General features: G+C 43.5%; 20 protein-coding genes and 2 long non-coding RNA genes across 52 annotated transcripts; 11 read left to right on the top strand and 11 right to left on the bottom strand.

The window, feature by feature from the left end:
• Positions 1-1,940: 1,940 nt before the first annotated feature.
• On the bottom strand, positions 1,941-2,318 carry LOC124097831 (late histone H2B.L4-like). Its single transcript, XM_046452396.1, has one exon. The coding sequence runs from the start codon at positions 2,316-2,318 to the stop codon at positions 1,941-1,943; it is 378 nt and encodes a 125-aa protein (XP_046308352.1).
• A 15,808-nt stretch (positions 2,319-18,126) lies between these two features.
• Positions 18,127-36,607, bottom strand: Slc17a2 (solute carrier family 17 member 2). Of its 11 annotated transcripts, none has more exons than XM_046452382.1 (13): positions 36,488-36,606; positions 32,240-32,349; positions 30,707-30,918; positions 28,352-28,585; positions 28,180-28,267; positions 26,201-26,287; positions 24,720-24,838; positions 24,440-24,601; positions 23,855-23,987; positions 23,624-23,771; positions 22,782-22,872; positions 21,298-21,459; positions 18,127-19,156 (listed from the first exon to the last, which is right to left on the bottom strand). In XM_046452382.1, the coding sequence occupies exons 2-12, from the start codon at positions 32,265-32,267 to the stop codon at positions 21,325-21,327; spliced, it is 1,437 nt and encodes a 478-aa protein (XP_046308338.1). In that variant the 5' UTR covers positions 32,268-32,349; positions 36,488-36,606; the 3' UTR covers positions 18,127-19,156; positions 21,298-21,324. The 11 variants fall into 11 exon arrangements, with proteins under 11 accessions (XP_046308338.1, XP_046308339.1, XP_046308340.1 ...); XM_046452383.1 differs by having other exon boundaries at positions 21,301-21,459; XM_046452378.2 differs by lacking the exon at positions 18,127-19,156 and adding an exon at positions 32,452-32,601 and having other exon boundaries at positions 20,966-21,459; positions 36,488-36,607.
• LOC124097818 (uncharacterized) lies at positions 35,230-37,378 on the top strand. The gene is made up of 2 exons (XR_006853383.1): positions 35,230-35,352; positions 36,698-37,378. It is a non-coding gene; the product is annotated as an uncharacterized LOC124097818 (long non-coding RNA).
• Positions 37,379-45,026: 7,648 nt separating this feature from the next.
• Trim38 (tripartite motif containing 38) lies at positions 45,027-56,497 on the top strand. Of its 3 annotated transcripts, none has more exons than XM_046452375.2 (7): positions 45,027-45,151; positions 46,401-46,925; positions 48,480-48,575; positions 50,971-51,123; positions 52,076-52,098; positions 52,194-52,306; positions 55,542-56,497. In XM_046452375.2, the coding sequence occupies exons 2-7, from the start codon at positions 46,518-46,520 to the stop codon at positions 56,066-56,068; spliced, it is 1,320 nt and encodes a 439-aa protein (XP_046308331.1). In that variant the 5' UTR covers positions 45,027-45,151; positions 46,401-46,517; the 3' UTR covers positions 56,069-56,497. The 3 variants fall into 3 exon arrangements, with proteins under 3 accessions (XP_046308331.1, XP_046308329.1, XP_046308328.1); XM_046452373.2 differs by having other exon boundaries at positions 50,947-51,123; XM_046452372.2 differs by having other exon boundaries at positions 50,893-51,123.
• A 14,378-nt stretch (positions 56,498-70,875) lies between these two features.
• On the bottom strand, positions 70,876-72,091 carry H1-1 (H1.1 linker histone, cluster member). The gene has a single exon (XM_046452485.2). It carries the CDS (start codon positions 72,055-72,057, stop codon positions 71,401-71,403), a length of 657 nt encoding a protein of 218 aa, XP_046308441.1. The 5' UTR covers positions 72,058-72,091; the 3' UTR covers positions 70,876-71,400.
• Positions 72,092-74,514: 2,423 nt separating this feature from the next.
• On the top strand, positions 74,515-76,573 carry LOC124097893 (histone H3.1). The gene is given in 3 exon segments (XM_046452472.2): positions 74,515-74,878; positions 74,954-74,964; positions 75,821-76,573. Coding segments are annotated over 3 exon segments (657 nt in total). The 5' UTR covers positions 74,515-74,549; the 3' UTR covers positions 76,138-76,573.
• Positions 76,574-82,942: 6,369 nt separating this feature from the next.
• Positions 82,943-83,362, bottom strand: LOC124097890 (histone H4). The gene has a single exon (XM_046452470.2). The coding sequence runs from the start codon at positions 83,311-83,313 to the stop codon at positions 83,002-83,004; it is 312 nt and encodes a 103-aa protein (XP_046308426.1). The 5' UTR covers positions 83,314-83,362; the 3' UTR covers positions 82,943-83,001.
• A 2,894-nt stretch (positions 83,363-86,256) lies between these two features.
• Positions 86,257-86,772, bottom strand: LOC124097861 (histone H3). The gene has a single exon (XM_058581998.1). The coding sequence runs from the start codon at positions 86,727-86,729 to the stop codon at positions 86,319-86,321; it is 411 nt and encodes a 136-aa protein (XP_058437981.1). The 5' UTR covers positions 86,730-86,772; the 3' UTR covers positions 86,257-86,318.
• Positions 86,773-87,654: 882 nt separating this feature from the next.
• Positions 87,655-88,163, bottom strand: LOC124097867 (histone H2A type 1-B). Its single transcript, XM_046452445.2, has one exon. The coding sequence runs from the start codon at positions 88,137-88,139 to the stop codon at positions 87,747-87,749; it is 393 nt and encodes a 130-aa protein (XP_046308401.1). The 5' UTR covers positions 88,140-88,163; the 3' UTR covers positions 87,655-87,746.
• Positions 88,164-94,606: 6,443 nt separating this feature from the next.
• On the bottom strand, positions 94,607-95,231 carry LOC124097884 (histone H2B type 1-B). Its single transcript, XM_046452463.2, is given in 2 exon segments — positions 94,607-94,963; positions 94,965-95,231. Coding segments are annotated over 2 exon segments (381 nt in total). The 5' UTR covers positions 95,166-95,231; the 3' UTR covers positions 94,607-94,783.
• Positions 95,232-96,511: 1,280 nt separating this feature from the next.
• Positions 96,512-97,011, top strand: LOC131424465 (histone H3). Its single transcript, XM_058581999.1, has one exon. The coding sequence runs from the start codon at positions 96,550-96,552 to the stop codon at positions 96,958-96,960; it is 411 nt and encodes a 136-aa protein (XP_058437982.1). The 5' UTR covers positions 96,512-96,549; the 3' UTR covers positions 96,961-97,011.
• Positions 97,012-102,057: 5,046 nt separating this feature from the next.
• H1-2 (H1.2 linker histone, cluster member) lies at positions 102,058-103,572 on the bottom strand. Its single transcript, XM_046452434.2, has one exon. It carries the CDS (start codon positions 103,520-103,522, stop codon positions 102,884-102,886), a length of 639 nt encoding a protein of 212 aa, XP_046308390.1. The 5' UTR covers positions 103,523-103,572; the 3' UTR covers positions 102,058-102,883.
• An 11,895-nt stretch (positions 103,573-115,467) lies between these two features.
• On the bottom strand, positions 115,468-118,212 carry LOC124097904 (uncharacterized). The gene is made up of 2 exons (XR_006853396.1): positions 117,891-118,212; positions 115,468-115,651 (listed from the first exon to the last, which is right to left on the bottom strand). It is a non-coding gene; the product is annotated as an uncharacterized LOC124097904 (long non-coding RNA).
• LOC124097846 (hereditary hemochromatosis protein homolog) lies at positions 117,006-129,859 on the top strand. Of its 18 annotated transcripts, none has more exons than XR_009227506.1 (8): positions 117,346-117,664; positions 118,462-118,585; positions 122,025-124,220; positions 124,595-124,740; positions 124,995-125,270; positions 128,319-128,588; positions 128,746-128,856; positions 129,220-129,859. XR_009227506.1 is itself a non-coding variant. In XM_058581988.1 (8 exons), the coding sequence occupies exons 3-7, from the start codon at positions 121,979-121,981 to the stop codon at positions 128,850-128,852; spliced, it is 873 nt and encodes a 290-aa protein (XP_058437971.1). In that variant the 5' UTR covers positions 117,353-117,664; positions 118,462-118,585; positions 121,864-121,978; the 3' UTR covers positions 128,853-128,856; positions 129,220-129,859. The 18 variants fall into 18 exon arrangements, 12 of the variants coding, with proteins under 12 accessions (XP_058437972.1, XP_058437980.1, XP_058437971.1 ...); XR_009227505.1 differs by lacking the exon at positions 118,462-118,585 and having other exon boundaries at positions 117,351-117,664; positions 121,864-122,052; positions 124,115-124,220; XR_009227507.1 differs by lacking the exon at positions 118,462-118,585 and having other exon boundaries at positions 117,352-117,664; positions 122,025-122,052; positions 124,115-124,220.
• A 4,189-nt stretch (positions 129,860-134,048) lies between these two features.
• Positions 134,049-141,414, top strand: Hfe (homeostatic iron regulator). 2 transcript variants are annotated; one of them, XM_046452418.2, is made up of 6 exons: positions 134,049-134,167; positions 136,709-136,972; positions 137,143-137,418; positions 138,128-138,403; positions 138,529-138,642; positions 139,447-141,414. In XM_046452418.2, exons 1-6 carry the CDS (start codon positions 134,083-134,085, stop codon positions 139,485-139,487), a joined length of 1,056 nt encoding a protein of 351 aa, XP_046308374.1. In that variant the 5' UTR covers positions 134,049-134,082; the 3' UTR covers positions 139,488-141,414. The 2 variants fall into 2 exon arrangements, with proteins under 2 accessions (XP_046308374.1, XP_046308375.1); XM_046452419.2 differs by lacking the exon at positions 134,049-134,167 and adding an exon at positions 134,232-134,777.
• Positions 141,415-146,855: 5,441 nt separating this feature from the next.
• Positions 146,856-147,257, top strand: LOC124097897 (histone H4). Its single transcript, XM_046452479.2, has one exon. It carries the CDS (start codon positions 146,886-146,888, stop codon positions 147,195-147,197), a length of 312 nt encoding a protein of 103 aa, XP_046308435.1. The 5' UTR covers positions 146,856-146,885; the 3' UTR covers positions 147,198-147,257.
• A 1,409-nt stretch (positions 147,258-148,666) lies between these two features.
• H1-6 (H1.6 linker histone, cluster member) lies at positions 148,667-150,966 on the bottom strand. Its single transcript, XM_046452436.2, has one exon. The coding sequence runs from the start codon at positions 149,756-149,758 to the stop codon at positions 149,123-149,125; it is 636 nt and encodes a 211-aa protein (XP_046308392.1). The 5' UTR covers positions 149,759-150,966; the 3' UTR covers positions 148,667-149,122.
• A 781-nt stretch (positions 150,967-151,747) lies between these two features.
• LOC124097871 (histone H2B type 1-C/E/F/G/I) lies at positions 151,748-159,656 on the bottom strand. The gene is made up of 2 exons (XM_046452450.2): positions 159,230-159,656; positions 151,748-152,005 (listed from the first exon to the last, which is right to left on the bottom strand). Exon 1 carries the CDS (start codon positions 159,617-159,619, stop codon positions 159,239-159,241), a length of 381 nt encoding a protein of 126 aa, XP_046308406.1. The 5' UTR covers positions 159,620-159,656; the 3' UTR covers positions 151,748-152,005; positions 159,230-159,238.
• A 229-nt stretch (positions 159,657-159,885) lies between these two features.
• On the top strand, positions 159,886-162,729 carry LOC124097863 (histone H2A type 1-C). Its single transcript, XM_046452442.2, has one exon. It carries the CDS (start codon positions 159,957-159,959, stop codon positions 160,347-160,349), a length of 393 nt encoding a protein of 130 aa, XP_046308398.1. The 5' UTR covers positions 159,886-159,956; the 3' UTR covers positions 160,350-162,729.
• A 26,728-nt stretch (positions 162,730-189,457) lies between these two features.
• On the top strand, positions 189,458-190,238 carry H1-4 (H1.4 linker histone, cluster member). Its single transcript, XM_046452433.2, has one exon. The coding sequence runs from the start codon at positions 189,514-189,516 to the stop codon at positions 190,171-190,173; it is 660 nt and encodes a 219-aa protein (XP_046308389.1). The 5' UTR covers positions 189,458-189,513; the 3' UTR covers positions 190,174-190,238.
• A 134-nt stretch (positions 190,239-190,372) lies between these two features.
• Positions 190,373-198,975, top strand: LOC124097872 (histone H2B type 1-M). Its single transcript, XM_046452451.2, has 2 exons — positions 190,373-191,334; positions 198,768-198,975. Exon 1 carries the CDS (start codon positions 190,945-190,947, stop codon positions 191,323-191,325), a length of 381 nt encoding a protein of 126 aa, XP_046308407.1. The 5' UTR covers positions 190,373-190,944; the 3' UTR covers positions 191,326-191,334; positions 198,768-198,975.
• Positions 198,976-215,122: 16,147 nt separating this feature from the next.
• On the top strand, positions 215,123-215,685 carry LOC124097874 (histone H2B type 1-C/E/F/G/I). Its single transcript, XM_046452453.2, has one exon. It carries the CDS (start codon positions 215,152-215,154, stop codon positions 215,530-215,532), a length of 381 nt encoding a protein of 126 aa, XP_046308409.1. The 5' UTR covers positions 215,123-215,151; the 3' UTR covers positions 215,533-215,685.
• Positions 215,686-218,055: the final 2,370 nt, after the last annotated feature.

The following is a 218,055-nucleotide window of genomic DNA, read 5'->3' as shown; positions in this document are numbered from 1 at the left end:
AGAGAATTTGAATTAATTGAGGATGATAGATCAACAGTAGCATTTTTAAGCACCTGCAATTATTGCATTGAATATAAGCGATTTACTGAAATATTTTTTGAACTGTGACCACAGCTCCTCCTCAGAAGCTGTGGACATCTCAAAGAGAACTGTAATTTCCAAAAGAAAACATTTAAAACATTTTTAAAGACACAGATGTTAGATCAGTTTGAGGTGGCTAAGGGAACAAAGCACCAGGAAACCTGTACCACCTGTCAGTCATCGGAGTCTCCTGACTAATCCTGAAAGGACATGGAGATCAGCAAGGTCCCCTGACCAACCCCAGGAGGACAAGGGATCCTAAAAACCTCCCTTTCCTGTCCCAAGACCTCCTTTTCTGCCCTAAGCCTGATAAAAATTCCAACTTTGTTGAGCCTGGGTGCAATTCCCCCGACCCGCTCTGTTGGACTGGAGGATCTCACCTGGGAGCAAACCTCAATAAAGCCTCATTCAGCAGCTTTTAATCTGCCTCCTTTTGGCCACCGGTGCCTAACCTTAGTATAGGTATGAAAAACCAGCCTCTATCTCAGAGCAAAGCCTGTCCAAGGAAGGGACATGACCTTTGTCCTTGGAAAGACCCACAGAGCACTCCTAGGCACATTCCCCCCCTGCTAAGTGGTTTATCTACAAATAACAGGAAAGATCTGCTGCCCCAGGTGTCCCTGACTCAGTCAGGCTAGGTGGGGACCCATAGCAACCCCCTAGCAAACACCAATCAGCCTGAGACAGGAAAATACCTGGGATGCCAGATGACCCTCCCAGTAGTTTATGGTGTTGGGAAACCATGTAGTTCAGCATGAACACCCCTCTTGGCTTAAACCAATCAGTTCAAATGAATCCCCCTCTTGTAGTAACCAATCACCCCTACCCAACTAGTTCCCGCCAGTGAATGTGCTAATCATGTTTTAGAGTGCTGAGAGCCAAGGCCGAGTCTGTATGGCCCCTGGCAAAAAATGTTAGAGTCTGTAAACAAGTCAAAATAACACCTGGCATTTTGCCAGGGGAATGTTAAAGTTCGTAAACAAGTCTGGATGGTGCCTGGCAAAATGCCAGGGGCCATACAGACTCGGCCGTGGCTCTCAGCATCAGAGTTGTTATTTGATTTTCCCGCGGTGTGTGATGATTTGCTAAGAGGTGCTATGATGTATACATTCTCCAAAGAATGTATAAAACTGCTGCAAACCCTGGGCTCAGGGCCTCTCAGCGTCACCTGTTGCTGTGTGCACGCGGAGGACCGAGCTAGCTCGCAATAAACATCTCTTTGCTGTTTACATCGATCTTGGTCTCCCGTGGTCTTTTGAGGGTCCCGAATTCGAGCATAACAGGTGCTGTCTAAATTTCAAGAAGCAACTAAAAAATATATATATAAATATAACCAAACTGAAGATTCCAGCTACACCAGTTTTCTGGTAAGTAGTAATGTGATCCTTCCTTTTTAAGGCAGTCCATTTCAATGCCTATTATCTGAGACTCCAGCAACCTGAAGCTAGCTATCCTGATTTACAGGGCCCTTCCTCCAGCCTACAACCACTCCCCCCACCCCAATACCACGCCAACCATGGCTGCTCTGGAGACTCAGTTACATGTAAGATCGGCATACTGGGGTGACCCAGAAAAATAGTGTTCGGTGCCCCATGGGGCTCAACCACAGCAAAACCCATGAAGACCTAGGATGTTTGGACATCTCCATTGCATTTCTTTCCTTAAAACTTGGAATCCCATTGTAAGTAGAACATTAAGTTCAGGGTATTGCCAGGTGTGCAACTAGTCATATGACTAATCTTGAGTTCCGTACTCTCCTTGGTTTTCCATCCTATTAGATGCCAAGCGTGCAGCTCCTTAGAAAGTTTGAGTGGCTCTGAAAAGAGCCTTTGGTTTGTGGCGTTCGTTTTTGCAACTGGTCAAACTCGCTTGGCACAGGTGTACTTGGTAGCAGCCTTGGTGTCCTTGGACCCTGCATGCTTGGCCAGCTCTTGAGGCAGCAATAAGCGCATGGCTGTGTGGAGCTCCTGGGATGCGTCGGTGGAGCGCTTGTTGTAGTGCGCCAGGCGCGACGCTTCCCTCGCGACGCGCTCAAAGATGTCCTTGAGGAACATATTCACAGAGCCCCCAGCCTCGGAAGAGACACCAGTATCTGGGTGACCCTGCTTCGGCATCTCATAGTTGTAGTAAGCTTTCTTGGTGGTGTCTCTTACGCTTTCTCCACCACCTCGCTTCTTAGGAGTTGAAGGAACATGGTCTTTAGAAGAGGCATCGCTTCCTGCAGCAAGCCCAGGCATGGCCAAAACTGGGTGGAAAGGCAAATCCGAAGACGCAACCTCCTGTTGAGAACTGTGGTATTTATAGGTGTGGAGCTCTAAAGGAGGCTTTTACATCAGCACGTGATTGGATATTGCCGTGTATGTAAATGGAGAGACATCTTTCAGGTTCTCTGATTGGCTAAACAGCAAGCAGCAGTCCAGAACAGTCACAAGCCTCCACCAGAGTATAAATAAGCTGGGAGCTTGTCTTAAGGGAAGCCTTTTCCTTTATAATAGCTTGCTTCTGCAGTGTTGTGTGGATGATTGTGTTGTTCTCCAGGTGAATTTGCAGACCTCATGCCAGGGCAGCTCTGTTGGTGGCATGGGCGTACAGGTGTATTTTGTTGTTTGCTGATTTTTTTAAAAATGGTTGTGGGGTTCACTCTAGGTCTAATGCAACAAGTGCTCTACCAGTGCTACATCCTCAATATCTGTCTCCACTTAATCTTCTCTAAGAAGCTACAGGTAATGTCTGCCATCATTTCTGGAGTCTCACTCTTCACATGCTGAAAGAAAATAAAAAGTGGCTGTGTTCAAGTTCCAAGTCTAAAAGCTCCAGGAAAGGATTTTCCTGACTCAGCTCAGAATACTGATCACCATCTGAGCCACTGTAGTCCTGTGTATGCAGTGCCTATACTCTGATTGGCTGTTTCCTACATCCAACTCTATTCCACTAGTCAATAAGTGCATATCAAACTTTTTTAAGACAAAATAAACTTTAAAATAGAATGGAATAACTCAGTGGGTCCTATTTAGTAAGAGTAATTCACATAGAATGTTTTGACTTATGTCTGCTTGTGTACAGTTAAGAAGCCATCTAACCATCACATCATCTTATTTCTGGTAGATGCATGGCAGAGGCAAGATTCTCTTACTCTGAGAGTCTGTGTTGTGCAAGAGCTCAGTCTAAACCAGTGGTATAGATTCCCATTCAGAACGAAATAGGCTGTTTTACATAATATTATGTTATAGACCTTGCTGGATTCTTGAGATTCTCAGCAGTCTGGCTTTGGCAGAGGTGGCTGGCAGAGGCCCTGGCAAGAGCCTCCTCTAACTTGTGACCCTTTCCATCTTAATCCTACTGACCATGCATGAGTGATTTCTTGGGGAAATTCAGCTCAGAGAGTGAAACCCTCAACTGATTAGTACATACCCATCTTTTTCCAGTAGAGCAAGTGGAGCAGTGGGGAGGAAGGAGAGGAGGGAAGGATAGGGTATTAGGGAACGAAATTGATCAAATTATGCATGTGCCTTTAGGAATATGTGACAACGAATCTTACCAAATACACCAATTAAAATATCATTAAAAACATGAAACTGGGGATTGGGGATGTAGCTCAGTGGGTAAAGTGCTGGCCTCACATGCACAAGGCCCTGGGTTCAATCCCCAGCTCATTCACACACACACACACACACACACACACATAACCACAAAACCGTGTAAAGGCAAAATGCACCCACTGTAAACTGAGCTTTAGGAAATCAATGATGCATAATTTGCTAAAAGTGGACAAGTGAGGAGGAGAATGACAAACTAATGAAAGCCAGGAGGGACTTCCTGAGGTACTGATGTGCAATGTGGGTTTTTGTTTCTAACTGCTTTGTCTTTACATCTCCCCGCTCTGTTTTTTTTATTTTTATTTTTGTTTCTTTTACAAAAAGCAGGACTCCTGTAGGCGGCCTCACTTTCCCTTGGCCTTGTGGTGGCTCTCGGGCATCAGCACCCCTGGATGTTGGGAAGGACAGCGCCCTGCTGGAAGGTGACTTTGCCCAGCAGTTTGTTGTGCTCCTCCTTGTTGCCGATGGCCAGCTGCAGGTGGCGCGGGCTGATGCTCCACTTCTTGTCGCGGGCCGCGTTGCCAGCCAGCTCCAGATCTCAGGCCCTCAGGTATTGGAGCACCGCCGCCAGGTAGACCGGGGCGCCGGCCCCGACCGGTTTTACATGGCTGCCCTCAAGCCCCTGGCCGTGGACTCCGCCAACAGCCCAGCGCGGGAGGAGCGCGGAGGGGCGCATCTTAGCCCAGGCGCCAACCTGGCAGCATGGCGCCCTCTAGTGATAAAAGAAAGTGAAAGGTGATAAGGGACTGGGAAAAGGGATAGGCGGAAGCCTGTAGTTGGCTTTGTAATTTAAAAGTCTGGCCTCTTGAAAGTGCCCCATCCAAAAGAAGTAAACCTGGGGGCAGTCTCCTATGTTCTTTCATGGACCAGACTTTAGTGCTGTCAATACTTCATTTGACACAAGTTTCTCAGGACTCCCCTTGTGAGGTACTAATGCTTGCCAAGTGCACCCGCTGCCCTGAGTCCTGTTACCAGGACTTGAACAAAGACGTTTTCAGAACCACTTTAGTTTTGAAAACTATACTTCTAGTCACTGGGTCTCTGCCAGTAATTCCTTGGTGGAGGTGATAATGCAATGGCTGTGAATTACCCAATCAGCTCAACACTGAGGGCCGAGGGGTAAATTTCCCCCCATCTTTGCCATAGTTTACCTTGTAAATGAATTTTTTTTTTTTCAGTCTTTCAGTGTTACAGTTGCATAGCACTGCGTGCGTGTGCTTCATGGTCCCACTTACGATCCAATACCCACCCCCTTCCTTCAATTTTTTTTTACTTATACTTTCATCCTATGTTCGAAGGCTTCTTTAGTGTTTAAACTCTCTTCATAATGTTCTCAGCCTTTTGGGATACTTTAACTTACATTACCTAATTTCTCTATACTTCGGGGAATTTGAGATAAATCTTCATTCTCTATTTGTGCTAGTTATGGGTGAGACTGGAGCTTTTCTGCTTCTGGCACATGAGGTCTGCTAAAGCTACATGCTCTGCAACTGAGAAGCACTGCAGTTTTTAATGATAAGATACCCTGTCTAACGTTGCAGCAGGCCTCCGCAGTTCAAATTTGCATCTCGAGAATTGGATATATAAACCCCACAAACAAGAAAGAATGAGTATAACAAAATATGTTGAAGAACAAGAACAGAACTCTTATATTTTAAAAACTAACTAATTGCATTTTTTTTTCCAGCTGAACCTGCTGCTCAAGGGGTTCACATAGCATTTGGGTCTCTGCCATTAGTCCAAATTTATGCTGATTAGGGTTTGAATGAAGTGCCAATGGTATTGGTCCAAACTTATGCTAATTAAGGTTTGGAACTATACTAACACTATTGGTCAATTCTCAAGTCCAGACTTCCATTCTGGTCTACCCCACTTCCGTTTTCTCACTGCAGGTCAGGAAGCAGGAGATTGGGGTCCTTGGATGGATCTGCATAGCTGCACAGAGTGGGCATATGCAGCAGGTGTCCACGCCATGCCCAGGCCTGGTGGAGGAAGGATGAGGGATGGGTGGCCTCGGCTCCCCTCAGCGTTGGTTTGCAGTGCCTCAGACCTACAGCGCCTGCGTGGTGGGTTGCCGCCTTCGCCTGCGCTCCAGCCCACCTGGACCACCCCTCCACTGCTCTGTTGCCACTTCTTGGCAGGAACCAAATGGATGGCTGTGCTCCTTGACAGTGGGGGGACATATCATCATCATTTTCATTAATGTTTGCAACCTCTTGGGGTATTTGGTTTAATATTACATAAGTCCTCTATATTTTTGGGTTTTTTTTTTTTTAGAATTTTCTCACCTTACTGAGGCTGTGAGTCCCGTAGTCATGGAGGGCTTTTTTCAGGATCGCTTTTCTCCCAAAGTCAAATAATTTCTGCTTCAGTCAGGATTGGCTCCAACAACCATTGATCACGAGTGGGTGGGTATATGGCCAGGAGTGGACCAGAGTCATTCCTCAGGGTCTTAAGGAGGTCAGTCTTAAAAGCAACTGAAGATGAAATCTAAAGGTTTAAGTGCCATGGGCAGAATCTTTTGAAAACGCTTTTGGTACTGAGGCACTTGGGTACTAGGCCATGCAGTTGCATTTTGCTTTCTGAGTGGTTGAACACCATCCCATCAGATTAGCCTTTTTTTCAATTAATTTTTTAAATTTTAATTAGGTATATATGACAGCAAAATGCATTTTGATTCATTGTACACAATAGCAGCACAACTCTACATTTCTATGGTTGTACAAGATGTAGCATCACACCATATGAAGAGTCATACATGTTTCTAGGGTAATGATGTCCATCATTCCACCATCTTTCCTGCCCCTATACCCCCTCCCAACTTTCCCTCCCCTTTGCCCATCCATCTGGTTCATCCATCTTTTGCCCAAAGTTCCTCCATTTTTTCCCATGCCTCCCCACTTTCTGTTATGGATCAGCATCCACTTATCAGAAAGTGATAAGCCATCCACTTATCAGAAAGTGATTCAGCCTTTGTTTTTTTGGGATTGGCTTACTTTGCTTAGCATGATATTCTCCAACTGCAGTCATTTACCCGTAAATGCCATAATTTTATTCTCTTTTAATGCTGAGAAATATTTCATTGTGCATATATACTACAGTTTCTTTATCCATTCATCTATTGAAGGGCATCTAGGTTGCTTCCACAGTTTAGCTATTGTGAATTGAGCTGCTGTGAACATAGATGTGGCTGCATTACTATAGTATTGCTGATTTTAAGTCCTTTGGGTATAGACCAAGAAGTGGGATAGCTGGGTCAAATGGTGGTTCCATATTCTAAGGAATCTCCATACTACTTTCCATATTGGCTGCACCATTTTGTAGTCCCACCAGGAATGTATGAGTGTGCCTTTCCCCCCACATCTTCACCAACATTTATTGTTGTCTGTGTTTTTCATAACTGCCATTCTGACTGAAGTAAGATGAAATCTTAGAGTGGTTTTGATTTGCATTTCTTTAATTATGAGATGTTGAACATTTTTTCACATATTTGTTGGTCAGACACTTTCTGATAAGTGTTTAACTCCTTAGCCCATTTATTGATTGGGTTGATTTTTTTTGTGTTAGTTTTTTGAGTTCTTTATATGTCGTGGAGATTAGTGTTCTGACGTGTGTGGCAAAAATTTGCTCACAAAATGTAGGCTCTCTGTTCACCTCATTGATTGTTTCTTTTGCTGAGAAGAAGCTTTTTAGTTTGAATCCATCCCATTTATTAATTCTTGATTTTATTTATTGTGCTTCAGGAGTCTTGTTAAGGAAATTAGGGCCTAATCTGACATGATAAAAATTTAGGCCTACTTCTTCCTCTGTTAGACTTCAGGGTCTCTGAACTAATTCCTAGATCCTAGATCTACTTTGAGTTGTGTGCATGGTGATAGGGATTTATTTTCATGGTGCTGCATATGGATCTCCAGTTCTCGCAGCACCATTTGTTGAAGAGGCTCTTTTTTCTCTACTGTATGTTTTTGGTGCCTTTGTCTAGTATGAGATAACTGTATGAATGTGGGTTTGTCTGTGTTTTCTATTCTGTACCCTTGGTCTACTTGTCTATTATGGTGCCAATACCATGCTGTTTTTTTATATAGCTTTGTAGTGTAGTTTAAAGTCTGGTATTGTGATGCCTCCTGCTTCACTCTTCTTACTAAGGATTCCTTTGGCTATTCTGGGTCTTTTATTTTTCCAGATGAATTTCATGATTTGTTGGAGTAACTTTCAGTTCACAGCTAGTAAGTACGAGCAGCTCAGAGTGCTAGGAGAACCTACAATCGTACAGGCCTGACAGGAACACCTGCAGGACGGGGCGCTCTGCTCTAGCGAGCGTCAGTGAAACCACATCCTCAGCACTTGTGGTCAGCATTGCCAAGGTACCAGACCACCAGGTCAGGAAACCGAGGGTCGAATGCTTCGAGGCATGAAACTCCCCGACTCATAAAGTCCCCTCCCTTAGGGACAAAGACCCTTCCAGACCGCCTTCCATCATGACAGCAACATTTAGTGCTTCCTCATAGTGCGGCTACATCAGGCATAAGATGACTGGCTTATAGGTGTTAAGGTGCTTACGTGTGGTTGGCGGGCACGCCCTACCTGAACCCCATAACAGCTGTATGCGTTCCAAAATTAAATGGGCTTGAGCTTATTGAATGTCGACTCTGGTTTCTCGTCAGCCAGCTCTCACCAGCTCCCAGTGTCCGTGTGTTGACTTGACACTGTGTCTCTACCCCCCCCCCCCCCGCGACTGAGGTAGCCGAGTGACCATCGACCACACCAGGGACATAGGAACACATACAAATGATTGCTTTTTTATTTCTATAAGAAATAGTGTTTGGATTTTAATTTGAATCACATTGAATCTGTATAGTGTTTTGGGTAGTTTAGCCATTTTGACAATGATTAATTGCACCTATCCAAGAGCATCAGATTAGCCTTTCAATGACTCTGCTGGGAGCCATTAGCCAAGTAGGTATGACAATTTCCTTGCCAGCGTACCCCATGTTGCTTAGTGGAAGGACTCGTGGAAATAGGACATTTTGCAGTGACATTGCATGTAGGTGACCTTGCTCAAGGACCAGGGCGGATCCGGGTTTAGGGTGTTCCCGGTTTAGGATAATCGGGTTTAGGGCGTTCCAGGTTTAAGGTTATTCCTGCTGGGAATAGGGCGTATCCTGCTGCCTGAGTTCCCCTTGAGTTCTCACGGGATTTAGACAGTATTTTTTGGGAGACAGAAGCCCAGTGGGGGTGGATTTGGGCAGAGAACGTGGATTTCCCCAGAACGTGTTTGTAGAGTGCCGGTGTGAGTTCGGGAATAAAGAGTTGCTGTTTGAATCTACAAGCTGTGTGGTGGCTCGTGATTTTGTGCCCAGCCAGACTGCGGCAGTCCAGCATTAAGGATTGCCATTTTCTTGATTAAGAACCTACTGTGCGAAATTGTATTGAGTGATTTGAATGAATAAAGCATTTAATCAGAGCATAAACATGAGGACATTCTTTCTCCCTTCAACTACACAAGTCGCACCTTTGCCCATCACTACACCTCCGTACCATGTGCCTTCAGGGATGGCTCCCAGCATAGGAACTTGGGGTCCCACTCAGGCCTCAACAATAGGCTAACTGCACATAGCATCAAATCCAAATCAAGAGACCAAAAAGCATTCCTTTTATTTTCATCCTGAAAATCATTCAGAAATGTTGATTCAACAATAATCAGAGATCATTATTTCTAAAAAAAATATGAACATCACTGTGGTATATTTAAGAATGTTTAAAACAAGCTTTTCTGCTATACATATTTTATATTTTAGTAGTTTCACATTTAACAATTCTTTATAGCAGATTCTTTTTCTTATTTTCCAAAAAGCTCATTTTAAGAATTGCTTACTTAACTTGTTTCTACAACATGCTGGATGAAATGAGTTAACTTACTAGTTCTTCCATCCACTAAAACTGAAACCTTATTTTCCTCTTTCAATTGATTTGTCTATGTCCACTATACTTTCAATGATATTAATAATAAGCTTTCTCACTAATAGTTCCCATCTGTTCTCTGAGAAAAGAAGCTTGAAGAACTCTGGCTGCTAGTACAATACTGAAGCCAAACCGTTGTCAGGAGCTGTGGACCCAGCCAGCAACGACCAGGGACCTTGCCTAGGAGGAGCCGGCTATACCTGTACTCTCCAGAGGCACTGGGAGCCAGGGCACAAGGACAACATGTCCAGGCCTGGGGTGGTGGCTGGCTCCACAGAGCACTGCAGCCCCCTACCCCAAGTGGCCCCACCACCCCCTGAATCTCCCACTGCCCCAGAACAGCAGGAAAACAAAAGCAGGACATACTAGAATAGAGATTTCAGGACTGACCAATAGCAGTGATACCTGCAAGTCCTGATTAGCATAAATCTGAACCAATACCATCGGTGCTTTTTCAAATCCTATTTAGCATAAATTTACCAATAGTAGTTGATAGTTTTTCAAAACCTGATTTGCATAAGTTTTGACCAATAGTGTTGATCCAAGAGTTATATAAAGCCCTGGACTATCCTGTTATAGGGGTTGACTTTTTATATGGGTTGGAGCAAGAATATATGAAAAAAAAAAGTGCAGGTAGGGAACTAAGAAGCAGGAAGCAAGTTCTGGGGGTTTGCAGAAAGGTTGGAGAGTATTGTTGTAATGGGTGAGTGGTGTGTATTTGCTCTTCAATGGTAGTGAGAATGTGGGCTTCAAGTCAGCTGGGGGTAGCAGACACATACCCTGCCTTGGTCAGCTAGTAATTTAACATGTCCTCCTGGTTGCAGAGATCTAAGCTTTCACATACCTTGTTTGCCATCAAAAGCAGAGAGTTTTTCAAGCTTCAGTTTTAGTTATCTAAGTCACAAAATGTTTGCAAAAGTGGTTTTTTAAAAAGCTTGCATAAGATTGCCTGTAAGTTAAAAAGCATACTTTAAAATGCAAATGTTTGTTCAATGAGTTCCACTTGAACTTAGTACTTATATATTTGAGTGACAGGTAAAACTGGCAGTAGTCCTAATATGGCCACCTGTTCTTGGCCAAATACCTAAAATTCCTGAAAACAGTTGTCATGGGTAAGGAAATTTCAAGGTGGCAGTGATGGCATTTTTTAACAGTAAATCAAGTGGAAGTGTGGAAACCAACATGTTTGGCAGTATTCCCGTAGAATAGGTCTAGATCTCCCCAGAACTGCAGAGGAGGCAGGTCTTAGGTTTTCTGCTACATCAGTACAAGTGGTTGGAGGAAGAATGATTCCAGATAGTACAATTTGATGATTTTAAGTTTCTTTTTCTTAGGAAAAATTTAGTGTGAAAATATTTTCCAATACAACGTTTTGGTTGTTGATGTATCACACACTTCTAGAACTTTCCCAATGCAGTCATCTATATTTCCATACATATGAGGATTATGCTTCCCAATCTCCACCTCTGCACTTGAATGATGTAGACAATGTGTCAGTTGAAGTAGATGAAGGAGAGTTAAAGCAGTTAACCATCACTTTCTGGATGTGAGTTGTGTGTGTGTGTGTTGGGTGTGTGTGTGTGTGTAAAGTTTTGTTTTTTGAGATGGGGCCTTGCTAAGTTGCTGAGACTGACCTTCAATTTGTGATCTTGTCTCAGCCTCTGAAATTGCCGGGATTACAAATGGGCACCACCACCTCTATTGGGAAAGTTAGTCTACAGAGGGGAGGACCTTAAGGACATAGACTTGGGAATGTCAGGGGATATGGTGCAGCCTGGAGAGGGAACTGTAGCCTGGGCCAAAACTCCACCCTAAAGGATGGAGGAAGGAAGAACACAAATACCTGCGTAAATCACACTCCTGAGACAGAGGCTCCTGTGCACTCCAAAGACTGAGACCAGCCAAAATAACAGAGAATGCCCTTTCTGCACCGCATCCCACCACCACCAGCCTCTGGTGATAGGCAACCATCAAGTACAGCACGAAGAGCTGCAGAGGCAAGGGATCTCTGAGGAGCAGCCCAAACCAGAGACAAAGCCAAGCAGGACGATGAGCGTGAGGTTAGGTAAGGAGTGGGAAGCTGCTGGTGCTTAACTACAACCAACTTCACATACAGCTGACTGTCTGCCAAGAAACATAAACTCCAGGTTAACCAACTGTTTACTTCAGTGTCTACTGTTTCACACAATACATCTGTCTCTCAAGAAAAAAATTACATGGTCTTCACAACACACTAAATACAACATAGATGTTAGAATTATCAGGCAGAACAAATATAATGATAATTAGTATGTTAAAGGCCTTAATGGAAAATGTATATAACATAGTAGATCAGATATTTGAGGGCATATCAGCAAGATGGCAGAATAGAAAATCCCAGTCCTTTTACTGCCAGAAAAACAGACAGTTATCCCCAAATGACAATAACTCCAGAGAGCTCAGAAGTCCAGATGCAAAGCTGCGGCAGTCTGGCTGCAGCAAAATAACCGGGGGATGACAAGCAACTTGTGTAGATTGATACAGCAGGAGTGGGAGCCGTTTATTGTAGGACAGGAGGGGTATTTATACATTCCACACAGCTTATCTAATTAACATAAACTAGATACAGCAGTCAACCAATAAGGAATCTCCACACTTAATGGCTCGCTGGCGTTACTTCACAAACCACTCCCTCTGGCAAAATGCCAGGCGCCATCCTGACTTGTTTACAGACTCTAACACAAAGCTACAGAAATATAGTGGCACCAAAGTGAACAACCAATAGGTAACATCAAAAATTATCCACAGCTCCACAAACAAGCGAACAGCTGTGGCTACCTGCACAGTGCTATTCCCAAGCATGGCACAGCCAAGAGGGATCCCCTCTGCCCATGATTCCCCATCACAGAGGAGACCCGGCCAAGTTATCAGCATCCCCAGCCTTTCCTGGCACGACCCATAGGACTTATCTGTTCCCCCATCTAGATCCCTGGGTGAACCTGTGCAACCTAGATATCTGCAGATGGCTGAAACAAAAAAGGGTGAAACCAGTCACATGGTGAAACCCACTATGGTCCCCAGTATCCTGCTGTGCCAAGCACTCCAAGAGTTTTTGCCACTAAGTACCTCCACAGCCATTGCCACTGCCACAGACCCCACACCCTCCTCATGTCTTTCATTGCTGAGGATGCCACAGCGCTCAGAGTTGCACACCACAGTGGTTTGTTCCACAGAGGAGCCAGGCAGCTCTCACCTCTGCGAAAGTCAACACATAAATCAAGACAGATCTAAATAGATAGGTGTTCCACCATCATGGATCAGCAGATTCGACATTGTGAAAAAAGTCAATTCTCTCCCCTTGACTGATATCCAAAAAATTATTCCAATATTTATAAAAGAAATGAGATTAGCCAAAATGATCCTGAAACAGAGCAGGGTTGGAAGGCTCATATTCTCTGATTTCAGGACTCTAATTGTGTTCTCTACAGAAACAGAACCACTAGATTTGTTACAAGGAATTGACTCAAGTACTTATGGAGGCTGAACGGTCCCAAGATCTACCGTCCACAAGCTGGAGACCTAGAAACCTGGTGGTGTAATTCAGTCCAGTCTGAAGGCTGAAAACCAGAGGAACTAATGGAATAAATCCTAGTCCAAGGGCAGGAGAAGATGAGATGTTCCAGCTAGTAAAGCAGAAAAAGAAATGGGGGAAATTCTCCCTTCCTCTGCCTCCTCTTCTGCTTTTTCTTCTACCCTTTGGTGGATTGAGTGATGTCCACTCACATTGAGGATGACAATCTGCTTGAAACCATTATTCAGTGCTAATCTCACCCACAGACATCCTCACAGACACAACTAGAAATGATGTTTTAACCAGATACCTGGACATCCCCTCATCTAGTCAGGCTGAAACACAGAGTTGACCATCACGGAGACTTGCCGGACTCAACACAGTGCAACACTGACCCGGGGACGCCTGAGTCGATGGCACAGCACAGAGACCAGGCAGACACTGTCAACTGACCTTGGACAAAGGGCAAAGGTCATTCAGAGAAGAAAGGCAAGTCAATGAGGAAAAATCATTCTTATCAGTAATCGATGTGGGCACAATTGGGTATGCACAGGCCAATCAATGTGCCTATAGACACCCCTCACTCATTACATAAAACAAGCCGAACCTGGTCACGTATGGGGCTAAGTCTAACTGTAAAACTGTCACTCTTTCAGAATGAAACATAGGATGGGCTGGGGATGTGGCTCAAGCGGTAGCGCGCTCGCCTGGCATGAGTGCGGCCCGGGTTCGATCCTCAGCACCACATACATACAAAGATGTTGTGTCCACCGAAAACTAAAAAATAAATATTAAAAAATTCTCTCTCTCTCTCTCTGTCTTTAAAAAAAAAAAAAAAAAGAATGAAACAGGAGAACATCTGCAGGAGCTGATGGTGGTCAGTGAAGCTTTGGCTACAGCCCAAAAACATCAACATGAAAGGAAAATGCTGATGAGTTAAGGGCAGGCAGCCTTGAGATGCACCTTCAAAGAAGAGAGAAAAGGAAAGGAAAAATGGCAAGTTGACAATGGAGAGGCCTGGCAGGCGCGGCCTTTACCAGGTGACGAAGGTCACGTACACCCTGGTGGGATGTGGCCTTTATGACTCTACTTCCCCAAATCCGTAACTGCAGTTAAGTCACGAGAAAAGCAAACCAGCTCGCCGTGGGGAACAATGAAAGGCCACTGGCCATCACTCTTCAGGACACAGGTCATCAGAAGCTCAACAGAAGCAGTCACAGAGCAGGGAAGACTGGGGAGGTGTGACAAGTAAACACACCGCGCTACCCCAGGTGGGTTCTGGAACCAAAAAGGGAAAAGGGGGAAAAATCCAAAAGAGGTCGAGATTTCAGTTTTAATTGCCTGTTTCTTATTTTTGACAAATGGACATAATAATATAGAATGGTAAAAGTGAGAGAGACATTTATGAGAACTCTCTTGTAGTTACCTTCAAAACTTTCCTAAAAATTAAAATTATTCTAAAATAAAAACATTTATACGATTAGAATGCAGGGTAGAGGTTCCATTGGGGCACTGAAGGAATGAAAGGGACCATGAAGGGGCTTTTTAAATGATAATGGTGGTGACCTGCTAACTCTGGGAGCTAGTTATATGCGTGTATTACTTTGTGCAAATTACATACAGAGAATACTTAATTGTGTATATTTTATAATTCATTAAAAATTGATCTAAATGAGATGATGTCATTAACTTTCCTGTAAGTATTTTTTTGGCTCTACAATTCAGAATTCTTTGGTAGTGAATATTATACATTTTGAAACAGAAGTTCCTTTTTGAGCATGGGATGATGCATCCACGTGATTTCACATTTAAACCTACGAAAGCAATGGTAGAAAGCAAACAGAGAAACAGAAACAGAACACTGTCCTAGTAGCCATGCTCTCCTGACCCTCTTTCCTTCCTGAAGAAACCAGAGAAATGCTTTCCAGGCATCCTCATAGCAACAATTTGAATACTATTGTCTTTCTAACAGAAAGGATTTCAAAAATATTAATATACTTATACTTTTTAAATTGCTATTTAAAATGAATGTTGGAAAACAACAACAACAAGATGTCTATCTTTCACTATTCTAGCACACCCAAAAATTTCAATTACATCTGTTCCCCATGTCAATATTTTAATCCCACTTTTTAAAATTTGGAATCATAGTACAAATGGAATTTGAGGCAGATCTTTTAGGTATTTTTCTTTTGCATCATAAAACCTTGAGAGCAGAAGAGAATCTTGAAATATTCATTTAGTTATGCACATTCAGAATATTGTCATCACATACCCATTTCTTGTTGGGCTACTTTTAAAGAATCAAACGAAAGGAAACCACGGTCGGTGGCTTCTCTTTAGAAGATGTCATTCGGGGGGAACAAATGAAAGAGCAGAACTTTACTTAAAGTAAGACAGGACACTGCAGGTGACTGAATCTGCCTGGAATGTGCCAAAGGCAGTTTAGGGGAGAGAATGTTTGCATACTTTCTTTTTTTTTTGGGGGGGGGTGTATATGTACCGTGGAACACATATGTGCAAGACCAGCAGCTTGGGAAGCCAGGATTATCCTCAACGGCTGAGGACAGACCCCCAAGGCCCAATGCCTGCAGAGACTTAGGGCTTGCAGGTGCTCTGGTCACAAGGGGCAATGACACTAAGGAAGAAACAAGTCCACAGAAGGGAGGAGGAGTGGGGAGGAGAGAAAGCCGCCGGGTCCTGGGGGAGCAGTGATGGCGACATCGGAGTGTAAAGCAGGACAGGCTGGGAGATGCCGTGATAAGCTGTCCCTGGGGCACCAGGGCAATGACCCTGCAACTGCTGAGTTAGCAACAGTGCCAGGCGCAGTGCCAAACATGGAGCAAAGCGAAGCAGATGGAGATGGAGAAAAGCCCAGGCCCCATGAAGACTGCTTAGCCATCCAGCAGCCAGCAGAACCACTCAGCTCTCCGAGGTGTGGAGGCAGCCCTTCATGGGACCAAGCCCATGGGCACCACCACCAAGCATGACGGACCCAGGCAGGGAGCCTGTTCACCCCACTGAGACAGGCAAGGCCGGGGAAGAGCAACCCTTTCAAATACTGCAGGTGTGTTTAGTTAGGACTCGTGGTAAGAGGTCACCTGGCTTCTTATGATTTCCGGACAGAAATGCGGCAACCCGCAAAGTAAGCCGGAGTTCACTCTTGCCGTCCGCTCTGCACACCGCTCCTGAGCAGCCAGGAAGCAAGCAGCTCTGCTGGACAAGAACTCAGTACAAACACAGGCGCTGATCAGATTTGAAAGAATGTGGGAATAACGACGTGTCTGCTTGAAAGAGTCCTCAACCTTCCTGTGCCCTAGTATCTGGGTCCTATAAATAGTATTCTCGGTCACCACTCTGAGCCTGTTGATGCATTTGGGTCCCTTCCCATATCTATCTGTATGAGGACAAGGACACATTTACATCCAACCGTTGTGTGCCAGCATCCTCCTGTGCCACTCTATAAATGGCACTCATTCCCAGGACTAGTCTTGAGAACCACAAAAATAGTGGAGCTCCCAGTGCCAGACTGGCCTGAATTTTCAAGCAACGTCGTGAAGAAGGATCCTATCCAGGGTCTCCATACGCTTGGCCTCCCTGCGTCCGTCCGGTCCTGAGGCTTGCAGAGGTACTTGGGGCAGCCAGGAGGAGTCCCTGGAAAAAAAGTGTCTTCACTCTGCTTTAGCGGTATCTGGCTTAGGTGGAACTGGTCCTATTTCATACTTTAAAAAGGAAAAATTGACTTTATATCTCTAATATTTTATCTTGGAGAACTCTTGCCCACTGAGTGTGACCTAAATGTCACCAACCATTCTCTGGGAGACCTTAAATATTGAGCAGGGAGATAGGAGAATGGACGCTGCTGGTTCATGTCCCCTTGGTTTTAGCAGGGAGCCATCGGCAGCTAAGACACGGCAGCATCTGACCCTGTTTCCACTCAGTGTCTGTGAATAACCTACCCATGCTTACCCAAGCCAGGATGGTTTTAATAACTAAACACAAACATCCTCACTGATACAAACTTAAAAAAAAAAAAAAAAAGCACTTTTTCTCAATGTGAAAAAAAAGGAACTCTGCATCATCGGTTATGAGAGGGTGCACAGGGAAGGCACCGTGGCTGCTTTACTCCACGGGTTATTAACTGCAGAATTAAAGTATCAAGAAAACCATGAAAGAGGCACAATACATCAAAATGCAATCTGCCCACAAAAGTGAGTTGGAGAAGAGCAGACGGCCCTCTGAGACTTAACCTTTTTCATAATTAAGTAGATGTGAATGAAAATACACTAAGTACTCAAAACAAACTTGTCAATAAAATAAAGAGAAGTAGGAAATAAGATTGGTAAAAGATAAAGTTAAAAAATTATAAAGTCAAAAGACAATCTATCTTTAAAATAAGCAAATTAAGGGATGGGGATGTGGCTCAAGCGGTAACGTGCTTGCCTGGTGTGCGTGCGACCCAGGTTCGATCCTCAGCACCACATACAAACAAAGATTTTGTGTCCGCCGAGAACTAGAAAATAAATATTGAAAAATTCTCTCTCTCTCTCTCACACTCTCTCTCTTAAAAAAAAAAAGATATTGTGTTCACCTAAAACAAAAAAATAAATATTTAAAATAAGTAAATTAGCCAGTCTCGGTGGCACATGCCTGTAATCCCCATCTGCTCTGGGGCAGTCTCCAGGAGGATTGTGAGTTCAAAGCCAGCCTCAGCAACTTAGCAAGTCCTTAAGCAACTTAATGAGATCCTGTCTCTTAACAAAAAATTAGAAAAGGCTGGGGATGTGGCTCAATGGTTAAACCCCCTGGGTTCAATCCCTAGTACCAAAATAAAATAAAATATAAAAACAAAATCAGTAAATTACTAAGTGGCCCAATGAAGCAGAAAGAAGTATATACACATCATTTCAAAAGTAAAAAAGAAGCCAAAACCTCAGATATGGATAAAAATGAGTATATTATGAAGAGATAATTTGACAAAACATTTGAATATTTTGCCAAAGCATTTTACATTACGTTTAAAATGGATTGACCTTCAACATAATGAAAATAGTCAATATTGATCAAGGAAAATGTAAACACCCTTACTTAAAAGAACAATACAATGAAGGAAATTGAGAAAGTTATCAAAGAACTCTCCTCAAAATGGCTTTAAGCCTACGTAGTTTTATAAATTAACACTTTCAAGTCTTTAGATAAAAAGAGTCATTTAAAAAATAGCAGTTCATCATTTTCAGGGTGTAGGGCTTAAGGAAAGTGTCTCTTTCTCTTTGTGAATTGGGCATGCGCCTCATCTCCACACCTGATGTTCACACAAAGCAAAATCATACAGAGCCAGACCACATGCCGACACAGCAGACCAAGCCCTGAATAAACTGTTAATGAATCAAAGCCCACTGTAAAAGAATATCAAGGAAAATATTGCTCGACATTAAGAAATGTTAATATAATTCATAATATTTTAACAGCTGAAAAGATTATCTCACTGTTAAATAGATGGCAATAAGCTATTTGAGGAAAGTGGATTAATTTGTGTGCACATTCATGTTACAACAATTCATAGGGATGAGGGAGGGCACAGATCTTTCTGCCAGCTCACAGTCGCCTCTGTTCTGAAGCCATTAGGAAACGTGAATGGTGATTCTTCCTCAAACCGCCAAGCAGGGAAAGGTGCCTGAGAGTCTCTGACGCGGATGCTATCTATCAGGTGTCCACCAGAACACCCAGACAACCAGTCCCGCAGGCCACCGTGGTGTGGTGCTTACCTCTCAAGGAAACCGGGGCTTCCAGGCTCATGGCTTCTTGGAAGCCTGAGCTCATCATTTTGCTGTTTGGGAACTTGGCCTTTGGTCCGAGAGCTGACAACTGGATTGATGCTAGAGGATCCATCAGGGGAGGAGAGAGGGGACAAAGAGGAACGTGAAAGGAGAGGACCAAGACCCCTTCCCAAGTGCTCCGCAGGTCACACCTAAGCCAAAGAGAGAAGAGAAACTTTGAAATGGGTGAAATGTTGAACATATTTCAAGTAAATGTCTTACTTTTCACCTTTACAAAAGTGCACCCTCAGAGATGGACACTTCTCACCAAGTGGCACATTCCTGTATGTTGAGCCACCATACAAGTGTCAAGAGCTAAAATATCACCAGTCCCCATCCAAGCACGACTCCCACCACTGCCAGAGGAAAGTCACTAATTTGATTATTAACAGGATATGTTCATTTTGTCTGTTTTACAAAATGCACTTTTTGTTTTCTTCTCCTCGTGTTGTATCGTGAGAACCATCGGTGCTGGTGTGCATCTAGGTCTGTCTATCCTTGTTGCAGGGTGAGTGGACCATGGCTTATTTATTTATTCTCTTCTTTCCAGATAACTTAGTTCTTTCCTCTTTGGGCCACTCTTGGTAGGGCTCCTATGAACATAGCTGGGCATGTTTTTGCAAATGTGTGAAATTCTAAACAAAATGTCTGAGTTGTGGAAACCGCCCACTTAGCTTTAGGAGACCTCGCCAAGTGTCTGTCCAAAGTTCTAACTTACACTCACATTCCTAGAGTACAAAGTTCCAACTGCCCCACACCTGTGCCAACATCTGCTGTTGTATTTTATCCATCCTGTTAAGTGGGTCATGGTATCTCATTTGAGCTTCGATTTTCATTTTTCTAGTAACTGTTGAAGTTGACTGCATTTTTTATACAGATGGGCAACTTACATTTCTCTTTTTTGAATTCCCTGTTTGAGTCATTTGCCCATTTTTCTATTTGGTTGCTTCCCACCCCCTCTTTTTTAAAAAAAAAATGTCCTGTATATAATTTTCCTGTTCACTTTACTATCTTTCTCTTTTCTTCTTTGAGTTTTCTAAGAATCCTCCTTTTCAATATATTGTCAATATCCGGACAGCAGATGTGTTCTCATATTAGCGTCACCCTGTGGGCCTCACCCTCCATTTTCCTTAAAACATCTCACAAAATAGCCTGTCGATCAGCATTGGGAGATTCTCTTCACCTGCTGAATCTCCCTGTGGCTCTGGTCCTGTGGTTCTAACAGGGCTCTACATAGGGTGGGGACTTCTCTAAAAAAGTTGAGGCAAACAGAATATGCTATGTGTGGAGATGACCTGGAGGATAGGTTTGAGGTGTCGGAGCCAGAATCGATTTCCGTTGGACCAACGGTGAGGGAGAGTCTTGGGAAACTAAGGAGAACATGGAGAAGGCAGAATGACCTCTCTAGGCTCACAGGAGCTTCCCTTGAAGTCCTACCTTTCTGGGCCTTGCTGTATCCCTTCACACCTTTAGCAGTTTCCTCCCCCATATAAATTGTCATTTCCCCTGAAAATGCTTCTCTCCCCTCCCTGGGATTTTCACTACCTGGTCTCAACATTTCCCTGTGCCCACATTGTTGCCCACACATCACAGTAAGAGCTTTCCAATTCTGTCATATCTCCCTGAATTCTAGCTAACCTCATTCACTTAATCTTTTCCTGGTCATTTTCTGGTTTTAATCTGGAGTTTAGCTGGAATGAACAGATATCTGCTTTGCCTGATGGAAATAATCCAAATCTAAATAGATTTGAAATGCCCTGCTTAATTTTAGCATGTAAATGTTAGTAGAATTAAACCACATAAATAAGCATCATGTTTCACAGCATATAGAAACAATGAATGTTAATTCTCTGGATTACAGTTTTAAAACTGGGGTCTGAGCTGAGTTCTCTGGCATATGGCTGCAATTCCCAGCAGATCTCTGTGTTCATAACCACACCCATGAAGGTATTTATCAGTGATTATTTTCACATAGATTTTATTTATCTAGTACTTCCCAAAGAGGAAAATTTGAAAGCAACAGGAATTGACTTCTCAGCCTTGTTCAGCAATTGTCAATACAGATGCTGCATGTTGAAATTCCTGGGAGTCTAACAATTAGTGGTATCTGGGCTCCACCCTAGGCCAATTCCTTTGGAATCTCTGGAGGAGGCCCCAGGCACCAGAATATGGTTGAAGGCTCCCTAAGAGGGCAGAACACTCAGCCAGAGTTGAGATCCTCCATGTCTATGGTCAGGAATGTAAAGAAAGAATGGTGATAAGTAAAAAATGTCAAAAAGCCAAGAGTCAGTACTACAGTTAAGTGTGCAGCTCCACTTCCTCAGAGGCGAGTGAGAGTTCTTTCTTTGGCCCACTCCTGGATTTCTGCTCGTCCAAATGTGAGGTAAAAGATCAGACCAAACATGTTGACCGCAGCAGACAAGAAAAATACATTCTTCCATCCAGACTCAGAATCCTGGACATAAGAACATGGCAATCATTAATCTCCCAAGTTCCTCCTCCAGCAGCTACAGAAATCCTCTCTGTTGTGCACTACGATGCTGACCACCAAGAATGTAATGGAAAATGTGCAGGAGACACTTAACATCCTCAGTCAGTAGAGGGTCCATGAAACTGAAGGAAACAAGGTTCCTCTGAATGCACATGGGTTCTGAGTTGGGATGGTCATCTTTTTAACAAAAATAAATCCAATGACACTAACGTTTCCCTAGAATTTGAATTTCAACATTCATGAAAATTTAGTATTACTCCCAATTGTGCCTAAAATGGCATCATCAAGACCCCATGGCTGTGTCCTTGTTTGGGCATCGATCACAACCATCCCTCAGGTAGACATCTCAGGGACACATGGCTTACACTTGGTCTGCCTAAGCGACCCTCCTCACCCAGCCCTAGAATGTCTCAAGTCATTTCCAGCATTGAGGTCACAGCAGGTTCTCAGCAATTGGTTCAAAAATCAACCTGATGGCCAGGCATGGCGGCACACGCCTTGATCCTAGTGGCTTGTGAGGCTGAGACAGGAGGACCGCGAGTTCAAAGACAGCCTCAGCAAAAGCAAGGTGCTAAGCAACACAGAAAGACCCTGTCTCTAAATATAACACAAAATTGCCCTGGGGATGTGGCTCAGTGGTTGAGTGTCCCTGAGTTCAATCCCGCCCCCCGCCCCCCGCCCCCAACACAAATTAACCTGATGTAATAAAAACAAAACTTTGCTTTGAAAGTTGACCCTCCTCAGCCTCCATCCCAGCCTGGCTCCTCGTTCTCCCTTGCCTTCCTCTCCTACTCAGGGTCCCCAGCATGGAGCAAACCTCATGGCAGGCTCCTCACCATGCCCAGCATACTCTCCCCCACAGCTCAGTCTCTTCAAACTAGCCTTGGACACTTTATGTTCCCTTTGTGGTTTCAGCCTGAAGAGTCTTGGTGACTCTCCTCCTTCTCCCCTGCCTTCCGTCTACTGCTCCTATGACACCTGTCGTTCTCTGTGCTCAGAACTCAGGACTTCCTGCTTCTCAGCACAGGAAGTCAGACCTGCCATCTGCTGCACCCAAGGGGCCCATTGCCATGAACTGGACAGCCTTTCACTTTCAGAAACCCAGCTTTTGTTTCCTCCCCCTGGGAAACCTGACCTCTGCGTCTGACTTACAGGTGCGTGGATCAGGGAGTACCTGTCACGCCTGTTGCTCCCCCATTAGACCCCACCGACTTAAGAGCACCGTGTGTATGTCCAACGCCTCAAATGATACCTGCCACTTGCAGATGTTCAATAACAATCCCAACCTGACTGATAAGGAATCCGGTGGCCGTGGAGGAGACAATTCCTGCAATAAGGCCGAATCCCCTTGAGATCCCCATGAGGAAGCTTGCGTATCTGTGGAGAAGATGATTTTACGGGTGGATTGATGTGCAAAGCCCCCTGTGTTTTCTGCACAATTCATCTTCAGTGAACCCCTCTCTAATGGCACATCATTGTGCCTAGTGTGGCTTTTCGCTTTCCTAAGGACATCAGGGTGAGATGTATTCACCAACCATGAAATCACCTGCCCCCTGGGTCAATAACCACAATACCAGAGGTCCATTCTCTGGGTGGCTGAGTTTCTCCACCCCACCACTCAGCCTGGCAGGCAGTTTACAGGGCAGGACACAGACTCGGGGACCAAGCCGTGCGGGTCCTAGTCCGGCTCTTGCCTTGTGCAACCACAGTCAGGCCACGTGACCCCTCCTGCCCCAGTCTTCTGCCTGCACTGGGGGCACAGCTGTAAGGATTAGGTGTGCTGGTTTATAAGAAGGTTCTAGCACAGGGGTCGGCTCTCAATGCTCCATCCATGCGTGGTAGCCAATGCAGTCAGCACCCTAGAAACTTCCAAAACAGATGTCTCTGGGCCCTTTCCCAAAGCACACAGTCTAATCTCTGGTCGGGAGCTTGAGAAGCTATTTATCTAAATGATTGCTGGGAGTTTGTTCTAAGAATGCTACATCAGGTCATGGTCGTGAACTGCATTGCCAGTTACTTCCTTCCCGCCTCCGTCTGGTGCACGTCAGTAGCTGGGAAGCTCCGCGGGGTGATGGCTGAGGCCTAACGCCCGAGTGCCCGGGAGCAGGGAGACAGGCAGAGCTCCTACCTGGGGGCAATATCCAGGGTGTTGATGATGAAGCCCGAGTCACACAGGTTGCTGGTCCCAGGAATGAGTATCAGCAAAGCGATGGTCATGGTGTAACTGGAGGCCACGAAGGGCAGGGCCACCGCACACAGTGATGGAAGGAGGAGCCCTGGGCAGTGAGGACACCTGTCAGCCCCCTCAGGCCACTGCTGAAAAGGGCCTGCTGCCCTGAACCCTCCTGCCTGTCCTTACCCAGGGACGAGAAGAGTTTCCGCACGGCAATGAGGCTGAGGAGTTTCCTGGACAGAAGGAAATCTGCCAACTGACCTCCTAAAATTGTACAGCTTGAGGCTGCAATAAAGGGCAGGGAGGACAGAACCCCACTCTGCAGGAAGGAAATCGGACAAGTAGTTACAGACGCAAATTTAGCCCCCAGTGTTCAGTCACACAGACCAGCCACTAGCCTGTCCCCATCCTCCTGAGTTGTTTGAGGAAAGCGTGCATCCTTTGCCACACCGGAAGGTGAAAGAAACAGCACCCCTCCAGCTGGTCTCCAGGGAGAGTGTCACTAGTTTCCAAGAGAAGCTTTAGATGCAGGTGGCATGGCAGTGTAGCAGAGTGGTTAGGGCAAAGAGGCTGCAGCAGCTCTGATTGTCAGTCCTGCAACCTCAGGCAAGTCATCCCGCCCGTGTCCCATCTCCACGTCTGTGACATGGGCATCACTGCAGGGCCACTTTCAGACTCAACTTCAAGTTAGAAGCAAAGACAAAATGCAGCAGGAGGCACCGAGCTCTTGTCATGGTCACGAACTGCACACAAGTACAGGAAGCGACTCACCTCTCTGATGTTGACATGGAGCACAGTGCTGATGTAGGTGGGCAGGTACGTTAGGATGATGGTGCACAGCCAGAAATGGCTGAAAAATCCCGTGAAAATGGCCCAAAGCGGCAGGCATCTGACCATAGCCTTTATGGGGACAGATCGTCTAGGAGAACTGGGCTGAAAGGAAATATCTAATCAGCTTGGGGATGGGACAGACTAGAGAACACCTCTATCTGGAGGCCCACACCTGCCCGGGTGCCTCCCCATGGCCCACGGGTTGGGAGGGCCATTGTACCTGCTGGGCCAGAGAGGACACGATGTGCTCCTTTTCCCTGACACTTATGCACGGGTGATGCGTAGGGTCATCATAAATCACCGTGAACCACAGGAGACAGCAGACACAGCCAATGCTACCTGGGAAGTAGGGACACATCAGTCTCCAGGTAGGTGTGTGCACCAGTGGGGGCAGTGTCCTGTGCAGCGTCCTGCCTTTCTCCACCACCACACCATATCATTTTAGCATGCCACCTCGAAGGCATAGATTTTCCATTTCTTTCTGCCCATCCTATGAAGCTACTTCCTCCACAGAACCTTTTCAGATACCACCCCCAAGTGCAGATCTGCCTTTTGTCAACAATAGAGCCCTCTACAGATGTCAGGGGCAGGAGCCAACCATTGCCAGCCGACTATTCGTTCTCAGGTTTATAGTAGTATGTGTTTTAGCAGCAACTTTGCACTACACACATTACTGCCTTGCTTGGGAAGATCAGAAGAGTCAGGACCAAAGACAGAAAGCACTTATACATACATGAATCAACCTGCCAGGAGGTCAGTGTGGCCAGAATGATTTCCAGCACATTTGCAAGAGTGTTATTTGTATTCAAACCACATCCATTACGGATTCCCAGAGGAAATACTTCTTGATAATACCTGGTTAACGTGTGACACCAAACATCTGGGGTTAGCCTCACTAATGAGAAAGCAACCCAAGCTAGAGCCATCTTTATTGACACCATGTGGCTCTGATAAAAAGAACAATGGTAGAAACTTGTCTCAGTACTGGGCTTTGTCACTGGAATAATATTCTATGGTAAAATACTTTGGGGACTCATGCTCTTTTGATTTGTTCCACCAGTATTCATCCATTTTTTTATAGATAAGATTCAGACACTCTGATGCCATCAAAGTGATAAATAGAACTTATTATCTAATGACTCCTTGCCTCAAGCATCGCCCAATTTAGAAGGAAAATGAGAAGGGGGCACAGATGACTGCACCCCCCCCCATAACCCGGAGAGGAAATATCAGTCAGGATCATAAAGGAGAGAACAGCTGGATCCGGTGGCGTAGGTCCTGGGAGGCCCCCTGGAGAAGGAGAGGTTTGAATTGAGCTTAGAAAGATTCAGCTTGTAGAGAACAGGTTAACGGCATCACGGGCAGAACAATTATATCACAATGTGAAGACGTCTTGAAGATGTCCTCAACCAGCTGTGACATCTCAGTCACATAGCCCAGGCCTTTTGGATGTGCAGATTCTGAGCAGATGCATGGGGCAGAAGGGGAAGGTTTCATGCTGACTGGTCAGAAGCTGGCACCAGTGTGGAGTTATCTCCTCTGCCCTGTGCATGGGGTGTCCCCAAAGATTAAGAAAGTTACCAAACCTTGACGTTCTTCCTCATTTTCCACTTAATGAGGATATCTTCTCTTAACATGAGAAGAAGGTGTATCAAAACCAATGCCCAGGAAGGTGTTAGGATCTCAGAGATGATGACTCACCAAAGATGTAGAAGATAAAAGGCCAGCCCAGTGCCTGGGAGATCAATCCCCCGACACAGAGGATGAAGAAGGATCCAAACGCTGCCCCTGAAGGGAACAGGAGAAGACACTTAGGAAATCAGCAAAGGCGAGACTGTCTAGCCCTCTGGACCCTGTCCCTGAGGTGAAGCGGCTGACCCAGCCTTACTGAGTGGTGGGAGCATGGTCCCTGCTCACAGTTCTTCCCATTAACACTGCGAGGTGACTGGCATCAATAAATAATAGTGACATGTCCCTGGTCTTCACTGACTCCCCATGTCAACGCAGCCAGCGCTAAGCCCCCTAGTTTGTCCTAGAAACTCTTCAATTACAGCTCACCAGTATGTCCCACGGCACCATATGAGTTTGGCACAGAAATTAATAAGCCACAGCCCCTGTCCTCAGGACCTTTTGGTCCAGAGGGAAAAACCCACTATCCCAAGTATAGTACATTGTAGACCTTGAAACAACCACAACATATTCCGCAGAGTCATGGCAGGAGATACATCTTACACAGCAACATGGCATACACCAAATAGGCAGACAGTTGTCTCACAACGACACGCACATGCTTCCAACCAAAGTCTCATGAACCAATACCTACCTTTACCATGGCAAAGCACCCGGCAGCGTCTATTCTATTCATTTTCACTCTTTAGTGATTTTTACCCACTAACTTGACTTTATGACCCCTTAGTGGTCATCATTTATTAATGGGTTATAGAATTCAGTCTCCAACTCAGAAAATGGTCTAGGATAGAAATATGACAATAAAGCTATAATGTTTTCTATGGAAATACCCATGAGGATAAACTAACAGTGATTATAAGATGGAAGAGTTTTTTATATGAGCCAAGCAATAAGATGGTGGCATGTAGGCAAGAAGACCAGGGTCAGGGAACTCTTCAGGGACAGAAGCCCCTGGAGGAGAGTGCAGGGGAGCAGAGTGAGGATGAGTGGGGACCCTGGGGGACTGAAGCCCGCAGAGCCCTGCTACAGAGGGAACTAAGCGGAACGCAGGCTGGGACCAGAGGGCAGAGCACCCTCACGGCCTCCTGTTCTCCACTCCTTGATCATAAAGGAGCACTCTGAGGAGGCCCAGGAAATGGAGCAGAGGTGCTCCATCCGAACTTTAAGAAGATAACTTGGCTTTGATGGGAAGAGGAGCCTGGAAGAAACCAATCTAGAGGACAGGACCAGCTGGGAGCATTTGAAATACAGGAGGTGGGGACAGCACTGACCCACAGGGGAGCTGCTGTGAGGGATCTCACAGATGTGGTTGCCTGTGGGACCTGGGGGTGAGGGGCTGGAAGGGAAAGCGGTTCTGCAGTGCTGATCCTCGGGTTGGGGAAAGCAGCGAGGCGCTAGAGGGCCCAGCAGGACCAGGCACTCTGGACGGAGGTCCAGCACCAGGACCCAGAGTGCGCACTCTGGACCAGACTGCCAGGCTCGAGTCCCAGCTGTACTGCCTACTGGCTCTTTGCATTTGGGTCTTTATTTCATCTCCACCTCCCTGAACTCCCCTCCCCGGAGAAGGAAGTCGCCTCACACCAGAGGGCCGAGGCGAGGACTCCTTAGTGCAGAAAGCGAAGTGGCTCCCATGGCTCAGGCACTGGGAACTCATCTCCTTGCCGCTCTGAGCTCTGGTGGCCTTGGTTTTCACATCAGCGTCCTTGCTAAAATGGAGTTCAGATGGTCCACTTGACCTCCTCCATTGTGCCATCCCTAAAGCTCTAGCCTTTCTCCCACAGGGCTGCTGGACTGGGGCTCCCAGGGGCTTTTCTGCTTCTCAGCCCTGGTGTCTCTATCGCACAGATGTCCCCCTCCTTCCGTATGTACCTGGCCATGTTCTTGAATTTTCAGTAGCACTTTCCCCTCTTGCCCAAGCCCCCTGATTTCTAGAGGGAAGGCCACTGAAGACTGGACCAGTTGGCAAGCCTGGGGCACGTGCCTGCCCTTACCAGAGCCCGCAATGCTGGTGAGCTTGCTTCGTTCCAGTGGAGGAGCCCACTTGGCCCAGATTGTGAACTGGCCTGTCCACGCCATTCCCTGCAACGAAAAGCGGTATGACTTCTGCTCTTTCGCAGAACTGGGAATCTGTACCCCACTCAGAATGAGCAAGCATCTGGATACCTGGGCCATGCCCTGGACTGTCCGGACCACAATGACCAGGATCACTCCGACATCAGCAGCCAGCGGGGTGAAGAGGGTGAGAAGGGAAGAGATGAGCAAACCGGCACCCAGCATCTGCTTTGCTCCAAAGATCCCCGCCAAATATCCACTTGGGATCAGAGTCAGGATGATCCCGTAGCTGATGGAGCTAAAGATGATGCCCTGAGTCTCTGGGCTCCACTGATACACAGAGGCCTGGAAAAAAAGATGAAAGCAAATAAATAAATAAGTAAGAATAAAGAAAACTCCTTGCTACAAGGTCCTTTCATGAAAGTCTATTTATAGTCAGAGCCTCCTGGGGTAGGTGAGACCCTACAGTAAAATACCTATGTCTCTCTCTCTCTCTCTCTCTTTAACCTAATTCACAGGTTCCACCTTTTCACCTCTAGTCAGCTTCTCTTAGAAGGAGAGAAAATCAGAGACCAAGGTCAACAGTCACCCACATGAAGATGGGAAGAAGGAAATGGAAAGAGTGGCCAAGATGCAATTCACCTGTTAACTCAGAGCTTCCTTTAAACTAGTCTGTAAAAGCTGAGTGACACCAACTCTCCTTTGAAAGAATAATATAAACACAAGTCTAATAAACTCTTACAAAAAATAACCCCCTAATTAAAAAGAATTATCAAGTTAGGAAATTAGAGTCTGCCCTAGAAGAGCCAAATTCCGAACACACTTTACAAATGTAGAAGATCACACTTTTCTTCTAATATAACTCAGTGAACAATTTTTGGTTGTCTACTAGATACATGGATGGCATCATATTATAAATTAAATAGACAAAGAATATAAAATAAAAAACATTGTCCAGACACGGTCGTGCACGCCTGTAATCCCAGCGGCTTGGGAGGCTGAGGCAGGAGGATCACAAGTTCAAAGGCAGCCTCAGCAACTTAGTGAGATTCTGTCTCAAAGAAAAAATAAAAGAAAATGGCTGGTGATGTGGCTCAGTGGTTAAGCGCCCCTAGGTTCAACCCCCAGTATCCAAAAAAATATATATATTAGAAATATTGTATTCATATAAAATAATCAGAAATAGCACAGGTATATGATTCATGTTAGAATTAATATTTGAGGTTGAAATAAATAAAATGGGATCTTTGAGAAAAGGGAAGAATTACTTGGGAAGGCCCAGGAAGGAAGCAGTCTTTGAACTGTTCTTTGAAGAATGACTATAAATTTTGTATGAAGAGAAAAAGGAAAATTGATTCTTATTGGATAAAACAGCAAAAATAGGCTTGCAGCATTTGTAACGATGCCATGAGATCAGAAACTAAGGGATGGTGGCAGAGTCAGCCCAGACTTTCCCTGGGCCACAGGCAGCAGAGAGGAGAGCACACTGAGACTGAGGACCAAGTTCTAGAGAGGCACAGCGTGTCTGGAGGAAGCAGGCATTTGTCCTCTTGAAAGTCCTGAGCACAGGAAAGCGGTAGAATGGGTGATGGAAAGACTAGAGGTAGGGAGGTAATTACAGTCACTCTAGGTCCAATGTCATTATGAAATCACATTATGAATTGTGAATTGCAGGAATGACATTCAGTAAAGGATAGTTTGAAGAATAGTTTTTAAAACTGGTAGAATCATGATTCTCATACAAATATAAAATGCACTGTGACACAGATTATATTTAACTCACTGATCAATGACGGTATCAGTAAGCAGTTACAACTCGTTCAAAGGAAGATTCAAAGAACCACACATATTAAAGTGGGCAGTCATTTTGAAATGGATTTTAAATAGACGGCAAAACTGGTTTATCCAACTGGGTGAGATGGGGGTTGTTGAGAGGAGGAGTGTACAAGGTGACTCTCCACAGGACAGAATTCATTTGCAAAGCTATAGACAAGAAGCATTTGCATTTTTATTCACTGTATATAACTGCAGAGCTGCAAAATAACTTAAGAACAGTGAAAGGTGCAGATATCAAAATCCAATTGGCTAGCCCAGAAGGAGGCATGTAGACAGCGGTTTTCCACTGAGGAGGATACCCGTAGTCTGTTTGTTCCATTTTACAGTCTTTTACATATTTTCCTACATCTCCTCTACCGAAGAAGAAGAAGAAGAAGAAAAAGAAGAAGAAGAAGAAGAAGAAGGAGGAGGAGGAGGAGGAGGAGGAGGAGGAGGAGGAGGAGAAGAAAAAGAAGAATGAAAGATTATTGTTATCACAGAAGTAATCAATGTCTCAAAAATAATTCCAGTTCCTTTTACTTTGTCATTAAAGTTCATATTTCCATACTCTGCAGCATGAAGACCCAAGCCTTCCTTTCAGTTATTTTTTTTTTCTCCTCAACAAAGAGCCTTGCTCTCCGTCACACTTACCCTAGTATTAAATTCCCTGGCGGATCTGCCTGGGTTGTGGAGGGTGTCTGCCAGAGGCCCCTGGGTGGAGGCATTGGATGGACCATGCTGCTGGGTGCCATTCACCATGGCGATGATGGCGATGCTCAGACTGACCCGCTGGGTTATCATGGTGAAGTTTGAGAAATGCATGATGAGAGCCAGCCCGTAGCGCAGTGAACAGAAATCTGGCCCTAGACAGAAGAACATGCAGTGAGCACCCTGACTGAGACCCTTCTCCCCATTTCTTTCCTGGCTAAGTCAGAAGGAAATCCAGATATCAGACGACCCCATGTCCTTTCCACCGAGACGATCCTTTCTGCAGTCTTCCTTTGTCATATTCTTTGGCTTCATGACAATGAATCTGGGATCTTGGGATGAGCCTTCTTTCAGAGATGTGGGAAGCACATGACACAAACCCCAAGTACAGCATTCACAGAGCTCCAAGACAAAGTGCATGGGAAGACAGTGCAGAGCCAAGCACGGAACCCCAGTCCCTGAGTCATGAGTCCATGGTCTGTCTCATCTGCTATGCACATTTGTGTGTTATAACGTTTGCCCGTTCATGCATTGACAGCTGCGTTTGGGTTAAGCTGGGTGCACAGCCAAGGATTCTCTTTTTACATATGAGAGAAGATAGGGGACTTCCACTCCCTCCATTAGGTATACATTTTTGCTGTATATCACTAAGCCCTGGCTTCACATGGATTTAGCTTTTAAAATAAATAATTAACGTGTAGAGCCATTTTTTGAAGCAAAAGTAACATTAAAAAACACTCCCACTGGACGTGGTGTCTCACGCCTGTAATCTCAGCAATTTGGGAAGCTGAGGCAGGAGAATCTCAGGTTCGAAGCCAGCCTCAGGAACTTAGTGGGGCTGTAAGCAACCTAGTGAGACTCTGTCTCAAAATGAAAAATAAAAAAAAATTCATCATTCCCATGAAGTGGAACAATGGCCCAATATTAGGAGGATTCTCATGTGAAGGATGGGTCAGAATTTTTTATTATTATTATTATTTGCATATTTAAAGAACTGGGAGTAAAGGAAAATAGAGAGAATCTATAAAGAAACAGATAAAAAATAAAAGAAGAAATAAATTTTAATGGCCAAATAGGCTTAGGATAGGATTAATTGCCTGCAATGGATTATTCCCACATTACTGTAGGCTGGCTCTGGGAAACAGCCAGCCACTTGGCAAGGGTATTCTGGGGTGGGGTGGGGGGGATGTCCACAGAGGTTAGGAATTGGCTTAAAAATAACGTTTCCAAGATGCATTTCATTCTTTAGATCCTATAACTTATCCATCATGTGATGCAATTTCTGGCAGCTAATCTAAGGGGCTCTCTAAGGAAAAGCAACAGGAATCAGGGCTGGAGCTGGGTCTGATGCTACATGGGGGTCCACACGGGGGGGGGGGGCGATGGGAAAGGACCGGAGGGGAGGGAGAGGAGGGAGTGAGAAGTGCTCCAGGAAGGCTTCCGTCTCCTGCAACCTGGGATCAGAGCCTGGCTCACCTTTCCTGGAGGTCGGCTTCTGGTCCATCTAGCTCCTCTGGCAACAATGCCTTGCTTAGTGGTGGGGCGTCCCTCTTCCCTGAATCTCTGAGACCACGACCAGCTTCTATCTGTAGGGAGAACAGGAGCCGAGACATGACACACAAATAATTTCCTCCCACTAACCTGCCACCTCTGGGCACCAGCAGCAGGTGCGGTCCCTACACAGCCACCTGATTTCTGGGTGCGCTCCTGCTCTGCTTTAGGAGGACAGGATTTCATAAGGAAGTCAGGCTGCTGGATATCCCCAGTCACTCCCTCAATTCTGTCCCCATCCATTTCCTCATCTGCTCAGGAATGAGGAGGCTCCTTGCTGAATGGTGCTGCAGGAATAAAGGAGGAAAACCACAGATGACTTATGGAGCCCCAGAGAACCAGGCAAAGGTGAGAGTGCAACTTGCAGCAGCTCAGGAAAGAAGTGCAGTTCAACCAGGGAGCTGAGGAGCAGGTGCCGAGCAGGCTTCTCTTCCATTCAGACCTCGCTTCCGCTCCCTCTGGATAATAGAGCATGTTCCGTGGCCTCCCCTTTGAACAGGAAGCAGGGAGCTGCACGGCACTTCCCTGTCAGACACCTAAAGGTTCCAACTGTTGTGTGCTGGGGCTGGGGTCGGGGCTCAGCAGTAGAGCGCTCGCCTGTCATGTGCCAGGCCCTGGGTTCAATCCTCAGCACCACATAAGATAAATAAATAAAATAAAGGTGTTGTCTCCAACTATAACTAATATATATGTGTGTATATATATGAATATATTAAAAAAATGTTGTGTGCCTCACACAATTTGGACACTTTACTGGGCTGACAAGATCCTCCTTCACTTACAAAATTACACCGAATGGGAATTTTTTACTACATTATTTTAAAATTCAGTCATTTTGACAGGCAAAGAAAATTCATGAGTCCAAATGGACCTGTTTAATTTGATGTTTGTGTACTAAACTCTCTTTGGGGGTGTATACATCTGCTTCTTCTAGGAAAATCCCCCATCCTGAAGGTATTGCTAGTTTTCCATTCTTCCTCGAACTACTTCTGCCATGACTTTTTTTTAAAAAAAACAGTATTGTATTTATGTTTCATGATTTGAGGTTTGCTCTCTTCCTGCTTTAAAAGACTTATCCGCATCTTTACCGAAGTTCATAACCTACGACCTTAGGATACAGGAAATTAAGGAACGATACGGGTGAAGAATTCTGTTCAAAACTATCCTTTGCAGTATTAGTTGTGACAGCAGAATATTGGAGATAAACTAACCTAACAATAAGAATTGGCAGGTCACGTATACAGAAACAGGTTCACACAAGTTTCCAGAGGCTGTTCTTGAGGTTCAGAGCAAGACGGTCACTTTATTGCTTCTGATTTTCCATATATACCAAGTTTTTCTAATAATTAGTAGATATCCACTTAATACCCAGAAGAAACTAAATTTATTTCTAAAACAATTTAGGCTTCATCCCATGGACAGAAGAGTAGTCTTTAAGGCAGATCTCTCTATAAGTCTGAGTAGCATGACTCCCCCTCTAAGTTTTCAGATTTTCCTGTTTGCTTAGGATGGACAGAAGTGGAGGCTCAACTTCTGGCCGGAGCAGAGCAGCACCTACAGGTGGCCACTGCTCTGACCTGAAGGCTTCCGGCGTTGGCTGAGGGTTAGGTGCCCTGGGCCCTGCAGCCTTCCGCGCGGCCCTGTGAGGCTCACCTGGAGCTGTTGGGTGCAGAGCTGGAGTCTGCACATCTCCTCCTGGACCTGTCTGGTTCTGAAGACCCCAGGACCTGCTGGAGGCAGCAGTGCACTGCACCCACCCACCGCTGTGTCCACTCAGCTTCCCCAGCTCCTCAGGGACTTTATAAACTTGGAGCCAAAAGGGACTCAGAGATTTTCTGTCCCAAATATTCATTTTATTGATGAAAAAACAGGTGCAGACAGCATGAAAATTCCCGAAACCACACAGTTCAGAGCCTGTCGGGTTTCTAAAGGCCCGGCTGCTGCTTTTACCTGTGAATACTCTTTCTTTTTATAGTCTAACTATTTTAACCATAAGCTTAAAACACAGTAGGGTATCTTCATTTTGAGGCATCTTAAATCGAAATCTATAAATTTTAAATCAACTTTTAAAAATTTATTTCAGAAAGAAATTTGATGATGAAAAATACTTTAAGAGCTTAATTAAAAAAAAACAACACTACATTTTCTTGTGTTTCCTAAGGTGGTGGAATCATAACACACAACGCATGACTTAGGTCTTCCTTCCCATCCCCCTTTGACGTCAAAGGGTGGGGGGAAGCCCTATGTAGCTTTTATGGTTCTAAATATCACTTTGAATCTTGCCTTAATGGCTTTCAGTTGTCGACCTTTTGTTTCCTTTGAATGAGACAAATACAGAAATCAGGCAAACAGCCCCATTCTCAAGCGGAATCTTTCTGTGGATCGTAATGAAAACCGTCTTTCTAATGTGATCCCAGCAGCTTGAGAAATATGGGTTCTGAGCCCCGGCCTGACTGATGTGCCCTAAAAGACAGTGAAATAATGCTCCGTCTCACTACAGACGATTGAGCACATGTGGTTTTGTGAAGGACCTTCCCATTCAGGAGGGACACTTTGGAAACAAAAGAATGACTCCTAGTGTCAACGTTGTGAGTACCAAGAGGGAAACTGAAGAGAAATTAAAGGAAAATTATATCTATATAAAATAATACTATGACACAGCCCAGGGTATACAGAGAGATAAAATTGGTGATATAGATCTTACGGTTTCGCGTAGGCTAAAGAATACCTTTTTCCTCTTCCTCTTAGTCTCGAATCATTATTTGGCTATCATAGTCTTTCTCCCACTCTTAGAAGTCCCGTAACATGCAGCCTGGGTTGCGCCATCTGTTAGTCGAGTCTCCTGGTTTACTCAGAGTAAATGCAACGCGAAGTTCAAAGAGCATCAACCTGCAGTTCAGGGTGCCCAGAGTGACTTCCCCTCTGTTGTTCCCAGCCTGCAAACCAGGGCGAGTTTCATAAGCTCCGAGAGCTCTCACTGCTCCGTAGGAAAAGTAGGGAAGGCTATGACTTCCCAGGACTGTCAGAGTTAAGCCCAGGTAAGAGACACGCCTTGTGCGCCGCAGAGCATCCCGCCTGGGAAGGCTCCTGGTGTGGATCTCGGCAGCATCAACCAGCACCTCAGCATCAGCACCAGGCCCCTCAGGTCCCTGAGAAGTGCAGCCGTCGGGCAGATAAAACGCACTCATGAACAAGTGCTTTTGACGGGTTGCTGACTTGGTTTTAAACTTGTTCTGTTAAAAGTGGGTTCTCCTGGCCTGGAGTCCAGAAGATGGGCGGGGAGGGCGTTATCTTGCACTAATGTCAGAGGCCGCGCCAGGAGGAGAATCCTTCCCCCTCACCACCCGCGGACCTCGCTGAGGGAATAGAGCTTCTGAAAGAACCTTTCTGACAGCATATCATTGTTGCACTGTCCGTTCATTCATGAATTTCATCACAACAAAAGAAAAAGTGTGCTGAGCCCCCTCCGCGGGGGACAGGAAGGCGAGTTAGGCCCAGGCTCAGCGCACTGCAGGATACACAGCCTGCCCTCCCCTGCCCCCACCCCAGCCAGGGCCCTGCTTTAGAATCGGGGTTTTCTTGGGGTAGGTTGGGAGACGGCACTGCACTGCACCCCGACTCCAGGCTTCCAGCCCACTGCCGGTAACCATGACCTCTCTGGGCACCTTTTCCCAGCCGCATGGTGGGCAGCACACCAGGGACTTCTAGAAGCATCCACACGCTCTCTTGCCTTCATGCCTATTCACAACTTCAGTCATTTCCTCCTTCTCCTGAGAGGCAATTTCAAATACATGTAGAAATCTGGAAAAGCTCGTTGGCCACCAACCCAACCTCGCTGGTTCTGATCCACTGTTTCTTTCACCATCCACTCAGCCCGACTCATTGGGGTGCCACAGTCAATACTCACGGAGTCCTCAGGGAAGTGACCCACGTCCACTGTGTCCATCTGCACCAGTGTTCCCTTAAGCCTTGCTCTGGGGTCTTGACCGACTCATGACCCCTCTCAGAAGGTTCCTTCCTCAGTTTGGAACCAGACACCATTCTCAAACGCAGACTCTTAGGTGGCTGTTAATGTCTTTCCTCCGAGGTTCCCTCAAATAGTTCCCTCTCTCTAGTGGATCTCTGATAGATTGGAAAGTAGCATCCTTCCCCCCAAAGAAGACAAGCACTTACCTTCACCATTAAACCAGTATTTTAAGCCCCAGACTTTAAGGCTGGCTTAAAAAAAGAGGGAGTTCCCATCCCCTATTCCCTTTCACACCCAGGCGCCTCACAGGGATAAATAATAAGTCACGTGGCAGACAGCACCAGGTTTGACCCTGGGATCTTGGAGCAGAGAGGCTGGATTTGGCTTTGCCTCTTAATTTTTAACTTTGTTTTCAGGTTGTCACTCAAAAGACGTCACCGTGTTGTTCAGGTCTGTGCTGAGTATGCAGCCATCCCATCAACAGGCCTGTCCTGAAGGGTGGGGGGCTGCCAAGGAGCTGGATTCTGAGGCAGGACTGAGAAGCCAACCCCACTTCTCTTCCTAGTGTCTCCGGTGACTCTGCAGAATTCACATAACCTTGAAGCCAGGGTTGAAATATGCCGTCGCAGAGGTTCCTGGACAAAAGAAATGACTGGCTAACTGGCCGAAGACCTCCTCGGCCCCATATGGTTAAGTCAGCTAGACTTTCCTGAAGCGTTTGTGCCCATGGGCTGGCAGATGTGAGCTGGGTCGCTCTGATAACTCCCCCTGAAGCTGCCCCCGCTGTCCTTCCGGCTTCTTGTCTGTCTGCTCGACTCCTGATGCTTGGATCTGTGTCTTATTTATGCTTCTTAATTTTTGGACTGTTTTTGCTACTGTATCTTCCTAGTTTGACTCCTGACCCTTATAAAATGGGGTGGGGACCTGCCCTCTGAGCCTTTATTAATTTCAAACTTCCTGAGTTAAATTCCCACCCCCCCCCCACAGCTACTCTTGCCGTATTCCCCAAGAAAGACTACTAGTTAGTTGGGATTATTTGCATCCTGTAGAAATTTAAGAATTTTCTATTGCTCTTTTAATAAATTGCTACAAACTTAGTGATTGAAAACAATTCAATCAATTTCTTACAATTCTAGAGTCAGAAGTCCAAAATAGGTTTCACTGGACCAAACTCAAGGTGTCAACGGGACCATGCTTCTTCCAGAGGCTCTAAGGGAAAATCCATCTCCCTCTTTTTGGATCCTTGTCGTCACCCACATCCCTTGACTCTTGGCCCCTTCCTCCATTTTTGAAGCTAAACAGCAAAACATTTTCAAATCTTTCTCATGCTGTGTCTCCTGCCTCCCTCTCATAAGGACCCTAATTAAATGGAGCTAACCATAAAATCCAGTGTAATCTCCCCATCTCAAAATCCTTAATAAATCACACACATGAAGCACCTTTGGTCACACAGGTAATCTATGTACAGTTTCCAGGGATTAGCATGTGGACATCTTTGGGAGCATTAGTTTGCTTGCCACAAAAAGAGTGGTCTAAAGTGTTCAGTGTCACAAGGAAGATTCAGAGCACATTCTTCAAGTTGAACATTTTGTTTGAGTAGTGCAGTCCTGAGACTGAATTCTGCAAGCTACCTGAAGGGATATGGTGTATTCTTAGAATTACCATCCACAGTTCCTGGCACAGCATCTGGCTTATAGTATGTGCTAAGGTCTGAATGTTTGTGTACCCCAAAGCTCATATGCTAAAATCCTGATGCACAAGGTAGTGGTATCAGGAGGATAAGTTCTTGTCATGAGCAGAATCCTCATAAATGGGATTAGTGTCCTTTGAAAGAGTGTCAAGGGAACTCCTTCAACCTTTCTGTCATGTGAGGACAAATAAGTAAGCAGGCCTCACCAGACACTAGTTTGTGGGTACCTTGATCTTGGACTTCCCACCTCCAGAACCATAAGACACAAATGTGCGTTGTTTATAAAGCCATCCAATTTGTGGTAATTTTTCATAGCAACCTAAATAGACAGTATGAGTTCAATAAATAATGGATTACAGAGTGAACTTATTCTGGAGTTACAGTCACTATCAAGAATCAAATTTCTGAAATTGGTTCAAACCCCTCACCACTCATCATGATTTTCACATAGCAAAGTGTTGCTGAATCAACTCAGTGAGTTATACTCTTAGAGAACTTGTCGTATGTGTTACATTATAAACCTCAAAAGTAACAGAGCAGAGCCCAACTTGGTGACACACACCTGTAATCCCAGCAGATTGGGAGGCTGAGGCAGGAGGATCACAAGTTCAAAGCCAGTCTCAGCAATTTTGTGAGGCCCTAAGCAAATTTCCAAGACCCTCTCTCAATACAAAAAACATAAAAAGGGCTGGGGATATGGTTCAGGGGTTAATCGACCCTGGGTTTAATCCCTTGTTTGAAAAAAAAAAAAAAGGAGAAGAAGAAGAATTAACAAAGCAGTAAAATTCAGAGATCCTGAAAACTTTAGTTTTCTCTGACCCAACATTCATGGCTGTATTCGACCAGGACAGTTCAATTCCACACTTTCATTTATTTATTTTTAAAATTTGCTCTGTTCTAGACATGGCGCTAACTTTGGAAAATATCAATTTGTTTAATACCTGGCCCATGACTCCAGAGAGTTCAAAGTCCCCAGGGTGAGACTATATCCCAAACAGACAACCAGGATGCACAGGGAAACCAGACGCAAGGCAGCCTTCAGGGTGTAGGAGGCCGAGGAAGGACCCAGGCGGCCAGGCCCTGCCTTCCCAGGAGGTGGGAATGAGTCCCTGCGTAGGGAAGGGCTTTCCAGAAAGAGCAAAGCCACTGGCTTGGTGTGAGAAACTAGAGTTGTTCAACACTAGCGGGGATTAAAGTACAAAGGTACAAATGGGATTTGGTGGACTGACTGGAAACATGATAAATATTTTTTAAAAAATCAATTGCTTTAGGGCTGGGGTTGTGGCTCAGCGGCAAAGCGCTTGCCTAGCACTTGTGAGGCCCTGGGTTCCATCTTCAGCACCACATATAAATAAATAAAATAAAGGTATTGTATTCTCCTACAACTAAATTAAAAAAAAAATCAATTGCTTTAACCTGTAGAAATAACATCCAGAATAAAAATAGAAAGAAGTTATAATATCCCCTCAGAAAAAAAAACAATAATTTTGTTGGCATTATTTGAAGAAGAAAAATGTCACTTAGAGAAAATAAAATAAAATAAAATAAAAAAATTTAAAGGATGTTAAGTAAGATCTGGCTAAATGAAACTACATACTGTATATGTGGACAGAAAAACATTATCATTAAAATACAATCCTCCCTAGATTCATAAACAACATTCAGTGAAAATTGAAATGGAGAAGGAAAAAAATAGAAGGACAAATTGGGACTCTCCCAAACACCCATAAACAGGAGACTACATAACACATCCAGATGAGACCTTGTGATCCATCCTGGTCACAGGAAAGTAAGCACCAATGAAAGGAACAAGTCACATCCGTGTTATCTGAAGTGAACGCCTTTATCTAATGCAACATGATTTTAAATAAGTAAAGCAAATAGAACATGTGAAGGGACCTCATTTTGTCCCAAATATTTTCTTAAAATAAGTCTGTCTATGTGTACATTTGTGTAAGATTGTTTGGGCCAGATTTGCTGTTAACTTCAGTTATTAGCTGGATAACCACTGAGGTGGTAAAAAAGCTGTAAGATTAAACAACAACAACAGCAACATAAAAGACCACAAAAAAAGCAACATTGATAGACTCTGGAGGTAAAGCTACACGTGTGCATGTGCATCTGTATGGAACTCTCAGAGCTACGTTTCTGTCTCTGCGGGCACGTGTATAGGTATGTTAGAGATCTTTGCCGTCTACTCCGGCAGAGGATTAACATCCAGAATATATAAACAAATAAGAAAACTAACCCCCCACCCAAATAACTCAATCAATGAATGGATAAAAAAACTAAACAGATATTTCAATGACTAACAATTGAAAACAATTTCAACATCTCCAACAAACAGGTAAATGCAAATCAAAATGACACTGGTATTTCATCTCACTCCAGTTAGAATGGCAATCATCAAGAATATAAATAATAATAAATGCTGGTGAGTATGTGGGGGAAAGGGTACACTTATACATTGTTGGTGGAACTGCAAATTAGTACAACCACTCTGAAAAGCAGTATGGAGATTCCCCAAAAAACTAGAAATGGAACCACTATATGACCCAGCTACCCTATTCCTTGGTATTTATCCAATACCTAAAATCAGCTTACTATAGATGCACCCTCTACAATGTGTATAGCAGTACAATTTAAAATAGCCAAGATATGGAACCATCCCAGACACCCTTCAACCAATGAACAGATCAAGGAAATGTGGTGTATATACACCATGGAGTTTTACTCAACGGTAAAGAAGAATGATTTTATGGCAACTTTTGGTAAATGTATGGAAATGGAGACCATCATGCTAAATGAAATAACCCAGACTCAGAAAGTCAAGGGTTGAATATTGTCTCTCATATGTGGAAGCAAAAAGTGGAGGGATACCATGAAATTAGAAGTGGCACCAGTGGGGTGGAAGAAGGGGATTGAGGGGGAGGGAGGAGGAACAGGAAAAGGGAGGAACAGTGGAATGGAACTGACCAGATCATGCACATACATGAATAACCATGGAGAATTCCATATTCTGTATGTCTATAAAGCACCAATTTAAAAAACTATTAGTAAATAGAAGGAAGACCAGAAGAGTAGAGGAAGAGAAGCTAGGAGAGGGAGGAGGGGAGGGAATGAGAAAGCACAGGTGACTGAAGTGGAGCAAATTATACAGCAAGCATGCATGATCATGTAAAAATAAACCCCACTATTATTGTAACTCTCATGAACTATAATAAAAACACAATAAAGACAAGTAGGAGAGCGCCATCTACTGGCAAATGTGTTAGCAGACAGAAGGCATTAGAAGTAATGTAAAACCCCTTGATGAAATGCCCCTCCTGTAGGTCATGAAAAACCCTAAAGAGGCAAGGGGAAAATCCAGAGGGACAGTTAGGGCATTTTCTAGGAGTATCGCAAAATATATTCTAATAATCCATGCAAAGTGTAATGATTTTTTTTAAATACAGGGGGGAAAAAAGTATAATAATAAGAAACAATAAATTATTGAAAGCTTTTCCCACTGGTGTCCCTTCTCCCCAGAGTAGGAATGAAGCAAGGAGGTCAATTATCACTCTTTGTGTTCAGTGTTATAAGGAGATGCTAGCCAGGGTACGATGGGAAAAAAATAAACACTGATGTTAAACGTTAGTGGTGTAAATATTCTTTAAAAAAAGGGGGTGGGGCAAAGATCATTAGAATGAATTTTAAAATGCAAAAATTGAATATCTGCTTTCTAAAATAGAAACACTAACTAAAATATACAAATAAGTTAAAAATGAATATACAAAAATAGGTATGATTCAAACAGAGAAAAACAAAACAAAACAAAAAAAAACCCCACAGAAGTGGCTACAATAAAAACAACCACAAAGTAGAGTCTAATACAGAGAGTTTTACCAGGATCGGGGGGGGGGTAGATAGAATGGAATATCACAAAAATAAAGATCAGTGGCGTAGAAGAAGGAGATTAAGAGGGAGCAAGGACCATGGGAAAGGGGAGAAAATGTGGGATGGATTTAAGCAAACCATACTATATGTACACCACATTCCTATACCATGCATATGAATGTACCACAGGGGATTTCCCTTTGTGTGTAGTTAGAAAGGACCAATTGAAAATCAATAAACAAGCAAAAGGAGCGTCAGTGGGCATAGAGTCAGGAGAATGGAGGAGGTGGGAGGGGAGGGAAAGATGGGGAATGGGGATTTAAATCAAATTCTGTGAGTGCATGATTGTGTCAAAGAGGGACCCAACTACTATGTGTAACAATAACCACCATAAATTCTAGTACTTTCTGATCCCATGTGCCACGCTGACCCTGACATGCACACACATGCAGAGCATGTAGCCACTCAGCCCAGGCAAACCATGTGGCACACAGTAGTCACAGCTGTGTGCATAGTTCCCAAATGAGACTTCAGTGCCTGTTATGGCTTAGATGCAATGTGCCCCCCAGAGCCTCTTGTGCTGAAGGCTTGGTCCCCAGCACAGCCATGTCCAGAGGTGGGGCTTTGGGGAAGTGCCTGGATCATGAGGGCTCTGACCTCATCAGTGCATCAATCCATTAAGAGCTGAACTTACTACTGGGAGGACGTGGAAACCGTAGGGGGGGGGTCTTATTGGAGAAAGTGGGTCCCTTGGGTGTACCCTTGGTATCTATATCTTGTCCCTGGCCCCTTCCTCTCTCTCTGCCTCCCTGCTGATAGGAGCTGAGCAGCTTTCCTTGGCCCTGCCCAGTGGCCATGATGCTCTGTCTCACCTTGGGCCCAGAGCACTGGGAGTCAGGAGACCCTGGACAGAAACCTCTGAAACCACGGAGGGGACACACTGCATCCAACACGAACCCTCCCTCCTCTGAGTCGCTGGTGTCGGGCATTTTTGGTCGTAGCAATGCAAAGCTAACAGAGTGCAAGTCAGAAAGTTGCTCTTACATTTAGCACATATCACTATGCTGGAAGCTTCTAGACATTTGGGATTCATCAGTGAACAATATGGATCACAATTCCTGCTCTTCTGGAACCTGTGTTTTCACAGGGGAGGCAAGCAACAAGCAAGATCCATAAGTGAAAACTTTCATGGGAAGAAAACCGAGGCTTGAGAGGACTGAAGGAGGCACAGTTGTCAGCAGTGGGTGGTGAGTCGATTGTTGACTCGGGAGATAGCCATTCCTAGATCTTCTGACGCCATCCCTGAAGTCTGAATTACTTGGTTCCTGTGGAGGGTGTGTGCTCAAGGACAGATAACTCTGCCTAGGATGGGAAAAGGTAATTCTCTTCCCTCCTCCAGGTTAGAGAGAGGGAGAGGAAGAAGAGGAAAAAAAAAATGTCCATTTTAAAATAAGTCTCAGTGGCAGAGCAGCAAGGGCTACATTCAAAGTATGCGGTGGACCACTGTTACAGGATGTCTCCTCCCCATAGACAGACACTCAGTTCAGGGTCTAAAGGAAGACTCTGGGGACCCACTCCCCAGGCTGGGTCTCGGTCCTGCATCTCAGGCTGGCAGAGACAGATGGTATGCCCCCTTGGGTGGGCTCTTGTTGGTCTTCCTAGGCCTGGCTTTGGAGACGCACATCCCTGAAGGCCCATCGGCACCCAGGTGCCCCAGTCCTGCTGCTCTCACCACCAGCCGGCTCCTCCTCCTTCAGGCCACAGAACACAGGTGCCAGAGAGGACAGCTGCCGCAAGACAGACTCTGCCTTGCTGCTGTTGGTGGTGGTATGTTATTTTGTGTTTCACAGTTTTTTGTGTTTTTTTTTTTTTTTAATCTTTTGGGAGGTCAAATTTGGGATGCAGAGTACAAGAATCCAGAGCCACATCAACAGTAGTCAAAGTCATGGGTGTCTGCGAGGAGCACCCTGGGCTCAGGAATTCGGGGCTCATTCTCCCATTGCTGTGCACCAGTGGCTGGGGAGTTGATATTCCATATGATGTGTCTGGGGTCTGCTCCACAGGACTCTCCAGGGTAGGATGGATCACTGCGTAGCAAAACCCAGGATGGCTCAGAGCCAAAAAAATCTCCTGTTTGGGGTGGAAGAGAAGAACCTGTTTCACTCTGTGTCTAGTCTGAGCTGCTGGACCAAGACTGTGGCCACACAGAATTCCTTGCTTCCTCTGCAATCTGTTGCCCCAGCACTACCTCTGGGTGGCCATCAGGGTTGTCACCTGATGAGCCAGGGCTTAGAGTTGGCCCTGGTGGCTCCCCAAATCCCAGTTTAACTCCTGTGTCCTCAGTCCCTTCACCAGTGCCTGTGATCCATCACATGCATGTTTTTTTCTTAAGTAAGCATTTATTGGGCACTTACAAACGCCTCTTACACCTCAGGCTACAAATGCAACAAGGTGGCATTCCAATGTAGTAGTCCTCTATTATTTTCACTCAGTAATTTTTGTACCTTGGGTGGCTATAGTGTTTTTACACTGGTTTTGAAATGGAGGAGCTGGAGTTGAATGGCTCAGGACTTGACCCCATCCCAGCAGCCTCTTCACAGTGTGCAGAGCAGAGCCATGGTCCCTCAGGGCCACAGTGCACTGCAGAAGAGGAAGATACCCACTGCGGGGGCCCTTTCCCTGAGCGGCTCCTGCTGCCTGTCCTGGGCGACTGTCTGTGGCTGTAGAAAAGCATCCCGAGTCCTGCAGAGGGGCTGCTGAGGTGGACAAGGAGACATGACCACAAGGCCGAGAAGGATGGAGGCTGACTTGGGAGAAGGTGGCGGTGCCAACGGGCCCAGCCTTCCCACCACCCCCAGTAAGGCAGTTGTAAAACAGTAAGTGACCAGGGTTAGCAAAGAAATGACACTGGTCAGGAGGCCTATGGACTCCCGAAAGGGCTGGCAGCACACGTGGAAAGGCCTCTCAGGTCTGGGAGCTAACCCTCTGCAGGCTCCCAAACACTGTGTGCTGGGTCACCAGGGAGTTTATGGGATTGCCAGTTGGTTCCTTCTGGTTCACTTGAAAAGCAGCTCTTTTCTTCCCCATTTCCTCCCCGCCCTGGCAGGACTAGCCGACTGCAAAAGATAGGGCAGCCCCATTGGCCCCAACCCTCGGCCCCGCCTCTCGCGTTAGTTTCACTTCGGATCTGACTTGGGCGGGTCCGGGAAGCGGCCGCTCCGAAGGACGGGCAGCCATTACCCGAGTTGGTGGAAGGTCCCGGCCAGAGTCCTCTGGGTGGGGATGGTCTGTGCTGGGAAGTGTGGTGAGTGGCGGGGCGGGGGATGCGTTTCCTGACAGCGGAACCCAGCAATGCTCCCGACTTTGCTTTACAGCCCCCACCGCTGTCTTTTTCTACCTCTGCTTCCCCTTCCCTCCCTCCCGCTTCGCACCGAGGCTCGGAAACTCCCGGTGTCAGGGGCACTGAGGCCCAGGTTGTGCACCGTGGCCTTGGGAGCAGGAGTCGCTCCTCCCGCGGGCAGAGCGCCTCTAGCGGCCAGACGGCCCGACGGCCAAGGTAGAAATCCTGGGAAGAAATCCCGCAGGGCTCTAGGGGGCAGGTCCTGGTTCTGAAAGGACGACAGCCCATTTAGCTTCAGTAGAATTCCTGTTTTTAATTCCAGGTACTGCAGTTTCAGAGGAAAAGTCACTATCCGAACTTCCTGTCTGCTGCCACCCAGCAGCGTACCCCTGGTGGTGGGTGGGTTACACGGGAAAAGGAGGGTCCCAGGGGGCTGATGCTGCTCCTAGTCACTCCCCCTTCTCCTCTGGTCATAACCTGCTCAGTGATGCACGGAAGGGGGCCCAACACCCTGGGTCCCACTGTGGCCTGCCCTGCCCACCACCTTCCCTATATCCTGGACTGGGCTTCTCCTGGAGTCAGACTCTGACCCGGAAAAGACAGGCATGTCCCTGGTTGTCAGGCATAGGACTAAACCTCCCCTCCCTGGCGCTCATTCTGCTTTTTCCCTCAGTTATGAGGTGGGCAGGGGAGGGGGGACAAAAAGAGGAACCAGTTCTTCTGCTTGCCTTGCTTACATTATCACCTTCCTGGTTTGGTCTCCCCTGGGACGTGTTCACCCCATGACCAGCCATCTTTGTGGGGTGGACTCAGATTTGATCACCTCAATGAAATAAGTCCTGCCAGACCACCTGAGTGTCACTACCAGTTAGAAGAGGATTCTGAACCGGTTCTTGGCACCCACTAGAATAAGGAAGTGTCCCCACAGCCGCTCTGATTCCCTGCTCTTCCTACAGATCCTGTGAGGGGGCCTGTCTCCACCTCAGACTTTCCACTGTGATGAAATGTTCTCTGTCTGCGTGGTCAGGCAGCCACTCCATGCAGCCATTACAGAATTAAAATGTGCCGAGGAAGACTGAGAAACTGGATTTAAGTTGTATTAAATTTTCATTAAGTTAAATTTAAATGGCCACACATGATCTTGGTATCATATTGGACAACGCCGCTAGATCTTTATGCATCTTCTAATTTCCAATCTGCTTCTTCTTTTTAGACCAGTGAAGGCCAGTAACATCCAGTACGTTGTACCTAGGCTCAGCTGTGGTGTGTTTCCGTCCCTGGAAAATTCTGGCTGCTTCATATCTACCACCAGAACTTCTCAACAAAAGCCATGGCCCTTGCCTCATTCACAAAGAAGATGAAAGAAATAGCCACCTGCCCCATCTGCAAGAACCTGATGACCCATCCTGTGACCATCAGCTGTGGACACAGCTACTGCAGCACATGCCTCCCGTGGTCCTACAACACCCAGAACCTATTAGGATGGCATAAGTCCTTCTGCTGCCCTCTGTGTTGCATCTCACTTCCTGTGACAAATTACGGGTCCAACAAGGTTCTGGAAAACCTCCTTGAGGTCATTGGGGAGATGGACCTTGAGCAGCTGTGTGGAGAGCATGGCGAGCAGCTGCACCTCTTCTGTGAGAACGAGGGCCAGCTCATCTGCTGGCGCTGTGAGCGGGCCCCGGCGCATGCAGGGCACAGCACGACTCTTGTGGAAGACGCATGCCAGGTCTACAAGGTGAGCATGCGGCCCAGGCACCTCAGTGAGAGCCAGCTCCCCCAGCCTGAGACTGGGACCCTGAACTATGGCTCTTATCATGTTATCCTGAAAAGTAGCGTGCGAGGCACTGTGCGCCCAGTCTGTCCTCGAGCAGCCAGAGTGGTGCCTCCACGGGGATTTTCATCTGAGGATTGACGGGTCAGTGACATGGTCACTCTGACACTGCTAAAATAAAAGGAATATCCAGGACTGCAATTGAATGATCCCTGTTAGAAAGAGAGTGAGGGCAGTTTCCAGCTGGATTATAGAAGAAACCCTGGGCTGTGGGGTTGGCGTGAGGCAGAGGCTCTGGCTGACACCCAGAGTCTTGCCCAGAGCGCGTGGAGGAAGGCAGCCTTCGCTGTGGCATGATGAGGGAGCAGCCCGGCTGCTGCCTCCCCGCTCCGCCCCGCCAGGCTTGAGGAAGGCTTGTTCCGGGTGGGGGACCCCTTGTTCTCCCCTCCAGTGTAGGAAGACTTGTTGGAAGCCCTTCCAAAGGACATGTTGATCCTGACTACACGGAACACGCACAGCTCTTCCTTTAAGTCCACTTGCAGGCAGTAACTAATGGGGACATTCAGGTTTGAATTATTTCCCCACCCAGTGAGAAGAAGAGCAGCAGCACACGGTGACAGTTAATAAGGCTCAGAGCCAGACTCCTCAGGTTGAGATCCTAGCTCTGGCGCTCAGTAGAAGGGCATTTCTAGGTAAGTTACTGAAGATCTTCATGCCTTTGTTTTCCCATCTGAGGGAAAGAGCAGATCCCTCCCTCCATGACACACACCCAGGGTTTGTGAAGTGTGAAGGGATTTCAGTTGGAAAAGCATCTGGTGCACAGCCAGGGCAACCCGTTACACAGAGGCCTTTCCTGAGGACGCTGGGGGTGAAGGGGCAGACCGGGAGAGGACAGGAGCCAGTTCTCTTACACACGAGCAGCTTGGGTCAGCTTCTAACTGCTTTCAGTGGAAATATGAGAAACCCTTTTGAAACATAACCTAAACCCTGGACATGGACTCTAAGTACTTTCAAATTGGTTTTGTGACGTTGTTCTTCAGAAATCAGAATCTCCCTTTTCCAGTAGCCATTTCTAGTCACATCAGCTGGCGGCCAGCCCAACTTTCCTTCCGACTCACCCATACACCTACAAAGTTCACTGGTATTAGCTGTGTTTGCTCAGCTTATGGTTCATAAAGTTTCTTAGAGTTTTTCCGTGTCTGTACAGTGTTTCCTGGCAAGACTGGTGGCCGTAGTGCAGGCCTGGGTCACCACAGGAAACTGGACTTTAGCTCCACTGTCCACCGGTTATGGTTTGGGCGAGTTGCTTAACCCTTCCCTAACCCACTGTTAAGGGTGGCTACGGAAATCAGTATGTTGCCATCCATCCAGTCTCAGCGTGCTCTCCGGCCCAGTGTAAGACTCAATAAGTAGTATTGGGGTTGTAACTCATCTTGGGGTGAGAGGCCGGGATTCCCGGGAGGTGTCTAGTGAGGAATCAAATTGAATAGACTTCACTCACCTGATGTTTTCCTCCAGGAACAACTCCAGATTGTTCTATCAAAATTGAATCAACTCCATGAGGCGTGTACAAATCAGAAGGCATTCGTGGCAAGGCAGATAACGGAATGGAAGGTAAGTACTGATCTCCAGTTATTTTCTGTTGCAGAGTGTAGGCATGGAGGATGACTGGGGCAAAGCACAGTGATGGACCATTCTCAATAAAAAAGACCAGTGGATGAACCTCAAAGAAGAAATCCTTGTTTTTACGCCCTAGTTGTTTATTTCCATAGATGGATTTTACCACCAAACCCTTGGGTCTTTCACTGGTAATTGTCTGGTGTTCCTGATAACTTACAAGAAACCAAACTGCTGTCTATGTTTGCCTGCAACTGGTCATGGCTAGTTTTCACACTTGGACACTTCCCAGACGTGCAGGTGTCAACACTATTATGTTTATGGTCTTGTTGTATTGACCGCAGGGCAGGGTCTAGCTCTGGGCCGGTGCGTTCAGAAACCAGCCTTTGAGAGCACGCACACTGTGGGATCCCTTCGTGTCGAGATTTATGAAACCAGTAAAGGAAACCGGCTTGCTTTGCGTGCTGCATCATACCTGCTGCAGGGTCCTATGCACTGCAATTGCAGACTGTAAGGTTTCAGACTGTGCATGGCTCACCGGCCTCTGCATTATCAGAGACATTCCTTTGTATGAATACCTATTTAATCCACTAGCTTGCAGCCGGATTCCACAGCCAGCTAGCCGTTTTGCCGCTTTCAGGGGATGATTTCAACCTATGCTTCTTTGTGTGTTTATGTTGAACTTGAGCTTCCCAAGGATGGTCTGACTTCCCTAATTTCGGGATCTTGGGCAGTGGGGAAGACCTTGATTTTAACTAACATGTATAGAAAGCTCATCAATCAAGGGATAAATCTGTACTTATCTCCACAAAAATTCCATCTCATCCTAAACCAATGACTCTTCTAATGCCATATCACAATTGACACACTGCAAGAATCTGGGACACCCTCATGGAAATTGCCATTCTCTGTCTCCTCAAATGAAAGCTGAGTCCGGGGAGACTTATCATTGGATTTTGGTTATCTTATACAGAGGGATTATTAAAATGACCCTGGAGCCAGGCGCAGTGGTGCACATCTGTAATCCCAGCAGCTTGGGAGACTGAGGCAGGAGGATTGCAAATTCAAAGCCAGCCTCAGCAACTTAATGGGGCCCTAAGCAATGCAGCAAGACCCTGTCTCAAAATAAAATATAAAAAAGGGTTGGGATGTGGCTCAATGCTTAAGAGGTACAATTCCCTGTACCAAAAAACCCAAACCAAACCAAACAACAGCAAAAACAAACAAAACCCACAAAAACCCTGGATGAGTATTTATCTGTTAAACATAACAGACAGTGCTGGGTAGTGGCTCAGTGGCATACGGCTTGCCTAACGTGTGAGGCACTGGATTCACTTCCCAGCTCTACGTATAAATAAATAAAATAAAGGTCCATTGACAACTAAAAGATATTAAAAAAAAATAACAGCTGCCATATCTGGACCCCCTCTGCCAAGAATCAAGGCCCCTTCTACCAGCTGGTGGTCTCAAAATCGACCCTTTATGATGGTCTTTACTAGCTTTTGCTTTAAGAATTTTCTTCAGACTCAGAAACGCCTTCTTACACTCCAAATGAAAATTCAGTATTATCCTTGTAACTGATAAGCATAGAACTAGGGCAGGATTCAAATGCTTTAACTTATCTAGTGCCCCTGTCCCTCCGTCCCCCTGTATCTTGGCTGAAAAGGGATATTAATCAGGTGACTATAGAAAATCAGGGTCAGTCTCTCCCACATTCTTCCAGGTTGAATGACTCCCAAGAAAATTATGTCCCAGTAGCTGCTTCAGCTGTGTGTGTGTGTGTGTGTGTGTGTGTGTGTGTTAAAATACGCACACCACGGGATTTGCTGTGTGAACCACTCACAGCGTGAATCTCGGTGATCTGGGTGCTTTCATGGTGTGCAGCTGTCTCCATCTCCGTCCCCAGAACACTTTTTGTCTTCCTGACTGAAACTCAGTCCCCGTTACGCACCAGCTCCCCGTTTTCCCTTTATCCCCCGCCCCCCGCCCACCGCCCCGTGCCCGGTGACCACGGTTCTGCTTTCTCTCTGCATCCATCACCTGCCCCTGCCATTTTTTTTATTTTTTGGTACCAGGGATTGAACACTGAACTGCGTGTGGCACATCCGCTCCCCCACCACGGGACACCAGCCTCGCTCCACCCCCCCCCCCAACTTTTTAAAAAATATTTTATTTTGAGACAGGTTCTCACTAAATCCCTGAGACTTTCTTTGAACTTGCCATCCTCCTGCCTCAGCCTCCTGAGCCACTGGGATTACAAGCATACGCCACCATGCCCAGCTTGTCACCCCCTTTTGACCTTTTTTGACTCTAGGAGAAGATTGAGGCTCGGAAACAGAAAATCAAGTCTGACTTTAAGAGTCTCCAGGTTTTTCTGTGTTTGGAGGAGCAGTGTCATCTCTGGAGGCTGGAGGAGGAAGAGGAGGACTTGCTGAGCAGGATGAGGGACAGTGAGGCCCGGCTGAAGCACAAGAGCGATGAACTCCAGAGCCACATCCTGGAGCTGGAGGCAAAGTGTCAGAGCTCCTCGCAGAAGTTGCTGCAGGTGAGGCTGTGGACTTGCAGCAGGGGAGGGAAGTGTCGGAAGAGGGAGTCGGAAGGCGGGCAGGAAGGTTGGAAGGCCTGCCTTCACTGACAGCGGTGCAGCAGCGTGTGGGGAATTGAAGGTCATGCTTCTTTGAGATAGTGAGTCCGTTTCCTCCGGGGGCTCCCGTCCGTCCATGGGGTACCTGTGTGATAATTAGAAGAGCACACTTGCTCTGGGTGGACACGGTGTGGCCTAGTGGCACCACAGGTAACTTCTGCCATCCCCTTCCCTGTGGCCCATGTGCACAGATCCCCAACTGTCAGACTCTCTCCTGAGACACTTTGCCCATGACAGATGGTGACAGGGAAGCAGCCACATGAGTACCAGGCTTTTCCCAGATCTGCCCATGGAGGCCTGCTGCTGTGGATCTCGTGGGTCTTTGTACAGCTACATGGAGAATGCGTGCCCCTGAGAGACAGCAGGACCTGTCACTTTGGGCTCCCGCTAATAGGGAGGGTGGTCGCACTATAGGGTTGCGTATGGCACATCTGCTCCCCCACCACGTGACACCACTGCCACTTCCTCCGTGGCGCAGTCTCCTGAGTGGTGCACAGATTCCCCACTAAGCACCTTTGTGACAAGGAACCTCCAATATGGGCTCACTTTAAAGAAACGTAGGCCATTGAAAACAAGTCTTGCCAGAGGCAGCGCGAACAAAGCCCCTGGCCACTCCCCGGGCAGCCCACAGGCCCATCCACTGCAGACAGTACTGTTCCCAGAGCTGCTGACAGAGGTGACAGACTCAGGCCAAGTCGGCCGGAGGTGGGGTTGGGAATCGTCCCCTCCTAGTGTCCGTCAGTTCCAAGGCTGGGATCGTGCTCTGTCCTTCTTTGGGAAGAATGTTTGTAGGGAACAGCTCTACATGCCAGGTCCCATGGAATACTCACCTTCTGTCCCTGTTCCTTTATAGGATGTGAAAGACATCGTGACCAGGTAGGTCCTGTATGAGTGCAGGAATGGAGGGGCAAGGGCCCTCCAGCTGAATGGAGCATGCCACTGAGGAAGCCTCTGGCCTCTGCTTCTTCTAGGAACTGGGGGAAGAGGCTGGAAACCCTGGAGGACTTTCCCATGGAGATTCATACCACGTGCAACGTTTCTGAGCTTTACTTAGATGTGAAGAAAATGCTGAGACGCTATCAAGGTATGTGAACTCAAGAATTCCTAAATGCTGGATGGAAGGGACCCTGAACAGTGACCGAGGTCCCCAGTGTCCTCAGCAGGCACGCAGCCAGAGGCTGGGTAGTTACTTGCAGAGGAGCGTTACACTTTCCCCTCCTGGACTGCTCTGAGGCTTGGCGTGCCATCGATGCTGGTTGACTGTGGACCCTTCAAGTTCCTCCTGCTCCACAGATTACCCTTGTCACTCCAGGCAACTCCAGGCCCTCAGTTTTCCCATCTGAAAATGAATATATTAGCAGTTCCCACTTCCTTCCTGTGTGTAAATTGCCAGCACAGCATCTGGCACATGACAAGGCCACACCGTGGTGTTAGATCTGATTAGAGTGTTTATTGTGAATATTTTAAAGTCTTAGAGCAATGCAAGAAAGGTAGATGAGTATCATAGATTACGGTTCAGAATTTTAGGGACTTGACTCAGATCATCCAGGTTAATATTAGAACCCTATCCAAAAACCAAGTTTTGCTCATTCAAAAGCCTTAGCTTCCTGCTCCCTTGATTCTGTTAATAGTGCCTGATGTAGTGCCACAGTTTCTTATGCATAATTATGAATGTCAAAAGACTCTGAAAATGGAAAGTCTTATCATGATGTGTTTGGCTGCCAAGTTAGACCTACCCTAGAATGACTTGGTTTATGCGGCCAACAGTTGCCAAAAAATTTACTCTCTGAAAATGATACAGATATATTATGTTGCAGTTTTTGTGAGCCAGGCATGTAGGCACAGCTCGGATGGGCCTCTGCTTGTGCTCCTCACACCTCTCAGTTAGGGTGTCCTCTCGTGCTCTGGTCTGGAGGCTAGGCTGGGGAGGAAGGAGTACACTTCCAAGATCACTCCGGTTGCTGGCAGAATCTGTGTCCTGAGGGTGGCCAGACATAGGGCCCTGGCTTCTTCTTGGGTGTTGGATGGAAGTTGCCCTCCACTGCTAGAGGCCTCTGCTCAGATTCTTGCACATGAGCTCCTCAGTTTTTTCTTCCAAGTGGGCTGAAGAGAGAGAGACTCTATAGTAAATCTGCTAGCAAGATGGAGTCTTAATGAAATGCAGTCATAGAAGCTCCATCCTATCACCTTGGCCATATTCTGTCAGCCAGAAGCAATTCTCAGATGCTGCCCACACCTGAAGGGTAGGACTTTTACAAGGATGTGACACTGAGAGCCAGGGGCTACAGAAGGCTACCCTTGAGCATTTCTGTCCTCATGGCCATGTCTGAACTGCATCGATCCAAGACTTTTTGAAGTCTGTTTATTCCACTTATTCTGAAAATATGTTTTACTGCAGAAATATTGGTGCATTTGATTACAGCGTTCTGCCTTAGACCCAGAGGAGGTAGACATGTGCTGTAGAGTACAGTACCCTGAGGTGAAAAGGTCAACACAAGGGGTGCACATCCTAATTTTATTAGATTCTACAGATCTTGAACTAGTAACCACTTATATATCCCTCTAGTCACAAAAGAATTCCCAATGTTTCACATCTCCCTGATTTCTTTGTTTATAAAAATTTTTAAATATATCTGATGGATTTGAAATGGTACTTAATTGTGAATTTATTTTAAGTTTCTCCAGCTCATAGTGAGGTTGAAAAAAAATTTTTTTGATGTCCATTAGCCTAATTTACCCATGATTTCCTGTGGCTTAAGATTTTTTTTTTTTTTTACTGGGTTCTTTACTTACTTATATCTGGGAATTTTTTTTATAGTCAATATCATCTTCTGGTATTTGAATGGCATTTTATACTTACATTCTGTTTTTTAATAAATGTGTCCAGCTTTAGAGTATACATACTTTACTGTTTTGATAAGTGACTTGGTTTCAAAAGAAGCCAGTCATCATAAGGATTGGAATTAGTGACTGAGATTCACTCATTTTCAGCATCTTGCAGTTTCTTTCCCATAACTTGATGATGTGGTGGTTGTAATAATTTAGTTTCTAATGTTAAACCACAGTTTTGCTCTCAGGATAAACCACACACACACACACACACACACACACACACGCACACATACAAACAAACTTATCTATACATTATGTATAATGTACAGATTTGACATTCAAGCTTCAAGTTACCTGCAGACCATCATGGTGCTGTTCCCAGGTCATGCTGGTTACATAGTGTGGTCAGCATAAGGTAACCCACTGGGCAGGGAGGTACCCTGACATTACAAGAACAGGGAAAGAAGAGCCAGCTGCCCTCTGTAGGCTCAGAGCCCTGTGATCACACTTGTAGAGACGACTGCTGGTGGTGGTGGGGGGGCGTCCTATGCGTCAGGCAGGCTTGCATGTGAAGTGAGTTCAGAGACTCTCCTGCTGTTTGGAAAAGATGCTCCTCCCCTGAGGATACCCAGGCTTCCCTGCTCTGTAGGTCGCCTCGTGCACTCGCTCCACGCTTCGACTCTGTGCAGTTGGTAAAACCATCACTCCAGTCTGTTCATATACATATGTGAGAGAGAGAGAGAATAGGATACCTCTAATAATCCAGAACTGATGGATAGCCACAAAATGTGGAGATTGCATGCTTTTAATGTAATGGATCATATGCTGTGTGTGGGAAATATGGGAAGCTTTAATATATAAAAGAGTACTATTTAAAGATTGGCTTTTTACTTATATAAGATAGGATATATAATATGTATAACATATTATATTATAAACATGCATGTTAAACACATGAAGTTAGACATAGTATGTATGATATACCTGTAATACACGCTATTGTGTATGCATTTATTGTATGTGACATGTATAATATGTTATACATAACATTTATTACTCCATCTATACTGTCTTGTACAGATATTTGCTACCATACAGTGCTGGTCAAAGGGAGACGGGAGGGCTCCTTTCAGCTGTACTACTTCCTGGTTCCTGGAAGTCCCACATGGGAGAAGGACCTAGACAGGGCAGGAACCACTCCAACGCCCTGGTGTCTCTGAAGGAAAGGACAGTGGTGGTGAGGGTGATGTCATGGATGTACTATGATTGGGATCACTGATTAGGCACTCACCATGTCCACCAGATGCAGGCCGACTGTCCCCATTCCATTCTCCCACCAGGGTCTGCAGCAGACATGGTGACTGTGCTTCACTCGCAGAGCTAGTAAGAGTTCTGCCTGTACTTGAGCACAGACTGGCTTTATTTAAATAAGTTGCCTGGCGCAAGAACACTCATATTGCTCTCTGCCGCTTTCTTGTCCTTTGCAGTCAGTGTGACTCTGGATCCGGATACAGCTCATCCCAGCCTGAATCTGTCAGAGGACGGGAGACAAGTGACTCTCGGAGGCTGCCAGAAGGATCTTGACTTTTCTCCCAGGAGATTCAGTGCCTACCCCTGTGTCCTGGGCTTCGGGGGCTTCTCCTCAGGGAGACACTACTTTGAAGTGGACGTTGGAGAAGGGACTGCTTGGGATTTGGGAGTCTGTTTGGACAGTGTGCAGAGGGGCGCTGACATGAAGCAGGAGCCGGAGTTTGGCTTCTGGACCATCAGGCTGCACAAAGGGCAAGACTACCTAGCTCTGACCAGTCCCCCCACTCCTCTTCCTCTATGTGAGAAGCCCCTGGTTGTGGGAGTTTTTCTGGACTGGGAGACTGGATTTGTGTCCTTCTACAACATGACCACTGGCTCCCATATCTTCACTTTCCAAAACGCCTCCTTCTTCACGACTCTGCAGCCCTTCTTCCGTGTTTATCAGCACTCTCCTCTGTTCCTGCCTCCCCTAGAGCAGTGGTGAAGAAAGGAGCAGCCTCCTAGGTTAGCCATCATAGAAGGTTACAGACCCCTACAGGCAGAGCGTGGTCAGTTCTCCTCATTGCCATTCCTCCAGGCCCTGGAACAGTGCTGGGCTTCCAGTGGCTATTTAGTGAATCTGCATTGAAGTAGTAGATGTCAGGAGGGTAAGCCTGCCCCCTGTGGTCAGCTGAGCCTCAGTGGGAAGCAGGTAATAGCTCCGCAGCACAGAAGTTCCCCCAGGCAGGCCGACAGAGCCTGGCTTTTCCCTCGTTGACGAAGGGTAGCATATTTCGCTACCCTAAAATACTCTTATTTTGTTAAAAAGCTATCTAAGCCCACGTTCTAACCGCTTCCTGGCATTACTTATCTCTTGAGTATTCTCACGTGTATGTGGGATGCACATGTTAATAAATTTCCATGTAATACATTGTCTCCTGTTAGTGTGTCTTGTTGATTCAGTTTACAGGGTCCCCAGGGAAAAACCAAAGGTGGGTAGAAGAAAAAAGTTGGTTTTATTTTTTTGCTCCCTTCCACAAGGAAGCTTTTTGTTGCTTGTGACAAAACTACCCACCAATAACAACTTAGAAGAGGAAAAATTTATCTTGGCTCAGTCCTTGGCTGACCCACTCCATTGTGGCTCCAAACGTCACCGGTCTCCAATCTTCAGACAGAATCAGGTCAGGGTGAGGCTTATGCGGATCCAGTGTCACACTGACTATGAAGCAACAGCAAACAAACAACAACAACAAAAAAAATGTGCAGTGTTTCTGTCTGTTTGTTTTTGAGCTGGAAAACAATTTATTTAAAACAACCCCTCCCATGTTAGAACACAAGCACTATTTCTCACTCTGATGATGAGCACCGCTGTAGATTCAGCCAGGCTCTGCTAGCCAGGGAGGTGCTGCACGTCAGGTCTCTTGAACTGCGTTTCCTGGCCCCAGGATCAGGGAGCAGCTCCTCAGCTGCCATTCTCAGCTTGAGGCCATAGTCTTAGGAAGTGGAGATGAAAAATAGCCAGTAGGTTAGCAGGAGATGGAGAAGAAAGAACAGCTGGAGGCAACTGTTGGCTGGGCTTCTAATTGTAAGGGGGTCCCACCACAGGCTTTTCTCTGAAGTTGGGTCAGCTGTGCAGACGGGAAGTGAGGGGGAGTTAACATCCCAGAGGAATGGCTGGACAAGGGCTCCACTGGCCTTCAGAGAAACAGTCCTGTGGGATGCTGCCCTGGGTACTCCTGGCAGCAGATGGGTCAAGAGCACGTCAGCCTCGGTCCTCTGCCTTCTCTGTCTAATTCTCTCTGTTCCAGCATCCCTGAATCTTGGGGTCACATTCCCACCTGTTCTATCCACATTTGGGTCTGACCTGGGCTTCTCAGAGAGAGCACCAGCTGCTACCTTCCAGTCTTGTTCCCTTTCAATGTAGAAATAGAGAAATAGCTAGCCAGTGATTAAATTAACACAGTCTATTGCAGAATACTGTAAAGCACTGCAAATCTCACTCCTAGCACGGAGAAGAGCCACCACCTGCCCACACACCTTAGTTTCTGCACTTTTCCTCTGCTTGTCCCTCCCCCACGTTTCAAATAGGTGGACCCAGATGAGGATGGACTCAGATGAGGATGGAAGGAACATGAGGTAAGAGAATAATTCTATAAAATGGGCCCACTGTGTCGACCCCACATGCTTTCTTTGCCAAAAAGCAATTGACCTGCAGCTCTGCCTGGCCTAAGTGGTTGGGATATGTCACATTCCTCGGCAAAGCACATGTCAATCTGCAAGGAAATGCTGGCAGGAAATAAGAGGAACCAAGTTACTTTGAAGGGAGAGACTTTTGTTACCCTTTTCATGGATCAGATTCTAGAAGAAAAGGATAATTTCTCCTAACCATAAAATCTGTAAAAATGATTGGGAATCCAATTAGAACCGCTCAGCATGGACTAAGGGGACCAAGAATTCTCATGGCAATAGGTGCTTGAAAGTCTGATGTCCTCTTGCTGTCAGTCAGAAGTCAAGAGGTGGGCCTGGGCAGCACCCTCTGGAAACTTCTCTGGGATTTCCCCAATAAAACTGGATTGGGAGAGGGGCACATTGTCCCTCTCTGAAAGGACCCGCTGTGTCCCTTGGTAGTATCCCTTTTCCCTTTTCCTATCCCTTCAATAAACTCATCTCTGTTATTCTGAATGACATGTCTGAAACCTTTCTGACTTGATGGCAAGAACTGCGGTTTGACGGGGTTGGGGGACTGTCTTCGCGGTGCCTCAGTTTCTTGAAAGTTCCCAGCCCTGTAACAGGTGTAAATCTCCCCTGTGGTCTCATTACTCAGAGATGCATTCAGGTTGACGCTCAGATCAACCCTTGGATGTTTCTAGGTCTCCACCTCCCTTGCTTTCTCCTCTGGGTGGGTTTGAAAGAGAACTCCCGAGTCACAGACCATGAGAACTCACTTAAAAGACTGTTGAAGGGCCGGGGTTGTGGCTCAGTGGCAGAGGGCTTGCCTAGCACGTGGGAGGCACCAGGTTCCAGCCTCAGCGCCACATAACAAATAAAATAAAGGCATCTGTCCATCTACCACTACAAAATAAAATAAAATAAAATTAGATTGAAAAAAAGACTGTTGATATATTCTTGTCCCCATTCTTTCCCTCCCCACTTCCTTCACCCTCCCTTCTGCTTCCAGAGCTCTGCCACCAGGAGCTGGGAACCTCAGGGGGCTTCCAGGATGGAAACTGAACAACAGGGTCATTTCTGAGCAGATGGGAATAGAGAATATTGCAGTTTGGAGGTGAAAACGGCCCTGGAGCCCACCGGAAGACTCGCACTCAGGTCTTCCATCTGGTAGTGATCAGTCACCCTTGGGCCTCTTAGTAGGTCATTTTCTCAGGTTGAAAATGGAGACATAGAAAAATGGGAAAAGGGTGTGGAGGGACAAGGAGCAGGCTGCTCTCGGATTTTGTTTCACAAGGAATTATTGCTTCTTCTGATAGACAGCTGTCACTGTTGCAGAAGACTAATTCTTGGCCACTCACTGATGGTGCAATCAATTTTTAATGGACATCAAACCAAAGCTTGATTGCTTAACGCTGTTACCGCCTTGTTGCCTGAATGACTCTGTCTGTAGGTTGGCGGGGCTCCTTGTAGACAGGGCTGAGGAGGCTGACCTCTGCTGTTCCTTTTTGTGTATTTTGAATCTGCTGTACTGAGTGGTTGGGATGGCCTCCCTCACCCGTCTCACAATTAGGAAGCTTTTGATTGGGGGTCCTTATGCCCAAACCCGTGGAGCTAGCCTTTATTCACATCGTCATCTCAGGGTTATGGCAAGCGGGAAATGCAAAAATCGCAACATACCAGGCTCTTTGGGTCACATTTGCTAAATTGGTGGATCAAGCATAGATTTCAGGAGGAGAGGAATAGATAGATGCTGTTCTACATGGGAGGAGCTGCAAATCCACCAGACAAAGGGGACGCCAAGTGACAGAACGAGATGCATTCACGGACACTACTGCAGCCTACCTGAAAAGGCTTGCTGCTTAAAATCCTTACATGTGAATTTGAGGAGGGACAGAGATTCAGAGGGTGGCTAGCCCTCAGTGGTCCCTCCCCAGAGAGAAGGCATTGGGTATTAGAGTACACAGCTCCCGGGATCATTCCACACGCTCTTTGCCCTCACAAGCAGCCGCCGTACCCTGCATTCTGGGATAACTGATCCTCATCCCTGCCTCTCCCAGCCTTGGCCCGCCCCTGAGCCCTCCTGCATCTCCAGCCTCAAGTGAAGCAGGGGTCCTTGTTCTCTGGTTCTCCCCTAAACAAGTGCTTTCTCCACCAGTAATATGGGTGACAGAGACTGTGCTTCAGAGCAAGGTCTTGATCAGGACATTATGGAGCACGTGGCCAAGAGAACATGCTAAGCCTTGAGCTTGTCCTGACATTTCCAGGCAGATATGTTCTCAAGATCCTTGTTGTGTTCCACACACCTTATTTCTGGTGACCGCAGAGTGCTCCCCTGTGGCTGGCCCTCTTCCCCCCATTAGAACTTTGGTCCTCCTAATGAAGGATCCAAATCCCACCAGTTACTGGGCGCTGCCAGGTATTCTCCTAGGAGCATGTGAGATTTCTGAGCTGGTATTTATATCCTCCCACTCAGGGTGACCCGTGGCCCTAAAGGCACGGTGGCCTTTTATTATGAGTCAGTCAAGCAGGGGTAAAATGTGATCTTGTTGCTGTTTTATTTAATCGTCTTTTTCTGGTGCTAGGAATTGTAGATCTCTTTGCATATCTGTTAGCATTTCAGCTGCCTCATCTGCTCGCAGCCAAGTAATATCCTTTATCCACTGAAGTCAATTACATTTTTGTTTTATTTTTCAGGTGTTGTTATAGTCTGAGTTTTAATAATGTGTTGGTTTTGGTATTTTAAATACCTTCACACAAAAGCAAGCCAACTGGAATTGGAATTCAACTAGAATTTTGTTCTGATGGACAACAAATACAGGTTTCCCCCCATTTAAAAAATCTCATCCCCTTGCCTTCTTTTCCCTTGGTGGTCTTTGCAGAGGTCTACACTGTTAATTTTTAAAGAGCTGACCTTCTATTTCTGCCAGCCTCTATTTCTCTTGTCGGTTTTACCCCTAATTTTGACCTTTAACCCTTGTCACTTCTTTCCATCTTTTTAAATTTTTTTCATCTTCTTAAATTGAATGGTTAGCTCACTTAATTTTAACTTTTCATGTTTCCTGAGTATTAGATTTCATTCAGATTTTTGTGATTGTTAACATGGTGTATAATTAATAGCCTGGATAATTGATATTCTAATATGAAACCACCTGGACTTTTGACAGTTTTTGTTCTCCAAGAAGATATTTCTATGTAAATGTGTGTGCTTATACACATAACACTTTTTTTTGTATTTATTTTATTTGTTCTACTTAGTTGTACATGACAGCATTTCAATTCACTGTACACAAATGGAGTGCAACATGTCAATTCTCTGGTTGTACACAGTGTAGAGATGCACCGTTCATGCAATTATACATGTACCTAAATGATGTCTATCTTATTCCACCATCTTTCCTACACCTATGACCCCTTCCCACCCTCCCCTTTGCCCAATCCAAAGATCCTCTATTCTTTCCATGCCTTCCCCCCACCATCATAGATCAGCATCACTAATCAGAGAAAACATTTGGCCTTTAGTTTTCTGGGATTGGCTTACTTTGCTTAGCATAATATTCTCCAACTCCATTCATTTACCTGCAAATGCCACAATTTTATTCTGTTTTAATGCTGAGTAATATTCCATTGTGTAGATATACCACAGTTTCTTTATCCATTCATCTCTTGTGGGCATCTAGCTTGGTTCCACAGTTTCGCTATTGTGAATTCAGCTGCTATAAATATTGGTGGCTATGTCACAATTTTATGACTGATTTTAAGTCGTTTGTGTATAAACTGAGGAGTGGGATAGCTGGGTCAAATGGTGGTTCCATTCCAAGTTTGCTGAGGAATCTCCATTCTGCTTTCCAAAGTGGTTGCACCAATTTGCAGTTCCGCCAGCCATGTACGAGTGTGCCTTTTCTCCCACATCCTCTCCAACACTTACTGTTGCTTGTATTCTTGATAACTGACATTCTGACTGGGGTAAGATTAAATCAGAGTAGTTTTGATTTGCATTTCTCTAATTACTAGAGATGTTGAACATTTTTTCATGTATTTGTTGATCACATATATATCTTCTTCTGAGAACTGTTTCGCTCCTTAGCCCATTTATTGATTGGGTTTTTGTTGTTGTTGTTGTTTGATTGTTTTTTTTTGTTTGTTTTGGTATTAAGTTTTTTTGAGTTCTTTGTATATCCTGGGGACTAGTGCTCTATCTGATTATAGTCTGGTATTGTGATGCCTCCTGCTTCACTTTTCTTGCTAAGGATTGCTTTGGCTATTCTGGGTTTCTTATTTTTCCAAATGAATTTCATCATTGCTTTTTCTCATCTATGAAGAATGTCATTGGGGTTTTAATAAGATTTGCATTTAATCTGTATAGCAGTTTCGGTAGTAGGGCCATTTTGACAATATCAAGTCTGCCTCACATTTATACATACTTACTGTGTAGCATTAATTGCCTGCTCATGTAGGGGAGGCAAAACCTTATTCTTTTAGGGTCTTTGGCCCTGAGAATCAGTTTGGCATAAAAACAGATCAACAGGAGGAATTACCTGTGGAATTGGGGAAGACTCTTCCCTGTACACTCTGAGGGTTCCAAAACCGAGTTTATGAAATAAACCCACAGCAGGTAGATCAAATGGAGAACATTCATGCAAATGTACTATGTGCAGGGGAGAATGGCAAAAAAGGAAAGTGGATATCCCCAAATCCAGTTGAGAGCTAGAGGTGTAAATCCCTCTTCACAGAGGAAGGGGAGGGGTTCTGTCAGCAGCCTAGGAGAGCAGAGGACTTGGGGAAAAGTGGGCCTCCTGAGAAGCAGTGCTGACATATGGCAGCTGGTGTGGGTGTGGTGGGGACCTCAGCCCCCCTCCTGCAGTATGAACTCCCCTCCCCTGCTGGGCAAGGGGAAGGCAGAATGACCTTGAGTCCTTCTGGAGCATCTGTCTTTAGGCAGGTGGGGCTTTTCCAAGCCCCTCCCTGTGTTTGCTGTTCCCCAAGTGCCCTGGGTCTGAAGCCACAGCATACCCAGGTGGGTACTTCAGGGTGGCATTTCTGAAACCCCTTCTCCAGCAGACGGTTTATTAAATATGTGACCATGGGGAGCCTTCATGAGGAAATGAAGACCCAAAGAAGTGGTGAAAGCCAAATGTTCAAATACCAGTTTGAACAAAGAGAGGAAATTGAGGGAAAGCAACTAAACGAAATGGAGAGACGGAAAGGATTATTTTGGCCAAGTCTGTTTGTACAGAATTCTCTCAGACTGCTTCCTGTCCTTGATGACAAACACATGTCTTTTCTGGTGTAGAGGAGGGCAGCCTTCGCACGGGAATGTCATCTCCTGTCTTTAGAAAACAGAAAGGGCCGCAGTCTCCGTGCGCAGGCAGCTGTTGAAGTGCCTTGGGCTCCAGGGCGCAGTGTCCTGGCCGGCCGTGCCCCGAGCCTGCGCCAGTGGTTGGTTTTTGTGGATAGTTAATCTTCTCTTCCTCTCCCGTGGAATTGTCCCCCACCTCCTTCCTTCTTAGAGGGAGGATTCACCCCTCCTCAGAAACACTCCCAGGTCAGGCAGTGGCCATAGGAGGTTTCAGTGTCCCCCGAGAGGAGCACTGCGAGTGGCCGCGCAGGACTCGACGGGCAGAGCTGGGCACATAGCGGAGCTGCGGGGGCCTGGCACCCTCCTCTCCCCACTTCACTGCGCGGACTCTTACCCGGAGGTGTCGACCTTTTCGGTTCTGTTGTAGGAGCAGCACAGTCTCTAGAAGTCAGAGTGTCTGCTAAGACTCAACGTGTGACACCTGTAAGTCCCCGAGTGAGCGAGCTTATCCGACCTGTTGGTGATGGGTCAACGGGCAATAGGCAGCCGGACTGAGGGAACAGGAAGGCGTAAAGGGGGCCTTGTTCAGATTGTGAGGTGTTGGGCTGTGAGGTGTCCCCCCAAAGCTCACGTCTGAGACTCTGCAAGAAGGTCTAGAGAGCAAATGACCGGGCTGTGAGGGCCTTAAGCCCATCAGTGGGTTAATCCCCGATGGGATTCACTGGGCGGCCGCTGCGGGTGGGTAGGGTGGGGCTGGGGGACGTGGGCCTGGGGCTGTGGCTTTGGGATGGACATTTTGTATCTGGCCAGTGGAGTCCTGTCTCCTCTGCTTCCTACTCATCCAGGGAGTGGCTTCCCTCTGCCCTGATGTGCAGCCTCACCTGGACCCTGGGGAATGGAGCCCGCTGTCTGTGGACTGAGACGGCTGAAACCCGACAACCTCTTCCTCCTCTAACATTGTTCTAATCAGGTCTTTTAGTCACAGCAGCAAAAAATCTAACTAAAACAGTTAGGGAGGGCAGCTTTTAAAAATGTGGAGTAAAATACAGTTTAGAAGATTTTTGTTTGTTTGTTTTTAATTTTAACTAACCAACCAGTATATCCTCCTTTAATTTTCATACATTGTTTTGAGTTAATTATAATACGATTTCATTTTGTTCTGCTTAATTATCCTAAGATAATTCCTACCCCAGCAATAGATATTTAATAAAAATAAATTTAATAAGGAATAATTTACACACAAAAAGGTACCTGTATTAATTATACAAATCAATGAGGTTTTTATTTGTTGTGGGGCATGTTGCTCAGAAAACACACAAAGTCCCAGTTTTGTCCAAATTGAAGAATCTTGATTTAGCCTGCCAGCCAGAGACTCTCCCCACACTTTCATTTCTTCCTTCCTTCCTTCCTTCCTTCCTTCCTTCCTTCCTTCCCTCCCTCCCTCCCTCCCTCTTTCTTTTCTTTTCTTTTCTTTTCTTTCATGTTGAGACAGGGTCTCACCAAGTTGCTTACTTAGGGCCTCACTAAATTGCTAAGGGTGGCTTTGAACTTGTGATCTTCCTGCCGCAACCTCCCAAACTGCTGGGATTATAGGAATACACCACCATAACTGGCCAAAGATATTTTTTAAGAGAATAAAGATGTCAGTGTAGGCGAAAATGCCTGTAATACATGTTGGGCAATGAGCTTGTGCCTGAAATTTAAAAAATTAAAAAATTATTTTAAACCATCAAGAAAACAATATGTTATGGACTGAATTGTGCCCCCCTGTGTGTATCTATAGTGAAGGCTTCACCCACATTGGGCTATATTGTTGAGGGCCACAGCCGAGTCGGTATGATGCATGGCATTTTTGCCAGAACTAGTGGTTGAGAGGTGACGCCAGCAAGCCATTGAGATGATGATGGTTATGTTAAGCTGTGTATTCAATTATATATTAGATCCCTGCTGTCCACGTTGGCCTGCTACTTTGGAGTTCTCCTGGTTGGGGAAGTGCTGGAGGAGGGATTTCCGGTTGGTGTGTGGTGTGTCCCAGGAGAAGGCCACCAGCGGGAGTTCAGAAATAAAGTTTGTTCCTGCTTGAGTGGCTCCTGATTTGTGCCCAGCCAGACTGCGGCACTATATTTGGAGATAGGGCCTTTAGGGAGGTAATTAAGTTAAAACGGGTCAGAGAGGTGTGGCTCTAATCTGATAGGTCTGGTGTCCTTATAAGAAGAGGAAAAGAAAGGATATCATTCTCTTTATAAAAGGCCATGTGAAGATCCAGAGGGAAAGTGACCATTCAAGCCAGAGGGAGCCCTCACCAGGGCTTGCACCTCCATCAGGGATTTCTGACCTTCTGAACTGTGAGAAGATACATTCCTCGTGTTTCTGCTGCCCAGCCTAGAGTATTTTGTCATAGTCCAGGCCGACTAGGACAGGATCCACTGAAAAGGAAGGGAGACACAGAGAGTAAAACCACAGCAAGGTCCAGAGCACGTCTGCTACAGGCAACAGCTTTGGAAAAGACCAGTAGGAGCTGTAAGCAGTGGCATGTGCCTGAAATCGCAGCCATTCAGGAGGCTGAGGTGGAAAGATCCTGAGTTCAAGGTCACCCTGGGTCACATAGCAAAACTCATCTCAAAAAATATTTTCTATTAAAGAAAAAAATCTGTTAGGAAGGACATGGAATGATAGGAACTCTGTATAGATTTTACTCAGATTTTGATTTGTGAGGCTCATTCATTTGAGTTTATTGTCATAGTTTATTTTTCATGCAAGCCACTTTCAGAAACAGTTTCATAGTTGGTCCAACAATTCTGTTCCTAGATATACAAACAGACATGTGCACACAGATAACCAAGACCCATGCACAGGAATATCCACAGCATTATTTGTAATAGCTGGAAAGCAACAGCTTGATGTCCATCAAGAGTGGAATAGATATCTAAATTGTGATACATTCATAAAATGAAACATTGTAGAACAAGAAAAACGAATTTTAATCACAGATACACAGCAGCACATGAAGTTGTTCAAACCTGAGTTTCTGAAAGACTAGATGTTCTCAAAAGATTCTATACTATTTCCATTTTACACATATTTCAAAAACAGTTGTACTCTCGTGCTAGAAACCAGGACAGTAGTTGTGCTGTGGAAAAAGGGGGAGGCTCTGGGCCTTTGGCTGCAGGGTGACTGGTGTGGTGATTACAGTGGGGTCACTCTGTGTCCATGCACTGAGCTTTCCATTCCTGTTTTGTTAGGATTTTGTTTACATGTGATGCTCCCCTATAGAAGTTTAATGAATATTGATTTCTACGAAGACCAATTGCTTTTCAATGAGAAGAGTTTAAAACATCCAGAATAAATTTTAAACCTCCAATTTGCTTTATAGGTAGGTTTATGTGTTACTTAACTCATTTTTTCTTCTATCAATATTGAAATAATAAGTTATTGCACAATTAAGAATCATATAGTATAATATGTGTTTTTATAAATCAAAGGATAAAATCAACCCACTAGATATTTTGGGAGTTGCCTGATGCTATTTCTCATGCCACCCTTTCTCCCTGTTGTGAAACACAAATTTATGTGTCATCTCCAACATGCCCCAAGCCTTATTTTAGACCAGAACACTGCTGCACCCCACACAGGCAGGGTCTAGGCTCATGCACTTGGGTCTTGCGCTCTCTCTGAAGAACCAGCAGGTAAGTGAACACCTTTCTGTCCAGTGAACACCAGGACTGGAAGGTGCCAAACTGTAGCCTCCTCCCACTCAGCAGGAGGCCTTTCCAGATTCCTCCAAGTTTAGAGTTCTCCAGTCACAGCGTGCTTTCCAGAGAGTTTGGAAGAAGGAGTGATAAATTAGTTCACAGAGGGCACCTACTGATTCTTAGGCAATAAAACTCTTTCTAGCTTCTTTTTTTCTCTTAGATTGACTGTGATCAGCACAGATTTGAGGGGAAATATCTGCACATAAGCTAATGTTGCCCTTTAAAACTCCTGGGGGGATTCTGGAGTGGTGCTGGGAGAGCAGGACAGAATCTCTACAGAACTTTCCCCAGCAAAAATAAAAGCCTAGTGACCCCGGCTCCAAATGTCCCTCAATTATTTGAAAAGCTAGAATCTACAATTTGTCTAAAACTGAAGAATAAGACTGTCAGGGGCTAGAAGGAAATTCTCCTTCAAAGAATAGCCTGACAGCTCCCTGGGAGACATCCTGCAGCTACCTATCTCCCTGGAACATCCTGCAGTTATCAGGATCATCAGCTGACAGTTTTACCACCCACATCCAGCAATTGCTGATTAGAGAGCTTCCCCATCCCCAGCATATAAATACCCCTGTGTGAACAATAAAAATTTGCAGCTTGATCAGAACTCCTGTCTTGCTGTCATCCTTCTGTGTCTCTTGTCCCTTCATTCCTCCCCATCTAGGTTCGCGGCCCTCGTTGATGTGTCCTGCCGGTCGGGACATAAGACCAGTAAGGGTGGACATTCTTTACCATGTTTTATAAAGGTCATCAATCCTCAGTTAAAATAGTGTGCTGCTTGGTGCTTGAACAGGCAGAAAGATCGATGCAAAAGAGAAGTCCAGAAATAGACAGTAAAGGAACATTTCATCATGGGAAGGAAAGATGGAGTTCCAAGTAGTGTTAGGACACACAGAGAGCCATCTATAAAATGCAGCTTACCAGGATAAATTCTAAATAGATGAAAGATTTAAATATAAAAACAAGACACTCAGAAATATTTTTTTCAAATGGGGTAAATCCTTTTGTTTCTTATAGTGACAAAGACCTGTGTATAACTCACTCAAAATTTAATTGCATAAAAATAAAAAGATGGCAAGCAGAATTTATCACAAAGTTAAAAGACTGTCTGGCAAAAGTGTATTTTTCAACTCATATACAGATATTTTGGAAGCAGAACTATTATTCCTTACACAATGCACATCATGTACCTGTGCAAAGAACTGAATACGGCCTCTGTGCCCTTCTGCCCCCAGCTCCAGCCAGACTGCCCAGTGGACAGTGGTGGACACGCCTGCTTGACCTACTACAGGGTGGGGAGGGAAAGAGTTCCCATGTTTCTGTTTCTATAAAGAAACACTGGAAGGGACAGACTGTGTGGACAGGATGGGAGTTTGGAACTGAACTTTTCAGCGTATATCTGTTCACGTAGTTTGGATTTTTGAAACAATATATTGTTTAAAAATAAAATGAAATTAAAAAGATGTGGTCAATGCTACTTGAGGTCTGATAACATTTTGTCCTTAACTATTAGTATTTGTTTTAAAAATTACATTAGTATTATTTTACTACAAAATGAAATTTGCAATGTTACTTTTTACCCTTTGATATAGAAAAAAAAGAAGTCCTACTTTTGGGAACATATTCTGAGGCAGATTTGAAAATGATCATGTAATTTTTGTTAAATGTATGTATATATTTAAATCCATAGGGCACTGGTTAAACCATGGGACATACACCAACTGAGTATCATGGGAAGTCAGTAGACCACCATTTGCTAAACAGCTGATTAATGACTAACATTTGTGCTTTAATACAGCTCTACTTTAATGTGCAGATTAACATCTTTTTTTCTAATTTAAATTTACATGTGCACATTGTCACATAACTGAAGAATATATTACAGTGTAAAGAAAAGAATAAATTCATCCCCACCCAAAATATTTTCCTTTCGTACTTTGGCCACACTGGACACAATAAAACCTATGATTAAGATGAGAGAGTCCTGTGCATCTCCCCCTTCAGCTCTCTCTCCTGTTTATGTGTGACCATTGTCAATTTCAAAAAAATCGTTATTTGTCCTCTTTGCCTCTTTAAGGAGGCCCTGCTTATTTTCAGTCCTGGAAATCACAGAACTCCTGTGCTTTTCTTTTTCTCTTGAAAGGACTTCATAGGCAGAGACAAACGAACTCACTAGTAGAGAATAGGATCATGTCACCACTATCACCTGCTTGTCTCAGGAGGATCCTTGAGACTGTCAGTGAGAATTATTTCAAGTCTCCTCTTTGGTATAGACACTGATTTGATAATTTTGTGGTCACAACATCAATTGAAACAGAACACTCTTGAAGCTGGGAAAGACCATGGAAGGAAGCATCTTTCAGACGATTTTGACTGTGCCCACCAAGAAAAGCATTCTTCTGCAAGGTACAGAAAATGCATGCCTGTCCCCAACAATCTAAACACCTAACACCTCATTTCCAGGATGTGCTTTCTTTAGTGTGTTCTGTTTCAATACATTCCAAACAGGCTGAGATCTGTAGTTTGAAAAACGCTGCTTGAATCCAATCCCTTAACTTTCAAATAAGAATACAATATAAATATAATTTTTTATTTGGATTTATTCATGAAAAATGTCCAGGGCCAGTTCCCCTGCATCCCTGATATGGATGCTTTTGGAATCAGATCTTCCCCCTTTCTCTAAACTCTTCTCTACTTTAGCTACCCCTTGGAGGCCTCACCAAATCCCATGGCTTTAAATACCATCCACATACCAAAGACTCTCAGATTTATGACTCAAATGAAGTCCATCCTCCCCCAGAACTTCTCTCCTCAAGACCACCAGTGATTCCATGCTGCTAATCCAAGAAATTATTCTTGGGCATCCACACTTCCGTCCACAGCAGTGGATGCAGTTGATTACCCCCTGTTCTACTCGGAAATCTCACAAACTGCATAGTTTCTGATTTTCCCTTTCCCACCTCCACCAGTGCACACTTAATTCTCTCTTATAGAGAGAAAAACATCTCACTCTTCTAGTTAAGACTTTCAGCCACATCAAGTTTGAGGGCTTAGCATTTATGAAAGCATTAAACAAATTGAAATCCTACCAACGCATAAAGAAAATGTAGCAACCATTCATTATTGTTTTAAAGTAAAATAAGACTGGAAGGAAAGCAAAGATAATGCAGATACCAAAAATTGATATTAAATGTCATCTTTTTTTTGGGGGGGGAGGTGGGTACCGGGGATGGAACTCAGGGGCATTCAACCACTGAGCCATATCCCCAGCCCTACTTTGTAGGGTTTTACTGAGTTCCTTAGCACTTTGCCATTGCTGAGGCTGTCTTTGAACTTGCAATCCTCCTGCCTCAGCCTCCCGACCAGCTGGGATTACAAGTGTGTGCCACTGTGCCTGGCATTAATAAATATCATCTTAAAGGACACTTAATATCATGTTAACTAATATTACGTTAATTAAAACCAAGAACTAAAAATTTAAAATGCCTTCAAAAATTATTATTCTGCTTTACTTTGGAGATTTGTAGCAAAGGTTGTAAAAAATAAATTTCATGATGTTCATGTTGAGGAAAACAAAATGGATAGATTTATTTTGTTATTAACTATAAGACATCCATAGGGGTTTTATTTTGAAGAGAAAAGAAAAAAAGTAGAATTTCAGAAATTGGTAAGAGCTGGATACAAGATATCAGCACACTTTTTCCCTCCCAGCAGTGAGATCTAAGAAAGCAAGAACTCTTATTCACATTAAAACAACAACAACAACAAAAAAAACCCTATAAATGAATTAGGAATAAAATTAAGACAAGTACATGGAGTTCAGGAGGAAAAAAACAAATCCTATTATATAAATAATAAATTATAAATAAGATGTTTTATTTCAGTTTATTGGGAAAATGGATGAAGTATTTAATAAATGGGTTTGGAACAGCTGCCCATCCTTCTGGGAGAATGTAACTCAGATTCTGTGTTCACAATATAAATTCTAGCTGGATTAGAGACAATTTATCTTAGATAAAACAAACAACAAAAGAAACTTTATAAAGAAAATGTAGTAGTAGTGTAGTAGTGTATAATTTCTTAACCCAAACTGGAAACTTTGAAGTCATAAGACAAATTTATTATTAAAATATTTAAAAAACCCCACATACCCAATACAAGCTTTTGCATACAAATGGGAAGTACATCACAGGAAATAAAAACAACACAGGTAATGAGTGTTTCTTCACTGTTGTGACCAAAACAGCTGAACAAGAAAACACAACTTGGAAAGTCTCTTTGGAGCTCAGTTTGAGTCTCAGTCCATAGACGGAGGGCTCCACTCCTTGGTAAGGCTAGACTGAAGGTCGAGGGTGAAGAGCGTCCCCCAAACATATACTCACCCACTTCCAGCCACACCCTGCCTTCTTATACACAGCTAATCCCTATAAGGGGCTTCACGAATCAATTATGCTAAAACCCTCATAACCCAACCAGCTTAATTCCAAAACTTCTCTTCATGTTTCCAATGTGACAAGTTAGATTGGTGTCAACTAAGGAAACTGTATCAAGCTCTTTTCCTGAATAACGTAGGTGGCTCTTAAAAGAGCCGTTGGGTCACTGGAAAGTTTCCAGCCAGGATTTTCACTTTTTCTTGGGGGCTGCCTTCTTGGGCTTGGCAGCAGTCTTTGGCTTGGTCACCTTCGCCTTGGTCGCCTTGGGCTTCACCGCCTTGGCCTTAGCAGGGCTTCTGGCTACCTTCTTTGGCTTCACGACCTTAGGCTTCTTAGGGCTCTTAGACGACTTCTTCGCCATTGCGGGCTTTTTTGCCTTCTTCGGAGTCTTGACATTCTTCTTCACCGCGGCCCCTGCGGGCTTTTTGGGCTTCTTTGAAGAGCCCGCGGACTTGGCCTTAGCTGCCAATTTTGTGGTGCTGGGCTTGGCTTCCCCGGAGGCCGCCTTCTTGTTGAGCTTGAAGGAGCCGGAGGCGCCGGTGCCCTTGGTCTGCACCAGGGTGCCCTTGCTCACCAGGCTCTTGAGGCCCAGCTTGATGCGGCTGTTGTTCTTCTCCACGTCGTAGCCGGCGGCCGCCAGCGCCTTCTTGAGCGCGGCCAGGGACACGCCGCTGCGCTCCTTGGAGGAGGACACCGCCTGGACGATAAGCTCGGACACTGAGGGGCCTGCAGGCTTCTTCTTGGCGGCGGCCGCCGTCTTGGAGGGCTTCTTTGCCTTCTTGCCAGCGGAAGGCTTCTCGGGGACGGCCGCCGTAGCGGCTTGGGCGGCCGGCGCCGTCTCGGACATGGCGACTGCTACTAAAGAAGAGAACTGGATAGACTTGGCGGAGCGGGAGGCCGGCCGCGGACCCGCGCGGCGTATTTATAGAGCGGGGCTGCGCCGTGATTGGTGCACGCAGGTGCCCGCCCCTCGCACCTAGCGCCGCGCGCAGCGGAGGGCCTCGCCCGTCCGGGGGCGCTGGACTTCCCTCTGTGCGCTCTAAAGCATCCTTAGAGCCGCCCCTGAGGCTTGGTGCGATGGACGCTGTAGGCCGAGCAGGGTCGGGCAGTACTGTCTACTAACACCAAAGGGTGTAACCTCCCTCTCGAAAAGCAGCCCCTATTGTGGGAGAGGGGTGCCCTTTCTAAGTGAGACAGTCAAAAAAATCCAAGGGGCGTCCCTTGAAACTGCTAGAAGGTGCTCTGTCCCTAATGCTCGCTTCTCACTTTTTAAACTATGTAAAGGATCGTGTATTGGATGGTGGGGGAGCTAGAGGAAGGCGAGGCCTTGCCTCAGGTTTAGGACCGGTTTTCATCAGTGCGGTCTGGTTTCTTAGCAACGGAGAAAAGCTGTCTGGTGCACACCTTGCACATATTTTGGTCAAAGAACAGGTCGTGGGAAACTATAGAGTTCACTAAACCCAGTTACCATACTCCGTGTGTGGGGAACCGTCTGAAAACAGTTTCTTCAATCGCAACTTACTCCTGCGGTCCGGCGCGCTTCTCTGGTTCTGGGTGCCCTTTCATCCTCAAACCCGAGGTCTACAACCTCCATCCACTGGCAGCCCAGAACCGCCCATCCGCCCTAGCAACGCAGACTTGGGCTCTCGAAGGAGCCTAGGAGAGGCAATCATTAAACGTTGGAAGGACTAAGCGGTTCCCTGAAAGGCATTGTATCAAGAAGTTAGGTCCCCTTTGTGTGAAAACAAGAGGGCACGCCCCTGACGTAAGATTTCAAGGCAATTTCCCTTTAATTTGTGTTTGACAGTACATTAACTTCAAAAGCAACTGCATGATAAAACGATTTAACATTAAGAACTAATGGCTATAAACTAAAGGACGAATGAAATATTGTTAAACTGTCATCCTTTTCTACAACACTGCCCTGGGTAATGGCCCAAGGACTCCGGGGAACAAGGCAGTGACTTCTCATTCCCTCGTGCATCCTTGCAGTTTTCAAAAAGTCCGCACTGGCCTATGACCCCTGAGATTTCCCCACTATCTTTTAGAGCACGAGATAATGTAATCGTCCCAGACTCCTATTGTGTCCATCTTCTTTACTGCCTCGAATTTTATTAAGAAGCTGTTTCCAAATACATTAAGTGATTTCTAAGAATTTGGAAGATCAACTGGAAACGGAAGTAAGTATCTTACTTTGAAAGGGATAGTAAATTACAAAGTGCACGTTCACAAGAAAGACTTAAATTTTTTTTTGTTAAGGAGACTTTGAAAAACATAAGCCTTTCTTAGTGTAATAAACAAAGCATGTAATAAAATGAAGCTTTTAAAACGGAAAGACTACAAATTCTCAGAGGCATAATTGGTTTCTACACTGCTTTCTCATTCAAATAATGGTTTGTCTTTGTTTCCACTGTGTTAAAAAGGGCGGCTTCAGATTAAGTGGCACCCCTCCACACAAATGAAGGATGCTAGATGTGCTTTCTAAATGGCTACCAGAAAAAAATAGAATAAACCAATGAAAAGATAGAAGCTTCTGTTAAAACAATATCCAACATTTTAATGTTTGAGGCACAATTTGCAAGGTTAAATTATGCTCTTTGCAGTGTGGACTCCAGTTTCTCTTAGTCGAGGTCCACCGCCTGCTTCACGAGGGGCCACGACTTCAAGCTGGGTGGGCTGGCGCGCTACTGTACGTGGCGGCAGCGCTGGAGTGGCAGCCACCGCCATTTCTCACCTGGCAAAGCGCTAAGTATAGAATTCAGGAAAACATTGATCACCTGACAAAAAGGACTCCTATTACAGACTCGTTTGGGAGAAATAATATTATTTACTTTACGAGATTATGCTTTTGCAGGTTTCAACGAAGGTCGTTAGTCAACTAAAACATTACTAAAGGAGTCGCTTTTAAAGACACTAACCATGAATCGGGTACTCGGCATGATACGTCAAGAACGTTTCCGGGGAGCGGGTTAGCAATGTTCACTTAATCGTAACACTCCCCGGGAACTGAGGGTTAAACAGATTGGAGAACTACTGTAGCATGAAAATCAGGGTCTAATTTATAAATAGATAAAAGTACGCTTTGAGATTATAAGGATCAGATATGAAAGACGAAGAAAGTTAAAAAAAGAAAGAAAAAAACCGAAAAGAACAGAGGGTATAACCGAGTAGCCAATGAAACTGCATTTTTTGGACAATTTCACAATAAACCAATCAGAGCCTGCTACGTAGAGCAAAACATTTTTAATCATCCAATCGCTGCACTTTACATACTATAAATATTAGTAATGCAGCTGACCGACATTTCCCTTGCTGTTGGGTAGCTTCAGTTTTACTGAAATGGCTCGTACTAAGCAAACGGCCCGTAAGTCCACTGGCGGCAAGGCCCCGCGCAAGCAGCTGGCCACCAAGGCCGCTCGCAAGAGCGCCCCGGCCACCGGCGGCGTCAAGAAGCCTCACCGCTACCGGCCCGGCACCGTGGCGCTGCGCGAGATCCGCCGCTACCAGAAGTCCACCGAGCTGCTGATCCGCAAGCTGCCGTTCCAGCGCCTGGTGCGCGAGATCGCGCAGGACTTCAAGACCGACCTGCGCTTCCAGAGCTCGGCCGTCATGGCGCTGCAGGAGGCCTGCGAGGCCTACCTGGTGGGGCTGTTCGAGGACACCAACCTGTGCGCCATCCACGCCAAGCGCGTCACCATCATGCCCAAGGACATCCAGCTGGCCCGCCGCATCCGCGGGGAAAGGGCGTAGTTAGGTTTACAGTTTCATTTTTGCCAAAGGCTCTTTTCAGAGCCACCCACATTCTCAAATAAGGCAGCTGTGAAAGCACTTAAGAAGGCCAATCACTTAATGACATTGCACTTCACCACTTGTTCTTACATGCCATGGGGAGTTTGAGGGACATAAGTAGTACACTTCAAAGGCTAGAACGACCGAGTTTAAGCACCACAGGAATCACATCCCAATCCTAAATTTAAAAAGAAATTTGTTGTTTAGCTCAAATAAATCACCATGAGGAAGACTGATAGAAACAAGGCTAATTAGTGGGTTAATTCTCTGATGGGATTAACTGCGTGGCAACTGAAGGTCAGTAGGGAGTGGCCAGAAGAGATGGGCTTTGGGATATATCCTGCGAGCCACTTGCCTTCACCACACTCTTCTGCCTCATCTTAAGCCCCAAGGAATGCAGCTGGCTGTCTAAGGACTGAGACCTCTGAAACTATGAGCCATCTAAACCTTTCCTCCCATAAGAAAAAAAATATATATATATGGACAGACTCCAGACCCACAAGCCCCATTTTTTTCACCACATAAAGACATTTAGAATTTCTCACTTAAAATGTTTTTGCAGTAAATGAATTTACATTTAAATGCTAAATTAGTTCCGGAAAGAATAAAGAAAGCAAAGACCAGTGGCAGAGCTGCTTTGGCGCCTCCCGCTTCCCGGGGACTAGGAGGAGGGCTTAGGGGCGGGGACTGTAGACGTCACGTTTCCCGCCCGCGCGCTTTCCATTCTTTACATTTGCTAGGGGCGGAGAGGAGGGGCGAGGTAGGTATATAAGGGTCGGCTCTGCGTGGCTTCCTCACTTGGTGTTGGGTTTGATCTTCAGTAACCATGTCTGGTCGCGGCAAGGGCGGAAAGGGCCTGGGCAAAGGCGGCGCCAAGCGCCACCGCAAAGTCCTGCGCGACAACATCCAGGGCATCACCAAGCCCGCCATCCGCCGCCTGGCCCGCCGTGGTGGCGTCAAGCGCATCTCCGGGCTCATCTACGAGGAGACGCGCGGCGTGCTCAAGGTGTTCCTGGAGAACGTGATCCGCGACGCCGTCACCTACACGGAGCACGCCAAGCGCAAGACGGTCACGGCCATGGACGTGGTCTACGCGCTCAAGCGCCAGGGCCGCACCCTCTACGGCTTCGGCGGCTAAGATGCCTGGTTTTCACCGTCGCTGACGTTACTCCATCAAAGGCCCTTTTCAGGGCCGCCCAACCACTCAAAAGAAAGAGCTGTCGGACCGCATGGTAGCATAGCCGGAGAGACGCGAATTTAAGACTTGTATCCACTTAGTCGCACCTGTTTGCTAGGTGAGTAGGGCCCACTTAAGGAAAGTGAACGAAAAAGAAATAAGTATTGTGTAAGGAACTTGCATCAGTTTCCTACGAACAAAGAGAATCATTACCCTATCAGGAAGCCTATCCGTGGGTAACAGCCAATCAGAACTGATGACCTAATGTATCTGAGAGCCAGAGAAGGGGGATGGGTAGGCTGCTGCTAGGTTTTTGACACTGAAAAGCCGTTTTAGAGCATTTTCTTGTGCATTGAAACTAGATGGAGAGACCACGATCTGGGTTTGGGGAGAAAAGATTCCCCTCTGTATTAACACAAACCTTTTCAATTACCCATACTTTTTCTCCATTAGAGAAGAATGAAAATTAGGGTGTCCTAAAATTTGTCATGATGGTTGAGCTGACTACACTAAAGATTCAGGAGTTGCACACAAGGTGGGAGAATTGACGGTATTGACAATGTAAACTATCAATAGAGACAGTTTCCATTTTTCATTATTTTTCAGCATGTGTATACTTATATATAGACCTAGTCTATAGATCTAGATGTATATTTGCGGTGTGTGTGTGTGTGTGTGTGTGTGTGTTTAGGTGTAGCAGAGGCAGGCAGCGTGGGAGGCAGCAGGTGAGGTTGGTCAGGACAGATGCTGCTGGTCTGTGAACGTATGCCAGATTGAGATGTATGGACTTTGTGGTCAGTCATTATGGCCACAGTTTTCAAGGGTGTTTCTGATGCAGCTGTGTTCATATAACATCAGGTTTCAGGATCCAGCTAGAATAGGGATGTGGACTGACTTGATATTCGCTAATAGGAAGCCTCTTATTCTCATCTGAAGAGACACTCAATTGCTTCTCTCACTGAGTTCCTTTTGGTATCATTTTTGTAGGGGGTGACTTCAGGCAAGGCTGAATGTCTCCTTGATATTGGGGTCCCGTTTTCTACCGGATATTTTTTTTGGAGGAGGGGGGGGGGGTGATGAAAGTACCTAGCTTGGCTTAACTAAACACAGACAATGGAGAGAATTCATAGCTACATCCCGAAGGGTTTCAGGAATTGAGTCAGGAGAAAATACCAGCCTGGCTGGGAAGGTGGTCATTTTATGTCCTTTTTTGCTGGTGTCCTTTAAGAGACACTCAATGTCCTCATGCAATGTGCCTGTGCTATTATAGACAATTAAGATCATCAGTGAGCAAATTAAATTTTACTCTCCTAATGACTAGCCAGTGGAGAAAGACATGTAGTTAACAGGTGGCCTATATGGAAGAAGTGGTAGCTTCTCTTCTGGTCTGTCTGGCCTTTTTTGTTTGCTAATAGGGACATACTCATGTAGTCATAACCACCTCTGCTGTGAGTAGAAACCTCTGAGCCTTCCTCAGTCCTTTCATGCAATTCTTGCTGAATTTACAGTCCCCGCCTCATCCTTCAAATCCAGACAAACTGCCATGCTGACTGGAGAATCACACTGGTGGGTCTGGTGGAGGCCTGGGGACTCCTGTGGAAGATTCATGAATACGTTTACTTAAAAACCCTCAGAAACTACATGCCAGACCTTAGCCCTGTTCTAGGTGCTAGGGATACTTCAGGAACAAAACAATGTTTCACTCTCAAGACATTATAGTCTAGTTGGGGGAAGACAGACAATAAAGAAAAAAGATTATATGTATATTATAGAGAAAATAGCATGCACACAATCTCACACATACACATGCTAGTTTACAAATGAGCATATATATAAAATATTTTACAAAGAGTGAGTGGTCAAGGGAGATTTCTTTTATAAGGAGGGTAATTTGAGCAGAGGCCTGAATGAAATGAGGACTAAAGACTTGCAGATATTAAGATAAAACAGCTCCAGGGAGGGAAAAAAAAAAAAAATGAAAGTGTAAAGACTCTGACTCTGGGAACGTCTTGTCCATTTCAAATACAATGAGATCAACTGGAAAAAAAAAAAAAATGTGATGCAGAATGAGGTCAGTGGATAGCCAGGATTCAGATTTGGTTGGTGTTAGGGTAGCTGGTACAAATATTCGCCAGAGACACAAGCAAATGTTTACCAGCAAAGAATATCTGTCAAGCTGCCCTTCTGCAAGGCACAGCAGCCTGCTGAAAAAAGTAGTTAAATTATATAGTCATATACAATGGAGTAGTTAAAAAATAACCCATCTGGTCCTATATGATTGTTACTTGACGTCATTGTTGAGGTTTCATGCCGGGGTCCTGCCCTAGCGGGGTCCAGGGAGTCCTGAAGGATGAGTGGCCTCCGCGAAAAGATGAGACAGGAGTCGTTTCCTTGGAGCAATCTCCAGAGAGAGAGCTCTAATGCAGCTTTCTCTGGGTCATCTTTTATTACAATTTTTCTCATCATTATAGATCCAGAATACGTCATTGATTACACAATTTCAAAACTTTGCCAAGACATAACGTTTCCTTAACCATAATTAGGGGTATAGAAAAATGTAACATCAGTTTACATTTTTACAGGATGTGACTTTTTAGTTATCAATCATTAATAAAATGTGTCACTAGTTTACATTTTTTCAGATTTTCCCAAGATGTACAATTTTCTTATTAACTAATGCAAAACTACGTAACCAGACTCTAAGTCTCCTAACCTATCATTAACCTTTAAGTTTAAAGTATACCTGCACTTTTATTTCTAATCTAAAATTCCCATCTAAAAAAGTCCCCTTAAATCTTATACTTAAAATATCCTAAAGTTCATAAGCCATTCTTAAAACATATCAGAAACCCATACAGCTAAAAACTTAAGAATTCTAAACCCAAGAATCTAAATCGAATAATACTTCTAACATTATTCTAAAAATGTCTTATAAAGCTACTTTAATTAATTCCTAAATTTATTCTCATAAAACTGGTTGAGCTGCTTTCTCAAAGAGTTTCTTTGTTTCTCAGTCAAGGTGCACTAGTTCTTATGTCTTTATAATCTTTCTCAATAAAAAGTAAGTTCTAAACATCAGTCCACTTTCTGCCAATATTAAGTATGCTCATCATAAATCCCTATGTGTAGTAAAAGAGGGTTTATACAAACGAAAAGAATGTATCCTTATATGTCTTAACTTTCGTAAGTGTATAACATAACTTTCCTTAAACAAGAATGAAACTACATATGGTGGGTTTTGTACAATGAGGATAATGATTAGGTTTTCTAAAAGGCCAAAAATATGAGCTTGGGTTCTAGTTGATATAAACAATGTGGTGCCTAAAATTCTCCTGACCTTTCAGAGAATGATTGTTGTCCATTATCAGTTTTGTCCTCAATGTGCTGAGATAGTAGAGCAGCTTTCTAGTTGTCCTTGATAAGTTGAGGGGTAGTAGAAGAGCCTTCAAGGCATGAACTACCTGTTATGTTCTGGCCATCTGAAATTCAATTTGGTTTGGCATTTAACATACTCACGCCTCCTGTCAGGAACATGAGCATGTGCTGGGAGCCATTAGCCAAGTAGGTATGACAATTTCCTTGCCAGCGTACCCCATGTTGCTTAGTGGAAGGACTCGTGGAAATAGGACATTTTGCAGTGACATTGCATGTAGGTGACCTTGCTCAAGGACCAGGGCGGATCCGGGTTTAGGGTGTTCCCGGTTTATAATCCGGGTTTAGGGCATTCCCGGTTTAGGTTCCAGGTTTAAGGTTTAAGGTTATTCCTGCTGGGAATAGGGTGTATCCTGCTGCCTGAGTTCCCCTTGAGTTCTCACGGGATTCAGACAGTATTTTTGGGGAGATAGAAGCCCAGTGGAGGTGGATTTGGGGAGAGAATGTGGATTTCCCCAGAACGTGATTGTAGACGGCTGGTGTGAGTTCAGGAATAAAGAGTTGCTGTTTGAATCTACAAGCTGTGTGGTGGCTCGTGATTGTGTGCCCAGCCAGACTGCGGCAAGCATGAGAATGAAAAGTCCCAATTATATAAAAAGGGTCTCATGGTTTCAGTTTCCCACCAACCAACACAGCTTTGCCAGCATTCATCCTCACTGTGACCCTGTCAAGACAGTGAGAGAGAGGCTTTGCCAGCACTTATTTTCACTGTGACCTTGTCAAGTCAGTGAGAGGGGATCACCTTCACCAGTTTCAGTAAAATTAGGGACTCTTTCTGCCTAAAAGGAAGGTCATGCTGGGTGGGCAGGTGCTGATTTTCAAAATGGAGTTACTTTGGCCCAAGGATCTTACAGTAAGTCCTGTTAGGTGGGTTGACCACATCCTGGTTTGGTTAGTACTTTCCAGATTTTATCACTGAAAGTTCTATATCCTGAGTAACCCCCTCAAACTCAGGCAAACTGGCATGACTTTCACCCTACTTGAAGACTGTGTGATAAGGATACTTGCTTTTATATGAAAAGGATTAAAAGCCGCTGGAGTGTTCTAATTAGAAGATACATAGACAGAATATCTTGTAAAACAATCATCTTGCTTCTGGATAGAGAAAAACAAAAACCCAAAAACTCCAAGGGAGAGGGGTCAAGAGCCAAAGCAAAAAGCCTAGTTAGAGGTTACTGTGTAACCTCAGTAGGGGAGGCTCCCACAGTGGGATCTGTCTCTGTTTAGTCTTGTAAAGCAAAAAACAAACAAACAAAACAAAACAAACAAAAAAACCAAACCAAACCAAACAAAAACAAGAAAACACCTACATGTCCAAAGAACTGAGAAGCAGAAACCTTGCTCAGAAATCAACTTCGCAAATTATTAGGGCTTGATGGGTTATAGACACGGGCTAAGAGTAATGAGAGATGGGCTAATAGGAAGGAGGATCAGCCATGTGTTTTCTTGGAATAGACAAAGATTTCCCAGAACTGGGGCACTACTGCTATTCATTCCCTTTGACAATGTGGTGTTCTTGCCATGGCAGCGGGTAGGTGTGTCAGTTAGCATGGAGATTATACTGAAGTCTGAGTTCTATTAGAGGTCTATTCAAGCAGCTAGTTTGGTGCTTTCATCCTTGAAGGAGAAAGAGACTCAGCAAGCTGACCCTGCATATGTTTCTGGACAAGATGTTTCTCCAATGATGAGCATGTCTACATGCAGAGCTGAGTAGAAATCTGACCCAAAGGTTAAGGCAGCAAAGGAGACAGACAATCTGAAGGCAGAGATGCCAAGCCATTCACCCTGTTCCAGTCCTCCACTGGACATTTGCAGGACCAAGAGTCTTTTGAGGAATGGCACTTATAGTGAACATGAAACTATTTCACAAAACAGAGAATATTCAAGAGGTGAAACTGAATTCTATTGCCAAGAACCATGAAGAGGTCCAAGGACTGAGCCAAAGTACACACTTGTAGGACAACTTCCCTCTTTAGTGGAGCTGCACTGTGATTCATTTGAGAGAGAGACATCATATGTTATTTATCAGGTTCCTTTTGATGAAATTTTGGCACTTATATTCATTCACTGCTGCACTAAATTGGTTTGGATTTTTATTTTAAGCCAGTCTCACCATTTAAAGTCTTGCCTCAGTCTCCAAGGGAAATTAGTTCCAGGACTCCCCCAATCCCCATACCAAAATCTGCAGATGCTGAAGTCCTTTAAGTACAATGACACTGTAGTATTTCCCTACAAACTTCATGCATCCTCCTAAACAGTTCAAATCATCTCTAAATGGTCTGTAATACTCAACACAATGCAAAAGTTTTGTAAATAGTTGTTACAGTGTATTATTTAGGGAATAATGACAAGAGAAAAAGCCCCCACATGTTCAATACTTTTTTTTTTTCCCATCCACTGTTGATTGAGTCCAGGTTTGTAACCTATGAATATGGAGGGCAAACTGTACTTTGATGATGTCTAAATTTTAATCTTCAGCCCAGACATGGCACTTAACTCCTCAATCTCACTTATTTGACACTCTATTCATGATCAGACCTATTTTCAAAGTAACCACACATTCTTTAAAATTTATTTTTGAAGTCATCATCAATACATTTCTCAAGTGTTTAATCAAACACTGCAAACCCAGTTGGATTTTCTAACTTGGGCATCTAACACTTACAACCTTGTTGTGCTGTCTGAAATTTTCCTGAATAATAATGAACTAGTGAAGTTTGTAATTTATAACACGAACTGGAATGAGCTAGAAAGAGCACCAGTGATCTGTGCATTCTCAGAGGGAGCTTCCTACCCTCTCAGTTGCTTCAAGGTTAGGCCCTGCCACAGGCTGGGCCCTGAAGCTGACAAAAGAATTAAATACCACGTGGAACACTCCTCAAGTTTAGCAGGAGAAAATCTGCAAACTCTGGTCAGGCGGACGGCTCAGGAATCCCAGCCGTGGCTGGAAATGAGCAGTGTCGGTGTCAAGGAATCTTCAAACCTTGGACCACAGGCCCTGGGTGATTATCAGCACAACGGAAGGCGGAAGCCAGACGGATTGTGCAGTGAGGGAGGACTTGACCAGGGGGAGGGGAGGGTGGAGGCAAGTATTCTCTGCACTCCCAAACAGAGCCTCCGCCATAACACGCAGTTCAGAGAATGCGGATTCTCCATCAGCAAAGTGAGGTAGAGGGTCTGTTCTACAAAGCAGTGGGAATGTCATTGGAACTTTATCTCCCTACTTCCCAAGACTGACTCCAACTCCAAGTAGGCAAAACAAGGACACTCCGATAGGCACTGCGCACAACGACAGAGAAAGGAAGCCAATACTGCAGCTCTCTTCACGAGTTAGTGGGCGGCCCTAAAAAGGGCCTTTGGTAAAGAGGACAAGGGTCGGGGAGAGCAGAACCCTCAGCCGCCAAAGCCGTAGAGGGTGCGGCCCTGGCGCTTGAGCGCGTAGACCACGTCCATGGCCGTGACCGTCTTGCGCTTGGCGTGCTCCGTGTAGGTGACGGCGTCGCGGATCACGTTCTCCAGGAACACCTTGAGCACGCCGCGGGTCTCCTCGTAGATGAGCCCGGAGATGCGCTTGACGCCGCCACGGCGGGCCAGGCGGCGGATGGCGGGCTTGGTGATGCCCTGGATGTTGTCGCGCAGCACCTTGCGGTGGCGCTTGGCGCCGCCTTTACCTAGGCCTTTGCCCCCTTTTCCGCGGCCAGACATAGCTAAGGTTTCAGGATTAGAACCCTAGAAGAGCGAAGCTACTCACTGAGGCACGTACTTGCACCACGGCTAATTATACTCCGCCATCGGACCTGGTTGAGAACTGTAAGCGGGAAGCGAAGAGGAGGCACGGCTGAACCTTCGCTCCGCCCCTCACTGGGCAGTGACCCGAGGACCCAGAGAACTGGATACTTCCACTTTTGAATCTGTTGCCTTGTTCCCTGTGGTTGACTATGTGATCTCTGAAGCTGTCGCTTTGCCTAAGAATTTCAATAAGGGCTCATGTTTTAATAACAAACTCTTGAAAGACCTAAAAATATCATATTGATAATTTAGATAAAAGTTCTTTTTAAAAAGGCTAAAGAAAATCATCCTGATCTTTATTTTGTTTCAAAAATGCGGAAGTTGAAATCCCATGAAAGATGTCCTCCCTAAAATTTAACAAAAAGCACCATTCTTGGGCTGGGGTTGTGGCTCAGTGGCAGAGAGCGCTTGCCTCACACATGTGGGGCACTGGATTCGAACCTCACCACCACATAAAAATAAAGATATTAAAAATAAAGACTACCATTCCTATCACGGATAGGAACTAAGGCTAAAGATATTCTGTACAAATAAATCCTGTTGTAACTCTTTGTCTTTTCTCTGCCCAATATAATGCCATACCTCAAACACCTTTGCTTTCTAACATTCAGTATATAAGTAATTGACTAACTGCTTTTTGTCATCATCTCCTTGTAAGGGTTCTTATACCACATGAAACTTGTGTCAAATAAATTTTTAAATAAGTCTCCTGTTAATTATGTAAATTTCCACTATGCTGGTTGAACCAGGATCCTAAGATAGAGATACAGTTTTGCTACCCTTTCAAGACATTCTTTTTCATTAATAGGGAATGTTTGTATGTGGCCCTGTAATTTTGCTCCCCCTCCTTCATTTGTAAAACAAGTAAAGATAACCGTTCATGGAAATTTTGTGAGAATTTGAATTAGCAAACATGAGTAAAATGTTAGAACAGAGACTGTTCCAAAGAAATGCTGCATAAATGTGGTTAATTCTAGCATGTTTTACTTTGAAAATGCGCTTGAATTGTGATATTGACTTATGCTCCTCAATTTCGGTGTCTTACTACCAGTACAATATCACAGCAGACATTTATGTATTAATGAAGATTTTTTTTTAAATCACAGCGTGTAATAAAAGATATTGCAAATTCTTGTTTTTTAAAAATTACATATATGTGTATGTGTGAAAAAAAAAATATATATATATATATTTGGGGGGGGGGTCTAGGTGTAGTAAGAATCATACCCTTTGGACTTTCCCACAACTGAGTCTGGAATGCAATTCAAATCTCCAGATCACCATAGGCTTCTCCCGATTGTGTTAATTTTCCCTTAAAATGTGCATTAAGCAGAATAAGTTAGACACTTTCATTGTAGAAACTGAAAGGCCTGCTTCTGAATTTTCATCTGACCAATACAGCCTGAACTTCTTTTTCTTCTTGAGGATCCTGGACCTTTCACAAAAGAATCCCAAATCGGGCTGAGGTTGTGGTTCAGTGGTAGAGCACTTACCTAGCATGCACTAGGCACTGGGCTGGATCCTCAACACCACGTAAATGTAAAATAAAGATATTGTGTCCAGCTAAAACTTAAGAATAAACATTAAAAAAAAAAAGCCTCCCTAATCAAAACAGATACCAACAGCATTTACTGTGAACTTTGGTGTAACATCACTCTTTGGTGCTTGGAGAAGAAAAACCATGTTTAGCTGAAGACCCTGAAAGAACAAACACCTAATGTGTATTCTCTGTACAGTTAGAGGGAGAAAAGACCGGACAGGATCCCCATTGAGGTTTTCCAGCTGAACCTGAAATTTTGGCATGAAACAATTTATCAAGACAAAAGCACACAAATGTATTTCATATAAGTTTTATGAGACAGGTTAGCCTCTAAGTTGAAGAGAGATGTAATAGTGTCTGAACAATGTGATGCGGCTTATGGAAAGTGGGAATTATTTTAATTATATCTGTTTATATGGAATCATCTCAGCTATGACTCCTTACTGAAGAATATTTCTTTTCTCTTGGTACAGGCACAGCATCAGCATTTTTCATAATGAAATAATTTTGGTTTTAGGAAACAGAGGGGAAATTAGAATGCCCTTCTTCATCTTCTACTTTTAAAGACCTTGGGCTCAAAATAGTCATTATGCAAAAGTAGCCAGTCCATGGGGAAATAAATGCCATTTCTGCCCAAACTAAAAACCCCCATTTGCTCTCCAGCCCTCCCAGATCATTTCCCTAATACATAGCAGTAAGTGCTTAACCCAATATTAAATGGTGGCACTAGTCTTTATTAAAATGTTCAGTTGTTCAGTAATTTTTTCCCTTGCATATGAACTTCTTCTATTATTTAATTTTTAAATATGTGCTCTAATTTTATTTCTAAGCTGAGATCAATGCAACTTAGTAATGCCAAATAGAAAAGGATTTAAGCAAGCTAAAGCTTGGATTATTTCAAATCTTTAAAAATCAAAGGGCATAGTGGAAACCAATTCACAACTTGGGGAAATTGCTATATGCCTGAAAATGCTCGTATCAGAATGATTATCAGGTTACCTCCATTTATGATAACTAGGAAACTAATTGGTCTTAGATGACATCATAAGTTGGGAGCAAGCCCCACCCAAATGCATGTGCAAGAGGCTGGCATCAAGTCTTCCAACTATGAGATTGACAAGAGCAAATTCGAAAATTATGCCAAAGTTTTTTGCTGAAGACTATGTAGCACTGCAGAAGATGTCAAGTAAATTAAGACTGAAAGCAGAAGCCATTTTTCCCCCATATAGAAATATGGGGGCTAAAGGGATTATGGTTAATAGCCAAGTTAGATACAGTTAACTGCCGTTCTTAAGTGTTCACAGCTGCTTTCCGTGTAACACTTAGGTGGCTCTGAAAAGAGCCTTTGGGTCATTTACACTAGGCCGGAATTGGGTTGCTTTTATGCCCTCTCTCCCCGGATGCGGCGCGCCAGCTGGATGTCCTTGGGCATGATGGTGACGCGCTTGGCGTGGATGGCGCACAGGTTGGTGTCCTCGAACAGACCCACCAGGTAGGCCTCGCTGGCCTCCTGCAGCGCCATGACGGCCGAGCTCTGGAAGCGCAGGTCGGTCTTGAAGTCCTGCGCGATCTCGCGCACCAGGCGCTGGAACGGCAGCTTGCGGATCAGCAGCTCGGTGGACTTCTGGTAGCGGCGGATCTCGCGCAGCGCCACAGTGCCGGGCCGGTAGCGGTGAGGCTTCTTGACGCCGCCGGTGGCCGGGGCGCTCTTGCGAGCGGCCTTGGTGGCCAGCTGCTTCCGCGGCGCCTTGCCGCCGGTGGACTTACGCGCTGTCTGCTTGGTGCGAGCCATGCGGAAAGCCGAAGGAACGTCTTCACAGACTACTGTGAGTGTTAAAATCCACCCTTCCTTTTATACAATCAGATTACTGACTATTGGGCCCAAGAAATTCAAAAGTACCCGCGCTTTTCCTGGATTGGTTCATCTCCTTGCTGAGGTCTCCGGATAAAGAGCTGCCTACAGGCTGATGCACAAATCCGACACCCTGCTCTTTCCGGTAGCTATTTTCACATTCTTTTATTTTTCTTTTTTGAGTCTGTGTCGGTTGTAAACGAAAGTATTGCACCACAATGTCTGAAGAGACAACCACACAGATCTACAATATCCAATAGATGCTGGCAAAAAAAAAAAAAAAAAAAAAAAAAACCGTATTAAAATATCTTGGAAGCCATTTAGGGAAACTTGGTGGGTGGGTTTCATTTGAAATGAAATTTTACCTGGGCATGGCACTAGTAGGGTGGACATTGTAAAAATTATGGCTTTGTAGGATGAATTGCTGAAAGTTAATCGCTAAGTTCATTTTGCTCTTCATTGCTGTATTTGGGTTTTGATTTACACTGAGGATAGAACCCAGTACTTTGAGCATGTTAGGGAAGTGTGCACTGAGCTATATATATCCAACTGTTTTTGTACTCAGGATTGACCCGTGGGGTGTTTTATGTAGAGCAACATTCCCATCTGTTGAGGTCTCACTTGGTTAGCTATTCAACTTGCCATATACAGCGGCTTATGTGAAATAGGAGGGATTCATCGTTTCCTTCTCCCCACAGTATTCAACAACTTTCGTTTCTGCAAAAGGTTAGTAATCCCGCAGATCCCGCAGCACTACGTTTTGCTGTGTAGCCTTTCTCCCCACCTGTGATAATTAAACTATTAGGGACAACCAGTCTTCTTTTTAAGGCTTAACTCTAAGCATAACAGCTCATTTCACAGAAATAGTGGGTGGCTCTTAAAAGAGCCTTTTGTTTATAACCTTGATAATTTTTCCGGCTCATGGAAAACTGAAAGAGGCCAGTAGTTATCAACGCCTTATTTTCCCTTGGCCTTGTGGTGGCTCTCGGTCTTCTTGGGCAGCAGCACCGCCTGGATGTTGGGCAGGACACCACCCTGAGCGATGGTCACTCGGCCCAGCAGCTTGTTGAGCTCCTCGTCGTTGCGGATGGCCAGCTGCAGGTGGCGCGGGATGATGCGCGTCTTCTTGTTGTCGCGGGCCGCGTTGCCAGCCAGCTCCAGGATCTCGGCCGTCAGGTACTCGAGCACAGCGGCCAGGTAGACGGGCGCGCCGGCCCCGACCCGCTCCGAGTAGTTGCCTTTGCGCAGCAGCCGATGCACACGTCCCACCGGGAACTGGAGACCGGCCCGAGAGGAGCGAGTCTTGGCCTTGGCCCGAGCTTTGCCGCCCTGCTTACCGCGTCCAGACATTTTAGTTTGGCTTAAGAAGACAAAAAGATTCTACAGAAAACGTAGGTAAAATGCCATGAAGGCCTGGAAATGAGACATATTTATACTGATTGGAGGTAGGCTGTGCGGAGCTCTCCTATTGGCTAATGGGAAATACCCAATGGGCAAACAGAATTTGAATCCTTCATTTGCATACAGCTCTTCCATCTACTGTAAGGTTTGTGTTTTATCCAATCACCAATCGTACATGATGAGCCTTACTTCAAAACCAATAATAATTGCATCAATTCAATTTTTTTTTCTTTTTTTTTAAACCAACTGTGGGCTGGAGTCTTTCCGCTCATTGTTGACTTTGGGCCACTCGTTCCTTTCCGGAATTGAGATTTATAATTTTCCAAAGGAATGGGTTCAGAATCTTTCCCAGAAGGCCATGAAAATGTACTTCTTAACTTCACAACGGAAAAGAGGGAGGAAGGGAACAAATGATTCTTCATCACAGCCCACCTCTAATTTCACGACTTGAACAACGAAAATAGGGCAAGGACTGCATTCTGGATGCTGGAGAACTGATAGATTTTTATTTATTTCCCTTGCCCAGGGTAATACTGACTATCACCTCCAGACTGGAAAAAAAAAAAAAAAAAAACCAACTTTTGCATGATTCTCCACTACCATTCCTAACCTTCCTGCCCTTGAAATTTTCTCCTTTGATTACAAACAGAATTCTGCTTATTTCTGAAACCTCTCCACCAATCTCTACCCCCTTGAATTTATGAAGTTGATAATTTACCAACTAAAATTTTAGTTGAGAGGGAATACTTTCCCACCACTCTGAGGGTTTGACAATCAGTCTGTGAAATAAATAGACAAGAGCATATTAACAGGAGAAAAGGGTATGTGGATTATACAAGAAAGAAAATGAATACTCAAAAGCCCAGTGAGCTCTAGAAGCTGCTATACTCTTCAAGGGGGCATGGTACCTGGGGGAATCTGATTTTGAAGAAAGAGATAGGGGTCCTCAGGATACAAGATAGTCTGCTTGGCACTGTATTGACCTCCAGTCTCTTCTATGATATATGTCATCTTCCCTGTTTGATAAGATTCCTAAAGGAAATTTATGGCATCCTCTTTAGGCAGGTAAAGTGATTCCATGGAAAAACTGGGTTTGCTCTTCAACAAGTGCCCTCAGTTGGCCATAATCAACTTGCCCAAGTGGAATGCTTAAGGATATTATTTCCTGAATCCTTTCATAACGTTGAAGCTCATAAATAAATATGAGGAGTCTCTAGGTTGTTCTAAGAAATGAGAAAATACACACTATCTAGCACAGAAATACTCAAGTGAGATTATATAAAATGAAACACTATTATAAATATGACTACGATTCATTAATTGTTAGTAAGCTCTCATGTCAAGGAACATAAAAATCAAAAAGAGATAGCTAGGAGATAAAGTACTGTTTTCCATTTTATGTCACATTAGACAGGAACAGATGGCACCCAGTTGGAGGGGGATCATTACTTCTGAAGGCTCAGATCCAAAGATCTACTCATACTCAAAGAAGAACATATGAACAAGGACTTGGGTGTGAGAAATCTGCAGCCTGGGGATGCTGCTTAGTGTTAGAGAATTTCCTAGCATCATGTGTGAACCCCTGGGTTCCATCCCCAGCACCAATTTAAAAAAAAGAAAAAGAAAGAGAGAAAGAAAAGAAGAGAGAGAGAAACTAACTTCCATGAACACATAATCCTTGGGAGACAAGAGATGGCAGGTTCATGACCAGTCTGGGCAATTTAGAGAGACCCTATCTCAAAAAAAAAAAAAAATAAATAAAAAATAAGGGTTAGGTTTTAGTTCAAAGGTAGAGTACACCCAGGTTGATTACCCAATACCTAGAAGGGGGGAAGGAAAGTACAGAAAAATAAATTCTGATCTATTCTTAAGTCACATTTGTAACTGAACAATGATTTTTGATCCAGGGAAACTGGCAGGAGAGTAAAGGTGCTCATTTTCTCTTAGCAGTTTGTCTTCTCTCAAATCTTCTGATATATGACTTTCAATTATAGTCAGAGTTCTATTATTTTTAATGACTGTCTTCACTTTCAACACCACCAAATATATATTTAAGACATTTTCCTAAAAGGTCGACAGTCTTTTGAGAAGTGAGGACACACACACACACACACAGATATATATATATATATAGATCAATAAGCAGCGTATCATTTGCATACAAAATGAAGATTTGAGGGACATTTAAGAATACAAGAAGGAGAAGACTGATCACCATAAATTATAAAAATCAATAAAGTTTATGAAAGAGGCATGTGTTCAGCATTTATTCCACATACATCTAATAGGACCTGCTAAATGTCAGTGACCCTTCTAGGTGCCTGAAACATGGTGGGCAAAGCTGAGAGCAACCTGGGCCCTCTGGGTACTAATTTTCTTGTTCAGAAAGCTCACAAAAAGATAAAAGGTGTACATGGTACAATGTAGAGTTTTTTGTAATGAGTGCTGTGGAGAAAAATATTGGAAGGAAAGAAGTTGGCATGAACAAGGTGGGGAGAGCCACCATCAGCAAAAGGAGACATTTGAGTTGAGATCTTATGGGTGAAGAAGTCAGTATGGTGGGCTAATTAAATACTTCAGTATAATGTCAGGTGTATTGAAAAACAGAGGGATGTCAGAAGCCAATGGTCAGAAGTTATGCTTGTTTAATTTCCTGAAAAAATAGGCTTTTAGCTGGAGCAATGGAAATGTATAGGGTTACATAAAAATAGAAGCCAACATTAAGAGCTGATTCAAAAACCCAGACTAGAAGAAGGAGTGGAGTACATGCAGCCATAGCATCAGGATTCTATATTGATGCAGTCACAGATGAAACAAACAAACGAAATCTTCCACTGATGCACATCATCTTGAGTCAGATAAAGCAACAAGCACTTGGCATCTGGTATTCAGGAAATAACTTGATGAAATACTGTCATCAAGATTTACAATGTCAGTAAATTCTAAATACCTTTGGGAAAAAAAAAATGTGTGATTTAGGATTTAGAGAGATATTGGGTGTCACCTGTTCCATTCAAATAGGACAGAAAAAGTAGCAATAATAACTCCAACCCCTTTAGCAGTGAAAGCAAGACAACTCTTGTCCCATGGTTGGCATAAACAATGAAATAAATATATATATTTTTTGTTTAATACAAGCAATGAAAATATGTGACTTTACATCCTTGGGGAAAAAAATTCCTTCCTTGAGGTTATTACACAGGGGGAAAATTTTTTCCTCTACTGATTCTTGGTTGTTGGTTTTGTCCTATCATAATAGATAGACAAGATAAAAGCATATCAATTTATTTAATTTTTTTTATACATGGCATAGAAGCCTTAAGAACACTTTGACCTGCACACATAAGTTGGACAGAGTAGTAAACTGTGAAAACATGACAAGACCAAGCAACTTAGACTAGGGCAGAACTGACAGCTAGTTTAGCAAGGTTGGTTTTTACAGAGTTTTTCCCACATTGACTCCCTGATACCATCAGAGGATAGGAATATCTCCTTTCTCTAGGTACAGGTAAGAAACTTTGCACATGGGAGTTTAACATGAGACAAAATTGTGCTGTCTTCAATAGCGTTTAACTCAATTTTCCAAGTTAACATATTTTGAGGTGATAAGTTTCAAACTCCTTCAGTCAATTAAGGGCTGCTTTGAGACAATCCAGAAGGCACAAGTCATCCAGCCACTGTGCAAATGTCACTCTTGTGGCAGTAAATCTAGCTCAACATAAGGAAACAGAGACTACAGGTGGTGATAATTTGGAAATTAACTTGAAAATAGAAGTTGGAAATATACTCTCCCATATCATGACATAGAAATAATACATAAAAATTATTTCAAAAGCGTAAAGACATTTAATTCTGAATTCAGGCAAAGTAGACCACTTTCTTTCCATTTCTTACTAAATAGTTAAATATCCTTGGCTGGCCATACTGGTGCACACCTGTAATCCCAGATACCTGGGAAGGTGAAGTAGGAGGATATCATGATCTAGGTCACCCTGAACAATTTAGGGAAGGCTTGTCTTGAAATAAAAAATAAAATAAGTTTGTGAATGTAGCTCCGTAGATGAGCATGGCCTAATAGCGGGAGACTCTGGGTTGGATACCCAGTACCCAAACTAAAAATAAAAATTTAAAAAAAGAAAAAGAAAGGAAAAAATCAATTCCTAAACATTATCTATAAGACAAGCACAACAAGACATTGAAAGGTGGAGGAAAGGCAGGTTTGCTATTGTGACAGTATACTTTCCATAACTGTGACAAAATACCTGAAAGAAAATGTGCGTAAAGGAGGAAAGGTTTATTTTGGCTCCAGCTTCACAGACTTCAATCCACATTCACTTCCCACCATTACTATGGGCTGGTGATGAAGAGAACATCACGAAAGGGAGAATGTGGTGGAGCAACACTGCTCACCTCAGGGCCACCAGGAAGCCAAGAGGGAGAAGCCCAGGACAAGACATGCCCTTCCCAGCGGGGCTGGGGTTATGGCTCTGTGGTAGAGCACTTGCCTAGCATGTATGAGGGTCTGGGTTGGAGTCTCAGCGCCACTTATAAATAAATAGATAAAATAAACGTCCATCAACATCAAAAAAAAAGATATGCCCTTCCAAGGTGCTCTCCAGTGACCTGCTCCCTCCACCTAGGCCCACATTCACCCAGTGCTGCTCTCAAATCATGAGCACTCTCTGGACCTGGACCTTCTGTTATCTGTGTCACTGTGGGGCCTTCCTTTTTCCAAAATCTATCAACCTTTCCTCAAATTGAAACTCTCCCACCACCTCGCTCCTCCTTTTCCTGTGTTCAGGCATCTTTGTTGGTTAAAGAGGCAAATCTTTCCATTACTAAGAAGGAGATTTGGATTGTAGTAGTTTTCTTTTCTTTTTTTTCCCTTTCATTTATTCTGTACCTGAAATACGCAACTCTTGAGAAAATGTGAGAATTTATTATGGAAGGGGTTAGATAAAACCTGGTTTCACCTAAGTTTGTGGGCTTGTTCCCTGGCTCTGCCATGTCCAAAGATGAAGCTTTAACAGAATCAACAAGGAAGATTTATGATCATGTATGGCTTCTCCCTACTATCCCCAGAGCCCAGACATCTGATGAGAGAGAGAGAGAGAGAGAGAGAGAGAGAGAGTAGGTGGGGAAAGGCCCCCAAGCCTTTGTAAAAGACTAAGTGTCAGCACCAATAGTAAAAATGCCTACCTTTGAGTGTAAGAGGACTGAATTTTGGCTTGGGATTATCAAAGAAAGTTACAGTGTTTAGGTTTTAAAAAACAAAAAAAAACCGAGAATTCTTGATTTTCTATTTGAAAGAAAAACAAATAAGGAAAGGAAAATAAGAGAAAAGGAAGGATGAAAAAAGGCGAAACCAAGGTACAAAGAAAAGCTGGGGAGAAAATCCCACCTCCTTCTACTTGAGAGATCACTGAAGACTAGTAGGAATGTTAACAGATCTCTCCCAGGTGTTCCTTAAACTGCAGGCTTAGTGGTTAATGTTTTGAGGGGAAGGATGGGCCGACTTACAGTCTAAAATGCAAAAAAAATTGATTTTTAAGACAAGTATCTCTTTTACAAGAGAATTTTGCACATGCTGATACAAAGTGCTTTTCCTACAGTGGTCCGCTGACATCATGTGTGGGATCCAGGCATTTTAAAATCTTCTTTAAAGGGGGCTCCTATTTGAAAAACTCTCCCTTAAATTTTCTTTCATATGAAAACGTTACTGAATCTCACATGTCGCTGGGAAATATTTTTTTCCCATATTCACTTATAAGGTAGAAGCCCACTCCCCGGGCTCCGCTCGTCCCCAAACCCCGACCTCGGACCCAGACAGGCTGCTCTGAACTCCTCTCGACCAGCACCCTCCCAGAGTTTCTAGTCATTACTTTGGGAGTCCTGGATTCTTCGGAAAAGGCCTGGGGAAAACCACTGTGTTCAAAATGGGCCCTCCCAGCCTATTACCAAGGAGCGCCAGATAAGGGCGCGAAATTCAAACCCTTTGTTCCTCTGAGCTCCAGAAAACATCCACGCCCTTTTCTAGGCAAAAGCCGGAACCGGAAGTTTGAGACGGCACCTGCGGGTCCGAATTTACGTGAGTTCTAGTTGTTGTCAATAATCACGAAACTAAAAATCACTTTCATGGTGCAGAACTGAAGGTATGCTCCATTGAGGTCCCAGAAAGACCACGAATCTCGCTTCTTGTTGCCCCAGTGTCTACCACATAACTTGCAGGAGCAGTTCCAGCTTCAGGAATTAACTTCTGCCTCCCGCCTGCGCGACCCCCAGCCCCTCTGCCTAAGGATCCCCAGTAATTCCGTACTTCCCAATCCCTTATTACTATCTCCTTCAGAAATGAGTTGGGTCAGAGAGAAATAGTTGGAAAAGCAGCCTAAGGCTTATGCAGCGACAACTAGCGGTAATTACAATAACGATGTGCTTTATTGGGAGCGACAGACCTAGGGAAACCTCAGCTATAAACTGGTCACCGCCAACTTCTAAGTTTTCCTCATTTCTGTTACAAAGTGGCAGAACTTTCTTTCAACAAAGTGGGTGGCTCTGAAAAGAGCCGTTTGATGACAAGGGGCCTGCACAGGGACTCACTTGGAACTAGTATATTTGGTGACAGCCTTGGTGCCCTCGGACACGGCGTGCTTGGCCAGCTCCCCGGGCAGCAGCAGGCGCACGGCCGTCTGGATCTCCCGGGACGTGATGGTCGAGCGCTTGTTGTAGTGCGCCAGGCGAGAGGCCTCGCCCGCGATGCGCTCGAAGATGTCGTTCAACGAACGAGTTCATGATGCCCATGGCCTTGGACGAGATGCCGGTGTCGGGGTGCACCTGCTTGAGCACCTTGTACACGTAGATGGAGTAACTTTCCTTGCGGCTGCGCTTGCGCTTCCTGCCGTCCTTCTTCTGTGCCTTAGTAATGGCTTTCTTGGAGCCCTTCTTCGGGGCCGGAGCCGACTTTGAGGGCTCAGGCATAGCCGTCCTTAACAATTGTCTAAGTGATATTTCTACTTTCCACAACAAAGTAAGCAAGAGGAACAGGCTTGAGCGGGTGAATTTATAGCGCTGTAATTCAAATGAGGGTTTAAAAGTTTCCACTTCTGATTGGATTCTGAAAGCATGGGGCGGAGTTATGCAAATAACATTCTCTCTTTCTATTGGATAGAAACACAACATATTTTGACCAATAGGATGGCTCATTTTCACAGCCCCCACAGTCCATTGATTTTTTTCACGCTGCAATGCTTCTGCTTCCTTTATGCAGGAATTTCCTCTTTTTTTTACACATTGCTGTATCTGGATGTGGCGAAAGGTAAAACTGGTGCCTAGGCCCAGACGCGCTCTTCCGCGCTAAGCTGCAGTTCCCCATTGGCCGAGTCCACCGCCCGCTTCGCAAAGGAAAATACGCGGAGAGTGTTGGGCCAGAACGTGGGTCTACCTAGCTGTGCTATTCAGAAACTGCCAAGATCCTGGAGCTGGTGGACGACGCGCCACCTACCTTTCCTAGTGACAAGGAGTTCAACACGCTGCAGTGCAAAGTCACCATCACACTGAGCTTCGTTTGGGCCAACATTCACGCAGTGCTGCTGTCCAAAAAGACTGAGAGCCACAAATCTGAGGGAAACTGCAGTCCACAGCACACCAGAGAACTAAATTCATTTTCTCCAAGTTCTATCCAGAGCGATCTGTGTCAACAAGGAGGTCTGATTACTAGGGTTATGCCACAAATGTTCTTAATCGCATCGTTATGTCTTAGCAACTAATGTATATTCCTAAAACAGTAATGCTTAAAAACAAAGTTCCAGGAAACAGGATATGTACAAGAAATCTTATTACAAAACAACAATGTTCCTTAAAAGGCAGGCGGGAATATCACTTAGACTCAGAAAAAAGGATAAGAAAGTTTGCTCCTAGCTAATAATAAAGCAGCACGAATTTTCCCTAAATCCACTTAAGCCAAATTTTCTTTCCCAAACCGAAATTGGAACACTTGTTGTTATGCATTAGCAAGGTAACCTGCGAATACAAATTAATTAATCTCGGTTCCCAGTGAGACTGATTCAGTTTAACATGATGTTTAAATTATTCATTATACAAATAGTATTTAGAGGCTTGTTGACTTATGGCTTCTGAACCTTTATGTCCACAGATCTTTGAGACCAAAAGAAAAGTCAGACAGGGGAACAATTTATCCAATCAGATTCTCTTCTAGTTAACCAATCACCTAGGTCACTCTCCAACCAATGATTATATTGCGCGGGACTATTTAAAAGTTCAAAGGCCAATCAGAATGATTTCAACTATATTTAAGGACAATTTCAAGTAGTTTTGTTACACTTTCTGACGTGTAGTCTCCCAGATGGCTCGTACCAAGCAGACAGCGCGTAAGTCCACCGGCGGCAAAGCGCCGCGCAAGCAGCTGGCCACCAAAGCCGCTCGCAAGAGCGCTCCGGCCACCGGCGGCGTCAAGAAGCCTCACCGCTACCGGCCCGGCACCGTGGCGCTGCGCGAGATCCGCCGCTACCAGAAGTCCACCGAGCTGCTGATCCGCAAGCTGCCGTTCCAGCGCCTGGTGCGCGAGATCGCGCAGGACTTCAAGACCGACCTGCGCTTCCAGAGCTCGGCCGTCATGGCGCTGCAGGAGGCCAGCGAGGCCTACCTGGTGGGTCTGTTCGAGGACACCAACCTGTGCGCCATCCACGCCAAGCGCGTCACCATCATGCCCAAAGACATCCAGCTGGCCCGCCGCATCCGAGGCGAGAGAGCGTAAATCCATTCTCTTAACAAAGGCTCTTTTAAGAGCCACCTAAAAACTCACTTTAAAAGTGGTTGCAACATACGTAATGGTCTGTATTCTGTATGTAGGTAGGTAAACGCTTCCTCCTGGAAATTTTCCTTGGTTTTACAGAACAAGTTCCTATACTTCCCAAACCAAGATTGTTTGGCAAGCAAGACTACGAGGTATTTATGGCTTTGCACTAGTCCTTTACCAAGAATTTGAGATTAACCATCTTGGTAGCTTTTTTTCCTTTGGATAAGGTCGTTGCAATTTTTTACTTTAAATCTTCAGAAATTGTCAAACAGTTTCAAAACCGTGGTAATATTGTGTAAGGTTTTAAGGCTGCTTTTAAAATTGATTTACTTTTGGGGGGTGGGTATGTGAGTTGAACAACTTTGAAAGACTTCAGACTTGTTTCTGGCTCTTTATCAAATTTTAACTTTGTAACTTTCAGTGCTGGTTACTATAAACACTGGAAAGTCACAAGGTGACATTTAGTCAGTGCTCACAGTAAGGTGTAGGTATTTTCCTTACAGCCATAGGAAATGGTTTACACAGGAATCTTAGGATTGACTAGCAACCATTGAACTACATGTGAGTGAGTGACAGCAGATCACACTCATCAGTATTCCAACATAATCAGACAAATGCAGATTGTAATTGAAGGGAAGCTTTAATGCAAACGAGGTCTTAACCAGTTATGATTGAAGAAAAAAAAAACAAAAAAAACATTTACACCACTGTGCAACTAAACAAGAGCAAAATTAGTACATTCCTAGAGCCCAACTCAAGGCCTTTTTGAGTGTTTTTGGATTCAGGGTGAATGTCTGCACTGGTTGTTTCAAATCCTACCTGGCCTTCCTTGGCATCTTCATTATGCTAATATACACCTGTAGAAGTATTCTGGATTGGAATACTTTGGTGTGGCATGACTCTCAGGCATCTGAGATGGAGCCCTGGCTTAGTCTGATATTTGGATGGTAGTGCCATTCTCAGTTACCAAGAGACAACTTATCCTTGCAGGATGTAATGCTGACTTTAAGCAAATTGAAAACTTTTAGTACTAAAGTGCTCTGGTTCAACTTTACAAGGTTTTATAAATCCATTCAGTACTGAATATCATCTTACTTTAAAGAGGTACTCATGGAAGAAAGTGACAATAAAACAATGGATTCACTAGAGTTAGTCTATTTTTTCATGGGTTTAGTAATATGTGGAGCTATTGGCCTGAATTATGCACGATTCTTACTATAGCATTTCCAGGCAATATTCCATGTCTCCCATTTTATAGAAAAGGAATTTAAACCTAAGAGATTTAGCTAAATTGGCCAAATTAACATTTCTAGCAGAAATAACTTCCAGCATGTCTCACACCAAACCCATACTCTTAATATCTTTTTATCAACAAATTTGCCCCCAAATTTCAATGACCTAGCACCAAAAATATTTAACTGAATATTTTCAATTACTTATTGAAATAATATTTTATTAGTTTTCATTTGTTTTTCACTTTAATGTGGCATTAGAAAATTTTTAGTTCCATGTGGATTATATTTCTGAGGAATATTGCTAGTATGTAGAAGTTATACTGACTCACAGATAACTAACTAGTTTTAATCCTTAAATTTACCAAGTCTCCATTCTTCATCTCTAAAATGGGAGAATAATGGTACCTACCTCAAAGTGCTGAGACAAGGGCATTTCTGCAAACAAAGGTAAGCAGCAAAGTGCTTGGCATGCTGTGAGTGCACTCCAAAAGCCAGTTCCCAGGACCTTGGCACTGCTTCCTTAATCACTGTTCCCTTAAGTCCTCTAAGGATCTAGTCCTTTCATGGCCATGTTCAGATTTCAACCACAAACAAACCCACTTTCTACATTTCCTCAGGGCACATAGCTCAAAAACCTAGAGCTTTACCCATTGGGAGTAATAGGAAATTTACTTTTTCAGCCATGAAATCACTATGCAAGAAAGTCTGGAGTAATGCATTGCAAGTAGCCTGTAACATCTGTTATTTATTCTTCTATTATACATAGACAATTTCTTGAATTTTCATGGTTGAGTTGGTCAGCAGATTAGTTTATGAAACATTTATTGTCATTTTGGCAAAATTATCAGTGTTTGGGAGAATTACTTGAATATATTATTGCCACTTGCCAATATTTTATAAAACTAGATGAAAAACTGAAATGATAATATTAATGACAAATATGGATTTTGAAGAGGATCAGAATGTCACCCCAAAATATGCCATAATGTCACAAGTATTATTTTGAGCTGAAAGAAATTGAAAATCAACAGATGCAGGAAGCATTCTGTTTTCTCCTTACCTAACTAAAATTAGGTCATAAGTTCCACTCTGTAACCATTGCATTAATGTTTCTTGTAAAGGTGTTCCCTGCTCCTATGCCTAGAACAGGAGAGCAACCTGTATTACTTCAAGTAAAGAGGTGGTACTGAGAGGAGTCTGGAAGAATAAATCTTCCTAAAGAAGCATTTATCTTCCTTTAGTTTTGCCCATATATTTCTTATTCATTTTCCCTAAAAGTATCCCTGCCTTGAAGACCAAGCTTCCTTTCCTTTGCTACAATGTTATATACATTCCATTGTCTGCTTTCCCTTCCTTTTTATGAACTCTGTGCAAGTAAAATACTATTAAAATTATATAGATTTTTTTTATTCTCCTGTTAATCTATCCTTTGTCAGATAAATTTGCTGGTCCTCAATTACTGACCCTAACAGGGTAGAGGAAAAGCTGTGCTCCATGACTGTTTCATAAACTAAATCAAAAGACTAGGATTTTTTTTCTTAGAATGGCCAATTTTAAGATTCAAAGAGTGGTTCATTAGAACTTATCCAGACAACAATGTGAAAAACTGCAAGGGAATGGACAAAACTAAAGAACATGGACAAATTGAGGAAATATATTACTGAAGACTGTAAAGGCAGGTTTTTATGAAATTTAGCTCACTATAGTACAAGGAATATTACGTTTGAAAGAATATCTTTGATGTATGGAAATAATTTTGCAGGGAATAGTCAGTATTAAAATCATTTGTAAGTATATAAAATCAAATATATTGAGATCCCAAAAAACACTGAAGGAAAAATATAAAATCACTTTTTTTGCTTGGGTTGATTCCTCCCCTATTTCTTGAAGGAGGTACCAAAGTCAAGTAATTGGTAATTTCAAATAAAGAAGAAAGGGGCACAGAAATGAACACCCTAAACATCCTGAATATATGGAAATGTAGCAGGCATATTTGGAATATCTTAATTAAGTGTCCAGGTTGTTGTAACCTGATTCAAATTGAAAGTGAGGTGGCCCCAGGCAAAAGTTCAGATGGCCTAAAGAACCCAGGGCACAGCTCTCACCCATGCCTTTCTGGACAGGTTTGCTCTATTCTACTCATTTTGCCCTAAGGATACCTTGGTTTTTCCTTTGTATTGTCTAGGAAGCCACCTGCTATGCCCTGACATCAGGTCATCTCTGCTTCTATAACTCAATTCTAGTTTTTGAATAAGTTTTGATTGGCTCAAACTGGTTCAATGGCCTCTACCAACTACTGTTGTTTAAGGTCAGATAATCTATCCTCAAGTTTTTAGTAAACATAAGATATATTTTAAAAAAATATCATTTGAAACAAAGATGAGACCACAGTAGGCCAGGATGAGACCAGAGAGCACTGTAGAGTGGCACTCTTCATATGTCCACAAGGCACAGAAGGCTAACTGAGCCCTGGAAATGGGCTACTATGAACTGTGTTGTAAATGTAAAATACACATGAGATTTTAAAGAGGGGGGAGGGGTGCAATGTAGAATATCTCATATTTGTATTTTTTGTTGGATGATAATGTTTTGGATATGTTGAGGTAAATTAAGAATATAATTAAAATTGATTTTTTTTTTTTTAGTTGCTTCTAGGAGGTTTAAAATTATTGTGTGGCTGACACTTATATTCACCCTATTTAGCAATGGATAGGACTGATCTACAAATTGTTAATTCACTTGTGCATCAATTTCAATAACCAAGTGGCTTCAATGTACACTTTGAGATATTCTCAAAAAAAAAAAAAAAAAAAACTAAAATATTATAGGATGCTATTTTGAACAGCAAGAAAGAAAATAAATATCAAAGGCAATAAGATAGTTGGAGAAAATTTTAAATTGAGTAGAAAACAAAAATACTTGGACAGAAAAACAAGAAATTTCTTGCATAATAAAACTCCTGCCTGGGGCCTGGGTATCTTGTAATCCCACCAAATGAAGAGGCTGAGGTGGGAGAACCTCAGTTTCCAAGCCAGCATTATTAACTGATCTAGCTAGACCCTCATCAACTTGAGGAGACCCTGTTTCAAAACAGAAAAAAAAAAAAAAAAAAAGGACGTAGCTTAGTGGTAAAATGACCATGGGTTCAATTCGACAGTACAAAACGAACAAATTCCAAAAACCTTCATATCTATAAATTAATAATTTATAATTTTAGCACAATACCAGTAAAATTTTTTTTATTTGAGTGACTGGGTGCGGGGTGATGGAGTTGGAGGGCATCTTAAAGGACATACGTAAAAACAAATTAAGCCAAAAATAAACAATTCTTAAAAAAAAAAAAAAAAGCAATGAAAGTCGTATTAAAGTCACAGTATCTCAATATTATTTGAGTACCTATGTTTTAGGTATTGTTGGCATTGAAGATAGTGTTGAGAACACTTAAAACAATGATCCTACCTCAGAACTGACCATAGAGAACAAAGGAACTAAATGTAATCCGGAAATTTAGCCCACATATCTGTGGAGTTTAGCGTTTGGTAAAGGGGACTTACTGGGTAACAGTAAGTCACTCCTGTTACTGTAAAATCGACAATACAAACTTACTGAAGAACCATGGGAGGCCTTTCTTGCATCCCTCCCTTCCTCCCTTCTAGGTGATAAACTTCCCCCGTGAATTAACTCACAGTGGATTCATCTAGTGGAAATGGTGGGAAAACAGCAGCAGGTCTCCGGAGGCTCCATCGCTATACGAAAAAGCAGGAGCCAGCGTATCTGTACCCAAGGGAAAGGCCGCTTAGGGAAGGACCAAGACCGCTCATGAAAGTTAAAGGCTTTATTAGGTAGAAACATGCCTCCCATCGTACACACCGGACAGTTCACAAGTAGAAAACCTGGACGAAACCAAAAAGCCTTTTAAAGCAAGTTTGATTATAGTTTTTCTGAAATTGCGGATCCGCTGGACAAAATGGCCAAGTTGTTTTCAAAGCCTGCACCACCACACCCATCCGGACCAGCGCGGAAGGGACGAGGACCTCGGAGCAGCCTGGGCGGGACGGGAGGCGGCTGGGCCCTCCGAAGGCCTCCGTGCAGGGGAAGCAGGCAGAGGCGCACCCACCCTCCGCAAGGTCCGGTGCCACCAAGTCCCCAGTACACGCCGCCGGGCTCCAGGCAAGGAAAGCGCCGCCCGACCGGTGCGGTGCGCGGAGAGGGAACTCCTTACCCTACGGAAAGCCGGAAGGGCTCAGCTGCCGCCAATTACACGCAGGATGCGGGCGCGGGCGGGCCAACCCAGAGCAGCGCGGGACTTTCGAACCGCGGGGCACTCCAATCCGGGCCGACCGTAAACACGGGCTCGTCCCCTTCTCGGTCACAGGGCTGCTCCGCCCTGGGGCGGGGCTGGCGGCTGTCCCGGGTGCTTCTGCCGCGAGAAACGCCGCCCCTGGACCGCAGGCCGGGCCAGGAGCCCCGCTGACGGCCGCCGGGGACGGCTCCCGCGGCCCACCAACTGCCAAGCCCGTGGGAAGAAGGCCCGACGCGGTCCGGTCGTCGAGGGGATAAGGACGCTACAGTGCCGAGCTCTTTCTTTGAGATCAGTGGTGGCTCTGAAAAGAGCCTTTTGGGTTCGAGAGGGAGACCATGACATTCTACTTCTTCCGGGGAGCCGCCTTCTTGGGCTTGGCAACCTTGGGCTTGGCGGCCTTGGGCTTCACGGCCTTAGAAGCGCTCTTGACCTTCTTGGGCTTGGCCACCTTGGCCTTCTTAGGACTCTTGGCCACCTTCTTGGTCCCTGCAGCCGCAGCCGGCTTCTTGGCCTTCTTTGGGGTCTTCTTCGCGGTCTTCTTGGGGGTAGCCGTGCCTGTAGCCTTCTTGGGCTTTTTGGCAGCTCCGGCGGGCTTCTTCGCCTTGGCCGCCCCTGCCTTCTTGGCCTTGGGCTTGGCTTCCCCGGAGGCCGCCTTCTTGTTGAGCTTGAAGGAGCCGGAGGCGCCGGTGCCCTTGGTCTGCACCAGGGTGCCCTTGCTCACCAGGCTCTTGAGGCCCAGCTTGATGCGGCTGTTGTTCTTCTCCACGTCGTAGCCGGCGGCCGCCAGCGCCTTCTTGAGCGCGGCCAGGGACACGCCGCTGCGCTCCTTGGAGGCGGCCACAGCCTTGGTGATGAGCTCGGACACCGGGGGTCCAGAAGCCTTGCGGCGCGCCCCCGCAGGCTTCTTGGCAGCCTTCTTCTTCACCGGGGTCTTCTCCGCCGGGGGCGCGGCGGCAGGAGCGGCGGGAGCTGTCTCCGACATGCTGAGGGCCTAGGACTCGGGTGCGAGTAACAGTACGCCGATGCAGCGCCGCGCCGCGCCGCCGTATATATAGAGCGCAGGCGCGCGCTGATTGGTGCGCCGGGCGCCCGCGGCTGGCAGGCTCGGAACCGCCGCGCTGCGCCCGAGTTGTGTTTGTTCCACCTCACAAAAAGGAAAAAATATCAAAATACCCCGCACCAAATCTCTCGAATTTGATCAGGAAAGGATCCTAGAAGCCTCAGGCTTCCTGATCTCCAGCTGTTTTTTCTACAGACCCAAAGACAACGCGTCTAAGCGCCCCCAACTCCCCCAACTCCAAAGGAAGTCCAGGGCACTCAGAGATCACTTTCTGTTTTTCTTCTAAATTACCTGGTCGCTCTTTTATCCCTGAAAGTTCTTCTTCTCAGGGATGATTGAGCACATGCTTCCCTTCTTTGGGGAACAAAAATGAAATGATTTCCACCTAGATTTTCACGATAATTTTGTTTCTTCGCAAGGGAAGTAACACAGGTCCTCTGTGAATTCTGCATACAGACCCAGGGTAACTGGGACTGGGACATGGGTTTCCTGAGCCGGTCCAGAGTAGCTCGGGCAGGGTGGGATGGGGTCCATAAACTCTGGGGGGGTCCTGAGTGGTGAGAGGCTAGGGGCTTAAATCTTTGACTTAAGGACGGTGAAACTACCAAATCCCTCTTTTCATAGATGGGGGCGGGGCACCCTTTTCTCTTCTCCAAAGGCGAAAAATTGGGCTGTTTAAAAAGCTCTCCACTTCCCCTCTGAGTTGTGCAAAGCAGGGGGTCTGGCCCTCAAGAATAGAGATAATACCGAAGGAAAGGAGGTCCTTAAGGCCATAAAGAACCCCCACAGACTTAGAAACATTGAGATGATGTTCTCAAAGAAAACAAGCATTTATTTATATATTTATTTCCTTTGCTGCATTACAGGGATTAATTTCAGCCCATGAAAAATGAGGTTACTTCCAGTATAAATATCTTATTCATGATTCAGAAGAACTCTCTATAGTCAGAAACTATAAGATACAATTAACTTTAATAAAACACACTTTTGACTTAGGTGAATTGTTGATTTAAAGTAAAAAGAAAAGGTAGCAAAATTTTAATCAGAAAGAAAAAGTATCAGAATATATAAATTATTATACCTTCTGTTGTTGGTGAGTTCACTATCACCTCCCAACACTCCCTCTAAAACTGGCCAGCTCTATTCTAAAGTTTGCTTTGCTAGTTTAAGCAAAGCATATTTCACCTTTTGCCTCCAAGTGATAGCAATTTTTATCCTCGAGATAAGAGGCAAAATAAACTTTCTGATTATATGTTTAAAATAACTGGGAATTTACACTTGAGGACAAAAGGAAGCATTACAATTCACCAGAAATTCCTGTTTAATCACTTGACTACATGAAAATATGTGTTAAAGATGTCACCCTTAGATGTGGTAAAGTCAAAGGGGTCATACAAGTTGAATTCAGTGACATGTGAAAAACAAAATATGTTTTTTAAGCAAAAAATGACCAGTGGTATCATTGAATTACATTTGCTTAACATTGGCAGTGTCTGCTACTTCTACTACTGCTCATGTCCTGTGGGAATTAACAGTCTAATGAGATTAGGGATGGATGAAGGGCGGCAGTAGAAAACCACTTTAGCCTGAAAGTCTTGAAAGTGTACAAACAATTGAAGTACCTTTATCATACTCATATGTTTCAGTAAAATGAATGAAATAAGAAAGTGTCACTTTTCTCTGATTCTATGGGCACTGGGTCTCTTCCTCATCTTAAACTCAGCAAAATGTTACTACAATTAGAGTAGCCGACCACCTAAAATCTTGTCCTGATTTCAAGGCTGAGTGGTAGAAGTGAGAAGGCAGAGAAATATAGAACCCTTCTCCAGATCCCTAGTAATTTGTGTTGAGAAAAGTTATACAGAAACTTAATAATAAGGGGAAAATATATTGTATTCTTCTAGTTATATTAAACAACTATCAAAAAGCCAGCTTGTGGGTCATCTGATGCGCTAAGGCAGTGTTAGAAAATAAAGCAGAATGTGAGTTACTTACATTTTTTTTTTTAATTTTTGTAATAGTCATAGTGAAAAAAAATTTTAAAAGCTGGATGTACTGGTGAAGATTTCTAATCTTGGCTACTAAGGCAGCTGAAGCAGAAGGATCACAAGTTCAAGGCCAGCTTAGGTAACTTAGCAAGACCCCATTTCAAGAAAAGAAAAAAAGAAACAGAAAAGGTAACGTTGACTTAAATAATAGATTTTATTAACTCACCATATCAAAATATCACCACTTCAACATAATCATGCATTTTAAAATTATAAATCTTCAAAATCTGATGTATATCTTATACTTGGAGAATATTTCACTTCCAAATGGCCATATCCCAAGTGTCCAGTGTGGCTAGTGATTACCATGTTGGACAATAAGTACAGCTGGAGGTGAAGCTAGCCTTGATTTTAAGATCTAGTTTTGATTGGGCTCACAATATGTAAAATTTGATGTTTACTTTTAGACAATTACTAAATTAATAATGTTTTGTCCAGTAGAGTTACAAATGCCAAAAGGCTGTAAAGGAGCTGGGGAGAGAAAACCAACAGCAAGATACACTCAAAGGATAGTGAGAGTGGTTGGGACAGGTGGAAGGAACAGGGCTGATGCTGGCTTTTCTTTCACTTTCTTCTTTCCAGCATGCCAGAGCAGGATCCTGTCGGCCTTTGAAGGTAGTTTACTGACATTAATAGATTCTGCTGGTCTATTCCCTTGCTTTAGTTTTACAAAGCATGGTTATAGATAATAGCAAAACTTTCTGGGTTTTATTTTCAGTCTTTGCAGGCAAGTGGGCAACAATTAGGATTAAACTTGACCGGAAGTGTTTTCACCACCAGCCTATGAGCACCTGAAGGGCAGAGAAGAAAACTACTTCATTTTAACTCCATGGCCCACCCTCCAAATGCACTGGGGAAAATGACAGATAACACAGTGGTAAAGCACTTAATAAATACATAGAAAGTATTACAAAAGGAGCAATACATTGCAAAGTATAGTTACCTAACATTTTGAAATTGCCATTGGAACTGTGTGACATGGGAAACAAAATCATCACTAGCCACCTTACGCTTCAATTTTTTTTTCCAAGTCAAATCTACCGTCAAAAGATAAGGATTTGGCAGCCATGAGAATACACATTTTTATACCCTCTCAATCTAGGCCTAAAATGAGGTCAATTATATGGCACAAGATGCAAATATAACACATATAATATATAACATTTATATAAGATATACACATATAATATATAAACAATAACCTTAATCAAAGTGCATAATTTCATATAATGATTATCTTGCAGAAAACATGGACATATATATATTACAAGACTTGTTAGGACAATATTATTTTAACCGTGTCCATTGGTCTGCTGTGCATTAGCATTTCACATACTTAGTGAACTCTTGTTCAAGCACAGCATACCAAGAGTGAATAGAAGTCAAGATCAACCAAGGACTTCTCTCCTTTCAAGGATGCATGCCTGGAGGGACTGGCACAGACAAGCATTAACCATCCTACAGTGTGATGGGGAAAACACAGCCATTGAGAACAGAAGAGTAAGAAAGCAAAAATGTCAATGTACTGGTTAAACATTTTCTTTCTAGTATTTTCCAATCCAGTTGGGAAAATAAGATACAGAAGCATAGTTTAGACCAGTGATTCTCAGTGGAGCTCTGGGGTACATGTCCATGATCCTGGCAACTATAGAGGCTGAGGCAGAAGGATTGCAAGTTCAAGGATAACCTCAGAAACTTAGTGAGTGCCTGTCTCAAAATTTAGAAAAAATGTTAAAAAGGGCTGGGGATGCAGTTCAGTGGTAAAACACCCCTTCATTTAATCCTCAGTACAAAATTTTTTTAAAAATCGTGATTCTCAAACTTTTAAATGTCAAATCCCCTTACATGACTAAAAATTGGCAAGGCCTCTGAAAATCTTTATTTACATATGTTATATGTATGATATCCACTACTTCATGTGTTGAAAGTCTACATAAGTAAAATGGCAATAATACTGCTACCTGTTTCACAGGTTGTAATGAAAATTAGTGAGCTAATAATTACATAGTTCCTAGAACAGTTAGTACCTAGCATATTTTAAGTATAAGTACATACATAGAAAATAAATCAAAATTATTTTAAAATATTGTACACAGACTCTTGTATACAACTAATGGTACCTTTCTGTATGTAATACTAATAAAGATAAGTTCTTTTAACACTTTCTGTTGCACCAGGCATTATACGCAATGTTTTCATTTCAGTTACCTACATCCTACGTGACAGCTACCATTTACAGTCACCGCCACGGTCACCAATAAAGAAATGGGGATTGAGAGACTTCTCTGAGACATCGCTGCAGACTGACTGGTTGAGATACCCTACACACACACCCATACACACCCATACACACAAATGTGTTAAAATACTAAGTGAACCAAAGACTTACTGGATAAGACTTGTATTTCTATTTATGCAGTGAATAAAATTAAAATACACCACTTATTTTGTTAGACTATTAACTTCTTGCTAATCTATTTAGTACATTTTCAATGGAGGTATTTTCAACCCTGCAGATATAACCTGGGTGGACTTCACATCTTCCCTCTCACAATCCCAGGCATTTACAATATGAACGCTGTTTCTTCTGGTGGACACTAGATGGCGGTGCAGAGCAGGAGTGTGTGTTTAGTTGGATTTCTCCTGACCTTAGATAATTATTCCTCTCCAGCTATGGCTATGCACTTAGTTTTCCATTCCTTTCAGTGCACAGACATTATCCCCAGTTGACAGTAATTCTGAGTCACTGGGAAGTCTTGAAGCCGCAGTGATTCCACAAGCAGGAAAGAACCTGGGAGGAACAAAATAAGTGCCTTGGGCTCTTGTCTGAGTGGCCTAGAGAAGTCATGCTGATTCACTTTACAAAGGCTCCATCAGCACCTTCACTAAACCCAGCACTGTGCTGGGCTCAGAGGACAGAGACTAAAACAGCTTCCCTCATGTTAGGGGACAGAGAGGAGGCAACTAGCAAAAGACAGGTAACAATGGCTATGAAAAAGGTCCAAGTGGACATGGAGAAAGAAATAGTTAATTTTACCCAAGGTAGATGTTAAAAATAGTCTTAAAGGGAAATGTTTAAAACATTAAATCAGTTTTTATTTTTAAAGTTAAATGACTGTGATGGAGAGGGAGACAGAAGAAAACACTTCCCTGCAAGGAAGGCAACTCGAAAACTGGCTCTTGCCCAATGGGGAGAAAGTTATGAAATTCAGGATTGAGTTATATCAAGAATGATGGTGACCATGAGGAATAACAATTTAAAAACAGATGTGCCCTGGCTTCCATCTTTCCCTGCCCAAAGGCATTGGCAGAGCTGGATGTTGTTGGGGCTAGTAGACCCTAGGTGGAGCGCCACATTGAACTTCAGATGGGGAGCTGAGGATCAGGCCACCTGGCTAATCTTTAACTTTGGATTGGCATTGTTATTACTCAGCAGATCCTAAAACTCACACACAGAGCATTTTGATGGTCAGAAATCATTTTTGCACTCAATTAGCCATGAGAGTATTGAGAAGCTAGGAGACCAAAGAGCCCTTGGAGAATCCAGCAGGGCTGCTCCCAAGGTCTCCAGAGTGAGCTGGTGCCTTAAGAGGAAGAAATTATCGAATGACCTGCATCGATTCCTTCCCTTCCTCAAACAACTATTATGCAAGGGAAATACCTACTCTTGCAGAGTATACAGTTCTCAGAAAACAGGAAAGTCAGGGGGAAGAATGAGCAGTAATGTTTTGCTTGTCACTATAGGTAGAGTCAGAAGAAAGGAGGAAATGGCCAGTTTTACCAAACTCTGGGAGCAGAAACAGTCCCACAAAGAAGCCAAGAAGCGCTTCAATTGCACCTTAAATGGGAGTAACAAATAAAACCAAAGAACTGCAAAGACTGAATGTGTTTGTTTGCTATTTCTTTATTTTAACAATGAGATAACTAACCTCCCAGTGGGCAGTTTGTCTCCTAGAGGACAGTGTCCTCAGATGAGAGTTGCCTTCCACATTAGGAAATAAACACTAGCTTAGCCTTCATTCAATGCCACACACTGCGCTGAACGATTCAGTTTAATGTTAAATGTCACTATTTGGAAACCGAGAAGGAAAAACTACATCTCCTGGTGCTCCACCAAGGCTCAGCAGGCAGGTTGGCAAGAGAAAATGGGAAGATAGAGAACTTTTTGTCTCAAAGCTCACAGGTGTAGAAGCTTTAAAAGGGGAGAGGGGCACAAAGGGACACAGGGCAGGAAGCATACTTTTGCAGATTTAGCTAGGCTTTGTTATGTGAAACACACCAGACTCAGTTTCCCCCATGGCCCTCAGGACCAGGGGCAGCCCTATGTCTCCAGGAGCTATGGGCAATGCAGAGCGTGTCATTTCACAAGGGCTCTGTGACCAGTCCCTGCTGTGTGGCTCATCCCTCAGCCTGGGAACTGGGGCGCCTGCCCTCGCCCTGGCGTTTATTGCTGCCTTGGTGTGTAGATTCCACCTAGTAACTCGGGCACAGGAGCCAGAAGCTCAATTCTGAAGGAGGCGAGGTCTGAAATATTTAATAGGTCTGCCTAGGGGAAGGACGTCAGTGATCTTCACGCAAGAACTCTCTTTTCATAACCTTCTGCTGTTCATTTTGGAGGGTTTGACAAGTGACCTCAAGTAATCCCCCCCACCTCCCTACACACCCCCATCTCTGAACCATTTCCTCTGAAGATATTACTGATTATTTGACAAACATTTTCACCGTGGGAGCTTCATTCTGTTCTTTAGCACTCAGTCTCAGAAGACCCCTTTTTAGACAATTTTAAGCAACAGAAGTTTTAGAAAAATTGGTTCTTAGGCAAGCTTACCTATAAGTTCACTGTCAAGATTCTTTTTTTTTTTTTTTTAAGACTATGTCAGGTGCTTTTTCCTTTCCTCCTCCTCCTCCTTTTTCTTCTTTTTTAGTGCATTATAATTAATTATATATAGTAGTGCAATTCATAGTCACATATTTGCACATGCACACAGCGTAACAACACACTTTGGTCAATTTTATTCCAGAGCACTTCCCCTCTCCCTCCCCTCTCCCCCCTCCTCCTTCCTCCCCTGGTTCTCCCTCCTGTTTTCTGCTGGTCTTCTTTCTGTTTTCATGAGATCCACCACTGCCTTTTTTTTCTTCTTTTTTCCTTTTTCCTTTCTGGCTTGTACACAGTAGAGAAAACATTTGAACCTGGACTTTCTGAGTTTGACTTTTTTCGCTGAACATAATAGCCTCTGGTTCCATCCATTTTCCTGAAAACGACATAACTTCATTTTTCTTATTGGCTGAATAGAACGCCATTGTGTATATACACTGTGATGGTTTGGATGTGAGGTGTCCCCCAAAAGCTCACATGTGAGACAACACAGGAAGTTTGTGAGGAGAATTGAGGGGTTGTGAGAGTCTTAAACAGAGATTTAATCTCCTGATAGGGATTAACTGAGAGGTGACTGAAGTGGTGGGTGTGGCTGGAGGAAGTGGGGATGGGTCGTGGCTTTGGGTGTATATTTGTATCTGGGAGTGGAGTCTCTCTGCTTCCTCATCACCACCATGTGAGCTGCTTCCCTCCGCCACACACAATGCCATGGTGTTCAGCCTCACCTGCAGCTCTGAGAAATGGAGCCGGCATTCTATGGACTAAGACCTCTGAAACTGGGAGTCCTCAAATAAACTTTTATCCTCTACAATTGTGTTGGTTGAGTCCTTTAGTCACAGCAACAAAAAAAAGCTGACTTAAACATATACCACATTTCTTTACCCATTCATCCACTGGGCTGGTTCCATAACATGGCTATTGTGAATTGTGCTGCTATAAACATGGTGTGTAGGTATCACTGCAGTAAGATAACTAATTCTTCAGGAATTACCGAGCAGTGGTACACCTGGGTTATGTGGTGGTTCCATTTTTTACACTCCAAGCACCTCACAGAAAAGGAGGAAAAAACAAAACCAAAAAAATCACAGCAGGAAACAACACACAGCATTTAAATAAGACATCCATAATGATCATCACCACACAACAGGAGTGGAGGGTCAGCCACTGACAATAGCAACAAGGACAGCTGTGAACTAGATCCAGCACTAAATGCAGGAATCAAGCATGCACTCAGCCACAGCAAAGTGAAGGGGGGGCGGGGGGTGAACGGGTAGAATAGCATAAACTGAATAGTCAGATGACAAAATGATAGTTCATTAAAAGATAGGAGGTGGGAAGGCAAAAGAAAATTTAGAATATTCTAAATGTGAACAGAGAAAAAGTAGAAGAGAGGAAGCAACTGTAGCCATAAGGAAGGAGGAGAAAAAACTAAAAGGAAAGAAAAAGAGGGAAAAAAATAGGAAAGGAGACAGAGAAAGACGAAAACAAAAACGCACAGAAACCCTGACCCTCAAAAGACGAAACAAAGAGATATAGCAAATGAGAAGAAAAATGAAAATGAAGAAAAGAAGTGTGTGTGTATGTGTGTGTTTCCATGAACTAATAAGCACACACACACACACATACACACACACACACACAATAAGTGGGATGAGAGGAGAAGAATTAAAACAATTTTAATTTAAAAAATAATGATTTTCTCCACTGAGGCGGTGCAAACTGTGGACACGGAGCAATGGTGTCTGTGTGGGCCCAGCTGTCTGGCTGCCTCCTCCCTCCTGGGCTGTGGCCCCTCAGAGGAAGCCAGGGCTGGGGATGTCACACCTTCCTCTTTGCTTTTCTCTCCAGCCACCAGTTGGAGAGCCTGGAACTGAGCTGGGTGAGACGGCACTGGGCTTCCCTCCCCACCAGGTTAAGGTAGCACAGAATGGGAAGGAGTGTCCACTTACACTACTAGTTAGGTGACAGACTAGTTAGATGACAGACTAGTTAGATGCACTCCCAGCGTGGGGCTGCTGCTTCTGAATGGGGAGTTCTGCCCCAGAGTTTAGCTCTAATCTGGCGTTAGGAGTCCGTTGCATGGTGTCTGACCTGGACAGATGACACCAATACACCCCTAGGGACAGGCAGATGCTGATTTCTGCTGGGCGCCTGGATCTCAGGAGCCTCCTCAGAATTCTATATGTAAGGAAGGGTGGTCGGCCCTCCCCAGTCTCAAACATGCCACCTGCCACAACTACAGAGAAATGGCTCATGTTATCTAAAATAACCACCAACAATATATGAGCTGTCATTATTACAGAGAGAACTTAGTAGCTTTGCAAAATAATTTAATTACGGCTAAAATATGTTAAGATAATAATGATTTATAGCATTACCGCAAGACTAACAGATTTCTAAATCTTTAGAATATTGGTATTAAAAAAATCACATTATTGTAAAAATAGAAACTCATTAAAACAGAAGGAGATTTTAGAACAAATAAAGAATGGAGGGTGAAAATTATGATGATTATTGTAGAACAAATAAAGTTTGAATTAACTCTAACTCTTGTAGGACTTTTTTTTGTGGGGGGGATACTGGAGATTGAACTCAGGGTCACTCGACCACTGAGCCACATCTCCAGCCCTATTTTGTATTTCATTTAGAGACAGGGTCTCACTGAGTTTCTTAGTGTCTCACTTTTGCTGAGACTGGCATCTTCCTGTCTCAGCCTTCTGAGCCACTGGGATTACAGGTGTGCACCACTGTGCCCAGGAGGACATAATTTTTTAAGTAATAAAACCCAATAAAATTAGCAGAAATCACAGGCAATTATCATTATAATTAATTAATTAATAATTACAATATAGATATATTATAATTTATTAATTAATAAAACAAAATCTTTTTTAATGCTAGTTCTTCATAAATTTTGCTAAGAACAGAGCAATACTTTAAGAAATCCTTGTGTTTTTAAATATCAAGTACTAGTTTCTGGTTTCACATATGTGTATTATTCTTGATTTAGAAAGCTCTGTAATAACTTTTTTATTTATAGCCAACTTAGTTACGTATAAATATCATATAGAATCCTTTTTACCTAAAATATTTTCCCTTAAGTAGACTGTCTTTAGCCAGAACATATTCAAATTTTGTTATGAGAGATAAATATGGGACTGTCACATTGTTCCGGCCATTTAAGCTCTCCTTATTAGCAGTTATGATTGGTATCAATCATAACTGTGGGCATTGGCAAATTTCTAAATCCTACCTACAAATGCATTTAAAAACTTACTTTAAAGGCCTGAGGTTGTGGCTCAGAGGTAGAGCACTTGCCTAGCATGTGTTGGGTGCTGGGTTTGATCCTCAGCACCACATAAAAATAAAATAAAGATATTGTGTCCAACTACAACTACAAAACAAAAAGTTATTTTAAGCCAGGAGCCTAGCAGCTTGGAAGACTGAAGCAGGAAGATTACGAGTTCAGAGTCAGCATCAGCAAATGTGAGGTACTAAACAACTCAGTGAGACTCTGTCTCTAAATAAAATTCAAAATAGGGCTGGGGATATGACTCAGAGGTCAAGTGACTCTGAGTTCAATCCCTGGTCCCCCCCCCCCAAAAAAAAAAAGTTATTTTAAGTTCCTCTAGAATTTAAGCATTAATGAAGCAAAACAGAAAGGTGATTTTTTTGTTTACCTTTTTAGCTCAATGAATGTCTATTCCTTATTTCCATATTCTCGCAAAATTCTTATATCAAATATGCTCTAAATTTGTGGTTGTCAAAAATAAAATTGTTGGGGGGGCCTGCATATCAACCTAAACCTTTTCTAATATGGAGATTGTGAAAATAGTTAAAGAGGCAAACTAGTTTTAAAAGCTACAGACTAAAAACTCAGCAAATGTCAAATATGTGTGCTCTGACCTCAGATGCTTTCAAATGGCATAAAATAAGCTCTGTTTTGAAAAAAAAATAGCAGTCATTTAAATCCAATTCTCATTATTTTTTAAGTCTTATTATTGATAGGAGAGACATATATCAAAACTTAAATATCTCTGAAGATAAAAATTTAACTCAAAACTCTAAACCTCTTTATTGTCTAAGGTCTTTGAGTAAACAAAATAAGAGAAAACAAAAAGACATTTAAAGTAATACAAATGTGAGGAAAAAAGCAGATATACTGATATACTAGAAAAGTAGATCTGCATTTTCTGTCAGAAGAAATAATTCTTGTTCTACATTTAACTCAAGAAAGCTAGACTATTGACATCAGACATACATAAACTCCATTTAACAGCACCAAGGGACACTTTCAGAAGGCAGTGAAGCATCTGATTGAAAAAATAAAACTCAGGAACTATGTACAAAAAATATAAAACTGTACATGCAAAGTTTCTGAGTTGCAGTTTCTGAGTTGCTCTATAAGCAACATCATATAAACTAATTTTTAATTCTAAGTTAGTAAAGGGACCAATGTTAGTTTACAGAGAATTAAAACAGGCTTTGAATCTGCTTAATAAAGGCTAATGAACAACAATTTTTTATTATATATATTTAAATTTATATATATTTAAATTAAATACATATTTAAATTAAATTAAGTATATATTGGCTATAGATGGACACAATGCCTGTATTTTGTTTATTTTTATTGATGCCAGGATCGAACCCAGTATCTTACTCAAGTTTGGCAAGTGCTCTACCACTGAGCCACAACCCCACCTCCAACAATTTTATTTTTGACAACCACAAATTTAGAGTCTGCATATCAACATGAATCTTTTCTAATACGGAGATTGTGAAAATAGTTAAAGAGGCAAACTAGTTTTAAAAGCTACAGACTAAAACTCAGCAAATGTCAATTTTCTCTTATATCAAATATAAAGAATGTAACAATCAATATTCTGGAAATGCATTTAACATTTAGGTTACTGAATGAAGGTTACAGATACACTGATAGCTAATTTAAAGTACTAACAGGATTTATGCTCAATTTAAAATAACAGCAGCAACTACAAAAAAAATCTTCACAATGTTTAGGTCATTTAAAAACGATGCCAGTATAGAAATCCGAAAAAGAGAATCCATAAATAGGTTAATAGCCATTTTTATATAATCTTCTATTTCTCTTGGCTGGTCTCAGGCCTGCAAAAAGGAAAGAAATAACAAATAAAATTAAATTTCTTGAGTTTAAGAATTCTGGCAATACATTTAAAATAGAATTTATTATAAACCTTAAGAGGTTTTGCTAAGGCACTCGGCTAAAATGCAGTCTAGACATTTTGTGCATAGGCTCACTTTCCAAATCTATTGAATTTCATAATTTATCAAACAACTAATATTTTGGACAAGCCAGAAATATCATATACAATGTCTTAGTTAATTCTACATTGCTGTGACCAAAATACCTAACAAGAGCAAAGTAGAGGAGAGAAGTGTTATTTGGGGCTCACAATTTCAAAGGGTTCAGTCCATAGACAGCCAACCGCATTGCTCTGCACCAGGTGATGCAACACATCCTGGGGTGGGGGCCAGTTAAGGGAAAAGGCTCAAGAAGCAGAGGGGCAGGGTGAGGGGACAGGCAGAAGAAAAAGGCCACAGATCAGATGTACCCTTCCAGGGCACACAATCATCAACCCACCTCCCCCAGCCATGCCTCACCTCCTAAAGCTGCCACCCAGTCAGTCCATTCAACCTAAGATGGACTGATTAGGTTACAGTTCTAGTAATCTACTCATTTAACCTCTGAATATTTATTTTCTCATTAACAGGAGATTTGGGGGGACACACCCTATCCAAACCATAACATTTCATTCCAGTTCCCCAAAGATCATGTCCATTTCCCAGTGCACAATGCATTTGGTCTGTCTGGAAGAGCGCCATGGATCTTCGTTTCAGCATTGCCCAAAGTACAGTTTCAGCTGAGACTCAAGACAAAATTTTGCCTGTGAGCTCCCATAAAACTCTAAAGCAAGTTACGTCTATGCAATAGACACTGACCTAAAATAAGTATTCTCATTCCAAAAGGAATGAATAGAGGCCTAAGAGAAAGGAATGGGCCAAAATAGACTGACACCCAGGTGAGAAACCCGGTCTCATAATTTCACCTCTAACTCCTTCTACAGTTTTGAGACGTTAGCTCCCAAGGGCTTGGGCAGCCCAGCCCTTTGGCCTTTCAGGGTCAAGGCTTATGGATTTGCTTTAGCCTGGATTTCTCCTCAACCAGAAGCTTTTCTCAGGAGACAGGTCACATTATTCGTGTCTCTCATTTTCTGGGGTTTTCATTCGGTGTCCCCTCCACAGCTTCACGCAGCACCCTCTTAGGGGCACACCGCAGGGACTTCAACCCTGTACACCGTGCCTGGCCTCCCAGGCGTTCCTTTGAAATGTGCGTGGAAGGCTTCAGGACCTCCCAACTCCAGCATCCTCGATTCCTGCAGAACCAGCAACACAGGGATGGTGCCAAGGTGACTCACGGGAGAGGTGAGGGTTTATCAGTGGGAGAGGTGAGTAGAGCAGCAGGAGCTGTGTCCGCAGGAGAAGGGGGAGGAGGCTCCGCGGGATCCCCAGACCCCGCTCTGGCACCACCGGCCCGACTCTTCCCACCTGCTCGCAGCCAGGTGGGACCTTCTGCCCGCCCGACGGAACCCCAGCGGCAGACTGAGGTGAGTGCGAGGCGCCGGGGAGCCAGTGATGGGGGGCACGCGTGAGGGTCGGTGGCCGCGCAGACCGGAAACGTGCCGGGAGGGGCAGACGGGGACGTGCGGGCGGGGAGGGGCAGACGGGGACGTGCGGGCGGGGAGGGGCAGACGGGGCGGCGGCTGCGGCTGCAGGGGGGGAGACGCGGTCCGCGGGAGGGGAGGGCAGGAAGGTGAGGCTGGGAGAAGGCCATATCCGAGAATGAGGAAGAAACAGTAGGACAATGGGAAAGTGGGTCCCCAGCGAGGAGAACGTTGGCCGTGGGACGGGCAGAACCGAGGGGAGGGCGGGAGCGAATCTCAAAAAGCCTGGACGTTTTGCCCGCTTCCGGCGACAGAAATTGTCGGGTTCAGTGGGGGTTTAAAATCAGAAGTTCCTTCTGGGGCCGCTGTGACCCGTGTACTTTGGGGTCTAAGGAGAGGACTCCGTGTTTCCCACGACCTCCGGGCACCCTCGCCGGTGAGTCCCCAGTTCCGCCCGCCCCCACCTGAGGAGCAAGGGCCAGGGCGGGTCAGGCGTCCCTGCGGCCTCCGCGGGCCCAGAGAGGGAATGGCTCCCCCAGGAACTGGGACCTCGCCACAGTGCCCCCCGGGGCCTTGAACGGGCAGGGTCCAGGGCACTCGTGCGACTTAGGATCGACCCCACCGTCGGAAAGGGGCTGGAAGGTCGGGAAACGGGAACTCACCCCACTCCTGGCGGCCGGATGAAGGCAGAGGGAAAGAGCGGCTTAGACATTTCCCCGTTTCAAGGTGGGAAGGGATGGACTTCAGTCCCCTGCAGGAGAAGCCCCCCAAATCCATCCCGGGTCTTGGCACCAGATGTGAGGTCAGGCAACGGGCATCAACCAAGAGGAGGCCGATTTAAAAAGAGACTCCCTCCCAGGGAGGAACTGGATCAGACAGAGTGGACAGGACTAGGGTCTCAGGAGAAACCGGTGGGAGCTTGACTGGACTGGAATTTATGGGGCTTACAGCAGGAAGGGAAGGGCTTGGGACAGCAAAAGGTGTTTTTAGAGTCCCTTGTCTCGCTGGAGTTGGTGTGTGTGTGTGTTGGGGGGGGGGGATCTGGCTGAAATCCAAGATTGGCCAGGAGATCCCACTGATTGACAGGCGTTTCCATCAGAGCCTGATTTATGTTCTCATGAGTTGTCTGGTGCTTTGTTCCTAAGTCACTGCCACCCACCTGACACAACCGATGGCCCCATTCAAGTGGCCTCAAGTGGCCTGGGATGTGATCAAACTCCCCTTCTGTCCTAGAGAAAGGCCTGACCAAGGTCCCAGATCCCAGGATTTTACCTGTATCCTGATGATTGTGCAGCTGTTGGTCCAACTCTCCAGGGAGTCGGTGGCAATGGCTGCTGGGAAGGTACAGGTCCCCCAGGTAAAGGAAATCCCAAACTATCAGGTGTCACCATCTCCTTCAACTTGAGGGGCACAAAGGGCCAGCATGATTGTCACTTCCCAGTCAGGGAACCAAATATTGCGAGAAACAGAGTATCAACAAGCAGCCAGCAGCACTGGGAGAGGAGGAGAACTTCAAGCTTTATTTACACCAACAGACCTCCCCCAAAAAACAAAAACTACAAATCCTGAGTCCTGACCCACAGTTTCTCACAATATTTATAAGTTGTTTGATGTCATCTTAGACCCATCCTATCACTGGGGCTTTTTCCTCTTAAAAAAAAACCTAATCTGTGTGGCTGAAGGCCTTGTGCAGGGTCTCTAAATAAAGCATGCCGACAGAAACAGGTAAGAAGAAAGGGCTCTTTTCACAGGCATCTGTTATATTTCAAGGGGAAGTAGTCAGAATCTCAGGGCAGATATTTACAACCCAAAAGGTAGGGACCCAAGGTTAATTAGGCTTCCTGGAGGAAGGCTGAGAGAGGGGAGTGGAACTGACTCCTTCCCCAGGCCTTAGTTTCTTACCATAATGTTTTTGTAATTTCATTTCAAAAGCGGGTCTGGTTTTGCCATCACACCTGGGCTTGGCCCTGACTGTCTTCCCCCATATTTTACATCTTCTTCCCTCTGTGTGTGTTTGTCACCATGTTCAAATCTCACCTTTTTATAAAGACACCAGTTATATTGGATTAAGACCCACTGTAATGACTTCATTTTTAACTTTATTCAGCAAAGTCCCTATTTACAAATAAGTTTATACCCAGAAAGATGAAGAATTAGGACTCCAGTTTATCTTTTCTGGGGGATGAAACTAACCTGTATGACTCACAAAAACTTGCATTCCTGGAATTATGTCATCTTCTGGGGCACCAGAGCATTATAGTTCTGTGTGAGTGATCAGGTATGATTTAGACACCTCGTAAAAAGAGAAGGAATAGTTATTTTATCCACATTTCTGTTCTTGCTATTTTTCATTCCTTCTTGCTGATGTGCCAAGATGCTTTCTCTTACCATTCTTTCTCTTTCCACTGCTGCTGTCAATCATCTCTAAGGGTCAACCTCTAGCAAAACATTTCTTTTTCTTTACCTGAGAATGTCTTTATTTCCCTTCATTCCTGAAAGTAGCTTTACCTACAGGATAAAGAACACAGTTTGTTTGTTTGTTTGTTCTTCCTTTCACCCCCTCCAGAAATAGGGAGTATCAACAGTATTAACAAGAGTATCAACAAAAGCATGCTTTCTGTCATTTCCTTCCAGTTTCCGGTCTTTCAGCCACCACTCTCATCAAACTTGGGGTTCCCGACTAGACACTTTCTTTCTGGCTGCTGTCAGGATTTCTTTTTTTTTGTCTTTAGTTTTCTGAAATTTATGAAGTGTTTGGTGTGACTGTTTTATTTGGGTTTAACTCAGCTCCTTGAATCGGCAGGTTTATGTCTTTTTGCCAGATTTTGAAATTTCCAGATATTATTTTTCAAATGCTCTTTCAGCCCCCCTGCCTTTCTCTTTTCCCGTGATTCCGATAATATGAATATCAGGTCTTTGGTTCCGAGCTTCTCAAATTGGCAAAAATGTACACACTCATTAATAGACCCTAAGACATAGTCTCTCAGAGCAGATAAAACTAAGGAGCAACAGCACGTGGATAAGATCTTTCAGTGTCATAGCCCACTAAGAAATCATCTCTGCGTCTGTACTGTGACCACACATCAACTAAATCCATTCACCTCCCTTCAAGGTTCTAAGGAAACTCAAGACCTACTCTGAGTGCCAATGAGTGAGGCCACATGGTTTTGAGCTTTCCACCCTATTCCTATTTTCTCATGATTCCTGTGGATTTTAGTGTTCTGTTTTGTTTGTAAGTAACTTGTTGATCAGGAATGGGTCCATCATGCTATGGCAACTGTGTACTCTGTGCTGGGCATTCTGCAAAGCATCAGGATTATGAAAAAGGAAATGGTTGCAGACAATGAGGACTCTAGTGGGAGAGTTGATATATTGACACATATTTGTAAGTCTGTAGGATGCATTTTCTAATGTAGACAAGTATGAAATGCTCTGGAAGAGCCAGGAAATCTTCCATCCTGGGTTGCATTTGCCTTCACAGAGGGTCCAGCATGGTTTGAGCATTCATTCATTTGATCCTTCATTTAATACACACACACACACACACACACACACACACACACTGAATGGCTCAGTAATAGTGCCAGAGGAGTTGGAACAAAGTCTCTGAGCTCAGGATTCAGGCAGGAGCTTCAAGAAAAGAGAAGAGGGAGAAAGGCCTTCCAGCAGAGGCAAGAACATACAAAAGACAGAGACTAGACATCTTAGTATGTCTTAGTATGACTCTGTGGAAAAACTCCTGGAAGGAAACACATGAATATGTCCGTGGGGTTTTATCTTGGAGAGTGAGATTACAGATGCTTTTCACTTTCTTCTTCCTTTTTCTCTGGTTTTAATTTTTCTCCAATTAACATGCAGTGAGGTTGTAAAGCAATTTCTATTAGCAGTAAGTGCGATGTTCACTGGAAAACACAAAAATGATATGGTTTTCAAAAACTGTTGAAAGTTGTTGCTGAGATGTATTTTTGAGCTGCCCATAGGGGAGTAAAAGCTCTGTCAAGTTTTATTCTGTAAATGAAACTGGGAGAAGGAAATAGAACTTGGCTGCCTGGATTCTAACCTTGATCTGGTCAGGCCATTAATTCTCCTCAGGTCAAGGATGCTACAGAGCTGTGGTGTTCTAGCTCAGTGGTGCATCACAAGGAAGCATCTTTACCCACCAACTTGCTTAAACTCTCCTACTCTCTGTATTTCAGTAGGTTTAGGATGCATCCTGGGTACCTGAATGTATGACAGACTCCCAGATGCTGATGCTTCTTGGTCTGTGTTAGGGTAGCTGGTGCAAATATCCAGGAGAGACACATCTCTGAGTTCAAGCAAAGGTTTATTAGCAGAGAGTATCCGCTAGGCTGTCCTTCTGCCAGACACAGTCACTTCAATAGAGATTTTATATCTTTTTAAAACAAGGAACAGGAGCAAGCTGGAAATGACCTTGGGTGCAGGTGGCTGGGTAAGGATAGATTTTTGTATTTAGAGACCCTGTAGGGAAGGGGTTATGGAAACAGGGTATCTTAAGTTTTTTTTTCTTGGTTGTTTTATAAGTTTTGGTTCTGAGTCCCAGAACCAAAATGGAGTTACTAATGTCTAGGGACCTAACAGTCTGTGGGCACCATTTTGATTTCTCCTGCTTCACAGTTTGTACAAGAGCACAGCAGCCTGGACACCAGCAGCAGACCTGCAGGTCCCTGCCTGTAAAAATTTTGCTTGACTTACCCAGCTCCCAGCAGGGAATTCTCAACTGCACTATGACATGGCTTCCACTGCTTCTCCTCTTCTCCTTTCTTGGCCCTTCACAGAGCTATGCTTGTCTGGAAGACCCAGAAGGTGAGTTGCCATCTAGGATGCCCAGGGTTCTTTCCACGCCTTCTCAGATGCCCTGGACGCCACCCACTTCAAACAGCTCCTGTGGTATGGAAATTTTCCAGGCAGTTGTTTCTCAGCAAGGACCCTGCTCTTTCCCTTAGAGGATAAAGTAAATAACATAATTTTTTAAAGTTCTGAGGTCCTTTAGCTCCAGTTGTGGGAATTTGTGCAGAATGTCTCCTGTGCCTAAACTGAATGTAAGGGCGGCGGTAAGCCAACAAGGCACAGCTGGAGCCACAGAGCCAGCCTGGACCAGAGTCAGGATCATATTTGGAAGGAGTTGGGAAAGGCTCAGGAAGAGGTAGAGCCAAAGGAGGGGTCCCCACAGTGTAGTAGAATGCAGGAAATGAAGGATGGGTTGGGGCAAGAGGAGAATTTCAGTATGATCATGAATTATGTGGAGGGAGGGAACTGGACCGGGTTAAGGTGGCACCCTGTGAAGGAATCTGGGGACTGAGAGGAGTCAGGGAGGGGCAGGTGAGAGGAGACCTAAAGTGCACAGTAATCTGATATCTACTTTAAATGGGTAGATGAAAAAGAAAGAAGAATTTCCTAGCAAAGTTTCAAAGCTGTTTGTTGCTAAAAATTCACGCTTGGTTTCTACCACTTGTCGCATAGCATGGCAAAGTCAGGAATGAAGTCCATTGAAAAGCAGCCTTAGTTGAAATTGGGATTATTCCTCCCTGAGGATGCTACTGAAATCTTCATGACATGACCTCATTAATTTCTGTGGGTTCAGAGTTATCCACCTTTGTGAACTCCCATAATATACTCAATACCCATTTGCAGATAGAATAATAAGTTCTTCAGAAGATGTTGAGAATCTTAAATCTCTCTTCTGTGCAAATTGTCCAGCATGATTCTTGGTCCAGAACTGCAAAATGTATTTCATTTCCCATTTATCCCCTTAATGAAGAATCAGACTTGAACCATTTGAGACTACCTTTGAGGAACAAAGATAGAATCTGGGAGCTGGAAAGCCCTTCACCTGCAGGAAGAGGTCAACCTAAGGTATCTGCAACACTTCAGTAGAGAGGAGATGCCTAATGAAGAACTGCGGGCCAGATGGCCTCAGCTGGAGTGTTGTTGGATCAGAGCTACGATTTGGAAACCTTTATCTAGAGCCAATATGTAGGGTATATTAGATGGGGGAGGGGGAAAAAGAAAATGCCTGCAGTGGAGAAGTTGCGGCGTGTAGGAACATAAGAGGTGAAAGGAGTAAGGCAGCATGGAGTTCTCATTTCAGAGGCCAAAAGACCCTCCTGGACTCATTGTATGGAAATGCAAAATCTTATTTAGAGAAAGAAACAAACAAAAAAAAACAGGAATCGAGAGTTTCTTTCCTTTTAAAAATATTAATATTTGATTCTAATCTCCTACTGTTAGGGCAAATCAGATACACTTTCAGGTCCCATCTGGCCCATGGATGTCCAGTTTCTTACCTTAGGCTGGAGAGTATGCACCTCTGAACCTGTTGATTAAAAATACTGGAGAGGGATGGGGATGTGGCTCAGTGATAGAGCACTTGCCTATCATGTGCAAAGCCCTGTTCAGTCCCCAGAATTGCAAAACGATTTTTTTTTTAAATGAAGCACTGAAAATGCAGTAGGTAAGTCTGTGTAGAAGATAAATAGGCCATTTAAATTACATGTCTAGAAAGAGGGTACAGGTCAAGGTTGGAAATACCCCATAGAACGGTTCTCTACACAGGATGAGTCTCTCTCTTATCCCCTCAGGGCCATTTAGCAAGTTCTGAAGACATTTTGTGTTGTTAGAGCTGAGAAGTGCTACTAGAACTTAATGCCTAGGGTCCAAAGATGCAGCTAAACATTGCACAGAAATCCATTCACAACCCTAACCTGGCCCCAGATACTAGCAGTGCTGAGACTGAAGGCCCTGGGTTAGAAAACTGTTTGCAGGGGGTTATCAGTTCAAGTGTGGGAGATGAATTAGGCATAGAAAGAGGAAAACAGAAGAGAAAGAAAGCAGCTGTACATGGGATGAAGTGGTGTTTGGGGAACAGCTCTGTGAAAGCACAGGAAGAAGAGCCAGGCACAGACAGGCTCCTGAGAGGGAGTAAATCACCAAGAGGAGCTGCCTGGTCTCAGTGTTCTGATCCTGTTACTCAGGTAACTCTCTTTCTGTTTTGTTTGTGGACTAATTAGCACCAAAACTCCATTTGGCTCTGTGTCTTTTGAGTAAGGATTTATTTTACCATGATTTATAGCCTTGAAGAAAATGTGTCCTAGCCAGAGGATCATAGGAGACCTGTGGGCCTTGGTAAATAGCCAGGCTTCCCAGGAGTCATAAGTTCCTTGAGTGGCTCTGGGTGGGGCTTGTGCTCTCAGAGATGACCCCTCTGTGGTGCTACTACCCACGTCTTGATTTCAGAGTCATCTTCCCTCCACATTCTCTACACTACCATAGCTCCATTGGTCAAATACAATACCGAGACGAAGGCCCTTGCATATGTGAACAATCAGCTCTTTCTGAAATTCTACAGTAGGAACCAGAGCATTCAACACTGGGGTCTGTGGGAGACACTGGAAGGTTCCGTGGAGTGGAGAGAGTTGGTACAGAATGTGAAGCTCTTTGGGAGGGAATTCTTGGTGTTGCTGTGGGACATGAAGCAGCATAGCCAGCAGCCTGGTGAGTAGGAAAATGAGCCCTGAAAGTCAGTGGGGACAAGACTCCAGGAGGGTGAGGTGCTCCATCCTCCCCTAGCCCCCTGTTTCTCAGGAGCATATTAAAGTCTCAGGACACCATCAGAGTCAGCTCTGCTGCCACGGAGTAGGGAGGGGAGTAGTCCTCTCTGCCCTAGAGTCCTCTTTCTATGCTTAATGCATCTCCATTTTGCAGAAGACAGAGGAAGTTATGCTCCTTTTGGGGCTTTGGGGCACCAGGGCCTCATATTTTGCAGATGGCTCTGGGCTGTGACCTCAAGGAGAATGGCAACTTCAAGAGCTTCTGGAAATACAGCTTCGAGGGACAGGACTACCTCACATTCCAGCCAGCAACACTCTGCTGGAAGGCTGATGCTCCTGAGGCCCAAAGCATGGCACAGAGTTTGAAGAAGGATAGAGACTTGGCCCAGCACCATGGTGCCTTTATCAATGGTGACTGCCAGCACTATCTTCAGAAGTACCCAGGACCTGGGAAGAAAGCTTTGGTGCAATCAGGTAACTGTCCCTCTAATGGAATCGGTTAGACTAGCTTTGGCCTGAGACTCTCCATGCCTTGCCCCATTTTTAGGTGAGGGAAGCCAGTGCCCATCAGAAATTCACTGAGGCTCAGTGTCTTGCCCTGTGGTCCATTATGGCTGGGTCTCGATTCTGTCAGAGCAGGGATTGGCCTGAGGGCATGGGGGAGGCAGACAAGAAAGGGAGGAGCAATCCCTGACCAAACTCACAAGAAACTGAACAGGGACCTCAATGACATTTACTTCATGGTCTCAACACCAACTCCCTGGAATGGAATTCATGTTTCAGTTTGAATGAGGCATCTGCTTCCTGACTGGAAATTCAACATGAAAAACCAAAGTACCCTGTTTTCCTTGGATGAGGTAGAGAGTCAAAACCTGGTAAATTGTATAATTTTAAAAAGTACCCCTTCACCTCAGGCAACTGTTCCTCTCTGCACCAGCTTCAGTAAATTCCAAGTTAAGTTATTTTGGGGACCAGGGCACGGGATGTCACTCATGGTGGTTTTGTTTCTCCTAACTCCTGTCTGAGTATTCGTGAAGCTCCCTTCTCCTGTCTTGCACACCCTTCCTACTGTCGTGTTTAAGCAACCGTGGATTGGACTGCAGGTTGTGCTTAGATTGTTACTAGAACAACCTCATGCCAGGTAACAGGCCACAGGAATGCAGAATCTGGATGGAGGTCACACAACTACACCTGACACTGAGCTAGCTGTGAGGAATGTGACCACTAGGCAGAGTTCAGTTGCTTCCAGGGACCTGACCTTGGAGAGGCTCCTGCTCTGGACTGAGTGGGCACTTAGGGGACTCAGGACTCACAATTATACATACCATCAGTTGGATTGTAGGAGAATTAGTACTAAGTATTTTAGCTTCAGAAATTATTTCCCGACCTAAAAATCTCTGGTCATTATGCACAGTCAAGCAAGAGAGGTGACCCAAAGTTATTCCGGGGAGGCTGACGGCCTCACAGCTATTTAGGATACATACTTAGGTAAGTGTCTCCTAACCTTATGATGTCTAGATTTAAGCTAATAAGTTATAAAGTAAATCAAACCCATTATGTCAATATTTTATGTTAAGAAAGAACATATGCATATTTCCTATTTTAAGTATTTCAGATAATTAAAAGTCTGTGACTGATATAAGGTTATAGTTGAGATAGCAATTATCCTTGTGATTTTTATTTTGATATCTTACTGAGTTTAGAAGCACTTTTAGAATATTTGAGAATATTTAAGACTCATCCTATGAAGGATGAGCTTAGACTTTTAAAAGGTACTGAGGCACTTGGGGTAGTTATGTTAATTGAGCATTTAAACACTTTAGAAATCTAATATATCAATTTATAGTCACAATTGAAAAGTTTAAAAAATGTTATTAAATTGCAAATCCCTATCAAAAATGATTTAATTATTTAAATTAATAAATGCAGTAATGAACTTTGCAGATTGAGAGTTTAAAGAAGAACTGTTAATTTAGTTTTGTCAAATAATCAGTAGAATCTTACATTTTTAAAGTACCAAAGGAGTTCTTGAAAGATCCTTCTGTATGGAAAAGAACATAAAATGCACATTAATAACATCGACCCCACATTAGTGGAGAGGTGGGGTGAGCAGCCTGACTTCTGGGCCTGGGGACCTGCTGAAGCATCTGGAATGTCTGTCACCTGCTGCTGCAATACCAGCACCCACCCCTTGAGTCCAGCCAGAGTCCAGCTTAGACTCGTGCTGTCCCACAGCTGCTAACATAATGAGTTAAAATTATGTAAAACTTAGCATGTTGTTCCTCTGACACACTAGCCACTTTTCACATGGTTCTGAACAGTGTTAGAAGATGCCTATTATCTCAGAGTTTTATCAGACAGCAGTGTTTGGGGACATTCCCCAGCTCTTGCCACCTTATTATATTCCTTAAAAGGGCTCAAAAATAATTTACATGTTTGAATTTTGCTCACAGAATTTCAGCAAATCTGTTCCCTGGAAGCACAGATGCTGTGCTGTTCAAGACTCCAGGATTCATCCTCTTTGACATTTCACTCACCTGGAGCTAACTTAGCAAAGCACCATAGACTTGGGGGCTTCAAAAAGAACTTTTATTTCCTCTCAGTTCTGGAAGTTGGGAAGCCTGAGGTCAGGTTCTACTGGCTCAACTCCTACTAAGGGCTATCTTCTGGCTTTGTAGGCAGTGGCCTCTTCCTGTGTGCTCACATGAGGCTCCTTGGTGCACATGGGGGTGCAAGGAAGAAAAAAAATAGACGGCTCTCTCTCCTGCCTCTTTTTATATCAGCACGAATCCCATCACTCAGGAACTCTTTGAGTCCTAATCACTTTGCAAAGGCCTTATCTCCAAATACCATTACATTGAGGACAGGGTTTTAGTTTATAAGTTTGTGGGGGACATGATTCAGTCCATAGCATTTCCTGTGTTAATGTTCTGGAGCTGCAGTTTCAAAGTACCTCCAACTGGGAGATTAAATAAGAGATGGTTATTATCTCACAATTCTGGAGACTGGAAGACTGAAATGGAGATGTCCTCAGGCTTGGTTCCTTCTGAGGTCTGGGAGGGAAGATCTATTCCAGGGCCCTCTCCTACCTTCTGGAAGCCTTGACCTGAATAGGCCTCCTCCCTGTGTCTTTTCATGTTTTCCTTCTGTACCAATTTCTATGTTGAAAATCTCCCTTTTCATAAGGATGCTAGTCAGTTTGGATTAGAAGCTATCCTAATTAACTCATCCTAACATGATCATCTGCAAAGAGCCTATTTCCCAATGAGGTCACATTCACAGGTGCAGCAAGTTACGACTTCCACAACTTTGGAGGGGTATACTTCAACCTACACCACCTACTTTTCCACGAGGGTTTCCAGAATCATGAAGGACTGAGACTGAATTGCTAGATGAGGGCCCAAGGCCAGCCTACAAGTGTTTTCTGGGTCTCTTGAGCTGAACTAACATCTCCAAGTGGGAGGAGGGTGGCCCAGGGAACAGGAGAGCTCAGAATTCATCCTGCTTTCACTCTGCCCTCAGAGTCTCCTTCAGTGTCTGTGACCAGCTGTCAGAGCTCTTCCTGGGAAATAGTGCTGCAGTGCCAAGACCTGTGCTTCTTCCCTTGTGCTAACATGCTGAGCTTGTGGAGGGGCCAGGAAGCCCTGCCCTTGGTCCACAGTGGGTATCGGCTGAATGGAAATGGAATCTGTCAGTGCTGGGTGAATGTGACTGTCCCTAGAGGAGAAGAAGCCATGTACTCCTGCCATGCTAAGCATGGAGGCCTGAAGGAGCCCCTCATCATCAAGTGGGGTAAGAATATGGACTGCTGAGGTTGGTGGCCCAGGGTGGGTCTGGAATATTCACCAGAGCAGAGGTTAGGATGAAGACCTGGGATCTAACATGCTGGTGAGGTGGGGAAAGGATTCCAAGTGCTGCTGGTGAACCCAAACATTGTATCTCATTTCAGACTTCTCATCTGACTGTACACGCCCACAACCCTCTGCTTGGGTGTTCATTTTGGCAGGTGTTTCGACCATACTTGGCATTGCAGGTCTCTGGGAAAAGCTAATCTAATCAGGTAAAGAAAGATGGGGTTTATTGTCTACTACCGAGTCAGCGGCTGCAGTCCTTGGTTCCGGTCTCCCATTGTGGAGTAAGCACTCAGCCCTGGCCACTTACTTGTTCAGGAATAGGGTATTGAAGGTCTTTAATTCTCCAGGAACCACATCTACAAAAAGGAAGGAAAGAAAAAGAGAGAAGAAGAGGGGGGGAAGTATTTTACGTACTCCTCCTGTTCCCATCTTTCACTTTTCATCCACTCTTGCAGGAAACCTTCTTAATGAGCCAAATGGGTGTTTGGGGTTAAAAGTGTTACTCTCAAAGTATATTCTACACATGCATTTTTCATTCACTAACTTAATGTTCTGTGGACTCTTCTCAGTGACTGGATGGATATTGACTCTACTGCTTACCACTCCATGCAGTGCAATTGATCCATTTTACCTCTCCATTCTCCATGAAGGATGCCAATCTTCCCACTTCTTGTCATAGCAGGTGGGGAGAGGGTAGCAAATGCAGAGGGTGTACCTCCTTTGTTATTATTTGTCCTGTTATGATTTAGATATGAAGCGTCCCCCAAAAACTCATTTGCTGGAAACATGACCCATAACATAGCAATGGTCAGAGATGAAAAGAATGGAATAAGAGAGCTGTAACCGCATGAGTGGATTTATCCATTTGATGACTTGAATCTTTGAATGGACTACTAGGTGGTTACTGTAGGCAGGTTGGTCATGGTAGGAGGAAGTAGGTCACTCAGGGCATGTGATTGGGGATTGATTATATCTTGAGGAGCAGAGCCCTCCTCATGTTCCCTCTCTGCTTCCCTGCTCCCATGAGCTGACAGCTTTCCTCCACCACACCCTTCTACCATGATGCTCTGCCTCACCTCATGCCCAGAACAATGGACTGAACCTCTGAAATCATCAGCTCCCCCAAAACTGTTTCTCCTCTAAGTTGTTCTTATCATGTATTTTGATCACAGCAATAAAAAGCTGACTAACAAGTCACTGGTTACTTCATGATCCCTGGTAATTATTTCTCACAGAATTTCAACACATAATTGAAGAACATATTTATCCCCCACAGGATACATGGTATATGATCATTATTATTGTTTATAGCATAACTTTACACACACCTATTAATTTACTTGAAGTAGGAATTTAAATATGTTGTTTAAACAAGTGTTGAACATGAGCTGTATCCCCCCCCCCATAGGGTAGGAAAAAAGATTAAGCCAAAGGTGCCCCAAGGACTTAACACCAACATAATACACAAATATTTACACTAATTAGACAGATAGCTATTACAGTATTACCAGGGAAACAAGTCATTAACTGAGACAGCCAGAATTCAGATCCCTTAACAATAAGTGTTGGCGAGGGTGTGGGGAAAAAGGCACACTCATACACTGCTGATAAATTGAAAATTGGTGCAGCCACTCCAGAAAGCAGCATGGAGATTCCTCAGAAAACTTGGAATGGAACTACCATTTGACTCAGTTATTCCTCTCCTTGGCATAAACCCAAAGAACCGGAGCATACTATAGTAACACAGCCACATCATTGTTGATAGTAGATCAATTCACAATAGCTGAACTTGGCACCAGCTTAAGTGCCCTTCAGCAGATAAAAGGATAAAGAAAACGTGATACATATACACAGTGGCATATTACTCAGCCATAGAGAAGAATGAAATTATGGTTACTGGTAAAGTAAATGGATGAAACTGCAGACCATAATGCTAAGTAAAATAAGCTAATCCCAAAAAACTGAAGGCCGAATGTTCTCTCTGATGTGTGGGTGCTGACTCACAATAAGCAGGGATTGGGGGGATAGCATTTCACTGAATTAGACAAAGGGGAATAGAAGGAAGGGAGAGGAGGTGGGAAAAGGAAAGTAGAATGAATCAGATATCACTTTTCTATGTTCATGTATGAATGTACAACCAATGTAACTCCACAGCATGGACAGCCATAAGAATGGAAAGTTATACTCCATGAGAAGTTATGATATCTCAAAATGCATTCTACTGTCATGTGTAACTAAAAAGAACAAATAAAAAAGTTTTTAAAAAGAATTCAGACCCTTTAGGAAAGTATTGCTGTAGGATATAATGAGAGTTGCTGAGTTGAGCCATGGTGCAAGAGTCCTTTGTGGAAAACAACATCTGCAAAGGCCATTTGAGGATTCAGAAAACTGGTGTGCTTTTGTGCAGTTTGAGGGATAGAAGGAACACTGTAACATGCTGGTGTTTCCTTTGTAAGCTGTTTAAAGGAGTTCCACTGGTGAGTTCCGAGAGCTGACACTGAGAGCGGCCAGGGAAAGCAGCACTGCATGAAAGGCTCCACATTTCTATGAAAAGAAAGGGAGTGTCCAGTGTGATGGTGAATCTGGATTGTCAACTTAATAGACAGCGATGCCTAAGATTAAGAGGCTTCTGGGTATGTCAATGAGGGTGTTTCCAGAGATGATTGGCAAGGTTGGGGAGGAACCTGCCCTGAATGTGGGCAGCACAGTCCCACAGGCTGGAGGTCTGAATGGTACAAATGGTGGAAAGAGGACATCAAGGCAGAGGCAAGCCCAATTCTTCTTGAACTGGTGCTTCAGTTGCTGTTGTGATCACCTGATGACTTTGGACTCTAGCTCCTTCACTCTTCCAAAGTGGACTCTGACCAGTGATTTTCCAGGCCTTCAGCCTTGGGCTGGTCCTGCCTTATTGGTTCCTCTGGTTTTGAGGCTCCAGATTCTTAGACTGAGCAGCTCCTGGTTCTTCCAGCTGTCCAGCCTGCAGAAGGCCATTGTGGGACTGTCCCGCCTCTGATCATGTCAGCCACTCTAATAAATCCCCCTCTATAATCATATATATGGATATATATAAAGATATATTACACACACACACACACACACATACACACACACATACAGCTGGGGACTTCTGATTAGACGGGATCTTATTTCTCTGCATCTTTTGGCACTAGTAAGCATTCCATGGCTTCCAGAGCACGACTGATAGCTCCTTTTTTGTTTGTATGTTAACTTTTGAATTCCCTTCCTGAAAGTTCAACGTTGGCATTGGCCAGTGTGTTAGTTCTATTTCCCATTGTCAGAGAAGAAGAGGAAGAAGAGAGAGGGAGAGAGAGCAAGAGGGAGGAAGATAAGGAGGAAGAGAAAGGAGAAGAAGAAGAGGAGAAGGAGAAAGGGGGAGGGAGAAATGCATTTGTTTCTTATAGTCTTGAAACATACACAAAACATAGACAGTGACAAGCAGATCCTAAGATTCATGTGGAATTCAACAGACCCTAAATAGCTAAAACAATCTTGAAAAAGAACAAATTTAGAAAGATCACACTTTCGGATTTCAATTTAGTTTAAAGGTACAGTAATCTGGACAGTGTAGTCCTGACATAAAGATAGGCATATAGATCACAGGCATAAAATTGATGTTCCAGAAGTAAATCCTCACACTTACAGTCAGTTGATCTTGTTCTCTCTTTTTTTTTGGGGGGGGGGGGACTGGGGATTGAACCTAGGGGTACTTTACCACTGAGCCACATCCCCAGCCCTTTTTACAATTTTTATTTTAAGAGAGGTCTTACTAAATTGCTGAGACTGGCTTTGAATTTGTAATCCTCTTGCCTCAGCCTCCCCAGTGACCGGGATTACAGTAAAGTCCACTGGTTTTTGACAAGGATGCCAAAATAATTAGATGAAGAAAAAACCATCTTCTCAACAAGGGTGGCAGGACAATAGACTCCCCCTACTCTCCCCACCCCCAAGAAGAATGCAGATGTACTCCCACCCACGCTGTCAATCAGAGGTAGAGAACCAGGAAAGCCAGGTGGGCTGGAGTCCCATCTGAAGCCTGAGAAGCCGGTAGGGAGTCCTCTGGTAAAAGTCTTTGCAATGGGTTGGAGGAGGTTTGTGCCCACCAAGACTCATGGCTTCAACATTTAGTGCAGCAATACCAGGAGGTGAGTCTTGTGAGGTCATTAGATAACAGGGTCTCCACTCTCATGAATGGACTCATGTTTGCCTACAGAGGCTGGTTTAGGTTTCTTTCACAGCTGATGAATGGAAAAATAAAATGTGGCGTGTGGTACATGTGGTACACTTACCATAAAATATGAAAACATTATCTTAAATGAAAGCAGTCACACAGGGGCACACACACACAGGGGCACATACACTCGGGGGCACATACACACAACAAAAACAAAAACTGTTTGTTGTATGATTCTCTGTGTGTGAAATGTTCTGTACAGAAAGAAAATACATTAGTGATTGTCCAGGGCTGTTGGTGAGGGAGGGAGAAAGGAGGGACTTGGGAGATTATGACTATAGAATAGTTTCTTTTGGAGGAGGTGGGAAATGTTCTAAAATTGATTGTGGTGATGGTTGTACACTAAAACCCACTGACTTACATCTTAAATAGATGAATTTGTGGTATATGAATTCTATCTCAATTAAGCTGAAAAACAACCCCAGTGTACATATAATTTTCTGAATCCTGTTTTATTTATGTGCCTACAATTTAGAGACTCTGATTTCCAATTTTAATTTTCTTCAATTGCAAAATTTTCAGCATGCTTAGAAAGAAATATTTTAAGCATGATTCTTCAACTTTATTGGGAAGGTTGAGGGAAGCTTTAAAAATCCTAGCTCGCACATATCAATTAAATCGGAGTATCTGGAGGTGGGAGCAGGGTGTAAATATGTTTAATGATTTTCCAAGTAGCTTCCATCAATGTGTTAGAACATTTGTAACACACTCCTCAGATAATTTGTAAATTTGGTAAAGGTATTTCAGTGGAATGTAATTTGCTAATCAAAAAACAAAATGAAGTTTTCGCTGAAAAAACATAGATTGGTTATAAACCAGATAACAAAATTAAATTAAACTAAATTTGAGATAAAAGTTTTGGAAATTCATCATCAAAGTTTTGAATTAATTAACATTTAAATATTGAGCATTTAGATGGGAACATCGTGATATAAACTTCCTGGTCGGCAACACCCGCTCAAGATGTGAAGATTCACCCAGTGGGTACAAGCAGGTGTCCTTGCCCGCAAGGGGAAAAGCCCAGGCCCTGGGACCACGCGTCCTTTTCCCTGTGACCAGGAAGGGGTCTCTCCAGGAAGCTCCTTGGGCACCACAGGCCTTGGCGATGGCCCGGTGTGACTTCTGGGGTCATTGCTTCCCTGCCCGCGCAGAGGCGGAGTCCCAGGCGCGGCCAGGGGACATGGGCCCGCGAGCGCGGCGCGCGCTGCTGCTGCTGCTGCTGCTGCTGCTGGTGCGCACCGTGGTCCCGCAGGGGCGACCACCGCGTGAGTGCGGGGCTGCGGCCAGCAGCGCGGGAGGGAGGGGCGGCCCGAACGGGCTTTGCTCGGCTCGTGGGAGCTTGCTGGCCGCGAGAACTTAGCCCTGTCCGCCGCCCCGTCCGCCACCCCGTCCGGCCCGCGCAATCTCCCGCCCACACCCCGGGAGGGAACGCCCGCCCCCGAGGTGCAGGCGGGGTCCCTGGACCCAGCGCGCGTCCCCCTCCCCGGGCCCCGCGTCCCTGCTCTGGGTGGCGTTTGGAACCTCTCGCTCGCTCCCTCCCCGACGGGACGCTTCGGTTTGAAGCTCCTAGTTCCCCGCTTGGCCGCCCGCGGCCTGGGGCCCGCGGCTCGCCTCGGTTCTGACGTCCCTAACGCCGGCTGCCCCCGTTCGTGCGTCATCGCCTCTGGACCTTGGCCAGGGCGCTGCTCGGCGTTTTCGCGCCCGGGCGCGGCGCAGATTGGCAGCCACCGGCGGAGGGACCCCCGGGGCGCGGGCGGGACTCCACTCTCCGCCGTCGCTGTGAGCGGGTGGCGGCCCCGTCCCGGGAGCCCCCTGAGCGTCCTGCCTCGGGTCCTCCCGGGCTCCTGGCGCTGGTCCTCCTGTTGGAAATACCAGGTACTTTAACGAGTTAAGGATTGAGCCCAACCCGGTGAAAGAGCATCGCCTTCAGCTAAGCTTTGATAGTGGTATAATAACGGACGCCAAATAATGAATGCCATTTTAGCAGTGGACTCAGTTTTAAGCCACATCAGATCTGTGATTTTTGACTGCCATTGTGCCTTGGGAAATAGGAAGTATTAATAGGTTCCTTAGACAGCTGGCCTCAGGTTAAATGACTCTTTTCTGTTCAAAGAATGTAAGCAATTTAGTTTTCTGATGTTAAATTCGGTACTAAGAGTGGCCCCACTCTTAGCTCCTGTTGACTATCTAGTTACCTAACTGGGCACTCGGTGCAGGACAGTTACCTACCTTAGCACATAGTGGGAGGTACTGTGTGTATTGTGTCCACATTTCACAGACACAGGAGTGAGGCATGGGCCGCTTACAGGTGACTTCGTTCAAAGTTACACCAGGCTTTGGTGGCAAAGCCATGTCTCCACTTCATCCTTTTGGCTCTTTACCATTATTGTAGGATGACTCGCAGATTCCGACGTTGAACAGAAATATTCGTTGTTCAGAAGCATAGAAAGAATCTCAATGGTGTGTTGTACTGTTCTAGGCCCAAGGGGAGAGCAACACAAAGTTGTCTTTTGTTTTTGTTTTCCCTGGGTCCCTGGGGATAGAACCAGGGCCTTGCATTTGCTAGGCAAATGCTCTGCTGCTGAGCTACATCCCCAACCCCAGAACTCAGTCTTTGCCCTCTGATATTTTTCATAATAGACAAATGAGCAGAAAAATACACAACATGGGATAGCTGCTGGGTTCTGTGAAGATGTGAAGCAGGGAGGTCAGGGCTGGCCTCTCTGTCACTCTGGCATTTGAACAGAAATCTGAAAAAAGTAAGGTTGACACTGGGACTGGTTGGGAACAGAGTTTCCCAGGAAACCAGGAAACTGAGTGGGCCTGGCAAGCTGGTCGGAGCAGGTTTTTTCAACACTACTCAGCGTCCGAGGGAACTGTCCTGGGCACAGCAGGACATTAGCAGCATCGCTATTTTCTATTCAGTATATGCTACTAGGAGCAACACCCTCCTCCCCATAGTGACCACTAAATATATCCATATATTGCCAAATGTTCCTGAAAGACAAAATCTCCTCACTAAGAACCACTGGGTTGAAGGAAGAGGAAGGAGGACAGGACTACCTAAGTCAAGGTCTCAGGACCACAGGCAAGGTCATGCAGCACCCCCAGGCTGGCGTGTGAGTGGGCTCCAGCAGATGACACGGAGGCAGGTTTTTAAGGGAGACCAGCCTGGAAGCCATACCTCCTGGAGGCCAGAAATGATGGAGTGCTGAGGCGGGGTGTGTGGGGACGTTGATATTCTGAGTGTATTTTGAAGGAAGTCATTGAAGGACTATGCATGGCATGAAAGAGCCAATTCAAAAGTGACTCTTTTTAATTATGTTACTCTATGTTAATTTAACTGGACGAGAAATGCAGTGATTGGTGAGGCTGTTCATGAGATGGCGAAGGCAGTTTGTGGGGGAAATCAAGAGCCTGGTTTTGGACGTGAATTTGAGATTTGAATCAAGCAGCTCTGCTGGAAAAAAGCTCCAATGGGAGCAAGTTCTTGGGGACTTGGTTCTAGAGAGCTGTGAGCAACCATCCTAAGCTCAACCACCAGGGCTGGAGATGCCTTTGGGCTTCCCCAGGGTCCTGGCTCCTGGAGAAGTGGCCCAGGTGTGGGAGTGGGGTGGGGGCAGCGTGGTGGGCAGCCTTGTGCAGCACAGGGAGCAGCAACAAGGGAGGGCAGCCAGGGCTTCAAGCCCAGGGAAGGCGGCTGTGTCTCTCTCCTCAGGGTCAGGACCAGAAGCCGCTGGTGGTTGATGATGCTCTGCCTCCCTTTTCCCCCTGCCCCCTGCTGATGGCCTTGGCTCTGTCTGCAGGGTCCCACTCTCTGCGCTACCTCTTCATGGGCGCTTCAGAGCTGGACCTTGGGCTGCCCTTGTTTGAGGCTTTGGGCTATGTGGACGACCAGTTATTTGTGTCCTACAATCATGAGAGTCGCAGAGCCGAAGCCAGAGCCCCTTGGGTCCAGGGCAGGACCTCAAGCCAACTGTGGCTGCAGCTGAGTCAGAGCCTGAAAGGCTGGGACCACATGTTCACAGTGGACTTCTGGACCATCATGGACAACCACAACCACAGCAAGGGTACGTGGAGGGGCAAGAGTACTTTACCACCGCAGGGGTGCATCTGATGGAAGGAGCTAGAAGGCAAGGGAGAGGAAGGGAGGTTTCTTCCTGAGTCGACTGGGCCCTTGGGGATGTCGGGGCAGGAACCTACCCCTTTGGTGTTGGTAACAAGGCTGGGGTTTTGCCAGAGTCTCACACGCTGCAGGTGATGCTTGGCTGCGAGGTGCAAGCAGACAACAGCACCAGGGGGTTCTGGAGGTACGGGTACGATGGGCAGGACCACCTGGAGTTCTGCCCGGACACACTGGATTGGAGGGCAGCAGAGCCCAAGGCCTGGCCCACCAAGCTGGAGTGGGAAGTGCACCAGATTCGGGCCAAGCAGAACAAGGTCTACCTTCAGAGGGACTGCCCCCAGCAGCTGCGGCAGCTCCTGGAGCTGGGGAGAGGCATTCTGGACCAGCAAGGTATGCACCCACGTGCCCCACGCTCTGGAGGTAGCAGGAGGGGGACCCAAGGCAGGGGATCCCTCCTGAGATTTTGAAGTGGTTGAAGTTGTGCATCTCTCTCAATGTTCTAGAAAGGGTCTTCCCAATCCTAGGGTCTTCACCTTATAATTGAGATAGACCATGCAACCTCCGGTCAATGGTTTTAGTTGTTTTTTTTCATGCACATGACTTAAGAGGAAGTGTCTGAGGTACATGAATTCCTGGGCAGGAAAATACCAAGTGGGGTGATGTATCGGGGCAGCAGAGTCTCTTGGAGATTAAAGGTACTTTTACAAAACATGGCAGTAACTGCTGCAGCCTGCCTACCTTACAAGGCCCTTTCTTACGAGAATGAATGCAGGGTCGATCCAGAAGAATGGATAAGCTGTATTCAGTCATTTTTGATCCAGGTAAAAGGAGACTTCACCTGTCAGAACAGAGGACATGGGTAACAGTTATACATATTTTCATAGTAGGCGGGGGTCAGGCTTATATATATGTAACTGATCTCCAAGTGTCACTGCCTCAGACGTAGATCATGGAAACCATCTTAGAACAAAGGCTGTCCCTGCTGCAGTCTGTTCTCTCTGAAGGGTGCGTTCCTCCAACCTTTGGAGGGAAGTGAAACCCCAGTCTTGCTGGCAGGATGAAAGTCCCCCTGTCCTCACTCTTCCTCTTTCTTGTCAAGTGCCTCCATGGGTGAAGGTGACACGTCATGTGACCTCTGCAGTGACCACTCTGCGGTGTCGGGCTCTGAACTTCTACCCCCAGAACATCAGCATGAGGTGGTTGAAGGACAGCCAGCCACTGGATGCCAAGGAGGTTGAGCCCCAGGACGTGCTGCCCAGTGGGGACGGCACCTACCAGGGCTGGGTGGCCTTGGCTGTGCCCCCTGGGGAGGAGCAGAGGCACACCTGCCAGGTGGGGCACCCAGGCTTGGACCAGCCCCTCATGGCCACCTGGGGTAGGTGCCGGCTGGGCTGAGGACATCTGCTGTGCGGGCAGGGGTGGTCTGGGTGGCGTCAAGGGCGGGGTCTGCTGGGGTCAGGGTGCTAGTCGTGGGCTTGAACTTGCTCTGCTTTTTTTTAGCACCCCCGTCGCCCAGCACCTTGGTGATTGGGGTCGTCAGTGGCACCATGGTTTGCATCCTCGTCGTCTTTACTGGAGTTTTACTCCGAACTCTAAGGAAGAAGCACGCCTCGAGTGAGTAGGAGGGGGGAGGTGCTGGGCCTCCTCCCAGGGTGTCCTAGTCCTGAAGGAAGCAGGCAGGGGAGCCCCGTCCTTGGGAAGCAGGAAGGGAACTGATGGAGTTCTGGACTCAGCAAACACCTTTGAGCAGGTGCTGTTTTACAAGTGCTGTTTAAGTAACAGCCGGGGCTTTGAGGCTGAGGAAGTCACTACCCAAATCCTGTAGGGGATGAAATCCGTAGTAAGTAAGTACCACTGAGGAGACCCCTGAGGCCCAGCAGGTGTGACTCGAGTGCTTCAGGGTGTCCAAGGAAGGATGAGTCCTGTCCGCTAGGGTCAAGAATGGCTCTGAACCTTGACAAAGTGGGATCTTTAGATGAGGCCGAGGATCACAGGGTCTACACCGCTGAGCGACCACTCAAGGAGGACCATGTGGGCAGGAGAGCAGTAGTCACTGTGCCTTGCCCCTGGCTTTGCATTCCTCAATGTCACCAGTTTGACCCTCTGGACTTCTGTCGTGGGGGGAAAGATGGGAAGACAGAGTCCTGGGCCTGCAGAGTCATGAGCGCTGGGCGTCAGTGAGGGGACACAGCAGGGAGGACCTGGCTGTCCTTGGGGTGAATGGTTTGATGGGAGGAGGGAGGAGACCAGGTAGAAAGCAACAAACAGTTCCAGACCAGCCATGATGGGGCCTGAAATCCAGAGCCCTGGTACAAGTGGTCAGGGATGCGATGGGTGAACGGGGAAGGGAGGGACAGGAAGAGGCACAACGCGGGGCCTGGTCTGTGTGGCCTGCCCTTGGGCCTCTTGTCTTCACAGGAGGCGTCGCCAGGGACTACGTCTTAGCTGATTGCCAGTGAAGCGCAGCCTGCTGACCTCCTGCAGGGAGGAAGGAAACACAGCCAGACTCAAAGACAGGGCGCACTTGTGGACTCCTCAGTGTTTGGGGACAGAATTGGGCCTACCAAACAGAAAGTGCTGCAGAACTCTGCTCCAGTCTTCCCTGCTCACTTCCCCAGGAGGTTTCCTCCATCTGTGTCTTGGTTCCTGCATGACAGCAACCCCAGGCTGTGACCTGTCCCCCAGAGCTGGTCCTCATAAATCTCAGGCTGACTGTGGAGACTTCCTTCATCTCCTCTCTCGCCTCAGACCCCACACACCTGTCATCTCATCTCCTATATGCGAAAGAGGGCTCCTTACATTTTAGAGACTCTGAGAAAAGCCATGGCCCTTCACCCCAGGGTGTGCATATTTGAACTCCTGTCAGAATTTTGCCCACATATTCTCACACCCAGGACCCACTGGGCTTTCTCTAAATCCTCTCTATTATCCAGTGTCTGTCTCCACAGCCTGGTTTTGTTCCATCAAAGTGTGATCTGGGACATCGCACAGTCGTGGAGGCTGTGCACTGCACCACTGAGGGGGCGCCTCTCCTGGCCAAGGATGGCTGTTTGTGTGCAGTGTGATGGTTTTCAGCAGGGGAGAGGATTAAGGAGGGCTACCTTTTTCTCATTTGCACAAAGATATCCTATAGGTTTTCAGAGTTAAATGGCACCTGCCTTTGTGATGCCTGTTTGGTATGCTGACCCAAAGTACCTTGTCTTGTTGTTCTGACAAAGGAAATCACCACGAGGATGATCATAGTAATGATAATGAGGCTGACACTTGTTTTCCAAAAGTGCCTGGTGTCAGTCTGTTCTGAGCCTCTGCTCACATGCGTTACTGCGTGCAGTTCTTATACTAATCCTACAAGGTAGGTACTGTTATTCTCCCACCTGCCTTTTAGAGGAAGAAAGTGAACTACAGGGCATCTTGCCACTTGCCAGGGATGGAGATGGCTTTCAGACTCAGTCAGTCTGGCTGCTTGACCTTCACTACATGTGGGAAGGACCCGAGTGTGGTCCCTCACTCCTATGCTCGTCTTTCTGACTCTCTTTAACCCCGGTAGGAGGACCGTGATTGGTGTGTTCAGTCGGTGGCTGTACTGGACTTGATTGCGTCCACCTTCAGCCATTGCCTCTGGAGTCAGAATCCTGATGTCACTTCCCTCTTCAGACTAGAGCAGTATTTCTCATTGTTAGCTGAGAAAATGGAAGCTGTCAGGCAGCTTGGAGGACACCCAGGCATCCTCCAGGGGCCGCTGGTTCTCATCCCCAGTTATGCACATCCTAAAAAATCAATCTAACCCGGTCACTTTCAAACTCTGGGAAAGTGAGTCATCCAAGCGTGTTGGAGAGTCATGTAACCATGTGTCCATAGATCTCCATCCAGGTGCCACGGGCCTGCTTTCTGTTGCCTCATACTTTTGGCTGCAATGTATACATTTGGCTATGTGTGCTGTGGCACTGTGGGAAGGCAGGTGCCTCAAGAAACCAAGCACAGCTCAAAAGTTTAAAAATGGTAGGCATTGAATTTGAGCAGAGAATCTCAACTTTAAAAAAAAAAAAACTTTATGTTTTTCTTCTGTTTATGAAAGTTATATAGAAGAAAGTAAAATTGAGCTCACTGTAGAAAAGTTGAAAATGAAATTAAAGCTACCATTCTACGAGCAAGTGATAAACTGTATTGACGACTCATGTATACTGCCTTTTGCTGCATTCAAGTATATGATGAATTAAATACACACACACACACATGTGCTCACAATTGTGGTGTTTACGGCATGATTTTACTAATATTGTTCATCATGCATATAATTAACTGTTCATGTAGAAGACATTCACATTGCTTTTAATGTTTTTTATGTTTCTTTCCATGGAATACTTTCATTAAACTGTGGTTGCTGAATTGATTGTTTTTATTCACTGTCGAGACATTATCATCTAATCATAAGACATTGGTTATTTTATCTTCAAACCAAGCATATTTTTAAATAACTAATACTAAACTCCAAACAGAATGCCCAAGGGCATCTCTTATCCTACCTCCTGAATGGATGTTACAATTAATTCTGCAATGGCTTGTGTTGTATTTGTTTTGTCTCACTCAGGCTAAAATTTCTTGAAACACCCTAGTCTTCACAAGAATATGTGGATTAATCAGAGACTGGCTTGTTAATTTTTTTCTACCATAGAAATGATAAAGCGCTATTTTCTTTCAGTGTTTCTTAGTTTAATTTTTCTGGCTTTGTTCATAACTTTTAAGGCCAGCTACATTTGAAAAAATTGAAGGCCTATGTCTTTTTTTTTTAATTTGTTTTTTTTAGATATGACAGTAGACTGTATTTTGATTATTATACATATATGGAGTACAACCGGTTCCAATTGGATTCCACTCTTGTGGTTGTATATACTATGGAGTTACATTTGTCCTGTAGTCATTTAGGAGCAAAGGATCCTTGTGTCGGGGAGGGGAAGAATAGGAGACCCACATTTTAGATTCTGCACCTTTCGCCTTTGGCAAAAATTCAGCGGGTGAGTTAGGGAGATGGCGCCACCTGGTGGCCGTTAAAAAGTGTCACCGTGTCACGTGTCTGGGGGTGCTAGCGGGTGGGTGAAGGTGAAGGGTTCAAAGAGGGCCTTTGCAAGGAACATTGGCAGAGAAAAGCGTCTAAAATTAGAGCGGGGGAGGTGGGGGACAGATTCCCGCTGTTGCAGCGGCTGGAATCCCAGGTCACTGTGAGCCGCGTCAGTCCAAGTGCGGTGACTGAGGGGGCTTGCTGGGCCTCAGTTTTGGTGCTGAGTGTGCTTTATGTATGGTGAAACTGGCACACTTAAAAGCAACCTCTTTCAGTAACTTGCCAAACTTTCTTATAAAGTTGTTTTTCACCCCCTGTTTCGGTTCTAACCACACTCTGACTGAATACTGCCTGTCCCAGCAATTGGCATGGCTTTAAGCATTAGAGATGCTGACGTGTGGGCAGGTATTGTAGACTTGGGGTCAACCCTGTAGACTTAGGGTCATAATTTGTTCTTCTCCCCTTTGCATCAGGAATTACTCCAACAATGTGATAACATGTAGAATATAAATACAATATGAAAACACTTCGCAGGACAATTTTATTATGAAGCTCGGCTGCTTCCACAAGGCCGTGCGGCATGGCACAGATGCTCAGCATTCTGTTTCTTAGCAGCAGTTTAAGGAGTGCAAGATCCATGTGGTGTATCTTGAGTAGATGCTTCTCTATTGCCTGTTTTTTACCCAGATGTATTTGCATCCTCAGTAGAGTCTTCTGTGGCATGAATGCCTTCTAAAACTATTTTTATGCTAGTTCTTGTTACTTACTAGATATCAGCCTTTTTTTCTGAACATTAATGTAATTCCTCCAAAGAACCCTGTGAAGAAGGAACTACTGTTGTTCTGTCACCCTTATTTTGATTTTAGGGAAACCAAGGCACAGAGAGGTTATGTAACTTTCTGAATCTTACACAGGTAGAAATGGGGTGCTGCAGTTTCAATCCAGTGAATCTGTCTCAGAGTCAAGCTCTCAACCCCTACACAATACTTACCTTTGCATCCAGAAACATGTGTGGCTCTGTTCCTGTCCTCTTGGGGTATAACCCCAAGCATTCATCTGCTGCTGGGTAGCAACACTTCGATGCTTCTATCCTGAGGATGGAATTTGTTTTAACATTTCAGAATTTACTATAGCCCTATAATTTTATCAGAAATATTTTGAAACATTTTTTCAGGTATGTATTTTTTTTAATTTAAGAATTTTTTTCTGTAGTATAAAAATTTCTACCTATTAGATTCACATTTCCATTTATTCTCTGTGTCATTTCCATTTCTTTTCTGTATCATTCAGACCTATGATGGACATGAGAAATATTGAATGGGTAGTACTGAAGCTCTACAAATAGTTTTAGCTACCAGATTTGTGGAGGAAGTATTGTTGTTATTTTTGAGAAATCAAATTATGGATTTGAGTCCTAAAATTCTGAAAAGAATTTTGGAATCTTCAACACACTCTTTAGAAGGTAACTACCAATCTTTGTATAGACTTCAGTGCATGTCTTGTCAGGTAACTTTACTCTATAGGTACAAGGAATGTCCTAGGTCCATTCCTTAAGCTGAGTTGCTGCACTGGACTTTGATAAAACAGTTAATAACCAACTTCACGACTTTCCAAAGAGCTTAACCACCTGTACAGGGGCATCTTTTTAAAATATGGATTTAACTATCAATGGTCTTTCTTTTGTCTAAATTTGAGTTCCCAATTAGAGCAAATACAAAATTCTTTCTTTGGGCTTTACGTGTATGTGATTAAGAAAGTATTCAAGAGAATTTTGAAAATCAAATGTATTTGCAACCAAGTTTATAAAAATTTTGAAGCAAATGTTTATAATAACTGTCGAAATAACTTCTTTAAAAAGCAGTTCAAAGCACAGTAATAGTGTTCACAGGAGTGTCCACACGAGAGAGCAGGCCCAGCGAGTACACATGAAAAAGAAAATCGGACTGCAGAGAAAAAGCAGGAACATTTTCTTAGAATGTTTACTTTAGAAGAGTAAAGAGGGGAAGAAAGGAAAACTGGGAGGTCCGTAGTGCATGCTACTGAGCCAAAGATGTGCCAGTGCTGATGGCTGACTAAGCCAGGGAAGGTGAGTCTGTGCTCTTAGCCAGGGTGAAGGCCAGAGGCTAGAAAAGAGAAACACTCTGAAGCCCAAGATGGGTCTGAGGTGAGCCAGCATCTAGCAGAGCTGTCTGCCCAGACCAGGGGTGGGGTAGGGGTGCTGACTGTTTGGGGGGCTATGGGAATGTTTTAAAGCCCAGGAGGTCTGAGCCCCTAGAGACTGTGCTTGGGCACTTCCATCATTGAGATATAGCTCCAAGGTGTTTCTAACCTGGTGTTTCTTTACTTTTCACTAAAGAATAATTATACACTAAAAGTCATAGTGAATGCTGGACAGCTTTTGTTGAGAACTATTTTTAAAAAGTTAACTTGGTTATCCATTAACTTGGTTATTCTGATGGAGTTAGTGGGGGAGGCGGCAGTCTGGACAGTATGTATTTTTAAAGATTAATATTATAGTTTTGTTTGAGTGCTTCATATGTTCTAGTAGCCACGACCCGTTTGCAGAGTTTTTACCTGAAGGGCCTAGTTCACAGGCTGTGTGAATAGGGTTCTGGTACTCTAGGTTCACCCAGAAGGAAGAGGAAAAGGAAAGGAGAATAGGGAACTATTTATTTTCAGGAATGAGCCTTCCTTCTCCCAAGCCATGATCAGGTACTACTCTTCCTGGAATAGAAAAATCCATTTTTAATACATATCTACATATATATTTATATGTGTATATATACATATGTTTGTCTATTTGTTTGATCTTTTTTTTTTTTTTTAGTCTCTGTCACTGAGAAAAATTAGAACAGGGGATATTTGAAATAGATAATAGAAAAAAAAGAAACAAATTAAATGTGAAATAATAGTGAGGTTTATTAACAATCTAATAGGCAAAATAATGTTGGGGAAAAAACAACATAAAACTCCAGTTTAACCAAAGATGGCACTTTCTGGCATGTGTGTCAGGGCACAAATTATCATGCTTTATACACTATAATTTTATTTTCCTGAATTAAAAAGCACATTGAGATTCAGAGTTTTGTGAATGGTCTGGGTCCTTGTACTTTTTCTCTGCTACATTTGACCTTCAGCCTTAGCAAATCTGTTAAAAGTGTGTGATGGGGAGTCAGGAATCTAAAGCCTTTCAATCTGGGGACAGAAGAAAACCACTTGATGATTTTAGAAGTGTTACAAACCATATGACATTTGCAGTTTTCCTGCCCCCTCTGGATCTCTTTTTCCCAGTGCATCTCTTTTCATGTGAGCAGGTCTGAGGCTATCACACCTTGTATATCTCCTCATAGTCTCATTCTAAGAATCCACAATAAGTCTGTTAACTGAGGGGAGGTGGGCAGTGTGCCTGTTTATTTTTTCAGACAACAATGATTGTCCCTTGCCTATAATTCCAGTGGCTCAGAGGCCCAGGCAGGAGGATCATAAATTCCAAGCCAGCTTCAATAATCTAACAAGGCCCTAAGCAACTTAGACCCTGTCTCAAAATAAAAACTAAAAAGGTCTGGGGGTGTAGCTCAGGTGTTAAGCACCCCTAGGTTCAATCCTCAGTACCGTGTGTGTGTGTGTGTGTGTGTGTGTGTGTGTGTGTGAGAAAATTTCCAAAATCTGCATCAGGAAGCTAAGGAGAAACTTGGTTTGAAGAGACTTTCAACCTTATTCAGACCTTTCTCTCTCTCTCTCTCTCTCTCTCTCTCTCTTTCTTTCTTTTTCTTTCTTTCTTTCTCTTTCTCCCCCCCCCCCTTTCTTTTTTTTTGGTCTGGTTTTGGTTTTGTTTTCTTAGTGTGATTAGCCTTATTTTAACATCAATAATCTTATCAAAGGACTCCCAGGAAGGAATTTGTAGGCTCTGTAATGACCTTAATCAAGTATTAGCCTAGTACTACAATTAATCCCCAACTCTACAAAACGTATGTTCCTTTGTCTCCAAAACCTGAGCAAGTTGAAAGTGAATGAACACAGGCAATAAGGGAAGCCTGTTTGGAATTTCCTGGAGATCAGACAGGTTCAGCAGTCCAGGGAAAGGGAAGACAGGCAACTGATTACACAAGCCCCCAAGCTTAGCTCTGTTCTCTTGTTCCCTCATTCAGACTTTTGCCAAAAAATAAAAAATAATAATAATAAAAAGTCAAAAAATGTTGACTCAAGTTAGGAAACAGGAGATAGATTTAACTTGCAGTTGTTTTTCTACCGTTTCATATTCCCAAGCACAAAAGAGACTTTAGGTAGTTTTGTCATGGCCAGCCTTAAACTTTACCCAGCACCCAGACAATCAAAATGTGTTGGTTTAACGAGGAATATCTGCAGTACTGGAGATAAAGTCCATCCACACAAGAATCCATTTTATTTTAGACGTTATTTGTACTCACGCCCAAGGAACCCCTACCTAATTTATGCCTACTAGGTGAAAATAGAAGGAAATGTGGGATGGGACTCCTCAGTGACACTGACCGAATAAGATTAATCGCAATCTGCAGAAGCGCAAAGAGAGGATAATGCAATACAACACAGAAGTAAAGCTGTTCAGCCCAAAGCAGTCAGTACCGCTCCTTCCAACCGCCCAATGAAAAGCTACGTTTCACTGACCAATCAAAACATCGAGGACTTAATAAAGCGTTCTTTTTGCTCCACCCCCTTCGGTGACCTAATTTGGAAAACCCCAGCCAACGTAAGTGGTTTTCAATCAGGTCCGCATGAGTATTATTTAAAGGGCTTGTTAGGTCTGGCGGCACTGTTCGCAGCCATGTCAGGTCGCGGCAAAGGAGGGAAAGGCCTGGGCAAGGGCGGCGCCAAGCGCCACCGCAAAGTCCTGCGCGACAACATCCAGGGCATCACCAAGCCCGCCATCCGCCGCCTGGCCCGCCGTGGCGGAGTCAAGCGCATCTCCGGGCTCATCTACGAGGAGACCCGCGGCGTGCTCAAGGTGTTCCTGGAGAACGTGATCCGCGACGCCGTCACCTACACGGAGCACGCCAAGCGCAAGACGGTCACGGCCATGGACGTGGTCTACGCGCTCAAGCGCCAGGGCCGCACCCTCTACGGCTTCGGCGGCTGAGCGTCCTGGTGCCGCCATCACCTACTTTTCTCAATTAAAGGCCCTTTTCAGGGCCGCCCACGAGTTCATATAAAGAGCTGGACTGGCCTTAAGGGATTGATTACAAGGTTGCTTAGGGAAAAAGACTTGATGAATCTTGGGCCAAGACGGAGATACAATGTACCTGGCAGCACATGCTTTAAAAGCTTAAGATGAGCACAAATAAACACCAAAAGGACTGAGGTGCTCGTACATAACACGTTTGGAAGCATTTGAAAAGCGCCCCTTTTGCGTGTAGCTGGGTGGTCTGAGGCGTTTGCACATAGCCTCTTAAGCCTCTCAGGCAAAACACTCAATGGGCCGTGAAGTTGAGTTTTGGGGGGCGGGGGGGGGTGTTATTAACATTTGCACTGTACTATTGACTAAAGTGAGGCCCTGTAATGTGCCTTAGGACTACAGGAAAAATGGCTGTATTGTAAGGCCTGTACAAAAACTTGGGAAACTGGAGACAGGTTGGTAACACCAAGAGCAACCTGTAGGGAGCCCCAGTATTGTAACTTGGGGTCTGGTGGTGAGACATCCTTCATCCTGTATGGGCTCACTGCCGGGTCAGATGAAGCATGGTCTTAGACCATTCTCACAATTCCAGCCTCATAGGAACGTGAGGAATTAGCTTAAAGGCAGGCAAGAACTGGGTTGATTAGCTACACATAGAAATCTGTTACGTTATGTTCCATTTTAGTGCACAATTTTCGCAAGAAGCCAAAATATATAAATGAGAGGTGAGGACCTAGTGAGCCACCGAAGAACATACTGGAATGCACTGCATAGTTTTGCAGTGGGTTTTGTTCAGTCACTCCTGAAACCACAGCTGAAAACAAATTTACATTAGCATAGACTTAATATTTATAATAGTTATGTAAGAATGCTAAATCAAATTAAGGAAAAATTAAAAATTTAAGAAGGTACTTCAGCTTGGACCCTGTGTACTTATACAATTTTTAGGACAGGAAGATTTAATTTGGGCCCTAACAACTGCAGTCACAAATATTTCTATAGAGGTTTAAGGTAACTTTTATAGTTATTTCAGTGTATCTCGGCCTGTGGACTGCTCTGGCACTCTTATAAATAAGATGTATTAAAATATTAAGATCAGCAGGTGCTGTGGCACACACCTGTAATCTCATGGCTCTGGAGGCAGAGGCAGGATGATTTCGAATTCAAAGCTAGCCTCACCAATATAGTGAGGCCCGAAGCAACTCAGGGAGAGCCTGTCTCTAAATAAAATACAAAATATGGCTAGGGATATGGCTCCGTGGTGGAGTGCCCTGAGTTCAATCCCCAGTACCACCCCCCCCCCCCAAAAAAAAAATGACATTCCTACTAGACCAATACTCAAAATACACATTATGAAAGATGACGTTTGTTGATGTATCAGACATCTCATAGCATAAACACTACTAAATATTCTTGCAACTGTACACTGAAAGTATTTTCAACCATCACACAGGAGGAACATTAAAGTTAATGAAAGGTTCAACTTCCCTATCCCCAATCCTGAACACCATGATTCATAATTCAGTCAATGGACACCGGGGAAACTCTTGACTAGAACTATACACCTTAAAAGGGTAAACTGGACTTAAGCATTTTTCTTTTTCAACAAAACGAGGCTTTATTTCTGTGCTGACTTATTCCTGTTCTCCATTTTGATAATTCCAGAAGCAGATAATTCCACAAAGCAAACCGTCTAATACAGCACACCCTTCTCTACCCCAACTACATTTGCCATCTCATGTGGTCAACTTTGACTATCTCACTAGTGTTAGTACAATATAAGCACTAACTATACTTCTATATTTTTCCAGTGTCAAGCCATTTTAAAAATTTGGGTGGCTCTTAAAAGAGCCTTTGGGTTCGTAGACAATTCGGCTTATCTCCTCTCTTCACTTCTTCGAAGCCGCCTTCCTAGGGTTGGCTTTCTGCAGGGCCAGCTTGGGCTTCCCAGTCTTGGGCTTCCCCGCTCTGGCCGTAGCAGGGCTCTTCGGCTGCTGGATGCCCTTGGCTCCTTTGGTCTTCCTCCCACTCGCCGGAGCTTTCTTAGGTGTAGGCCTGGGCTTTTTGGTTCCCTTGTTGGTTTTGGCACCCTTTGGGGACCTTGAGTCCCTGGACAGGACCAGCTTCTTAGCCTTGGCAGAAGCAGGCTTTCTGACCTTGGCCTTGGTGGCTTCAGGAGCAGCCTTTCTGCTGAGCTTGAAGGAGCCAGAGGCACCAGTACCCCTGGTCTGCACCAAAACACCCTTGCCCACCAGACTCTTAAGAGCCAACTTGATGCGGCTGTTATTCTTCTCAACGTCATATCCTGCGGCGGTCAGGGCCTTCTTGAGGGCAGCCAAGGACACACCTGCTCGCTCCTGGGACTCGGAAAGAGCCTCAGTGATCAACTTGGACACCGAGGAACTCCGAGCCTTGCGACCTGCACCTGTCAGGCCGACCGCCTTCTTCCCCCGCTTTTTGGCAGGCGGCTTCTCCATTGGGCCTGGAACAGGATCAGTGGGAGCTACAGGAGCTGTTTCCGACATACCAGAAGAAGCAGGACGTTAACAACCACCTAGAAGGGTGAAACGTGGCGGGGCCTCAGGGCCTTATATAGGGCAGGGCGCGCTGTGATTGGTGCATCGCTCAGGAACCGCCCCCGCCCTCGGAGGAGGAGCACTTGTGTTTGTTTGCCTCGAAAAGTTGCATCCCACAAAACTGGTGGGTAGCAAATCGCCTAGGTTCCACCGCAGGATGCTTCCTAGAGACTCACATTTCATATGCCTTTTAACCTTTCAGTGACAAATGACCCTACATGACAAATCTTTTCGAGAAAGCCCTCGATTCTTCGTCAAATTCAAGAGAAAGAACCAAACATCCTCTTTTCCCTGTTAATTCAAAAAAAATTTCTAGTAGAAAATTTACTTCCTGTCTTCCGAATGGCCTTCCATATGGGTAGCTTCTTATTGGTGAAGAAAAGAAATTATTCATGCCCCGATTTTCATTGAAATTTATTTATATATGTGAAGGAAGTAACACAGATCTCTTAGCTGTCTCACTGAGGAGTTAGAGAATGTATAATTACCTAAAAACTGCAGAATATGTCCTTATTTAACCAAGGATCATCAAATAAAACACAATCCACAGGGATGAGGGCTGTGTGTGATTAAAACTACCTCCCAGTTCCTGGAGCTATATGGAAGACCTTCAAGGTCAGGGTGGTAGCCATGAGATCTGCTTGGCCAAAGTCAGGCCACTTTCATGAATGATGTCCTCCACTGGACATCATTGTCCTTTGTCCATCATGTCCTTTGTCCTTTGTTAATGCAATACCTCCCCCTCCTGATCCCAGATAAGCAGTCCTTGCCCATAATTAACTATAAACGGTGAGGCAGGAACCCTGGTCTGAAGTCCTAGTGGAAACTGCAGACCCGGTCTCTAAGACTGGACTGGCAGGTGTGGTTTCAAATGTGCTGGAAAAATGTTCTTGAAAGAATGCCCTGTATGTGGCCCTGAGCTTCTCCCCACATGCACTGTAATTCTTGGTTTATAAATATTTTTCTATAAGGAGATCCCAGGTGCATTTTTCTGAGCACCCTATATTTTTATATGTTTGTTTCTCTGACCCTCCACCATATCTGAGCTTTTGTGCCATTAAGTGTTAGTGGCTTATGGATCAGGGTATGGATCAGGCTGATTCTTATATTTACAGGTTGACAGAAGTTATCATCCCATTTCTTTAAAAGCAACAAAGAATTGATAATTTAGGTAATTCTTAGATTTTATATATATATATATATATATATATATATATATATATATATATATATATATATATAAAACAGAAAAGGAACCATGATTCATATTTTACCTTAGCTGAAAAGGTACCATAAAAACAGGCACACACACACACACACACACATATGCATTACCTGTCCTGTACTAGTTGTAAAAAGAAAAATAAGATTTATGTATGATATAGATATGTAATTAACATTCCCCAAAAATAGGAATCAAAAGCCCAAGGGAGGGACTGGGGCTGTGGCTCAGTGGTAAAGAGCTTGCATAGCATGTGTGAGGCACTGGGTTCAATCCTCAGCACCACATAAATAAATAAAATAAAGGTATTGTGACCATCTACAACATATATATATATATATATATATATATATATATATATATATATATCCCCATACCCAGAATATTAGACATTCATAAAAATTGCGTTTCTAACCAGTTACCTATAAAATCATATATTAATAGCATGATAACTATATTTGCTTTATATCTATTTTTTTTATTTTTAATATTTACTTTTAGCTGTAGTTGGGCACAATACCTTTATTTCATTTATTTATTTTTACGTGGTGCTGAGGATCACACCCAGGGCCTCGCGTGTGCTAGGCGAGTGCTCCACCACTGAGCCCCAACCCCAGCCCTTTATATGTATCATATTGTGTGTACACGAGGTATGTTCATATTCATATAGATAGCTATCTCAGATATATATAATGAATAAGAGATACTAGGAGTTGTTTTTTTTTGTTGTTGTTGTTTTAATGTTTCTCTTTTCACAAATTTCTACAGGAATATCTAACACTCTTACACTCAGGGGAGAAAAACAAGAAATGAGTTCTTCAGCCAGGTGTCTATGGTTCCTTCCGTGATTGTTAAATGTACCTCCATTTGTCTTTTTCCACTGTCACTCATTTTCATGGTTTGACTTGTGAGATAAAGCAGGGTCCATCAGGGGAAGCAGAGGTGGAGAGATGTCTAGAGGCTGTGTGTTCCTCCTGGGGAAAGAAAGAGATTGACCAGTTAGTTCACTGCTGCGGCCCAGCCACGTCATTAGACTGGACTCCGAGAACAATATGATGACCGTGGCGACTGGTACTCACTGGATGTTCTCGCTGTGCCAGGCACTGTTTGAAGCATTTCCCAGAAGCCAGTGCCTTTGGTCATTGCCACAACCTTATGAGGTTATCAACTGTTGTTCATCCTGCTTACAGATGAGGACAGTAAGGCCCAGAGAGGCTGAGTTTCAGGGGCACAGCTCTTGGATGACAGACCTCTGCAGTAAGCCCACACTCTGCAGTAAGCCCTCTGGTCTGCACTTAAAGGAGACATAGTGACAGGAAGCAGAGGTGAAGATGGTCCAAAGTGGGAACATCGGCTTGGACAGGTGTCCTGCAGAGCTGCCTGAGAGGTATGGAGAAAGCCCTCAAGTGAGGGCAGGCTGTGGTTCATGCGGGGGCTCCCACACAGGACAGCTGCTTTCTTCTCTCAAGTGCTCATTCCTATGAGCAGCTGGCAGAAGAAGCCACTCCCATGTCCCCCACTTCCATCTTCCTTTCAAAGAAGTACAGTCAGAAGAAAAGCATATCTAATGGAAAGTTCCCAAATAAATGCTTAGTGTGATTCTTGCAGTGTTATGTGACAATTTTTCCTTTTCTTTACAAGTAAACAAGGCAGATCTCATTTTATGCTCTCCAGTGTCCAAACTCAGCCAGAGTAATGCATGCAGGGACTGCATAAAAGAATACCCCTGTAATCCCTGTGGGCTGACTCAGAAGTCTGACAGAAAGATGTAGGTTTCTGTGACAAGTGTCCCACATTCAGATAACCTGACTGCTTGTAACTTGATTCATACTGTACCCAGGCCATTACTTCACTTTGGAAAGACAGAAACTTTTGTCACATCTTTTGCATGTAGTAGTATAAAAAAAAACAAAAAAAGTAGTCACATTTAGATAGTTTTGAAAAAAGACCTGGCTGGAAGCACAGCCTGGTGGTAGGGGGGTGGGCATGAGGAAGGCACTCCTCTCGGTAGGTGACAAAGGACACTGTACCCCCCACCAACCTTTGGTGATCGCTCCTAATTCAAGGGGTGACCTCTGATGTCACCAGAGTACATTTAATAGACATGTTCTTACTTCCAGTCTTAACAAATCCAAGTACCACACATGTTCTCCTAACACCCTTGAAAAGGCACCCCATTTAAGGACTATGCTGGAAGTCTCTCCTCCCTGTGCTCATACCCCCCTCCACACACCCTTCAGTCTCCTGCCGACAGTGAAGGCGATGGAAATGGTCCTCTGAACAGTTGAGAGTAGAACCAATAGAGCTTTATTTCTCCTCTTTTCTCATGGCTGGATCATTCCTCAAGGCCACCCCATGCTCTCTTGCTAACATTGAGTTGTTTGAGGATCAATTCAATTGATGTAGTAAGACAGGACAGTGCCAGACACATACTGAGTACTACACCACTGTTAACCACTAGAGCCATTAGCCATCGGCACTGACGTTAATATGGGTATCTGCAGATCTGTGACCGTGCCTGGTCCCCCTTTCCCTGCAAGTCACCCCTCTCTCTTATTCTGTGTAATCACTTCCCATAACTTGCTGGCTGCCTGTCTTCCTCAGGTGACATGTAAGCTCAATGTGGGCAGCAACCTTCTCCTTTTCCAAGGAGATTGGCCTGAGAGGTGACTCCTTAGCAGATGACAGACCAAGAACCAGACACGGGTCCTTCAGTGCAGGGGAGAGTGGGAAGAAGACCCTTCTTGGATCATCCTAAGACTATGGCTATACTCGGTCTATGCTAGGTGTTGTCACTGCCTCGTCAGAAGCCAGCATGGGCCCTTTAAATGGGAACAGAAGGGTAGGAGGAAGCAGGAGAGGTCAAGCAGAACGGGGAGGACACAGAACTGGACATGACAACAGAATCTGCTTGCTCTTCCTCCGTTGAATCTTGTTTGTTTCTCTGCGTGGACGCACAGACAGTCTGAAATCTGAATTTTCTTGTTTCCCTGGCAGGGAGGTGGCATCAAGACTGAGCTCTGGCCAAGCAGGGAGGGCAGGGATGACTTGTGCCACTGCCAGGCCTGGTCATGACAATCTGTCTCTCACAGAGGCATTTTTCCTTCTCCCTTTGTCTGCTGCCCTGATCCTCAGTCTCTGGCCAAGATCTCTGAGATCAGAGGATGCCCAAAAGGATTTAATGAAAGAAGACTTTTTCCCTGAAAGACTGTGGCAGGAGCTCCACTTCCTCACCATTGTGAGACGTCAGATAATGAAATAATACACTTCTGTGGTGTTTACTCAATAAGGTTTTGGTTTTGGTACCAGGGATTGAACTCAGGGGCACTCAACCACTGAGCCCTATTTTGAATTTTATTTAGAGACAGGGTCTCACTGAGTTGCTTAGTGCCTTGCCATTGCTGAGGCTGTCTTTGAACTCCCAATCCTCCTGCCTCAGCCTCCCAAGCCACTGGGAGTAAAGGCGTGCATGACCATGCCCAGCTAAACCTACTAAGTTTTGAGGGTTTATTTAATACAACAGCAAGTATTGCTTACCTTGCTTTGATGTGAGGTTTATCTGTTGAGGCAAACTCAACCTTGCCATTCATACTAGCATGGACGGCCCATCATACCTAGACCTTACAGCCACATGTGCTCTCCTTTGTGATGATAAAAAAATATCACCCCCTGCAAACGTCAAGCACTGCAAAGCTTCTGGAATGCTAGCTGGCTCTCTTTAGACCTCTGGGCATGAGGGGCTCATGCTCGGCTCCTGTTGCCTTGATCAAGCACTGAGAATGTCACACCCCTATGGTCCTCACCCCCAACACTGCTCCTTTTGGGATATTTTTTTCCCCTCCATGATACTTACTTTCTAATAGACCACATATTTGACTTTCTATGCTTTTCTGTTTTGCTCTCCTTGAATCCTAGCTTCCAGAAGGCAGTGATTTTGACTTTATTCACTGGCATATACACACATGTAGAACAGTGCTTGATAGAGAGTAGTTGTTCAAAAATATATAAAATAAGTCAATTAATTCCATTGCTTTTGTGCATCTACTATTTACCAGGTTCAGGGATAGACCCTAAGGATATTGTGGTAATGAAATCACAATTCACAAGTCTTGGCAATTAGGTGAAATGGTACAAAAGTCACACAGAACAGTAGGGAGATGGAGGTCAGAACACGCCCAGGGAAGGCAGTGGCCAAGCCAGGGAGGGAAACAGCTGATGTGTGCATGCATACGTGGCCACAGTGTGGGGCATGACAGAGGGGCAGCAGAGGTCCCAGGGAAGGGGCAGCGGGAGAGCCAGGTTTGTCTCAGGTGTTCCTAGAGGATCCTGAAGGCAAGAAAAACTCTTTTAAGCCAGTAGCAGACCACCCTTGAGGCCGCAGCTCAGACGATAGGAGGATGGAGGTGCTTTGTTGCTTTTCCTCACTTCCAGTTGATTGACATTCCCTTCTGCCCTCCTAGGAATTGATTGGGCCTAGTTCTGTCTCTGCCTCTTAAGAGTCTAGAATCCTGAGCACTCTCTTCAAGCACTCTAAAAAGTCCTGGCCCTGCTGTCTGCTGGGCACAGGCCTCTGTGACCTCCACTTGAGGCTAGAGAGTTTTCTCCATGCAAGATTTCAGATCCTGCATCATCTCTGTAGAATTATTTATATATATATATATATATATATTGTGTGTGTGTGTGTGTGTGTGTTGGTTCTGGGGATTGAACCCAGGGCCTTGTGCATGAGGCAAGCACTCTACAAACTGAGCTATATTATATCCCCAGCCAAATTTCATATATATTTTTTTAATTTCTAAAAATGTATTTCATTCAGAACTAAATTCCAAATGTGTTTTAAAATCTAGTACACAAGGCCCATTACCCTATATTGTTTAAGAATGTTTAACCATAGAAATGAAAATTTATTAAAAATTAAAATTTCCAGTGTATTTTGTTTTATACCTAAGTTTGGACCTATAATAGATAAAAAAAAAAAAAAAAAAACTTGAAAGGAAAATTGAGGGCAAGAATATAGAAAGAAGAGAGATCAAAGGAGAAAGGCATTATAAAGGTTTATTCTTATTGCTCTTGAACCCAATTCTTTTACTTTTGGAGAACTTGAATGGCCAGAGGATTAGCCTAGGTTTTCAAATGATAAAGTCAAGATTTTGCCTCAGGGTTGCCTCCAACAGGTAGGTCTATTTCCTCAAAAGGAGACAAGTCCACCATCTCTGCCACTTTGTCCCTTCCAAGCCAGCAGAAGGGAGATCTAACACAAGGGACTAACAACCACAGTGAAATAAAGCCAGATTTTCTATGGATTGTTCTGCAAATAGCTCATTGGATGACAGGGTGACCTGAATATTTAAATGATTTAACCACAGTTCAACTTTCTTTCTTCCTCAGAACTGAGGTTAGAAGTAGCAAGAAAGTAGCTTTCTCCAGATTCACTGCCATTTTTCTAATTTATAATCACCCCAGAGGAATTGAGGACAGGGCAAGCTGAATGTTAAATTCAAAGAATTTAGTCAAAGCTCAGAATATCTTGCACAAAAGGTCACACACAGGCAGCTGTGTACTCTGCCAAGTTAATTTTATATCTGGTCATCCAGTATTATGCAGGGTAAAGGTTGAGAAAAATTAATTTCAATGACTTTTCAATTTAGAATCACTGGGATTGTTTGATAAAGTAGTGAATCTATATCCCCTTCCAAATCAGGAAGATTCAAAACCAATGTTGTTTTTATATCCTTAAAAACATGCCTAGAGAGATAATTACATATATTGTAGGAAAATGCATTTCCTTTTAAACCTATTGGGTAAACACAACACAATCAGTTGACATTTTTATTTCACATAATTTGTAAAATTCCTAACATTCATGATAGACTAATTCCTACCAAGATCTCCAATCATAAACTGCCTCAAGTCCTCTTACTAAAAAAATGGTTAAAAACAAATTTTGTCAAACAGATGCAGACACACAGCTTTGTATGCAATAAAGATCTTTAATCTTTATAATCTTCTAGAAGGTACACCTATTACCTTTCTCTTTAGGGTACAGATGAAAAAACGAGGCACAGAGAGATCAAATGACTTCCTTCAAAGTCTCAGTGCTTACAAAGAGTCAGACTTAAGGATTCTGTCCCCAGAGGCTTTTCTTTTCCTTTTTTTTTTTTTAAATCATGGAATGGTGTTCTGCAGCCATTTTATTAGAATTCCATTTTTGGAACAAGTGTTATTTTTCCATTTCATTTAATTCTCACCTATCTTTATAAGTAGGTGATTATTAGCATCCCAGTCTCAAGATGGTTGACTTTGTCAAACCATTAACTCATCTAGTTAATTATTAGCACACCTTTACTTATGTGCAAGTTATATCAAACCATAGGATGACTTCAACCGGCAAAGTAAAATAAGACTTTTATAAAAGAGGAGAGAAAAAAACCTGAAGACTGGGTCTAAAAATAGGATATTGTGGTAGCTCATTATTTTCAAAAGAGCCCAGTGTGAATAGTCTATTCCTGAATAGATCAAGGACTTTTTTCCCCTTTGTTGGGGATGGATCCCTGAGCCCTGTACTAAGCAAACACTATACCCCAGAGCTACATACACTCCCAGCACCCAAGGACTTTCAATGAAATTTTTAAAATCAAATTTTAAAATTCGACTAATTATTTTACCAGTTTACTTTTCCTTATGGTGTGAAGAAAATAAGTGCTCATTGTTCAATGACTGTCAAGGAAGATCTAGAGATAGTTTTTTTTTTTTTGAGGTAAAAGGCATCAACTGTTTTACTACTTTGAATTTAGGATAGGTAAAAAAATAAAGTTATCAGAGAAAACTGGTTATTATGTTAGGATGCAAACATAAATCATGGGTATATAAAAACCAAAAAAGCTCACAGTCTTATTTTAAAGTGATGATACATATTCAATTGAATTTATTACATTACAAAACAGTACCAACTTTAAAAAAAAATAAACATGCTAAATGGTCATTCTCTTGTATTATTAAATTGTATTATTAAATTGTATTATTAAAGTTATACAGTGTAACAATTCAGTTTTTAAACTGACAGAGTCCTTGTAATTTGTAACATTATAAAAACCCTCCTTAAAAATTACATTATGATTTAATTTAATTCAATGCATGTTACAATTTTAAAATTTTAAATAAAATGTTTACTCATTTAACCAATAAACCTAGTGGGAAAAAATTTTAGTAAATTCAAATTAATTACTTTAATAATCCCAAATGGAAAAAATAATAATCTCTAAGCTTCTGTAAGCTATTAGAAGAGTATTATGTTTACATTATGCTATTAAAAAGAACCACTTTAAAGTAAAATAATTAAGTTAGTGAGTTTATCCATAAGGTAATCTTGATTAGAAAGGTGATTTTCCCTATAAATGTGTATACCAAGTATTAAAATTTCCGTTTAAAAAGTTTTACATTTCCTTATATCCTATTTAAGCAAGACCTCTAATTAAACTGTCAAACTGTTACAGTCTAAGAGGTAACACCTTTAAAACAACTTGATTTTTTTAAAACATTAGGAATTTTTAACTTAAATTGATCTGTTTTAGTTTATTATACCCTTTCCAGGTGTCAAACCTGCAGACATCATAGTAAGTAATCTTGTAACTACAATCACATTGTCTAAAATGTAAAAAAAAAAAAAAAAAAAAAAAAAAAAAAAGTCTGCTTTCTTGGTAGTAACTGCCTTAAGATCCTGACTGCTTAAGATGTAATTTCAGCCTACCGTTTTTTGGAAAGGGGAAGTCGTTCCAGTGGAGACCGCGTGTGCCCAGTCTACTAGCTTCTCAATTCCCTCAACCTCGCTCCAGCTCTTCACTGTCGCCAGCGTGGGTTGGTTTTTCAATTTACACCGCACTTGAAGCTGCCCTCTTGTAGGGTGCGTGTGGCCACTAGTTTTGTGCGCAAAACCACTAGACCAATTGCGGCAGAAGTGGAGCACTAGTATTCAGGGGAAAGATTGGCTTGTGTCTACCAATCAGATTTCGGCATACTGAAAATGTCACAAAACCCAGTGCTTACTGCCTTAATCCCCAAGACAATGTGAAGCCACTTTGACCATTTTGATTTGATTCTGTTTAATCCCCAACTAAATTCAGTGTTGTCCACAGCTCTCTTTGTGGGTATGTGGGTGGCTCTTAAAAGAGCCTTTGGGATTAGGTGTAAAAAACGCTTACTTGGCAAGTTCACTTGGAGCTGGTGTACTTGGTGACCGCCTTAGTGCCCTCCGACACGGCGTGCTTGGCCAGCTCCCCGGGCAGCAGCAGGCGCACGGCCGTCTGGATCTCCCTGGACGTGATGGTCGAGCGCTTGTTGTAGTGCGCCAGGCGAGAGGCCTCGCCGGCGATGCGCTCGAAGATGTCGTTCACGAACGAGTTCATGATGCCCATGGCCTTGGACGAGATGCCGGTGTCGGGGTGCACCTGCTTAAGCACCTTGTACACGTAGACGGAGTAGCTCTCCTTGCGGCTGCGCTTGCGCTTCTTGCCGTCCTTCTTCTGCGCCTTGGTCACCGCCTTCTTGGAGCCCTTCTTCGGGGCGGGAGCGGACTTCGCTGGCTCAGGCATTTTAAAGCCTTAAGACAGCAGAAATACAATGAAAGCATGAAGCAGATTTCTGCTATTTATAGGGCATTTATGCTAATGAAGGATGCAGAGCAAGTCTTACCTAATTGGAAGATAAACGGCAGTGCTGTCATCCAGGGGCAGAACTATGCAAATGAGGTATGGAAATACAGCTTTTCTATTGGTTTCTTAACTGATGCTTATTGTGGCCAATCAGAGAGTCGGATTTACTAGCCAGGAAATGTCTATAAAAGCAGGCCTGTCCTACATACTTCCTGGCCTTATTTGTTTTGCTAGAACCTTTTTTCTTGTGTTGGTGTCTTGAGTGTGCAGATCTACGATGTCTGGTCGTGGCAAGCAGGGCGGCAAGGCGCGTGCCAAAGCGAAATCTCGATCTTCTCGCGCTGGGCTGCAGTTCCCTGTTGGCAGAGTCCACCGTCTGCTGCGCAAGGGCAACTACGCTGAACGAGTCGGGGCCGGCGCGCCCGTGTACCTGGCAGCAGTGCTGGAGTACCTGACGGCCGAGATTTTGGAGCTGGCGGGCAACGCTGCCCGCGACAACAAGAAGACGCGTATCATCCCGCGTCACCTGCAGCTGGCCATTCGCAACGACGAAGAGCTCAACAAACTGCTGGGCCGTGTGACCATCGCTCAGGGCGGCGTCCTGCCCAACATCCAGGCTGTGCTGCTGCCCAAGAAGACCGAGAGCCACCATAAGGCCAAGGGCAAGTGATCTGACATCTGAGCTTCCGGAAACACAATCAAACCCAAAGGCTCTTTTCAGAGCCCCCCACTTTCTCAAAGAAAGAGCTGATACTCGTACTAACTAGTTCTTCCCATGCTAGTGTACCTAAAGCTTACCTCTGCCTTTATTTTGGAGGACAAGGTAAAAACTGGGCTATGGTAGGGAACTGTAAGTCGGGTAATGACAACGTTTGTATGTACTTGGTCATACTCTCAGGACACCATTTATAAGATCTTGTGACTGGTAAATTGAGCTCGAATCCCTAGCAGGCGAAATGGAGCTGCTGTCATTACACTGCTAAGATCTGTTTTCCTAGTTTCTAGGTCTCTTCAAGTTTTGGGCCGGAGAGTTATCTGCTTTGAATGGGAGTGCGAGGGCAGGGAAGCCCAGCATGGCCAAGGCTTGCCCAGGCCTGGGCTCCTGGATTAGCCAAGCAGAGGAGTAACAATCAGGACTCCTGGAGCTCCGCTGAAGCATTTAGAGTGGAATGGTTTCGTTCCTCTATTAAAGTCTAACGTGTAGTCGAATTTATTATTGCTAATCCAAGCAGAAACTGGTCCTGCAGATGTGCCTTCTGCTTTCCAGATACTAACTTGAATAGTGGGGTCTGGTGACATCGTCTCCATATCTCCCTCCTTTCTTCCCAAAGCTGCTCTCAAAGGGAGAAAAAAAAAAGTCTAGCATCCCAGATCTCAGTGAAGGCCAGGTGGTAGGAAATCAAACGGATACCTTAATGGCCACCTGTTAAATTTTGCAGCATTTTGGAAGTTAGGAAGGCTGAGAACCACCAGACTTGAAGCAAATCTGGCCTCAGTGCTCAAATGCCTGACATTTACTGCATGTTGTTTGAGCCTTAATTATTGATTTATTTTCCATTTGGATTTAAATCCACCTCCCCCACTTCCTAGGTGTATTACCTTGGTTGGGTCTAGGTCTTTAAATCCTTTGGCCTCCACCTCTTCCTGTCTTTGTTCACCTTCCTTTGGAAGGAGCTGCTCAGCAGTGAAATCAGATTGGGCTGATTAGGAGAGATGACTTCTTAGGTATTTCCTGCGTGCCAGGCACTTGTCTGTGTGCTCCCAGCATATTAATTCACTTAATCCAACAACCTTAGGAAAAGTTTCTCACCCTATCATAGATTTACTAATAAAGAAACTGAGGAACAGAGCTTAAATAAAGTCCCAAGGTCAGGACTACTAATGATCATTGTCAGAAATGGAAACAGAAAAATCAACACAAAATAGATGAACTTTATTTGCATACCAGAAAGTTCAAGATGGCATATTAAACTCTGTGAAGAGCTTAAGAGTGGAGGAGAGATAACTTCCCCAGAATCTACATGAAGAAAGGGAGGGGAAAAAAAAAAAAGCCAGTAGCTTTTTGATTTAGAGTGTGACTGGTTTGGCAGAGAGATGGTTTCCAAGAGATCCCCAGGACTTGATAAACCAATATGTGTTGAGTAAGGCAAGAAGATAGAAATTTGGAATTGAAATTTGAACTCTTTCCTGTGGCTCTAATAACAAAAGGTTGTATTTGAATACTGAGTGATACATTGTGAACTCTATTAACCTCCATGGTCTGTTCTCTTCAGCAAGTCTTCCAATAAGGTCAAGGACCCGTGATGTTAACTTGTATCTAGTCAGCACAGAATCTGGCACACATAGACACTTGGTAAGTGGGCACTGAGGGAAGGTTGAGCTGCATGAATCAGTGGCTGCACAGTCAGGAAGCACTTTGTTGTGGAGGGTCAGTTAATTACTAGGGGAGACATGAAGTACACACCAGATGGACACTGTCACTAGCATCCTCTCTTTCCAGTAGAACGTCCCTCTCTTGTAATAATCCAGTTTGCAGTGGGATCTTGTCTTAGGAGCATAAGAGAAGCAGAAGGGACCAGTTGACCACCTCTTACCTAAGAGACACAGCGAAGAGCCTGCCTCCAAGCCAAGGACGTCTGTCTCAGCTCTGTCCTGGCTCTCCATCTCCAGCACACCTCCTTACCATCAGCTTGGCACTGTCATTATTCATGTCTAAAAGCCCTAGTTACCCTTGGGAAATTCTCTATTGGACAATAAATTCCCCATAGCTACAGTTGGTTTCCAGTGCTTGAGCAGGTATCTACCTTCCATGCCTCAAGGGTTCTGGGAAAGACTATTTAAATTGGAGCAAGTTAATGAGATTACTACACCCAGGCCAACCTAGTTTCTGAAGGCACCAGACTACAATGACAAAAGTTCATCCCAGGGTGTTACTAAGAAGCAAGTCTGGGACTGGGGTTGTAGCTTAATTGGTAGAGCATTTGCCTAGCATGTGTGAGGCACTGTATTCAATCCTCAGCACCATTTAAAAATAAGTCAAATAAAGGTCTGTGTACAACATATTTATATATATGTTGTACACAGACCTTTATATATATATATATATATATATATATATATATATATATATATCCTGAACAAAGTTCAACATAATATCTCCAATTGTTATATTTCCTTTTTACATTGCCAAGTAATCTGCAAGCAATATTATTTTCTTCTGTCACCTGTCACCTCTACTCCTTTTTTTTGTTTTTCTGTTGTTGTGGTTGCTGCTGTTATCCTGTATCATTTGGACTCTTTTTTGCAAGTATAATGAATTTTAGAGCCAGCTGTAAAGAACTTTTATGTATTTTACAGTTAGATTTAGGTTACTTTGTAAAGGTTTGTCAACTGTTGATTCTAAATTATAATCATAAATTTATATACTACTGGTAAATATAGTGCATGTATATTAAAACATTATTAGGAATTTTAGTGAAATAATTTTTATGCACACTGAAATAAGAATAATGGTAGTCATAGGACTCTCTCCTCTCTATTTTTAAAATTCCTTTCCAGACATAAGGCAAAGATTAACATAAGAAAGTTTACTAAAAGACACCAAGAAAATTTTGTTATTAAATAGAAACATGTATTGTTGTTGTTGTTGTTGTGTTTTTTGTTTGTTTGTTTTAAGAATAAGTACAACCATTGCAACTTCCAGAGAAATAGAAATGTGGCCTGTAAACTTCAACATAAAGTGAATTAGTGTATCATACTGAAACCATATCAGAACTTCATTGACTTAACGGCTTTCGTTGTCGTTTGGGTAGCATGAGGGAAGTCCCGTTTTTAGGATGTAGAATTTATGCACATTGCTTACACTCAAGGCTCCATCGAAAGAAGCAAATATGCTAAGCTCTTAACTTGGGAATATGGTGTCTGGCTGCTGGCTCAGTTTAAACTTCCAACATACCCTTGACTGTCTGAGTCTACCAAGACTTCCACAACCAAACGATGCAGATTGGATAATGTAAACAACAGAAATCTATTTTCTTATAATTCTAGAGTAAAGAAGAAGCCTAAGGTCCAATGCCCTCAGGGTTGGTGTTTGCTGAGCCTTTCTCCTTGGCTTAGAGAGGGCAACTTCTCCTGTGCTCCCACAGCCTTTCCCCAGAGAGTGACTAAAGAGTGCTGCTGCTTCTTATAAAGGCACCATGCTATGGGTTCAGGGGCCCATCCTTAGGGTCTTCTTTAACCTTCCTTACCTACTAAAGCACCATGTCAGATAACACTCACACTAGGGTTTAGGGTTTCAACGTAAGAATTGAGTTGGAAGAGTAACAATTCAGTCCATAACATTCCCCCTCTGGCCCAATGAAATTTATGTCCCTTCTAGAAGGCAAAATGCATTCATTCCATCCCAATAGCACTCCCCCCCTCCTTCTTAATTCATCACAACATCAATTTTAAAGTCCAGAGTGTAATATTTATCATCTCAATTACGTATGGGTGAGAATCAGGTAGGATTCATCCTAAGTTAAAATTCCTTTCCAGACATAAGCCCGGGTGCCGCAGTCTGGCTGGGCACAAATGCAGCAGTCTGGCTGGGCACACAATCACGAGCCACCACACAGCTTGTAGATTCAAACAGCAACTCTTTATTCCCGAACTCACACCAGCCGTCTACAATCACGTTCTGGGGAAATCCACGTTCTCTCCCCAAATCCACCTCCACTGGGCTTCTGTCTCCCAAAAAATACTGTCTGAATCCCGTGAGAACTCAAGGGGAACTCAGGCAGCAGGATACGCCCTATTCCCAGCAGGAATAATCTTAAACCTGGAACGCCCTAAACCCGATTATCCTAAACAGGGAACACCCTAATCCCGGATCCGCCCTGGTCCTTGAGCAAGGTCACCTAACTGCAATGTCACTGCAAAATGTCCTATTTCCACGAGTCCTTCCACTAAGCAACATGGGGTACGCTGGCAAGGAAATTGTCATACCTACTTGGCTAATGGCTCCCAGCACCCGGGAAACCAGTTCTAGGCTTCTAAAATGCAATTGTGGGGCAAGTGTAATATGGACACTCATCTTAAAAGGAAGGGAGGGAGGGAGGGAGGGAGGGGTGATAGCCCTTCAGGGAGTCCATGGCTTGGCCAAGCAACCTCTGTCAGATCTGATGTCTGGGAATAATCCACTTTGGATTGATGCTCTGTCTCCCAGATGTGACAGTGTGGCCGACAGTGTCACCCTCGTGGCTCTGAGACGTGGCTATGAGAGGGGCTGACCTCTTCAGTTTGGTGGGTTCGCTCTGGGCAGCACTCGTGGGACCCGGAACCCTGGTTGAGGTGGAGTCCGCCTTGCCTACGCCCCATGCTCACCCACGGCATTGGTGCCTTGGTGGTAGAGGCAGTTCCCACGATGTCTGGATCCCTTGGAGCATTTCCTTCCTTTCTTGTCAAGATGGAACATCTTATTTAGTATTTAGTGTAAATGGGCAGCGTCCCTCTGGTTGTCGTCCCTTCTGTCTTTTGTCTTCTGCTGAGACTGCTGATTTAGTAGTTCATGAGAGGCACCCGTGATATTTTTATCAAACGCTACCCAACACACCTCCTTAAGAAAACCTTTCTCAACATTTACAGTACAAATAAACTGACAATTTTCCAAACTTCCTAGTTTGAGTTCCTTAACAATTCCTGCTTCAATTTCTCTTTCCTCTAGCAGCTTACTGTAAGAAGTGAGGCGGATCCAAATTTCACCTTCTGAACTTTGCTTACAAATCTTCTCTGCTAAGTATCCTGTTTTGTTGCTCATAGGTTCTACCTTCCCCCGACACTTGAATAGTCCAGGCACCTTTTGTGCCACTTTATAACAAGGACCACCCTTTCCTCCTGTCTCCAACAACACATCCCTCACTTCCATCTGCGACCTCACCAGAACGGACTTTAACATCCATATTTGAGCCAATATTTTGTTCATGATTATTTATGTAATAAATAATTGTTGCTAAGAAAATGAAGTGTCCTTTCCACCTCTCCTCTTTTCTTTCTGAGTCTCTATCAGGATTGCTGTTACCATCTGTATTTCTACTGAGAGTCCCTTCACAGCAAATAGTGTTTTCTAGCATGAACCTCCAAACTCTTTCAGCCTCTACCTATCCCCAGTTCCAAAGCCATGTGTACATTTTTAGGGATTGGTTGAACCAGCACCCCACCTCTCGGGACCCAATTCTGACAGTCAACTTGAGTTGCTGTGACCAAGCACCAGAGACTGAGCAGCTGAAGAAGAGAAACTGATTTTCTCACAATTCTGGAGGAGAGGTTTGAGATCAAGTCCCAGCATGGTCAGCTTCCAGGGAGGTGCTCTTCCTGCTCATAAGTTCCCTCCGGGCCTGCGGCCAGCTGAACATATCCATTCTTTCCTGTATTTTTTGACACCAGAACTGAACTGCAGAGATTTGACTTTATGCCACAGCCAATGTCCTTGCATCAAATATTCATCTCAAAATGACCCAAATGTTTTAAGCTCTAAATTTTAGAAACGTGGAGCCTGCTTCATGTCTCTCTTTCTTCTGTGTCTCCTCGATGGTTTCCACAATATTGCCATTTCAAGGATCACCTCTATAATAAACCTCCAATTTCCCATCGATGGCACTGCCTTTTCCCTGAAAAGCAAAGTGCATCTCTAGATTCTTACTTGACATCTTCCCTGGGAATGCTAACAGGCCTCTGAACCCGAATCCTTCTGAGCTCCTTCAGAAGGTCACCTGCTTCTGACCACCCGGCCCAGTAAGGGACACTACCACAAACCCATGTATTCAAGTCAGCATTTCAGAAGTGAAACCTGGTGCCTTTCCTTCACCTCCACAAATCCATGCCACCCGCATCTTCCAACCATGTCTGAAGGAACTCTCTACACTATTTTTTTTTTAAGAGAGAGAGAGAGAAAAAATTTTTTAATATTTATTTTTAGTTTTCGGCGGACACAACATCTTTGTTTGTCTGTGGTGCTGAGGATCAAACCCAGGCCGCACGCCTGCCAGGTGAGCGCGCTACCGCTGGAGCCACATCCCCAGCCCCTCTCTAGGCTTCTTACCTGAGAGGCTGTACATGATCATCTCCGGCTCTGGCCAGCTCTCTGACCTCATTCCTTTGCTATTTCCCAGCCTCACCGGCTTCTACCCTACCAGGCAGCTAAGTTGCTGCTTCAAGACATTTGCATGGTTGGTGTAGTTCTCTGAGATGCCTGTCCTCTGACTTTTCTTTCAGTGAACCATTCAGGTCTCAGCTCCTCCTCAGACAGCCCTGACATAGTCTTGCCTGGAAAGATTAAAGCTCTAAAAATGTGATTTGTGAATATCAGGTGACATTTTGGGAGACCATTTGTGTACCACTGTGTGTGTGTGTGTGTGTACACAGACATGTTATTATTAAACCAGGAGGAAACACAAAAATCGTATAGGAACAAATACAGACCATATAGGTGAAAAGGGGCCTAAGATGTAATATCTGTGAAGACAGCGTGGACAATGGCAGTGACCTGGGATGTGAAGTTCAATACACTCAATTGACAAAGAGGAACAGCAAATATCAGGAAAAAAAGAAGAGGACATAATATAAAAAATGACTGAAGAGGGTGTGTTATCTTCTTCATTAAACTTAAATGGCCAATACCTGTATGGGGAGAAAAACTACTAACCCAACTACTATTAAGTTATGCATATTAGAGCAACAACAATACTATTTCTCACCTACAAATAGGGAATTACTTACTAAAACCACTAATATCAGGACTGCTGAGGACAAGTAATAATTTCCACTGTCATATCATCTTTAAGAACTTGTCCTGGTAATATCTACTACCAGATACTTAGGAAGGGGAGACATCTATCAATTAGAATAAATGCCCTGCTGTGTAAGTTTGCATGTTGAGAACTATTTTTTCGATACTGGAATAAGAAAAAAAAATCTAATTATAGTTGCACATTTTCTGAATAACATAAATGAGAAAAACATTGACTTAAAAGTAATGGGACATTCATTTTTTTTAAGTAGCTACCATAGACAATATGACAGTGAGAGAGTCACACAACCCATGAGAGTAAAGGAAGACAGGAAGGTGTGGAGGAAAACCCAGTACTATATAGCACAAGTTGGGCAGGTTGATTGGAACTAGGAGAGATTATCATAAACATAATAAACATCTGTGAGTGAAATGTTAAAACAAGCATGTATTAATTTTGTAACTTAAAGCATTAAAAAAAGAAACAAAGAAAAGCTTCCTCTCTCTCCATTCCACCCCTAATTACTTTCTATTAATAATACTGTTTAAATTGTTTAAAATATGCTGAAATTGGCACAATGGTGCACACCTTTAATCCCAGCAACTCAGGAGAGTGAGGCAGGAGGGTTCCAACTTCAAGGGCAGCCTTGGAGGCTTAGCTAGACCCTGTCTCAAAATAAAAATAAAAAGGGCTAGTGTCAGGCACAGTGACAAACATATATAATCCCAGTGGCTCCAAAGTCTGAGGCAGGTGAATCACAAGTTCAAAGCCAGCTTCAGCAATTTAGTGAGACCCTAAGCAACTTAGGGAGATGTCATTTCAAAATAAATAAATAGGCTGGAATGTAGCTCAGTAGTAGATGGTAGAGTGTCCCCTGGAGCCCAGAACCACACACACACACACACTCACACACACACACACACACACTCACACACAAATGTAGCCTGAATGTTTGTTTATCAAATCCCTCCTTGTTTGCCTCTTCCCTTCAGATGCTGCTCTGTTAAGGGGAGACCTGGTCTGTCTGTTCACTGCGGTCCCCCAGTACCTAGCAGAGGTCCTACCTATCCCTTAGTGAGCACTCAAATAATCTGGTGAATGAAAAAGAGAATAGACTCTTTGCCCAGAAAGCCCTTCCACCGCCCAGTGCATGGTTGTCTAAACTTCTATATAAAGATATCTGTTCACAAACCGTTGTGGATACATTACCACTCATCCTACCCAGCTCTCAGGACCTCAGTGAGATTTGGAGGTTCAATCCATTTGCTTTTACCCTCTACCTTTCCCTGGTCTCTGCACTAGCCTCTCCAGATTGGGTGTCACATTAACCCTCTATATTTCCAAGTAGCCAAAAAATTTTTAAGGGTCTGTTCGCTTCTGGTTGGAGCATGCATTAAAGAATCCTTTTTAATATGCTCTGATTCTATGACTAATAGAGTTTGCTTACAATCATAAAAAGAAAGGGGTCCCACAACTGGTAAGTGACAAAATCTGTGCTGTGTCACCCACTTACAGTGTCTGCTCTGTCATACGATCACCTTTCTGGTTTTACATTCTAATGCTGGGACTGTCCTGTTAACACTCTCATCTCATCTACAGGGTAAGTTTTTTGAAAAATCATATCTTATTTGTCTGGACACTGGCACTTCACATCTTCTGCATACAATAGATCTTCATTAAATATTTGGAATAAAGGGCTGGGGATGTGGCTCAAGCGGTAGTGCGCTCGCCTGGCATGCGTGCGGCCAGGATTCGATCCTCAGCACCACATATTAACAAAGATCGTGTCTGCCAAAAACTAAAATATAAATATTAAAAAAATCTCTCTCTCTCTAAATATATATATTTGGAATAAAGATGTTGACAAGGAGACATACCTGGGCAGGATGGAGTCCTCATTACCTAGCTATAGGGACCTGGGAGTTTATTCTGGGGTCATGCACCATTTTAGTCCCTTGTTCTTAAATTCCAGTACCTGAATTTGGAGACACATGATGAATTTCATATCTATGCCATCTGTGATGTTGTAAATTTAAATTCAATAATTAATAATTAGGTTTCACACTAACCACATTGCAAGTTGCCAATGGCTACTGTATTGGACAGAGGGGATACAGAACATGTCTACCCCAGAAATCCTACTGCTAGCACTAGGCTAAATACCTCTCATCACTGGGGTTAACATGTTAAGTGCTCCTAACCAGCTTCCTCTGGGTAGAATCTGAGAATAAAGTTGTCAGAGAAAAATACAAGACACCAGTTAAACCTGGATTTCAGATAACCCAAAATTAATCATCTTAGTGTAACTATACCCCCAATATTGCATGGGGTGCACAATACATTAAAAAAATCATTGTTTATCTGAAACTCAACTTTAATTGAACATTTATTTGCTTCATCTATCCACTTTAGCAGAAGAGCAAAATTAGAGCACCCTACTTGGAAGACTGGGTCCTTTGGCCACAGATAGATTCTTGTGAGGAATTGACAAGGGGTAGCCCCTGAAGAGAAGTCAACTCAGCTTAAGGAAAAGAGAAAAAGAGTAAGTTTTTTTGTATGCGTGAGGAAGGCTGCGAGAGAGGTTCCAAATACTTTTATTTGTTGTCTTCTCTCCCTCAGCTCTCAAAAACTTCTTATCACAGAAGAGATGCCAGGGTCCCAAGTGCCTGCTAGACCCACAAATGCTCAGAAAACCCTGGCTGAACGATGCTTGGATTCCTACATCTCTGACTGATTCTGCACCTACACATTTCTCATGATCAAAGACATTCTATTCAGGCACAGTGGCTCATGCCTGAAATCCCACTGACTCTGGAGTCTGAGGCAAGAGGATCGCAAATTTGGGGCCAGTCTCAACAACGTCACTAGGCCCTAAGCCACTTAGCCCGACCGTGTTTCAAATTTAAAAATAATAATAATAATAATTAATTGGGGCGGGGAATATATCTAAGCAGTAAATCTCCAGGTTCAATTCCCAGTAACAACAACAACAAAATCTTATTCTAGGTTTTGTTGTGTGTGTGTTTATATGTGATCCTTGTAAATAAGTGAAATTAGGGGAAGGAAAAAGAATATTATTGAGAGGCGATCTCATTAATACAAATGTGTCTAGTTTTTTGAGTAAGAGATAGACTCACAGGTTTCAATCAACTTGAAGTAACAAGTCACATACTGAGAATCCATCCTTCAAAATCTCCCTAGTTGATCACTTTTTTTTCTTGTGTATCCGCCCTGTAAAACTCTGTTTCGTCAGGAATGAATATATGGTTTATCTTTCCCCTTTCTGTTCTTAGAAGGAAGCAGACTGGGTACAGTGTTCTGCACTTGCTCTCTTAATAATGTAACTTGAAGAACTTTCCACAAGACAACACACATGAGGCTTCCCATACACAGTTGTGTGCATGTCTTGGTCCATGTAACCCACCCCGTATGAGGGATCTCCAGAGAGACAGAACTGATAGAAATGCATAGATGTCATATGAGGGGAGATCTGTTAGGGGCATTGGCTCATTCATTCATGGAGGTTGAGAAGTCTCACTATAGTCTCTGTGAAGATTGGAGAGCCGGGAATGCAGGTAGGTGGGCTGAACAAAAAGTCTTAGAACCAGAGAAGTTGATGGTCTAACTCTCAGTCCAACCCCAAAGGCCTGAGAACCAGGGGTGGTAGTATAAGCCCTGGGGTCCAAAGGCTGGAGAACATGAAGTTCTCATGTGGGGGGAGTGGGGGTGGGTATCCCAGTTCCAAGAGAGAGCCTTTCCTTGATTTAGTTCCTTCAGGGTCTCCAGCTAATTGGATGATTACCACCAACATCGAGGGTGGTTTGTCTTACCTCCAAGTATCATTAACACATGGGTATTAAGTTTCCAAAACATGAACTTTGGGAGACACATTTAAACTATAGCAATTAAAACAATTCTGGAATGATTAACCACGATTTGCAGCAAAATTGAAATTGCTCTCATGTTCTACTGGGATGGCAGAAAGTCATTCTCAAGTAGGATTCCAGATGGTCCCCTTCCTTCATTTCGAAACTTGATTTCTTCATCTCCAAAGTGGAGGCGATATCTACCTTCAATGACAATGAAAATGAAGAAAAGATCGTGTGCATGAATTACTTGGAGCTCTAGAGAACAGTGCAGTCGGACATTGTAATCGCCAACACCACTTCTTTTGAGAGAGTCATATAATCAGATTTTGCAGGTTCCAGGCTGGCAACAAGGGGGTGAAAGCAGGAGGAAAGCAGTGTCTCTGTCTCTTGGGAGCCTCACAGGTTAATTTGCCGTCTCTTGCTCTTTCTGCACAAGAATTACAAAGTTCACCCTCCTAGTCTGCCCCCACCCCCGTGCTTTCTGTTCTTCCACCTGCAGTCAAGGTCAGGTTTTAAGAATGTCACTGCTGGCATGGGATGATGCTCCGTGGCAGAGCACTTGCCCAGCATGCACAAGGCCCTGGCTTTCATCCCTCCCCACCACTGCAGAAAATGAAGGTCTCTGCTGCTCTAACGTTCTGTGCTGGGGCTGGAGGCCTGTTTGCTCCTCTGCTGTGTGCCCAGTTCCAACATAGGGCTTGCGGTTGCCTGGTGTATCTTAGTCCCTCAAGAAATGAAAGATGGTGATGATTTCATGAGGCCTGCTTTGAATAAAGCTTTAACTTCTGGCTCTGAATTTCCAGGAGCTAGTGGGACAGTTACTTAATCTCACATGCTGAATTGGAAGGAGACACACAACTTATTTTTAAGAGTTACCTACAATAAATCTATAAAAAAGTGATTTGTGTGGGGTCTGGGATTGTGGCTCAGAGGTAGAGCACTGGCCTAGCATGCATGACTCCTGGGGTTCGGTCCTCAGCACCACATAAAAAATAAAATAAAGATATTGTGTCCACCTATAACTAAAAAAATAAATATTAAAAAAGTGACTTGAGTGTATGCACACACACACACACACACACACGTATACATATACACATACACATATGCACAGACACAGTCGGCCAGACATCGAGTTGAAGTGATGGCAGGGTGCATCCACCCACTTTCCACCGGGTCTTCTCTGGAGCTAGAAGAGCAGCCCCAGTGGAGTGGGTGGACATTCCAAACTCCCAAGACAGAGAGGTCCTGGGTTTGGCCCATTGACTGCCTGCCTTCAGTGGGGATGCAGAGAATTTATCCCTCCCGGATCCCAGAGCAATCTTCACTGAGAAAAGGAAAATGAGGATGGCCCTATGGAGCAGGGCCCTCGGGAGCCTGTCCTGTGGGGAGAGGTGGTAAGTGAAGGGCACAGCACAGAGAAAGCTTCCGTTTCCTTTAGCACAGTCCCTTCAGATTGTGGATAAAGAAGCTGGGGCTCCAGACCAACTGGTCTCCTGCCTGGCTGCCAACACAGACCAGTGGCTGGTGCAGGCCCAGGCTCTGGGTTCTGACCCCACCTTCCGTTACCGTTCTCTCAAATCTCCAGTGGAAAAATCCATGCGTCATTTGAATCCTTCCTTACTTTCTTTTGGGTAACACCGGTTACCAGAAATTGGTTATAACGGCAATATTTAAGCCATGAAAATCAGCAAATGCTGCAGATCAAACTTTTCTGTTTTGTTCCTGGAGAGTTCATCTTTAAACCTTTCCCAGGACACAACTTCCCTAAACCTCCGGTGCTTCTTACCAATAAGAGTCTTCCTCTCTCTCTCTCTCTCTCTCTCTCTCTCTCTCTCTCTCTCTCTCTCTCTCTCCTTCCTTCCCGTCCCTCATAAACACAAACACCCTGGCTTACTCTATTCTCTTGTGAGAAGGCTGCTGTCTCACTTCCTAAATGACCCCAGTGCTTCTGGGCTGATTTAAAGCCCAGATTGCCACCTGTGACCTCCACCTACTACAAAATATTTCTGCATTGTTTCCTTACTCCTATATTTTCATGTTTGCTTTCCAGATTTTACGAGGAAGCCTAGAACACTCTTCCTGCAGAATCTCACCTGGTTCAACCACTCATTTCTGCCAGCCCTTTGTGACCATGCTCATCCTCCCAGAGGGAGAGAGATGGCAGTGGTCAGTAGACGATGATGCTGGGGTGTGGACTGTTGCCACAGCATGGCCAAGAATGTCATGAGCAAAGGCGCTGTGAGGACACAGAAGAGCTCTTCACCAATGACCCTGGGGACTTCCTTGGGTTGCCAGGCAATTAACCAGGAACAAGGTGCTGCTATCTCTGTGGGAAGATCAGCAGATGCTCCCAGGTGCTGGGAGGCGGGCTTTCCAGCTGTCCTCCACACAGAGAAAGTTCATTCTCCTGGTTCCAATCTGCTCTCTTGCTTTTTCCATGAAATGGGAAAGTGGGTCCCCTTCTGGAGCACAGCCCCCTGTGCATGAGGCTGTCCCTGCCCAGGCATGGAGCTCTGTTGGCGGCATGAGACAGTCATCACATACCTGCTGTCTGCTTGCAAACTCCACCTGCACAGTTGTCCTTTGTGCCTGCTGACTGCTGACAGACAGACAGAAGCCAAGAGCAAGAACCTGCTAGAAGGTGTGCATTTCCTTCTGGAGGGGTGGTCAGTGGAACTGCGTGGGCACTGCTCTCAATACTGGCCTGGGATCTAACTTTTCATCATTATCTTAATTGTTTGAGTCTCCTTTTCTCAAATGCTCACTTTGAACACCACACACCAGTAGCTCTCTGTAACTTTCCATTTATTCTTCTGAATGTCCTACTTTCTGTTATCCATTCTTTTTCCACAGCCTCTCTCTCCATTTATTTTTCCATGAACCTTTTTCGAAGGAGTGCTTTTAAAAAGACTCTTTCCCATTTTCACACCAGGTAGTCAGTGTTGAAATGCGGGGAGGCCCTAGCACTGCACTCTGCAGATGCCACCAGGGCACAGTGCATATGAAGGACAGGAGAGTTCAGCTGGATTTCTGGTGCCCCACATCTGTGTTGTGAAACAGCACATGTGGAATGACGCTCCGACTTGAGACTTCTCTGCTCTAAATTGGACCTCAGAAGCTGTGCCTCAGAATCCGACAGCTCTTCCTGGTTGCCCAAACTCAACGGGATGCAAGTTAGGATTGGAAGACATCTGGTTCCTAGCTCATTCTATTAGTTAGTTTACTAGGAGCCATCATGATAAGTTTTTGAAGTAGGTGCCACAGTTATTTTAGTTTTTAAGGGAGGAGACTGAGTCACAAGAGGTTGGGTAGCTTTCCCAGATCCAGTACCTAGGAAGACAGCAGGAGGGTGGGGAAGAAGTGTTGGGAGAGTGAAGGGAACACTACATGCAGAGACCTTAGAAGAGCCCCAAACAGGATGGGAGCCCTCAGTCAGTGCTGCCCTTGTTGGTTGTCACTGTCTGTCGGAGACCAGCTCCAACAGGGGGTCTCAGGAGACGAACGGATGGTGAGGAGTCGGCGAAAGAGGGGTGGAGAAACAACACAGACACCAAAGTGAAGGTGTTGATCCCAATCTTGACTTGTGAAGCTGATCATATATACTTTTCATTTTGGCAGGCTCACAGTACTTTGTGGTTACAAAACAGGAATCATTATTCAAAGAAACAAAATATTACGTAGCTACAATTAGAATAGAAGAATGTATCTTGGCTTATGCAGAAGCAAGCATTTGTACTTTCAGTTCGCGTTTTGCTTTGAGCTGTTTCTGCTTAGTTAACTTTTAATAATAGTTAGAAATGTCCCAAACTATTGGCCTATACCTTGACTATTCTTTCTTGACTTACTGACTGGAACCGGTGCCATGGTTACGGCAAGTGGTTGACTTGTTATTAATTTTAATCAAACAAGAGTAAGAGCACAAACCACTGTGCACAGGAACAAGAACAACTTGCCCAGTACTAAGCACTAATCTGTCTTCTTAACATGAATTCTTCTTCTCTAGATTTTAATTTAATTTCTCAAAAAATTCCTTGACAGGAATACAGGGAGTTTTTCATTAGACATTAACAATTTACACTCCACAGCTGAATCATTGCATTTAGAGCAAACAGATCTACTCTTTAGAAGTAGTTGCATTAATTGGGAAAGTCATGTTTTTTCCTTCATCCTTAATGGTCATATGAGAAGTTACAACTATACTTATTAAAGGAATACAAAAACAAACCATCCCATTCCCAGAAACATGCTGCGCTCCTCCAGAGGATGGACGCCTTGCGCCATCCACCTCAGTAGGGCCTTGCCATTGCCTGAGTCAGGGGAGGGGCGCAGCAACTGTCATCACGACCAGGATAATTATTGTTTTACCACAGAAAGGTGAAGTAACTCAACGAGTTAAGAACCACCTACTTCTTTGGAGACTTGGTTTGCTTCCACTGGGTTATTTTTCCCCCAGAGCTTTTCATCGGTGCATTATAGTTCTACAGAATAGTGGGATTCATGGTTGCATATTTGTACAAGCACATATCATATAGAACAATATGACTTGGTCTGTGTGTTTCTCAGTACCTCCCTTTCCCGCGCTCCCTTCCTTCCCTCGGTCCCCTTCCTCTGTCCGAATGATCTCCACTTGGTTATTTATTACTCCAGTTTCATATTGAAGTTTACTCCTAAGCTGAGAAATGCCTGAAATAAGACCCAAATGCTCTTTTTAAACTTTCGGTTAGTTATAATATACTGAGATAGAAAGAAATGGGGATCAAACTTAAAAAAAAAAAAGACACCACATTTTTAATAATTTGTTCTTTTTATTTCTATGCAACCCAGATTGGATGGCAACAGAATTGAAGATAGTCATTTTGGTTCCTGCAACGGTGTGAAACAATAGAAATAAAAGCGTAGGTTCAGCCATCTCTCTGTGCCCACGTGGTATGGAAATGTGAGCTTGGGTCAATTGCTTTCCCCTTTCAGGCTTAGTTTCCTGGTCTGGAAAGTGGAACGAGTGCTCATCGCCCCTGCAGAGGGTGGTTGGGAAAGTTAAATGGGATGACACAGAGAGCATGGGACAGACTCAGAGCCACATCCTCTTGTGCCTCCCCTTCCCCTCCCAGGTATGTTTGGCTCATCTCTGGGTATATTCTTTATCTACTGCCATGTCACAAATCGTGCCAGAAGCTAGTGGCTTCAGGATCTGAGCTCAGGTCAGCCCATCCTCCACCTCTCACAAGGCTGCCCTGCAGGTGACAGCTAGGGCTGCTGCCATCTCAAGGCTCCCTGGGGCCTGACAGGCGTTCACACCTGAGCACACCAGCCCTGGCAGAATTCCACTCCTCCAGGCTCCTATGGCTGAAACCGTGGGTCCTCCCTGTTGTCAGCAGGCTTCTTTCTCCACAGCTCCTTTCACTGTCATAGGTGAGCTCCGGTGGGAATGAGCGAGTGAAAAGGTCCTAGACAGAATCACAACCTTTTGTACCTAATCTCAAAGGATACACACATCACCTGGACATAGTCAGTCATTTGCAACCCACTGCAGAGGAGATAGCTGAAGGGGATGAACTTCCCAAACAGGCTCCATCATAGAGGATGCCCACTACCTTGGTCCATCACAGCCTGTTTCACATAAGACCCAGCTGTCCTTTGTGTCCTGCACTATCCAACTAGGAGTGCACCTGCACTTTCAGGGCATCTGGTTGAGAGCAAATACAGGCTGAGAAAACTGAAATTGCAAGAAGATGTGTGTTCTTTGAGTTTCTACCTGTTTTGTCGCCTGCCTGCTTATTCTCTGACGCACCTGTATGTCACTCAACATGCACTTCCCAGGTGCCTTTGCTCTTGGGCTTCCAGGTTTGGCTAATGGGAGGTACCGGTGGAAGACCATAGTGGGACCAGAGTCTTCCCCTCATGTTTGCTTCATAAAGCTTCTCCAATCTCACTGCTACTCCTGGATTTCAGTCCCCCCAGGGAGCCCTTCTAAGCCCCCTGCCTCACCTGCCTGTCAGGTAATGCTCTCCTGGGAGCTCTACCTCCTCTGCAGGATGCCAGCATCCTCTCTTCTTCCATGTCCCACCAACAAAGGAGAAAGAGCAAATGTCTGTGCAGCGGATCTTATGTTGCCCTCCACCCCGACTCTTGGGTTTCTCAGCTCTGACATCACCTGTTTATCTACTTATCTCTATGAAATCCCTACTTTATGAAATCCCTGGAGTGTGCTTGCTCTTGTTCTCTCCCTCCCTCAAACTCAACTGTACAAATATCCCAACCAACAGTAGGATTGAATGCAACTGGAAAACATGAACCTTTTCAAAGCAATTGACAGAGAACAGTGTTTGCAGGTTTTTCTAGTCTTAAATACCTACCCTGCTCCTCATGCTCCCACGTGCAGAGGATAACTGCTTCTTCAGCATGGATCTTCACCACTCCAGTCCCAAGTTTCTGTTGTAAAGTGAGACGCTTGGTGACATTTGTGGTCCCTTAAGTCCATGATATTGGAGTCTCCAGAATTTCTCCACAGGGAAGATTTAAGAGACACATTCTAGCTTGGAAGGGTATGGGAGCACTTTGTATGAGACTGTCACGAGCAGCTTCTCAGCCTTGTCTGGTTACCAGGAGTTCCCTTCCGGATATCTGCACTGGACCCCGGACCGCGACGTATGCGAACACCAAGCACGAACTCGACTGCCTTTTGAAATGCTGGTTTATTCGCACACCACACAAAGCAATACACGAGGTGACTGGCTCACACTGCACGATCTTACTCTCAGGCGATGAGAGTTGATTGTGAGCAAATACATGGAGTTTCCCTCGCGCTTATATACTCTATATGTTTACAACAAACTTGTTTATGTCTAACTTATCTAACATAAGGGCATACTATCTAGTCATCCTATAACCAAAACATGTTTACAACTAAAAAGTCACTTAGTCACTGCAAAGTCCAAAACAAGTCCTTTTGCTGATTCATGTTGTTTATTCATCCTTGATGTTTACTCCTGTCAGAGACCAAGGTGGGGAAAACAACAAACAAACAGAAACCCCAGAACACTGCGTTGTCTACATCATAGAAGGAAAATGCCACTGTTGGGAAGCTAACACCAAATGTACCCTTATCTAGAGGCTCACTAACAGTTTTGACCAACCACAAGCCTAAGATATATTTTAAACACACCTGTTTTGAAAATGTACAGACTTTTTTCTTGTCATTGCTTCCTAAACGATGTAGTATAACAACTATTTACATAGCATTTACATTGTATTAAATGGTACAGGTGATCTAAAAATGATTTAACATACACAAAAGAATGTGCATGATTTAAATGCAAATAGTATGCTATTTTATATAAGGGGTTTGAGCATTTATGAATTTTTGTATCTTGGGTGCTGGGCAGGTTCCTGGAACCAATCCCCTTAGGATACCAAGGGACCACTGTGTACTGCCCTACAAATCACTTGCTATCTCTCCTGCTCTACATGCTGCATTCTAACCCATCTCAAATCAAAGAAGAGTGCATAACATGTATGGTACTTATTATGTGCTAGACCCCATTATAATAAGAATGTCAAAAATTTATTTAACTGGGTACAGTAACGCCTGTAATAATCCCAGTGGCTTAGGAGGCTGAGGCAGGAGGATCCATCAGACTGTGAGCTCAAAGCCAGCCTCAGCAACAGGTAGGTGCTAAGCAACTCAGTGAGACCATGTCTCTAAAGAAAATACAAAATAGGGCTGCAGATGTGGCTCAGTGTTCAAGTGGCCGAGTTCAATCCCCAGTACCACCCCCCCAAAAAAAATTTTTTTTTAATCCTAGCAACAATACTGTCAACTTTCCTGAATACTTAACAAATATTCAGCTAATCTTTATGATAACCTAACACATTACAATTATTACCAAGTCAGGTATTATCACTAAGTCAGTAATAGTCGTCTCAGATTTGGTTAAAATAATGAAACCCACAACCCTCAAATCCTGGTAGGATTATTCCAGGCCCACGTTGAGTTTCTTTCTGGATAAGCAGTGGCTCCTCTCCACACCTCAGTCACTGAGCGATGTGGATGGAGGGTCAATGACATGAGGGGAATACATTTCTTCTAATGAGTGTGATTGGGAAGCAGGCACATGCCACCTCTACGTAATCCAGCAGAGCTGCCACCTGGTGAGGACTGATGTGGATGTGGCAGAGAAGAGCACTCTTCACATGGAAAGGAATATTGTAAATCTGGATCTGTTGAGAGCCAGTTTAGTCGGAATGACACCTGGCATTTTGCCAGAGGGAATGGTTGAAAGGTGACCCTGCTCCAGGAATAGGGCGACTCCGGGGGATTAGGGCGGATCCTGCTGCCTCAGGCGCCTGCCACTTTGGAGTTCCCATTGAGTTCTCAGTGGTTCCGGGAGAATTGGCGAGAATTGGCTCAGGGAGCCAGGAGGAGGGAGTGTGTTCCCACGGAAGTGTGTGTAGAGTGCCCATGAGAGTTCCGGAATAAAGAGTCGCTGTTTGAACCTACAAGGCTTTGTGGCGGCTCGGTTATTTTGTGCCCAGCCAGACTGCGGCATGCATCCATGACAAGGAATGCAAAAATAGAGCACTGTTGAGAGCCACTGCCCAGTCAGAATGACGCCTGGCATTTGCCAGAGAGAATGGTTGAAAGATGACGCCAGCGAACCATTGAGATGATGATTTGAGTTAAGCTGTATATAATTGCTGTGATGCTGGATTGATTGAATTGTATATTTGACCTTTACTGTCGGGTAATAGGGCGGCTCTTGGCACGCGGGGAGAGTGGTCCCGTGTGATGTGTGCAGTGAGAGTTGGGGAATAAAGAGTTGCTGTTTGAATCTACAAGGCTTTGTGGCAGCTCGGTTATTTGTGCCCAGCCAGACTGCAGCAGGGCACAATGCCCTAATCTATTGCAATATTCTCATCCAACTTTAGGCATGAGAAAACTGAGCAAAAGAGTTTAGTAAATTTCTCAAAAACACTAAGTTACAGAACTGAGATTTGAAATGGAGTGATCATCCCCAGAACTGTGATAACCAGACTTCAAGATGGCCCCATAACCCTAACCTAGTATTCACATACTTATGTAGTTTCTTCCCAAAATAGATAGGACTGACCTATACAATATTGTGCCTGTTGCTTTTCTCTCTTGGATCACTCATTCTGGGGAAAGCCAATGACCATGTAGTGAGCCCTCAAGGAGCAAAGTTCTTGTGCCAACAGCCAACACCATGTGTCATCCAGGAAAACCATCAGGAGATTGGATTTTCCAGCCCATTCTTCAGCTTAAGTCTGCAGATGAGTAAAGCCCCAGCTAACCCCTTGATTTTAATCTCCCCAAAGTTTCCAAGTCAAAACTACCCAGTTGTCACCCCCAAATCCCTGACCCATATATTATATGATAAAATTTTATTATTCTTTTAATGCACTAAGTTTAAAAACAATTTGTTTTGCAGCAATAGATAACTGTGCATGAGTCTGCTTGCTTAACTATTATGCCAAACCACCACTATATAAAAAGTAATGAGCCTCTTTTTTAAAAAAAAAATTTTTTAGCTATACATGCACACAATATCTTTATTTTGTTTGTTTTTATGTGGTGTTGAGGATCAAATCCAGTGCCTCATATGTGCAAGGCAAGCACTCTGCCACTGAGCTACCACCCCAGCCCTGAGCCTCTTTTTTAAAAAAATATGTTTTTAGTTGTAGATGGACACAATATCTCTATTTTTTTTTAATTGTGGATCTATCCCAGTGCCTCATGCATGCTAGGCAAGTACTGTACCATTAAGCCACAACCCCAGCCCCCTAATGATCCTCTTTAATAGATAATATTTACATTCAGAAACCTGCAAATTCACACAATGCAGGGGAAATAGAAAAAGTAATAATAGGTAGTACAATATTGCTGTAGTTTGGATCTTGAATGTCCCTCAACAGAATATGTGCTGAACGCTTGGTCCCTAGTCCATGGTGCTACTGGAAGGTGGTGTAACCTTTAGGAGGTGGGGTTTAATGGGAGAAAGTTAGGTTATTAGGGATGTGTTGATGAAGGGGATATTAGGACTTCAGCCCCTTCTCTTGCTTTCTCTATTTCTTTGCTACCCAGCGGCCAGGAGGTGAGTAGCTTGCTCTGACATTGGCTCCCACAGCAATACACTGTTATGCTCGAATTCTGGACCCCCAAAAGACCACCAGAGACCCAAGATTGTTGTAAGCAGCAAAGAGGTGTTTATTGCAAGCTAGCTCAGTCCTCCGTGTGCACACACAGCAACTGGTGACCCTGAGAGGCCCCGAGCCCAGGGTTTGCAGCAGTTTTATACATTTTTTGGAGAATGCAGGGACTTCACATACATCATAGCATCTTAGCAAATCATCACACACCGCGGGAAAATCAAATAACTCTAAAACATGATTAGCACATTCACTGGCGGGAACAAGTTGGGTAGTGTAAGGGTTCGGCCAACTTCAGAGGAAGAGACCACCAAGAGACCGACTCATGCAACCGTAAAAGGGGGTTTATTGAAGAATCCAGCGCGCTGGGGCTCCGTGCTCACTCAACAAGAGAGAGTGGCCCAGAGCCCCGAGCAGGGGTTGAGCAGTGCTTAAGTACACTTTTTGGGGAGGGCAGGGACTTTACATACATCACAGTCTCCTTTAACAAATCACCACACACCAAGGGAAAGCAACAATTCTTAGACATGATTAGTACATTCATTGGCGGGAACAGGTCGGGCGGGAAGGGGGGGTACATTCAAACTGATTGGTTTGGGCCCTGAATGCCTACGTGCCAAAACTGCACAGGGTCCAGGTTATTTATCTACTGGACAGTCCCGGGAATTGTTTTAACAGCTACAGGAATTTCAGGTTTTGGGTATAGCATAGGAACTTAACAATACTTGGTCCTTTACATTTTAACTCAGGCTTTGCAGCTTAAAAACTTTACAATACCCGGTCTTTTACACTTTAACTTCAATTTCTTTTACTCTTACAGTAGGGGTGATTGGTCAGTACAAAAGGGGTATTCATTTGAACTGATTGGTTTAAACCAAGAGGGGTGTACGTGCTGAACTACATGGTTTCCCAACATGTTATCCACCACCGTAAACTACTGGGAGGGTCATCTGGCATCCCAGGTATTTCCCTGTCTCATGCTGATTGGTGGCTGCTAGGGGGTTGCTATGTATCCCCACCTAGCCTGACTGAGTCAGGGACACCTGGCGCAGCAGATCTCTCCTGTTATTTGTAGATAAACAACTTAGCAGGGTGGGAATGTGCTTAGGAGTGCTCTGTGGGTTTTTCCAAGGACAAAGGTCATGTCCCTTCCTTGGACAGGCTTTGCTCTGAGGTAGAGGCTGGTTTTTCAACACTACCATGCCACAACCCCAAAAGCAATGGTGCCAACCAGCTCCAGACTGAACCCTCTAAACCTGTGAGCCAAAATAAATGTTTTCTCCTTATAAACTGATTGCCTCAAGTATTTTGTTGCAATAACAAAAAGCTGACTAAAGAACAGATTGCACAAGAAATCAGATGCAATCTGTTCTTGCTCACTGTATTATCTCTGCTAAAGACACAGCATAAAGAGAGGCTGAAAAGGTTGATTATGAAAATCATTATGGGTTCAATATTAAGATTAGTAGAAAAACAGTTAATATCTTCAGAACATTGTTTCTCTCAAGGCCTCCTTTCCATATGAAAAAGAATCTCCCTTTTCTCTTGCCAGGATTGAGAGATCTGTGTTTTGCCTCTTAACAGCATATATGTAGGCCCCTGTGTTTTATATGCTTAAGATCTCCTGTCCCAAGAAATTACATACTGACCCTTCATATCATCTGGGCTCCAACCACTCTCCCTGAACCTTTTTCAAGGACAAGGCCTGCCTGCAGATTCCAGGGAATTTTCCTCCTGACATCCCAGGGGGAAGGTCAGTCCCCTCTGCCAGACTTCCATCTTGAAATAATATTGGGTTCTTGGAGTTTCCATATGCTTCAACAGCCACATTAAATTTAGAATTATTTACTAGATTCACTCTTTTCACATCATTGTTTTTATTTATTTATTTGGCCTTCAACAATTGACTTAAGCTTAGAAGATTTAACTCTCTGAGATTAGAACATAAAATTTGTATGTACATATACACATGTATAAGATATAAAAATATAGACATATAAACTATAAAAACATAAACAGATGAGGATAACCTCTTAAAACGAAGTCTATAACATAATGCTTCTGCAGCATGCTGATGGAGACCCATGATTTGTGGAAGAGGGTGACTTGGTTGTTTTCAGTTTTATTGAAGTCGAGAAGAGAGGAGAGAATGAGGGAGAGGAGATAATGGTAAATCAAATCGCATTAAAAGTGATATTTATACTTTTTCAAACTTCTGTTTTAGGTATGGCATACGTGCATTGGAGTGAGTGTATTTTGTAAAACATGTTTATTTAGGTTATAGCCAAACTATTTCTTTAAAAATGATAACCAGTCAGCTAATAAGCACACGAAAATAAATTGAAACCATCACCATCTAGTTGACTCATGCTGTGTGACAAAGTACACCAGAACCTAGTGTCTTGGAAGACCCATGTTACTCTGCCCATAGATTCTGTGCATCAGGAATCGCAGAGGGCAGAATGGAGTTAGCTTGCCTTATGTATATTAATACAATATTAACTAAATTTCAAATCATACTCCACTTTCACAAACTCTTCCACTGGTGGTTTTGTTTTTTTTTTTTTTTTTTCTGCTCCATTATCCTATTCAGAATCTCACACTGAATTTGGTTCTTATTTTTCCTTAGTCTCTGTCAGTCTAGAAGAGTTCTCCGTCCATTCTTGGCTTTTATGACTTCCCCACTTTTGAAGAGTGCTTATTAGTTATTTTCAAGAATGTTCCTCAATTTGAATTTGTCTGGAGTAGGTTTATGCATTTTAATCAGGAAATGCCACCAAAGTGATAAAGGACCTTCTTCCTGCCAGGAGCTCATGACACGTACCTCTTACTACTTACAGCCATTCCCCCTTGCTTGTTTAGTTGGAGCAGTGTCTACCTGGTGCTTCATGCCAACCTGTTGTTCTTCCCTTTGTATTTGACAGGTTTCCTGGGAGAGGATAATCAAGACTATCCAAATATGACTTCTCTTTAAACTTTCGCCCTCTGATTTTACCATCCATTAGTGGATTTTTTTTTTCTGTAAGATCACCATAGTGTTTACCTACCAGTCATTTTCTATTTCCCTCTTTCCTTCCAAATTTATTAATTAGAATTATACTACATGGAAGAGTTATCTCATTTAATTAGTTATGGATTTTTTAAAATTCTATTAGTTAAATCCATTACTATCACTTTTTATTTTGTTGTTTAAATACTACCAGCTTTGTGCATTAGGAGTCCTCGAGACTGGCTACCTGCTTTCCCAACAAATTTCCTTAGGAAATGTAAACCATCTCTTCTTTTCTGACACCATAAGATGTTCCAAGCCCATCCTGTATTTTCCCTACATTGGCCTTGTGAAAAACTGCTTCTCTAAGGAATTCAGGGTTACTTTTCCAGGTGAATCCTGCTTAAGAACCAAAGACTGGGTGTGCCAGTATGTTAATAGCTACTGGGTTTAACTATTTACATACAAAGAGATATGCATAAGTACTGCCCCACCAGAATACACTCCCAGATCTAGCCTCTATAAAACTGTACAGATACTTTTAAATATGAGCTGATATTAATACTTCTGATACTAATTCAGGACCATAAGGTTTGTTCAGCAGAATACCCCTATATCTCTGTCGGTGAGAACACGGGAACTCACTATCCACACATAGATAATTGTACTAACTTGTTCAGTTCTAATGTACACATAGTTTCAAAATGGTTAGCGCACATCCCTGAAGGAAGCTTTTACTAGATTACAATATATATATGTACATGAATGTGTGTTTCTTTTCTGTCTTCAACCTCACAATATCCAATCAATATTGTTTTCCACAGTTACCTAGGCTTTTATTTTCCAGAATCCTTTCAGTATTACTATGTTGTTAATTTTATAGTTCGGTTCATTTTTTAGTGCTTGTATTCTATTTTGTATTTCCCCTCTGATTTTTACTGGCTTTTTTGTTTGTTTTATTGTTGTTCGGGTCTGGGTTTTTTGTTTGTTTCGTGGTACTGACAGTTGATCCTAGGTATGGTCTACTGCTGTGCTCTAACTCCAGCTCTTTTTATTTATTTATGTATGTATGTATTTATTTATTTATTTAGAGACAGGCTAAATTGTCCAGGCTGGCCTTGAGTTTGCCATCCCCCTGCCTCAACCTCCCAAATCACTGGAATTACTCTAGTGCGCCACCCTGCAGGTTCAATTGGTTTTTATTTTTTTTTAGAGATAAGGTCTCCCTGATTTGTCAGGAGCCTAGAACTCCTGGACCCCAGCCCTCCTCCTGCCATAGCCTCCCAAGTGGCTGGGCCTACAGGTGTGGACCACACTTGGCTCCTTATTCATTTGAACAGTTTGTGTAATAGTTTATTTTGTCCATGTGTAAAACATCACTAGCACATCAAGGGTCAGTGTTATATAAAGGTCTACTAAAAAAATAAATAAATAAAAAAGGAAAAGTCACCGCCCCCATCCTTGCTGTGTGTCTTTGTATTGCTCCTTCTTTCCACCTCTTTTTCTTTCACTTCCTATAGGTGAGCACTCTCTTTTAAACTGAGCAGAAATTTACTCTGATATCCCCTTCTTTCTCCCACCAGGAGTATCAAGCTATGGGCATTCTTGTGTACTTTTCCTTTTTTTGCTTAAATGTGTTTCCCAGACTCGACTCTGTTCTGATTCACAGAGAGCTTCCTCAGTCCTTTTGCAACTACATGTTCCCCGACTATGTGAATGTAATTCAACCACTCTCTTTTGCATGGACATTAAGATCACTTCCAATAATTCATGATTCCAAAAAGTGTGCGATGAATAATCCCGGGATGCAACCCTGTCTTAGTTGTTGATTTAAATAAAAAGACAAACAATATCTAAAGATAATATGTCAGCATTTTTTCTAATATAAAACACCTCTGCCCAAACTCTGCCTTTAATAAAAACAGCCATGGTAACATCGTATAAAAATAGAAATTCCAGGATTAAATACTTAGAAACCCGATTGTAAAGTAAAGGGAACTAAGCAAAGCTCTTTCTTTTCAACTTTTCTACAAATCATATAACTTCTTTGAATATAGTCACTTCTTTGCCCAAAATGAAAATGATCAGTGTCCCCCATTTCCATCACTCAGGGTTTCTTAGAAGCTTAAACATATCAGTAATAGGAAATTACTTTATTAGCTCATTAAAGAATAACACACTTGAGAATATTTCATGATTATGAAAGCTCAAGAGATCACATAAGAAGGACACACTTTTTTGTCTTCAACCTTACAATATCCAATCAATATTGTTTTCCACAGTTACTTGGCCTTTTATTCTCCTGAATCCTGGACACATGAGACTAATGATAGGAAAATCTGTATATGTGAGGAGCCCAGCACCCAAATAGTTGTATATATACACAAACTACATCCTTTGTTCTTTGGTATCTTCTATTGTATTCTAATTAATTTTTTAAAAAAAAAGCAACCATTGGGCCTTGCACTATTACATCAATTTCATAATTTTAATGCTTGATCAAAACTTGCATAATTTTTAATGCTTGTTCAAACCTTTACTATGAGGCCATGCTTCAAAGTCAGACAAATATAAGCTAGAATTTGGGTGGTACTTTTTACCAGTCACCTTCCCTGGAGAAATTTTTGACCTTTGCAAGTCCTTTTCCTCCGGGGTAAAATGGCTCTGGTGTCTATAGAAGAAGACTGCTGTGCTTATTCAGTAAGAGTCTGCAGGAAGCACACATGTGGTAGCTACTAAGTGAGATAAGGAGTGGAGGTGCTGTACTAAGGAATTTAAGCAATCCATAGGCAGACTAAGTTCTGGCTACCCTCTGTGCAGGGAAAGTAAGGAACCAAAAGACACTTAATTTTACTCTTCCTTCTCCTTCTTAAACCCACAATAGAGGCTACACAGGTGTGAATTCAAACAAATCAGGGTTGGATTGTTGTCCTCACCTTTTCTACATGTGGTCATATCCAGCTTTGGCATCTCTTCTGAGGTTTCACAGGCAAGCCCAGCAATCCACAAAAATACTCAATAACAGGAAATACTTTTGCCCTGTCAGTCAACTCCAGAGAGCAGCAATGATCTTGAAACTTGATTGAGCATGTGAGTGGCATAAGAAACTTGCTAAATAGAGATTTATTATATCAGAATCATTTGGAATAAGGCCTTGGAATTTATATTTAAAACACATGGATAAAGATACTTCTGGTCCATATGAAATTTTGAAATAACAGTCTAGTTGGCAGATCAATGAGAAAGTGAATCTTCTGCTATTGCTCCTATTTCATCACCTAAAGCTCTCAAATAAATACTTGATTCAATAGTGACAAATCTTCAATGCCTTCTTCATTAGTCAAGTAGTTCATTCATGAGAAAACTCACTGCACCACGAGAAAGAAGCTATGGCGATTTGAAAGATCATGGAGTTTAAGTCTGTCCAAGCTTGAAACAGTGCATATACAGACAATAAAAAAAAGGCATCTGAGAGCACATTTCAACGAATTCTGCAGGTTTCCATCATGTACAGGAGTAGTTTTAGTTGTCATTTTAAAATGGGCATCATCCCATCCTTCTGCCACCAAATGCCACATAGTCACAATCTCTCATCTGTTTTATACCTTTATTCTCTTTCATTTTATTTTTCTCCCTTGTATTTTTAAATTTTACTCATTCATTTATTTACTTATGTATTTAGAAACAGGGTCTATGTTGCCCAGGCTGGCCTCAAACTCATGATCCTCCTGCCTCAGCCTCTTCCAAAGGATGTCTTTGGAAGGTAACAAGTTAGCTTATATAACTTCTTAAAGCTCTGTTTCTGAGATTGAAAATTGAACTTGTCATTCAGTCCCCATGTGTTACTTTCTTTCAAGGATATCTGGGAAGCATTAGGCCATAAACTTGACTAAGATTGAATCCATATATGGTAGTCATTCATCAGATATTCAGTAATAACAGGGTCTAGGTTTCTCTAACAGTAGAAATAATGATGTTCCAATCTACTCTTCTAGTTTATTTTTCTCTTATGATCAATGCTTGGATTTTAGTTCTAACTAGTATATTACAATTTGATTCAGAAATATATGCCAAAAGAAGTGAGCAAGTTTAAGACAGATTCTTCCAAGTGCAATGCGTCTCCACCTCAGCGACTTTATTGACGTCCTTTGTGTGCTATTTGAAAATTAATCCTTTTTCATGCATGTACCCTGGGTGTGTTTTGGACTCTCCCCTGTTTCCCAAATACCCCGAATTCAAGGTATTTCAATACATGGAACAGTTGTCCAGAGGAAGAGAGAAGCAACAGCCCCGCCCCCAACCCTTGGGAGCAGAAAAGAACAGAATTATCCTAAGGAATTATTTTAAAACCCTGGTGCAACGGACAGAAATAAAGCTATGGCTACTTAGATTGATGTCACAGGGGTCCAAAATTTAACCCCAAATGGGCAATAACTTGTTTGGCGTTAAACTAAACCAGTTTGATGAACTCAAATGCCCTCGGCTCAATAGGCAGGACTCTCCGAGGAGCCTGTGTTACTTCCCTCACTTAAGTGCAGATTTGTAATAAAAATCTTAATGCCAGAGGCATGCTTTTTGGATACACAAGAAGCTAACCACTTGAAGAATCATATTTGGGAGGTCAGAAAACTCCACCGTTAAAGATCAGTTTATAATTTAAGAAGAAAATAGAAAGTTTTGTTTCTCCGAGTTGAAATTTGCAGAGCACGGCGGGAAATATTGCTAGTTTTTGGCACAAGGCTTTGTGCTTTCCGCATTATTTGAGATCTGCATGAAGGCTGAGGCTTCGGGGATCATTATCTGAGAAAAATCGGACAATTCGATGTAGATAATTTTGATATTTTTGGCTTTTTTTGAGGTGTAACAAACACAACTCTGGATCCGAGAGGACACTCTGCGAGTGCCAGCGAGGCGGGCTGGACAGCGCACCAATCACGGCGCAGCTCCGCCCTATATAAACGGGCGGGCGCAGCGCCGCGGCCCGAGTCCCGGCCAGTGCCTCTGCTTCCGGCTCGAATTGCTCTTCCTACGCCCGCCTTCAACATGTCCGAGACTGCGCCCGCCGCGCCCGCCGCTCCGGCCCCCGCCGAGAAGACGCCGGTGAAGAAGAAGGCCCGCAAGTCCGCAGGCGCTGCCAAGCGCAAGGCTTCCGGGCCCCCGGTGTCCGAGCTCATCACCAAGGCCGTGGCCGCCTCCAAGGAGCGCAGCGGCGTGTCCCTGGCTGCGCTCAAGAAGGCGCTGGCGGCCGCCGGCTACGACGTGGAGAAGAACAACAGCCGCATCAAGCTGGGCCTCAAGAGCCTGGTGAGCAAGGGCACCCTGGTGCAGACCAAGGGCACCGGCGCCTCCGGCTCCTTCAAGCTCAACAAGAAGGCGGCCTCCGGGGAAGCCAAGCCCAAGGCCAAGAAGGCAGGGGCGGCCAAGGCGAAGAAGCCCGCCGGAGCTGCCAAAAAGCCCAAGAAGGCTACAGGCACGGCTACCCCCAAGAAGACCGCGAAGAAGACCCCAAAGAAGGCCAAGAAGCCGGCCGCAGCTGCAGGAGCCAAAAAAGCAAAGAGCCCCAAGAAGGCGAAAGCGGCCAAGCCGAAGAAGGCGCCCAAGAGCCCGGCGAAGGCCAAGGCGGTGAAGCCCAAAGCGGCTAAACCAAAGACCGCCAAGCCCAAGGCAGCCAAGCCAAAGAAGGCGGCAGCCAAGAAGAAATAGGAAGTTTCTTCGGGCAACTGCTGAGAACCTCGATACAACCCAAAGGCTCTTTTCAGAGCCACCCACACATCTCAGTAAAAGAGCTGTTGCACACTTGGGGGCGTGGTCAGGGTGGGACCCCGCTGAGAAGGCGGGGCTCCAGAAGGAAGGCCGAGAGGGAGGTGGGTTTCTCAGGAGGCTCTTCTTGCTTAATAAGTAGGTGGAGGCTTTACGGTTTGGGGACTTAGGGAGAAAGAGCTTAGAAGGTCTCGGTGCCTTCGAAGGGTGGCACCGTGGGGTCGAGCTGATGGCTGGAGGAAGTGCGGGCTATCCGCAGTTGAGCACAACGCTGAGGTTGCCAATGTTGAACCTGCGTGAGGGCTGCGGATGTGCGTGCCTAACTCATTTGCTGTCTTCTTTCCAGACTCCTGGGCGACTTAGGAAATTGACTTGCCCACAAGCTTAACGTGACTGTAAACAAGAAAAGTTCTCTGCTCTGAGAAATACGAACGATTGTGCTGGAAGAGACCTATTTATAGTAGCTTTGGGTATCCACTTTGGGCTTTCTGATTGGGTAAAAGTGAAGTAACGCAATAGCCAATGGAACGAAAGAATTTCAGTGTCGTTAACATTCGCATTTGTGACGACACACTAGAATTAATCCAATCGTAGAGGAAAACTTATTAACCTCATTTGAATACCGCATCTATAAATGCATGTAACCTAGTGGGGGGTGATTATTTTCCCAGGTATTTGCATCAGTCTTCTGGTTTTTGCTTTTTGAACGCTGTAATGCCTGAGCCCACGAAGTCTGCTCCTGCCCCGAAGAAGGGCTCCAAGAAGGCGGTGACCAAGGCGCAGAAGAAGGACGGCAAGAAGCGCAAGCGCAGCCGCAAGGAGAGCTACTCGGTCTACGTGTACAAGGTGCTCAAGCAGGTGCACCCCGACACCGGCATCTCGTCCAAGGCCATGGGCATCATGAACTCGTTCGTGAACGACATCTTCGAGCGCATCGCCGGCGAGGCCTCGCGCCTGGCGCACTACAACAAGCGCTCGACCATCACGTCCCGGGAGATCCAGACGGCCGTGCGCCTGCTGCTGCCCGGGGAGCTGGCCAAGCACGCCGTGTCGGAGGGCACTAAGGCGGTCACCAAGTACACCAGCTCCAAGTGAACTTGCCAAGTAAGCGTTTTTACACTTAATCCCAAAGGCTCTTTTAAGAGCCACGCATGATTTTCACAAATGAGTTGTAATTCTTAAAGTCCAAACAATTATTGCATTTTTCGTACTAGATTGAAAGCTGGTTTACTGATCTTTGATGTTACATCAGTGCTGCATAGGAAATGCGAGGAGTAACAGTGGGTACTAGAAATTAAGTACTCTGTGCACGTACAGGTTCAGTATAGTTAACAATCACATAGCTGTACACTAATAAGAACGGAAAGTCACACTAAATGTGCAGCTCTCCGTTTCGGTGCAAAGTTCTCCAATTTGACCATGAAGTGATCCAGGACTCGGTGATGACTGCTTGCTGCCCGGACCACAGAAAACTATGCTCTGAGGACCTCCTCCTGCTCAGAGCATACCTCCTCTCCATTTTTCTTAAAACCTTTCCATCTAGATAACCTGACTCTGAAAAAGGCCTGATTACTTGAGTAGTCAAGTAATCTTACAATACGGAGGTTTCCGGGGAGTGCTGGAGCAAGAAGGGGATCTTCTCTCCAAAAGGTGCACAGGGAGATCAAAAGAGAAAGTCACTGAAATACTTTTAAGTTGTCAGTACTATACCTTCACAGAAAATCACTTAGTTTGCCTTTTGACAGCAGTTTAAAAGGCCTCTGGATGACAGGGGAATCCCCACAGTCAACCTGATAGGTGCCTTACTGCTGACGGGCAGAAGTAACTTTCAGTATGGTTCACACTTTCCTGGGTGTCCCCAAGTGTTTGGAAAGTGGAGATGCAAGGGCACAGGGAGTATGAGATGGGTGAGGTGAGCTTGGAGTCAAGAGCCTTCTGGGATAGAGAATTTAGGAGAATGGTATTGGCAGAGGGAAGTATGAACCTAGAAACTAATGTCCTCACACCCTCATAAACAAATATGTATTTATCAATATTTGGGATAGATTTTGTATTATATGGCAAGCTTAGTACTTGGATGAATATTGAAAATCTTTAAAAAATATATTTTTTAAAAAGCAATGAAAATTAGCTATGAAAGTAACAAACTCGGACCCAGGGACATAGCCCTAGTGAAACCCTGAGCAGGGTTTTCACACAAATCTGGGCTTTGCTTTTTTTTTTTTCCTTTTGGTACCAGGGATCGAATTCAGGGGCACTCAACCACTGAGTCACATCCCCAGCCATATTTTGTATTTTATGTAGAAACTGGCTCTCACTGAATTGCTTGGCACCTTACCATTGCAGAGGCTGGCTTTGAACTAACAATTCTGCCTCAGCCTTCTGAGCCTCTGGGATTACAGGCTTGACCACTGCACCCAGCTGGGCTTTGCTTTTTAAGATGATGTATGGAGCTTAATCATGGTGTGGAGTCTTGTAAGAAATCACCTAGGAAACAGACACCAAACAAAAGCCTAGCTCATCTAATAACAATAACAAAGGAGTTAATACCACAGCCTGGAGACATATTATCAGTAAAGAAAATGATCAACCATCAGGTGTCCTTGAGAGAGCCTTTGCTCCAATTCCCAGGTTTGGAGTTTTTTTTTTTTTTTTTTTTTTTTTTTTTTATTATTTTTTCAGGCAGTGACATTCTTCAGGGCAGTGAAGGACAGAGCTTAGCCTGTGATCACAAAAATGTTAGTCTTATTTCCTAGGCTGTTAGAGCAAGGGAAGAAGAAAAGCAGGGGAAAAGTCAGTTTTAAAATCGGCCACCTGGACTGTTTATACTGAAAGCATCAAGTGGACCCCATTATGCTCAGGTAGGAAAAGGAATGGAAGCGTTCCCTGTCAAATGTACATAAGGCCACTATAGACCACTGCAAGGTGGAAAGTCGGCTCCAGACTCCACACTCAGCAGAATCCATCCTCCCACCAAGGCAGGCCATCCCAGCCTTGCCAGCTTATTCTCAGCATGCCCACCAGGTAGTCAGTGGAGCTGGACTGAGAATTTAAATTGGGGACAGAATAGCTAGGCTGGTTTTATGCTCCTGAGCATGTGGTAGAGAAAATACAAATCATCTTTGGAGGAACAAGATTAATTTTAATCCTCAACAAATTCCCACGGGAGGGGGGGGGGAGTAAAAGGTGAAATAAGCAGAAACTTTCATATATTAAAAAAACAAAAAAAAAGCTTTAATGTCTTTTAAAAAAGATTTCAAACATGTAAGGAATTAAAAAAAAATACAAAGATAACAGAATTGAAAAAAGAACCAAATAGGAATTTTAGAAAATAAATTAACAAATATACAATTAGTTAGAATTAAAACTAAAAGTTTAATGGATGGGTTTAAAAGCTCATTGAACCCAACTAAAGGAATTTAATGAACTGTGCATCAAGGTTATATAAAGTTATCTAAAGTAATTATCCAGAGTGCATAGAGAAAAATGTAAAAGTAATTTTTTAAAAAATCTATATTTAGTAACAAAATGATCTGACATGCTTGTAATTTATGTATAACTGATCATGTTTGAAAAGCAAATATAAATTATTGTTATGTAATCATAATACTGTAGTATCAGAATGATACAGATGTAAGATTTAAAAGATGACAATTCTAGAATTGATGGATTCGATTATAATTAAAAATAAATGAAATGAAAAATAGTATAACAAAAAAGAGGTCACTGTGATCTGTAAATTAAACTTTTAAATCCTTAACAAATATAATATTGACGTTCTTAAGTGTCTTCTGTTCCGTACTGACAGATGGCATCAAACTAAAGCTTGTTTGAAATTCTGCATGTAAGATTATTAAGCAATGGGTTATTTGTGTATTTTCTATCTAGCTAACTTTACCAAATTTTGCTAATTTCAATCAATATTTAATGGAATGCTTTTTATTTCATTTGATATTGAGAGCAAATAAAACTATTTAGTATTCTTTCCAGTAACTATTTTGTTAGTTGCTTTTATCCTATGTCAACTACAGTCAAAAACAATATTAAAAAAAAAAAAAATTCCACATTAGAAACATTAAGAGTCCTCTTTTTCCTCCTTCTTGTGGAATTGGCTTTAATAGTTCATAATTTATGTTTTTCTACATATGTATCGTATTTTATTGTGTTGATGTAGTTTTCCTTCCAACTCCATTAACCCTTTTGTTAGGAATGATTTATGCCATCATTTTTTGGCATCTGATGAAATAATGTTTTTCCTCCTCCAAACATTACAGGTAGATATGCCAGTGTTGATCCCTACTTGCATTTGTAGGCCAAGTCTTATTTGTTCATGTTGTATTATCTTAAATATGGGCAAGATAAATTCTGTTAACACTTGACATGGATTTTTTTTTCCCATCTCTATGAACACATAAAAACATCCTGATTTTTCATTTCTGGGTTTATCTTCATCTTTTTCATTAGAATCATGACATGTCTATGAACTTGTGGGGCTCTCCTTCTATTAGCATGTTGCTATGTAACAAATCATCCCAAAATTGAGCAGCTTAAATCAATGAACATTTAACATTTACTATCTCTTAGTTTCTGTGGGTCAAAAACTGAATACCTAGTTATGGCTCAGGTTCTCACCTGAGCTTAAAGTCTACATGTAAGCTTAGGACAGTGGTCATTCAAAGCCTTGATGGCATGCCAGAATGTTGGGCAAGTTTCAGATGGTTGTTACTCAAAAGCTCTGTTCTTTGCCACACAACCTCTCCAGAAAGCTTAGTATGTATGCCTATCTTTAAAGCTTGGCAGATGTTATCCCTCAAAAATAGAAAAAATAATCAACAAGTCTTTTGTAACCAAGTTTCAAAAGTCATACACTATGATTCTGCAACATTCTATTCATTGTAAGCAAGTCACAAAAACTAATGCTTACTCAGAAGGGAAATTATGTTCCACTTTTTTAAGGTAAGGGTAGAAAAAGATCTGGTTGACATATTTTAAAACCACATCATCATTTTATGGTTGAAGTACAGAAATTGTAAAAGTATTTGTGCTTTAATGACCAGATAGAAATCAGCTGTAATGTCACCTGGACCTGATATCTTTATCAGGTCTTTATTACCTTTTAAGAATTACTACTTAGGCTGCTGTTGACCACCGTCCACAAAGGCCAATAAGATCCCCAGATGTTTTTCTTGATGGGACATTTCCCTGAGACTGTAGATGATAAAATGCCTTTGTATTTACTATAAATATTAGCCCAGCATGTTGCAGGAACTTTAAAAAAAAAAAAGTATTAAATATTTTGAATTAATCCATCTGCAAAATCCCAAACTTCAATCTGTAAATCAAATATCTGGTGTGTGATTGTTTTTAGAATGTTCAACAAATAGGTTTGAACTTTTCTAGGAAAAAAAACTTTTGAAAAAAAAACAAAACTCAGTACTTTGGAATATGAAAATAACAGGAAATAGTCTGATAAATTTAAAATTGGACAAGAAATTAAAGCTAATTGTTTAATATATAGATTTTTGGTAATTTTTTTTAACATAGATTTTAAGACTGATTTTTTTTTTCTTTCTTTCTTTTTTTTTTTTTTTGTGGGGACTACTAGAGATTGAATTCGGGGGCACTCAACCACTGTGCCACATCCCCAGCCCTATGTTGTATTTTATTTACAGACAGGGTCTCACTGAGTTGCTTAGCGCCTTTCCATTGCTAAGGCTGACTTTGAACTCACAATCCTCCTGTTTCAGCCTCCAGAGCCACTGGGATTATGGGCCTATGCCACCACGCCAGGCAAAGACTGATTTTTTTTTTTTTAAGTTCAATATGTAAGAACAGATTAATAAGAGTTTGAGAAAGGCAAAAGGAAGGGAAAAAAGCAAAAATAGATCTTAGTCATAAAGAATTATAAAGATTCTTCATGTGTGTCCAAATTTCCTGGCAAACTGTAGTATAACGGTTTTTCACAGAGTGTTTACTTATAAAATCAGTTTACTTGAGAGACCCATTGAAATGTCTTTGGGCACAACACCAGCCTTAGCACAGGAGATAGAGATAAGGTGGTCTTTGACTTCCAAAGTCTTCAAAAAGACTTACAGATCACTACTTCCATCTTCCTTTGTCCTAAAAAAAAAAAAAAAATCTCATATTTGGAAATCTAGAGGAAGTGAATGAATTTGGGCTCCCATTAGGATTGCCAAACTCATTAAAGTATTCATCTCAACTTTTGACAAAATCTAGCACTATTAACATCCTTATGCCACACTGCAAAGTTAAAACAATCCAAACTACCCTTATATCTAACACCAAATCCAATGCTCAGGGGTGTCTAAAACCATCCTTAGATTTGATAAATCATTAGAGGACTCAGTAAAAGCTATTATACTCAATATTACATATATTACAGCAAAAGGACAGAGACTAAAATCAGAAAAGCAACAAAGAGCAAAATGTAAGATGTTCCAAATGCATTACCAACACAAGGACTAACAACTAGGAAAACCTAGTATAAGCCTTGGTTTGACATATGGCCTTGATCATATCAACATGACTAATACCCTGATTGACCTTAGTCTCCATTCCTCATAGATCAGGCAGATGTACCAAGGTTCAAAGCCTCAACCCTAAATAAGATCTCTGATCTGGACAAGTAAGGCCCAAAGCCTCAACCCTAAATAAGATATTTGAACTACAAGGTCTAGCTGAGTGCCCCAGGCAATATAAATACTTTTAGCTAATGGGCCTGACATTCCTAGAGATCACCTAGTAGCCTAGGACAAAGGCCACACCACTCTTCTGGTGGTGTTATTTCCTTACTACACATTACTACCCTTTTCTTTACATAAGCAACAGTAACTTGAGTTATGAGAAAAATTATGCTTTTAAAGCAAACATTTTAATTAGATATATATAATTAGCCATAACTTGAGTTCCACAAGTATTTAATTTTTCTGATTATTTTGCAACATTGTTTTACATATTTAGATCAATTGTAGACCCAGAAATTATAAGATTTCTCAGTGAAGAATGTTTTGTACTTCATGCAGGTGAACACCCTTAGCAGTATCCTGCTTGATTTATACACCCCAACTCCCCCCTATGGATGCTTGCTAAAGAAATGAATATTCAGGAATAGAGATCAACTTTGGGTAAAGCTTGGAGTTTTTGAACTTCATTCTGGTAGCATGAGCATTCGCTACTAAATAGAAAAAGGAAAACGAAAACAACTTTTTTTCACCTGAGCAGTAGTAACTTGAGTAGTTTTTTTCTCCCATAAACCATGAAATTTGCTACATGGATAGGGAATAAAAATTGTAGAAAAAGACTGTTTCAAAATTTGTTTAAAAGTTTGACATTTTTTCGGTATAATTTATATATATCAAACAGTATTTTATAAATATCCAGCCCACTATTTTTCAGGAAAGAAGGAATATGGGGAGAAAAAGAAACGTGGCAGAAATTAAGGACTCAGAAAAAAGAACGGAAAAAGCAAACCAACCATAAAAGGGTGGGAAAGAGATAAGAAATCCAAAGAAAAGCCTAAAGCAGAATGTGGAAGGAGAAAGGCAGAGAGAAAAAAGTGACCTGTGTTGGTAAATCTTGTCATATAGTTGGTGTCTCTGCTGGGAATAATACCTATCATGTAAGAACTGAACTACTCCCCACATTTCTTGGGTTTAGGGTTGAGAGAATTCATTAAAATGGCACCACATCTGGGAGGCTTTTTCTAACCATCAGATGTAAACTGGAACCTTTATATCTCCATCCTTAACCTTCCCTATTCATTATTTCTCTATTTTCCCTATTCATTATAGTTAGCTAACACAAATTTATTGATTTATTGTTTGCCTCACACTTCTCTTTTCAAGATTGCAAGATCCATAAGGGTAGGAACTTCATCATGTTTAAGGTTCATACAACAGACTCTCAAAAAGTATCTCCAAGTTGACATAATAAATTGTGATTGAAGTGTACATAGGTATGTAACAACAGGGATAGAGGATAAAGTTGAATTGTCACAGTGATTCAATTGAATGAGTGACACAGTAAAGGGTCTCACTTTTCTGATGTCTACAAAAAAGATAAGTGTAGACCACTTCTAAGAGTTATCTTAAGGATGAATTGAGATAAAATAATAAGGTTTTTAAAACAGTGGTGGGCATTTATTAAGCCCTTTGCAATTGTTAGCAATTATTTTACTTTTCTTAGTTAAAATGAAAATCAAAGTGGCCAAATCATTTCGGAAACTAAAGGTAGGAATTATGAGCTTTTGAACTATTAGATTCCTACCCAAGAAGAGTGGTTGAGGGATTTTAAGCTAAAACCCTATTATTCAGAGATTTCTCTTGACAAAACATGATTTGAGCTATTATTTGTTGATGCTAATAATTATTAAGCAGGTAACTTTGGAATAGGAATTCCTGATAGAACATTATGCAAGCACATGTTAAAAAAAAAAAAAAAAACCTTTTCTTTAAATAGTAAATATTAATGCTGATGGCAAAATGACAACTAACAAATACAACCTTTTATTTCTTCAGTCAGGGGAGACATAAGAATGCACAGAAGAAACGAATGCATAAAGTAACCGAAAACATGAATCTGTCCATAGAAGATATGAAGTATGACAAGTTTGATCTGATTGAGAATGACTGACTTCTGTGTATACCCCACCCAGATCCAACCCATCCTGGTTTAGCACTCAATAAATCATCAAAAGGAGATCATTTCCTAAGCGGAAGAGACTAACCAAGACGTTTTAGATTCTCATTTTACTTTTTCGTTTGATTTCTAAAAACAATTCACTTCTGTTACACACTCAGTTATTAGTAATTCACCATCACGGACTATATTTGCTGAAAGTCAGAGGATGACAGATAGTCTGTAAAACAAACAAGAAAACCTGTAGAGAATAGGAATTCTGCATTTGCTCATTCAAATATTTCTCCAAAAATCTCCTTTCTCCACATCTATCTAGCTATTATCCATCTTCCAGCATCAAGGTAGTAGTAGGCCTTAGGCACTGTTTGGGCTTTGGTGATGACTCTGAAGGTAAACAGCTTAGTTTCGCTAAGCTGCCACAAGAGAGCTCACATCTGTACCTGATAGGAACAATACTTTAAAGCAGTGTAAAACGTGAATGTTTACCAAAATAACCTGAAAGATCTACAAACATTGCGGGGCGCCACCACGCTCCTAATTGTCAGTTCTGAAGTTACACTTGAAAGTAATTCTAAATTATCCATGTGACACTGCTGCTGCTGGTCCGGGGACAACACGTGGATAACTTTGTTTTAAAGGTCACGGGCAGCAAAACGCAGACCCGCCTCTCCTTCCAAGCTGGATCAGTCCTATCCTACGGCCGGCTCGCCACGCCCTCCACGCGGGTTCCGTCGTACGCGGGCTCGCCACGCCCCTCACGCCGGTTCTGTCGTGAGGCAGTCTCACCACGCCCCCCACGCCGGTTCCGTCTTACGGCCGACTCGCCACGCCCCCCACGCAGGTTCCGTCTTACGGCCGGCTCGCCACGCCCCCCACGCCGGTTCCGTCTTACGGCCGGCTCGCCACGCCCCTCTCGTCCCGGCGGCAGATCGCCGTTACCCTCGCGCGTCATCACGCAGCCTAGTTGCCCTCGCTCCCACTCGCTTTAGTTTACTGGTCGTGTCTCCGGTCTTCATCTAAGTCTCCCGAGTTTGGCCCCTCCGTCGTCGGGACTGGCAGATAAAACCTCACGGAGACATCTGAAGATGGAGGAGTATGGCTAAGCCGCTCCTCTGCGCGGCTGAGACTGCGAGGACGCCTTGCCGGCCGCAGCCCCCTGCGGGAGGACTGCGTGCGCCGACGGTTTTCCCCCGGTGAATAGCTGTGGCCTTCTGACACGACATCGCTAAACAAAGTGCCTGGGGCCCACAGTACTTTTAGAAGCGCACGAAAACATTGATTTATTTTAAAATCAGAACAACAATAGATCTTAGGTAGAAGAAAACATTCGAATAAATAACATTCAAATATAATCCTTTTTTTTTTTAGATAAAATTGTTATTTTAATAGAAGGGGCCCAAGAAGGCAAAAGTGCCCAGGGCCCAAGAATATAATGCAGCCGCGGATGTACAGAGCAGACAACTCTTACAAATTGCTTTTGTTTGTGTACTTTTTAAAAAAACTAACACCTAGACACAGTTCAGTTGCTTTCCATGTGTTTATGTCTCACAACACACATGTGCACTGTTATCCCAGTTTTACTCACGAGTATACCAAGTGAAGCTTAAAATAACTTGCCAATGTCGTACAGTTAAATGACAGGGCAGTCTGACCCAGTCAGGTTGTCTCCAGAGGTGTCAATTTTTAACCATTGAAAACAGGCATTATCTCATATCTACAGCATTGATTTAGCAACAGGACAAAAAAGCAAAAATATTCGCAAGACAGTGAGATTTCCAGTTTTCTCTCTGCCTCTCCCTCTTCCCTCAGTAGTAGTGTGGCACAGGTGTTCCTTTCTCCATATGGCAGGTACACACACCACTCGTCTATCTCTTCATCTTAAGGAATGCTTGTCTTCTAGCTCATTGGCACACCATATACGTGAAAGAAACCCTCCTTTTCCACACTGACGGTACTCACCTACTTGAGGAGTCAACCAGATAACCTTTTGCTAACTGTGTGACGTAAGCTTAGGATATTTTAACATTCATACCCCTGGCGTATTTCCAAATATGCCGAAACCAAGACTCAACTATCTATACACAATTAGAAAATGTCAGTAAAAAGGCTTCCAGAAAACAAACAAAAAAAGAAATGCCTGACTGTTCTTTCTATATCTGGACCAAGGCCATATGGTTTAATTACCGTAAGTATATATGTGTTCACATGAACTAAGAACTGCCTCTCTTCCTTACTTTTTTGCCAAATGCTTTATCAAATATCCCATAGAGTATTTTGACATAACATGCAATGTTTAGATTATTTTAGAGTGTATGAACATGTTAGCAGTTGAGTTCTCAAAAAACATAAACATAGTTAAGTATATCTGTTCCTGTAAGTGGATTCCTTGGTACACTTCAGTAAACTTTAAGTTTTATTTACATATGTCTGAAATATTTATTATTTTATTTTGAATCTTTAGCACTGTTTTGAATGATGTCTGACTTTTCTATTTTAATTACAGATAGGTTATCACTAACATGTAGAAAGACATTATATAAGTTTTTAAATGGTACTCTCATACCCATCAACTCTGTTGTTTTTATTAGTTTTAATTCTTTATAGATTCTTATGGACTCTTTCATTGACAATTACATTATTTTCAGAAACAAAGATAATTGTCTTATTGAATTCGTACTGTTCTATTTTCCTGCCCTATGTCATGATATTAGCCATACTCCACAGTGTTATGTTCAGTAGAGTAGTGCCACTGTCCTCTTGCTCTTGGCACTTTAAAAATACTCCCAAACTTGCACAAGTATTTTGGTCACTTGGGATTACAAGCATGCGCTGCCGTCTACTCTTTATGAAGTCATTCCAGGCTGTTGAAAATGTTCATGATGAATAAATGTCATATTTTAGCAAATGCTTCCTCAGCATTTATGGAGCTGACCATAGTTTTTCCTCTATTCTCCTCCATCAGCAGATTTATAATGCTAAACTTTATTTTATTCTTGAAATAAACCCTATATTTTGTGCTATTTTTTAAAAGTAATATGGCCTATTTTCCATTTTCTATGTTTTAAATAGTTTTTTTTTGAGAGAGAGAGAATTTTTTAATATTTATTTTTTAGTTTTCAGGGGACACATCTTTATTTTTTTCACTTTTTTTTAAAATATGGTGCCGCTGAGGATTGAACCCAGTGCCCCGCACATGGGAGAGCATTACCACTTGAGCCACATCCCCAACCCTTAAATAGTTCTTTTTTTAGATAAATACATGAGAATGAGACTAGAATTTTGTTTGTTGTCATTTTGTTTCCTTCATATTTTCTTTCTTTAGTTTCTTGCCGCAGTCCGGCTACAGCAAAATAACCGGGGGTGGGGTGGGGGGGGTGGGGGGGGTGACGTACAACTTGTGTACATTGATACAGCAGGAGTGGGATCCCTTTATTGTAGGACAACAGAGGGATATTTATACATTCCACACACCTTATCTTAATTAGCATAAACTAGATACAGCAGTCAACCAATAAGAAATCTCCACACTTAATGGCTCCTGGCGATACTTCACAAACCACTCCCTCTGGCATTTTGCCAGGCACCATCTTGACTTGTTTACAGACCCTAACATTTCTCTGGCAAAATGCCAGGTGCCATCCTGACTTGTTTACAGACTCTAACATTTCCCCCTTTTGTTTAATTTAAATAACGACCATAGTGGTTTTTACACAAACACCATAAATAATCTGCTACAAGCAGAAGGGGAGGATACAAAATGCCACAGTACCAAGCCAATTGATGGCTCCATGCAAGAAGCCCTTGGAAAAATTATACCAGCAATGACACCGTTAGCAAAGATACCGCGTTACAATTTGTTCTAGATTACACTTTGTTGTCTCAGTCCAGGTAAAGCAGTGTCTCAATAGATTAACTCACAGTCCACGTAAATCACAGTCCAGGTAAGTTCTACAGGCAGCTAGCTTAATCCGAAGTCTCCTCCGGTTCTCAGCAACACTGGAAATTCTTCCACCTTGGTCTTTCCCGGCACTGGGACGAAGGCAGGAACTCCGGATGGCTAAAGAAAATCCTGTAGCATTCTACTAAGAAAACAACCTTCTGAACAATTTAGTACATTATCTCAAGGTTTTTTACATTTGAAATAAGCCTTAATATAGTGCTCATTACTCATTAGCTTCCAGTGTGGGAGAACCACTGTAGTTACTGGCCTTGGAAACATCAAACTTCAGGGACGCCATGTGCGTCCTCCGCCCAGCTGTAGCGTCCTGGGCAGCCCCAGATGACCCTGGGGAGAGTTCCCGTCTCAAACTGCTTCCCGGCACAGGGAGCAAGATCCTGCAAGACTGTGCCTGGATTTGGGCTCTCGAAGTGGCGTCCCGCTCCCCGGATGGGGAGGTGGGGAAGAGCCGGTTGCTGCTGCTTGGAAAGTCCTTGCTGTTCCATGACCGGCTCGTGCACGTGGCAGCTGCTGCACGGCTTCATGCACCCTCCAATAATGAAAAGTATTTAGTAATAGCCTTTTGCAATTTCTTTCTTGATAATCCTTCCTCCTCTGAACTTTCTTTTTCTTTCTGACTAGAGTTCCTGGGCTTCTATCAACACATGCCCTAACTATTCTTGGTTCCACTGGGGTGCCTTCTTCCCTTAGTAATTTACTTCTCACCCCTTCCATATTTTCGTCACAAAGACAATACAACATTTCAAGACAAAACAAGACACAAACATACTGTATCAATCTTCTCCATCTTCTCAAAATGGCCAATTTTCCTCTCGCCCTATCTGCCTAGGGACAAGCAGATTTGCTCCCGTCCTATCTATGGACGGGCAGCTTTTTTTTTCTTTTTGGTCACTTACCCCTGAGTGTCCCGGGGCTCCCCGTACGGGCCACCATCTGCCAGAGTACAGCTGTAGCAAAATAACCGGGGGGTGACAAATAACTTGTGTAGATCCATACAGCAGGAGTGGGAGCCATTTATTGTAGGACAGAAGGGGTATTTATACATTCCACACAGCTTATCTTAATTAGCATAAACTAGATACAGCAGTCAACCAATAAGGAATCTCCACACTTAATGGCTCACTGGCATTACTTCACAAACCACTCCCTCTGGCAAAATGCCAGGCGCCATCCAGACTTGTTTACAGACTCTAACATTCCCTCCTTCCTTTTTTCTTTCCTTTTTTTATTGTTTTGTATTGTTCTTCAATTTGGATAATAAGGTTGTACAATTTCAAAAAGAAAAATTATTGGAAAACTATTTTTACATTGAAACAGGATCTGTAAAATAGAGGTCATGAAGTCCTTAAAATTCACCAAAACATAAAATCCAACTGGTCTTGGAATCATGTTGAAAAGCTCAAGAGAAATTTTTTTAACTGCTTATTCCTATTTCCTTAACAATAATTTGTTTATTCAACCTGTGTATTACTAAATAACTACCTTTTTCTCTCAAATATTATCATATTCTGTTTTGTTTTTTTTTTTGTAAAGTTAGCTAAAGCATTTTTTTCTTTTTTTGTTTGTTTGTTTTGTTTTTTGTGTGTATGTGTGTGTCTCTTTTGGTTGTTACTTTCCCTTATTACTACATTTTATCTTATTCTCATCCCTTATGCACACACCAAATTTTTTTTCCAAAGAAAAACCTATTGTATTATGGATCATTTCTACTATTTTCTATTTAATTCATTTTGTAATTTTAAAATTTCTTGCTACTTTATTTCATTTTACTCTGGTTCCTTTTGTTGCTGCTTCTTTGTGTATCCTAGGCATTTCTTATTCCTTAAGGCATGTTTTTATTGTTAACATATTTAACATTAATATATATTTAATGCTATATCTTTTTCTTTAATGCCACTTCAGGTACATCTTGAAATCTCCATATGTATCATTGATTCATGTTTATTTTCTTGTGATTTCCAATTCTCCATGTTATATAGTAGTGTGATTTTTAGTTCCAAGTATATGGGAAGATTGATATTTTTCCTATCTTTACAAAAAAAAAATGAAAACAACTTTCTATTTCTCTTTAGGTAGATTATAATAAAAAATACTAGTATATGAAATTTATTCTTTTGCATATATTATCACATTTTCTGAAGCCAGGATTGAATTTTTCACATGGTTCAGTGTGCTTTGGGTGGGGGCATTGGATGTTCTGTGAAAACAAGAATCATAGATTGAGTTTGTTTATTATGTTGTTCACATCTGTAACCATAAGCATTCTTTCTTGCTTGGTATATAAGTATCTAAGAGTATTGTGTATTAAAAGGTTATCCTACAATTATAAATTGAACAGTCTCCTAATTTTGCCAGTTTGTTGCCTTAGATTGTAGTTTTGTGGTCAGGAACATCTAAGGTCATAAATGTTACACCTTATTGGTGGATATTTATTTTATCCTTATGAGACATAGCTGTGTAAACTAAAGATCTCTGAAGCCACCTTTGTATTGAAGATACTGCAGTCTGACTAACTAGAAATCCTTGTTGTGGAGAGATGGAATGTTGCAGATCAAGAGCCAAAATCCTGGGCTATCATTAGTCCCTTTTAATAGCCATTTACCACCAACCTTTGTATCAGACCTGATATTGGCTACTAGGCAAAACTCTGGGAATGTAGTTAAAAGCTTAGCAGACTTCTAGCTTCTATCAACTGGAGAGCTAAAAATGCTATACCATCTGAAACCTATAAAAGAAGTTTCCCCACTCTGCTACAGCCTGCCTACCTTATACCCTCACCAATGTGTATGGTGAGTGCATTGATTTATGTCTTTGCATTGATTTATGTCTTTCCTTTGTCCTGTGACTTTATAAAAGTTCATGTAACCTCTTCCGTGGAGAAGCATGTTATTCAAGGTGACCTTAATCCATGTACCCAGAACTTGGCCAATCATATTTGGCTCAGAATGAAGAATCTCTTCTTTCCTTTGGAGGAGAAACTGTTGTTTGTGTCAACAGTTGTATGTTTTCTGGAAGTTCTATTGTGTTCATTTTCAAATCTGGCTGGAATTAATTGTTCTTGTTCCTTGATTGAATATTTCAGTTTTTATCTCTTTAAACATTTAGTAAATAGATATTTTGTGGTCTCTGTCTTATAGTTCTTGTTTGCTGGAAGCCTGATTCTCCATATTGGTTAGTATCTCTTTAATTTGGTGACATTTATTATGATCTTATATTTAAATGTTCAAAATTTCTGACGGTGTTTCTAGTAAGTAATAGGTGCTTAGTAAATAACCACTTAATAAACAAATAAATAGCCTGTATAAACCTAGAGAACTTGGGTTCCAGGTGGTTCACACCTGGGGGATAATGGTTTAAAGGTAAACCACTGAATGGATTGCTTCTGAAGGGGGTAGTTTCTTTGTAAATCAATAGAGGGCACTGTGCACCTGCTTCACCTTAATTCCAGGTCACTTTTAATGAGATACCCAGACCAAGTAAATTTCCTCTGCTCTCCTCTCTAGAACCTTATAGAGACAACTTTTGTTCCTAGGAACTTTTGCTTGTTTCTTTCCCCCTCCATCTTATGCTTTCCCAGAGTGTTGGCTTAATGCTAAGTACCTTAGTTCTATTTAAAAGCCTAGAATTGTCTTCCCCAAGGCACAGACTTTAATTCTCAGAACTCAGAATCTTCTGATAATGATATTTAACCCAGAAAACTCTAACTGGTTTGTTTATCTCCCTAGCTTCAGATTCTAGGGGGTTTTTGTTGTTATTGTTGTTGTTTGTTCTGGTCAGTTCCGGGGAGTTTTCCTTGGTTTCTGCTTGTTTTGTTCTGTTCCTTAGGAAGGCAAAGATGTGTTCATGTTTGTTGCAGGTTTTCTAGTCTTTGGATGGACTTTGAAGAATACCTTCTTTTCCACATTGCCAACAGGCATCTTTACTGTGTCCCTTTGTGTTTTTTTGTTTGTTTGTTTGTTTGTTTTGTTTTGTTTTGGCACTTAAAATATTTTAATTAAATGCTTATTTTGATTTACAAGTCTTGGCTGAATGTTAAAAAACAAATTGATGATGATGGCAAGCTTCATCCATTAACTACTACATGGCACACAATCTGCTTTCAAAGCTATTTATCCTTTTTTTTCTTACTATGGTAAAATACATATAAAAATTTATCTTTTTATGGTGAGAATTTTTTAAAAATTTGTTTTAATTAGTAATTCACTGATATTAAGTACATTCACAGTGCAGTACACTAGTCAACATTTTCCATACCAGATTTTTCTCCATTATTCTAAACAGAAATGCTGTGCCCATTAAATGCTGTTACCCCTTTGGCAACTAACATTCTGTATGATTTTGACTACTCTAAGTATTTCACATAGGTGGAGTTATGTGCTATTTGTTCTTTTGTGTCTTACTTATTTCACTTTGCATAGTGTTTTCAATATTCATGCATGTTGTTTCATGTGTCAGAATTTCATTCTTTTTAAAGGTGAAATCACATTCCATTGCATGTATATGCCACATTTTGTTTACCTATTCATCTGTTGATGGATGTTTGCATTGTCTTTACCTCATTGCCATTGTGAATAATGCTGCTATGAAGACTGTTCAAATACAGATCTGCTTATAAGTCTCTGAATTCAGTCCTTTTGGATATGCATACCTGAGAGCAGAATTGCTGGATAGTACGGCAATTCTATGTTTACCTTTTTGTGAAACTATCAAACTCTTTTCCACAGTATCTACAGCATTTTACATTCTTATTGACAATGCCCAAGCATTTCAATATCTTTAAGACCTTGCCAACATTTCTTATATTTCACTTAATAATAGCCATCCAATGGACATGAATCAGTAAGTAGCATTTTGATGGCATGGAAATTTATTTATTTTTTTTTTTTTTAATTTTTTTATTGTTGGTTGTTCAAAACATTACATAGTTCTTGATATATCATATTTCACACTTTGATTCAAGTGGGTTATGAACTCCCATTTTTACCCCGTATACAAATTGCAGAATCACATCAGTTACACATCCATTGATTTACATATTGCCATACTAGTGTCTATTGTATTCTGCTGCCTTTCCTATCCTCTACTATCCCCCCTCCCCTCCCTCCCCTCCCTCCCCTCCCCTCTTCTCTCTCTACCCCCTCTACTATCATTCATTTCTCCCCCTTGTATTATTTTCCCCTTTCCGCTCACTTCCTCTTGTATGAAATTTTGTATAACCCTGAGGGTCTCCTTCCATTTCCATGCAATTTCCCTTCTCTCTCCCTTTCCCTCCCACCTCTCATCCCAGTTTAATGTTAATCTTCTTCTCATGCTCTTCGTCCCTACTCTGTTCTTAGTTACTCTCCTTATATCAAAGAAGACATTTGGCATTTGTTTTTTAGGGATTGGCTAGCTTCACTTAGCATAATCTGCTCTAATGCCATCCATTTCCCTGCAAATTCTATGATTTTGTCATTTTTTAATGCAGAGTAATACTCCATTGTGTATAAATGCCACATTTTTTTTATCCATTCGTCTATTGAAGGGCATCTAGGTTGGTTCCACAGTCTTGCTATTGTGAATTGTGCTGCTATGAACATCGATGTAGCAGTGTCCCTGTAGCATGCTCTTTTTAGGTCTTTAGGGAATAGACCTAGAAGGGGAATAGCTAGGTCAAATGGTGGTTCCATTCCCAGCTTTCCAAGAAATCTCCATACTACTTTCCAAATTGGCTGCACCAATTTGCAGTCCCACCAGCAATGTACAAGTGTACCCTTTTCCCCACATCCTCACCAGCACTTGTTGTTGTTTGACTTCATAATGGCTGCCAATCTTACTGGAGTGAGATGGTACTGAAGCCAGATTTAAAGTTAGGTAGTCAGTGTAGTTAGGTAAATCGGGTCTAATACCGAGTGAAATCTAAAATGGAGGCCATGCTGGCAATGATTCCGGGAAACGCAGGACAACTCAAGGAATGTTAATGAAGTCCTAAAAGACCCTAGGCCAAAGTCCACCTCAAAGAAATGTTAATGAACAGCCCCCAGCAAAAAGGTGCTGACTCAGAAGTCCTTCCTGACCAGATTACTTCTTTGGCCCACCTGTGTCCCACCCCTCGGGCCTTCCAACCTACATTCCATCACCAAAACTATAAAAAGGGGAAACAACCGCACTTCCACGGATTCCACCTCTTGGGTCCCCTTCTTCCTCCGGGAGAAGTCTTTTCTGCTGTCCTTTAATAAACTTCTAATTTCTACTCTGACCTTGCCTCGGCGTGCTTCTTTGGTGTTATTCTTCAACATTGGGGAAGCAAGAACTCGTGAACTCGTCACCAGTCAACAGCGGTAACATATTGGAGGTCCCAGACCGAGATTCTACACCAAGGTAAGTGCACGCACCCCATGTCTGTTTGAGGTGCATCTTTCTCTATTTCTTTCTGGAGGGTAAGGTGGGCACCCGATGGCTACTTAAACGCAATTAGTGCAGCCACCACTCTTCAAGACTCGGGTGAGAGGTTTCCCGGCCTAGGCAGCTCTCAATCACCAAGTATTATTCATAATTCAGAACAGATATGGTTTTCTGAGAAAAGCAAAAGAAAACTTATAAAACTTCCTTTCATGACTTCACAATCCTCAAAATACCTTACAATATTACATTTAATGAAATATATACCATTATGTTAGGGTTCTATTATATGTAAACCTGAATTTTAAAATATCAGTTTTTTTAATACCCCTTTATTTAATTAATTAAATTTTTAACTTATTATAAGTGGTGCTGAGGATCAAAACCAGGGCTTTGCACATGCTAGGGAAGCACTCTACCACTGAGCTACAACTCCAGCCCAAAATATCAGTTTTTTGATTTGGAGAGAATTTTGGGGGGAAAAAACTGTCAGAGAAATCTACTTATTTATAAACATACTAGCCAGTTTGTTTTTAAGCTGGTAATCTTTTGATCTAGATAATACCCTTTAGCCCATTATCTAGTGGTCACTGCCTCAGAAGAGTTTAGAACAGTCTGAATTCAGGAGCTTTATTTGGACAATCTTCTTAGTATGCAATATATATGCTACAAGTAGCTGATAAATTTCAGTACTTCTAGATCACATTAAAATAAGAACAAATGTGTTCAGCACTTCTCTCTCCTCCTTCCCTCCCTTTCTTCAATGTAACTATCAGACCCAGCAAGATTTAAATGAGATTTTCCTGAATGCAACTGATGATATTGACCATGATCTGAGTCCTGTGATCCTGGAAGACTGCAGTGATTGAAGAAATCCTCCCACCATTTTTTGGTTCTGAAAATAGCTTCCTTCAAGGAATTAACCTTCACCATAAAACTGAGTTAATTCCCTTCTTGAATGAAAATTTCTCTGGCATTGGAAAATGTGTATTTAATGCAAAATTGGGTGCACATCTCTAGTTCACACTACTATTGATATTTGTCAACATTTATTTTACTAGTATCTTTGCAGCTCTTCCTTCTAGACTTTAATACTGTCCTTTGAGTTCAGTTTTCTTGTTGAAGTAGCTATTTTTTTTTTTAGTTGAGTTTTGGACTAAATGTGGGACATGGGAGAAAATAAAGGAGTCAAGGATTGTTTCTAAGTTTTTAAGGTGGTCTGAGCAATTGGCAGAAGAGTGGCCTTTCATCAGGATAGGCAAGAAGGTTAAGAACAATTTTTAAAACTTGGGAAAATATCAAGGGGCGTGGGGAGAAGGGTGCCCTGTCATTTAGTATGTCAGACCTTGTCAGCTCTAGGTCTGTTGATGAGTATTCCCCCTGGGCAGCTCCCTTAGTGCCCCAACCAGCCTCACCCAGTTTGGACTCAAGACTCTTCACATCAGAGCTCGGCAGTGAAAGAGTTTTCCCCTCTACTTCCTCAGAACAGCCATCCTCCCTCTTCTCAAGTCAGGCACACCCTGGGAGTCAGGCAGTGTCCCTGTCCTTCCTGAGCCCAGCACTGTTGTCATGTATGTAATATGAGCCACATACGCAGTTTTGAGCTCTTCGGTGAATCCATTTTTAAAAACAAGAGCCAAGTGATTCAATTTAATAATATTTTTATTGTGATAGAGCTAAAATGTTATAATTTCAACATGTAATCCATAAAAAAATTAATGAGATACTTTTGTCCTTTTTTACTAATAGATTGTTGAGATCTGCTATGTAATTTAGACTTAAAAGGCATCTAAATTTTGTTTTTTTATTGTTTTGGTTTTCTTCTGTGGAACTGGGAATTGAACCCAGGATGATAGTCTAGCACTGAACTAAAGTACCCTTTTTTATTATTCTTTTTTAGACAGGATCTAAGTTTTCCAGGCTGACCACAAACTTGTACGCTACTTACCTCAGCCTCCTGAGTGACTGGGATTACAATCACCCAGCCACATCCATTTTAATGTTTAATTTTCATTGGAAATATTTGATCTGTATTTAGGTATTTAAAAATTCACAATCAAATTACATGTTTAGGTTGTACCTACTCATTTTCTTCCAATTGCATCAAGATTGTCTTTTAAGTTTAAAAACTGAATAATATTTTGAAATTTAGGTTTCTACCAGCTATATCCACTCAAAGTGCTCAATTGCCTCATGTGATTAGTGGGAAGTATTTTGATGACAAAACTCTAATCTATAAACTCAAATTAATGAATCATTCCTCTTTTGTTTCTCCAATATCTAGGAAATTTTTGAACATGTTTTGTTAAATAGACAAATGAAATATACTAAAATAATTACTAATAAACCTCAAATACCTCCTTACACAAGTGAGAAAAAATAACTTGTTAACTTTAAAAATAAAAAAATAGATTCTACTAGGATCGTGTAGAAAAATAGACTATAAAGAGAAGATGCTGAGTTTTCTGGGGGTTTATTGGTTTGTGGGGAGTGGAGGAAGAATCAGTATGCAAATAATGGAGATCAGTTTGGGCAGTATAACTCTCAAGCAAGCCCTCAAGTTTATAAAACATTCTGGGGAGGAGTGTTGTGCACCCACCAGTGCTTTTAGCTACTCCAGAGGAGCCCAGGAGTTACCAATCATCTTGAGCAAGCTCTTAGCTACTCCAGAGGAGCGCAGGAGTTACAGATCAGCTTGAGCAACACTTGTTTTGTGAAGGGAATTAAACCCAAGGTCTTGAGCATGGAAGACAAGCATTCTACCAACTGAGCTACATGCCCAGCTCAACTCTTGCTGTCTATAAAAGGAAAGAAAAGAATGGGTGGAATCCTAGGAGAAGTTGTCCCTGTAATGTGGGTCAAAATTCTTCCACTAGCACCTCTAGTTGAGATCAGATAGAAACCATTCCTTCAACACCGCTTCCCCTGGTTGCTAATAGTGCACCTTGGATTCATTGAGTTACCCACTGATTCATGTGCTAAGTGGCTACTAACTGCCAGCACTTTACCAGGTCCTTTTTTTTTTTTTTCCAGACAGGGCCTCTGCAACTCCTGGACTTAAGGCAGCCTCCTGCCTCAGCACTGTACCAGGTATATTTGCAGACAAACAGGCAGGAGGTCTTTAAAAAAAAAAAAAGTCAGATGATTAAAACAAGGGAACTATATGCTAATACAATTGAAGGAATAAGAAATGGGTAGAAAGACATAAATAAAGTAAAAGAACATAAGATTTTAATTTAGAAGTTCTAAATAAGGTTTTCAGGCCTGTCGCTTTCTAAGCTTATTTAGCTTCCAAGCCTGGAACTCCCAAATTCCTGAGAAACCTGTAACTCTACCTGTGTCCTGTTTATTAAACCTCACTAAATGGATTAAAGAAAGAGGCAATATTTGAAGAAATCTATAATTTAGGGCACTTTCCAGCACTACTACTGGATAGTAATAAAGACTACATTAGCATAAGGATCCTGAGAATGAGCAGACTACCCTGTGTGTCATCTACATGCCTTTCCATACCCACCCCTCACCAAAGTTCTTTATAAGAGGAGACTGGATCCCCAAACATGTCTCACTCTAGAGTAGCCCACATTCTTTCTTGAATTGATATTCCTTACTTTACCCCAAAATGTATGTCTCTAAGACCACCTGCATTCTCCTTGAATTTGTTTCTACTTTCCTAAGTAAACCTCTGTCTATCTTCTAACTAGGTAGGTAGAGAGCCATAGCAGGTAGCCTGGAATCCCCAGACAGGAGGTGTTCTGCCTTTTTTTTGTCCTAAGCTTCCTTTATTCTCCTGCCTTTTCCTATCTTTTTCCTTCCTGCATATGTGTCTAGGTCTGGGACCAGGTCCAGGAGTGCTTGGTGGGATGGCCCAAAGGTGGGAAACAGGTGGGCTGAAGGGGGAAGGGCAGAATGGAGCACACAAGGATGGGATGGCAGCCTTTTCCCTCCATGTAGGGAGGAGCCATTCCTGGGATGGGTTTCCTTGGCAATAGATTGGCACTGGGGCAGTTTCTTGATAAGGGTGGAGGGAGGGCTCTGAAGGAATTAACATCTCAATCCCTCAGGGGACAGTCTCCAACTTCCCAGACTCAATCAAAATTGGCCTCCTTGATCCGACCTGACTCGATTTACCTATCTCTACTGACTGACTGTCTGATTCTGGCTTCACTAGCATGAGCTAAAACCCTAGTTCAATTCTCAGCATTGTAGAAGAAAAAAAAAATGTGTATTCCTCAATCATACTAGTTCTAACTCTGATGTGATGATTTATACTTCTGCACTCCTCTTTCTATGTCCTTTTGCAGTTGCAGCATGTATCCCTGGATCCTTCTCTTACCTTTATGAAAGTACATTTTGTGACTAAAGAAATCAGCTCATCCTCTTTGGGTGAATTTCTTTAGTATTTTACACTCTTTTTCTCTGCATTTCTAACTGCCTTCTGTATTCCTGCCATTTTCCAGTTAATCTAGTCTAAATTTAGTCTCGTTTTCTTTCTCTTTTTTCTCTACTAAGTACACTGTATAATCAAAATTTTCACATTTTTAATCTGAGAACAACACAAGCTTTCTCTTTTCCAATACTGGCCCTAAATCATCTCTGCCTGAATCATCATTCTAATTCTACCACTTACTAGTAAATGGTAATTGAGGCAAAGGTACTAGCCTTGAGTACCTAATACCCTTTTCTGTCAAATGGAAAAAGTAGTAGTTTTAATCACATAGGTCTTTTAGGATTAGATAAGTACATACAAAACACATTAGCTATTCTGAACGTTGCTACATTGTCTAAATTGGGAATAAGAAAGACAGACTTGAATTCCTATTCAATAAGTTTTCCTTCACTGAAGTGAGAAATACAAGTTATTTTGTCAGACAAATATGTGACTGATTAAATTCCCAGTGCACTGCCATTAAAGTGTCACTCCCCCTCACAGGCAAAGGCCCTTGTGCACAAGAACCCTGCTGCCTGCCCACTGGCTTGTGGCTGGGGCAGCCCTGCAGGAAAGTGTAGCAAAGTACTGAGGAGTTTGGAAGCACCCTGAAGAAAGGAAAGAATTAGCATGTTATCAAATTCAGGAAAAAGAAAACAATAAGGAACTAAAAATAAACTTTAAACACCAGATTTCCATTTCAGATTTTTTTTCTTATAATCTTTTCACAATTGCATTTAATCACTTGATTTTTGTACTTCACTCTGTGACTAAACTAGGTTCATTCCTTTCCAACTGGAATGATTTGGCCATATGAGCTAAGAAAATCTTTCCAGTGTTAACTCCCTTTAAGAACTGCTAGGTTGCTTGCTCTCTGTAGTGTGTTCCCCTTTGTCTTCCTGTTGTATTTGTTCAGTCTTTTAACATTAGGACACCCTGTCTTCATAATTATCTGGGAGACTTCTTATCCCCTAGATCTTCAGTATTCCTCCTTTTCCTCCTATTGGTCTAGAATATAAAGATCTAAATCGAAAACAAAAAAGTGAATGAAATTGGTCTAAAATATAATACAAATCTAAAATGAATAAGAAGTGAATAAGGAAAATCTAAAATTAAATACAAGTACAAATCTAAAAATACAGCTTATCCAGAAGTTCTTAAATTGGCCCCTAAGTTTCCAAATTGTACCATGAGCTTCACAGCTGTGGCATCTCATACTTTTTAAAACCAAAAAGCAAACTAATCTCAATTGTTCCCAATAAAAAGGCTCTATTGTCTAAAATGTAAATTAGATTAAAGTAGCTGCCACATTTGCTGAAAAGCTGCTCTCAGGATTTGACCAATGGGACAGTAGGTCTAGAATACTTCCTTGCTCACGGGACTACACAAATGGACCAATCAGAGTTTAGAAAAGTAATACCTCATTTGCATAAGATTGTCTACAAATAAGCAGAGTCAGAATTTAGAAGCCTCATTCTTCTCGGAGTAGCTAAAGATGCCTGAGCCAGCGAAATCCGCTCCTGCCCCCAAAAAGGGCTCTAAAAAGGCGGTGACCAAGGCGCAGAAGAAGGACGGCAAGAAGCGCAAGCGCAGCCGCAAGGAGAGCTACTCGGTCTACGTGTACAAGGTGCTCAAGCAGGTGCACCCCGACACCGGCATCTCGTCCAAGGCCATGGGCATCATGAACTCGTTCGTGAACGACATCTTCGAGCGCATCGCGGGCGAGGCCTCGCGCCTGGCGCACTACAACAAGCGCTCGACCATCACGTCCCGGGAGATCCAGACGGCCGTGCGCCTGCTGCTGCCCGGGGAGCTGGCCAAGCACGCCGTGTCCGAGGGCACCAAGGCGGTCACCAAGTATACTAGCTCCAAATAATCGGTCGTGCCAATGCATTTATTAAACCCAAAGGCTCTTTTCAGAGCCACCCAACTGTTCTCGAATGAGTTGTGCACTAATGTAAAATTTGTTCCTGGCAGCTTGTAAAGTTAGTTCTTAATAAAATGCAGCCTCTTGGGTGGCTGTCTACCAGCTGCGATTTCAGGGTGTTATTGTATGCGTGACTGCTACAGAATCTCTTCCTGAAAACGAGGATGAGTCCCAAACTCACTCAGGCAGTATGTGAGTGGCCTTCGGCTCTTCATGAAATTGGTCACTTAATATGAGACAATTGACCATCTATGGTACAAGTGGAAGTCCCCCCCCCCACGTCGGCCCCTTGCTTGTCTCCCTTCCTGTCCTTTGCTGCTCCGTTCTGCCTGTGATGTCAGTTTTTTTTGCTTTTCCGGTTCATGTGCTAACTTGGATTTGGGCGACAGCAATCAGTACCTTTGCCTTCCCTGCTGTGACTAACAAACCAAGCATGTAGAAATTAAAACCTCAGTATTCAGATACCTCTCCTCATTAGAGTGGCAAAGGCTATCGGATTCACTTCAGAGTCTTCAAACCACCTCTACTTGCAAGAGTCTCCCCCTTTTCAGTCTGACCTATGTAATTGTGAATAGGAGGGATGAAGGGACTGCCCAGGTCATAGTGTGAAAAGAATAATTGTGGAAATGTTCTTGTTCTTTCTCTTTTTTGATGGGGATTACTGGGGGTTGAACCTATATTACAACCTGAGAGCTGAATACATGTGCTCTACAAGAGCTACACCCCACCATAAGGGGGGGGGGGGTGTAGCTGGACCTTGGACCTTGAGGTCTGCAAGTCTACAAACCTGCAATCATTTAATGTCCAACAGACTAAATTCCAAGTAATAAACAGCTGAGCTTCCCTTCCTCACTTCTCAAGTCACTGTAGGGTAGAAGCTGTCATGAGGGAGGTGGGCTAGAAAAGTTTTGCTGGGAGCTCTTTATTCATAAGTGGAAATGCTACATCCACTCTAGAATACTATCACTACCTACAGAGGGTCCTTGAGAAACACTCCTAGCCAGCCTTCCCAGCCAGTTCGCTAGCCTAGCTTTTGTTCTTTGAAGAAAAAATAAATGTAAAGAGAGAAACAAGTATTTTAAAGTTACCAAATTGCAACTGCATTTCCACTGTACTCACTAAAGGTGTAGTTTCAGATGATACTGAAAATTCCTGGCCAATGGGGAATCCAATTTTCATTACAGAGTCACAGACCTCATTTTAAAGGCACACCTGACCATGTATCACCCATACCCTAAGCCTTTGTGCTCTCAGCACAAAATCAGAACACTGCTGTGGCCTCCAGCTCTGCATAGTGTGTTCTCATCTAAATATGTAACCCAACCTCAGAATATTAATTTTCTGCTTTTTGTTTCTCATTTTTCTCATTTCTTCATCTTTTTTCCAGATTTTGAAAGTCCCAATGATTTCTTCAAGCTTTGAAATTTTCTTTGTCCAATTGCCCCCTGATTATACAAACCTCCCCAACAAAGACATTAGTTGATTGATCAAAAATTCCCGTCTCAGCTAAATTATCATATTCTTGGAGATTATGGTGTCCAAGGCCAATCTCAGAAAGTTAGCAAGGCTGTAAGCAACTTAGCTAGACTGTGTTCCAACATACAAAATAAAAAGGGCTGGGATGTAGGTCCATGGTAGAGCACCCTGAGTTCAATCCCCAGTACGGAAAATAAATAGTGCAAAGCCTACATGTCAAACAATGAAGCTGAGATTGATTTTTCAGAAAATAAAATGTTACTGAAAGCTCCTGAGCAGAGAACACATGATCAACTCGCTTCCAGTAGCAGGATCCTAGAAGAATTGGAGAAAAATAATATTGGTGAAAGAAGATAACTGTTCAAACAAAAGAAAGAGCAGCAGTAATAGAGCAGTGGATACAGGAAACAAATCTTAGAGCAGTCCAAGAGTTCCCATGAATTATTTTTCCTAGTTTCTGTTGAAATTTCTCTGTGCTAAGTGTTGAGATTCAGCATCAAGGAAGACATACAAAAGCCAGCTCTCCTGGGATGACTAGCTTAGTCCCCAGAGAAAAGAGATGGTAAACAAGTTGACAACTGAGCAAAGCAATTCAAATAAAGTTCTATGAAGAAATAAAACCAAGGGCCATGATTGTGATGAGGTAACACTTTAGAGAAAGGAACCAAAACTCTAGGAAGTAAAAATTCTGGAATAACGTAACTGTTGGTACAAAAAGTCTAAAAGTAGAAAGGAATTTGTGCCTAAGAAATAAAAGGCTTATGTCTGGACATCTCTAATCAAAATTATGAGAAAGTGAGTGAAACAAACACCTGCTCATGTGGGAAACAAATATGCAAAAAGAAGGCTTATTTGTTTTGTGATAGCACAACTGGAATTTTAAACACTTTTTAAGTTGCTATGTGGAAAAATGGATTTTATAAAATTTAAAGTAGCAAGAAACTAGAAAAAAATGAGAGGTTATTTCAAATAATCATGGTGAAATTACTAGTAAGA

This window comes from Marmota monax, unplaced genomic scaffold (genome assembly GCF_021218885.2).
Source record: "Marmota monax isolate L192 unplaced genomic scaffold, Marmota_monax_Labrador192_F-V1.1 WCK01_AAM20220418_F8-fsc00141, whole genome shotgun sequence".
NCBI classification, from domain to species: Eukaryota; Metazoa; Chordata; class Mammalia; order Rodentia; family Sciuridae; genus Marmota; species Marmota monax.
Note: the sequence above shows the minus strand (reverse complement) of the source record. Positions and strands in the feature narration are given on the sequence as shown.

Coding starts and splice junctions, on each gene's coding strand:
- LOC124097890 (XM_046452470.2), bottom strand. CDS start 83,313: ATGTCTGGCCGCGGAAAAGGGGGCAAAGGCCTAGGTAAAGGCGGCGCC.
- Slc17a2 (XM_046452378.2), bottom strand. CDS start 32,267: ATGGACCAGAAGCCGACCTCCAGGAAAG. Junction 24,839..26,200: donor TTTTATCTTCTACATCTTTG/GTGAGTCATCAT, acceptor CCTACTTCCCAG/GTAGCATTGGCTGTGTCTGC. Junction 24,602..24,719: donor TGTCCTCTCTGGCCCAGCAG/GTACAATGGCCC, acceptor ATTTCCTTTCAG/CCCAGTTCTCCTAGACGATC.
- LOC124097872 (XM_046452451.2), top strand. CDS start 190,945: ATGCCTGAGCCCACGAAGTCTGCTCCTGCCCCGAAGAAGGGCTCCAAG.
- LOC124097861 (XM_058581998.1), bottom strand. CDS start 86,729: ATGGCTCGCACCAAGCAGACAGCGCGTAAGTCCACCGGCGGCAAGGCG.
- H1-4 (XM_046452433.2), top strand. CDS start 189,514: ATGTCCGAGACTGCGCCCGCCGCGCCCGCCGCTCCGGCCCCCGCCGAG.
- LOC124097831 (XM_046452396.1), bottom strand. CDS start 2,318: ATGCCTGGGCTTGCTGCAGGAAGCGATGCCTCTTCTAAAGACCATGTT.
- LOC124097846 (XM_058581989.1), top strand. CDS start 121,979: ATGGCTTCCACTGCTTCTCCTCTTCTCCTTTCTTGGCCCTTCACAGAG. Junction 122,053..124,594: donor TTGTCTGGAAGACCCAGAAG/GTGAGTTGCCAT, acceptor GAAATTCTACAG/TAGGAACCAGAGCATTCAAC. Junction 125,271..128,318: donor GAAAGCTTTGGTGCAATCAG/GTAACTGTCCCT, acceptor CTCTGCCCTCAG/AGTCTCCTTCAGTGTCTGTG.
- LOC124097871 (XM_046452450.2), bottom strand. CDS start 159,619: ATGCCTGAGCCAGCGAAGTCCGCTCCCGCCCCGAAGAAGGGCTCCAAG.
- H1-1 (XM_046452485.2), bottom strand. CDS start 72,057: ATGTCCGAGACGGCGCCGGCCGCCCAAGCCGCTACGGCGGCCGTCCCC.
- H1-2 (XM_046452434.2), bottom strand. CDS start 103,522: ATGTCGGAGACAGCTCCCGCCGCTCCTGCCGCCGCGCCCCCGGCGGAG.
- Trim38 (XM_046452372.2), top strand. CDS start 46,518: ATGGCCCTTGCCTCATTCACAAAGAAGATGAAAGAAATAGCCACCTGC. Junction 48,576..50,892: donor GGCAGATAACGGAATGGAAG/GTAAGTACTGAT, acceptor TTTTGACTCTAG/GAGAAGATTGAGGCTCGGAA. Junction 52,307..55,541: donor AATGCTGAGACGCTATCAAG/GTATGTGAACTC, acceptor TGTCCTTTGCAG/TCAGTGTGACTCTGGATCCG.
- LOC124097863 (XM_046452442.2), top strand. CDS start 159,957: ATGTCTGGTCGTGGCAAGCAGGGCGGCAAGGCGCGTGCCAAAGCGAAA.
- LOC124097867 (XM_046452445.2), bottom strand. CDS start 88,139: ATGTCTGGACGCGGTAAGCAGGGCGGCAAAGCTCGGGCCAAGGCCAAG.
- H1-6 (XM_046452436.2), bottom strand. CDS start 149,758: ATGTCGGAAACAGCTCCTGTAGCTCCCACTGATCCTGTTCCAGGCCCA.
- LOC124097897 (XM_046452479.2), top strand. CDS start 146,886: ATGTCAGGTCGCGGCAAAGGAGGGAAAGGCCTGGGCAAGGGCGGCGCC.
- Hfe (XM_046452418.2), top strand. CDS start 134,083: ATGGGCCCGCGAGCGCGGCGCGCGCTGCTGCTGCTGCTGCTGCTGCTG. Junction 134,168..136,708: donor CCCGCAGGGGCGACCACCGC/GTGAGTGCGGGG, acceptor CTCTGTCTGCAG/GGTCCCACTCTCTGCGCTAC. Junction 138,643..139,446: donor AAGGAAGAAGCACGCCTCGA/GTGAGTAGGAGG, acceptor TTGTCTTCACAG/GAGGCGTCGCCAGGGACTAC.
- LOC124097874 (XM_046452453.2), top strand. CDS start 215,152: ATGCCTGAGCCAGCGAAATCCGCTCCTGCCCCCAAAAAGGGCTCTAAA.
- LOC131424465 (XM_058581999.1), top strand. CDS start 96,550: ATGGCTCGTACCAAGCAGACAGCGCGTAAGTCCACCGGCGGCAAAGCG.